Genomic DNA, 288,358 nt, shown 5'->3' with positions numbered 1-288,358 from the left:
AGAGGCAGGCCAAGTCATCAGTTTCAGCCCTGCATCAGGCGCTTAACAAAGAGGCACACCAACTCCAAGAATAGGCGAGAGTGAGCCTTGTTAACTGTAAGGAGCTGGACAATGTAAGGCTGGAGGCTTTAATTAGCCTATTAAAATTCATTCCTTGAGCACCTGCTATAGGCCAGGTACTGTTCACGGCAGACCTGTACATTATCTACCTCTTTATTCTCAGACCCTTGCACAGGCCTGGAAGAGAGAAGCTGGGTGTTGCTATTCTTTGAAATGGGACTCAGAATCCTGCAGGTGCACCTCCAGGTACACGGGGCACCTCTGCCTTACTGCCGCGGTTCAAACCCTGCGCTCTGGGCCAGGCCCGGGTTAAGTTCCAGATGGCTCCCTGGCTAGCTATGTGGTCCTTGGCAAGTCACTTAACTTTTATAAATCTCAGTAACCTTGCCTGTGAGGCGGGGAGCCCCTAGATCAAAGAACACAAAACTTCCATTTTTGTAAGTCTAAAGTCAATAATCTCATATGGTTCACCCAGCTATGATAGAGGGTCGTTATAAATATTAAATGAGATTATGCATTAAAATTTTTCATCTAGTCCCCATCACAAGGTAGGGAGGAGCCCTGTTGATCTTTCTCTTGTTTTTTTTTTATAATAACAATACATAAAAATAATAATGAAATTTTACTTATTATTTATACCTGGGTTGGAGGGTTTAGAGTGTGAGTGTTGGAGGGGGGTTATGTCTCTGTCTCCATCTCTCAGATTTCATGACGAGCTTTCCCTGAGCATTCCTGGTCTCTTATCATGCCTCTTACTCCTCTCCTTGGAGACGGAGTGAGTTACCTGGTTGGTAAGTGACAACCATTGGTCTATGTTTCTAGATGGGGAGGAAGTAGTCCATCAAGAATACTAAAGGGGTATGTATGTGTGTGTGTGTGTGTGTGTGTGTGTGTGTGTCTCCCTCTCCCTTCTTCCTGCCAATACCCCTCCTCCCCTTCCTTAGACCAGTGCCAAGCAGCACTCCTGGAGAAGGGTGTCTGGTCCACCGGCTCCACCTGTCCCTGAGGTGCCCAGCTTGAGAATGAGGGTGAGGTGGTGGTAGAGACAGGGAGAAGCAGGAAGCCCACATCTAAGCTGTACCCTCCACTCCAGATTTTTGTAGCAACACAGCAAATGTTGCTACTCATTCATTCCTGGCTCTTCTCTGATTTTGATTTGGGCACCGAGGAGAGCAATGTAGTTAATTAGCTCCCTCAAGCCCCCACAGAAGTGACTGGACCAACTGGCTCAGGGAAAGTGCTGTGGTAACAACGCCGCTTGCAGACTCTGGAAGAAAGTCTAGACTGGCAGGAAAAGGGAAGTAGCTCACGGTGTGGCCACAATAAGTAACTAAGCCACGGACTGGGGGTGAGGAGGCAAAATCTAGTGTAGGGATCCCAATCAGAGGCCTAATGTTTCCTTGGCCATCCTAGCCAGAAGCAGTTTCCTCTCTAGGGAATTTTCCCCTCGGGCCTCCATTTTGACTATTTCTTTCAGCTTTCTGTCCTTCCAGAACCTTCTCTGTCCCCATCCAGATTCCTGTTACTTTCTTGTCCCGAGCAGGGTAGCCCGTGGTCAGCCCTCCATCCAGCCGGCACCCAGCCTGTACCTCCCCTTGCACTTCCCAAAGCTCTTTCTGGTGCTCTGGTACACAAAGGACTCCTGCCCCAACCCCCTTCCCCAACTGTCCCCCCTTCCCGGGCCCCCCCCCCCCCCGCCCCCCTCTCCCTGCCTCGCTCAGAGGCTCCTAAGCAAAACAGATTCAGGGAGCAACAACCTGTTGAGAAAAAAACACATCTTTATTTTCACCAGCCTTTAACTGGATTTTAGCATTTCCTCTAAAGATGAATGTAGGTAACAAAGCACAACAGTTTTAGCAGAATTTGTGAATGTGTCGTCCATGGAAAGCACAGATATTTCTATTATCACATATAATTGTAACAGATATCTCAAAGTATCACCCAGGTTCATCAGAACTTTGAAATCATAATACCCAATAGACCTGTTGCTAGAGCTTGCTAGAGATTACTAAATTATGATTTAACTATTTTGGTAACTGGTTTCCATAGAACTGATTTCCTTGGAGATCCTATGGCTTTATTTTACCTTCTTGGAGACATGACCCCGAGGAGTCCATCCATAGATTCCACTGCATTGCCGAAGGGACCCACGGCACAGGGAAGATTTAGAATTCATGCTTTGGCAGGAAAAAGCACTGCAGAAGTTGTGCGGTTCATTTTCCTTTAACGCGATCAATTCCCAGCTGGGGCTCCCATCTGCAGCCAGGGCCAGGGCCCAGGAGGGCAGTGATGCGCAGAGGGACACTTGGCCTGCCTGGCCTGAGAAGGTGTGGCAGATGGTGGTTCCCAAGCTCACCCACCCCACACCCCGAAACACAACGGTGACTCTCCTCCTGCCCTTCCTCTTGAATCGGGGAGGGTGAGGACTTCTGTGTGTGCTGCTGCTGCACCTTCTCGGCCAGGTCCTGAAAGGTGTCACTTCTTCCTCCAGGACAGGCCCCAGCCCAGGTCCCAGCCCACAGTCACATCAGTCTCCAGACACGAGGGAGAAGGCTGACTCCCGCCCCAGCCACCTTTTGCAACCACACTCAGACCCAAGAACCGCCTCTGGGCCCAGCCCCAGAACCCTGAGAGATAATCAAGTGATTGCTGTTGCCTTAAGGTGTTAAGTTCTGGGGTGACTTGCTCCACAACAATGAGAACCAGGATGGAAGGTGCCTGGAATACGTTTCCCCCTCCTTCCAGTTATGCTCTATCTTCTGAACTACAGCTGTTATACGAAGTGGAAGATGTGTGTAACCACATTTACTAGTAAAACATACACTGAGTGGCCAGATTATTATGACCACCCCATCAGTACTTCATTGACACTTCCAAAAATACTGAATATTGAAAACTTCCTAAGCAAATACTCTCAAGGTTTAATTATTTTTTGCATAACTATTTCACTTCATCGTACTGATGGAGTAGTCATAATAATCTGGCCACTCAGTGTACATCTGTATTTCGAGGGAGGCCTTTCACTAGCGGTTTTGCACATCTTGTCTCATATAGATCAGTGCTGTCCAATAGAACTTTCCACAGAGATGGCAGTATTCTCCATCTGTGCTGTCTGTGGCAGCCACGAACCATGTATGCAGAACGTGAAATGTGGCTAGTGCAACTGAGGAACTGGATTTTAAATTTCATTTAATTTTAGTTATTTTAATGTACATCGCCATCTGTGTTGCTGGCTACTTTGTTGATCAGTACAGATCTTGAGGGGCCATACTCAAGTCCACGTGCTCTTAATGTCAATTCTTATGTTTATTCTAGTGCCTGTTTGTTAGTGAAGGATGTAATTACTTGATAAGCCTGTTGTCAGTTGGAAGACTATGAAAGAGTTTGCTTTTGGCAAACAGAACAAAACAACAAGCCATTCTGCAAAACCAGAAAATCAACAAGTCTATTAAATTGGCATTTTGGTACTAAGTGGCCGTGAAAGGTCTGAAGCTGTCCCATTAGAGCAGTGGTTCTCAACCCTGGCTGCACATTAGAATCACCTGGGAATCTTTTTAAAATCCTGATTTCTGGGCCTCATCCTCCGGAAATTCTGTTTCTTTGTTATAGGGTGAGGCCACAACATTAGTAACAAAGAAACAGAATTTCTAGAGGATGAGGCCCAGAAATCAGGATTTTAAAAAGATTCCCAGGTGATTCTAATGTGCAGCCAAGGTTGAGAACCACTGTATTAGACGCTCCAGACAGCGTTCAACCGCCATCAGTTGAAAGAGGAGGCCCCAGCCCACAGCCTGCGGACAGGTCTGGACACGTGAAAGTGGAAGCGGAGTCTATTCTGCACAGAAACAAGGCAGGTCTGGCAGGAATCCTCCACTCTTGTTCGTGGAGATGGGAGAGTTGGGGGTGGGCCTTCCCGGTTACACTGCGGTACTGTTTTTCTTCCATGAGCATGAGCGATACTCTCATTCATACCTTGTGTTCTATATTTTTTTAAGGAAGAAAAAAACTTTTGTGTTTTAAAAAGCATGGTTTTATTTTAAAGAGGGGTAGGTTGGGTTCCGAAGCACAGTAAAATTTGAAAAATTGGAAGCGTATGGAAGACCCAGTCAGATTCTGGACAGGCTCAGAGTTAGTGAATGTTTTGTAAGGCAAAGTAGATGTGTCCCTTTTGATGCTGGCAAGTCGCACAAACTCACAGGAAGCTGAGTGCTGCCAGCAGGAAATTCTGCCAAATGGACTCAATGAATTATAATCATTTGTAATCAGTCCATTAATTAACTGGGCACAAAAGGATCTTGTAAAGAGTTCAAAATATTTTCCCAAGTAGGTTGAAGATACCCCTCCCACATCATTTGCTTACATGGACACTTCACTCAACAAACCTGAATTTTATTCAAAGAAAAAACATCCCTTTCAGTCTTGTCTGAATTTTCCAAATTTCCACAAACAATAATTAAAAAGGATCCAAATAAATAAACCTCTGGTGTAAAATAGGAAAAAGCAAAACAAAACAAAAAACTCCACAACCCCAGACCAAAACCAGAGGGGTAAAGGGAAGAAATCAAACAAGCTGGCATAGTCATTGATCACCAAAAAGGACACGGGTTAAAGCGGAAGAAAGGACGAGTTTCTGTTTTCAGGCGCTTACGTTTTAATCAGCGATTTACAGTGTAATTACCAAAAGAAACAATATTGGCCAACTGTCAGCGTTTGGCTAGGATTGCTCTTTCTCCTTTCAGTAGTGGCTGAAAAAGAAGAGAGATGTTTCCAAATTCTGGGCCCTCAAGCAAAAAGTTTTAGAAAGCGGCTTTCTAATCATTCTAAAAATTACTCCTGAAAAGGAAAAACCCAAACAAACTGCCCAAGGTAGGCGAGCTCACTGTAGCAGCATACTCAAATATACTAGTACAGAGAAGCAAAAGAAGATAAAAACTACCTGTAACCCTACCGTTAAAGATAAACTGTTCATTTATTTACATTTTTCTTGGATTTTTATATGCATGTATTTGCCTGTGTATTTATTTGCCAAATAGTATTCCACATAGTGCTTGAAGCCTGTTTTTCTCTCTTAAATAACAAGTCAGCAGCATGTTTCATTGGCAACAGGTAAACAATTATTCATGAAGTATTTCACTTCATATTTGTTTCATAATTGACTCAACCAATCCCTGTTACTGCCATCAAAGATAATGCTGGAATTAGGTCTTATGGTTGCGTCTTTGTGTACATCTTTGATTATTTCCAGAGGAAATAACACTAGTGGGTGAAAGAACATAGCATACTCATTTATCTTCAAATGTCATTCAAACTATTTAAGCAGTGTGGCTAGCGAAGTCTGAGAGGTTAGGCGTGGGGTCTCAGACAGATTAACAGCTAAGTCTCAGTCTGAGTATATGGTGGAGACAAGGACTGCTAGGTGGCCAATTGGGAAGTTTCAATGAAATGATACATGTAGGTGTTCCCAGCAACTCAGTGCCAAGCGCATAATAGATGCTTCGTAAATGTCAGGTCCTTTCCTTCCTGGAAGAGAGAGAGAGAGAGAGAGAGAGAGAGAGAGAGAGAGAGAATTGGCAGGAAGAAGGGATGGGAACTGAGAAGGAGGCCTAGCAAACAAAAAATGTGGGTCTACATGCGTTTTTATTTGTTTGATTTTTACAGCTAGCCTAGCTGAGTGTCCCCAGCCTAGCATGGAAGCTTACTGTGCATTATTTCAGCCCCCCCCCCATCTGCCCTTGGGTGTTATGAAAGGCTAAAACCCACACACAGGGCAGAGTAGAGCTTGTTTACTCCAAGATTCATGTCTGGTCTTGAAAGGTACTTTCCTCCCTGCCCCACAACCGCTGATGAAAAGGAAGATGGATGCTGCACCGAGGGCGTGGGTGATGCATGCAAATTGGGTTCTGCCTGGGCAGGTTGGGTTGGGGAGGGCTTCTTCCTAACCCACTTGCACACCTGGATTCCTGTGCCCAGGCGACAGCCAGGCAAGCTCTTTCCCTGCCCCCAACGCCCAGCCCCGCTTCTCTGGAGACTCCTCCGGAGCAGGGATCTCCTAGGAGTCCTTTACGCGTCAGAACGCATTTCAGTCAACCGCGGCCTTTCCCAGGGGCACCTGCGTTTCAGGATGCAGAGCTCTCAGCGGGATGCGGGGGCTGTCAGTGTTAAAGGGTTTATTAATCATTCAGGCAGCTCTGGTTTCTTCCCTACCCTTCCTTCCAACAGCTATTTTTGAGCATGTGACAGGCTAGGCTGTGTCACACACTGAACCACCATGAGCAAGACAAACAAGCTCTCTGCCCTCTTGGAGCTTATGTTTTGGTTTAAAAGACAGAAAGAAACCCAAGCACACAAATGCATGCCCAGTTCTGAGGTCACCAGGAGCGTTTGCAATGGGTGGGGTGGTCAGGAAAAACCCCTCCTCCCCAGGGACAGTGATATTTAAATCCCGTTCTCTTTGTAAAGTTTCTTTTTGGTCCAGAAATGAGCACAGCAGTCACTAAATCACTAGAGGAGATGGATGCTTTGGTCTATTTTAGTAACACAAACTTACATTTATTGAATGCATACTATGTTCTAGGCAGGCCAACAGGCATATTGTTGTACCTAGTCTTTTTGTTAGTTTATGGAGAGAATTAGGTTAACTAACAAGCATCTTCCATATATTGACACACCCTTGACACAGGAATTATCTCCAAATATTTGATAGGTTTTCTTAAAATCAAGCTAGAAGTAAGTGGCAGAGCAAAAATCCTCGCCCAGCTCTGCTTGGCTCCACCAGCAGTGTTTTTCTATGACAGCGTGTCCCCTCCCTTTCCCAAGAGGTGAGAGAGAGGCTCTTGGCAGCAGGTTGCCCTGTGAACTTGTTTCACAAAAGGGAAATGGTTTGATTTAGAATTTACCTGGATGAGTTTCATGCAAATGACAAAGGCCTTTTACTTCTGCCCCACTGGAAAGTCCTTAAACCTTGAATTTCTCCCTGATTCTCTATAACCCTTTCCCTGGAGGAAAGAATTGAAGGAAATAATCCGATTGGGTCCATTGGTGTTCACTTGTGTTGCCAGAGACACACAACCCAGGTGCCTCCCTCCCTGCCTCTCTCTCTTCTTCCCTTCCCTGTCCCCAGATTGGGTTGAATCTCATTGATGTAGCTGTCTCATGTTTGCATTTGCCTCCCTGGCCCGGAGCTCATTGTCGTTACAGATTCAAACAATAGCCCTGCACTCTGGTTTCCCTGTGACCGCAGTTTTGGAAGTTATTACCATGTAACTACTAGGAAACAGAAACATTGAGTAGTTTGTTATTACCATGTAACTACTAGGAAACAGAAACATTGTAAGAAGTGCCTGATATTTTATCATTAGAAATCTGTTCAAAATATTCTGTCATAACACAGATGCCCTTTGAAGAGAAATGCCTTGAGTATTTCTAGCTAATAATGTAAGGATGGATATCAATAGCATTTACATGTGTACGGCACTTCCCAAAGTACCTTAACTTATATTAAATTCTGTGGTCTTCAATGAGAAGGTTGAAGTAGTGGCTGAAAAAGAAGAGAGGTGTGGGTCGCGACCCCTTTGGCAGTCGAACGACCCTTTCACAGGGGTCACCTAAGACCATCCTGCATATCAGATATTTACATTACGATTCATAACAGTAGCAACATTACAGTTATGAAGTAGCAACGGAAATAATTTTATGGTTGGGTCACAACATGAGGAACTGTATTTAAAGGGCCAGAAGGTTGAGAACCACTGCCCCAAACCATGAGATGGGTCACAAACCATTATTTTCACTACAGACAAAGGAGCATGCAATACCTATCTGTAAGGATAGATAAAAAGTGACTGGTCCCAGGTCACCCAGCTGGTAACTGATCCAGCTGAGACTCAAATCCAAGGTTTTGAAAGTTGAGGTCAAGTACTCTTTCCAAACACTGTTTAATGCTATGGATCAATTGGTCAGGGCCTTATTCCAGAAGAAACAGGACATGAGATAAACAGAGAAGTGAAGATGTGAGGATTGGTTTACTAATTCATTTATCAATTTAACAATTTATGGAACACTGTCACCTACTGTATAATACTATATGAAAACCTAAACACCAGGAGAATAATGCTTGTACTAGTATATGGCAAAGACTTGCTAGCATTTTCTTCTATTCCCTGGCTCTACGGATCAACTACATTCCCCAGTCTCCATTGAGGTTGCATTTAAGCTAATGGAACCTGAACAGAAAACCTGTTCCTCCCTGCTCTTTCCCGTTAATGCAGCTGAGCATGGACAGCAGGGAAGCTCTGAAATTATTTTGCTCCTGTCAATTTGGAACACCCATTAGACACAAACTTCTATTATATTAAACCACTGAATATTTGGAGTTTATCTTTTATAATGACTGGTGTTACCAGAGCTTCTTAATCAGGTTGCAGGAAAGAATTAATCCCTAATGCCCTAAGGCAACCATTGTAGGAAATGAATTAACTTCTGTCCTTTGCATCTAACATGGTGCTAGAAAATAGTCACTCACCTAATTTTCCATGGAGTTTAATTCTATTGTGGAACCTCTGTTGAGAAAGGCTGGATACACTAGAGCAATCCCTGTCCTCCAGGGATTTACCATAATCTAGGTGTGAAAATTGGACAATTGTCCAAATCTTTAAAAGGGAATATGAAGAGAGAACTCCTTTGACTTCTCTTCCTCCTCATGACAAGCCTGGGAAAGAGACTAAAGTATTATTGCCACTTTACAGATAAACAGATTAGGAAATTGAGCAAATGCTAGGAAGAGGTGGAGCCAGGATTTGAACCTATGTCTAAGAGACTCTTGCTCATGCCAGGAGGGATTCTGTTTATGCCACTGCAAAGTAAGTAAGTTTAATCTAATCCACAATTCTCTTTAGGATACCCACAAGGACCAAAGGGCCCAAGACCTTTCTCAGTTTTCAAGGACAAGGATAACACTTCCCTCTGGAGAGGATGGGTCTCTTTCTAGCATCTCTGGTTTTGATTACTCCTGAGGTTACAGTCTCTTCATCAGAATTTTTCCACCTGGGGCCTGTTTATAGGAAAATGGTAACAATATCATTAAAAGCCATTTATAGAATTGAATGAGTAAAAGAAGGGTCATCCAACATTCTGACTTTAAGAAAAGTGGACTAATTTATGAAAATTTGGGAGGTGCGATTAGGAAAGCAGAGGATTGTTAGTTTATGGAGAGAATTAGGTTAACTAACAACCATCTTCCAAAAGCTTAATTAAGTCTCTCAGCCCTCAAGTGAGGCCAGGAAATAATTGATTGCATTTCTGGTGGGAGAAGTGACAGGGGAGATAATTTGCCTGTGGCCAGCCAGGGAACCAGCATCTGTCCTGGGATTAACATGTAAGATTTTCTGGCTCTTTGTTTAACCTTTGAATCTGGAATGCTCAAGGCCCAGAAGAATTTTTGTGTGTGTGAGAACCCCAGAGCAGGACCGTCAACCAAGAGACTCCATGAGAATAAAATACCAAATAATTAAGGATTCACTCCTTAGTAATTTTCTGTTCTTCAACGAAGTAACACAGATAACGCACTGCTTGTGGGAGTCAAAGCCACATGGGTTTATTTTAGTAAGTGCAGGCACTTTTCATTGTAAGGCCTGCTCGTCACCCAGTGATGAAAATATTTGGAGACCTTATTTAAAACAATGTCTGGAACAAACTAGAGAGAAAGAGAGAAAGGAAACGGGTGGAAAAGAAAAGAAGAAGGAGTTACAGAAGAGGGAAGAATGCATTCTAGAAGAAGAATTATTAAATTCACCAATTATTGAACGCTCATTCTGTGCAAGGAAATTTTTCAAATGTTTCCTTATAAGAACGCTATACGGTAGGCATTTAATTACTTTATAGGAATGTGGAAACTGAGGCTTAGATGGGAAGCATTTTGTCCAAGCTACGCGGGGACAGGATCAACATTAGAATCCAAGTTTGAAAGCGTGTTCCCTTAATGTGTAAAACAAACTAACTAACAAACAAAATAAACAAACAAAAACAAAGCCAACCCAGTCCTGTCTGCCTCCTGCGTGTCTTTGCCTTTATTACTCATGTAGAACACTTGACTTCGGACACTTCCGGTTTTCCCCAACCCAGCAATTCTCGGACAGCAGCTGCGTGTCCCACAATTTGACTCAATTCTGATACCATCCACTTCATATACCAATCACAAGCAGTAGGCTCCCAGGTTACCCACAACTTCCATCTGACTTGGCTACAAATCAAAGGATCTCATGACCTTCACCCCTTGGATTTGATTAATTTGAGAGAGTGACTCACAGAACCCAGGGAAATATGTACTTAGATTTACTAGTTTATTATAAAAGGAGAAGAAAAAAAAAATAAAGATGAACATACAGAAGGAAGTGATGCACAGGGGCAAGGTGTATGGGAAGAGGTGCAGAGTTTCTGTGACCTCTCCGGGTGTGCCATTCACCCTGCGCAGCCACCTGTTCACCAACCTGGAAGCTCTCTGAAGCCCAAACTATTAGAATTTTTATGGAGGCTCCATCACAGAAGAATGATTGATCCTAAACTCCATTTCCAGGTCTTCTCCCTTCTCGAGAGAATGGGGGTGGTGGTGCTGGAAATCCCAAGCTTCTAATCATGGCTTGTTCTTTCTCGTGCCTACCCCATCTAGGAGCCAACCAGTAGTTCACCCAGGGTCAGCTCATTATAACAAAAGGCACTCCTCTCACCCAGGAAATGACAAGCTTTTCAGGAGCTCTATGCTAGGAACATGAGGCAGAGACCAATATCTATTATCTTATACTCAACCACTGTGTTGTACTGCCTTCCACCTACAGATTTGACAAGAAGAGAGGGGAGAAGGGCCTTTGGAATTCATGTGCTTACATGTGTCTGTTTTTCTTTGCTCAACTGTAAGCTCCTTGAGGACCAGAATCAAGATTTCATATCTTTGTCTCCCCAGAGCCTAAAGCAGTTCATGAAAGGCAATACATGTTGCATGAATGGACATCTGCAAAGGCTGAGGATCAAATATCTCACCTTCTCATCGAATCCTGAAGTCATCGTTGGTCTCTCAGGCTCTCAAAATGTAGGTCAAATGAACTTGCCTTCCTCTATCTTCCCCACAGCCAACTCCATGGGCTGAGGAAGTCCAAGGCTCTCTCTGGACTGTCTGCGAATTCTTGGGTTCAGGGACAGCCTTGTGCTCTCAGCATCTCCCTCAGCCTCCCCACCCCTAGGTCAGCCTGCTGTTCCTGCTATGCATTGTGAATCTGATCCCAGCTCCATCACTTGCCAGTTATGTGACCTTAGGCAGGTCATGTTTGGAATCAGACTCAGTTTCTTCTTCTATAAATGAAGGTTATGATTTAGATGAGGATGGCAGACTCAAATGCCTTCAGGGTCAGGCAAGTGTTGAGAATGAGGGATGCGAATCTTTAGTGGAAGATAATCTTTAGTGTAAATTATGGCCAATGGGAAAGGGTACCCCTGCCTTCTACTACTACTCGTCTTCAGTTGATGGTTTAGTATGGGAATGAGGGCTCAGTGTGGTCACATTTCCAGATTTTTTTTAAAAGATGCAGGGAGTGTGGATTTTTATGTGAAATCTTCCAAGTCTTAAATGTTGGCGCAAACATGTTCAGAAACACAGAGAGCCAAACTTAGCATATCTGTGTGCCGAATTCAGCCCAGGAGCCTCGAGGGTGCAGCCTCTGGGCTGGATGATGTCCAAAGTCTTTGCCACATCGGAAAGGATTTGGCCTAGCAACAGGCTGTCCCTTCAATCTGTACGTGTTTGGCTCTCTGTACTGTTTCTGCTACAGTTTAAGCAGAGTGGACGAGGGCTTAAGTGTAACCGTGTTTATAAACACGCCGAAGAATTCCATATGGTATGCCGAATGTGAAGTTGGCTTAATTTGAAGAGATTAAATGTACTCAGGCAATTTCAGAGCTGTCTGTTTTGTAAATCAATGCGATTTGTCAGTGGCAGGCCAGGAAGGGATGAGCTTTGGGAAGTGCAGCTGGTGTGACCAGGAAGCCCAGTGGCTGGAGCAGAAGAGGCAAGTCAGTGTGGACGCCACTCTCCTGAACTCACATCACTTCCTCTCTGCACTACACATGCACACACACACACCACACATGGACACAGTCCCCATGCCCCTCCCCCACTCTGATTTAGTCTCCTGCTTCTTAATTTGAAACTTATCCAAATGAAAAATACTTCCTTTATGTATTCAGGGCCATGTGGGGAATGCTTAGCAATCTGGGACCAGGTATCTGAACTGATGGTGGCAGAAGCCCTCAATGAGGAACCCGAATGCTGGGGATGCAGACCCTTCCTCCTCTGGCATTCACCACCTGTAGGGGCTCAGATAATCATGCCTCTCTTCAAGCTTCTGTTCTTACCTGTAAAATAATGGACATGAACTTGGATGTCTTAAGTCCCCTCTAGCAGTAACAATATTTGCGATCTTTGATCCCCCACAAGGCAGATCACTCCTGTTCTCTCTTTTAACATTGTTTCTGCTGCAGAAAATGGACAGTCATGGCCCACTCACCACTAACTATTGTTTCTGCTTCAGAAAATGGACAGTCGTGGCCCACTCACCACTAACTATTGTTTCTGCTTCAGAAAATGGACAGTCGTGGCCCACTCACCACTAACTATTGGGTAGTGGGCAGCATGGAAGCTGAACTGGAGATTGGAAAGACTCCTGAGGCGACAAAAGACCGGTGATGGACTGAAAGACGGACCACTTAAACCTGAGCCACACGTTTCAGGTTTACCTCAGGTAAACTTCTGGCCTTTCCTGCAGTGATGACCTCCCCACGACAATGTGCCTCTCGCTACGGATCTCCTCCATCCCTCTCCAGAAGAGGAGAAAACACAAGAAGAACCGCCTGGTGCAGAGCCCCAATTCCTGCTTCATGGATGTGAAATGCCCAGGGGGCTATAAAATCACCACCGTCTTTAGCCATGCAGAAACAGTAGTGTTGTGTGTTAGTTGCTCCACTGTTCTCTGTCAGCCAACAGGAGGAAAGTCAAGGCTTACAGAAGGATGCTCCTTTCAGAAGGAAGCAGCACTAAAAGCGCCTCAAATCAGGATGAGTGGGGAGCCATCCAACAAACACATTTTGGATACACAAAGAGATAAACTTCTGTACAAGGTAAGGGGATGTTACAGTAGTAGCCTACTTCAAGGTATCAACTTCTCTATTGAGTTCAGGTGTAAAAAACAAGAGGAAGTTCTTTTTTTCTGACTCCTTTATTCATTGTCTACTATTGACTAGCTAGGAGAGCAAGTCCAAAGCTGGGTGGGCTACCTCCTGGCTGGGAGGAGAAGTGGAGACTGGGTTATGGGGCTCATGGAGGTCAGAGAAGAAGGCATGTATGTAGGGAAGAGCATCTTCAGGGTGGTGGGGGTGAACCTGGAGGGAGCCTGGAGCAGTCCCTGGGGTGGAGTGCTGACTTCTGAGGTTCAGTGTGGTTGAGGTTGCACAGTTCATTCGAAGAGCCCAGAAGGAGATGAACACCATGGTACCACCAAGAGGGTTTACTAATTCAATACTCAAGTAAGCCATATGGTTTTGAATTCTCTGCTTCCAACATCCCATTTAAAATTTGTATATATATTTTAAGTTTAGTGGGAAGGAAACCTAAAAACAATATTTCCTTCTGATTATGACACTAATAAATAAAAGTCCCATGCATAGGGGAGATGATATAAATGTGATGGTGTAGCCATACTGGAGAAAACTGTGCTGTGGTAAAATAAACTATGTGTAGAGTGTGATACTGTTTACATGAAAAAGAAAGGCCCCACAGCAATGCCATGTGCTGTGTGAGGATGTCATTATGGAAGTAAATGCATAGGAACTGATATCAGAAGACTCTCAAAGGCGCTGCTACCTGTGGCTGTGCTGGACAGGGTGCCACAGATTGGGTGATGGGTAAAGGGTTTCAAAAGCAACAGTTTTCCTAGAAGGGAATGTAAATAAAATTTGATAAAAATGAAAAGAATGAGATGGATCTGCTTGCACTGATAAATTTTGGTTATTTCCCTTCCAACCTCCCCCACCCCCCTGAAGGAAACAATTAACTGTGCTTACCTTTGGGGAGATGGGCAGAGGGTGTAAGCAGACAGGAAATTCCACTATTAGTTTTGTACTTTGCTAGGCCCTGAATTTTCTTTTTTTTTTTTTATTGCTTAAAGTATTACAAAGGGTATTACATATGTGTCCTTTTTTTTCCCCCGCCCTTGACAATCCCCTGGCCTCCCCTACTTCCCAGTGTCTTATGTCCATTGGTTATGCTTATATGCATGCATACAAGTCCTTCGGTTGATCTCTTACCCCCCTCCCTCTTGCCCCCCAACCCTCCCCGGCTTTCCCGCTGCAGTTTGCCAATCTGTTTGAGGCAGCTCTGCCTCTGTATCTATTATTGTTCAAAAGTTTATAATGGTCTCTATTATCCATGAATGAGTGAGATCAAGTGGTATTTTTCCTTCATTGACTGGCTTATTTCACTTAGCATAATGCTCTCCAGTTCCATCCATGCCATTGCAAATGGTAAGAGTTCCTTCTTTTTTACAGCAGCATAGTATTCCATCGTGTAGATGTACCACAGTTTTCTAATCATGTTTATATATTACCTTTTTAAAAAATGCCAATAGAATTTTCTGGGTAATAAAATAGTGGGCCTCTTTTTGCTCTTTTCTTTATATTCAACTATTAAAGTAAACTAATAGATGTTATTTGAAAGGAACTTGCACAAAGTAATATGTGATCTGGATTGATAATTTTGAAAATAGAGAAAAACATAAAAAACAAAATTTAAATCATCCAGATTCTCCCAATCAGACATGATAGTCACTAACAGCATTTTGATGGTTGCCTCATCCAGTCTTTTTTCTCATGTCTATTAAATGTCTATTTTAATAAAATTGAGTTACATTTTATGTTCAATTTAGTATTATTTCTTTTACTTAATAAGATATAGCATTTGCCATGCTATTAAATATTCTTTAAATAATATAATTTGTAATCCTATATAATAAAAGGCTAATATGCAAATAGACAGAATGGCAGAACAACGGGAACAACCGAACAACCCGTCATTATGACGAGTGCTGACCACCAGGGGGCGTGTTCAGAGCATGGCAGGCGTTGGCCACGGCGGGATGGTGGAGCAGGTGAGTGGGGATGCCCGACCAAGGCGGAGTGCTGGTCACTGTCATTGGGGCAAGCCTCTGGTGGTTACTGAAAATTCTTTGCTCCCACGTGCCATGGTCCACTTGGCACTCACATCTGCTGTCAGAGCCAGCCACACTCACACCCGCAGCTGGTACTGGAGCCACCCCTCACACCCACTGCCGGTGCCCAGCACCAGTCCCAATCACTCAGCACCATCAGTGAGTGCGAGCAGCAACTGCTGGCCCTGAGTGCCCCTGAGGGCTTCTCCACCTTCCCCTGCTCCTGAGGGGTGCTCAGGGCAGCAGCCGCTGCTCGCACCCGCTGAGGGCACCAGCCCCGCTTGCACCCGCTGCTGGCACAGACCCCAATTGCTCTGCGCCATCAGTGGGTGCAAGTGGGGCCGGCACTGTCAGTGTGTGGGAGTGGCAGCAGTGGGAACAGGGCTGCCAGCAGACAGGGGACCAGGGGCAGTGGCAGGAGGGGCCGGGTGGGGGCGCAGAGGATGGGCCTGCCCCTGTGCCTATCGCAGCCTCGCAGCCCACGGTTCCTTTCAAGGTGCACAAATTCGTGCACTGGGCCTCTAGCAGTTACATAAGAGTACTATGCATGCACATACATATGAATATCTATATATATATATCTATATATCTATCTATATCTATATCTATATATAAAATCATATATAGTAATCAAGCACGGAATAAGGGCTTTACTTGAATTGTCTCATTTCATCCTTCCAACAGGCCCATAGGTAATGTTATCCCCATTTTATAGATGAGGAAGCAGAGGTTCAGCCAGGTTACATATAGAACTGGCCCAAATGCCAAAGCCACGGGGTGGCTAAGCCAGGTCTCAAACTCATACTTATTGTCTTAACTACTGTGTTAAGCAGGATCTGCAACAAGTATTTACCTAACCCCCTATTATTGGACATACGCTTGCTTAAAAATTTCTACTATGTTGAATGACACAATAATGAATATCCCTATACACACAGTTTGGCCACATCTCAGAATTCCTTGCTTAAGCTAACTTCCTCATAGTGGAGGACATCTTTCAGGTTCTTGCAACCTATTGGCAGCCCCCTTTGCAGGCGTGCTTTGGAGCTACCGGCAAACCTTTTCTAAAGGAATGGCAACTGGGAAGGAGCTAAGAACCACAGCAATCACAGCTCTCCTGGGTTGAGGCTGAGCTGGATCCCGCTGACATTGTCTTCTAAATGATGGCACTCAGGTCACACCTGGCGCCCAGAGAGTTTTATTGAATTTCCCTACAATGCCATTATGCTCTGTAAACACAGAGTCAGGCAGAGCGGTGACCAAGGGCCCCTATCACACCACGTAAGGGCACATCTTGCTACATGCCTCCTCTCAAGTTTCTATTATTTCAAATGTCAAATGCACTTTGCCTCAAGCCTTCTCGGCCTTTAATTTTTAAATCCACATGCATTTAATTTATTTATTGGATTTCTATAGGACTTGAGGGGAAATTTAATTCGTATACTTCTAGTTCATCTTTGCTTAAATCACTCAATGGCTTAAAAAGCTTTGTTGGCTCTCTTAAGTAAGAATTTTTTGTGTGCAGCTTCTTTCCAGAGACAGGATGGTTAGGAGGGGGTATTCTTATTGAAAAAATAAGTACAAAGCTAGGAAGGTGATACGCTTGGGGAAGGACAGGCTCCCAGCCATTCTTTGTTTCTTCTTCTTTAAAAAAAAAAAATACAATTTATTTTTTATTTTTTCCTTTATGTTTTGTGCTTCTTTATGTCATATTCTTATTTTTAATTGAATTCATTGGTATGACATCTATATATATAAAAACCTAAGCAACTTTTACAACCAGACGACCCGACGACCTGACGACCGGCCGGGAGCTATGATGCACATTGACCACCAGTGGGCAGATGCTCAATGCAGGAGCTGCCCCCTGGTGGTCAGTGCGCTCCCACAGCCAACCTTCCGCAGCTGGCCAACCTCCGGTGGTCCCTCCCTCCCAGTTGGCCGGCCCCAGTCTCCTTGATCAGGACTGGGCGAGCTGGCCCCGATTGCCAGCCAGGCCGTGGGACCCCACCCATGCACAAATTTGTGCACTGGGCCTCTAGTTGGTTAATAAAATTATATATGAGGTTTCAAGTGTGCAATTCTATAATACATCATCTGGATATTGTATTGTGTGTTCACCATCCCAAGTCAAGTCTCTTTCCATCACCATTTATCTCCCTTTTACTCTCTTCTACCTTCCCTCATCCCCTTTCCTTCAGATATTCACCATACTGTTGTCTGTGTCCCAGCCATTCTTTAAAACATTCTTGCTGATTAAGAGGTTACAGAAAGGTACAAATAATTGGTAAAGCAGTACCTTTTTCCTTGGCCTCATTAGTTTAGTTTGAGAGCCCACCAATACTACAGGGATGTGCCAAGAAATTCAGAGGCATCTAAGAATAAAAAATTGTCTCATTCAAAACAATTAATTGGTGACATCTGAAATACCCAATCTATTCTTCTTACTAAAATAACTGAATTGAGATCCTTCCAGCCCAAAGCAGTCCAAACTTTATATTGTCTTAAGTTATTTCAACCTAGAGGTGGGTACGTGTGCAATTTCCATCAGACTGGGTATTTTTTTGATTTTCTTTTTATTTATTTTGTAAATTTTCAAACATTCAAAAAAATGTAAAAAATTGTGTAGTAAACACATATATGCACAACACCTTGATCTTACAGTGATTAATCTTTTGTCCATTTGCTTTATTACACATCAATCTATCTCTCTATGCCTCTGTCAGTCCATCTTATTTCTTATAATATTAAATATGTAATGGGATTATTCTCCCAAATAAAGTAGCGTTTAGTGAAGAGGCTTGCCAGAAAAGTGCAAGGCATATTTTGGAAAGACTCTTTTCCCACTTGAGTTACCATTCTTCCTCACAGAACCACACTGGCCTGCCCTGTATTCAATGTGCTATGATTTTTGTCTCTATCAGTGTTACTTTAAATACTAGAGTTGGAGGTCAAAACCAAGATTCCGCTGTTCTGCTCAGAAGACCTCTCCACACCCTTTCGACCATGAAGGGGAAGGTCCAACTGCAGAGGTGCTGGAGGTGAAGCAGGTCATCAGTAGGTGGCGCTCTTCCTCTGAACCACGACCCAGTCTCGATATCCCACCACCAGCTGAGACCAGAAACTAACCTACAGAAAGTGACAATAAAAGGAGTCTTTAGATGCTTTCAGTTTGGAAGGCTGCTTAGACAGTCCTTGGCTGGAGTCTGTGGAAAGCTGTGATTAACCATTTTCAGGGCCTTTTACATGGAGGCAGCCGTCTTAGGCATCCTGATACCATTGAAAAAGGACACGTGGTACATATCTGTGTTAAGAATCAGCACTAAAACATTTGGGAAAGAAATATCTGGGAAGAAAATTGGAGACATGATAGAATCCGAATGTTAATCAGTCATACTAGAATAATTTCATTAGGGAAGACATAGACTAATTCAACCCTTAATTATTTTCTTTGTTGATTCAGTGTTCAATATTGGGCAGGGGGTAGAGTCTGGAATTTGTGGAGAAACAGCTTTTGGAGTCAGACCTGGGTTTTTACCTGAGCCATTCACTGAGTAGCGACTCCATCTGTATAATAAAGATGATATACTTATAGGGCATTTAATTCCTTGACTCAACACATATTTTTTTAAAATTTGTTTTCTTTTTATTTATTTTATTTATTTTTAAATTTTTTAAAATATTTTATTGATTTTTTACAGAGAGGAAGGGAGAGGAAGAGGGATAGAGAGTTAGAAACATCGATGAGAGAGAAATATTGATTCAGCTGCCTCCTGCACACTTTCTACTGGGGATGTGCCCGTAACCAAGGTACATGCCCTTGACCAGAATCGAACCCGGGACTCTTCAGTCCACAGACCGACGCTCTATCCACTGAGCCAAACTGGTCAGGGCAACTTAACACATCTAAGTGAGATCATGAAAAATGGCTGGTGCCCTGGGATTCTAGTGAGGGGAGGATAACAGTCCAAATTGAGGTCAGAGTAGACAGGGTCATCGCATACAGGGACTTGTAAGCCAGAGCTGAGGGTTTTTTTTTTTTTTATCCAAGTGTAATGTGAAACTATTGAAAGATTCTTAGCAATGCAGAGATATAGTTTTATTTACATACTAGAGGCCCGATGCACGAAATTCGTGCAAGGAGCTCGGCCCTTGCAGCCCTGGCTTTGTCCGGAAGGTCGTTCGGCTGTCTGGTCTAATTAGCATATTAGGCTTTTATTATTATAGACTAGTGGCCCAGTGCACAAAATTCATGCACATTAAAAGGGAATTAATTAGAGGAAATATTTTGATATTGCTATTTGCTCTTTTACTATAATAGAAGTGTCAGAGATGAAAGAAATTTAGTAAAATGTATCTGAAAATCTCCCTCCTGTCAGAGTCTGGGGCATGCTGTGGGACCCAGAGTCAAGTCCCCACCTACTCATGCATGCCTCCAAATGGCACAAGACCCAGCCCCGGCCAGCCCACCCCTGTCAAGCCCGGCTGGGTGGGGGGGGGAGGGGGGCGCAGCCTCAGGTCCTCTGTCAAACCCCGCCGGGTTGGGAACACGGCCTCAGGTCTTCTGTCAAGCCCTGCCAGGTAGGGGGCACAGCTTCAGGTTCTCTGTCAAGCCCTACCTGGTGGGGGGGTGTGGCATCAAGTCCCCCAGCCTGGTGTTGAGGGTGGCACAGCCTCAGGTCTCCCGGTCTGGCCTTAGGTCCTCTGGCCCTAGAGCGAGGGCACAAGGGCAAGAGGGCATGATGACCATTTGCATATTAGCTCTTTATTATATAGTATTAACAAGACCCTTTGGTGGCTGTGTGGTGAAAGGATGGAAGGGTAAGAACTGAAGTAGGAAGACTAATTAAGAGGCCACAGCCTCAGCCCAAGTGAGAGATGATGGCAGCTTGTACCTGCCTGGAATTAATGGACGGTAATGACAACACTGACAATGACTATCATTGCCTCAGTGGTTTCCATATTCAGGCATTCTCTCAAGTGCTTTATGTGGATTATTTGTGTCCTCACAACAACCCTATGATGGAGGTTCTACTTTTATCCAAATGAGAGTTCCAGTACTTTGTCCATTATCACATGTTGCATAATACATGGGGGAAGCAGGCTCCTAACCCAGACCGGGCTACAGCATGGAATCCAGTGGGAGGACTCAGGACTTCGCTTTTGGAGAAGGGCAAAGAAAGACATTAAGGATGATTGATGCCTTGGACATTCAGGAGGAAGGTGGTTCCGTATACTGAGATAGGGATGTCTAGAGTAGAAATCAGGGTTAGGAGAGGAAAGAGTTATCATTATGCTGAGGATGGTACTAAGAAACAGAGACTCTGAGAAATGTGTCAGAGATTATAGAACTAGTAAATTGTAGACTTGGGATTGGCTGCCTGCTCTAACCACTGCACACACTGCTTCTCTTTAAATGAGCAAGTGTTTGGTAAGTGAAAAAGCACAGTGTCTAGTGCATAGTAAGTGATCAATAAGTCATAGCTATTATTATTTTTACTAGAGGCCCGATGCACAAAATTCGTGCAAGAGTAGGCCTTCCTTCTCCAGCTGCTGGCACTAGCTTCCCTCTGGCACCCAGGACCTGGGCTTCCCGCGCAAACCCGGCTTCATCTGGAAGGTCTTCCGGTCTAATTAGCATATTATGCTTTTATTATTATAAGATTATTAAAATGTGGTTGGCCTTCTCTGGTGTATATGGCATTGTGTTACTAAGAAATACAGCACAATCTGTGCCCTCAGGAAAGATGCCATGTTTAGGGCAAATCCAGACTCACGTGCATGGAAGTTAAAATGATTCAAGACAACCACACAACAACACAAACAGCAGCAGAAGAGGCGCTGCCAGCAGCATGTGATGAAGTGTCGAAGGAAGGGTATATATCTAGCTGTACAGATTTGTTCAAATATCTAGAGGAATAGTAACGTCTTGTGCCCGGATTATTAACACACGTGCTCACAACAGGCAGACTCCTCTATAATTCACTCTGCCCTGTCAGGACTCCAACCAAATGTCAAAGATCGGAACAGTGACATTTACACTGTTTTAATTGCCCAGGAAGATTAATGTTAGTGGATTTGTTAAGTAATTCCCAAACAAAGCAATGAAATTTAATGGTTCTGCTGTGTGAAAAAATTCACCCCTTTTTCTTTCTCTTTCCTCCATCCCTCACTTCTCCCCTCTTCACTCCCGCCCTCCCTCCCTCCCTCCCTTCCTCCCTTCCTCCCTTCCTTCCTTCTTTCTCTTTCATCTTCATTCTCCTCCTTCTTTTCTCCCTCTCATCAATGAGGACAAGTTTTTACTAGTATAATCAAGACAAATTCCTTGAAGTTTTGATACCATAAAAATGAAAAACATGAGTTCTACCCACCTTTCTTGCTTTTCATACACATTTTTTCCCCCGCTGTGCTTCCCAAAATGCCCGAGAATAGATCCTCGAAGTCAAGCTATGTTTTGGGAGGCTTTTCACATTTATTAAAAAAAAAAATAAAACCACAAGCCCAGAAAGTTTAGAAATAGAGAACATTACGAAACAACAACAACAACAACACAGAATTACACAACTCCAGTACAACTACTGATAAAAACTTGGTGTATTTCTTTATAGTTTTATTTTTATTTTCCCATGCTTATTTTATATAGTTATAATTTTAGTGTATTTACAATTTTGTATCCTGCTTTTAGATGTAAATGTTTATCAGGTACATCTTTCTATTAAGTAATCTTCCAATTTTTGCTGGAAGAATCCATTGAGTAAACCTCCCCTAATTTCTAAACCATGTAACTCAATAGCTTTTAGAGTAAGGAAATAAATAAATAAAATAAAATAAAGTGTTACTCTTTTTCTTAATGTTGAACTCATGTACAGGGGTTGAGCCTCTGGCTCTGAGTTCTGCCATTTGTGACAGCTGTGTGACCTTGGGCAATTACTTAACCTCTCTGGGCTTATTTTCTTCACCCATTCAATGTCGATAAGGACGTGCCTACCTCAGAGGAATGGGATAATATTATTGCAATACCTACCGCAGGACCTGTCACATGATGAGTGCTCAATAAATGACAGCCATCATTACTACTGGTCATTATCACATTTAAGTTTCCAAACATGATTTTGGTGGAATGAGCACTGGATTATGGACCATAAAGTGGGAGCTCCAGACCTGGATGAGCGGTGACCAGATGCTGATTTCTTTACCTGTAAAATGAAGAGTTAAAAACCTGTCCTGTCTCTTTCAGAAGAACCTGGAACGAGATAAACAGCTTCCTAATGCAGGACCTCATGCACAGGAGATCTCATGCACTCTTTATGGTCCCAAAGGCACTGTCCTCTGGCAGCGGCAGGGGAGACAGGGCCTCTCTGATTACCAGCCCTCATTACAGAGCCCCTTCTGTTACTAAGAACAATGCTGTGGGAACACAATACTGTGCAAAGGTCAGCAAAGGCTTCCCCACCGCATGCCTGGGCGGCTCCTTCCCTCGCATTCACAGAAGGCCCAGAGCCACATGGCTCTGCTGTGTTAAGGAAACCCATACCTCAGGCTTTTTTTTTTTTCCTGCCCTGTATTCATTTATTTTAGATATTCTATCAATGCCATTTGCACGGCTCAAGTTAGCCGCTGTCAGCATTTCCCATTTAGGCTGCTATTTCCAGGGGACGGTAATTTGATCGCAACATTTGTTCGGGCCGCAGCCGGCCAAGGAGAGGTCTCAGTGCAAACGCATCTTCCACTCACTTAAAACCACGGCCAGTGCCGCGCGCTCCTTATGTGACCAATTTAAAATGACGGAGGTCGACAAAACACACGGATATTTTGAATTCTGGGACATGGAGGGGGTTGCTTTGACACTGGCGTAAAGTTCATGGCTGCAGGTCACCAAGAGTTTATTCTCTAGCCTCCTGGCAGGATCGCAGGAGCTGCTGAGCGGTCCTTGCGCGCAGCCCGCAGACTCGGCCAGCTCTTCCCTTTCCTCTGGGGAAAATGGGTCTGTGTGTGCCGCCTCCTAGCCTTTTGTCCTCCTCGCCATTCCTCTCCCGGGAGGATGGACTAAGTGGGGGAGGGAGATCCGAGTCAGCCCCTCCATGTTGGCAGTTTGCCCAGTGAGGGGAGCAGGCTGGCCAGGGAGCAGCGAGGGGACCAGAAGACAGGTTGTTATTAGGAGGCTGCCCTCCCACCTTTGCATACCTGGCCAGGTGTCACCTCCCCTGTCATCCTGGAGAAGCCTGAGAGGTATTCAGGGAATGGCTGCTGGTCCTGCTTCAGAGACTCATTCATTCAAGGGCTATTTATTGAGCACCTACTGTGCGTCTTGTGCTTTGTAGCATGCTGGGTATGTGAACTTGACCGATAGCATGCTGCCTCTGCCCAGGGTTCCCCCCCACCCCCCGCAATCATGGAGGAATGTGCAATGACCCCTGTGATTAGGACTCAAAGGGAAACCTGAGGCCGCTTAGAGGCACAATTTGGAGCCTCGGTTTAGAGAAACCCTCTCTGCGGAAGTGGCATTTCGCTGGAGAAAGGAAGCTGTGCTGGAGGTGTGGGGAGGACTTTGCGAGGCAGATGCATGACCAACACTATCTTTGAACAATTACCAGGTACAGGCACCAGGCTTCCTGCAGAATTTTGCATGTCTGAGCAGAAATACGTTTAGATATGAGACTTGGATACCTATTTAAACTGCTTAAGTTAAAAGCAGAATTTGTTAAAAGAGGGGACACTGATAAAAGTCAAGGATAGAAAGCATAGCCAGACCTTGTGGGGTGTGAGATGGGAAATAGTGGCTTCCTCCTCCTTTCCCTTAGGTTATTACCCACTGGGGATGAAATCCGGGCTCCCTGCTTGGCCTTTTCTGACCTACCCCAGGAGGGAGTTTGGGATACCACACTACAGCGGGGCAAAGAGGGGGAGTCTAGGGTGCTGGCCTTTGCTGGCAGAAGTGGAGGGGAGCCACAGTGTCTTCTTGTGGCGCTTGGCTGGAGTAGGGTACTTATTGTCTGAACTAGTAGCCCAGTGCACGGATTCGTGCACATTTAAAGGAAATTAATTAGAAGAAAGATTTGTGGGGTAATTATGTTACTGCAACATGTGTGAGTCAATGTTTATTTTTAAATTGCCAGTGCGTGTCTTATGTACCAGCTGGTCGGTTGGTTGGATGGTTGGTCACTTAGCTTTTTATATACTAAAATATAGATGTTTTCTGTCCTAGCCATTTTGGTAGAGAGAGAGGCTTCTGCAGAGACCTTTGGTCTGTTCTCCTTGGTGTTTCTAGATTTGTAACTTCTCCAATATCCAATCTGGAATATGCAAGGCAAAAAGATAACCCAGGGGACTCATCCCTACGCCATTGCTTGGATCTCATGTTCCCCAACTAGTCAGCTTTGTTTCAGAGACTTTTTATATTTTCCCACGTAATGCCTAGTGTTTTCGGTTGTACTTGGTGGGGAAAATAGGGGAAAGAATGTCTACTGCATCTCCATGAAGATGCAAGTCATTCAGTATCCTTTTAACCAACTACTTTTCTACTGTGGGAACACAATACTGTATCAGTCAGAGTCAGTTCTGTTGTTTAAAACTAAAATCTTGTCTGACACAGAGAACTTAGTGGTGAATAACAGAAAACCACTTGAGTAGGTTTTAACAGAACACGACTTATTAGAGGATAATCGACAAGCCCTAGCATCTCTTGGAGAGTCTGAAAGGAGTTGTGAAGCCAGCAATGAGGCCCAAACTACACTGGGACCAGCAGCAGTGGTGACGCCACTGTCACCATCACTGTGCCATCACTGGGCACAGACGCTGAGCATGACCGTCAGAGCCACAGTTCCTGGAAACCAGAAGATTCTGCCCTTACCTTTTCCAGGGAAATCCCATGTGGCCTCTGCTTCACTGAATCACTTCTGATTCAAAGTCTTATGTGTGGATGTTTGATTGAGGCCAAGTCAATGTCTGTGTCCTGGCTGCAAGGGATGCTGGGAAAACTATTTCTGGCTTCTGTCTAATGAAGATAAAGACATTTCCAAAATATAGAAAAGGTGTCTGAAAACATGACAAGTGGCCACTACAGAGTTTATTTCAATAGTGTACATGAAAAAGCCAGTGAGGACCCAAACTAAGGTGAAGTTAGAGGAGATGAAGAGGAGAAATGCATTTAAGAGATAATAAGGAGGTGGAATCAGCAGAAATAAGTAACAGATTGGGTATGAAGCATGAAAATAAGAGGGAAGAATCTAGTTACAGGTCAAATATTTATGATTTTTAGCAAAAGATGACTAGTCATTTTTAAAATGTATATATTTTTTATTGATTTCTTAGAGGAAAGGAGAGGGAGAAAGAAATAGAAACATCAGTGATGAGAGAGAATCATTGATCGGCTGCCTCCTGCATGCCCCACACTAGGAATTGAGCCCTGACTGGGAATTGAACCATGCCCTCTTTGGCTCACTGAGCCATGTCAGCTGGGCAGATGATGAGTAGTTATTGAGTCCATGGCTGATGAAGAATCTAATTCCTAATTCCCAATACTCCTTTGTTTGGAATAACTTTCCTGAAGAAAAGTACAGAAGACAGAATTCATTTGTTTTTTCAGCATCACCACACATTGTTATTGTGCCTTCCAACAAGCCATTATTAGCGTTAGGGGTGCTGCGAGCTAAGACCTGCGGAAACAAGCAGAGCAGATCTACAAGACAAACAAGCATTTCTGCGGAGTATCTTTCCTCAGGGTGTCGTGGTATACATCTTTTCTTGTATTGACCCTTGTTTTACATTCTATCAGCTTCCAAAATTTATTTGGAAGATTTATCACTAAAACACATCTACACACATGGATGTGTTTTAGAAGGTTCAAGGAGTCAATGGAATTGAGTCCAAAACTTTGCTATGATATTCTTAATTAACATCAAGGAAGAAAGAAAATTGAATGGATTGTGTACAAGTGTTGCTCTGGACTAAATTGTGATTCCTCCCAATTCCCCATTCATATGTTAAAGCCCTAACCGGCAATGTGACTGTATTTGAAGATAGGATTTTTACAGGAGCAATTAAGGTGAAATGAGGTCATAGGTTAGTGCCCTGACCTGTTAGGGTTAGTGTCCTTATAAAAAAAGACACCAGAGAGCTCTATTTCTGTCACGTGAGGACACAATGAGTAGGCGAGGTCTGCAAGCCAGGAAGGGAGTGTCACCAGAAACTAACCCTGCTGGCCCCCTGATCTCAGACTTCCAGGACCATGAGAAAATAATTTCTGCTGTTTAAGCCACCCAGCCTGTGGTATTTTGCTATGGCAACCTGAGCTGACTGAGACATGTACTGGACACGTCTGACTATCAAGAAAAAACGAACTGTTTTCCCAGTTCTGAGCCCTGAGAGTAACCCAGACTGCAGGTTGCTCTGATAAGAGACATTGAACAATACATTAGCATTGACAGCAGTTTCTCGGATCACTGTCAGATGACCTTGTAACAGCTCCTGGTTTAAAGCTGATGCCTGAAAGTTCAGTCGCAGTACTTTGAAGAGATTTTGGGAACAAAGTCATATCAGACAGGTTCTGAGCTTCCTGGCCATGGGACTGGAGAAGAGGTGTGTGGCCATCAGCTGCAAATGCAGCTCCTGTTGGCATCCAGGAATTGGTGTTATGTCCAGCCCATACCTTCTGTGCTGCAGCCCACAAGCTGAAACCCTCCTGAGAGAATGGTGTGTGTGTGTGTGTGTGTGTGTGTGTGTGTTGTGTGTTGTGTGCTGTGTGTGTGCATGTGAGTGCGTGTGAATTTTACATGTGCCAAATGAAGGAAAAGAGGTTAGCTCAGCTTCAGAAAAATGTCTAGTCAAGGTCACAAAAGAAAAAATACCTTCAAACGCCAGACAGATGGGACTGTGTGTGGAGTGGGCCCCGAGGGTACACACCTGGCCCAAAGAAGGTAGCTGATCTTTTTCAGAAGCCAATGGATGCCCTACAAGAATATTCTGCATGCCAAAAGCCAGGGAAGACAGAATTAATCTGGAGAATCCCCAGGCTGTGGGCCTCACAAACAGCAAGACCGTTACTCTCAGGTATCAATTATTCCATCCAAACCATAACTAACAATTCAAATGAAGATAACTGGCGAGTACGCAAGTGCAGGCAATGCCAATACTTAACGTCCACAAAGCAATTCTTCTTTAAAATAGTAACGGCCACATCAGGACTTTATCGTTGGAGTTTGGAGAAGAGATAATCCTCCCCGCTGCTGCAGACTGAGGGCTTTTTCCTTCTTTTTCATCTGCTTGGGCTTGTTTCCCAACCGTGTGTCCTTCAGCAGGGTTTCTAAATGGGTTAACAACACCCTCCCTCGAAGTGCTTGGTCAGGATATTTGTTGCTTTTTTTTTTTTTTTTTGCAGCCATGGAAAATGCACACAGGGATTGAAAGGCCCCGTTCATGCAACATTGCTCAAAGGATTTCAGGATTCCATTACTGCACAAATCCTTTAATTAAAGCCAGTTCCTCCAGGCCCCTGTTGCCCAGGCCCAATCCACAGCGTCCCTGGCGACCTTGGGAAGGTTGATTAATTGACGAGTTGGCAGTGCAACCATTCCTTCGGAGATCCCAAGATATATCTGCTAAAACAAAAATGCCCCCCGGACACCAGATGGTCCCGTGTTTGCGTTGGCTCTTCAAATTTATCTGCAACTTCTCCCCCGTGTGACTAATGTCTGCTGCCTTCTACTCAGTGGCTGTTTCGACCCATCACCCTTCCTCTCTGAGGCAAAGGACTCTTCAGTCAAGAGGTATTTTTGGAAACTCAAGAGGACGTTTTTGCAATTTGGCAATAAGAAGCAACATTCTCCACTGGGCCCCAGTCACCGTTGATATCAAAGTGGCCAGATTTTTGAAAAATATCTCTGCTTGGGCTTTTCAGGGATTCAGCAAGAAGCAATTATATCTGGGAAGCACCAGCATCTAGATTCTGCTTATCAGAAGAGAGAATTGAAGGGAAACTGAATAACGGAAGAAGAGTCAGGCGGGAGCATTTTTTCGTGGCAACTCTTAGGGGTGACTCGAAATGCTTCTTTTTTAGAATTCTGGGTATTCTCCTTTGCCTTTGTCAGAACCTCATGGAAAATGCTTTAGTAAGACTGAGTTCTGATTCATTTTCAAAAACCGAGAAACCAGAGAATTCAACCAAAGGAAAACTTTTAAAATCATTTAAAGAAAGTGGGCTCTGAAATTTGCAACCAGTAGAAGATGCATGACTACTGTTCAAGAACTTAATCTATTGAATGGGGGAAAGTCATTTATTTGGTTAGATAGTAAATACATAAGGTGTATTTGGTGTACATAAGATGATATACATATATATGTGTACATTCATTCCCACACACACAAAAACATATGCTATGCATGTGGAAATAAGTATATTCAATAAGTGGTTTGAGAAGAGCATGTTTGACTAATAAGATGAGCAATATAGTGAAAATATATGAGACTCTACAACAGTGATGGCGAACCTATGACACGTGTGTCAGGTGACACGCGAACTCATTTTTTTGGTTGATTTTTCTTTGTTAAATGGCATTTAAATATATAAAATAAATATCAAAAATATAAGTCTTTGTTTTACTATGGTTGCAAATATCAAAAAATTTCTATATGTGACACAGCACCAGAGTTAAGTTAGGGTTTTTCAAAATGCTGACATGCCGAGCTCAAAAGGTTCGCCATCACTGCTCTACAATCTGGCAACCTACAAAATGAAGTGCGTTAAAAATGCAGGTAGATGTCAGAATGGCTATCATCAACAAATCAACAAACGACAAGTGCTGGAGAGGATGTGGAGAAAAAGGAACACTTGTGCACTGCTGGTGGGACTGCAGACTGGTACAGCCACTAGGAAGACAGTATGGAGTTTCCTCAAAAAACTGGAAATGGAACTCCCATTTGACCCTGTGATCCCACTTCTAGGAATATATCCCAAGAAACCAGAAACACCAATCAGAAAGGATATGTGCACCCATATGTTCATAGCAGCACAATTCACCATAGCTAAGATCTGGAAACAGCCTAAGTGCCCATCAGTAGATGAATGGATTAGAAAACTGTGGTACATCTACACGATGGAATATTATGCTGCTGTAAAAAAGAAGGAACTCTTACCATTTGCAACAGCATGGATGGAACTGGAGAGCATTATGCTAAGTGAAACAAGCCAGTCAATGAAGGCAAAATACCACATGATCTCACTCATTCATGGATAATAAAGACCATTACAAACTTTTGAACAATAATAGATACAGAGGCAGAGCTGCCTCAAACTGATTGTCAAACTGCAGTGGGAAAACCAGGGAGGGTTGGGGGGCAGGAGGGAGGGGGGTAAGAGATCAACCGAAGGACTTGTATGCATGCATATAAGCATAACTAATGGGACATAAGACACTGGGGGGTAAGGGAGGGCAGGGGATTGTCAAGGGCGGGGGGGGGGGGGGAAGGACACATATGTAATACCCTTTGTAGTACTTTTAGCAAAAAATCAAAATCAAAAAAAAAAAAAAAAAGAATGCAGGTAGAGACTAAGCACACAGGTTCGTGGTTTCAGCTAAGGATAGATGGCACCAGATTCTCTCCTGGTTACTCTGGTCATGCTAATGAGCAAAACCACATGCAATGAAGTAAATGGAAAGGTTGGGAGAAGACAAGAGGTTGAGTGACTTGCCCAAGATATAGAGTCATGAGCTTGGACTTTCACATAGCCATTGCTTCTCCCTCTGGCCTGATCAAATGCTGGGCTGAAGAACTCGCTAATAATTGCTACCTGCCTCTGGAGCAGTGGCGATCTACCTCAGCTGCACATTGGAATCACCTGGGAAGCTTGAAAAGGTATTGATCCCCGGGTCCCACCCCCAGAGACTCTTGGCCAAGTGTACCATCTAGTTATGGGAATTGCCTTTCAAAGAGTCCCTGGGATTCTGATAGGAAGCCAAGTTAAGAACCACTGGATGGTGTGATTTAAATCCTATGTGTGAATCAATGTAAGGGTTAAGATTTGGGGCCTCACCTTTCCTTTTGCTCTATTTCATTGTAGTCCTTTACTTATGCCTACATCTTGGTTAGAAAAAACATGTTCCACTTGTGATAATATGGGTAGAGCTGAGTATGGGTAGGGTTTATTATCCAAGCAAGTCTAGCTGGTCAGATATGCAAAAGCTTTCACTCTTGTTCTCAAATAAACTTAAAAATAATTAAGTAAAGAAACCAAGTGTTGGTGCCTCCCACATTGCCCTGCCCATCCTATTGTTGCCACTGCTATATTGACTTGTCTGTAAACCACAGGGTGGCAGGACATCTTTTCCTGGTGGGACTGAGGGGCTGATGTGAGTTGCCTACAAATGTGAGCCTTGGTTGCTCTCCCTCTCCCTGCTGCCTCTCAGGAGGGCTAGGATACCCAGGATGACAGGGTGAACTCAGCCTACATCTGGATTTCTATGTATAAGAAATAGAAACTGGGAACAAGCCGAGGGGACAGAATTATGCTTGCATCTTCCCCGGCTTGTGGGTAGAAACTGAGGCTGGTCCGATTAACTCACAAGTCACTCTCAGATAATAAAACATTCTTTGGGAGAGAGGAGACCAAGATGGCGGCGTAGGTAAACACCGGAGACCGCTGCCACAAACAACCATTTCAAAAATACAACTAAAAGACGGAACGGACATCACCCAGAACCACAGGAAGGCTGGCTGAAGAGAGACTCTACAACTAGAAGGAAAGAGAACAGCAAATCGAGGCTCAGAGGCGGCACAGTGTGGAAAATACAAAGGTGCCGAGGTGCGCGCGCAGAGCGGGCTGGTGGCTGAGGGCGCGGTTGTCGTTTTCTGTCGGGAGTGAGTCTCAGACTCTGGGCTCCGGATCCGGGCGAGTCTCTAGGGACCCAGACTCAAACGGGAGAAGCGGGATTGTCCGGCATCGGTTGGAACCTGAGGGCAGCTTTCTCTCTGAGGTTTGCAGCGGCTGCCGGGGTTCTGAGAGGCAGAGCCTCTGGGAACGGGACTGAGCGCGGCCATAACTGCTCCCTCCGCCCGCCCTGTTGATCCCGCCCCGCCCAGGCCCTGCGCACAGCCATTTGCCGATCACCTCAGGCAAAGGCTGGATTAGCGCCTCCCCAGAAGGCAGACGTTTTCCATACAGCTGATTCCTATAGCCAGTCGGCCTGGAGGTCAAATCCCTCTAGTGTTAACTACAACAATTAAGGCTTGGCTAGAACAAGACTGTGCACCGAGACCACAAAGGGGTGCACCAAGAAAGCATAAAAGATGCGGAGACAAAAAAACATGACAGAAATGGAGGATATGGAGCTAAGAATCGCAATTTTGAGGGCTTGCCATAAATTTGTGCAGAGCCTCACGAAAACTAATGAGACCCTCGATGCTACGATAAAGAAATTAGAAAGTAAGCATACACGGACTGAAATAAAGAATATTATACCCAATAGCAGACCAGAGGAGCACAATAATCAAACCAAAGATTCCACAAAAAACACCCAATTGGAAAAGCAAAATGAAAAAAGAATCCGAAAGTGTGAAGATAGTGTAAGGAGCCTCTGGGACAGCTTTAAGCGGTCTAATATCAGAATTATTGGAGTGCCAGAAGATGAGAGACAGCAAGATATTGAAAACCTATTTCAAGAAATAATGGCAGAAAACTTCCCCCATCTGGAGAAAGAAATGGACTTACAGGTCCAAGAAGCGCAGAGAACCCCAAACAAAAGGAATCCAAAGAGGACCACACCAAGACACATCATCATTAAGATGCCAAGAGCAAAAGACAAAGAGAAAATCTTAAAAGCAGCAAGAGAAAGAGGCTTAATTACCTACAAGGGAATACCCATACGACTGTCAGCTGATTTCTCAACAGAAACTTTGCAGGCCAGAAGGGAATGGCAAGAAATATTCAAAGTGCTGAATACCAAGAACCTACAACCAAGATTACTTTATCCAGCAAAGCTATCATTCAGAATTGAAGGTCAGATAAAGAGCTTCACAGATAAGGAAAAGCTAAAGGAGTTCATCACCGCCAAACCAGTATTATATGAAATGCTGAAAGGTATCCTTTAAGAAGAGGAAGAAGAAGAAAAAGGTAAAGATACAAATTATGAACAACAAACATGCATCTATCAACAAATGAATCTAAGAATCAAGTGAATAAATAACCTGATGTACAGAATGAACTGGTGATTATAATAGAATCAGGGACATAGAAAGGGAATAGAATGACTATTCTTGGGGGGAAAAGGGGTGTAGGAGATGCGGGAAGTGACTGGACAAAAATCATGCACCTATGGATGAACACAGTGGGTGGGGAGTGAGGGTGGAGGGTGGGGTGGGAGCTGGAAGGAGGGGAGTTATTGGGGGAAAAAAGAGGAACAAATGTAATAATCTGAACAATAAAGATTTAATAAAAAAAAAGACTGATAAATTAAAACATTCTTTGATCACTTCAAAATGACTAAAGTCTTAAACAGAGTACCAATTTTAGTAATTTAAAAATGTTCAGTCCCCCTGAGGGGAATATTACTCTCATTTTTTTTTCAGCTAAGGAAATTAAAGTTAGAGAGAATAAATGATTTCATAAAAGTCCTAGAGGGAGAAAGTGGGAAAGTCAGGATTCAAACCCGTGACACAAGTCTGTGTCACTCTGCAGATCACACTGTTTCCTTTCTATAAAGAGACCCTCACTGTCTCTCCAGCCTGTTTAACCTATTTTTGAGTAAGTAATGAGTGAAGGGTTGAAAATTGGTTGTTTCTCAGTCTGTTAGCTTGTCTTATATAGGTGGTGTTCTTAGAGACTGAATTCTGAGATCACATGTAGAGGAGCATTTACCATCTGTCTTACTGGGAAAAGAGGGGAATTGTTTATAAGCAAAGTTTCTTAATCTTTGGTCCATGAATGATCTCCTGGTGGGATGAAAAATATTTTCTTCTAGTTTTGTGTTTTTTGGTGCCCCTTTATAAATTACCTTTATGAAAATAATGTTTTTTAATGTAAAAATATTTTGGATACTAGAGGCCCAATGCACGAAATTCATGCAAGAGTAGCCTTCCTTCCCTTGGCCCCTGGCACCGGCTTCCCTCTGGCACCCAGGACCCAGGTTTCCTTCCAGCACCTGGGACCCGGGCTTCCCTTGCAGCCCCGGCTTCGTCCGGAAGGATGTCCAGTCTAATTAGCATATTACGCTTTTATTATTATAGACTAAAGGCCCGGTGCATTAAATTCGTGCATGGGGGGGGGGGGGGCGTCCCTCAGCCCAACCTTCACCCTCTCAAATCCATGACTCCTCTGGGGATGTCTGACTGCCGGTTTAGGCCCGATCCTGCCGGACATCCTTCTTGCAATCCAGGACCATTGGCTCCTAACTGCTCGCTTACCTGCATGCCTGATTGCCCTTAACCACTCTGCCTGCCTGCCTGATGCCCCTAACTGCCTTCCCCTGCCAGCCTGGTTGCCCCTAACTCCCTCTGCCTTGGCCCCCCGCCACTGTGGCTTTGTCCGGAAGGATGTCCGGAAGATGTCCAGTTAATTAGCATATTACCCTTTTATTAGTATAGATGTGATTTCACTGCAAACAAATGTAGGATGGAAAGGATGTTACTATACATGGTTTGTAGTAGATACACCAGTGATTACCCTGACTTCCTGTTGATGAGAGGAGCATCCATTGATAAAAATGGAAGACATTACACCCTCTCATTGAATGTGCACTTGTGTCTTTCTTATGTTGGGCCTAGCTTAAGTTGGGAAATATAAATGAAAAGAAAGATGTCAAAATTTACATATATCTTAAAAAAATTTTTTTCAATAAACATAAGAACTCCCTCCCCACACTGCCCCAAAGCCATGATGATTATTGTGTCACAAAATTATGACTGTTCATTCTAAAAATACATTGGGCACTTTTCATGAGAAGCCTTGATTTTTAAAGGCTGGGCTGTGTTTAAACTTGCATTGTCTTGGGACAAAATCATTTAGTTGAACTATCTTACACAATTGCTTATTCAACCTTTAAGAAAAAAATAGCCATAAATGGGTAGAGAGATTTGAAGAAGTCCTTGTATTGTGGATTTGACCTAGCTTATTTGGGACTTGCAGTTAATAAAAGAAAATTGAAGCAATACCTCTGTGAAATGACGACACCTCCCTGGGATTGTTGACATTTCATTTAATGTGATGTCCTATGAGGACGTGTTGTTTGGAGCGGCTGCAGCCATCTTGTGACCATGAGGGTAAGGCCAAGAGAATTGCAGAGACTCAGAATTCTGACATTGTGGACATGCTGAACTAACACTGGAACTCTCTATCTTCACATTACCCAGGGAAGAAATACAGGCTTAAGACTTAAATCACTTTAGTTAGATATTTTGTTACTTGCCTTCCAAAGCAGCTTAACAAATAGATAGGATCCGTGATGGGAGAAGCCTGTCTTGGAGAATGCTGGTGCTCCTTGGCATAAGTCTTCCTTCATTTGCCAAAGAAATTTGGGGACACTGATCATTTTGTGAGTCAGCATTTAACATTTTCCAAAGGAAAAGTCAAACTGATTGGCTATGAAAGATGTCATGCACAGACCATGTCAAGCTGTATATTGCAGCTTCAATTTCTATTTCAAGGTCAACAGCATTATGCTTTTAAAATTGAAATTTATTTTTGAGCCGATTTGAGATACAATGTTATTTTATTGCATTTTTTTCTTCCTGGAATTAATCATTCATTTTTTATAATCATTTTTTTCAAACATATATGAAGTAAATACATTTCTAATATAATAAGAGTATTGCATGTAATTTTTTTCCCATTTATGTTTTTATGAGCATTTTTGTGGGGAGGGACTCTATCCTTTTCATCAGATCCTCAAAGGAGTCTGGGACAGCAAACCAAGTTCACTTTTGGGAAGTCTACCTGGTAGGCTGCAGGAGAGAGTGACAGCAGCCTGCAGGCCTGTTGGAAAAGCAGTGTGGTTTCTGAAGGCCACGTGACACAGTGGGTGAAAGGGTGGTTTTTAGAGTCTGACATCACCTCTCAGAGCCTCTGATTTCAATGCAAAAATGGGATTATAATGACCCACCTCTTAGGTTTGGTGTGGCATACACATAATCTACTGACTATGAAATGATTTGTAGTGTATAATATATGTAAAGTCATTAGCATAGTTTCTGGAATATAATATGAGCTTGATAAATAACAACCAATGACCAGGTGCATTTTGAGAACCATCTGCAGGACTGAACTGCTGATGACAAAGACCGCCCCTCAGGCAATGAAAGGGAGAAAGCGTAGCCCTGACAGAGAGTTATAAGTCAGCACAGATGAGTAGAACGTGCGTAGGTTTCTCTCATCCCACCTTTGGTGCTTACACTGTGATTTAGAACAAACTACCTTCTTTCTCTGAGCCTCAGTTTCCTTATCTGCAAACTGGGGATAAACTTGGCTACCTCATGAGTATGTTGTGAAGGTAAAGCAGAGGTGGTATGTCGGTAGAGCCTCTGGCCCAGTCGGGGGCCTCAGTAAATGAAAGTCATCTGCCCCTCTCTTAACCCACCCTCCACTATTCTAGCTCTGTCTTTGCTCCTGACTGTAACTACACAGGTGAAGGTAAATAAATGAATGCTCTAGATCAGTGCAGATGCACAGGAAGGGTGAGGCCTTGCCAGTGGTTATGTCATCACCCCAGGTACTGGTGGAGGCTATTTTGTGTTTTTTTTTTTTAATGGAAGATTGCTCTGTACTTTATTTTATTTTTCTTTCTTTATTGATTAAGGTATTACATATTTTTCACCTTCCTTAATCTAAGGGTTTCCACCTTCTGTCCCCATGGGGCCTCTGGAGCAGCAGGAGTGCGGAGCACGTCCCAGTGTCCGAGGTCCACAATAGGAGGAGTAGGAAAAACATGTAGCTCTCGTGTAAAGTCAATGCGAATGACTTTCAAGTTGTCGTCACTGGCATTATTTCAAAACAGTCACCTCTAGAACCTCTGACATCACCTCTCAGAGCCTGTTTTCAATGCAAAAATGGGAGTATAATGACCCACCTCATAGGTATGATGTGGCATAAACATAATTTACTGAATATGAAGTGATATGTAGTGTATAATATATGTAAAGTTATTAGCACATTTTTTGGAATATAATATGAGCCCGATAAATAATAACCGATGATATTGAGCAGCATTACCTTCCAGAAAGCATTAAGGGGATGAGGGGAGATAAAATAAAATTTGAGGGGATACCATTGAACTCATTCAACATCCTCAAGCATACATCTTGAATCTCGTACTTCGTTGTAGTTATCTTGGGTTCCCTGACCAAGCCTTCTTTTTTTTGTAGCACTTATTATGCTTTGAAAGGACAGTATATATTTCCTACTTGTTTTTTTGTCTGCCTTCCTTCTAGGAGATCCACTGCATAAGGAGCAGAGACTAGTTAGTGTTCACTAGGCCTAGAGTGATGCCTGGTACATCGAAGGTGTGTAACCAAATTATTGAGTAAGTGAAGGATTGCATGTTTGAAGGAAGTTGTTTATTAAAGAAAATAATTTGAGTTGATATGACAGGATGAATTATATTTAAAGCCTCAACTTTTGCTAGAGTCCCACCTCCTTTTTATTGTATATGAACATTGCCTTGGTCCAACGGTGTGACATGGATGAAGTCAATGTTCCTATATGTTAGTCTTTTCCTACACCTCCAGTCCTTGCCACCCTGGTAGATCTCAGGTGTGGCCATTGTTAGGTCGGAGAGAGCCCAGGATCGGATACATGCAGACAAGTGATGAGACAATGGACTTCCTCTGGAATTTCTCACAGATCAACGTGCCAGACACAGATACCTGAATCCACATACCCCACACAGATGCTGACTCATTCCTGAATACCTTGCTGACCCCCCTGCAGCTGAAGCTTCCTCAACTGAATACCTCAGCTCATGTCCCCACCCCTCACCCAACCGCAGTATAAAAAAAGTGCCCCCCTCCCTGTTGGCGTGAATCCACGTGCCCTGTCTTTGGGGGTACGTGGGTCTCCCGGGGACGCAGAAATAAACCTTTTCCTTTCCTTTCTTTTCTGATTCACTGGACTCTCTATTTCTTGCGCCGCCTCCTGAGCCACCTAACCTAACAGCCATGTGATGTGTGAGTGGAATTAATGTGCATCACTTCCAGGCAGAGATCTTAAGAGCCACCATAATTCATTATGCTCCTTTTATTTCCTCCTATGATCTTGGAATCATGTGATCAGACAGTGCTTCTGTCTGTCAGATTTCTGAGTGGCTTTGGGAAGTAGAGCTTGTTTATTAGCCCACAATGGACAGGAGGTGTGAGTGAGAAATGGACTTGGTGGTTTTAAACGGTTTTGCTGAGGTTTTCAGATCACTATTTCAGCCTAGCCTACAACCTAGCCTGTCCTGATAGATCCAATGTCCATTTCAATCCTTCCTGCTTTATCCATTTACTAGAGGTCCAGTGCATGAAATTCATGCATGTGTGTGTGGGGGGGGGAGGGTTCCCTCAGCCCAGCCTGCACCCACTCTAATCGGGAACCCCTCTACAATCTGGGACCGCTGGCTCCTAACCACTCACCTGCCTGCCTGCCTGATTGCCCCAACCCCTCTGCCTGTCTGCTTGATCTTGTCCCCAACTGCCCACCTCTGCCAGCCAATTTAGTTCTGATTGGTCAGTTTCTATGCCAGTCAGCATCAAAAGCTCCGCCTCCTAGGCAGCCCTTTAGCTCCTTATATTCACCCAGATTTGGTTCTGATTGGTCAATTTCTATGCCAGTCAGCATCAAAAGCTCCACCTCCTAGGCAGCCATTGGCTCCTTACATTCACCCAGATTTGGTTTTGATTGGTCAGTTTCTATGCCAGTCAGTGTCAAAAGCTCCGCCTCCTAGGCAGCCCTTGGCTCCTTATATTCACCCAGATTTGGTTCTGATTGGTCAGTTTCTATGCCAGTCAGTGTCAAAAGCTCCACCTCCTAGGCAGCCATTGGCTCCTTATATTCACCCAGATTTGGTTCTGATTGGTCAGTTTCTATGCCAGTCAGCATCTCTGGGCCTATCAACAGGGCCTGATCAGAAAGGCGGGGCTGATCAGCAGCCCCAGTGGAGGCCTGGAGAGAAATGGAGGTGTGCTGTTGGCCAGGCTGGGAGAGAAAGAGAGGCAAGTTCTGATCAACAGCTGCCACAGAGGCTATGGATCAGACCCTGCCTCTCTCTCTGCAGGCCTCTCTCCGGGCCTGATCCACAGCCCCCTATGCAGTCAGTGCTGGGTCTGGGCGCCCCCAGTGGCTCCAGTCAGTGCTGGGTCACCACGCAACCCAGCACTGACTTCTAGTCTGGTCGAGCCTTCGGTCCTTATGACCCTGGCTCTTTATTATATAGATATGTTGACCCCAAACACAGGCAACAAGGAGTCAGGCAAGGGAAGGAATTGCATCTCCAGAGTACCTTCCAAGTGCTCTGGGTGGTGCTAGGTGTCATTCCCAAAGCCATTTTATTTCAACCTCTCCAACAGCCCAATGACATGGGCAGGGATTCCTGGCTCTAGGACAGGGTTGAGGAAACTGAGGCTCGGAGAAGGCTGTGTGCCCAGTGCAGGGCCTTTCGGTTTCCACTCCAAAGCTCTCACTCTTTCCACTAAAGCAACTGTGTCTCCCTGAAATGCCTGCTAAGGTCACTCTGGGAGAATCTTTTGGATCTTAAAAAATATAATAACCTTTACTAATGACCTGGTAATTGTTTTTATAGCTTCCCAATGAAGTGTGAAGTGTTCTAAGAGACAGCACAGGGCAATTACCTTTGATGGTGAAGTTTTCCAAAGATCGATTGCCTTAGTCTTCTGGGCTCCACTATTCTGGGCTCCTGGTGCCCCAACTTCGACTTCAATATCAACTTCTGGAGTTCAGAGTGATAATGACCTGATGTTGAGCTGTAGGTATGGGAACGTGGAAAAAGCTGCAGAGGTTGTCTTTATTTTAAAGCATGAATCCTGTCGTTCTTTTCCAAAAACGGCCACATAATAATGTCTGAACAAAGAGTAAATAGCTGGCATTTATCAAGCACTTACGCTGAGCCATGACTGAGCTCAGCACTTAAAGTCACAAGCCTCTCCAACCAGGACCCGGAGCAGTGCCCGGCACATGGTGAGGGCTCCATAAATATCTCTGTAATGAATGAGTTATCCACGACAACATTTGTTGGACCTGCTGCTTTAAGCCCTGTTCCAATGCAATGAAATGCTCTCTGCTCAAACGCAATGAAAATTCATTGAGAGAGGGGAAAAAAGTTTAATGTTCGGACCACTTGGTCATCGAATTCACATCCAAGAAATCATTCTAAATCCCAAGAAGGCAAGACAATTGATTTTAATTGAAGACATTAATGATTATGTCAGCTAACATATTAGAATTAGGTCAAACATATGACCTCATAGGGTTGCCTCTTCTTTACTTTAGTATAAAGAACTGGACTCTATATAAAGAACATTCTGTTCCTCGTAGGACAATGCCCTATATTAGGACACTTAACAGTTTACTTTCAACGCCCTTTCCAACAGTTGCCTCATTTTATTCTCACAATCGCCATGTGCAATAGGCAGGGCAGATGTGTTTGTTATGAGTTGCAGCTGAGGAAGTTTAGAGACATTAGTGATCTGCCTAAAAACCACACACTCATCCAGGGGCGGGGGCGGGCTGGAACCTGTGATGTCAGCTGTGAGCAAGGAGTGCTTTCCATCACACCACTTACGGTAGCTTCTGGGAGGCTACCCAGGGGATCAGTTGTACGCTTTGCGTTATTTCTGCATCTCCATGCTCACTGCTTGGTCAGGTATGATTTTTCCTGAAGTGAGAGCTGGCACCTGTGATGGTTAATTTTATGTGTCAAAGGGGCTGGGCCATGGCAGCCAGTTGTTTGATCAAACACCAGTCTACGTGTTGCTGTAAAGGTATTTTTTGGATGTGATTAACATTTAAATCAGTAGATTCTGAGTAAAGCCCATTATCCCCCAAAATATGAATGGACTTCAGCCCATCAGTTCAAAGCCTTAGAGCAAATGATGAGGTCCCCGGCAGAGGAAAGGAATTCCGCCTTCAGTCTCCCTTGGGACTCAAGACCGCAACATCAACTCCCACTGGAATCTCCAGTGTGACAGCCAGCCTGCAAATTTTGGACTTGCCAGCAACCCCCGCAATTACACCAGCCAATTCCTTAAAATCCAAATATATGTCATTTACACATCCTGTTGGTTCTATTTTTTTAGGGAGGCCTGACTAATACAAAACCTGATGCCTTAGGGCAGTGGTTCTCAACCTGTGGGTCGCGACCCCTTTGGGGGTCGAATGACCCTTTCACAGGGGTCGCCTAAGACCATCGGAAAACACATATATACTTACATATTGTTTTTGTGATTAATCACTATGCTTTAATTATGTTCAATTTGTAACAATGAAAATACATCCTGCATATCAGATATTTACATTATGATTCATAACAGTAGCAAAATTACAGTTATGAAGTAGCAAGGAAAATAATTTTATGGTCGGGGGTCACCACAACATGAGGAACTGTATTAAAGGGTCGCTGCATTAGGAAGGTTGAGAACCACTGCCTTAGGGTTTTCTGGCAGATGACGATGACAATGATGATGGCTCCCACTCTTGAGCTCCTACTATGTCCAGATGCTTGTCTTGAGCCATCCCATGTAATCCTCACAACTCCATGCGGAGAGCATCATCCCCCCACATTACGAATGAAAACAATCAAAGAGAGTTGAAATAACTCACCCAAGGTCAGAGAGAGCGACAGAGAATGACGCCAGGTTCCTAGGCCTAAGCACTCAAACACCTATTCCCGGATTCACCTGGCAATCCACTTTCTAAGGCTGTCTAAGAATGCATCATGGCACACATTAGGCAACTGGCTATATTTTTCAGATGTGTTATTTTGTCAGGAAACAGCAGTCCATGTGTCAAATATTATTTAGTAGACATAGTATGATGCCTTGAACTAAAAGAAGAAACCTTTCTATTACTATTTACTGCCTCTTCCAATTCGTTACAGAGAGGACTCTAAAATCTGCCACCGGGCAATTGAAACCTGAGTCCCATTGCGGGACAGAAGACAGCAGCCTACCACTTGCAGGCTCAGGGTTTGGAGATGCTTGGGCCTGAAGGTGGCGCTGCGGGACGGAGAGCAATGTCAATGGCCCTGGAGTCCTAGCTTTCTCTTTGCATGAACATGGCCCCTAGGACAGTGGTTCTCAACCTTCCTAATGCCGCGACCCTTTAATACAGTTCCTCATGTTGTGGTGACCCCCAACCATAAAATTATTTTCCTTGCTACTTCATAACTGTAATTTTGCTACTGTTATGAATCGTAATGTAAATATCTGATATGCAGGATGTATTTTCATTGTTACAAATTGAACATAATTAAAGCATAGTGATTAATCACAAAAACAATATGTAAGTATATATGTGTTTTCCAATGATCTTAGATGACCCCTGTGAAAGGGTTGTTCGACCCCCAAAGGGGTCGCGACCCACAGGTTGAGAACTGCTGCCCTAGGGGCACAGGTTTCCTGAGGCTCCAGAGAGGAAAAAGAGAAAGTTTGAGAGTGGTGGCCACCTGTCCCTGTGTAGTACTTGCATTCTCAGTACCATTATGTCACCTGCCACACACACACACACACACACACACACACACACGTGAGTGAAACCTCAGGAAAATCAACTCCCTCTTCCTCTGGGAAACATGATGTGAGCTTTGGAAGTTTCAAAAAAAAAAAAAAAAAAAAAAAGGCGGGGAACCTCCTTCGCATGCACTTATTTTTAGTTCCTCTCTCCTTTGCAGAATGGCTAACGCCAACTCAAACTATTTCTGAAAAGAGCTGCTGGGGACAAAGTGGAGATGTGGGTAGGCCTCCCCGAGCTGGGCTCTCAGAAGCAGGTGAGATGCAGATAAAACAATCGCTTGGCAGCCACTGTTGACGTCAGTGCTGGCGATTTCTTCAATTCGCTTAATCCCTTCCTCCTGACGCGCACTTTAGAGGAAAGCAAGTGCCATAATTATCCTCCCCCGTCCTCTCTAGTCCCTGTCTGCCTGCCCGAGCTGCCTGCTCTCTGAGCCCTGTGGCACGTTGAGGCGGGCTGTGTGTGACAGATTGCTAAATCTGGCCTCTTCAAGGCAAGGGACTCTGTGTTCAAGTGGCACCGGCTCCCAAGCCTCCCTCGGAGCGCAGGCAGGCCCAGAACGTTCTGGAGAGCTGCCTTGTGACTCAGGAAACCCCTTGCAAAGAAGGCCAGCTCTGCACTGCTGGCAGAGGTAGCTGGCCATGCTTAGGATTTAGACCTGGGACCCTGCCTGGGAAAAGCTCCCCTCCTCCGGAGAAGAACGCCAGCCTCAGATGCCATGGCAAACACGGGCACTCAGGTGACAGCCAGGGGCATATGACCGGGCCCTGCCCTCCTATCGGAACACAACAGGCCCATCTGTTTGCAGCCATGACGCCATCTCTTTCTCTGTTATTCACACTCCACACAGTTACATTTCCTTTTTTGAGGCCACTGTTTTGGATGCAGAAACTGCTAGTAGTTAGAATCCAGCCCTGCCTCCAACCACCAGTGTGACTTTTGAGCCACTTTCTGAGCCTCAGTTTCCTCATCAATAAATTGGTAAAATGTATTTTTTCCCACAAGATATTTGTGAGGATTGAGTCATGAATACAAGGCACTAAGAATACGGTGAGTACTCAATAAATGTATTAATAGGACTAGCCACAGCATATTAGCATTATTGATACTAATAATGTTTACTTCCCTAGTGCTCTACTTCATTGTAATTTTCAAAATAATTTCAATAACATTTCTTCACCTGCTATAACGTAGATATTATGTCCCCAACGTTTTTCAGACAAAGTTTGATAGGCTCTAGATCACTGAGATCAGGGGTTGGAAAACTGTGGACCAAATTTGGCCCTGTGTATGTTTTTATAAATAAAGTTTTATTGGAACACAACCATGTCCATTCAGTTATGCATTGTCCATGGCCGCTTTTGTGCCACAAAGGTAGCGTTGGGAAGGTTAGGCTTGTAAAGCCTAAAACATTTTCTATCTGTCCCTTTACAGAAAAAGTTTGCTGACCTCTGACACAGATTGCAAATGTGGGAACCAGGACTAAAATAATGGAGATGCCTACTCATGTTCTTTATTCTGCTCATGTTTCTTTTTCCCACTGCCTCCCCCAGCGTAGCACTCTCGGAAGCATCTGGGTGTTGGAGTGTGGACTGGGGCTGCTCAGAGGTTCTAGGCTATCCATCTCCTGGGCAGAAAACCCAGATCTCATAGCCACTCCATGCCAGGTGCCAAGCCCAGTCCTGAGAGCTAGGGAGACACCAGGAGGGGAGGAAGGGGATCAGAAAGTAAAGAAATTATGATAAAATAGGGTAAATTATCGGCTAAGGGTATGCAAATGGTTCAGTTGATCTGGAATGTGAATTTGAGAGGGAGCCTGGGAGAAGAGGCTGAGGCTAGAGAAGCACAGGAAGGAAAGACCTTTGGGGCCTTGCATCGTATTCTCAGGAATTTGGATGGTTTCCTAAGGGTAGTAAGGGGTCCCTGAGGGTCCCACAGGGAGTGCCCTCAGGCTTGTCCCTCACACCACAAGGATCCCAGCCTGTGGCCTCTTCTCCTCCCACATTTGCCCCACTCGGCAGACCTGCGCTTTCTGCACCCGATGTTCAGGCTTCATCCATACCCACTCCCAGGCAAACAGCTGCCTTGGCCACTCCCCAGGCCTGGCGGTGTGTACACTGGTCAAGCTCTGCCTGCAGGGAAGTGGGCTTGGAAGGGGTCCCGTGTAGGGTCAGAATGTGTTCAGACATGGAATATCAGGAATGCAGGGTCCTGGGTATATGGATCAAGGTCTCAAATTATGTGGCAGGGGTGAGGGGTAGGGGCACACACAGGCCTTGGTGGGAATGTCCCCTTGGCCTGAAGACTGTTGGTCCCATGGTGACTCCTCACCCCAAGTGTGGGGCACAGCTGCGGGAGAGCCAGAGCTGGACCCTATGCAGGGCGGAGCCCAGGCCAGAAGCCCGAGGGTAGGGATCATGTCCTGTCACCTGATCAGATTGGCTGCTATCGTAGTTCATTGGACATTCATGATGGTCTGAACCAAGGTGGAGAAAACAGGGTTGAATGGAGAGAACAATTCAGGAGAGAAGTTGACAGGTCCACTCCCCCCAGCTGGTGCTGCGGTCTGGCCCCTGGCCACTCTGATCGAGCGGCTGCTGCCCGCACCTCCCAGGGCTGCCTCTGAACACAAGGATTGCAGGATGGGAAGTGTGAGTCATAATTCATGTATGCACCTCTCTGTGGAAGTGAGATCCGACGGGCGGCCATGGGTCAGCCAGTGAGAGTGAGGGTCGGAGGCAAAAAGAGAGAAGGGGCAGGGAGGGAACGGTTCCAGGAGGACTGTCAGGAGGTGAAGAAATTGTGATGTGGCCCATGTTTTCTCTGGCAGGAGTGAAAGAGGAAGGTGGTAAGTGGCAAAAGGTAGGCCGGACCCAGGCTGTCTGTGGCATTAGTATACTCCAGTATGTGTGTGTGCACGCGCATATGTGTGCACATGTATATGTATGTGTAAGTGTATGTGCATGCATGTGTATGTATGCACTCACATGTTAGGTAGAGGAGAAGGGCTCATAGGAGATACCTCTCCAAGTGATGCATATAAGGAGTTTGCACCTTTCCCCAGCAAGTCAGGGGATGCAGGCTGATGTTCACCTCCTCTTTCCTGGTGGGGATGTAAAAGCAGAGAAAGAATTCAATCACAATGAACTGAAGGCGCAAAATAACAACAAGCACACATGCACAAAGCAAAATGAAAAAGAACTGCAAACTTCTCTCCATCCACACAATGGAAATAATTTGATGTCTGACCCAACAAAGCTGCTGAAATGCAGTCAAGAGTGCCATGATTTGGATGCTAATCACTGTTTTTAATGAGTTCTTCAGATGAGTTTATGTTCGCGGCCTCAGTGGCCCCAGAGGACTCCTGGGTCAGTTATCTATAGTGGGAACACTGTGTATATCTCTTTGCACAAAATAGGGCCCACTTCCAAGGAGTTATTATGCTTTCCCTATCAATAAAGCTTGATTTTTATGGGTGCTTAAAATCACACTACCAAGACCCACGGGTATTATATGGGGAGGTGTTGAATAGGTTCCAGGACGCAAGTCTGCCAACACCCATAATCTACATGAGCTCAAATGCCCTAACACAGTGCCCTTGAGGTTCCTCCCAGAAAGACCAGCCTTGCCAATTCTCCAGTACTCTCGAAATAAGATAGAATCTTCTGCATTTTGGAAAGAGCTGTGGACACCCCTTGGGGGTGCTGGCTGACCCTCTTTAAATTTAGGCTGCCTGATTCAATGGCAACTTCTACTTCATCTCCTTGCTCCCAGTCCTCTCGTTTTCTCTTTTACCCATCAGCACAGTTTTTAATCTGAGCGTGGAGTAAGACCTAAAATTAAGTTCCTGTATTAGGGGCTGCCTTGGCATTTGGTGAAGTGGGGAGGGCCTGAAATGGCCTAACCCCGAGGTTCCCACATTGCTCCCACCGATAAGGGCTCCCAGCCAAACAACCCACCGTAGTAAACAGACCAGGTGTGCTTCTTGCTCATCCCCAAGGAGCAGGTTTCAGCTCCTCTCCAGTTCCAAGACATTCACACAAGCCAATTGTATCCTCCCGCTGGAACCAGGGGCTCCCCACCCTTTTGATAAACCTTCCACAGTCCCCTGTGGTTCACTTTGTTCCCTAGTGCAACCCCCTGTGTCCCTGCACGGCACAGTGTCCTCCTCCCTTGGGGCTGTGAGTTTGTGACTATTAAACTGCTTTGATTTCATCTGTCCAGTGTCAGGTGTCTTGTATTCAATGGCCCCATAACCCTGGGGAGAGACTCCCTCCCTCACCAACAGGTTGAATGAGAAATAATTAAGACAACAGGAGGCAGATGAACCTGGGTTTAAGTCACCACTCTGTGCTCCCCAGTCTTTAGCTGTGTGACTTGGGCAAATGGTTTTAACTTCCCTGAGCCCCTCAGCTGCAGTGCAGGACCTGCCCTACGGGTTGTTGGGAAGATTACATGGGATAATTTATTCAGCAAATCTTTACTGAGAACTTCCTAGGTGCCAGCAACAGGGGATGTAACAATGAACAAGCCTAACAGGGTTTTTGTCCACATACAAGTAATAGTCTCATGGGAGACTTCAACAGCAAGCATTTAAAATTAAAGAGATGGTTACAGACCCTGTAAAATGCTACAAAGACAAAAATTTAAACTAGGGAGTGGCTTGTGCTGGGCCGGGAATGGGGTAGGGGCTATATTAGATATGGATATCATGGATGGGCCTTTGAGGGTGGTAACACAGAGCTGAGACACGAATGGAGAGGAGTCAGCTGATGGAAGATTTGGGAGGCAGCTCTCACAGGCTGAAGAAACTGTAATGCAAATAATCTGAGGTGCCAGCAAGCTGGGCATATTGAGCAACCCCAGAGAAATCAATGTGGCGGCAGTGTGAGGGGAGCATGGTACTTAAGGACCAGCGGGCACCTTCTCCAGGAAGCCCTCCAAAGTCAAAGTCTCCCATTGCAGCCAGTGCAGAGCATCCCAGGAAAATACAAGCTCCATAATTCTGAATCACGAGGCTTGCAAAAGGGAGAGCTGGAGGGAAGAGGGTTCCCCATTTGAACTAGCGAAAGTCTGACCAAGAGCATTTCTGAAGAAATGAAGTCTTTCCAGAGATCAGAATATAAAGAGAATGAGACCAAGTCTTGGCAAATAGAGATCCCACTGGGAATTGTATCAGCAAATAATTCATAACTACTTGAGACTAGCACCTCAACTGATGGAAATACCAAGCTTCTAATCATTATTTTTAAAATACTGGGAAGAGTTTGATTTCTCCAATGCTTGGGTGAGCATTAGATCTCCTTGGATTTGCATTTGACCGCCATTACTTTCTAGATACACAGAGCTTGGATAAAGTTCTTAAATGGTATAAGCCTCAGTTTCCTCATGTTTAAAATAGGAATAAAGATGATGATGATGATGATGATGATGATGACAATGATAATGATAGCAGCTCCCATTTCAAGGACTTCATTGAAAAGACTAATTGAGATGATCCTTGGAAAGCTCTTAGCATACCATATTTAACCCTGATCAGAGAATTTCCAAGATTAATATATTCAATATTTTCTGAAATATTTGCCCACTATTAATGATTTGCTTTTTAAACACAAAGATTTAAGTTATAATTGGTTTTGGAACATTGACCCACAGCCTGCAGCAACCTGCCCAGGAAACCAACAACCAGTAGTTATATAAAAAATAACCAGCCCAGGAAGGCAGCTTGCTGTAAGTCATCTGGCAGGAAGTCAGACTGCTACTAGTAAACAGTCTAGGATGCTAAACAATAACTTCTGTTAACAATTGGCCCCAAATGGCCAGGGCTTAATAACTGACATCTTTCCTAATTTTTGTCCCTACTTCCAACTTAGGATACCAACCCGGGAAGGCCAAATACTAATCCCTGACTGAACACATAGAATGCCTCCCTTCTACTTAGCTCACCTTCAGCTTCCCCAAGCCAACAGCCTCCAATCAGGGTGCACCTGAAGCCTCCCCTTTTTCTACTATAAGACTCTCCCACTCCTCTGCCTGCCTTTAAGCCTTTGTCAAAATGTGAGTGATATTGGCTGACCTTGCTGTGGCAAAATCAGAATAAATAGCCTTTGCTTATTCTCATTACGTTGGTCTTCATTTGTTTTCATGATCCCCATAGATCTCCTGGGCAATGCAAGTGGTACCCCATGAAGGAGAGGAAAGAATTGGAATAGAGGTGAGGGTCTTGCATGAATCCCCACATTCTTCATCCAGAAGGAGGCGCTCAAGGCACAAAAGGAAGCTGTACTCGGCCCTGGCTTCTTGGAACCAGTGGGTAACAGAGTTACGGATGGCCCACCAAGGTCCCTGACAAACCTGAACTTCTCCGCCAGGGCTAAGGCAGAAGGAGTCTGGAATCTCAATTTTCCGCCTACGGCCTGGTTTTATCTCTGTTAGAGCGTAGTTTAAAGCCAGTGTGCTCTTCACTGCTCAATGCAGAGATTAAAGGGAAAAATAGCCCTGATGATTTCATCTTACTCTTCTCAATGAAAATTACTTTTCAGAACTATTAAATCTCTGTGAAGGTTATAACAGAGGACTTAGATTCAGTTTAGCCCATTTATTAAGATATAGGCTACCAAGCCCCGATAGAAAAAATAAACAAACAGCTAGCAGTTTACTTGGATTTATGCTCAGTTTGTCTAATCAATCAATCTGTAAACATTATGCAAATGTGTGTAAACCCAGACCTAGCTGTGACTCTAGTATGCATTGTTATGTAAATGATCAATCTTGTTAATACAAATATTAATATAAACCTGACGTTAAACACAAGTTTACACAGCCTTGCTGGTTGAAGGCGGCTTGATTTACATTGAAATGTAAATAGCAGTCATGCTCTTTGTGGGGCTTTGGGAAGCAGACTGAACTAGAGTTCACTGGGTGGCCTGTCCCCACCAGATTCCCCAGACCCACTCCCAACCCCTTCATTCTATGCATCTCATGAGGAATTCGGGAAGCATTTGGGTGATAGCTCATCAGTGCTTACTCATGTCCTTATTTTTGATATCCTGGGTTTCCCAGGACCTCCCCTCAGGCTACCTTTACAACCAGAGATCCCCTAGTCTCCAAACCAATGATGCAGGGAGAGTCATTCATTAGCTTCAACTCCCACAGGACTGTGGGCTTGCAGGTGAGCTGTTGTGCCTACAGGATCTGCTGGCAGGTGGTCCATTGGGCAGCTCCATGAGCAGCAGGTCTCGATGCACTCTGCCCCACCCCCTCCTTCTCCTGGCTGACTTCTTCAAATTCATTTTAAATGTCACCTCTTTGGACAGGCCTTCTTGATATTCTCAATAGCTTCTCTCCTCAGCTGTTCTCTAACCTAGCACCCAGCACATCACATTTATGATGCTATTCTCAATTGTGATGACATATTTATTTGTCTCTGTGTTTACTGTTGTCCATCTTCCCCACTGATGAGTTTCATGGGATCAGAGATATGTCTGTTTCGTTCATTGTTTTATGCTGAGTGCCAGGCACATGAGATGTGCTTAGAAAAATTTTGTTGGATGGATGGATAGATGGTGGAATGGATGGATGGATGAATGGACATGCACTCTGGGACCTTGTTGCTTAGCACAAAGTTCTGTCTTTCCATAGGCAGCCTCAGGAAATTGCCCACTTCTGTGTTTTCTTAGGTCTTGGATTCTGCCCTGAATATACTGATAACCTACATGGCTTCTCCCCTACACCTTCTCCAAGAGCTGGAGTCTGTTTCCTGAGCTCCCACCATGGCATGATAATAACAGTAGAAGGAGAAGAAGCTGTCATATAGTCAACACTTATTAGGTTCCAGGTATTATATAGTAGGTGCTTACACCCATTATCTCATCTGAGCTTTAATCTTCAAAGCATATTTTCCAAAATATCAGGCCTTTACCAAGGAGCTCAAGGCAAAAGGGTTCGGGCAGCCCATGGCACAGTTCAAAGTCCAGATTGGAAGTCAGTGAAGTGTGAGTTCGAATCCTGACTTCACTAGCTGTGGATCTTGGAGGAAAAATTTACTCCTGAGCTGTAGAACAGGGCAGCGAAGGTTTGTTCCCCAGTATTGTTGTGATAATTAAATGAGACTGAGACTATGGCATATTTATAATTATTTCTAGCTCTTACACAACTGTTCAGACATCTGGAGGGCAAGGACTAGATTTCTTCTCTTTGATCTGTCTTCTTTGTCCTCTTTGAACCCTTGGCTATTTTAGCTCTCCTATGTAACCCAGTACTCCTTCTAGTAGAGGATGTGCATGGGTTGTACCTTAATGTGTATCCAGCGAAGTTAATCACCCCAGGCTGAGATTGAGGAGGAAATGATCCAGGTTCTCACAGTTGGAAGAGAGAGATGCTAAAATGACCTGAAACTTTGATACATACAAATCAGTCCTAACCCCAAAGGTGCTGAAACAAAGGGCATGGAGCTGGACTCTGCAAGGCACAGCTAGTTGGTCCCAGCTTCCAGCCAGAGCATATCTGTTACCAGCACGTCTGTTAATGTCTAACTTCCCTGGAGAGCAGGGCCTGTGTCTTCCTCGTCTTTCCAACTCAGCATTGGGCAGAGTGCTGGCACGTGTTGGGTGTCCAATCAGTTTATTGAGTGAATACTCTTTTCTAACACCTCTCACCCAGTTTTACTGAACATCTACTTTTTTTTGGTGTTTTCTGGGGAGGAGGTATTTTTTTAAAAAATTGATTTCAGAGAGGAAGGAAGTTGGAGAGAGAGATAGAAACGTCAATGATAAGAGAGAATCACTGATCGGCTGCCTCCTGCATGTCCCCCACTTGGGATCGAGTCTGCAACCCAGGCTTGTGCTCTGACCAGGAATTGAACTATGACCTCCTAGTTCACAGGTCGATGCTCAACCACTGAGCCACACCAGCCTGGCTGGGGAGGAGATACTTTTAAGGCTGTTTTTGATCTTCATTTGGGTGGCAGTTGGAGGTGCAATAAGAAGAAGCCCAGACAAATATAATTTCTCCCGGCTCTCTACGTCTCTTGGCAATGTCTGCCAGAAAATTGCCTGTTTATGGAGAGGCTCAGTCCTTGGCCAGATGGAGCTCAATTCCAAGGGGTCAGCCCCAGTCATTAATAGCAACCGCTGGCCCCAAGAGATCCCTGCAAGAGCAGGAACACCAGCTAAACGAGAAACTTCCCATTGTAGCAAAACACAAACAAACAAAAAACTGAAATAGAGTGAGAAGGTGGGGTTGACTTATTACCTTAACATATTATTAATAATAACACCTTTTATTGGAACAGGACTTTGGGATTGATAAAATGCTCTTTCTTGTGTTATCTCATTAATTTCTCACCAACCCCTTGGAGGTATTATTTATAACCAATTTGCAGATGGAGGAACTGCTCGGAGACAGGCCACAAAAGCAGCTGGAACCTCGTGACATCAGTGGCCAGCATCCTTTAATGAGAATTTGTTCCTTGATGTCTCCCTGGGATTATCCCAAGGTAAGTAAGGGCCTCCTGCTGGTCAGCTAGATGACCCAGCCGAGTGATTGTAATTGTTCTGAATGGTATAGGCTCACAAATGCTTTTTTAGAGAAAGAAAACTTAGCCAAGATGGGATTTTCCCAAAAGAATTCTTTAGAAAGAGTGCCAGAACCTTTCCCTTCCACCTTGACAGTCCCCAGAGACAAACTGAAAGGACCTCGCTTAATGTCTCATCCGAAGGGTATTTGCAAGCACTGGCTTCATCATTCAAAGCAGGAAAGGCCTTTGTCATGGTCAAATGGCTTTAATGTGTTTTGAATGCTACATAAATTCAAACTTGATGGCTCATTTATTTGTTGGATTGAAGTTTTATACAATAAACTAAGCCTTGGTATTTACTAATAACTTGGGCAATGCCCTTTGTTTGTTTAGAACAGACAGAAGGCAAAGAAGTTGACCGAGTCCCTCACGGCCAATATGGTGTTCAGATCCTGGCATTTCCTGGGACAGTTTATGGGCTGGTGGGAGGGAGGATAAGAGGGTTGTGTGGAGGGGGCAGGGGACACCGTGGGGAGAGGGGGAGAGGGAAACACTGCAGGCAGGTGTCTTCCAGACCTATTTGACATAGCCCCTCCACGGCTGCTTTGACTGCTGAATTCAGTGAGCTGGGAATTCAGAACTGTGAGTGACAGGCCAGGCTTGGCTAGTGACTTGTGTCATGACCTTGGGAGATTCATTGTCCCCTGCTGTGCCTCACTGTCTCACTCTGGGGGAAAGAAAAAGAAAGAAAAGCTTATAATAAATTCTTTTCCTCATTCAAGGTGAGTTTCCTTCAACTACTTTCAGGAGATCTTGGCTCTTTATCAGTACCCCACAAACAAAGACCTTTCTCTTTCTCAAACTCCTGTAGGCATTATTTCCCCACGTTCATGGACAAGAACGCAGGCTCTGTGTCAGAGCTGAGAGCGAGTCCCAAGCCTACCACTCATCTCCATGTAGCAAGTTAGGAAGGTTTTGAGCTTCCCTTCCCTTGTCTGTGAGATGGTAATCACAGTATATTAACCTGGTGATGTTACGTATTGTGAAAAGTAAATGATGGAATTCATGTTAGGCCCTCAGCTCAGTGCCTGGCATTTAGGAAGTACTCCTTACAAATAAGAACAACATGTTTCAGGATCCAGAATAAGTTGCAAGATCCTAGAGGGGAGGGACTGGTGGTTTGCAACCCTTCCTCCTCCAGCACGTGGAGATGGACTTATTTGCCGCGGTAACAGATTTTCCTAGCCAAACTCTCAGACAGATAATGTGATGGCCCCTCCAAGGACTCGCTGAGAGGAGCAGCATCTTTGGGTTCATTTGAAGGGCAAGAATAAGTGGGCAGAATTTAGAAATCGTTACATTTCCATGGCCGAGGAGATATATTCCTGTTAAGAGTGGATGATAGGAGCCTTCAGTGCCTCCCATTTCCAGGCATCGAAGACCCCTCCAGTCCTTATCTCTAGTCCAGCGGCTCATTAGCTGGAGCAGGCTCTGGCCCCAACAGGATATATGAGGTAAGGCCCTGCTGGACAAGAGTCTCCACCAGGGTCACAGGCATCTCAAGGACTCCTGGGTGCTGGCACCTGTCTACCTGGGTCAGGGAGGGGCTTTCATGTCCAGGTGGTGTCCCTCAATGGTGCAGTGGCAGCCTCTGGGTCAGAGAGCACTGAAGGGTGGCAGCTGAGGGTCTTTCTGGCCCAGGGTACATCTTATCTATTGCCAGCAGGTGGTGGGGGGAGGTAGAGTGGGGAATGCAAAGCAGGCAAGCTCCAAATGACTAACAATGTGCTTGTTTGGACTAGTTTTAGAATAAGTGGGTGTATAAAAATTGGGTTTCATCAGGATTTTTAGCTAATGGGTCTCAGCCTATAGAAATAAATAACCCAGGGGCAATACAGAGGCCACATTTGACTCATTTTTTGTACCAAGCATATATCAATCACTCATTTTGGTTTTAGGTTTTGTTTTTTTTTCTGAATAATGTTTCATTGTATAGATATTCCGCATTTTGTCCATCCATTCATCAGTTGATGGACCTGTGGATGTTTCAATATTTGTTATAAGTAGTGCTGCTATGAACATTCATGTACAAGTTTTTTTTGTTGAGATATGTTTTCATTTTTCTCAGGAAGATTCCTGGGAGTGGCATAGTCTGATCATAGGATGAGTTTCTATTTACTTATTTAAATATAGTTTTAATTTGCATTTCTCTGATGACCAATAATGTTGATTATCTTTCCATGTGCTTTTTCATATATCTTCTTGGTGATATGTCTATTCAATTTTTTTGCTCATTTTATTTTATTTAATTAATTATTTTTAAAAAATATATTTTATTGATTTTTTACAGAGAGGAAGGGAGAGAGATATAGAGTTAGAAACATCGATGAGAGAGAAACATCGATCAGCTGCCTCCTGCACATCTCCTACTGGGGATGTGCCCACAACCCAGGTACATGCCCTTGACCGGAATCAAATCTGGGACCTTTCAGTCCGCAGGCCGACGCTCTATCCACTGAACCAAACCGGTTTCGGCAATTTTTTTTGCTCATTTTAAAATTGAGTTGTCTTCTTTATTTATTCTATTATTTATTCTAGATACAAGTCTATTTGTAGCTATACACTTTGAAAATGTTTTTTCCTAGTTTATGACTTGTTTCTTCGTTTCCTTAGTGGTATCTTTTGAAAATACCATTACATAAAAAGTTGTTAATTTTTTAACTTTATTTTTATTGTTGATATTATTATAGATGTCCTCATTTCCACCCCCCCTCCCCCCACCTTTGCCCATCTCCACCCAGCCCTCACCCCTTTTGGCCATCACCACACTGTTGTCTGTGTCTATGGTTTATACATATATTTTATTTGGCTAATCCCTTCACCTTCTTTCATCCAGTTCCTCCCACCCCCTGCCCCCAAACCCCCAACCCCCACCTCCCGTCCCGACGGTTGTCAATCTGTTCCATGCATCCATGCCTCTAGTTCTATTTTGTTTGTCAGTTTATTTTGTTCATTAGATTCCCCATATAAGTGAAATCATGTGATACTTGCCTTTCTCTGACTGGCTTACTTCACTTAGCATAATAACATCCAGGTCCATCCATGCTGTCGAAAAAGGTAAGATTTCCCTTTTTTTAGGGCCATGTAGTATTCCATTGTGTAAATGCACCACAGCTTTTTTATCCACTCATTTACTGGTAGGCACTTAGGCTGTTTCCAGATCTTGGATATTGCAAATAACACTGCTATGAACATAGGTGTGCATATATTCTTTTGAATTGGTATTTTGGGACTCTTAGGATATATTCCTAGAAGTGGGATCCCTGGGTCAAAAGACAGTTCCATTTTTTATTTTTTGAGGAAACTCCACACTGTTTTCCACAGTGGCTGCACCAGTTTACATCAGTGCACTAGGGTTCCCTTTTTTCCACTTTTTCACCAGCACTTGTTTGTTGATTTATTGATGGTAGCCCAAATCCTAGAAGACAACATAGGCAGTAAAAGTCTCAGACATCTCTTGTAGCAATATTTTTGCCAACATATCGCCTAGAGCATGGGAAACAAAGGAAAAAATAAACAAATGGAACTACATCAAACTTAAAAGCTTCTGCACAGCAAAACAACAAGAAGAACAACAAAGACACCAACATTAACAAAATGAAAAAGGAACCCAGTGTATAAGAAAATATATTTGCTAATGATACATCTTACAAGGGGTTAATTTCCAAAATATATGAGGAACGTATACAACTCAACACAAGGAAGAAAAACAATAAATTAAAAAATGGGCAAAGGACCTGAATAGACATTTCTCTAAAGAGGACATACAGCCCTAGTCAGTTTGGCTCAGTGGATAGAGCGTCGATCTGCAAACTGAAAGGTTCCGGGTTCGATTCCTGTCAAGGGCACATGCCCGGGTTGTGGGCTCGATCCCCAGTGCGGGGCTTGCGGGAGGCAGCCGCTCAATGATTCTCTCTCATCATTGATGTTTCTATCTCTCTCTCCCTCTTCCTTCCTCTCTGAAATCAATAAAAAATATCCTATATAATCAAGAGGTAATATGCAAATTGACCACCACACCCTCGTCAAGATGGCTGCCCCTATGTGGTCAAAGATGGCTGCCCCCATGTGGTCACAAGATGGCCACCACAAGATGGCCAGCAGGGGAGAGCAGTTGGGGGGGACCAGGCCTGCAGGGGAGGGCAGTTAGGGGCGACCAGGCCAGCAGGGGAGGGCATTTGGGAGCGACTGGGCCTACAGGGGAGGGCATTTGGGGGGACTGGGCCTACAGGGGAGGGCAGTTGGGGGCGACCAGTCCAGCAGGGGAGGGCAGTTGCTGGGGACTAGGCTGGCAGGGGAAGGCAGTTAGGGGTGACCAGGCCGGCAGGGGAGGGCAGTTGGGGGCAACCAGGCCAGCAGGGGAGGGCAGTTGGGGGCAATTGGGCTGGCAGGAGAGCAGTTAGGTGTCAATCAGGCTGGCAGGGGAGTGGTTAGGAGGTGATCAGGCTGGCAGGCAGAGTGGTGAGGGGCAATCAGGCAGGCAGGCGAGCAGTTGGGAGCCAGCAGTCCCGGATTGTGAGAGGCACTAAACCGGCAGTTGGACATCACCCGAGTGGTCCCAGATTGGAGAGGGTGCAGGCTGGGCTGAGGGACAACTCCCCTCAGTGCATGAATTTTGTGCACCGGGCCTCTAGTATATATATAAAAAGAGGACATACAGATGGCCAATAGAGATGTAAAAAGATGCTCAATGTCACTAATCATCAGAGGCATGCAAATTAAAACCACAATGAGATATTACCTCATACCTGCCAGAATGGCTACCATCAATAAAAAGATGTTTTGATGAAATCTGATTTAGCAAATGTTTCTTTTGTGGATCATGCTTTTGGTATTGTATCTAAGAGGTTTTGTCTAATTCAAAGTCCTAAGAATTAATTTCTGTTTTTTCTTTCTAGAAGTTTTATAGTTTTACCTCTTAAATTTAGTCCATTTTGAATTAATTTTGTGTGTGTGGTGTGGAGTAAGGGTGTAGATGAATCATTTTGCACATGTATATTCAATCGTCTCATCATTGTTTTCTGAAAAGACTATTCTTTCCCCCATTGAATTGTCTTGACATCTTCGTTAAAAATCAGTTGACCAAAAATGTGTTTATTTTTAGACTCAATTATGTTTAATTTAAATATATACATATCTCCTTACACCAGTATCACACTCTCTTGATTACTATTGCTTTATAGTAAATTTTGAAGTGAAATTTCTCCCACATTTTTCTTCTTCATAATTGGTTTGATTATTCTGAGACTTTTGCCTTTTTACATGTATTTTAAGATCAGCTTGTTAATTTCTGAAAAATACTGTTGGAATTTTAATAGAGGTTATGTTGAATTTATAGATTAATATGGGGAAAACTGACTTTTTAACATTTTTGTCTTCCAACCCATGAATATGGAATATCTCCCCTTATATTTATCTCTTCTTTAGTGGTTTGTAATTTTCAGTGTACAAGTCTTACATTTATTGGTAAATCTATTCCTATATATTTTATTCTTCTTAATGCTATTATGAATGAAATTGTTTACATGTTGTGAATTATTAATTGCAATTATGTCAAAATACAATCGATTTTTGTATATTGATCCTATTTCCTGTGCTCTTGCTGTACTCATATATTAATTTTTAGTAGTTTAAAGAGAATATTGTATGGATTTCTTAGGATTTTCTCTATACAGACTCATGTAATATGCAAATAAAGACCATTTTACTTCTTACTTTTAACTTGAATGGTTTTAATTAAAATTTTTCCCTTTTAAAAAAATATATTTTATTGATTTTTTTACAGAGAAGAAGGGAGAGGGAGAGGAAGTTAGAAACATCGATGAGAGAGAGAGAAATATCAATCAGCTGCCTCCTGCACACCCCTCACTGGGGATGTGCCTGCAACCAAGGTGCATGCCCTTGACCGGAATTGAACCTGGGACTTTTCAGTCCACAGGCCAACGCTCTATCCACTAAGCCAAACCGGTCAGGGCTAAAATTTTTCCCTTTTATTCAGTAGCTAAAACCTCTAGCACAATGTTAAATAAAAGGTGGCAAGAGAGAGACATTCTTACTTTGTTCCTGAACTTAAGAAGAGAATATTTAGTCTTTCACCACTGAGTATGATATTTAGCTGTAAGTTTTTCATAGATGCACTTTATCAGGTTGAGGAAGGTTTAGCCTTTCTCTTCCTAGTTTGTTGAAAATTTTTACTTGAATGGGTGTTGAATTTTGTTAAATGCTTCTTCTGCATCTATTGAGATAATCATGTGGCTTTTGTGCTTTATTCTATTAACATGGCACTTTACATTAATTAATGTTCAGATTTTAAACCAATCTTGCATTACTGAGATAAGTCCTACATGGTCATGGTGTGTAATTCTTTTTACATTTCAAGATTCATTTTGCCAATATTTTGTTGAGGATTTTTGTATCTATATTCATGAAGATATTAGTCTGCAGTTTTACTTTCTGGTAATATCTTTGTCTGACTTTGACATCAGGGTAATACTGACTTCATAAAATGACTTGGGAAGTGTTTCCTTTACTTATATTTTCTGGAAGGATTTTTTGAGGATTAGTAGTATTTATTATTTAAATATTTGATAGAATTCACTAATGAAGCCAGTTGGGTCTGGAGGGGGTTGTGTGTGGCTTTTTAAATTAGTAGCTTTTTAGATTAGTAATTCATTTTCTTTTGTTGTTGTTATAGGTCTATTCATATTTTAAAATTTCTTCTGAAGTTCATTTTGATAATTAGTGTGCTTCTAGGAATTTGTCGATTTTATTTAAACTGTCTAATCTATTGCCATAAATTATTTTTACTAATCCATTATAATTCCTTTAATTTCTGAAGGGTAGGTAGTGATATCTTCTCTTTCAGTCTTGACTTTTGTTATTTATATCTTCTCTTTCTCTCTATCTCTTGATTTCTCTCTCTCTTTTGTGCTTGGGTCAATTTAGCTAAAGGCTGTCAATTTTATTCATCTTTTGAAAGACCAACTTTGATTTCATTGATATTTCAGTATTATTATTTTTTTCTGTTTCATTGATGTCCACTATAATTTTTTACTATTTTCTTTTTCTGTTTGCTCTAGGCTTAGTTTGCTCCTTTTTCCTAGTTTCTTAAGGTAGAAGCATTAAGTTATTGATTTTTTATTTTTTAATATAAGCACTTAAAGCTATAGATTTTCCTCTTAGCATGTCTCTAGCTACAATCCATATATTTTTGATATTTTGTATTTTTATTTAAAATGTTTTTTTAATTTCCATTGTGATTTTTTTCTTTGACTCATTGAAGTGTCTTATTTAATTTCTAGATATGAAGTGTCTTATTTAATTTCTAGATATTTGTGGATTTCCCAATTTTATTTCTGTTGCTGATTTTTAATTTAATTCCTTGTGATTGAATTTTTTCCCTAGCAACTTCAATATGTCCTCCCACTGCCTCTGGCCTCCATGTTTAAAATTAGTCAGATGTTTATTGTACTTATGTCACTTTGTATGTGATGAGTCATTTTTCTCTTGCTGCTTTCAAGCTTGTGTTTAGCTTTCCAGATCTATTTATATTTATCTTACTTGGAGTTCATAAAACTTATTTAATCTGTAGATTAATATTTCTCATCAATTTGGGAGGTTTTTGCCTTTTTTTCTCAAATATTTTTGTTCTCTCTCACACTTACTTCCTTCTGAGATTCTCATTACATGTATGTTGGTGTGCTCAATAGAGTCTTACAGCTTTTTGAGGGCTTTCCCCTCCTCCTCCTCTTCCTCCTTCTCCTCTTCTTTTTCTTCCTCTTCCTTCCCCATCTTCTCCACTTCCTCTTCCTCCTCTTCCTTCTTTTTCTGCTTCTGCTTCTTTTGTTCTTCACATTGGATAATTTCTATTGATTTATATTCAAGGTCACTGATTCTTTATTATGCCATCTCTAATATTATGTTGAGCCCCTCCAGTAAAAATTCCATTTGACTTGCTGGATTCCATTTCAACTTTGTTCTTTTACAAATATAATTTCTACCTTTATGTTGCTATTCTCTATTTGATTAGTCATTGTCATCATATTTTCCCTTCATTTTTAAAGTATAATTCTTTTGGTTTTTGAACATATTTTTACTAGCTAGTTTGAAGTTTTTCTGTGCTAAGTCCATCATTGTACAAGACGTCTCAGGGACTGTCGTTTGACTGCTTTTTTTCTGGGCCTTTCCCACTTTCATATTTCCTTGAATGTCTTGTAATCTTTTATTAGGAACTAGACATTTTAGATAATATATTGTAGTAATTCTGGATTCTTACTTCCTGACTTGGAATTGTTATTGCTGTGAGGTTTATGTTCATTTGTTTGTTCATTGACTTGCCTGTACTTATTCTGTAGTCTTTCTTTACTTCAGTGTGTGACAGCTGATATCTTTGCTGAGTTTTTTGTTTTGTTTTTATTTCTAAACTTAGTGTTCTACTACTCACCTTTAGTTCAGAATAGCTTACTTATTGATCAGAGGTTATACTCAAACACATTGAGCCAGTGAGACTTTTACCCTTTGCTGGTGGATCTTTACATGGTTTGGAGAACACATTCAAGTTTAGGGAGTTTAGAAATCTGCCTCTGCTCTTACTTTCTACCAGACCTGTGTATGTCTTCTCTGCATGTACACAGGCTGTCACATTATTCAGGAATGTGTAGAAGCTAGAGTTTTCTCTAGTTTCTCCTGAGCATGCACTTAGCCTTTGAGTATGATTACAGACTTTCAGACCTCTAGGGATAGGATGGATTTTTTCTAGACCCACTATGACTATCTAGTTCCCTAGGTGTCCCTGTCAAATTTCTGACTATGCTTCTATTATATTGCTTGTGAGTGTGATATTTGGCTTTTCTCTTTTGTTTGCTTATGCAATCACCTCTGTTTTCCATGATTTCAGGGACATGTGATTTTTTCCCCATGTCCTACTCCAAATCAAGTCAGCCTCCTCTGGCAGAAAAGCCTGCCCTGCCCTGGTAGACCTGCTAAATGTACTAATAGAACATCCCCAGGCTAAGATATCAGAGTCCAACTGCCCTTAGCCAAGTTTCAGTGGGTTTGCTTAAATAAACATTTCTAAAATTCTTGCCAGTTTGGTCAGTTTCCAGTGTGTCAAAGTTGTTTTTGACAATTTTGTCCAGTTCTATAGTTGTTTTGGTGGAAAGAATTTGCTGAGCTCCTCTCTCTGCCATTCTGGAAATCCTACCTCTTCAATATAATTTTATGTCATTATCTCTCTATTGTGCACTGCTTTGCTGAGACTGGTAACCAGAGGCCCAGATCGCCTCCTAAGACACAAACTGAGCCATCAAACTCTCTTGACTCAAATTTTAAATCTCAATGGGAGTGATACAAAAACAGAAAATAAAAGGTTGCACTTCATTTATTTTAGCCACACCCTGACAAGATTCTTGGTTATCTCCTGCACCTACATTTCCAGCACTCCCCTGGTTCCCATTGTAGACAAAGCCTGTTTCTCTAACCTTTCATCAATCGTGGAAGGACCCCCAAGTCCATCCAAAAATACCTTTTCTGCTCGAGTTAACCAGAGCCTGTTTCTGTTGCTTGCTAACAAAGAACCTGGCTGATACAGCCTTGGAAGGGATGTGCAGAAGGAATCTTTAAAGACTCCAGATAAGAGGCCAATTATTCACTTGACAGTTTTCGGAATTGCCACTACACACATGTGCCTGTGGGAAGCTCCTGAGCCGGCGGTGTGCTGTGTGTCTGATGAGATCCCACTGGAGGGGCCAAGTCTGCACCTGTCACCAGCCACAAAGAGGATCCAATTTTTATTCATTTCATCTGGAGAGCCATCTGGGCTGGGAATAGCAGTAATAATAACAAATCATTGTCACCAGATTTCCTCATAGATAGCACTTCTTTTTTGTTGCTCTTGTTAAAAATCAAGTTTTCAGGTCTGCTGGTGGATAAGCTGCCAGCAATGGTTATAAAGGCTGCTATGGCCGGCTGTGTCTGGGCCTAGGAGCATGGCATAGAGGGACATGGCTGATGGTAGTCTTTTCTGGAGGGGCAGGAACTTTGGAGGAAAGTCCCAGAAGGCTAATGGAAGCCTTGCTTATCAACATCATCTATGGCAATTGAGGTTTTGTTTGATGTGAGCAGGATGTGGGTGCAAAGTAAGCAGTCTGTGATGTTAAGTAGCATTAGTAGCGATATATTATCTTTTTTAAAAATATGTTTTTATTGATTTTAGAGAGAGAAAAATGGAGAAGGATAGAGAGATAGAAATGTTAATGAGAGAGAAGCATTGTACGCCTCCCACTGGGGATCAAGCCTGAAACCTGGGCCTGTGCCCTGATTGAGAATCAAATTGATGGCCTCTTGGTTTGTGGGTTGATGCTCACCCACTGAACCATACCGCTGGGAAGGAGAGGTATATTATCTTAAGGGAGATGATAGTCCTCTATTTCATGCTTTTCAGGGAAAAGTGTGTCTTCATTTGGGCCCTATACATTTTGCATTCTATAGACTAACAAGAACACATTCAGAGGAGAACAATCAAGATAACAAATTGATGGAAATTACCATGTGATGAACAATGGAAGGAACAGAGGGTATTTATTTTATAGAGGAGAAAATGAGGGGTGGGAATAGAGAAGGGAATGTATGAAAGATACTGTTTAAAATCTGCAGGTTTGCCCAGCTGGTGAGGCTCAGTGGTTGAGTGTTGACCTCTGAACCAGGAGGTCATGGTTCCATTCCCAGTCAGGGCACATGCCTGGGTTGTGAGCTTGATGCCCAGTTGGGGTGTGTGTGTGCGGTGTGTGATTCTCTCTCATCACTGATGTTTCTCTCTCTCTCTCTCTCTCTCTCTCTCTCTCTCTCTCTCTCCCCCTTCCTCTCTGGAATCAATACAAAAAAAACACACATTTAAAATCTGCAGGTCTGACAGGTAGAAGAAGGATAAAGTTTGTTCTGTCTGCTCCTGGAGACAGATCTAGGATCACTGGGCAGACACTACAAACAGACACATTTTCATTCCATATCCTTCTCTGTGAAATGCTTAAATATGTTTTTCCAAAGGACATCTGGAAATGGATTTTCACCTTGTAATTCCAGTCCAAGAATGTATTATTGTGAACACTGAAGTCGTTAATTTATAAATACTGACACTGATAATTGGCAGTAGGTGATAGCTCTATCACTTATGCATGTTTATCTTGGGGTTTGTTTACTTTTTAAAAAATTAAGCTTAGAGGTTGTATTATAGATTGTAACCTGTAGTAGCAAATATGTGTTTTATATTTTGAAATTAATACACTGTGTAAACCTTATTTATAAAAGAACTATGTATGTTTTGGGCTTTTATTTGCCTACGGGTGTTTAAGAGTTTTAAAAGAATTTGTATAGCCATGTCTAGGAGCTCTGAGAAATGAAAGAAGATACACCAATAAAACCTTAAGGAAGAGATCAAATAGCTGACAAGTGAAAGGCTAACAGTAAACTTGGAGGAAAGTGGAAATTAGAAGAAGAGCAAACAGCCCTACAACTGTCAGTTAGAAGGAGCAGAGGAGAGCCATCCATCAGCTGTAATCAAGGCAGATAGGCACAGCACAGAGAGTTAGAACTGTGTGCACTGCCTGCATGTGGGACTGTAGGACCCTATTGTATATCATCATTTAAACGATCATCCACAAGTCACAGGAGTAAGACTCAGCACCATGGCTAGCTCACGCAACACCTTTGGGTGAATTAGAAAAAGACACCCTACTAGGCGATGCAGTCCTAAAGGTGAATCACTTAGTAGAACATGGGCTAGAGTTCAGTTTTTTCACACCACTTGTGTGGAGCATCTCTGTGCAGGGAATTGCTGTATCCACAGGCCTGAAGAGTCTTGACAGGATCCATTCCTAAGATCTGGAACCCATATTTAGAACTCTGTATCTGAACGCTCTAAAGGTTGGGTTAGAAGAATGAGGTGATTCATTCTGTTTGGGATGGAATATGTCATACCATGTGCAAGGAATGGTAAGAAAGAACTTCCAGAATTATCCAAATTTGAAATGTAAAGTCTTAGGACAAAGTGGCTTTCCTATAATTAGAGGGGACCAAGAAGAGGTTTGGTTGTAGGAAATCAGAAAACAGTCTAGTTGCTACAATTCAGATCTAAAGTCTGAGGAGCAAGGTTGGTGAGCCTATGCCAGTGGTTTTCAAATGGGAGGGTGCATTAGAACCTCCTGAAGGTTGCAAGCACACACTGCTGGACCCCAACTCCCAGGGTTTCTTATTTAGTAGATTCTAACAGGTTCCCAGGTCATGCTGACGATGCTGGTCTCGGGACCATACTTTGAGACTGGCCTATCGAGTCATTTGCAAATTTTAATGTGGGTAAAAATCACTTAGAGATCTTGTTCAATTGTAGTGGGTCTGGGGTGGGGCCTGAGATTCTGCATTTCTTGGACAAGCTTCCAGGTGCTGGCTCAAGGACCTGGCTTTGAGTATCCAAGGCCTTGGGGTGGTTCCATGGCAGATGCTGAGCCTGAAGTCACATGACAAATTATCTTAGCTGTAGATATTTAGAGGACTCTTGGGCAGGGAGCCAGGTAGTTCATTCATTCATTCCACAGATATGAGTGCCTACTGAATGCCAGGTGCTGTTCAAGGTGCTGGGGACACAGCAGTGAACAAGCAAAGCCCTCGCTTTCCTGGAATTCACATTACAGAGAAGTAAAATCATGTTTTCAGCTCATTCCCTAGTCTCAGAGGATTCTTCTTTTGGCTTCACTTTTCATATCACAGTTTATCCCAAAGAAGGAGAAGAAATTTAAAAGACTGTGGAAAAGTAGAATAACTTAAAATACTTATTTCTTTTCATATTAAGAAGTGTAAAATTTCTTAGACTTCTGAATAAATTTTTCAGAGAAATGTTCATATATTTATATAGGCGTACTATACTCACTTTCTGTGAATAATTTCCAACCAAATGTTAGATGCATCTTAATGCCACCATCATGTAGAGATGTAGACATAGTTAAAACCTGGACATTGACTTTAAAGTAGGATGGTTTAAAAATAGGGATCAGGTCAATATTTGAAGCGAGTGAATGGGAATTTTCCAGTGACTTCTACCTTCCTCCCAGGAAGTGTAGGTGAGTGGGAAGGAAACACTTAGGTCATGGGAAATCCAGGTGAGGCAGTGAAGTATAGTGGCTAAACACATGGGTTTGAACCCTGTCCCCATCACTTACAAATTATGTGTTTCTATTCCCTATCTGAAAAGGGGGAATAAAGTCTACCTTACAAGGTGGCTGATAGAAAAAAGACAAGGTCCATCTATGTTGTTACAAATGGCAGGATTTTTAATCCTATATAATAAAAGGCTAATATGCAAATTGATTGAATGGCAGAACAACCAGTCATTATGATGTGCACTGACCACCAGGAGGCAGACGCTCAACACAGGAGCTGCCCACTGGTGGTCAGTGTGCTCCCACAGGGGGAGCGCTGCTCAGCCAGAAGCAGGATTCACGTCTGGAGAGCGCAGCGGGAGCCTCTCCCGCCTCCACGGCAGTGCTAAGGATGTCTGAGGGGGAGCAGGCCTAAGCCATCAGTTGGACATCCCCTCCGAGGGCTCCTGGACTGCGAGAGGGCACAGGCCGGGCTGAGGGACCCCACGAGTGCACGAATTTCGTGCACTGGGCCTCTAGTAGTTAAATAATATTCCAATATATATATATATATATATATATATATATATATCTTAATATATCCATTCTTCTTGCGTTCATTTGCTGATAAACACTTAGGTTGTTTCCCTATCTTAGCTATTATGAATAATGGTACAATAATCATGAGAATGCAGATAACTTTTGATATTTTGTTTTCATTTCCTTTGGATACACACCCAGAAGTGGAATTGTTGGGTCTATGGTAGTTTCACTTTTAATTTTTTGAGGAACTTCCATACTGTTTTCCACAGTGACTGAAACAATTTAAATCCCCACCAACAGTATAAAGCAGTTTCTTTTCTTTTTAGTTTAGTGTAGTCCCACTTGTTTATTTTTGCTTTTGTTGCATGTGCTTTTCTTGTCATATAAAAAAAATCATTGCCAATAACTATGTGAAGGAGCTTTCTCCCTATGTTTTCTTCTAGGAGTTTTATTGCTTCAGGTCTTATGTTTAAGTCTTCAATCCATTTCGAGTTAATTTTTGAGAGTGGCATGAGGTAGGGGTTTAATATCATTCTTCTGCATGTGCTTATCTAGTTTTCCCAACATCATTTATTGAAGACACTATTCCTTCCTCGTTGAGTATTCTTGGCTCCCTTATCAAACATTAGTTGACTGTGTATGTGGGCTCTCTATTCTGTTCCATTGGTCTGTGTGTCTAATTTTATGCCACTACAGTATTGTTTTTATTAGTATAGCTTTGGGTCATAGTTTGAAGTAAAAAAGTGTGTTACCTCCAGCTTGTTCATCTTTCTCAGGATTGTCTTGGTATTCAGAGTCTTTTGTGGTTCCATACAAATTTTAAGACTTGGCTTTTCTACAGTGCAAAACATGCCATTGGAATTTTGATTGGGATTGCATGGAATCTATAGATAGCTCTGGGTAGTTCTTCCTTTTCCATAACAAACAGCCTGTGCTTGCAGCTGGGTAGCTTTCTTATTCTGCTTCCTTCCCACAGATGGTTGGGGATCCAAAGTCCTCTTTTCATTTTATTCTGCTACTGTCTCTTGCAGTTCAGGATGCTATTGCTTCTGCCTGTGTAATTCTCTTGAAAATTTTGTGGGTTATTATGAATCTTATTGGAGTTCACTTCATTGACAAAAACCACAGAAGGCCTTTGAGACAGACCCTCTCTATCCCAGACTCCCTGTACGGCTGCCAAGGGCAATATCCATATGAGCCTAGAAGCTCTTTTATTTAAGAGGTACGATCTACAAAGCATGACCTTAAGATCCTTAGATGCTTTTCATCTGGATGATAGTGTCTTGAGATACCATCTTGAATTTTTTGGAAATCTTTAAAAAAGTGTTTTAAAGCCACTCCTCTGGCTTCCTTCTTACCCTCTGACCACATTTTCTTAAAAATCTTCCTCCTGAGGCTCCTTTTTATTTTAAGAACCCTCTACTGACTTAAAATATTGTCTTGGGCCCTTTGTATTTCCTCCAAATTCCACTTGAAAATGGAATAGTTGGTTTTTTAGTTTACCTGTTTGTACCTCTCTGCTCTCATTTTATTATAGGCACTAGAAGAAACCAGGGGCCACCTTTAACCCTCTACCCCTACATTTCCTTGGTTAGATTGTAGAGTTCACTGAGTGCATTTGTTTACTTTCCGTATTACTGCAGGTGATGGTTTGCTAACTTTCCACCACTACATAACACTGGTTTCCTTTCCTTCAGCTTCTTATAACATTTTCCTCCCTTTCCCTTCAGCTCTCACTGACATAATTCTCAAGGCCCTTGTCTCTCGCCCAGTGTCAAAGCCAGTACCACATGTTTTACATTTTAATTATAGCAATCCCTCATTTCCAGGTACCAAAATTTGTTTTGTTACTACCACTGTGCGGAAAATTGCCTTAAAACTTAGTGGCTTACATCAACAATTTTATTTTGCTTATAATTTTGTGCATCATAAATTTGAAAAGGGCTCAGCTGAACAGTTCTCACTTGAGGTTACTCATGCAGCTGCACTAAGATGTCAGCTGGGGCTGCAAAAATATAAAATGAAATCCGATGACTTGCCTGGGCTAGATGTCCAAGATGGCTCCCTTGCACAATTAGGAGTTGATGCTGGCTGTCAGCTGTGAGCTCCACTGGGCTGTCCATCAGAGTGTCTATGGGTGGGCTCTCCAGCATGGCAGTCTCAGGACACCTGTCTTCTGACATGGTGCTGGTTTCCCCCAGTGCTCACATCCCCACAGAACCAGGCAAAAGCCGCCTGGCATCTTCTGACCCAGTTCTGAAAGTTATACAGCATCGCTCCTGCTGCATTCTGTGGGCTACAACAAGCTCAGTAAGTCATTGCAGATACCAAGGGAGGAGACTCTATGAGAGGAGTGACAAAGAATGCAGGTATCTTTGAAAACTGCCACACAACATATGAACTCCTCTAGGATGAAGTACAAGAAGCAGGATATAAAATTGCATGGACACCGTCACTGAAGCGATACACACAAAAATGGGTATGTGGAGAACACTGGGAAGGAATGCACAAAATTATTGTGATTATTTTGTTATTGTTTGCCTCCATTTATTTTATCATAACTTTTCTTTCATTGTTCTTATAGTTTACACTTAGCGTAGCCATGATAATCACTTGGAACTTGGTTTTGGGTGAGTTGGGGCGTTGATAATATGGCTAATCGGACATGGAAGCAGTGCTGGCTGTGGTGGGAATCAGCCAAGCAGTGTTTTTCGGGCTTTTATGTGACACCTCTAGGGCAGTCTGACTTAGGGCCAGCAAGAAGCCCAAAGGTGTTTTCTTCTTAGTTGCAGGTTCAAGAACTCCATTCCATACATTCATTACAATCAAATTCTGCCCCCCCCCCAAAAAATTAATAGGAGAAAATAGATCAAATGATGAAACTGGAGAATGGTACAAACCTATCCAGACAGAATGTGCTGGTATTTAGTCACGCAATTAATGCAGAGTCAAAAGCCATCATGTGTTATACACCAAACCACATCACATCTGGCCCCCACATTCTGATGTCCAGAGAGCTTTCCTAACAAGCTTTTGCTCACATAGTGGGTCTGGATTATAATACAAATGAAAAGAACTGTTATGGACTGAACTGTGTACTCCGAAAATTAATATGTTGAAGGCTTAGCCTCCAATGTGACTGTATAAGGAAATAATTAAGGTTAAAGGAGGTCATCAGGGTAGGGCCCTAATCCAATAAGGATCTCTCTCTCTCTCTCTCTCTCTCTCTCTCTCTCTCTCCACAAACAGAGGAAAGGCCATGTAAGGACACAGAGAGGCAGTAGCCATCTGCAAGCCAGGAAGAGAGGCCTCAGGAGTAGCACAACCTGCCAAAACTTTGATCTGGACTTCCAGCCTCCAGAACTGTGGGAAAATAAATTTCTGTTGTTTAAGCCACCAAGTCTGTGCTACTTCGTTATGGCAATCAGAGCAGACCACTACAAGGCCCTTCAAACTAGTTCCTGGTATCCTTTGGACATGCCCCTATCATTTATTGAGCACTTCTTTACTTTCTGACACAATGAGATGTTTTACATCATCGAATGCTTCCCCTGCCTGTGGTAGGCAGAACAATGCTCCCCCCCCCCCCCCCCCCCCCCGCCCAAAGTTGGTCACATCTTAATCCTCCAAACCTGTGAATGTGTTACCTGGAAAGGCAGTTTGTGTGCCTGCCATGAGAATGAAGAAAAAAAATCTTGAGAAATACTCCTTTGTAATTTTTTCTAATGAAAAAAATATTGAAAATGAACTTAATTGAAACTTAAGGAAACAAGGAGCTGTTTCAAGGATGAGGATGGTTCACTTCTTACCATCTCTGCACCACAGAGATGAGTGAAAATGGTACAAAGTTGCCATGGCATGGACGTGAAGTGGGGGCAAGGAGAAATGGAGAGCTTATCCCATTGAAATGGGCCACGCACAAACTGAAAACTGTCCTTTGAGGAAAAACTTAGAACATATAAACGAATCCCCAATAATTCCAGCGTGTCTACAGGAGGACACAGAGTTAAGACCTGAGGGGAAGACAAAGATGTTTAAGACATGGTCCCTGTGCGCAAGGAATGGACAAACTGGGGATAGATTCTCATCTGTGTGGGCAACCAAAGGGATTACCTGAAATATATAAGGACATTTTCCTGGTGCTGGCAAGTAAATCAGAGGATTCATTTAGTGACTCAAATGATGGAAATATTTAAAAGCTAGAAGGCAGAAAGACACAGCAGTGAGGAATCTGATTTGAAAAGATCAGGAGAGAAAATCATACTCATCCGAAATGAAGCGTCACTATAGCAGAAGGAAGCCTGATACAAAAGCAACTACAGCATGTGGCAGGTCAAGGTCTTTGTGATCAGCACACCTGTGCTTGCAGATCTTAAACAGCTGCTCGTGAGTAATGTTTGCAGGAACAAGGCAACTGCAGAATTGGAGAACACTAGTGCTGTGGCTGAAGCTGCTGCTGCTGCTGGTATCACCTGTAAGCTGGTGAAGAAATAAGCTGGAAATCTTCAAAAGCATTCTGGTGACGTGACCTCTTCTGAGCTTCTCATGGTTGACTTCTGTTCCACATGAACCTGCCAGAGGTCTTCAAGGTTAACTTCATGCTGAACTCGAGAGCACCATATGCCTCTTCACCTTTGTAGCATGTCGATAATGGAAGAGTTTAAGAATTTCCCAGATCTGCACAAGAGACATGCATTGTGGAGTAGTTTTGGAATGATTGTGCAGGTACAGGCCTTAGAAGCATTATAGGCTATGTGACCTTAGTTGAGTTACTAAACCTCTCCGAGCCTCAATTTTTCTTCTATACAATAGGAATGACAGTACAACAAACACTCTCATGATAAGAGGGGGTATTTACCTGGTTGACTCCAGATCAGACTCCTTTGCAGGATGCTTGGATTCTTGGAGAGAGACTGACTGAAACCTGTGCTCTTCCCCATTGACCAAGCTGCCTGTGGCTCTTAGCAGGCCCTAGAGCTCAGTGAGAAAACCCTTTCTTCCTTATTGTAGAGCTTGGCTGAGTCAGCTTGGCCTAAAGGGGAAAAGGGCAATCCCATGTAGCTTCCTTATCAGGGGACATCTGGAGCCTTTCTGTTGGCTGCTGAGGGAAGCTGATCTGAGCCCCAAAGAAGCAGAAGGGTGCATGTCAGGGAAGCTGAGCTGAGAAGGATCAGAGGTATGAGCTTTTTTCTGTGTTTTACTTCACTGTCATTGCCTCCATAGCTCTGCTAGGTCTCATTTACAGTGACAACCTGGTCTCTGATCCCCAGTGGGAATCAAGTGGAAAGGCCTACCTTTATTTGGGATTCATTGGACTTAAGGAGCAGAGCCCTCGATTCCTTGAGGTCAGACTGGTGAAGTCACCAGCAAAGAATCATTGGGGGGCAGGGACACTGTATAGTGACATGGTGAAGAGGACTGAGAGGCAGAACTCAAAGGTCAGTGCCTGAGCTCATAGGAGAAGGCATCCAGAGGACTGAAATAACAGGAAAATGCTATGGTGAAATAGAGTATTTTCTGCTAAGTAGGCAGGGCCATGAATATAGTACCTTGGGTTACCAACCCAACACTGACCTTTGATGGAACCCACATCCCTCCATAGCCACTGGCCATAGTCACTATATTTAACCACTACTGAACTGAGGAGGACCAATCCCAAAACATGTAGCTGGCCTTGGTGCTGAAGCTTCCAATCATTTGTGGAAGAAAGTAAATCCTATTGCTGATGACATAGTAAAGCTCCAAAACTCTTTTATAAAGAAGAGCAAGGATCATTGAGTTGTCCATGATTTTCCCAATAAAATATAGATTTCTTCCTCTTGAGACAATAGAATTCTCATGACCAATCTTTTTTGAGTTCTAGATTTTGATACTGGAGTTCTTTCAAGAAAACAGAGGGCATCTGATTTTCTGGATGGCCCAGTGTGCCAGGAATTAACTCTTTAGTTGCTGGATACTGGGAAAGTCTCTGAGGTCCCAGAGGAGGGGCCAGGATAGCTGGTAATGAGGAGCTAAACAGAGGACTTGGATCAATGTCTACTTACCAAGGAGCATGAAACTATCCCAATGCTTTAACAACAGGAGCAGCTGGGTACTGATGCACACCAGTTCTACCTATACACACCACACCTACACACAGCAGAGATGTCCTCACCCCGATATCATTTCCTGAGGGTTTAGATAGCCAACTGAGGCTCTCAGTCCCCTGAACTTTACTTGGGACCTGGATAGCAGGACAACCCTGCTTCAGTTCAAGGCACTTCCCATGCTCAGGCAGGTCTTTCCACATACCCGCCTGCATAGATAAAAAAGCTACATGGGATTGCCCTTTTCCCCCGTATCTTCAAAGCGAGGCAGGTCCACATGCCCCAATTACCATTTTAGGGTTGTGCTCTGCCTTGCCTAAAAATAAAAGGTTGACTTATTTTTAACTTTCGCTCTTCTCCTTCTGGGCCTGCTTGAAATGCTAGTTGATTCGTAGCTGGCAAAATGAAACTATTTTCATGACCACAAAAACCCACCCAAGGTCCTCACCAACTCAACCCACACCCTCCTACTCCAAATCAATGAGGCTGACTCAGTGTCCTGCTGACTCACAGCAGTTCCAGCTTTATCAGTCAGCTGGTTCTGTAGGTTAAAAGTGGCTCAGGTGGAACCCAAGGTCCCTGAGAACCAGAGCATGCATATGGCAATGCTGTGAGAGACTTGGTGTGAGTCCTCAGACTCCCCCCTCCCCCACATTGTCCTCATGGCCTGGGTCTTCTCAATGGGCTGAATCTCTCTAGTTTGCACTCTGAAACGGGAGCCTGAGCAATAGTAGAAGGTTCAAGGACAGCTGGAAGCACAGAGCTGAGATTGCTGCTGAGCTAAAGGCCTTCAATTCCTCATCTGTCACTTGATATCAAATATTTTGGGATATTCAGGCAACCTGATGGTCAGGTGTAGAGAAAATCTGGGTTCTCAACTAAACTCCAATTAGTTGTGAAAGAAAGTAAAGCCTCGTGCTGGTGACCTGGAAAGGCTCTGAAGCCCTTTTTTAAAGGAGAAAGGATAATTAGGCTGCCCATGATTTCCCCAATAAACCACGTTTCCTTCCTGCTGAGACCTATAGAAGTCTCACCACTAATCTTTTTTAATTCTGAGTTTTGATACTGTGGTTCTTTCAAGAGAGCAGAAGGAATCAGATTTTCTTAAAGGAATATATTCATGGCTTAAGATCAACTTTTAATATCCACTCTAGTGAATCTCCTTGCACAATTAACAACACTCACTCTGCTAATGAAAAATAAAAAAGTTGATAATCTTCTAATAAAAACAGACAATTCCAAGATGATGGAACAAACGACTTTATCTTCTCATAATTCTTAATTTTAATAAAATCTGTAAGCTCTGGGAGTAGGGCTTACAAGTGATAAGTACATGGTTCCTCTTGGGGGAGCAACCAAGCTACAACTTCAAATAACCACTGAATTCCTGTATTTACTCCTTAAAGAGAAAGTTTTTGATATCCCCAAACAACTGTTAAATTGTGATGGTCAATTTTATGTTTCAACTTGACTGAGCCATAGTACTCAGATATGTAGCCAAACATTTTTCTGGATGTTTCTGTGATAGGGTTTTTGGATGAGAATAACATTTAAACCAGTGGACCATGAGTTAAGCAGATTGCCCTCTATCATGTGGGTGGGCCTCATCCAATCAATTGAATGTACAAATAGAACAAGAGACTGTCTTCCCTAAGCAAGACAGCAGAGAGCCTTTACACTTGAACTGTAGCATCAGCTCTTCCTGGTCTCTAGCCTGCAGCCCACCCTGCACAGGTTGGACTTTCTACTTCCATAACCGCATGAGCCATTTCCTTAAAGTAAAGCTCCTTCTCTGTGTGTATGCATCCCATTGGTCCTGTGACTCTGAAGAACCTCGACTAATACACAAATGTTTCTCTATGTTCCTTATTTGATTACCTCCTTCTTCTATTCTCTTCTCAACCTTGACTGAGCAGTGAAATTACCAAGGGAGCTTTAAAAACCCCGGATGCCCGGGCCCCCAACTCCAGAGTCTAATTTGATTAGTCTGGGCTGTGGCCTGAGCATTAAGATTGTAAAAGCTTCCCAGATGATTCTAAAGTGTAATCACTGCTGAGAAACATTGACGAACTTGGTCAAAAATTCTAAGTAAGAACTGGGCTAAAACACTTTAACTATGCTAGTTCCTCATCAGCTGATTGGCTCCCTCTCCTGCAATCTTATCTTTATGAGACTTGAGAGTAGGAGTACAATGTGGATGTATTTTTTTCTCACCGACATACTGTGAGAGCTCTTTGTCACCAAGTATGAACCATGCCATTTTGTATTTACACACAAATTCCTATCTTGAAGAAGAAAAACGTGCTTTTTCAATTTCATTTCAAGGCTTTACATTAATTCTTCAATGCTGGCAAGTGCTAGTTAATTTGCATCCATTTGACTCACAAGGAAACTGGGACAAAAAAGACAATTTCTTTGCATAGAGTGCTTCCTCGCAGCCATAACTGTCCAGTGAAGGAATAAATTGCCTTTTGAGAATTTCTTCCCTTAGCAATGCTTATGAAGTCATGGAACCATGTCTACTGCTATATTTGCACATGAGCAAAATGACGTGCACACAAGGTTATCCATTAAAGCCTGGTTTGTGGAAGTAAAAGACTGGAAACAACCTAAGTGTCTACCACGAGGGACTAGTTAAAAATTATAGTACATCCTAAAAGGACATGTTCTGGAGTCATAAAAAGGAATGAGGCAGCTCTGCGGTATGGAATAATCCCGTCGTTTGCTGGAGGGGCTTGGACACATTTGTGAGGGCAGATTATTAACATCTCCTAACTCCACGGCCAGAGACCTCACATAGTGGCAATGGCCATGGTAGGAGTTACACTGTGGAAATCATAAATGCTACCAATCAGGGCACTTCCTAACCTACGAGAGAGCTGGTTATTAAACATGTACTAGCGCACCACTGAGAAGATCCTCCAAATCCATTGTCAAGTGAATAGAGCAAGACACAGCACAGCATGCATGATATGGTAAGAACTGTGCAAAAATAGGGTGAGTTATGGACGTTCAAAAAGCCTCTGGCTCCTCAATGTTTAAGCACAGAGTTACTGTATGACCTAGCAATCCCACCCAAGACATATGAGAATATATGTGCACACAGACACTTGTACACAAATGTTTATACCAGCATTACTCATAATAGCCAATATGGGGAAAACAACCCAAATGTCACTCAGGCATAACGAGGAGTAAAGTGCTGATACATGCTACAACTTGGATGAACCTAAACAACATTGATAAGTTAAAAAAAAAAAAGCCAGACTGAAAAGGTCACAGGTTTATGGTTCCTTTGATATGATATGTTCAGAAGAAATGGAAAGCAGTCCATTGGGATGGAAAGCAGACTAGTGGTTACCAAGGAGTCAGGGAGGGGAAATGAGAGATGATTATTACTTAATAAGTGATCTAGTTTTTGTCTTTTTTTCCTGGGTTGATGAAAACATTTTGTATTAGAGAGAGGTGGTGGTTGCACAACATTGTGAACACACTAAATGCTATTGAATTGTACACTTTCTAAAGGCCATATGTGAATTTCACTTCAGGTTTGGCAAAACCAAGACCAAAAATCTCTGGGAGGCTAGACCAAGAAACTGGTAAACTGTCTTTGGGAAGGGGAACTGGGTACCTGGAAGACAGGGTGCAAGGGTGACCTTTCATTGTGCGTTTTTTTGTAATTTAAAATTTTCAACTGTGTGGACAAGAGAGGGTATGAAGGTCTAGCAGACACATACGTCCCCTTTGCAAAGGCCAAGCTAAATAGATAAAGAAGGAATCAGTGGCAGATTACAATTAAGTTAGAATCTACAAACACTAGATTTGCAGAGACTCCCATTGGTTGGGCTAAATTCACCGTATGACCTCAGGTGGGGGTTTCTTTTTCAAAGGGGGCTTGGACATCTAGGTGTAGTCTACCCTGTGGATGGAGGATGCAGAATGCTCGGTAGTAGAGTGGGTGAGGTCTATCTGGAGAATGGCCACAAGTCCAGGGGTCAGACAGGTGACCTCTCTGAGCCTCAGTTTTTCCCTCTGTAAAGTGGGGATGATCAGATCTACCTCTCAGAGTTGGTATGACAATGGTATAGAGAATTAAGATATCATGAGGATGTGCCCCAGAGACTGCAGGCACTTAGCAATGCTAGTATCCTTTCCCAGGAAGGGCACAGTGCTGCAGGCTTCTGCCTGCTCAGGAGACTCTACCTGGTGACTTATGAAGAGTTGTTCAGCCTCCTTTGTTCAGCTAGACCAGTTGTTAGTAAGATCTTTCTTCAGTGTCTCTGTGAGCCCTCCATTTCTTCTGTTTTTAACCAGTCATGACTGTCATTGAAGTGGAGAATGAATAACAAAATAAAAGAACTAGACTCCTAGGGGTAACTAGAGGTGGGATTTATTGAGCGCTTACCTTGCGCTTAATGTTTTCAATGTATTATTTCTAACTCTTGCAACAGCCCTGGAAGCAATATATTTCCATCATCATTTTATAGGGCACAGAGATTTTAAGTAATCTGCTCACAGTCACACAGCTAGTAAGGGTCAAAGCAGGAATTGGAACCCAAGACTTCTGGACTTTCTACCCAGCACACTCCATCATGGAACTCAACTGGCAAATTCCCAAAGTCAAGACTACTGCTCTGTGTGAGCTTAGAGCAACCATAGGCTCTAGATCAGCCGTGGGCAAACTACGGCCCGCAGGCTGGATCTGGCCCGTTTGAAATGAATAAAACTAAAAAGAAAAAAGACCGTACCCTTTTATGTAATGATGTTTACTTTGAATTTATATTAGTTCACACAAACACTCCATCCATGCTTTTGTTCCGGCCCTCTGGTCCAGTTTAAGAACCCATTGTGGCCCTCCAGTCAAAAAGTTTGCCCACCCCTGCTCTAGATGAAGGTTTGAAGAGGCCCAAATGAGTATCTAGTATAACCCCTGCCTGACAAGGAACCCTCATTGCAACATCCCTGATTCTTTGGCGTGGGAGCGCGCTACCTCATGTGATGGCCCATTCCATTTTTAGACAGTTCTAACCACTAGGAAGACTCATAATGTGCTATTTGCAGTCAGATTCACCTGCTATTTTCATTCCAACTTCATACACCCTGATGAGGCCATCATTAAGATGCGCTCCGCTGAAATCCTGAGCTCCATTGCCTCCTGGACTTGCAGTAAGGGCCCTAACACCATTGCCAAGTAAAGTTTCTCCAGCACATCATCAACGCAGACAAAGCCATGAAAGGGATGTTGATTGCGGCTTCAGATGAGTCTGGGACAGGTGATTATCTCTTCCTGAGAACAGGTTATTCCGGATGGGATGTATTGCTACCCAGGATAGAGGTATAGCATATATTGCAGAAATTTAAAATAACCAGCGTTGTGTGTAAGCAACACAATTCCTTGGTTAATTAAAATGCTGCGAAAAGCAACGAAAGCTGATTTTTGTGCATCTCCCTCTTCCTGGTTTTCAGCTTCTCTGGCAGTTTTCTGTTGACTTGAAGGACAGTCAGTTCTAAATGATCCAAAATGAGCTCATGTCGTTAGCTTCCTGCACGAAGAGCCTAGTGTAAGCTCCAACAACTAATAACGGAGATTAAAAATGGATACAAATTTACAAGGGGGTATTCAAGGTCTTCCCAGCGTGTGAGCAGGGCTCATCTGCTCCTCCGCAGGGGAATTGTGCACACCGTGGGAAACTGAAAGATGCCAGGGTCAGGAAAGCAATGCGACTCCTCTGGGAGTTCAGGTGGCAAATAGGATGGAGAATCTTAACTTTAATGAAGACAGCAAAAATCACATAATTAACACACACTGTTAACACCTCATTAGTCTCCCGGGGCTTCCGTTATGCTAAAAATAATCAACACATTTTGCTTAAATAAGCAAATAAATTGCTCTTACAGGTGGTTGTGAAGACTGCCTTGGTCAGAGCAAAATGAGGCCATTTCTCTGCATTTTCTGCAAATGCTTTAAAGCTGGCCTTCTCTTCATTCTGAGGGCAGGATTATTCAAAACATGTTTGGGACGACTGAGTGGAAATGAGTGTATTAGTGAGAAGAAATGACTGTATGAGTGAGAGGAAATGAGTGTACTGGTATTACTGAAAGTCTGCCTGACTCTGAGCTTGACTCCAAAATCTTACACAGCCCTATTTCACAACCCAGGCCCCTCAGTCAGGGTTGTCTCCTAAATCAATCTGCTGGGGAACATTGGTGATTGCCCACAAGTCAAGCTGTGAAGCAGTTTTGTTTGGTGCCTTCTCTTCTCTTCTTCATGGCATTCTAAGCATTAAAACTTCTCTGTTATTCATTCCTTCCATGTAATCTGGGTTTGGCCTGTGATTGCTTTGACCAATGGAATTGGAAGGAGGTTTTGGGATTTCTGAGCCCAGGGAACCACCTGCAGTGCCTTGAGCAACCAGATAAGACATGTGAGTGCCCTTGCTGTAGAACAAGGCCAAACAAAAATCTTGGAGGATGAGTGGCCACATGGAGAGTGGCCACATGGAGGAACAACTGAGGCTCACATGTCCAGCCCAGTGGCAGCTATCCACATGGAGTTAAACAGCAAAACCCAGTGCTTAGGAACTGGGTGGTGAGCTGGTTGGCAAGAGGGATGAAAGTCGTTGCTTAATTATGCTGCACTGGACATCTCCCTAAGTTCTGGAGAGTCAAGGAGAGCTCTCTAAGGAGATCCTCCCTCCAAGATACACTCAACTTGAAAGTTGTTCTGTTCCTGTTAAAAGCGAGGGGAGACAATGAAACTGCTTCTATCCCTACCATGAAGAGTGGAGCTTGCTCAGAACAGAGGTAGGCAGAAAGTAGCCACACAGCTCTGAGGGTGAGGAAGCAAAGCGAAGCATTTTGAGAGGATATTGAGGGAACATGTACACAGACCTGTGTGGTAGTAGCTTGGATCTAGCAAAACTAAAGTTGTGAAAGTATTGTAGACAGGACACTATATTTTGATTGAGCCCAGAAAACTTAGATTGAGTGAATAAATAGTTGGGTGATGGGTGGATGGATGGAAGGAAGGATGGATAGAGAATGGATGGATGGAAGGGTGGATGGATGGATGGATGGAGGGAGGAAGGGAGGGATGGATGGTTGGATGGGTATACTGGTAGAGAGAATACAATTATGTCCACAAGCTCTACTAGAGGGAAACAACCATTTATCATTGTGGGACTGAAAAAAAGGTCTGTGAATGGTACAGAACCAGAATGAGGAGGGATGAAGAGGATCTGGGACAAACATTTTCCTTAGCTCATCTGGTTAGGGTTTACCGCCTTCCCTTCGGTAAGGAATATAGAAGATGTTATTGTTATTGTTTGGGGCCTCTTTCTTTATGCTTAAGTTAACTGTCAGCAGTTAATTCCATGAATGAGCTTAGTCCTCCTGATCTAATCTTCTTTCTGTCTTTGTAAAATCCCAAATGAAAGAACCTCCTTAGTTTCTTAAAGAACTAAAGATAAATATCTGAACAAGGGTGGCAGACATTGCTAGCGGCCTACCTAATAGACATTCTCTCCCTCCTTAACAAGGAAAATTCCATTTTGTTAGGGTTGCCATATGTTCAGACAAGAACACTTGCTCTGCCAAGTTCCCATGGGTCTGGGGATGCTCTGTGATACATTTCAGCCCATGAGACATAAATTAAAGTCTTCCAGGAAATACGGTACTCTTTCTTCTTCCCTTCTTCTTCCTGCCTCTGAAATGAGATGCCATGTCTGGAGCTGTCGCAGCCAACCTAGAGCCATGAGGCAACTTGCGTGAGGGCAGAAGTCTACACACTGATGATAATGGAAAGGAAAGATGAGAAGGCCCTGAGCCCTGATGGTACAAAGGAGCCTCGCTGCCAGCAGTAGACTTTATTTTTCTATGTTTGCACCATGTCATAAACATCTCTATGTTTAAGAAACTTTTTATAATATTTTCTGTTATTTGCAGCCAAGAGTATTCCTGGCAGTTACTCTTGGGTTGACCCAATTTAAAATTGTAGTCTTGGTTCTAGGGAAAGGAAAAAGCATTCTTTATTGAGCATTACCTGCATAAAGGCCAGTTCCTCACAGGGGATGGCACATTGTATTAGTCTGGACTACAAATAAAAGAAACCCGTGGCTTGCGTTAATTTATAGAACAGATCACATAGTGGGAAGTCCAGAGGTAAGCTATCGTCACAGAGCCATCACAGCCTCAGGGACTCAGACCCTCTGCTCGGCCATCCTCAGCCATTCAATTAGTACTTGGAGTACCCCATGTGCTAATTGAATTAGCTTCATCATCAACTTTCTTTGGTGACCTTCTGAATCCTGTTGGGTAGCCTCAGATACCTGAACAAACTGTATATCTGTTAGAAAGACAACCAGGGGTTGATAATCATGGGAAGCCAAAAGTGTCCATGACACACATGTGTAAGGACTTTGCAAAATGTGGAAGCTCCAACATACAAAACGATGATGACAATTCTGCAGCTGAGCACCAGCACTGGTTTGAACACTTTCTGGCTACCAGCTGAAAAAGATGGCTTGTTTGCTTGTCCATTCAGCTAACATTCATGGCTTCCAACTGAATAGTCTGATTCATTCATCTTATTTGACTGGTCTCATAACAGGAAGCAATTAAAGTGTCCCAAGGGACCAAGTAGTCCACTTATAAAAATGGAATATTTGAAAAAACAAACAATCCCTCCCTTCTCTTCAACAAAAGCCACTTTCACTGTACAAAAGGGTGGTACTAAAGTAAACCCAAGCTCTGTGTAAATGGAAGGAATTTCCAAAGCCTGGTCAATAATAAGACAATGTCATGAACACTTATTAGAAATGGTCTGTTTCCAGCAGGGAGCTAATGTTCTCAGGACTTTTAAGAGCCGGTGCCTCACTGGGAATAGATGTGAAAACTGAGCGGCAGGATCATGCGATGTGTAGGCAGCTTCACAGGAGTTCCTTTCTCCCCAGAACACTAATCAGCTTGTGCATAATCCACTGTGGCATTCAGTGTGGCATGCATGGGGGGACGGATTCGTAGTGCTAGGAAGCACTGGCCAGATGTACAGAACTCATCCAAAACAGAGCAGCACCTGTGTTTTCCTTCTGGGAGCCATGTCTCTGCCTCTCTCCTCTGCAGTTCTGGTGGTGCTGACGCCACCACGTCTGGCTCTCGGGATAGGCCTATGACAGAACTGCATTCCACCCTCATCACATAGTAGTTGGTTCAGATATGGGAACATGACCCAAAAAGGTCCTATGAGATTCAGCCTGACACTTCTGTTGGAGGTACTAGGGGTTGTAGAGCTACTGGAATATAAGATTCTGGATTTTTCAGTTATATGAACTGATAAAATCCCCTTTTTGCTAAAATTGGAATGAGTTGCTATTCTGTCTCTTGCAACTTCAGGAGATCTAGTTAATACAGAAGCAAAACATATCAGTATCTTGAGTCTTAAAGAGAAATAGACAACTGTGATGATATAAAGAAATTCATTTTATATTCACAACAATCTTCCCACCCCACCCTGAGATCTTTGTGTATTTCCCTAGCTCAATTCAGAAAATGAATTAGCCTCACAAACAAGTAACGAAAGTAGAAAATGTGGTGGTGACAATATGCCAAGCATTTTGCTGGTTACTCTTACATACATTTCTCATTTAAACCTTGCACAATTACTGTCTGGTTTTCACAGGGGAGGACGGAGGACCCTGCGGCTGGAGTGGATGACCCGTGTGAGGGACCTGCGGGTTAGTTCTCCTGAGGTCAGGAACAGCACTCTCACCATTCGTGATGTCTCCATCAGTGGTCAACTGTCCAGCAGCCGTTGTCTCAGGGATTGTTTAGGTCCTCAGCAAGACAACCATCTCAGCAATGAATAAGAAGGCATTCTCTGTTTATTCTAGAATTCTTGCTCCTTAGAGGTCTGATCTCAATCTCTGCAAAACTGAATTTCAAGGACCAATAACATGTGATACAAAATTCCATTTAAATAACCTTAACTGGAAAGAATTTGAACTTGGGTTATCCTCACACCATGAGGTCAGCCCAACAGCTGCCAGCCAGCCTTGTTACTCTGCTAATGTTTGCAAATGTCTCTGCCTTTCAAAGTTATTGAAGTACAATTTATAAGCTACAAAATGCATGGTCTTTGACAAAAGTAAATCCTCATGTCGGCATCCCATGTTCAATGTATAAAACACTTCCATCATCCCAGAAAGATTTCTCATGTCCCTTTGGAGCTAATTCTAGCACACACCCTGGCCCCCCAACCAATGCCCCTTCACCTCATCCTAGGAAGCCATTGTTCTGATTTCTATGACAATAGATTTACTCACCTGTTCTAGAACTTCATGTGAATAGTCATTTAGTATGTACTATTTTGTGTATGGCTTCTTTCACTCAGAGCAATGTTGCTGAGATCCATCCATGTTGTTGTATGTACCAGTAGTGTATTCCTTCTCCTGAATTGTGTTCAGTTGTGGGACTATAACACAAATGATGTATTTACCTGCTGATGGACAATCTGTGATGTTCCCAGTGGAACTATTAGGAATAGAGCTTGTGTGTATATTCTTGTATAAATCTTGTGTGGACATTCATTTTCAGTTCTCTTAAATAAATCCCTGGGACTGAAATTATTGGGTCACATGTTAAGTGTATATGTCACCCTATAAGACACTTCTGAACAGTTTTCCAAAGTGGTTGTGCCATTCTAAACTCTCACCAGTAACATATAAAATCTAGTTACTGTACAACCTCACCAATATTTATATTGTCAATCTTTTTATTTTTAGCCAAGCATATTGATGTGTAGTGATATTCAATTGTGGTTTTGTTTTCCATTATTCTGATGACCAATTTGTTTATTGGCAATTTGTATATCTTTCTTTATATAGCATTGGTTAAATTCTTCGATCCGTTTAAAAAATTGCATTCTCTTATTATGGTGTTGTAAGAGTTCTTTATATATTCTGGAAATATATTAAAAATATTTTCTCCCAGTCTGTGGGTTGTATTTTCAGTTTTGTAAAATTGTCATTTGAAAAGCAAACATTTTTACTTTTAATAAAGTACAATTTGTCCATTTTTCTCTTATGATTTATGCTTTTTTGTGTTCAATTAAGCAATTTTTGCCTACTTAAAGATCACAAATATTTATCCCTTGTACTAGATTACTAAAGTTTTATAATAAATTTTGAAGTCTGGTAGTGTAAGTCTCCTAACTTTTCTCCTCAAATTATTTTTAGCAATTCTATAAAAATTCCACTGGGATTATGACTAGAATTGCATTAAATTGGAGATAATTTGCATCCTAACAATATTGAATTTTATAAAATACCTCTCTATTTATTTAGATCTACTTTAATATCTCCCCAAAACATTTTTATTTTTGTACATTTTTAAATTTTAAGTGTATAGGTCTTAAAATCTTTTCCTAAACTTATTACTAAATATTTTATTCTCTTTGGTGTTATTATAAACTAGAGGCCCAGTGCACAAAAATTCGTGCACTGGAGGGGGGTCCCTCAGCCTGGCCTGCCCCCTCTCACAGTCCAGGAGCCCTCAGGGGATGTCCTACTGATGGCTTAGGCCCGCTCCCCCTAGGGAGCGGGCCTAAGCTGCAGTCTGGCCTCCCTCTGTGGAAGGCAATCGGCTGATCAGGGGAAGGTGATGCCCCCATCACACCTCTGCTGCTGTCACTGCTGGATGCTGTGGCTTGTCTGAGCCTCGGCCTGGCCCTTGTTGCCTGAGCCTTGGGTCCTTGCAGTGGCAGCCACCATCCGCAGTTAGCCTGAGCCTCGGGCAGCCACTTTGGCTTTGTCAAGAAGGACATCTGCCCTAATTAGCGTATTACCCTTTTATTAGTAGAGATGGTATTTATTTCAATTGTTTATGCTAGTGTAAATATACAATTGCTATTTATTTACTGACTTTTTACTTTGTGACCTTGTTAAGTTTCCTTATTATTTATAGAAGTATTTTTTAATAGTTCCTAGAATTTTCTATGTAGACAAAGATAGTGTTTATATGATGTTTACTTTCTTCCCACTCGATATTCATGCATTTCATTATTTTTTATTCCTAAATAGCTGCACTGGATAGCACTGCCAGTACAACATTGAATTGGGGTAGAAAGACCATATATCCTTGTTTTATGCCCAATCTTAAGTGGAAAGCAAGCAATTATTTTTTTTTTATTAAGTATGCTGTTACCTGTAGGTTTTTCACAGCTGCCTTTAATAAAATTAAGGAAGTTTCCTTCCATTTCTAGTTTGCAAAAGTTTTTACCATGAATGGGGGTTGAATTTTAGCAAACACTTTTTCTTCATCTATCAAGATAACCATGTGATTTTTCTTCTTTTTTTTTCAGTAATTTTTCTTTTTAAAATTATAGCTATTTTTCACGAAAATATTTATGTTAACATGTAATAAATTTATTGTTCCTTTGAAAGAAATTAAACATTTTTCAATTTTAATTTCTAATAGAGTAAATTTTTCTTTTTTATTCAGTTAATGTGGTGAGTTGCATAAATGAATTTTCAAATAAATGCTAAACAAATGTTGCATTTTTGAGACAAACTCTATTTGTTCATGATATATTTTCCATATGATATATTTTCTGGATTTATTTTGCTAATATTTTGTTGAAGAAATTTTCTCTATGTTTATGAGAGACATTGGTCTGTCAATATTTTTGTTTCAGGGTTACACTAGCCTCAAAATGAGTTGAGAAGAATTTTCTCCTCAATTTTCTGAAAGAGTTTGTAGAAAGTTGGCATTACTTCTTTCTTAAATATCTGATAACTGTTTGATATAAATCACCAGGCCCAAATCACCATTTGGGCCTACACAATTTTTGTGGTAAGGATTATTTAAGTTACAAAATTAACTTTAAAAAATGTAGGGCTATTTAAACTATTTTCCTGTGTCAATTTTAATAAGATATGCTTTCTGTCTTATCTCAGTTATTGAATTTATAAACATAAATTTGTTTAAAATATTTACTTATCCTCTTGAAGCTATAGAATATGAGTGTTATGCCCTCTTTTATTTTTTACATTGGTAATTTGTATTTTTAAAGTAGTCTTGCTAGAGCTTTATCAGTTTTATTAATCTTTCCAAAGAATCCACTATTGGCTTCTCAAACTTTCTGTAATGTTTATCTGTTTTAAATCTCAGTGATTTATATTTTTAAATTATTATTATTATTTCTACTTACATTAGATTTAATTTGCTGTGATTTTTCTAGCTTCTTAACATTTAAAGCTTTCTTTTTAAAAAATATAGGCACTTAAAGTTATATATTTTCTCCTAATAACTGCTTTGGCTTCATCCCACAAATTTTGATATGCTGTTTTTATTATGATTTACTTAGAAATATTTTCTAATTCCCTTATGGTTTCTTTTTAGACTCATGGATTATTTACTGTGCATTATTTAATTTTCATATATTTGGGGAGTTTCTATATATCTCATTATTGATTTCTATTTTTATTTCATTGAAATCAGATAACATAGCCTGTAGGCTTTAACCTTTTTAAATTTAATGAAATCAGCATAGACTAGAATATGGTCTATTTTGGTGAACATTTCATGAACATGTAAAAAGAACACATTTTGCAACCATTGGGAAAATATTTCAGTCATGTTGGTTGAGAGCGTTTCTCAGATAATCTATGTACTGATTGATATTTTATTTATTTCTTCTATCAATTAATAAGAAGTTCTGTTAAAAATGTGCAACTATGATTATGGATTTATTTTTCTCTGCAGCGTTATACATTTTTTTAAAAAAATATTTTATTGATTTTTTACAGAGAGGAAGGGAGATAGAGAGTTAGAAACATCGATGAGAGAGAAACATCGATGAGAGAGAAACATCGATCAGCTGCCTCCTGCACATCTCCTACTAGGGATGTGCCCGCAACCAAGGTACATGCCCTTGACCGGAATTGAACCTGGGACCTTTCAGTCCGCAGGCCGACGCTCTATCCACTGAGCCAAACCGGTTTCGGTGCGTTAAATGTTTTTATTTAATGTGCTCTAAAGCTTTGTTATTGTGTGTGTAAATGCTTAGGATAATTGTCTTCCTAATAAACGTGGCTTTTATCATTGTGAAATGTCCAGTAGCTGTGACTATCTACACACACTACAGTAATAGACTTTGTCTTGATATCTACTTTATCTGATATTAATATAGTCATGCCCATCTTATGCTTAACTGTCTGCATGGTAAATATTTTTTCATCCTGGCCTCTCTTGAGAAATAGAAGATCTGGGAATAACAGGCTACATTCCCATATGGCAACATCCCGTTGAGCAGCTGATGCCCCCTATAGATTTGGCATGTTCTCTCCAGTTCCCACTCTTCTCTATCGTCTCCCAGGCACTGGGGCTGAATTGCCATTTTTCAATGGGCTGTTGTTCTTTTCATTGAAGACAAATATTTCTTTGGGTAAATATCCCCATTACATGGGAAGACAAAAGGTAGATAAAAGGCTGTCTGTTCAGACAAAAAGGAGACGATGTATACCTGGCCCACATTATTCATTATGTGACCTGTTTGGCCTCCATAGACATTTGAGCTTCAATTTCTGTTGTAGCAAATGCTCAAGTTCAGTTTGAGATTATCTAACTTTGAGGATTAGTATTTTAAAAAAGAGACAATGGCTTCAGCCCATACACAGGCATTTCTTTTACAAATGGCTATTCTCTCTTGTAAATGCATTAAAAAAAAAATTCAAGTCTATACTAGTGTTTATATAATGCATATATGCTCATGAATGAAGATTTAACTTTATCCTGGTCAATAATACCCAATCAGAACAATGCTCTGGTTATTCAAATACATCTCTATGAGTAAAATCAAATTGTTGAGCCAATAGTTAGCTTCCATCTCTTCTGCTCTGGCTTTTGAAGGGAAAAGACCAATAAGAAATAAACGTCTGCTTCTCATGTAACAGTTGTGTAGAAAACGACCAGTGTGAACATTTTTTATGCTGAGATGGACAGAAGTTCCATGCCTCAATCCCCAGCTGGGGGTGCCAGCAGCTCCTGTTCCATCCCCACTATCAGGAGGGTGTCCTGAGACTCAACCCTACCCCTGTATTCTCTCCAGGAAGGACAAGATGTTGCCCTGCACAGCTGGGCCAGGGCCCAGAGCACTGGGAGGAGCTTGATCGCTTTGGAAGATTACTCCAACATTCTGTGAAATGAAATTCAGAATATGCTACTAGGGCCGTAACACAGAGCCTTCCAATCTTCCAGATGCTGCTCTCCTGTGGCTTTACTATCTGGGAGGACGCAGTGGGTGATGGTGGTTTGTAGGCTGTGATGAAGGTGGTCACCCATTCCATTTAGACATCATTTAACAGTGGCCAGAGGCATATGGCATTCATTTTCTGAGTGAGGCCCATGGCCGCTTTCCTGACAATTTCCTCCCCTGGGCCTAGACTCTGAAACTTTGGAATCCTGTTAGCACTTACACATCCTAATTCATTTTCTAAAATGAAGACTGAATCATAAGACCTCTCTCTCCTTCCTCTGTAATTTCTTTCAGCAACAATTTTCTATAAACCTAGAACTAGAGAAGTTCTATCACCTTGTCCCTACATTCTGTTCTCCACATGTTGTGAGGTTTGTGCATTTTCCACACATTCCCTGAGGTGTTTCTGCCCATGTTTTCTCTTCGTTTGGCCATGATGGGGCCGTGCAGGCAAGGGAATGGGCCAAGCTGGCTGAGTGGGGAGAGTATTTCTTCATTATGGTGAGGTTGCAGGGTGTGTGTGTGAGGGGTTAACAGGGGGAAGGTGAAGAGATGGCCAATAGCTTTCCAGCTTCTGCAGTGGAAGACAGCAAGAAGATGGGTAGATGTAGGCTGTGGGCTCAACAAATATATATACATTTTAAAATATATTTTTATTGATTTCAGAGAGGAAGGGAGAGGGAGAGAGAGATAGAAACATCAACGATGAAAGAGAATCATTGATCGGCTGTCTCCTGCACGCCCCACATTGGGGATCGAGCCCACAACCCGGGTATGTGTCCTGACCGGGAATCGAAATGACCTCCTGGTTCCTAGGTTGATGCTCAACCACTGAGCAACACTGGCCGTATTTTTAAATAAACATGAGTAGGCTGGAAAAGGCTTCTCTTCTTCCAAGCAGAAAGTACTGTGCAGTTATTTTGAGGAAATCAGTACCACCTTGGATATGCTTTCAAGTTACTCATACTGCATCTTGCTTTCGAATGACTTGAGCTTCCTCTCACAGGTCCAGCCAGAAAGCAGGCCTGGAGGCAGGGTCAGGGTCCATGAAAACTTAGCCAAGAAGGATTTCACTCTGTATTTTCCTGAGAATGCTTTGCACACACTCACCTTCTGGTCAGAAAAGGCATTGCTTTTGTGTCCAAACTTTGGTCACTGTTCTCACATGGTCAGCCAAGTGGACCTAGTTGAGAAATTCCTAGTTCTGACTGGTGTTCATTACTTTTTGATTCAAACGCATTGTCCAGACACTTGAATGGAAGGGTGATGTGCGAAGGACACTTGCCAGAATGTGACGTGGACACAGAATGCAATCTGTCTTTTTCATTGAGGAGCAGTGCCATTAACACGGATGAAAAGGTGCCTGTAAATTGCTTAATAAGTGCCTGGCACACAAGCAGCACTTAATAAATGTTCGATGTTATTACTTTATTATTATTAATAAGAATGATGCCCCTTTCCTTCCTGCCCACCTTGCCAACAAGGCTCTCTCTTCCCCTCTTCCCCCCACCAGATTAACCAAATATGTTTTGGACAAAATGAGAGGATCCAAGATTGGATTATGCAGTTACCTGGTTCCACTCCCTCCCCCAGCGGTTTCTGGAAGAACCTTAGGCAGTTAAGACACCCTTGAAGTTTTCCTGGGGCATGTCTGAAGGGCTCTGGTTGGGTAGCCTGTCATGACGCAGAACAGCCTTTTAGGGAGGCAGCCTGGAACCCTAATTGTTGTTTTTAAATTTTTTCTCCTCATGGTAACCACTTATTTCCTGATGGACTTTCACTCTATTGGTTTTCTGGACACTGTGAGAGAAAAGCTACTTACAACTGGTATCCTATATAATAAAAGCCTAGGTGGTGTCATGCCCTCACGTGATGCCCTCGCACGATGTCACCACAAGATGACCACCACAAGATGGCCAGCAGGGGAGGGCAGTTGTGGGCAATCAGGCCAGCAGGGGAGAGTGGTTGGGGGCGATCGGGCCAGCAGGAGAGGGCAGTTGGAGGCAACCAGACCTGCAGGGGAGGGCAGTTAGGGGCAACAAGGCTGACAGGGGAGCAGTTAGGCGTCAATCAGGCCGGCAGGGGAGCGGTTAGGGGCAATCAAATTGGCAGGCAGAAGTGGTTAGGGGCAATCAGGCAGGCAGGCAGGCAAGTGGTTAGGAGCCAGCAGTCCCGGATTGTGAGAGAAATGTCCGACTGCCGGTTTAGGCCCGATCCTCCAGGATCAGGCCTAAACCGGCAGTCGGACATCCCCCAAAGGGTCCCAGAGTGGAGAGGGTGCAGGCCGGGCTAAGGGACATCCCTCCTCCCCACCCCCCCTCTCCCGCACCAAACAAATTTTATGTACTGGGCCTCTAGTTTCTGTATAAAAGAAGAACAAAGTCCTCTAGCAGAGATTTCTTCTATGTACAGGGTGGGGCAAAAGTGGGTTTACAGTGGTTCATATAGAAAATAACACAATAATGAATAAGTAATAGTATAAGAATAAACTCTTTTGCATTCTCACAGCTGTAAACCTACTTTTGCCCCACCCTGCAGATATGAGTACATCTGCATCTCCTAATACGGCTGCTTGCCAAGGCTCTCTTAGTTTTATGTTGTACAGGGTGGGGCATGAGATGGTTTAGATATCAACATTTCTATGTCTAGAGTGCAGGGCAGGCACTGATGTTACAGAGATAACTACGCCATGCAGACTCAGCAAACAAAACACGTTTTGTTTCTAACTTTTCTTTCCCCTTTAGCCTGGGAGGTAGTGAAGTGTAATGATTATGAATCAGAGAGTCTTGAGTTGAAATCTCAACTTTGCTATTTCCTAGTTCTGCAACTTTGGGCCCATTACTTACTCTTTGTGAACTTTATTTCCTTGTCTACATAGTGAGCAAATGAATAGTCATTCCACACAATCATTGAAGGCATTGAATAGCATATCATATGGGGACATGTTTTATAAAGTATTCAGTTCAAGTACAGAAAACCCAATCCAAACAACTTAAATAAAATAAAAATGTATTGATCCTCATAATGAAGAGTTAGAGCTTCAGGCATGGTGAGATCCAGGGGCTCAAACACTGCTGTTGGGTCTAGACTTCACCTTACTTTTATTCTGCTCCCCTCCACATTGGCCCTCTCCTCAGACAGGTTCTCCCTTATGGGGCAAGGTGGCTGCAATATCGTCCTTCTTTCTTCTCCAGTTTCAAGTTCAGGGAGAAAGAGAGGATTCCTCTCTCCCAACAGTCCCAGCAAAAGTGCCAATGCATCTCCTTAGCTCTGAATGGATTACCTAGGAACCAATGCAACTCTGACATGAACCCACCTCGGGAGCAAGGGGTGGAGTCAGTACCCCCTGCATTGCCTGAAAGTGCAATGGTTTCCAAGAAGGAAATTGGGATGCTTTTGCCAAAGTAAGGGGAATTGGATGTTGCCAGAGTCGGGGTGAATTTCCCCTAGAAGGTCCTAAAGATGAAAGAGTCTGGACTTTAACACTAGTTCTAGAGGTCCATATGGAGATCTTTCTTGGACCTTATAAGAAAGAAAATCAGATTGAATGAAGAAAGCACCACTCAATGCAGTAATCGTGAATTTACATAATTATTATTATTTCAAGAACTGAATGAAAATACAGAGTAAAAATATGGATGAAAGGTTCCCAATGAGAAACCAGAACATTGTGTAGTGGGGCGGGGTGGGAAGTGGCGGCTGGAACTCTGGAAAGTCCATAGCCAAGGACACTACGCCCAGCAGCAGAATGCAGAGCGGCAGGGGCTGAGCCGAGGAGTTCCCGGGAGCCTGAGGGTGGATGGCAGGGCAGCGGGCTAGAGCCCTGAGTTCCCAGAAGTCTCCACGTTATCATCTGGACTGGCTGTCCCGGCCAAAGATCTTTAGTTCAAGTTCTTCCTGCCAAGTAGTGGTTCTCAGACTTGGCCGCTCACTAGAATGACCAGCTTTTTAAAAGATGATTCCAGGAAGCGCCTGCTGGCAACTGATTCACTCAGCCTGGGTGGGGCCAGAGTCTGAATGTGGAACCAGCTTTCCTGGGGCCAGGACTAGTGTCTGGGTCTCTAGGGTGCCTGTCCATCCCTCCCCAGCTGCACTCCCCTCTCTGTATTGGACGGACCTGTTGACACTGCTGTTTCTGCCCCTTCCTCCCCCCCCCCCAGAGTGTGCATCCCCCGAGGGCAGGGACGCCTGCTGCTTTGGACACCCGGCACACTGCGCAGTACCTGGAGTGCAGTGAGCACCCACTAAGCGCTTGTGGAAGGAAGGCTGGAGGACACACAGGCTGTCAGGCCAGCTGCCTTTTCCCATGTGAGCTTTTCTGGGGAAGAAAAGCTCCTATTTCTGGAAAAGCCCTGTGATTGAGGAAAGATCACAGCAGCAAAGGAAGAAAGGCTGCTGGGGAGGGGATGGGCTCAAGGTTCACGCAGACGCCATACTCTATAAGGTCTCTACTAAAGCGATAGCAACACTGATGGCGATGGTACCAGTTAGCATGATGTCCCCATTTCACAGATGCGGATGAAGAAAGGGAGGCACAGGGAGCTCGCTGGTCCAGGAGCCCATTGCTAGGACGGGACACAGCTGGGACTCTGCCACCTGTGCGGCCACACCTGCCTCTCAGCTCTCAGGTGGGGCGGCGCGGCTCTGAGAAACATCATGCACATCTGTCAGGTGCCCATTTCCATCATGGAGCGTCCAGCAAAAATAAGTCAATAGCTAAGGTAATGGGGAGAGAGCAAAAGGGCCTCTCATTAAAGAAACCATTGTACACCTTTCCAAACAGGCTATTCTCGGTCTCATTTTCTTTCCCCTGCTGCTGTGTGCTGAAGGTCACTGGCTACGTCTGTACAAACCGCCGAGGTCATTGACAAGGAATACTTGGCCGGGGAAACGCAGGGCTGGGGAGGAGTTAGGGGAGGAAGGAACAGAGGAGAAGGAGGTGAGGCAATCCCACTAGGGCCAGCTTGGCCTGCTTTCCCTCCCCAACCACCCAATGACCTTCTTTCCTCAGGGTGACCACTCCCACGGGCTGGCTTTCCGGCACACCCACAAACAGCCCAGCCTCGGGAGTCAGCCCGCATTCCAGGGACCAGACCGTCTGCGGGGTGCTGTTCTCCACTCCTCTGGCAGGGAAACGCTCTTGGAAGGGCTGGAAAGGTGGGTGCCAAGTTGAGGTTCATTTCATTCTTCTCAGAGTGCGCCTATTAGGAGTTTAAACCGGGGTGGGGCATCAGGCCTCCTCTTGGGAAAGTATTTGATCATCTTCGACAGAAACAGTGACAGGCTGGCTGCTCCGAGGGGATGAGCAGGGAGCTGGGGAGAAGGGTGAGGAAGGCAAGCGGGAGAAAGAGCTGTTCTCCTTTGGACCTGCCAGGGCCTGACCGAGAGGACAGGACGAGAGGACGTCAGTGCTAGAAAAGATCAGTCTGGAGGGAGCAAGGCTGCCCTCTCTGGGTGCTGCATGGCTCGGGTGGCGGGAGCGACTGAGAAAAAGCCACCTGCTTGGGGGAGGCGGCTCAGGCTCCCAGCCAGGCTTCTTCTAGGAGTGAGGCACGGCATTATATTGTCCCCCCAGACCAGGTCCTGAAAAACCAGTTGGCCACCCACAGTTCAAATGAAGGGGGAGACTGTGTCGGAAGGCTGAGCCTCGTGGGAGCTGGCCTCAGGGACAAAAGAGGAAGGCCTACGAAACCAGGAGTCAGGGCTTGTCTGGCGTTCAGGACACATTTTCTTTTTGTTAAGAGGAAAACATCTCCATAACCTGTTAATTATTAGCCAAGTGCTCTGGGGAGAGAACAGTCTGTTTTTGCTCTATGCTTTTAAGGAAAAACTTGTCTGTTGGCAGAGCCCTCCTAGGGGGTAGGACTGCCTCAGAGGGAGGGGTCTGTCCCAGGTGATGCAGAGTTGAGGCTGAGGCCTGGCAGGGAGGGTCCCATGGCCGCAGTCACTTCCCGGGCTATGTCACGCCAGGCCACGTCAGAGGTGGTTCTCTTGATGTCACTTTCTGGGCTTTCCTCCTCCCCTGCCAGTCCTTCTTGGAGCCTTTCCTGGGATCCTCTGCCCCCGGCTTAGGTATCAGCTCTCATCTGTTGGGCCTGAAATCTCTATCCGCGGTTTGTCTCTGACCCCTGAGGAAAGAGCTGGGGACCTAGAAAGTTCTCCATTCACGGAGAACTTTCTAGGTCCTCACTCTGAGCTCAGTGCCTTCAATGAGAGCTGTGCAGTGGGGGGTCTAAGCCAGGGGCTCAGAGCAGACCACACGCTTTCCAGTCTTGTCCTCCACCGTTACTGAATGTGTAACCTTGGACAACACACTCGCCTCTCTGTGCCTCAGCTTCCCCATGCTTCAAAATGGGGGCCGCAAACCACTCACCCCACAGAGTTCTTGTGAGGTTCATATGAATTGACAAGTGCCAACTGCTTTTAACAGTGCCTGGCAAGTGTGTTCAATGTATGTTAGCAATTCTAATGGTCTCTTCTGAGCGTCACAGCAAAGCCCAAAGGGAAGTGTAATTATCCCTAATTGCGGATTAAGAAAACTGAGGCTCAGAGAGGAGGTGGGGCCCGGTTAGAGCTTGCAGTCCAGCCACTCCGCTGCTGTGCAACAAAAATAACAGTAACAGCGAACCCTTAGCGAGCGCAGGGCAGAGTCAGTTTCAGGCCTAGGCAGGGAGCTTCAGAATCTATTACTATTTTTTTTTCACTCCTCACCCAGCGACACTTTTTGGGTTGTTTTTTAAAATTGATTTGAGAGAGAGAGAGGAAGGGGGCGGGGGAGAGGGGAGAAACAGCAATGTGAGAGAGAAACATCGATTGGTTCCTCCCTGTACTCGCCCTGACCGGGGATCAAATCCGAAAGCTAGGCATGTGCCTTGACTGGGAATCAAAACCCTTGGTGCCTGGGTCGATGCTGAAACCAACAGAACCACCTGGCCAGGGCTCAGAATCCATTCTCTTCACCACCCTATCAGACCACCTTTCTGTAATGATTGTGGAAAGAATCAATACTCAACCCTGGCGTTGACTTTTACAACGACGCTTGCTTTGGGGTTGGAGAAGGCCTTTGGAAGTGCAGCTGACCCTCAAACCAGTTTTTGGGAGGCAGCAGTGACCCCTGAGGGCAGACTTAAACATGTGAAAGGAGCCTGGAATATAGTATCTTGTTTAATACTTACCAGGACCCTCGCTGGCATTACTGGGCTTATTTTCAAGTAGCTAAGACAGAGTCAGACCTTCCTGATGATGTCACGGTGGTTTGGATTGGGATTTGAATCTGTGTCTGACTCTAAAAGTCCCTGGCTGGGTCCCAGAATCTTTGATGGAGTTTTTTTTTTTATTTTTAAAAAGACAATCCTGGCCCATGGGATCAGATTTCCTTAGGGTGGAGCGCAGGCCTCTGGTGTTTAAGAGCCAGAATCTCAAGTGCAGCCAATCCTGAGAACCCTTCCCCGCGGCGCTGCTGCTTCCGAGAGCCACAGTTGCATTTCCAGGCCTCTGTTGAACATCCCACCTGGGCACTCACCAGCATCTTCCCCTCTCTCCTCCTCATGGCCTTTGACCACTCTCCAGGCACCCAGTCTCCCCTGGGAACTCAGTCATCCTCAACTCTCCCCCTTCTTCCCCACAGGGTTCCCCATGGTGTCTCCCCAACCCCATGCCCCCTCTACCTCTGCTGCCTCCACCTTGGAAAAAGCCTTCATTGCTGCTGCAACAGCTTCCTAACGCATCGCCCTCTGACTATCGGTTTCTCCTTCTCTGTGTCTCCATCTCTCCCTAGGCTATTCCCGTTTCTTCTCCCCTGAAGACCACCCCACATTCTTCCTCCTGCCAGATTTAATGAGCTAAAGGCTCTCTCATCACCCACTTTTCTGCTAAAAAACTTCCATCTACACAAGCCTCCCAGTTAATATCCACGGTCAGCACAGCAAATCCATCCCCTCAATCCCTGGCTCAAAGTTCACTCTTGAGCTTCGACTTCTCCCTGGTGGCACCGGTCATGTTCCAGCCACACTGATTCGTCCTCCTGTCCCCCGCCACCCCAAACAGTGTCCTATCACAGCGTGTGAACGTGCCATGCTGTGCCTTCTGCCTGAAATGAGCTTTCAACCTGGCTTGGCTGAAAAACTCCTACTTGTCTTGTAGAACCCAGCTCAAAAACCACCTCCTCCAGGAAGCCTGCCTGGAGTTCCTCAGGGACATGGTCACTGCTTCCTCCATCCATCCCTAGCACCCGGCTGCATCTTTAATCACAGGATGAAGCCGGAATGATTGGGTGACATGTCTGTCCCTCAGTGAACTCCTCATTCAACAATCACCGATTAAAGGTTTCCCACTGCCAGTACAGGCCCAGGCGCTTGGGGCACTGATGAGTAAAACAGAGTTTCTGTCTTCACATCTACCAACCTTGTTGAGAAAGGGGACAGGGCACTTCAGAGAGAGGGAGCCACACGGCAAAGGCCCAGAAGGCAGGGCAGCAAGTCTTAGGAAGGCCTGCAAGGGGGATGCTTAGAGTGGCAGGGCGGGGAGATGCAGATGGGGAGGCGTCTGGAAGGGCCACGAGTTTCCCTCTCATGCGCCCGGAGGTCCTCTCCCGCCTGCCCTGAGACTCCCCACCCAGGAAGCTAGGGCTTGGGAGAACCATGATCAGATCTGTGGCTCAGAAAGATCCCTACGAGTTAGTTTTCTGAGATTTTCGTGTCATTCGTGTTTATAAGCACAGTTTCTGGAACACAGTTTCTGGACGAGGACGTGTCTTGGTGGGGATGGGTTGGACCCAAGGACTTGTGGTCCCTGAGATTCCCTGACTCTACTGACTAAGCCTCACTTCACCCCCACCCCCGGGGTGCCCGCAGGTGCCGGAGTCCAGCCATGCTGGCGCTGCTGTGTGCCTGCTGGTTCCTGGTGGCCTGCGCCTCGGGCGCCTCAGTGGGCTCCGATGCCAGCCTCAGGGGCCCAGAGGAGCCGAACCGAGACCTGCGCGCCATAGTGAAGGAGACCGGGGAGGGGATGGCCCGGCGGCGGCGGGAGGCCACCATGCTCTACGCGGCCTGCCATGTGCAGCCGTCAGCCAGTCTGGACACCACGGAGCCCCAGGTGACCGGCCTGGTGCTGTTCCGGCAGCTGGCGCCAGGGGGCCGGCTCGATGCCTACTTCGATCTGAAGGGCTTCCCCTCGGAGCCCAACATCTCCTGCCGCGCCATCCACGTGCACCAGTTCGGGGACCTGATGCCGGGCTGCGAGGCCACCGGGCCGCACTACAACCCGCTGGGCGTGCCGCACCCGCAGCACCCGGGCGACTTCGGCAACTTCGCCGTGCGCGGCGGCAGCCTCTGGAGGTACCGGCCCGGCCTGGCCGCCTCGCTCAGCGGCCCGCACTCCATCGTGGGCCGCGCCGTGGTGGTGCACGAGGGCGAGGACGACCTGGGGCTCGGTGGCAACGCGGCCAGCGTGCAGAACGGCAACGCGGGGCGCCGGCTGGCCTGCTGCGTGGTGGGGCTGTGCGGGCCCGAGCACTGGGAGCGCCTGGCGCAGGAGCACCAGCAGCGCAGGGAGCGCAAGAAGAGGCGGCAGGAGAGCAAGGCGGCCTGAGCGCGCCTGTCCGCCTGCCCCTCCGTGCCGGTGCCCTGACACCCCTCCCATCTCCCCAAGATCCCCTCCATGTGCCCCAAGACCCTGCCCCACCGTGATTTTCTCCCTCTTTTTCCAGAGACACTCTCTACCCTGAGATTCCAGCCAGGCATGCTGAGTCACCTCCCTCCATCCAGAGGGTAGTCCCCCCTCCCCCTTCGGAGCACCCTCACCCTGAGCTCTAAGAACCCCCAGAGGTACGCCCCTCCATCTACCATATACTCATCTACCCTGAGGGCCTCCTAGACTCCTGAGGTCCTTTTTTACCCTGTCACCCCTGCCCTCACCCCACGAGCCCTGAGATACCTCTATGCCCTCAGACACGCCCTCCCCCCCCCCACCTCCTAGATTCTGCCAGGCTCTCTGAGGCCTGTCCTGAGGTTGCCTGGAGTCCCCACCTCCCCACCCACCACCAATGCGTGGCCCTGCCAGCCGTGCTGCCTGCCGGAAGGAGCTTTCGGCTATTTCTCGCCACCCTGCGGAGAGATACCCTTTGGGGGGTCTGGCAATCTTCACGTTGCACATTAAAAACGCAGCAGCTCAGTACTGCATCAGGGCCTCGGTTACTTTGTTTGTTTGAGGCTTCTCTCCTGGGCTCAGTTACTATTTGAAAGTAGCAAAGATATTTCCAAAACCCCTGTAGGACTCCTCCTTGTTCCCCTCGTCCCAATTCTGCCGGCAAGTCTTGTTGTGGGAAGTGAGAGAGGAAAATGCCATTTCCTGGGCTTCATCCCAGAGCGGTGGAACCCAACCGGAGAGAAGGAAATCTGTTTGCAATAGGCTGCCGGTGATTCTGACACTGGAGTTGAAATCCGTGCGGCGTGAGGCCCATTTCCCAGGCGGCTGAGGTCGGGCCAGTGAAGCGGCATCACTGGGCAAGTGACAGGAGGTGGTGCTGGCAGACGGCATTGTCGGCCTCTGCACAACCAGGATGATAGGATGATGCTCTTCTCCACACAAGAGCACTTGGAAGCAACGGAGCCCGAAGGCGGCTGGTTTTAATCCGAAACTTGGAGTTTCAGCCTCTTTTTGAAAATCACAAGCTACACGCAGACTAGATCAGTCTTGCGTATCCACCTTCATTTACTGAACAAAAGTTCTCATAATAACTTTCCAACTTCCTGGTGTAGACCCACGTTCCAGCCGTGGCGTTTGCACCTGGTTAGTTGGAGGCAGCTTCTATGTCTCCCCGACTCTTAAAACAGTGAGTCAAACTGAACCTTAGCCAGAAACCCATCCCCAGTGGTTTATTTTTACCTCTTACCAGGACTAACTTGGCATTGAAAGTTCTTCCTTTGAACCCAAGGGACGATTGGGGAGAAAGGCTATTCTTGTCTGGTGACTCTGCTCCCCCAACTGGTTCTCACTGGTTTGAAACCTTAACATGAACTCTACAGGTCAGCACTGACAGGGGATGAGCAAACCGCGTCTTTAAATATCCTGATCTCAAAGAGATGGGCTCACCTATCCCCACAATTAAAAGTTGACCAGGCAGCAATTACAGAGGGATAAAATGCCAGACACGTCATCTTTGACTCTGCTGCCAGATTATAGGTTAATTCAGGATCACCCAGGAGGTTTGGGTTTATTTTTCAGAAGGAGACTGGTGCTTTTCACCACTTACCTTCTGTCTTCCTCTGTTTGGGCTGCTATCACACACACACACACACACACACACACACACACACACCCCACCGTGTAACTTAGAAACAACAGGAATTTATTTTTCACACTCCTGGAGGCTGGAGGTCCAAGATCATGGCACCAGCATGACCAGGTTAGAGACTTTTTTGGGATTCACAGCAAGTGCTTTTTTGCTGCATCCTCACATGGTGGAAGGTGCAAGGGATCTCTCTGGAACCCTTTAGGCACTAATCTCTATCATAATTTTGGGATCTCCCAAAGGCTCCACCTCCTACCATCATCTTTGAGGGTTAGCATTTCAACATATTTATTTTGGGGGGACACATTCAGACCATAGCACCTTCTGTTCTTAGTTTCTCTCTTCACTACCCTCAGCCCCTCAGACAGAGGAGAGACCCCAGCAGACCTACTCCTTTCTGTTCTGTCCATTAATGGGAATGGAATTGATATACTATTCCATGGGGCTCCAGAGCCAAGAAACAGAGAGGAACTGATACAAGGGCAAATTACAGTCCCCTGCCAGGGCGAAGGAATGCATGGAGTGTGATGGTTGATGGCTCGGGTTCAGCTAGAAAAGCCTGTTTGGAACCCCGGCTCTGCCATACTCACACGCTGTGTGACCTGAGCAAGTCACTGCACCTCTCTGGGCAGGGCTTTCCTCATCTGTAAAATAAAACTATCCTGTTGGATTATTGTGAGGATTAAATCAAGTATTATTCAGGAAAGCTGTAGAGCAGTGGTTCTCAACCTTCCTAATGCCGTGACCCTTTAATACAGTTCCTCATGTTGAGGTGACCCCCGACCATAAAATTATTTTCGTTGCTACTTCATAACTGTAATTTTGCTACTGTTATGAATCATAATGTAAATATCTGATATGCAGGATGTATTTTCATTGTTACAAATTGAACATAATTAAAGCATAGTGATTAATCACAAAAACAATATGTAAGTATATATGTGTTTTCCAATGGTCTTAGGCGACCCCTGTGAAAGGGTCATTCGACCCCCAAAGGGGTCGAGACCCACAGATTGGCGACCCACAGGTTGAGAACCGCTGCTATAGAGCATCCCATGAAGACCTCAGGATCTACTAAGTGTCTAATTAATAACCCTGGCTACGGTCAGAAAAATAGCTACTCCTCATGGATTGGACTACCTTGTGAGGTACTGAGTGCCACACCACGGGAAAGATTCAAGTAAAGGAAAAGGTGCCACCTCTTAGGTTTGTTAGAAGAGAAACTCTGGGATCCCAGCTCTTGTGGGGAGGGGATCAGAGATGAGGGACAGATGGTGGGCCAGGAAGGCAGGCATTTGCTTTGGGCCCAGAACCTGCCACCAAACCTGTTCTTTGGCCCCCACTTGGCCCCTGGAGGCTATTTTTAGCCTCTCCCCTTACGGGTCTATTTTGTTAATCTCTTCACATTTGCTGTGTTGACTTCCCAGCCAGCTTGCTAATCAGCTTGCCTGTTTGACTCACAGGATTTGAATTTGTCACCGAGACTTCAACACACACACTTGTTTTGATTTCTTTTTGTAAAATTAGAAGCATTTGATGTCATGACTCTACCTAGACACAGCTGGTAAAGTGAGAAGAATGCTCAAGTTTGCACAGTTTAAACACAATGTAGACAATAATTAGAAATGCTATCTTTAGATGTTTAGGATAAGCTTTTTCTCAGAATTGCAGTGAATTTTTCTGAGCGGGGCTTTTCAGTACATATATATATATATACACAGAAATACTTAAAATGTGAGAAAATAGAGCAAATCAGTGAGTACTTGGATCAACTTGAAAGATTGCAGGAAATAAATGAACTGATTTTAGATCTGGCATTTTGGACTGAATGCATAAAATCTTTACATTCTCCTTAATTTTCATGATGAGCATATGAGCTAATAATTTTAGGTGATAGATTGTAACTGATTAAGTTGCTACAATATGAAGAAACGCTCAGCCTATGTTTGGCCTGCAGCGAGGGTGGAGAGAGAGAAATGACCCAAATAATAAAGATAATTAAACATCTATATAAGGAAAATTACCACATATTTATTTCAGGTAACAAAAATGATACAGTCATGACACATGATGATCATAGAATCCAATACAGCAAAGCCTATAAATGAATAGAAGTTACTTCTTTTTTTGAAATTAAACCACAAAATAGCAGCTGTTTTGCCTTTTTTTAAAAAGCCAATTGTTTTAAATTTAATAGGCTACCACTGGCCTTGGCTAAGATCCCCAAAAATGCATATTCCTGGGCTCACTCAGGTTCCAGAAAGTCAAACTAGTCAGTGGTATACAAACATTCACTGTGCATTCCAAAACATTCTCATTTAGTAAAGAGGTGATATAGAATGTAAGGCAGCGCATCAATATCTATCATTTTAAATTGCCTTCATGCTGTATCAATGTGGTTTGCTTTGTTTTTGTGAGCAATCATAATATCCAGAGACGGGTCCTTCTTATTCTTCCTGCTTCTCGTTTCTATTTAGATTCACTACTGAGCTCTCTATTGCATCTCTCTGATCTTCACATTTTTCTTTGTTCAGAAAGACATCTGGAAAAAAGGGAATATATTAGCCGAGTGAGTTAAGGGGACTCCTCTACCTTTTTGACATCCTAAGGTACCCTCCATATTACTAAGGAGGCTTCCCAAATAAAAGCAGAGGGAGAAAATGCTCAGAGAGAGACCTCTTTCAAAGAGAAGTAGGGTACCAAGCCAGCCCCAGGGCTGCCGGAAAATGGTCAAGCCAGGAGGAAGGGCCATTTTTTTTTTTTTTTTGAGGAACAAAAAACCAAGAGGAGCCAAGTCATGCTGTAATTTTAAAGAGACAGGGAAGTAGCCGGTCTTTGAAACTCCCATGGGGGATGGGGGTACCTATCCTCCATGCTCCAGTAGGCAGAAAACATCCGAAAATGCACCCCAACACGTGAATGACAGATACCAGAACCCTTTTTTAGAACTTCCCAACGCGATGGTGGTGTGTGCTTGGGAGAGAGGGCACAGAAAAACAATGACGGGAAAACGAATTTGGCTTATTTAAGGTTGCCAATTGGGCGGAGGTTCCAGCAGGGGTTGAGCTGAGGGCCATGAGAGCCTCCCCGTGGAGAGGCTTTGGGAATAGCTGTGCCAGCCAAGACGAAAGGGGGAGGGGGAGGGACAGAGAGGCTTGGAAAGGGAGAGGCGTTAGGGATGAGAAATGCCTGGTTTGCAAAAACCAATCCATTTCCGTGGGCCTTAATTAAAAGAACGACAAACACTCATATGTAAAAGTCCTCACCTAAAGGCTCCCGGGTACAGAGAGATCGCCAGAAATGCAGGCCGTGCGAACACGCTTTCATTAAGAGACCTGTCAGCTCTGTTTCATTTACCCAGACAGCTCTGCATTCTGCTGGCAACCAGGCTGGAAAAATAATGGCAGGACAGACACACTTGAGGAGGTAAACAAAGGTGGGAGCGTTCCAGCTTTGAAATAGGACAGATGATAGAGAAGCCAGGAGAGAGGGGAGAGGAGATGGCATTCTTCTTAACTAACAAAACACACACAACCACCACCACCCTCCCCCCAAGGCCACCCTCATCAGTAACATAATATTCTGGCTTTTTAAGGGGAAACAAATTTTAAAAAATCCAGACCTGGGGTTCAGTGACAATGCTGTTGATGGCCTCCTACTCAAATCTATTCTCAACTCGCCTATGCTTCTCAAGACCTGATTTTGTGTTTACCCTTGTAGGGTCTACATGTTCAGGGACAGGGCCCCTCCCCAATTTGTGAACCTAAACCCAGGACATACTTTCATCTCCCTTGCCAGGGATTGGTTTAGACATAGGCGTGTGACAATTATTACCAATGAAATACTACAAGAACTGAGCGTTTTGCTCTTACACACACACACACACACACACACACACACACACAAGGAGAAACTTCCTTTTGCCTTTGAACACAGCTGGGAGAGGAGGTGATGGCTGGAGCTGTTGCAGCCTTCTTGTGAGCGTGAGGAAGTAGCTGACACCGAGGCAGCCAGAGCAGGATGATGGGAACCCAGATCCTTGAACCAGACCTGGAAGGCCCTATTTCTAAAGTTCTTGTTATGCAGTATAATTCATTTTTCTATTGCTAAGTTTCTTAAACAAAAAGTGTGAATTACAGATGAGGAGACCCTGACTGATGCAAGGTTATCTGGTGGAATAGGGGAGAGAAGGCTGCACCCTTTCATAGTGACTCCTAAGAAGACAGAAGGCAACCATCAGTAATGGCTGAAACTCTATTTAATGCTATGGAACACAAGAACCATGTTGGGTTGGGATAGCGGGGGTGGGACAATGTCATAGGTGTGTATGGGGCACGACAACAGGATCGACTCATGGGCTCTAATGCCATCTCATAACACAATGTCTTTCTAGGCTGATTGCCTGCAGGGGGTTTAGGTGACCACTCTCTATGACCTCCCTGCCCCGAACCCCAGACTCCCTGGGGCTCACGGCAGTTTCCTGCCCATGATGGACTGTGTGGGAGTTCACTATAAGCTTTGCTTTCTGGAAAGTCATCAACGGGCCCTAAAGACGTGTACCTGGCCGACTGTGTGTCACAACCAGAGCTTCTGTGGGATTCACTGTCCCTTTGATTGGGATGGTATGAAATCTGCCTGTGTTTTCCTTTGGTGACTCTGGCGTCCTATGCAGCAGGGCTGAACATTTGCAGGCGATTAAGGCCGAGTGCAGCAGGAAAATGATGTCTGTGGCTGCTGGGCTGTGCGGGCTCTGCAGCTGTGGAAATGGCCTCCCTGGAGAAGCAGCAGAGGGGTGGGCTTGGGGAGGGGGAAGAGGCTGGAGCACAGAGTGGGGGAAAGGGGCACTCCAGCCTGGCAGATGGGGGCAGATGGTGTGTCCAGCTCACCAGGAGCCACAGTGCACTGACTTGGGCATGCCCCCATCCCACCAGCAGGGGAGACCTCCTGTGAGTGGATAGAGAGCTGCCGGAGGCTCCCCCATCACACACATGACAAAGAATTGGGCCTTCTTGTCTGCACATTGCCCCTTTGGAATGAGACAGCACGAATTCCCACGGGCTCCTACGCTGCTACAGAGCGGAGCTAGGAGATGAAATGTGGCCGGGAAGTGGCAGGGTGGGCTGGCCACGCACATGCGGACAGGTTTCACCCCAGGATTGTGATCATCCGGTTTTTAGGGTGAATTTTCAACCTGTCCCACCCCGGGAGCCTCTTTTTGTCTGAAGCAGTGACTCTGGTTCTCAGTGTTTTGAGCTTTGGGGTCTGGTATCAGGTCTTCCTGGGAAAAGAAATTGAGTTCAGCTCAAAGTAAGTCCTATCATTGGATGAGCCTTCAGTTTTCTGCAGGGCCAGATGCTGCCGACAAAAGCTCATTTTATCCTCAAGGAAGGAACCTGGTGGGGTTGACCACATCCCTGTCCCCACACGTGAAGCCTGTACTTGGTTCCACAGCCCCCTCACCGGACTGGAATGGGGCTGTTTTCCTCTCTCTTTCCCCTCTAGGGTCATGAGCTCCCTGTCTTGTTTGTAAAATCCCTGTCCTTGGGGGCACAGAGGAGGCAGCCTTCACATTCTGTTGGAGGAGTGATGGGTTCTAGTTCTGGGTGGGGCAGGAAACTGAATGGGCCCGAAGCAGCTATATCTTGCCCCAATCCCACACGGCCAAAGACAGGTTGGATGAGAGAGGCAGCATTTCCAGGTTCCGGCCTGCATCTCATCTCAGAAACAAAAAATAAAAACAACCCTGGAGTGCCTCTCCTCCCGTTTCACCCCACCATCAGTCCAGTCGATTAATCCTGCAGAATTACCTAGCAGCCAGCAAACAGGTCTCCGCAGGGGCTGTGGATTCCAGACCCGAAGCCCCACCTTCTGAGCCTGCTTAAGCCCCTTCCACCTGCCGGTGGGTGTCAGGACAGACAGTGAGGCGGGCAGGATGCCAAGAGCACCTCTGACGGGAGGTCCTGCAGGGCCCTGCCTGCCGGGATGCGGGGGAGCGGCGGGCCCTCCGGACCCATTAAGCTCAATTATACCTTCCTCTCCAGCCGCCTCACCGTGACAACGACGGAGATCTGATTAAAAACCCCATCAGGTTGAAGCCCTCCCATCATTTTGATGGACATCATGAAATGCTAATAAAAAACATCTCTCTAATGAAACAAACGCTGACAGAAAGGCGGGTGCCGAGCACCAACCATATGGCGGCCACGACTCCGGCCCGGCCCCGTTCACAGCGGCGCATCCCCGGCAGAGAGAGATGACACGGAGAAGCGTGGGGACCCGCATTTAATGAATCACACTGTGCGGGCGTCATCAGGACAGTCTCAGTCTGCGACAGGAGCCGCGTCTGGAGGTGTTGAGGTTTGGAAAGCGGCTTCGCAGAGCTGTGCGGACGGCGAACCCTTTCCTGTTCTCGGTGCCGCCCAGGTGTCCTCATGCCACGTCCCGCTCCCCTTCATGTTTTCACGGTGCTCCCTGGGCCTCCACCCTCCTGGCCATCTTCCCGGGTGGGCGCTTCGGCTGCTGCCTGGCTGGATGCCGAGGGGTCCTGGCAAGACCTGGGCGGCCCGGCCTCGTCCCTCAGTCCCTCCACGGGACTCTCCCCCCTGACTCCCGCCGGTTCTGCAGCTGCCTGCTCCTCTGTCAGTTTCATGGTCTCCCTTCCAGGCCTGTTTACTTCTTCCTCCACCGAAGGTAACGAGGGTAATGAAGGATGAAAGTGCTTGCGTCGGTGCCCCTGGCTCTCATCTGCCGGGGAGTTGACAGCCGGCCTCCCGGCATCCTCTGGCGCTGTCAGCACCTCCGCGGCGGCACAGCTTTCATCTCGGTCTTGCGTCTGAACCTCCCCTGGAACAGACCGAGGACAGTGTCAAACCTCTGGCTGGAAGGCAGCCCTCACTCCCCAACTCTCCCCACCCCCGCCCATTGGCACGGGGCCTCTGAGACACACAGTGCTCCTGGCCCCCCTACCCCCTCGCTGAAGCACAAGCTCAAAGAGAAAGCAGCAGGCCCTTTGGTGATGACCGTGCCATTGAGGGAGGGAAGGGAGCACCAGGGCCATTGCGTAATCCATACTGCCCGGGCCCTCCCTACCTTCCGCTTCACTCTCTAGCCTTGGCTCCGCATGCCCCTTCAATATTTAACTGAGGACAAAGGTTCTGTGCTCTTTAGAAGTGAAAAGGGATTCTGTCTGCCTCAGGGTGGGACACAGAAGTGCAGTTTGGGAGGGATTTCACGTCCCCCACCCTCCCCATTCTCCTTCAGCCCTGCAGTCTTTGATGTAGACCCCGAAGTTTCCTCAATTTCAAATAAGACGACTGTATGCAAAAGCAGCTCCAAGCTCTGTCCCCAGCTAAACTGTTCCCCAAACCCTTTCTCTATACAATAGAAATTCTCCAGCTGCAACCGGGTGGAGGCGGGAGAGAGGTGGGCCCGGAGAGCAGGCATCAGGCTCCCATTTTCCTACTCACTGGCTTTGTGACCGGAGGACCTGTCTGGTCTCTTCTCCCAGATACAAAATGAGGGCAGGACTCTCTGAGGTCCCTTCCCCACCTAACAAGCAAAGGTTAGCGCTGCATGATTGGGAAGCACCCTGGGAGCGAGTCCTGGGGACACGCAGTGATGAAATGTATGGAAGAGACTCGCTGCTGGACGGGTGCCTCCAGGGACAAGGGGCCTGGGAGCACTTCCTGGTCCCCTCAATGGAACCAGAGCAGAATCCCACTGCCCCCAGGCCTGAAATATATGTAGGTGCGCTTTAGGCTGGAACTCTGGAGAACCGAGGGTGAACTGTGGAAGGGTCAGAAGGAAGTAGACCTGTCTGACCATGCATTTTCCTGTTAAAACCGTCCACTGGTGTCTTGGGGCTTTTAGGAGACATTTCGGTTCCTTTCACATAGGTTCTTCCCAGGGTCCTACCTGGTCTGCCCCTGCTCCGCCCTGCAGCCTCATTTCCTACGGTTCCTTCGCCTATCGTGTCCTTCTGTCCATTTCAGTCTGCCTGCACCATCTGGTTCCCCCCCGCCCCGACTCCCCTCTAAAGGGAATTATATCAGCTCACGCTTATTAGGTGCTTTTCTGTGCTGGGCTTGGTGCTCAGCATTTTACACGTTTACCTTATTCTAGAATATATGCAGGGATTTCACCTGACTTGTTCACAGTGCTTGGAACATTCTAAGCATTCAAGAATGTTAAAAAAAAAAAAAAAAAAGCTCTAGTCGGTTTGGCTCAGTGGATAGAGCATCGGCCCTTGGACTGAGGGCGGCAGGTTCAATTCCAGTCAAAGGCACGTATCTGGGTTGCAGGTTTGATTCCTGGCCCCCTGGGTCAGAATGTGTGTGGGAGGCAACCAATTGATGTGTCTCTCTCACATCAATGTTTCTTTCCTAGTCACTTTTCTCCTGCCAATGGCAACCATTATCATACTTCAGATGCCAAGGATGAGTTTTGCCTGGTCTTTGAACTTCAAATACTGAAATCATACTGTATGTTCTAGTTTGTGTCTGTATTAGCAGATAATAGGCATATGGTGACTTTTTAAGAATTATATGAATTTTTGAGGATTATTTATATAATTTAGAAAGGTTATATATTTAAAAGTGCATAAATCTAAATAGATGTAATCTAAAAAATAACATTCTAAAACATTTGAATTACAATATAGCTTAGAATTTCTGCAACATGTACCAATATTATTATATGTGTGATTCATTTATATTTTAATATAATACATAAAGGTAGTTCTTAAGAATAGAAACAGTTGAAATAGAGTAAAAAAAAAAATAACAAAGATCAATGAAACCAAGAGATGATTCCTTGAAAAGATAAATAAGACTGATAAATCTTTAACCAGACTCATCAATAAAAAAAGTGAGAGGATCCAAATAACTAAAATCAGAAATGGAAGAGAAGTGACAACTGATACTACAGAAATACAAAAAACTATAAGAAAATACTACTAACAATTATATGCCAACAAATTGGACAATCTGAAAGAAATGGATAATTCCTAGAAATATACAATAATCCAAGACTGAATAAAAAAGAAACAAAATCTGAACAGACTAATTACAACCAACAAAAATCAAAGCAGTAATAAAAAAGTCTCAACAAACAAAAGTCCTGAACAGAAGCTTTCACAGATGAATTTTATCAAACATTCAAAGAAGAACTAACACCTATCCTTCTCAAATTATTCCAAAAATTCAAGAGGAGAGAAGACTCCCAAGCTCATTTTTATGAGGCCAGTATTATCTTGATTCCAAAACCAGATGAAGACACTACAAAGAAAGAAAATTATAAGCCAATATCCCTGATGGACATAGATGCTAAAATCCTCAATAAAATATTAGCAAACTGAATTCAGCAATAAATTAAAAAGATCAGACACCATAATCAAATGGGATTTATTCCTGACATGCAAGGTTGGTTCAATATCTGCAAATCAATTCATGTGATACACCATTATTCTAGTAACTATGTATGGTGCAAGGTAGGTACTTAAAATATTGAGGGGATTACTTTCTAAATTACATGATTTATCTAGCCACTATGCTATACATATAAAACTAATATAAAAATATTAAATGTCAACCATTATTGAGAAGTAAAATAAAGAATAGGATGTGTTTTGAGCTTCTATTTATTTATTTTTTATTAATTTATTTTTAATATATTTTATTGATTTTTTACAGAGAGGAAGGGACAGGGTTAGAGAGTTAGAAACATCGATGAGAGAGAAACATTGATCAGCTGCCTCCTGCACACCCCCTACTGAGGATGTGCCCGCAACCAAGGTACATGCTCTTGACTTGAATCGAACCTGGGACCCTTGAGTCTGCAGGCTGATGCTCTATCCACTGAGCCAAACCGGTTAGGGCTTGAGCTTCTATTTATTTAATTTAAAAGCTGGATGTGTTTTTTGAGCATTTAGTTACTTAAAATAGTGTTTACAGTTTTAAGAAACTTAAAAATGGCTGAACCTTTGGAAAAAAAACTCTAAGAAACTTTAGAAGTAATGAAATGTTGGTGAGATCAAATGGACCACAAGACTGAAATGAAGCCACTAAGGTGAAGAGGGGTGGGGCACAGTGAAGGAAGAGATGACTGTGGACAGAGTGGTGGCTGTGACAGTCGACAGGCTGACATCACTGGGGAAGATAATTGTGGATCTTGACTCAGCCAGGGAGGCTGTGACCGCTGTCTTCACACCCCATACCGCTCTAGTCCTTCTGATACACATTTGCTTCTCACCTTCAAAAGAAGTCGTTTTCTTTCTGTTTAGCCTTTTTGATATCCAGAGAAAAAGTCCCAGGGACAGAAGTTCAACCAAATCCACATTGCACTTTCTAAAGTGTGTACTTAGTCATGGACAACTACTACTCTCCCGAGAACTCATTGATCTCAGTAAGTACTGTACCTGAAAATGAGACCATTACTTGTACTTACAATGAAATTCATCTATATATATAAAAGCCTAAGTGACCGGAATGACCAGTCACTATGATATGCACTTACCACCAGGGGGCAGATGCTCAATGTAGGAGCTGCCCCTTGATGGTCAGTGCCCTCCCACAGCCAACCTCCCCACTGCCCCCGTGGTCTTCCCTCTCCCCCTGCACCAGCCAACCTCCCGTGGTCCCTCCCCCTGCCGGTGGGGCCTCCCCATAGGCTCTGATCAAGCCGGCCCCCCTGATGGGCCTCGATCACCAGCCAGGCCAAGGGACCCCACCCATGCACAAATTCATGCACCAGGCCTCTAGTAATGTATAAATGAGTGACAAAGCAAACCTTGATTTAAAAAAAAGCCCAATCTGTTCAGCCAGGATACTTAGGTTAGTTCCTACTGGGTTCCTTTGCTTCTAGTCTCCTGCTCTAATCCAACCTGTTGGGAGAGGGGCCTTCCCTAAAGCTTTGCTACTCAAAGTGGGGTCCCTGGCCTAGCTGTGGTGCATCAGCAGGAAGCTTGTTCAAATGCAGGCTCCCAGGCCCCACCCCAGACCTACTGGTTCAGAATCTGCAGTTTAACGAGATCCCAAGAAATCTGGGTGCACATTGCAGTTTGAGAAACACTGTGAGCTTAAAACACAAACCTGACCATGCCTTTCCCAGCTGTCAAACCTCCAGCCTGCCCTTAGCCTGAGATTCAAGCCTTCAGTGACCCAACATCCATTGACCTTTCTACCTGACGTTCCAACTCTTCTCCTTATAGCCCTAGGCTCCAGCCACACGGAACCTTCACAGCATCCCAGCCCCACCCGCTGCACCTCTGCTTAGAGCAGTGATGGTGAACCTATGACATGCGTGTCAGAGGTGACACGTGAACTCATGTTTTTGGTTGATTTTTCTTTGTTAAATGGCATTTAAATATATCAAATAAATATCAAAAATATAAATCTTTGTTTTACTATGGTTGCAAATATCAAAAAATTTCTATATGTGACACGGCACCAGAGTTAAGTTAGGGTTTTTCAAAATGCTGACATGCCGAGCTCAAAAGGTTCACCATCACTGGCTTAGAGGGTCAATTCCTCCATGACCATCACTACTCTACGTATCCAGATGGCCATCTCCTCCACGAAGCCCATCTGATTAAATCTGGTCAGAAGTTATCTCCCCACAGTCCTAATCCCCACAAGGCTGTGTCTGGACCCCAAGAGAACATAGTACTTCTTGTTACCCTTGAATGATTATCCATATATAGTTAACTTATAAAAACCACCTGAGGTATCAGATCTTACTAGTACCTGGTTAATTTTTTAACTTTGCCAATGTTCTGTAGTAGGAGTTCAATAAATAGCTTATTAAATGTTTGAACATATACATTAACACATGAATCAGTGCATATATTAGCATATTTAAACACCATGCACTAATTAATAAAGCAATCCTTGAATTTATTGTGTTTGTTCCCAATTGTATTCAGGTTGCTACCCTAAGAGTTCTTAAAATGGCATTTTCAGGGAGTAAAAAGAGAAAGATTTCTAACTCACATAAACATTTTGAGGTAGCCCAGGGAAGCAATTACATAATTTTCACACTAACAAATAAAAATTTTATAGCGGTTGTGCAGGGGACATGGGAAACACTGAGTCAAAATGAGCGAGTTTCCAGAACAGAGCGAGAAGCCTTATCCTAGAGGAGTAATGGATGGTCTTTTCTGCAGCGACACTTTCCACCAGCCTGAGGTGAATAAACTCCTTCTGGAAATTACTCTTATGATGTTACTTCTTCCAGGACACCTAACAGTATATTCTGGTGGCCCTGAAAAATTAATTAACCTTACCAGTGACAACCTAACCCCTACACCATTTGTAGTGTTTATATCATGGATCAGGTTAATCTTCTCAGCCTTAATTTACATCTAAGTGAGGGGGGTCTGAATTAACACAGGGGACTTGGTCGCTGGCACTTTGCCTTGTGCCATTTCCTTAGGTGACAGTCTGCTCATAATCAACTGTATGAATCTTTTTGAAAATAGCAAGCCTCTGAGATGAGCAGGGAGAACTTTTACACTTTGCTTTTTGGGTGTGGGGAGGGGAGCAACACTGCGGTCATCATCAGAGGTCGAAACGCAGCTGCAGAAGGGAATGGACGAGGCGGAAATTCTACTGTTTGGTTCTAGTGGGGATTGTTTTCTGAGAAAGGCTAGCTTTTCAGAGCATCGGGACCTTAAATATACAGGGGCCAGGCTCCAGGAGTGGCTTATGGGTCTGCAACAGATTTACCAAAACACTCCTCCCCTTTGTTTATCCAACAAGTATGTAAAAAAATATACTCAAGCCATTGACAAAGAAAATTTACTGAAAATGTCACAACTGTTGAGCCAAAACAAGGACCTTGGCTACTTGCCGTGGGAACAAAATCTTCCTTTCATTCTGTGATTCTGGAACGTTAATGCTGAAGTTGTGGGAATTCCATCTCCCCTGTGAGAACAAAGGCATAGCATTGCCATTTTCATACAAGAGAGATTTCTGAACTGGTCCAGAGTAGGAAAATATTATTATAAATAATAGTAATTATTCTGTGCTGTTTTAGCCAACAGAATTAGGATCATTAATACTTATTAGTAACAATACACATATTAATAATGACGAGGCAATCAACGGATACAAATACATTATGACACAAATAGTGTGGAAAGAGAAATATATTTTCTCTAAAAAAATGAAGAAACAGTAGCTCTTTGAAGGAAAGATTGCTAGGTCCCTAAAAATGTGTTCCACACCCCCGTCATTGGCCCAATGGGGACATTCGTCTTCTTTTGTTAACCGGTCTCTGATGGGCTTTGTCCTCAGAGCGTGAGCTGCTTTCAGTTGGAATTAATCAGAGATGCTGCAGTGATGAGGAGGCCATCCCAGGCATGACAGCCGCGACATAAATGCTTCCTTGTTCCACCCGTGCTGGTGCAGGACCGGCTGGAACAATGAGAGCTAATGATGGAACCCGGGAAGCGATCATTGTGAATCAGGCCATTACATATGCCTTCCTGGTGAAAATCAAGCCAGGCTCAGGCTCCCTTTCAGTGTAGCAGCCCTCCCCGCCACCCCCTGGGGGTTCAGCAGCCCAGAGCAGACAGAGGGCATTGCTCTCCATGTGGATCTCAGATGCTGGTAGGGGATGACCACCAGCTAAGACATGTTCCGGACTGTACAGCGGGCCATGCTGTGTTTCAGACCAGCCTTGCAAACAGTCACGTGCTGCTGGGCTGGGAAAGACCCAACCTTGCCTTCTGGCCAATTGTGTGACCCACCCAGGTCAGGGGCTCTCTCCAGGCATTCTCCTTGCATGTGCATGGGGACCTCTCTTGAAATCCCAGACCTGTCCTAGCTTCTATTCTTACCATCCCAGCACTATGATGAGTGATTAGCACAGGCTTCAAAACACAGCTGTCCAGATGTGTGAGTGAGCTTGTGGAGCCCATCTGACTCAAAGACTTGTAATAAATAATACACAGTTGCTGCTTTCAGGGTGGTTTGTTATACAAAAATAGCTGACTGGTTCAGCTGGTTAGTACAGTTTGATAGAAGCACAGTTTTCATATCAGAGAAACCTAAGTAAGATTAGAAAGGCAGGCCAGGCCAGGTCGCACAGCTTAAGACTATGTGGAAGATAGCTGTGAGCCACTTGAGAGTTCTGAGTGGGATACGAGTGGGATGGAAATCAGTGCTCTAGAGGCTTCATGTTAAAGCAGCAGGATGAAGATGGGATGAAGTCAGGAGAGTCTGGGAGGCAGGAACCCTAAGATGGAAGCCCTGCAGCGGAGGTAAAGTGAGCCTGCACCAAGGCAGAGGTGGTAGGAATGGAGGTACGAAGAACTCTGAAGAAAGGGTTTGGCTAAAGACCAGGAGTGGATAGTGAAGGAAAGCTGACAGTGGTCAATGATGATTCTAAAGTTTCAAGCCTGGAGAGCTGCTGAGAGGGAGACGACAAAGAGAGGAGGCAGGAAGAGTTGGGGATATCATACTTGAGGAGTCCGGGAATATTTCGGTGGGAAAGATTGAGCTTTGGGAAATGTAGGACCGTAACTCTGTAGTTAGCCCTGGGCACAGTGGCAATTTTGAGAGTATTTTCAGAGAGGTGATGGCTGAAGGCATCGTTCTGAGCAAGAGAAGATGGAGAAGAAATGTAGATGTTTATGAAAGAATCTTGACACTGCATGAAGGTGTATTAGTCAAGTACTGCTTTGTAACAAATTACTTCAAAACTTAGCAGCTTAAGACTCAGGAGCCTGGGAGCAGTTTATCTGGATGGTTCTGGCTAATGGTCTTTCATGAGGTTGAATGCCAAATGTTGGCCAGGGATGTTGTCATCTGAAGGCTTGACTGGGGCTGGAGAAGTTGCCTCCAAGGTGGCTCCTCACATGGCTGATGCTGGAGGGCTCAGCTCCACACCACGTGAATAGCATGGAGGGCTGCTTGAGTACCCTCCTGACATGGCAGCCAGCTTCCTCAAGAGTGAATGATCCAAGACAGAGAGAGCAAGGCAGACGCTATATGTCTTTTATGACCTAGCCTGGGGAGTCACGTACCATCACTTCTACTGTATTCTGTGAGTTACACAGATCAACCCTGATACAATGCAGGAGAGGACCACAGTAGGTCATAAATACCAGCAGAAGGGGGTCATGTGGGGCCATTTTGGAAGCTGGCAACCACACTGGGAATGGAGGAAAAAAACAAGCCAAACTTTAAAAGACGTGAAGGATAGTTGAGTTGGAGAAACAAGGCTGCCACATGGGAAGAGATCTGTCCTCACACCTGCTGGCTCCTCTGGCACCCTCAATGGTCCCCTTCAGAACACCCTGCCTCCAGAAAGTGCGCCTGGGAGTGGATACAACTCTTTCTCCATGCAACTGATTCCCAGGCCACGTACCATGTGCCAGGCAATGTGCCAAGATTTCCCTGAGGTTGGCACCATCACTTATAGGTAGGAAGACAGAGGCTGAAGTTACTAGCCCAAGTTCTCACAGCCAATACGATGTGGGGCTGGAATAGCAACCCAAGCCATTCAACAAACTGAGCTCTCCCTCTTAACCTCTGTGCCACCATCCAGAGAGCGCAGGGACCTGCGTTTTTTGGCTGGAAACGCCAAACAAGAACCCATGGGAGCAACAAGAAAGGAGTAAGAAAGAAACACAAGGAATGACCCAGCAGTGCCACAGAGATGGACAGGACTGATGTCCACTGAGCCCTCTTCTGTCCCAGGCACAGGCCAAGCAAGGACCGAGAAGTTGAGGTGTGCTTACCATCCTTGGGGTTCACTTTGTCCTCAGTGGGCTGCTCGGCGAACTTCAGCAGTGGGGACCTGGACCTCTGTGTGGTGGGCAGAGTGGGGTCGCTGAGCATAATGGTGTCCTTGCCCCCTGTTGTGGAGAAGGGGAAAGTGGACATATTAGTCCTCAATGGAGTTGCTGCTGCTTTCACACCCCGCACCCCCCCCCCCCCACCCCCTACACAATGGACTGGCTGGTGAATAAGGCACCTTCTTCAGTCGTAGGTAAAACTGGGGAAGGGCAATGGCCAGCAGGTGCTTTCTCTCATGCGAGGACAGGGAATAGCTGTCTATGAGTCCTGAGAATCTGCTCAGGGCATGGCTGACTACAAACACCTGTATGTTAGCTGAAAACTGAGTGGCACTGATCAAGGTGAGATAACAACAATAATAACAATAACAACAGCATCACAGTGCTTAGGAGAGCAGGCTTTGGAACCGCCCTACAGTGTTTGTGTTCTGGACTCCATCACCTGCTAGCTGGGTGACTTCAGGCAAGTCACTTAATCTCTCTCAGCCATAGAACCCTCATCTGTTAAATAAGGACAAATAATAGCACCCACCTCACTAGGTGGTTTTGATGAATTAATTCATGTCAAGCACTTAGGCATTTAGTCAGCACTTGGTAAATGCCACCTATTCAAATTATTACTTTAGGAGGCACTTCCATAGCACTGTCATAGACAGTCTGTCTGATTTAATTTGATTTGGTCATTAAGATTGAATAATAACTCTGTCATAAGTCAGGTAGTATCAGGTTCCTCAAATTATCATAGCTAAACTTTCACTTAGAACATACAGTCCCAGACCAGCCACAACCTTTACTCTATTTGCATGAACTCCCTACATGGACAGAGAAAGTCTGAGGCAAAGAGAAGGAGGAAAGGGAAACCATTACAACTCTATTCTCAAGGCCAGTTACAGAGCGAGGAGAAGGGAAATATGGCTTTAAAACATGAGCACCTTGAACACAGATACAAAAGGTGTGGACAGAAAGCAATGCTGCCATGGCAGTGAAGACGGCCCAATAGGCAGGACTGGATCCCAAACTTTGCTCCGGGAAGCCTTGGGACCCTCTTGGTGGGAACCACTGTGCCAAACCCCAAACCCCAGGGGCCATGTCCCAGCCTATGCTTCAACCTTAGCTGTCTAACTTTGCGCAAGACCCTTTCTAAAGCCGTCATTAGCTGTCTCTGGGGCTCAGGTCAGAGGCTCTAAAGTCCTACTATCTTGGTCAGTTTGAGGTTCAATGGAGCACAGAGTGGGATTTGAGTGAAGACTTCCATTCCTTTGGTGAACCTGGACTCTACCTTGGAGTCCTCATCTATACATATAAAAGTCTAATATGCAAAGTGTCCCCTCGGGAGTTTGACCGACCTGGAGTTCGATCACTTGCTATGATGTGTGCTGACCACCAGGGGGTGGCATGGAACGAAGGGAGGCCCCAGCTGGCAGCCAGCAGCCGCTCGGGAGCCTACCCATGCACAAATTTCATGCACTGGGCCTCTAGTTTGTTTATAACACTATCTTCCCATGAGGCCCGGTCTTATTAACTTGATTTCCAAGACTGTAGTAGAGAGTTTACACATGTTAGGTGCTTAACAAGTATCTGATAAACTTGTGAATAAATGGCAGGCGCATGCTTGGGAACCCTGATGTTCTGGGAGCAGGGTGCTTGCTGCTACCTCAGGCGGACGGCCTATGTTATTAGAGCCATAGCACTCTGGTTTCTCTGGTATCTGAGGGTCATGCTAGAAGAATAGAAGTCTGATAGGAGCTGACTCTGAAGTTCTCCAGTGGCACAGCTATTCTTTGCATATGGAAAAAATCCAGAAATCTTCAGGGCCACAGTCTGGAGAGGTTTCCCAAAGAGAACCATTGGGGTACTGTTAAGTGACTCTCAGAATGAAGTCAAAGTAATTAGGTCTCCCTTTGAGCTGCGAAGATACCATCTGGAAATACCTTGAGAGCTTAATGGTTACTATGAACCCACAGCAGATGCCTCAGGATGGACTTTTCTCACCACCGAGGCCACAGTTACTGTTCTCAAGTCAGGGAAAAAACTGCAATTCCTGACCCATCTTTTTCTAGTGGGCAGGCTGGCAGCTCCCCAGCTTTAAGGGGACTCAGTAAAAGACACACTCTGCCTCTCTGTGTCCCAACCAGCCTTCCAAGTCCCCACTGCCTTGGTGGCCAAAGAATCAAAATTATGGGCCGAATTGGGAGCTGGCTGAGATCCTCAGCCCTTCCTGTCACGAGGAAATGTCTAGGGTGGAATGTCTTGTGGCCCTCTCAAACCACAGGGCATCATCCATTCCACATGGCCCCTCCAAAATGCTGGCACCAGCAACAGTAAACAGGAACCCGAGTAACAAGCGTGTAGAGAAGAGAAACAGAAGCCACCAGTCATTCATGTTCAACCAAGGTGGTGACTGGGGAGAAGATACCTACCTCCCCAGATGCCTGCCTGGGGAGATCATTTCCTAATCTTAAGGCTAAATGCCAAGGTTTGGTCATTCTTGCAAATATTTGAAGGATTCAAAGATCTTTCTTAGGAGAATCCCGGTTCTATAATTTCTAACTCAGTCCAGATTCCATCTATATTGACTGCATTGAGCTCTAATCTGATGGCCTGCTGTTGCAGTTTCCCTTTGGTTTGTAGAACTGGAGGATGAGGAGTGGGCAAGGGACCCACAAACTAGAGTCAAACATCAACTGCTGTAGAAGGTTCCATTGAACTGGTGTTTGGGCTTCTGGAAGCCCCCCTGATTCCTTCTAACACAACATCCCTCATCTCCTACTCTAAAATTGACCAAGAACTTTCAAAATGCACATTTTCCTCCTTAGGCTGATGCTTAACGTGGAGAAGAGAGAATTAAAATGAAAAGCTCCAAGAGCCAGGCTCCATTCTTGCCATATTTGTTCTGGCTTATCGTGTCTCTTTCTAGAGTATGAACACGCACAGGGCATCTCCTTTCTGAGCTCCCCAAGCACCATTCTCCACACAGAGGCCAGCACAGGGCTGGGAGAATGAGGCTGACAGGGAGGTGGTGGGGAGGGAGGGCAGTCATTCCTTCCTGAGAGTTGTGGTCAATATGGCCAACCCACCCTCTGGCTTTCTCACAATAGCCCCATACCTTTTCCACCTCTCAGAGATGGGATCAACAGTGTGGGATATGCTTTGCTATTCAGATAATTTCTCCACAGGCTGTGACATTTGTCAGACTTGTCTACTTCAAGGCAAGATCACATGTTTGCCCTAACTCTATCAAAGAACATTAAGAGCCACATACTGTTGACTGAAAGAGTGGGAAAGGAGGGAGGAGAGAGTCAAAGTAACATCACAGCATGCTCCATGCCCTGCAGTAATTCTGCCTTGTAGCCACCAGTGGTTGGCTCCTTCACTGCTGGCCTTTAGTGTCTCAGAAGAGACTGTTCTGGCTTCTGACTTTCCTTTCTCCAATCCAGCTTGCTTTGTGAACCATTCCTCATCTGATCTACCCTGTGGTCTTTTCTCTGAATTGTAGTTCCTGGGACAGGTGGCACATGAAATGATGAGCTGAACACCTGGGTTCTAACACCAGCCACTGTGGCCTCAGGTATCATCTAACTTCCTGGGTTTCCTTAAGAAACCTTCCTTACCTAAAGTGAGGGGATCAGACTAGCTCGGGAAAGGGTAAATGTTTTCTCTCACATGTCAACTCTGACCAGGAGGTGGCTTCCTGGAAAGCCAGCAGTGGGAGGCTGTTCTGAGGGCCACATGTGAAATCATCAAAGAAGAGCAATGCGATTGATTAGCAATGTCTGCCACTACCATGGGAATGGGTGTGGTATAATATACACCATGTATTTGCCATCCTTGAACATTTTGCTCTCCACTGTCCTTCCAGGGCTAGTATTCAATGACACCTCACACACCAACATCTTTATCCTTCAGCATTTAATTATGTGCCATTTCCCATGTATCACATGTGGATGTACATTCCTCTTGCATCCGTAATGGGTCTGTGGGTTCTTGGAGCGGGTGAGGGGCATCTCTGAAATGGCTGGTACAGAACTAAATTCACAAAGTGATGCCCAAAAAGGTATCAACAGGTTGAAGGGCTGATTTCCTGGAGGAAACCCTGATGGTTTCAAGATGATGGTGAATAAGAGAGAGTGAGCAACTCTCTGAAACCATTGAGACTCAGTTCCCTCCATCTGGCTGAAACATTATGATTTGGCTCCCACTTGGGGAAAGAAAGAGGAAGAGGAAGAAGAAGAGAAGGAAGAGGAAGGATGAAAAAGTAGATAAAAGAAGAGGACGACCAGGAGGAGGAGGAAGAGGAGGGGGAAAGAACACACTGCTTCTTGCTCCATAATTGGAGCCGTAAAACAATGAATAGGCAGAGGGCCTGGTCTGATTTATGCTGGAAGAGGCCCACCCCTTACTCTCACACGGCTTCGAGAATGATCATAAGGCGCTGATTCCTGTAACATCCTTCATCACTGTGCCAGGGCAAGCTATTCCACTGGGAAATAGCCACTTTTTTCCTGCCCTCCCACTTTGTATCTATGCAGAGGCCAACGATGAGAACAAACATGGCCATGGCATAAAATCCATTCAGCCGGGTTCCTCAAAGCTAATTTCACCATTTAATATTTGCTCTGTGCTAATTAAATTCTCCATTTCAATTGACTGTTCTAATCAGGGAAGTGCAAGGATACATAGAGAATGCATTTCTATTTATTTACATGCGGGGCGGATATTTATGCAATAATGATATTAGCCACAAACACAAAAATGTCGAATAGAACATACTCCCAAATCCTACTGAAACGTTGTAGCTCAGGCCTTTAGGCAGCAAAAGGAAGGAAAGAAACAATTGTTATTGCACAATAGCCATTCGAACCTAGACCAAACATCACCAGAAAGAGAAAATTCTCAGCATTCATTGTTATTCAACTCCCAGCTTTTTACATACGTTGTAGAAATAAAACATTGTGAAATTTCACTAAGTCATTTGGAGAGGGGGTGGGAAATCCAAACTTCAGTACAAGCACAGAAATAGCAATCTGACTGCACAAATAAACGATAAATGTGCCCGACTGTGTTGAAATTCAATGCAATGAAAGAAAGGCCTTCAAAGAAGATAAGGTTTTAACCGCATCAAAAGGTTCTTGTGCAAAATGGATCATTCAAATCCCCAGGATGGCACTCGCCACTAATTAGTTTTGTTAGGTCTTTTGACATCAAGTTCACGGAATCGCTGCTCAAAATTCCAATTTATGAAACACACTTCCAGGCAACCTAAGGCAGCGATTCAGATTTACATTAACAAACGTGTTGTTCATATCCCCGTGGCAATGTTCATTCCCTGGACGTTATAGGGAAGCGACGGATATGAATCAAGGGCAGAGGAGACTAGCTTGTGTAGAAAGCTTAAGTAACTAAAAATATATGTACAACGTTGCTTCTAGGGGCAGAGGAGGCACGGAAAATGATAAGGACAAGTTTCTGGATGTATAAAGGAAAAGGGGGAATAGCTGACTGGGGTCTATGAAGGGGTTATTTTACCATGACAAGCAGAATAAATACAGCTAATTGATACTGTGTACAACTGTGAAAAAAAAATCTCCACAGGAAAATTTGATCTTCAAGCTACGTTAAAAATGGGATGGGGAAGAGAGGAGAAGGAGGGTGGTAAGTGCATGAGGGTGAGAATATTTGTTTTTTCTTATTTTCACTTTTAGGGTTGATGATTAAATTGAACAAATCTTTATAAGACACCTATGGTGGCAAAAATGAAGGAATTTACTATATTCACAAACTTTACAAAAAACATATAGCCACATGGAGTGACCGTTTGAGAATTTATGTCAGCAAAACTTCATAGTTATGTAGATGAGAACCTGCATATGTATTGCACTTGACTGATTTCCCTCCAAAATGATGGTTTCTAAGTTTAAAGCACTTGTAGATTTCTCAGCAATTATCTTAGAATAAAAGGACATTGGAAAGGTAGAATCTCCTTTGCAAATTATGAGAGCACTTCCTTTTTTTAAAAAAAGAAAAAGAAAAACAAGTTTTATGAAGTTCCGCTTACCTGGGAGACTCCACAAACCGGAAACTTCCAGAGTTCTTAATTTTTTCTCCAGTTCAGCCACCCGATTCCCTAGGATTCTGGAAAAGGGGAGAATATTACAGCAGACAGATTAGCAGGCATCCCATCAGCTTGCAAGCCTGTGAGCAGGCTACTTGGGAAACCCACTAGTACACTAAGAGAAAATGTTTTGAGATTTAAGATACATGCTAAAAATGGGATACACACACACACACACACACACACGCACGCACGCACACGCACACCCTATTGGAAATACATATAAAAATAAAGTGCATACGTTTTTAAAATACTAAAATGTTGCCATTGAAGTGACTCCTCTCCCCAAAAGGTAGTTCCTCTGAGAAGCTAAAGAATTATTCCGCCATTTCCCAAACATCTTACAGAATTTCTATGTAGGAATTGCTCATTGCTAAAAATGACTATGCATTTTGAATACCCTTAGTAGTATCACACCTTGACTCTTTGAAGGTAGACCTGAGTTTTGGAAACAGTTAAGTCTAACAAATACCATGCATGAATATACTTGGTAATGTTGCTTTGAGTCAATAACATAATATTATCTGCCCTCTTAGAACTAACCTATGTTGCACTGATGTCCAGTTCTTGCTTGCTATCCAGCATAATGCCTGGCAGATGCTCAAAAATGTACTTGATTAAATAAATGCTTTTCTTTTCTCATGGCTTGTAATTATCAAGGGAGAGAGTTTAAAAATATAGACATTTCTAAAGAGCTCTCAGTGATTGCAAAAATCACCAGAATAATGATATTGCTTTCCAAGGTGACCACTCTGACTCATTGATATGTGAGTTCTGGAATGAGTATTTGAAAAGACTACACTACTTAATCGGAAGTCAAACTTTGTGTATATGCATGGAAAGACATAAATGTGGGCATATAGTTCCCCTCCTTTACACAAAATTAAATATGTTGGGAAATAATTTGGTAGTCATCTAAAACTTCAATCACTCCCCATTGGTCTGGAAATTGAAAAAAGTCTTTATTGGAGAATTTTCTTGGCACTGCTGTGCTAAAATGATGTGGAAATATCCCTTAATAGCAAAGTTTCGGTTCTTTTCAACAGGAGAATTCAGAACAGCAGAATTGTTCTCCCAGCTCTTTATATTCCAGAGATAGCTGCACACACCCACATATACACAGAGACATGAATATGTATATATCTGCACATATATATGGCTTTGAATTCATCCTTATTTTATCTGAATTGACTTACAGCATCTTAATTAATATTCCCTCTGAGTTCATGAAAAAGTCTTTGATATTACTATGTGTGGTTTTCTTCATCTCGGTACTTAGAGCTTTTCTTTGCCTCTTTTCCTTAAGTCTTAAATTCTGCATAGTCTTGATCAATTACTTTCAATTTTCACTCCAATTGTTGGGTTTATTCTGCTTTCATGACTCTGACCCTTCAATAAACACTATTCTCCGTAATCTCATTTTCAATATTTTGCTCAGGCCTCTGATCCAAGCTGCCTTTTCACCAGCTGATGGGTTTGAGATGCAATCTCAGCCGTGTTCAAGTTGACGCCCGTTTCTTAACGAGATCAGATCATCTGTATGTGGCTGCCTTTTGGAAACAAACAATAAGGCTTAACTCTTCCCTGGACACCGAGAGAGGCCATCAGGGCAATGTTGGAAGGCGTGGTGGGGAGACATTTGGCTGTATTCTTTCTGATGTTCCCAAATAATAGCCATGTCTCCCAGAAACGGAGTGAGGTGAACTTGCTGGTGTCCACAACCATCTACATGCTAAGTTTGTCAGGGGTGACTGCTTTTTGGGCCTGGTACTGGCATCTGATGCAGGGCTGCAGGCAGTAAAATGGACCCAGCGGGAGTTGTGGTAGTGGAAACAGTATCAAAAGCAATAGCAACTGCAATACTGTTAACACAAACAGCAAAACTAAGCTTTCCCAAGTCCTGGACATGAATTGGGGTCCATGCTGGACACCTACCAGACTTGCATTATCTCATCAGACCTGACAAAAGCCCTGGAGTGCACATTGTTTTTTTAATCCTTCTTTTACACATGTGGACCCTAAGGAACAGAGGTTAACCAACTTGACTAAGGATGCAGAGTTCATCTCAAAAACCTGTCTTTTCACAACACTCAGTGCTCTTACCCACCATACTCTACTCCTCCCATTAGGAAACAGAGGCATGGAAGTTAGTTAACTTGACCAACACCATATGCAGGACTCAGCTGGTGATGAGTCTGGATTTGAACCTGTCAACCCATTGTCATTGGCACCAATTCCAAAGCCAAGAGGAACCCCCGATTTGGGGTGCAGTGAAGAAGGAAACTTTATTTAGTGCAAACAGATCAACGGCAATATAGCAGGGCTCTGAGGATGCCCCAGGTCCAGGACCCTCTTCAGCTCTGCAGCTCTGCTCCAATCACGGAAATGGAATTCTTTAGTTTTCCCTGAAAGGTATGCTCCCTAATCCAGAGCTGATTTATATAGACAGAAGTCCCCGCCCCTGGTCCCTGATTAGTTGGTTGCCATGCAAATGAGGATGCCAAATCAATCCTTAGTTTGATTGGTCCAAAGGCACTGTCCTGAGTGGTCAGAATAGAGCTGCTCTGATTGGCTGGGGAAAGCCTCAGTCCCTTGAAATGGGACTCCAGGAACTCCTTTGTAAGGGCTGGCTCAGATGGCAGGAACACAGTGCAGGCAGAAAGACAGTTCAGTGCAGAGGCAGGCATTTTAATGCAGAGGCTTCTCCCCAAAGTACAGCTTTTGTGGGAGGCCCCTGTGCAAAAATGGCTACTAGACTCCTTTAAAAAGAATTTGAGCCTAGTTAGCCACCAGCAGCTCTTCTTAGTCCTCCAGGTTCACAAACCTAAGCTTCAGTTTGCCTCCGAAGTGCACACTGTTAACCAATACCCAGTAATGGCAACGGGAAATAAGCTTTCTTGTGTCTGGAGCAAACTCTCATTAAAACTGTTTATATTGAAATATGGATGTAACCACAGCTGACTTGCCAAATATAACCCAAGATGCTTCAAATGACAAAGAGGGACCTCCTGATTGGCTTGACACTGAAAGAATATGGCAGGTGGTCTACTGAATGGCATGTGCGGCCCAGGAAGAGAAAAGGGCTATTTGGGTCTTAACAGCTGGCTGTATTTATAGATGGAGATGGTGGAAGTAAGAGCAGGGTCCATTCAATTCCATTTGACCAAATCAACAAACGATCACTGAGGCTGTAGGGGATAATGCAGAGAAGCAGACCCCGTCCTTGTATTTGAGGGATTAAAAGCCTGGTGGGAGACAGACACACAGATGTGTGCAGGCACGCGCAGTGCCAGTGGAAAGCGTTAATAACAGTTGATATTTATCAATCACGTGTTCTGTACCAGATATTACTCTAAGCACTACACAGTAATTATCTCAATCCCTTGCCACAACCAATGAGGCAGCTCTTACCATCCTAATTTTGTAGATGTGGGAACTGAGATCCAGGGAGGTCAACTAATGTGCCAAGGGTGACACAGCTGTTAAGCAAAGGGGCCTGGAAATACACAAGTCCTTCAGTAGAACTGAGCAGCAGAACTGAAGAGTGAATGAAAGATGAATCCAGAGAGGCTTGTAGGGACCAAGATTTAATTATCTTGTTGCCATATTGACAATGTTAAGACTTATACACTGGGGAGATGTTGAAGGGTATTAAGCATAGAAGTAGCATAATGAGGTTTAGGAAAAGTATTCTTGATGCAGAGTTGAGAAGGGACTGGAAGAAACCAGTTAGAAAGTCATTGTCCAGGTCGGCGACGATGGTGGCCTGAAACAAGTCAATGGGGATGCAGGGAAGCTAAAGGAATGAGGCAACAAGCAGGAGGCAGGTGAGGAGTGTGAGGCATCTACAACATCTCCATCTGGACATATGGGAGAGAGGAAAGATCTGGAAGTGCAGAGATGAGAGTGTAGCCTGGGGGAGTGGATCTGCTCACCAACAGCATGGGAGAATTCAGAAGAACAGGGGGCTAGACTACCTCCTGTGTAAGGCAAGAAAGGACCAGAGAAGCAGAGCTGGAGATGGAGGAGGACAGCTAGGGCAATGTGGGGCCTTGGAAGTCAAGGGAAGAGAGTTCCAGGTGTGATGGTGTGATGAGTGTTGCTTTATTCTAGAAGTGGTCATACTTCTAAAGGAAAGTTTAGAGGAGGTCACTTGGAAACTGTGCCCGACCCTTGAGAGAGATGTTTCAGTGGAGGCAATGAAATCCAGAATCCAAGTGACAGGCTTGAGACAAAAGACTATGAAAACATTGAGGCTGTGACAATAGAGGACTCTCCAAGTAGTTGAGCAAGGGATAGGCGACAGCCAGGGCAGTAGCTCCAGGCTAAACAGGCTGGAGAGAGGATTTTTTATTTTTGTAGGATAGGGGAGATTTTAAACAAAATTTGTAATTAGCTACAGTTTGTTTAAAGATAGGGGAGATTTCTGCATATGCCCACCTAATAGTCTAGGAAAATCCTCAAGATGTCAGTTCTCTGGATTTTCAGTAGCAGTTTTCGATAATAACAACATCAGAGGGGATCTCCAAAGACGGAACTAACTCAAGAACTGGCCACCACTGTGCCTCTATCCTTGCTTTCTGGACAACACAGGGAACAGAAATCCCTGAGTGAGGGTCCTTGGGGAAAGTCGGGACCTGAAGCAGCAGCAAGGGGCTGTGGCTCTCCACAGACCTGGAGATAACCCTGCCCCCCACCTCCACCCAGGTGACCTTCTTTTCAATCTTTGCTCTGAACCATGATAGCTCATGCTGCTCCTAAAATACTGAATGTCTAAGCTATTTACCATTGGTCAGGGATGGGGAAGAGCAGTGAACAGTTTTAGGCACAGCAGGAAGGGTAGCGAAAGGCCAGTGTGTCTTCATAAACTCACCACCACCACCACCATCCCACCACACCACACTGGCAAAGTGATGGATTGTTGAGAAGGCCTGGAGAACTAAAGGTGGTGTTCCATGAGACGGTACTTTAACATCTGCCTCTTCTATTAATGCTTTGCCATCTGTCTATAAGACAAGTGAACCTCATCTCTTCTTTAGCAATAATCAGACAACTGCCAACTCTTTGGCAACAAATACCTCAAGCAAAATGCCTAGTAATTGAACGTCCTCTCAAAATGTAAAGTCCTGTTTTTGTCATCAATTCTTTAAGATAGCTCCTATTGCACTTTCTCAAGGGGTGGGCGGTAACCGTCAGTCAGTAGGGAAGACACTTCCGGCACAGGGTATCTTTATTCCTATGTAAGATGCTCCCCCAAAACAAAGCTATCTTGTTATTTTAGTTACAAAACCCTAAATCATGGGGAATAACAGCAAGCAGACAAAATTCACATTCTATTCTTAGCCCACACTCCATTTGTTGTTTAGTTTTTTTTTACATGCTCCCAAATAAAACATTTATCAAAAGCATGAAACTTAAGACCTTCTTAGTATTAAAAATGGCACATTAGGTACTCTATGTACTGATGTGAAGCAATCTTCAAGATCTATTGTTATGGGCGATGTGCAGAACAGTGAAAAACCTTAAAAAATATGTATGTTAGCTACTATTTATAAAAAAAAAAGAGAGAGAGAATACCTATACAAATATACATGAGCATTTTTGTATATCTATATAAATATATTCTGCACTTGCTTATATATGCATGTTTGGGAAGGATCCCTAAGAAATGAGGAATGGTGGTTTCTTCCAGGAAGGGAAACTGGGTGGCTAAGAGACAACAGTAGTTTGGAGATTCAGTAAGTCCTAACTTAACGTCCTCAATAGGTTCTTTGACTTTAAGCAAAATGATGTATAAGAAAACCAGTTTTACCATAGGCTGATTGATATAAACAAGAGTTACGTGCCTTTTCAACACAGCAACATGATACCAAAATAACACTGAATGAACCAATGTTATTCAAGGACCTGCTGTATATTGTTGTTTAACCTTTTATTCTTTAAAAAAATATATATATTTTTATTGATTTCATGAGAGGAAGGAAAAGGAAGAGACAGAAACATCAATGATGAGAGAGAATCATTGATGGGCTGCCTCCTGCACGCCCCCTACTGGGGATCAAGCCTACAACCTAGGTGTGTGCCCTGACTGAGAATCGAACCATGACCTCCTGGTTCAATGTTCAACCACTGGGCAACAGTGGCTGGGCTGTTTAACCTTTCATGTGTGAACCACAAAATGGTTCAAAAATATTAAAGTTAAAAATGAAAAGATGCATTAAACCTATGAAAATGCAAATGTCAGTCTTTCTGAAAAGAGGTGGCAACCCATTGGGAATCCATAGGGACGCATTAGGAAATCAACCTGTCAGAGAGGCAGGGGTGTCAGGTCAACAGCAATGTGGAACACTGCAGGGCTCTGCCTGAGAAAAGAGAACTCATGCCTGTTCGAGGAGATTCCCATTCCCTCTCCCACCCCTTAGAAGTAGCTGCATTCCAGCCTCTGGCTGTTTCATTCATTGGTTAAGATTTCTTTAAAAAGAATCTTTGAAATGACTTCTGTCAATAAATTACCCTTGTCATTTCTTTGAGATTGCCCAGACTCCCTCCACTGCTCTCTCCCTTCTTTTATATATATCTTAATCTCCTGCGCGATCTTCCCTACCCTTCCATCTCCTCTTTTTCCTGTTTTGTTTCTACAATACTCTCAATCACTTTCCAGGGCCCGACTCCCCCATCTCTCCCCTTCTTGCTGGAAGCCCAGCCCTTCGTTGCTGCTCTCTTCTTCCACCCCTTCATTTGGGTTCTGGGTGTAGGTCTTGTAAGCAGGTCCAGCAGGACCCAGTGCAAAATGAAAACGGGGAGCCCCCTTGCTGAACAATAATTAAGAATTTCAACATGGAGACAGGAGTGGCAGACCCCATGCAAGGCTCTCCTGAGCACGGAGTGCTGACAACCACAGGGCGGGGTTTGCAGTGTTTGTTGCTTTAATTTATTGTTTATTCACCAATTCTCTGAACACTTTCTGTTTTGCTTCTGTCGTCTCTAATGGCTACTTCAACTTGCTTGATTTTGCCCAACACAGTCAGTATGTTTATAATAACCAAATAAGACATTCTGTTTTAATTGTTGCCCTTTTTTGCTATATTTTTGGCTGATCCTGAAGGGTAATGAGAGCTTCCCTTGTAGCCACATCTGCCTTTGAGAGGATGCTTGGCTGTTCCTGTCATTCAAAGTCCCTCAAGGGTAAAATGGCACCCAGGAGGTACCTCCCCTACCTGGCGGACAGGTAGGCTGCATTACCGGGGTGAGTGTACTATCAAAATCACCATTTAATATGCATTGCTCAGGGGGTGGGTCAGGTAAGCATTCAATAAGCAGTGGCCAGTATTATTTGCTTGCTTGACCTTAGCAGAAGCATAGTTCTAGTTTAAGGAGTTTCCTTCCAGATTGAAGAGTTCTTACCCGCTTCCCTTAAGACATGTGGTCCCACCAGTCACCATCACCCCACATCTCTCCTGTCCATCCCCCCCACCCCTTCACGAAAGGCCCAGCCACCTACTTGTTGGTCTGCCTCTGGTGTTGGATGACCATATTTTTCTCGTGGATCGTCTCCAAAAGGGCCGTCGCCAGAGATTTCAGATCAGAAATGGACTGCGGAGTCGCCGGCAGACTGCACCCGTGATCCTCCGATAGCAGATCCTGGACTAGGTGAGACAGAACAGTGACAACTCAGACTCAAGTTCATCCGGAACCCTGGAATGCAGACCAATGTCAGCTCTTCCTAGACACTGACAGGGGCCCAGCCTCTAACTGCTGCGGGGTTGCATTGAAGAGTCCACTTCAAGGGTCAAAAGTACCACAGAATGAAATTCAATGTGTGGGTTAAACAGGAAGGCGGAAGTCCTCATGGATTTTTATCAACAACGTTTAAAAGGAGAACAATCTGTTGCACTTGTCCAGTATTTTATAATTTCAAAGATACGTTCCTATTGACTAACTCATTTGAGACTTAAAATGAACAACAATAAGAAATCCACCTGGAAAGCAGCGTTTATCCTCATTTCACCGACAGGAAAGCAAAGTGCAGATGGATTACAAACATTGGCTGAAGGTCACGCAGCCGCGCTAATGACAATGACTCTAGTCCTGACCGCCTTCCTGTACGTCAGAGTTTCCCAGGGTGTGCACCTTTAGTAGCAAGATAATGTGGGAGACTATTTAAACTACAAAATACATTCTGTATACGCACATTTTTGGAATGGGTAGATAGACTAAAGGTTTACACAAAAAGTCAATGACCACTTGTACTCCCACCAGACAGAAAAAGGAATGTATAAATCACTTTATGTTTTTTTTGTGTGTTTTTCACATATTAGCATAGCTTAATTATTTTAGCCAACTAAAAACTACATACAAAACAAGATTAGCATTGTTATTTGTTAAGAGGCTTCATGTTAACTTAATCAATTAAATTAATATGATTTACTAAATTAATACGATTATTTTTGTTGTTTTTTAATCTTCATTGTTTTTTTTTAAGTTTCTTTATTGATTAAGGTATTATATATGTGTTCTTATCCTCCCATTGCCTCCCCAAACCCCCACCCATGCCCTCACCCCCTTGTTGTCTGTGTCCATTGATTAGGCTTATATGCATGCATAAAAGTCCTTTGGTTGATCTCTCCCCCTTGCCCTCACCCTCTAATCTTCATTGTTGAAAGCATCACATTAGTCCTCCTTTTCCCCTCATTAACCTCTTCCAGCCCGTTCCCGTCTTCCCCCTACCCCCAAACCTTCACCACCCCATTGTCTGTGTCCATGGGTTCACTATATGTTTTTGGACACCTTTCCTACATACCTATACATAGCTATACTAATTCATACATTTTTCTTCAAAAGTGGGAAAAAAGCTCTGCTCTTTTCACTTAACTTGATGTCTCATCTTGAGTATCTCCTTAAATAAAACGTAAGAGCTGCTTCGTAGTTCATATACAGATCTACAATAAATAAATGTTGTTTCCAATGTTTTTTATTATAACTAATGTAGGAAGAACTTTCTTGAAGCAAAATGTCTGCATAGGTCTCTAGTTACCAGTTTAAGGCTCGTAATAGGTTGCCCAACGCTTATTAGCAAAGGTTGCCCAGATTTGCTGCTTGGCGGCGGTGTTTGAGTGTGGCTGGCATGCCCCGCGGCAGTGGTAAGACTGGTCTCAGCACTCAAAGACGCTATGCATCAAGAGTATCCAAAGCTAAATGTAGACGGGCTACTCCACATTTCTATAGAGTATTGGAGTTTTCTTTAAAAAAATTTTTTTAAAAATCTGGCCCTAGCTAGTTTGGCTCAGTGGATAGAGCGTTGGCCTGCAAACTGAAGGATCCTCTAGGTTCGATTCAGGTCAAGGGCACATGCCCAGGTTGCGGGCTCGGTCCCCAGTAGGGGGTGTGCAGGAGGCAGCCAATCAATGATTCTCTCTCATCATTGATGTTTCTATCTCTCTCTCCCTCTCCCTTCCCCTCTGAAATCAATAAAAATATATATTTTTTAAAAATTTATAAAAAAAAATCTAGGGTGTCCTTTTCTAGTAGAATAAAGAAAAAAGTTGCTTGGAAAAGTGCCTTGGGTGTTAGTTAAGCTGGAGAGTCAGCATTTTTTTTTTCCACGCCACCCTCGCTCTGATTAAGACTGCCATCTGATTGTTGCCATCTGCACTGCCAATGACCCGAATGTGGGCCAATCGCACATGTTCAACCCAAGGCTTACGATTAAAACTGAGTCCCCAGATCGTAAGCGTCAGAAGCAAGCTCTCTGCTATTTGTCCCCCTGGATGGTTCCCGGAAGACCATTATTTTTCATGGGAATTGACAGGGAGGAGAAACAAAATTGCAACCAATACAAGCTTCCTTGAAAAAGGCATATGCTCCATGATAAAATGATTCCAGCAGCTCCGAGACTTCTATTCAAAGAGGCCAGGAAAAAGGGAAATTCGATGAGGCTGCAACATGTACTCGGAGATGCTACGCTGGTGATCAGAGAAGGAAAGAAGAGCACAGGGCCGGGGAAAGGACACAGATGAGGGCCAGTTATTAGGAAAACCTCTAAGGCGGAGGTTCCTAAAGCAGGGCCCCCCAACCAAGCATCATCCTCACCTGGGGATTTTTCAGAAATGCCGATCCCCAGGGCCCACCCCAGGCCTACTAAATCAGGAACCCAGTAATCTGTGTTCTAAGGAGCCCGCCAGGGAATTCTGATGCAGGCGGAAGTTTCCAAGGGTCAGCTCGGTTCCTGGTCTACAAAACGAGATGTGATTGACAGCTCTAGCATTCTGGGGTCCGAGGGGTCCCCCCTGAGAACAAGCCCTACCTTGCTTTGCAGAGAGAACGCCTGTCAGAGCACTGCTGCTGGATCTGCCCTGGCCTTTGGTGTTCTTCCGTCTCTCGAGAGCATTCTACAGCAGGATTGGGAGAAAAAGAAAAACCTGTCAGAAAAGCCAATCATGGAAAAATACCTCGTTACGTTTAGTCGCATCCTCCCAGTTCAGCTCCCAAGAACCCTTAGCAAACCCCCGAGGCTGGCCCACTTGTTCAAGCTCCGAGTCCCTGCCAAAGGGTTGGGGTTTTATGGTCCCGGGAAAGAGGTTTTTAAAAAGTGGGTGCCTGGCAGAATGAAAGCAATTTCCCTCTCCCAAAGAGAAAAGGCACTCAATGCATATTTGTTAAATGATCAGATCTCAGCCTCATGTGTGAAGCCACTGGTTATGAAAACCCTTCCGAACAGACAGGAGGTGGAGAACAGGTTCACTTTCATGTACCGAGGCCCAGAAGTAGTTGGTGGTATTTGGAAGGATTCCGTGGTTGGACTGGAAAAAGAGCCACAGCCAATCAGTGATACCTGCCGTGGGCACAGAAAGGGAAGTGCACAGGTGCCACCTAAATGTCATTCCGAGAAGAGACTCTTACATTGAAATGGATATGTACTGCCTAGCTAGTGTGGCTCAGTGATTGAGCATCAACCTATGAACCAGGAGATCACGGTTCAATTCCCTGGGTCAGGGCACATGCCCAGGTTGTGGGTTGGATCCCCGGTGGGAGGCATGCAGGATGCAGCTGATCAATGATTCTCTCACATCACTGATGTTTCTCCCACTCTCCCTTCCTCTCTGAAATCAATAAAAATATGTGTAAAAAAAGAACAAGGAACCAAATTATACCTAAATAATTCCGTTAATAAAAAAACTGATATGTACTATACAGCCAGTGCTTGGCACATAGAAGAGCAGAATACATGTTCTTGAATGCATTCGTGCATATTTTAAAGTTATGTATTAATTATACATCTTTAAAGCTGCATTCTTCTTCGGCTGCATGTGTATATATAGACGGGTATAAACTAACGTGTGGCCCCCACAGAACGGAAAAGAGGAACAGCATGGAGATTTCTGAGAAAAAAGCCCACGTCAAAAGCCAGGAAAATGAGAAGGCTCTCTCCCCCAAGCATCTAGACTGCTGTAAAGCTTCCCCCTCAGCAAGGGAAATCAATCTATTTTCAAAGCAGAGAAACCCAGGAGATTTCTCTAATTATAACACTTACAAGTAACATCTGCAGAAATAGATATTATCAAACTAATGGTGCTGGAATGAGACGAAATAACAGCAGGGAGAACTTAGGCACCCTGTCCTTTCAGGGTGACGTGAACACTGTGGTCTGGATTGTGACTTCCTAATCTTTGTTTCTCCGTCGCTCGGAAACCATTTTCTTAGGGACAATGATGAGACCAATAGCATCTGGTGACAGAACTGTTTCTAGAAAAGCCAGGTAAGAAGCCTGAGGTCGTATGGACCGACCAAGGCTGTCAAGGGGCCGTGTCTGGATTCTGGGGTCTCCGTGTGCCCCGTCCTGGTAACAGCAATGAAGGAACTCTCGCAAAAGCTGTTTTGTTGTCTCGGGTTTAATTCTCATCAGTTACCTCGGTGAAAGCTCTTATGGGCCTCTCCCTGGGAGGGCAGGCAGGCACTAAGATATCTTTGGCACATAAAAGACAATGAAATAGGATGGCATTTAGATGTGCAATGGAATCGCCAATGCCATCGCCATGGTTCTGCTACCTTGTATTTGGCAATGTTGGATTTCAAGAGGTTGACCTCTTCATGAAGTTGCTTTAGTCTCTCTTGAAGGTACCTGGAAAAACAAATACAACTAGAAAGTGTTTGGGGGCAAGAAAACCAAACCAAAACAAAAAAACATACATTCACATAGGAGAGGAGGAAAAAAGCACCTGCCTCAAGAGCCATCTTTTACATACAATGCCTGTCACCACCGAAGGGAGGGGAGAAAAGTGTGTCTGTGCGACCTCTGCTTAAGTGGCTGCGATCAAGGTCAAATATGCCCAAATCACAGAAACCCCGCTTCAGAAGAGCCCCGTGCAGAGATCCCCTAAGGGATAGCCACCCGCTTTTCACATAATTCTCATTAAGATGATTCCACTGGGAAGGCAGGCGGGAAGAAGCAACACCAGACATAACATTGAGTTAGACACATACACACACTGAAATTTGCCTCGGGGAAAAGAAGCAGCTCAGGGAATTTCTCAATTTATTTTCTCATTCTTTTCTCTCTCCTTGATAGCAATAACAGGCAGCTTTCACTGGCTCCCTGCCCTCTCCCCCAATTGGGTGGGTGGGGGAGGTAGAGGAAGGGGCACACGTGGGCATGCAGGTGTGTGGTGCTTCTTTCTGACATTTACTACTAATCTGTGACATTAATATTATTGTGTGTGTGTGTGTGTGTGTGTGTGTGGCGGGAGGGGGGGGCGGGTGGGCGGGGAGGGCAGGGGAGATTGTGATGTTCCTTCATTGTAAGGCAATTCTCTCAAATGTGAATAGGGCTGCAAATAACTCCTAGCCCGCAGGCCGGTGGTGAGCCAGCATTCTACCTGCTGGCAGGCCCGGCCCGGCCACTTGCCTGTTCTCCATGCACAGGGCGTCCACGTCAATGATGCGGTTCTCATGGCCGCCCAGGATGTGGTTTAGCTCCTGGTTGAGCCTCTCTACCTTGTCCTGGTAGGAAGACCGCTCCTCCTTCACATCCTGAAGCTCATCCACAGAGGCCTGCAGGTCATGCTCCAGAGACTCAATCTGAAACCAAAGGAAGCGCCCTTCCTCAAGATGTTCTTCAGGCACCCGCTTTATGGCCAGCGATGGAGCTTTCTGCGAGGCTGACTGATTTTTAGAGAGCGCATAAGACGACCCGCACGCTGTAAAACCGTAAGAGCCACTCACTGGAATACGATCAAAGCTAAAAGGAAGGGGCCGGCGTCCTGCCAGACACTTCCTCTGTCTAAGGTGGGAGGGGTGCTCTGGCTTGGAGAAACAGAACCGATCCCTTACCAACGGGCAGCGTGCCCTGAAATCAGAGGCTCGGAGAGGCCAAATCCCGACGCTGGGAACAGCAGCCAGTGTCTTACAAACACAGGCTTTTTCAAGCCACTCTAGGCCCAGAAATCGTGTTCTGCTCTTCAAAACCAATTAGCAAGAGAAGGAAAGCAAGTCTGGGCTCTCTTAGCTGTTCCCTAACTAGGACTCTGTACCCGTTGAGATTTTGCCTAAAAAGCACTGCTCAGCATTTGAGCGGAAACTTGCAAATTAAGGCCAGTTTGTCACGTTTTGTTCTCTCCTTGTCTATCCTGGGTAAGGGGGGGGGGGGGGGGGGGGGGAGTTTCTAATTGTGCTCAGAACAATGGTATCCAAAGTCACAGAGCAGACCTGCTGGAAGCCAGAAACACAGAGGCGACCTGGGGGAGTACCCAGGAAGGAAAAGCACTGGGCTGGCATCCTCCTTCCTCCTCTGACCTGCATCCCAGACACCTCACACCCTCTGGGCAACAGGGACACGGTCCACTCTTTGTGTTGTGTCCAGCTGTGCAAATCCACCTCCTGCTATGAACGGATGTTAGCAATACCTGCTCCTTCGCTCTCTCCAGCTGCTGAACCAGGTCTTCGCGCTCATGGGCTGCAAAGTGCCGCACACCGATTTCTTCATCTCCAAGCCTCTGTTTGGCAATTGTCATCCTCAAGAGCTGCATTTTCCATTAGTAGGAAAGGGAGAAAGAGAGGGAGAGAGTTAAAATGAGTAGATCAAACAAACAAACAAACCAACCCAAGCACACCAGGCAGAAAGTTTTGAAAGGTTTTCAAGAAATGCCGGGGGAAAGCAGAAGACAAAGAAATTTCTTGCCAATATCATAAGTTTTTAGAAATATATTGTATTTTGTCCACGCATGCACATACACATGTATGCATGGTACAAGGCTGTAGAAACACAGGCCTGGGCATTTGAAGGTGGAAGTCCTGTGTAGCACGGCCCTGGTGAGGAAACCAACTCTGGGTTTCTTTTAAACTTAGCAGAAATTTAAAAGAAATGATAGCACATGCTGAGATGAGCATGCTTCCACACTCCCAACAATGAGGCCATATTATCAAGAGCCTTAAAAATGTCCCAACCTAATGATCCAGTAACTTAACTTCTGACAATCTGGGCTAAGAATAATCCCAGACAGGGACTAGCTTTAGGAAAAAAGAAAAAGTAGATTGCAGTGTTATTTATAGAAAGGGTAAACAAACTAGAACAGCCTCTAACAATAGTGGAATTGTTAGCAAACTATAATGCAATCAATCAAGGGGCTTCTTTGTAGCTGTTTTAAATAAGGGTGATGTGAACTATGTAATCCTACTGACATGTTTAGAATGCCATGTTAAGTGGAGGGGGGAAAGCAGATTACTAACTTTCATATGCAGGACTAAAATTATACTGAGATAGACAAATAAAAAAGAAAAATATTACCAAATATATCAAATTACGAACATGTTTAGGTGATGGTGAGACTGTGTATGCTGCTCTTTTCTTTGTTTTATTTTGTTTTTAATTTTAAAAATGTTTTCAATTACAGTTTACATTCAATATTATTTTGTTTTAGTTTCAGGTGTACAGCATAGTGAGTGGTTAGATATTCAGATACTTCACAAAGTGTTCCCTCCCCACCATATTTCCAATGCCAACCTGGCACGATATACAGTTGTTACAATATTATTTACTATATTCCCTATGCCAGTGATGGCGAACCTTTTGAGCTCGGCGTGTCAGCATTTTGAAAAACCCTAACTTAACTCTGGTGCTGTGTCACATATAGAAATTTTTTGACATTTGCAACCATAGTAAAACAAAGACTTATATTTTTAATATTTATTTTATATATTTAAATACCATTTAACAAAGAAAAATCAACCAAAACCATGAGTTCGCATGTCACCTCTGACACGCATGTCATAGGTTCGCCATCACTGCCCTGTGCTGTACTTTACATCCTGAGACTATGTTTTAACTACAAATCTATACTTCTCATACTCTTCACCTTTTTCACCCAGTCCTCTAAGCCCTCTTCCCTTTCAACCATCAGTCTATACTCTGTATTGTTTGTTCACTTATATTGTTCTTTAGATTCCACATATAAGTGAAGTCATAGGCATTTGTCTATCTCTGACTAACCTACTTCACGTAGCATAATACCCTCTAGGTCCATCCATGTTGTCACAAATGGTAAGATTTCATTCCTTTTTAATGGCTGAGTAATATTCCATTGTATATATGTATCACTGCTTTTTTATTCACTTATATATTGATGGATACTTGGGTTGCTTCCATAGCTTGGCTATTGTAAAATGCATATATTCTTTCAAATCAGTGTTTTGGGTTTCTTCGGATACATTCCCAGAAGTGTAATTACTGGGTTATAAGGCAGTTCCATTTTTTTATTTTTTAAAGTAAGTAACTCCATACTGTTTTCCACAGTGGCTACACCGGCCTGCATTTCCACCAACAGTACATGAGGGTTCCCTTTTCTCCACATCCTTGCTAACACTTGTATTTCCCTAACTTTTAAAATAACTATGCATGACTTTCATAACATATGTTTGTAAATCCCTACGGATATAATTCCAGTCCTCAGAAATGCAATTTTCCCAAGGATCCCCACAGAATGCATAGCTTCCCCAGACTTCAGGGCCAACCTTCACAGGCAGCGCCAAACCTCCAGGTAGGGCCACAGTGGGAACTCTGTGAGACCAGGAAGATGCAGTGGTCCCAGAGGATCCCTTATGTTCCCATTAGTGCCAGGCAGGTTGCCATTACAGTGACTTTTAAAAGTTACAGTACTGCTTCCAGATGCTTCTTCTAAAAAGGTTGTAAGCCTGACTCCCCGGCCTCCCTGTAGGGTGTGTGTGGATGGGCTTCATATATGGATGAGATCCTGGGGACAGTTTTTCCCTGTCACACAGATCCCACTCGCCAGCAGTGCCTGCTTGGGACACACTTTTCCTTGTTCCTTCCAATGAATCTTGAGGGATTAGTTGCCAGTAGAGGAAATGGCTTTACTTTCAAGTCTCTGAAGGATTTAGGGGCAGGGGAAAGTTAAAAAGCAAAGTAGAATATTAAGTAGATTGAAATAATAACAAACTTGGAAAAGAAATGATGACTGGAGAAAAGTGAAGAGCATTTTCAAATGACATCAGCTTGGGTTCCTTATTTAAAAACTACTCAGTTGAACTGGACATATATTTATTGTGCACCTACTATGTGCTAAAGCAGCGGTTCTCAACCTGTGGGTCGCGACCCCTTTGGCGGTCGAACAAACCTTTCACAGAGGTCACCTAAGACCATCCTGCATATCAGATATTTACATTACGATTCATAACAGTAGCAAAATTACAGTTATGAAGTAGCAACGAAAATAATTTTATGTTTGGGGGTCACCACAACATGAGGAATTGTATTTAAAGGGCCAGAAGGTTGAGAACCACTGTGCTAAAGCATCATTGGGGTTTGGCAGACAATGTTTCAGACAGCAGAACAGCTTAGAGAAGACCTGGCAGAGGCTATACACAGACAGCTGTGCTTGATGGAATCTGATCACAGTCGAGCCACATTAGTCAAGGATTCTGTATTTTCAAATTTGCCCAAATTTATTTGTAACTTCAAAATCAACACCCGTGGCACTTCTAAATCCTGCATGGGCATGGGTGAACAAGTGCAGAGTTGCAAAAAATGTGCGTTGTCTATCAGCCTGGCTCCCAGCTGAGGTTGAAAGAGGCAATGCTCTGCCCTTGCTTAGCTCTCTACACAAGTATCCTTTCCGTGGTCTATTTAGTGCCGCATTTTTCTGCATTTTTTTTCCTGTTTAAAATGGCCCCCATGCATAATGCTGAAGTGCTATCTAATGTTCCTAAGCACAAGAAGGCTGTGATGTGTCTCACAGAGAAAATAACGTGTGTTAGCTAAGCTTCATTCAAGAGTAAATTACGTGCTATTGGTTGTGAGTTCAATGTTGATGAATCAACAATATGCATTAAATAAATGTGACTTTAAGCAGAAACAAAACACACATAAATCAAGATTATGTATTGATCCATTGACAAAAATGTTGTGACCAGAGGCTCACAGAAACCTGTCAAGCAATGTTGGCACCAATTCGATGTCAACAGGAATCCCCAATCTGGGGTGTGGTGAAGAAGGAAACTTTATTCAGTGCAAAGAGCTCAACTGTGATACAACCGGGCTGTGAGAAAGTGCTCTCTCTCCCTGAGCCAGAGGGAAGCTGGCTTATATAGACAGAAGTCTCCAATCCTGGCCCCAATTGGTCTGTCCTCATGCAAATGAGGACTCCAAATCCTTGAAGTTTGATTGGTTTAAAAGGCACAATCTGATTGGTCAGTGAAGATGCTAATGGAGATATAGCTGCACAGCTCCAATTGGACAGGAAATGCTTCAGTTCTATTGGTCAAAACAGGATTCTAGGAACTTCTTTATAAGGGCTGGCTCAGATGGCAGGAACACAGTGAAAGCAGGCAGTTTGGGCAGTTTAATGCAGGCTTCTTGTTAAATAAAGTGTGGCTTGTGTGAGAGTTCCCTATTTACAAATGGCTACTAGGTTCTGCTTTGAAATTTGAGCCCAGTTAGCCACAGGAGCCATTTTTGGTAGGTATCTTCTTTCTTAGGGTTGACAAACCTAATCCTATATTTTTCCTAGGAGCAATAGCTATGTGTTAGTTTAGCATTTGCAACAACTGTAGAGAATACAACTATGGCAAATAATGAGAATCAACTGTATTGGGCCTGGTGGGTATGGGGGGTGGAGTTTATAGCAAGGTTAATCAACTGAAAGCTGATCTGTGAGAACTCTTTCACGTTACACAGTCGCTTGGCTCAGGACTTGCAGAACCCCAAGTGGCTATACAAAAAGAAAAATAGCTAACCAAATAAAAAAAGCTTTCTCAAATCAAAGGGCATAGGGACAGGTAGGCTTCTGCCTTTTGTGGTCTGAGGCAGCAGGAGGCCTGTGACATGACTTGGAAAGTGGGGCTCTTTTCTTGATATATGAAAAGCCAGACTGGCGGCCTGAACTTTAAGTAATAAAACACCACGGTGGTTTTCCATTCACAATCCGCTTCACTGAGCACTTAATTTAGAATCACACAATTATGTTTGCTTAATGCCAATTAATTATTAAACATGTTTACTCAGGTCTGACAGCCATATAAGAGAGTCATCGTTTATATACTGGATGCCTGTTAAGCTTCAATAAATATGTTAACAATCATTTGGTGTTTAATGTGCATACCATATCGGCTATTAAACCTCAGGGCTAGACTGGTTGAAACACTTATTTTTAAAGTGAGGCCCAAGTTGGTGATAGCTGGATCATTAGTTGGATTTGACACTCAAGTGCAATCAGCCGAAGGGGCCCACGGAGGCCACACAGCAGGACTGGCAGGGCCCAGGAAGAGGTCTGCCTTCCCAGCTGACAGCTCAGAGGCCCTGGAGTCCCACTGCCTCGGTGTTCACCTCCTGGCCCCACAGTCTGTGAGCTGTGCCACCTCAAACATGTGCCTTGATGTCTCTGAGCCTTAGCATCCTTCACTGTAAAAATATGACAACAGTAATATAGCTTCTTACTGTTACTAAATACACATTTGACTTAGGGAATTCAAATATATGTGTTTGGCAAAAAAAAAAAAAAGATGGGGTGAGGGGGAAGAGGAGTAAGAAAGAGATAGAGAAGAAAGACTGAGAGAGAAATAAAAGTTTTAAAAATTGGGTGACTTTACCCTCCCCAGCTTTCAGTGTCCCCGACAGAGAGGCGGGCAAAATCATACTGTTCATATTTATATAGAACACCACTGTTCAGCTCTACACATGGCCATGTGCCCTGAACTTTATGGAAAATTTAAAGGTCCATCAGAAGAATTTTGACTAGCACAAGTTCCTGCCTCTCACATGCTGACTTCAGAACCTGATTAGGTACATGAGAGAAGATGGGATTTCTCTGCGATACTTAGCACAGCCCCTGGAACGGAAAAAGTGCTCCATAATGTGAGCTGCTGTGACCACTATCATCGGGATGATGGCCATTATCACCCTTCACGTAAGTTTCCCACAAAGGCCCCCAGCTGGAGAAAGCAGAGCCCCCACACCAGCCTTATCTGTAGACCCCAGGCGATGATGATTTCCCCTCTTGGAAAAGGCCAGGAAGCAACTGCTCTGGGCGCTTAATTCCCACAAACATAGGGTCAGAGCTGCTCAGCCCGCCTCCCAGCGCCAGCCCTGGACGTGGCTCAGTGCCCTAGGCGTGCGCGCACTGCCATCAGCGGATGCATTCATTTGGTGACTTAGATGGAAATAAACGTTTATGAATGAATTATGGGTGTGAGTCGTCAGCTTATGGATGAGGCGCAGCTGCAGCTGGGATGTGGCTGAAGGGACTTGAAATGAAGGGGCCGAATGGCTCTTAGGTGCCCATCCCCCACCTGCCCATTGAGTCCAAATCCCCACTCAAACTCGGGTCCTCCTCAAGGCCCCTGGCTCGGAATGACCCCCTCCTTCCCTGATCTCTTCTCAGGCTTCATCCCTCGCAGTCTTCACCATTCTCTCTCCCCTCCTGTCATCTGCCTGAATCCATCTCCCCCCTAGACAGTGAGGGGCAGAGCCAGTGGCAGGAGCAGGCACTCCTCTCCAGGTGCTATCTGCGCTCAGATCCTGCTTCTGCTGATCTAGTCACCTTCTCAGGAGCCATCAAACCTCACTGGGCCCCAGGGGACTTTTTTTAAAAATGGGAATTATCTTAGTCCATTCCAGCGGCTATAACAGAATATCATAGACTGGGGGCCTAACAAACACAGACACACATTTCACATTGTTCTGGAGGCTGGGACCTCCAACATCAAGGTGCCCCCCGACTTGGTGTCTGGTGAGAGCCTGCTTCCTGGTTCATGGGTGGCTGTTTGCTCACGTGGCCGAGGGAGCAAAAGTGCTCACTGGGGTCTCTTTTATGAGCACTAATCCCGGGGGTAAGAGCCCGGCCATCATGATCTAACCTCCCCACCTCCAATGCCATCACACTGGGATTAGGCTTCAACAGATGACTCTCATGGGGGCACATTCAGTCTATACTAAGGCTAAAGCGACCCTGTCGAGAGCGCAGTTATGAATGGCTGCCCAGCCTGTACACTGCACAACTCCAACTCTGGGGCCTCCGTCTTCTCAGTATGAAGATATAAGTCAGTGATTTTCAACCGGTGTGTTGCAAGAATATTTACAACATGCAACACCTTCGGCTGTCAAATAAAAAAATGACAACAGCCAACACAATAATAGCTGCCCGTCGTGAATGAATCAAAATTATACCTATTTTTGGGGTCAGATCAGCAAAACCTTTTTTTTTTTTTTTTTTGCTGTGCCTCAGAATTTTAGTGATTAGTTAATGCGTGCCACAAGAAGAAAAAGGTTGAAAATTGCTGCTAAAAGGCAAGGACCAATGTTGATGTAACTCTCGCTGTTGACTTGACTGTATTGTTGGTGAAGAGCTTTGAAAGTGAAATCCCCAGTCACAGTTAGTCTGGTTACAGTTCGTGTAAAGTGCCTATTTGCCAGGGTCACTGGGAGGGTCAGAGGAGAGAACTGTTGAAGGATGCAGATGCTAGCCCTTCCTCACCCCCAATCCTGTACACGGATGCAAACAGCTCACCTAGGAAGAGGTCAGCACCAAAAGGCACTTATTAAACATTCGTCGGGCAGAGTGCTGTTCCGGGCAGCTTAATTAACAAGGCCCTCACCCTAACCAGTTTGGCTCAGTGGATAGAGCGTCGGCCTGCGGACTGAAAGGTCCCAGGTTCGATTCCAGTCACGGGCATGTACCTTGGTTGCGGGCACATCCTCAGTAGGGAGTGTGCAGGAGGCAGCTGATGGATGTTTCTCTCTCATTGATGTTTCTAACTATCTCTCTCCCTTCCTCTCTGTAGAAAATCAATAAAATATATTTTTAAAAAAAACAACAACAAGGCCCTGACTAGCTTTACTTTTCCTGTTGCTTTTCTCCACACCCTCTCCCGCTGCCCTGACTTCTGAGAGACGCTCGATAAAACTGAGCACGAGAGCTTAAAAGGTCCCACGTGGGCAACTCTGTTGTGTATACCAGAGACTAAATTTCTAGTCCTGTTCTAGCTTTAAACAGAAGCATTTGTCACTTAAAAAACAAACAAACACAAATACACACACAAAAAACCAACACAGACCCAACAGTTTTCACTTTCTCTCTCCAGGGCTCTGGAGATCACCATGCACACATTCATTAGTGTATATCGATGTTGCCCAGCTAATGAGCACCCAATTTGGGCCAAACAACATGCTAGAAGTTTCCTTCACGTGATGCTTTCAGTGGCTTTTCACTGCACCAGAATGAATGCCTGTGCCCTTCGGAGGATAAGCTGCTCCCAGCCCACCTCCAACCCCATGGCTAACGCTCCCTTGTTCTGTTCTTCAGCCACCCTGTGCCTCGAATACACCAGGCTCCTGCTTGTCTCGGGGCCTTTGCACTTCCCCTGCCCTTGGATTAGCCTGCCCACATGTCTGCCCAGAGCCCATCCTTTTGTCTCCTTCAGGTCTAAGATTAAATGCCACCTCCTCGGACACGTCTTCCTTGGACACTATCACAGAAGCTCTTTACCTGCAAGGTACTCTTCCTTTCACCGCCCTACCCTGCTGTCTTCATCGTACTCACAGACATGACCGCCTTCACCTGCGTGTGCGCTCCCCACTGTCAGCTGCCCCCCAGCAGGAGCCTTGCCTGTCATCTGCGCTGAAATAGCTCGGCACTCAGAGCAGTGTCTGGCTCTCCCAGGGGCCTCAAGAGCTCCTTACATTAGGGACCTCTCATTTGATGCTTCCCACAACTCCAGGAGGCAGACACTGTCCTCCCCTCTCTATCGCTGAGAACCCCCTGGGGGCTCTGAAGCCAGGTCTCCTCACCCAGGACCTGCTCAGCTCAGGAGCAGCCCTCACCCAAGGTTTCAGTCTCAACACTCAGAGCAAACACATGCACAGAACTACCCGCCTGGCCCTGTCCTGGGTGCTTACACATGTTAACCCATGTAAGTCCAACAAGCACCCTACGAGGTGCTGATACTATCTTCAATTTCAGGCGAGAAACTGAGACACACAGACAGAGTGAGTTGCCCACGTCGAACCTCACCAATGGCAGGGCCAGGCATGAGACCCTGGCCGTCTAGGGTTCTAGAGTTTCTGCTATGCTGTCTCCCTCCACAATAACAACAATACTGCACAGTGCCCCCACTGTGAAGTGTGTTCTGTGCTTTGTATAACTTCTGCTATTTCATTCTCACAAAAGGCTCACTGGCCCCAAGCTGGGCTTCTACCACCCCAAGTTCCACCTACAGGGTCTCCTCACCTCTTCCCGGGTTATTTGACCACCTCTCACCATGGTTCCTTCAGAGCTGCACATGATTAGATAGATACTCCTTTCCAATATAAACAGTGCCCCCATTCCATGCCACCACCCCCACCACCACCCCCATTCCTCCAGGCTGCACGCTACACAGTCTGTGTTTTACTTAGCACTTACTTAGCACCTTCTGACACAGTACGTCATGCAGCAGTGCCCCTTCTCTGAGGGGGATACATTTCAAGACTGCTGGGGTTTGCCCAAAACTTCGGATAGTACCAAACTCTACATGTACCATGGTTTTTCTTATACACACAGACCTTTCCACTTAAAGGAAGCAGTGTACAGCTTCTCTTTGACATATCCAAATTGCTAGCATCATACTCTTATCATTTGAGGCCATTAGTAAGTCAACTACAGGTGACTTAAGCACAAGTACTGTGACATCAGGATCTGATAGCCGAGATGACTACTAAGTGCCTGATGGGCGGGGAGTGTATGTGATGCGGAGATGATGGACAAAGGGATGATTCATGTCCCTGCGGGAGGGAGTGGGATGGCTGGAGATTTCACCCCGATACTCAGAACCGCATTCAATTTAAAATTTATTAATTTTTTATTTCTGGAATTATCCATTTAATGTTTTTGGACCATAGCTGACCACAGGTAACTGAAACTATGGAAAGCAAAACCGCAGGTAAGGAGGGTCTACTGTATTTCATCAAACATAAGTCTCTATCAACTTTGAGACCCACCATTACGCACCTCCAAAAAGAATACAAAGTGCCAATCGTAACTACATGATACAACTGACTAGGTCAGAGGTGTTCACATGTGAAAGCTGTGCATCTCAGAATCTAGAAAAAATGATTGTGGGGAAGCATGGGACTTGGTTGGAAAGTCTGTAAGGAGGAATCTCCAAAAGGTTGGGGGCCTCTAGGGGGGCCTTGCTGAAGGCGGAAGGCCATGCCTTGACTTTTCCAAACAAGTCTGAGCACCCGGGGTATTTTACTGAAATCTTTATATTTAGACTTCAAAACATCCTTGCTTAAAGACACTACAGACGCATGTGTCTTCTCAAGGATGCTTACCCTGCTATTAGTATCTAATAATTAATTTTAGTTCAAGCTGTTACTACAATAAAAGCCTAAAGAGGCAGGCGAACAGATATGTCTGGTCCCTTTAGCCAGGCGGTCCCTTAGCCCTCTCTTTCACAGAAACGTGTGTCAGGGTAATCATTCACCCATCACTCAGGATCTGCTGGTCAATCCCGACATATGATAGCAATATTTATTTGCTTACTGTCCATCAGTCCCCACTACAATGGAAGCCCCATGAAAGCAGGGACTCACTACTGTCCTATTCCCAAAGCATGTAGTCAAGTTCCCAATAAAGATGTGTTGAAATGAACTGAACCACCTACCATAAGGCAAGTACTACTATTATCTCCACTGTACCAATGAAAACAACTAAGGCACAGAGAAGTCAAGCAACTGACACAAGATCACACAGCTAGGAAGGCCCTGAACGACCTTCAGACAATTCAGTATACACTGCTCCCAGAGCCACAATCTTTAGTATCCCACCAAATAGTGTGAAAGCTGCTTCAATTTCTCTTTACTTTAGTAGACTTTGAGCATGGTTATTATAAGATCCATCTTGGGCAGAGATCTCTTTCAGAACCAGTTCTCTACTAAGAAGTGTAATTACAACATATGGTCTACGGGATTAAGGTCCAAAACTGTGCTGTATTGGTCTCATGGGCCATCAAGGCTACAAGCTCACATAAGCCAGGGCAGGCTCAAAGATGGTCTCTGAGACCAAATGCAACTAACTCATTTGCCAATAAAACATTAGGGGATGTTGAACCAGTCCAGTTGCTCGCTGACCCAGCTGAGCACTACCTGTAGTTCACAGTCAAGATCCCAGTTCGAGTGAGATATGATGTGGCTGGAGTGAGGGAAGGGCTCTTATCCCTCATTTCAGTTCTCTGTAATTTCTGTAATGCCCTGAGGTGAGAGCTTTCCATGAGAGCTCCTTCTTCATTGGGGTTTCCGCAGGACAGGACATCTCTGAGCTTTAAGCATCAAGAGAAACCGTTTACAAAGAGCTCCCTGGCCCCTCGTCCTGGACCATGACAAACATTCACAGCCGGGCTCTTTTTCTTTTCTTTTTTTTTTTTTTTTTTTAGTGAAGTCTACTTTAATTAGTCACCTGCATGCTCACTGGTCTGTCTTTACTGGCTCGTGGCTTTGACTTAATTGGTTTGCTTGCTGGATCTATCCAAAGTCCCACGTCAGTAGAGGTACGGTCACAGAAGGGCTCCATTGTTTTATGGTGCCAAGACCAGATAAAACAGAGGCACTGAAAGACGTCAGCTGGGGCAACATAAAGCTCATTATTAAGGGCGAAACCTGGGGTTTATGGAATGTCACAAACAGCTCCATTAAGCTGGCAGCGGGGCTCGGGAAGTGCAAATGCATGCTCTTGTCAGGAGCTCTGCCCCCTGAACCTTCTTGCTTTGGAAAACCTCGCACCGCCCTATGGTTCTTCTGCACTAAAGTGCCAGACTCTGCAAAAGGAAGAAAAACAAAAGCCAATGGACAAGAAGACCAGCTGCTGGCTGTCTTCATGGGAACATGAGTTGCAGCTCCTGGAGTATCTATTTTTTTTTAAAATATATTTTATTGATTTTTTTACAGAGAGGAAGGGAGAGAGATAGAGAGTTAGAAACATCGATGAGAGAGAAACATCGATCAGCTGCCTCCTGCACACCTCCTACTGGGGATGTGCCCGCAACCCAGGTACATGCCCTTGACTGGAATCGAACCTGGGACCTTTCAGTCCGCAGGCCGACGCTCTATCCACTGAGCCAAACTGGTTCTGGCCTGGAGTATCTTTTAGGTGCTTATTCCACTAGGGCAGTGGTTCTCAACCTTCTGGCCCTTTAAATACAGTTCCTCATGTTGTGACCCAACCATAAAATTATTTTCGCTGCTACTTCATAACTGTAATGTTGCTACTGTTATGAATCATAATGTAAATATCGGATATGCAGGATGGTGTTAGGCGACCCCTGTGAAAGGGTCATTCGACCGCCAAAGGGGTCGCGACCCACAGGTTGAGAACTGCTGCACTAGGGGCACACAAAATGCAAGGAAGCTTCCAGAACTCTGCCCCAAAGCAGTAAGGATGGTGCTGGCAAAGTCGGGAGTGGTGATGAGGAGGGCTGAGTTCTGGGGGGTCATCTGCTGGGCTTCTTGTCCCGGTCTCTGTCTCCCTGGGAAGGTGCACACCCAGTCCACTGGAAACAGTTGATCCAATTTTTTTCTCATTAACTTTATAATAAAATGAAGTTGAACAAAACACTATTCAAAGACCTGCTGTCCTACACTACGCCACTTGGCAGAACCAGGGGCATGCTGGAGCTGGCTCTTTCTGGAGTGGCCAATCTTTCCAACTCTAAGGTTGGTGATGTCACTTGGGGAGCCTGACATTTGTCATGGCATCAGTAGTTACATTGTGGAAATTAGCAAAGAGAAACCAGCCAGGCTTCCTCTTTCGGAGACCCAGCTGGCCCACCCGCTCACCTTTGGATATTGGCGATTCAGGTGTGCTCTGCTAGCTTTGTTGATGGACTCTTACTAATCCTTACATTCTCAGAATCCTCCTTCTTCCTCCAGGTCCCCTTCCCCTGATCCTGCGCTTTTCCTAATGCCCAGACCAGAAAGCCGGCAGACCCTGGGGCAGGAAGGGGAGCAGCCATTCATCAGAGGGCTGCTTTCAGACCTGAGGCCCCGCATGGGCCGTTGGGTCTTTCCACATCATTAATTGGTCCTTATTCCTTATAGACTGACAAACCAAGTTTCCCAGGGTGATTTGGTGGCGGGGGGGTGGGGGGACGGACATGGGGGGGTGTCCTCCTAGCCCCATAGGCCTCCTCTTTCATCGTTAACCTTTCAGAACTAGAATTATCAAGGCAGGGGAGGGTATCTAGTAGATTTCCCATCTCGCACCTTTCATCTGGTTTGGATTGGGGGTGTATGTCCACCTGGGAGCCCTGGGAAATTCTTGGGCACTATTCAGAGGGACGGCAGGGGGTGTTTGGTCACAGGACCCCCATTGTCCCAGAACCCTGCCCCCAACCCCACAGGAGTGCTAAGCTGTTTGTAAGCCAGGGTGGCAACAAATCTTTCAAGAGGCTGTTTGAAAATGCTTTATGGCACATGGGGTTACAGGCTCTAGCTGAACAAATGGGAAAATTAGTCTACCTTAAAATATCCAAGGCAAGTCATTTCCTATCACCTTGTTTCTTAAATGTACTTAACACCCAGAAGCTGGGCTTCCCAAATATGGATGAGGGTCATCAGTTAAAATGGCAACTGGGAGATAAAAATCTTCCACTTTAATGGCCGCTCATAAAAGGATTCCATCAGCCCTCTGTTGGAAAGTGGGGAGTTGGGACTAACAGCAGCAGTCATTAAGTCTTCTAAACTTTAACAGGCTTCGGCTCTTGAGCTGGCCAATGAACAGGACCTTACCTGAGTCCACCACGTCCACCACGGCTCAGCATCAAACCCTCTGCTTTCCACGGGCCTTCCCCAGGTCTCACGCCTTGGGTTTGTCTTGTTTTGTTGTTTATCTCTGATGAAACAAACGATTTGCTTTTCTAGCTCCTTTCTCCAAATTTCTAAACTGTTCCTCGCCCCTTGAAGAGAGTTACTATTGACAACCAGAGTGACAGTGAGTCCACTTATTTTCTTGTATTCTTTTTCCTTTTTTGAACGTTTTTGCTCTTCTTTTCACTCCCTTTATTCATTCATTTCATTCATTCACTCATTCATTTATTCCATTCCATTCCTTTATAAGGATTTATCAAATAATGTCTACTGATTAGGAACTAAGAATGTGAATTAGTGCTGAAGGGTGGAAGGATGAGGAGATTAGCAGTTAGCGATGTGGCTGGAAAAATCAACAAGAGCTAAATAATGGAAGGTCTAGCGCACGATGGCAAGAAGGTGGGACTGGATCCAGAGAGCCATGAGAAGGTTGGAGCAGAGAGAGACATGATGAATAAAATGACAATAATGAAGGATTAACCGATTCTCCATCACACGGTCACAGCTACCTTTGAACAGGGGCTGCTGAGTTCCTCCAGATGCCTGGTGCCCTTATCAAATGAGTGATCTGGCCTTAAAGTTGATGACTGGGGGTGGGAGGAAGGGGAGGATGGCCATGACTCACAGGGGCCTGACAAGAAACCAGCCCTGGAACTTTAGATGCCAATGAGAATAAGTGAAATCCCTGGGGCTCCCCACAATTGGTCCTTTTTGAGGGGGGAGGCTGGACACTAAGATGCAGGGTCTGTTGAACATTATAACATCCTCCCTGCACATTTTGGCAGGCGAATTAGTTCACAGGCCATGAATTTGAGTCCCTAAATTCTAAACCTTGGCTGGGGAAACAACGTTTGATAAATGTGTCCAGCTCCTGGAATAAAGACCCAGAGCACAAGCAAACCATGAAGTTCAGCCTGTGTCACAGCAAGAGAAGTCCCAGACCACACACGCACACACCTCTCACATACACTGACACACACTCATGCACATACACATACACACACCTCTCACATACACTAACACACACTCATGCACATACACACACTTGCACATGTACACACACATACACACATACATTCACACATACACATACACTCTCTCTCTCTCACACACACACACACACACTCATGCACATACACACACACACTTGCACGTGTACACACACATACACATACATTCACACATACATATACACTCTCTCTCTCTCTCTCTCTCTCTCAAACACACACACACACACACACACTCATGCACACACACCCTCCCTTTCTTTTCTTTCCTTCAAATATCAGTTGTTAACATCAATTCCTAACATATCTCCTGCCTAAAAGGTGTACAAGTGACCCAAAAGTGACCAAAAGGTGATGCGCACTTAGGAAAGCTGGAGATGGGGTAGCTCAAGAAGAAAAAAACCAGTCAGTCAAGAAGAACCATGAATCCAAACATCACGTTATAAAATGTTTCAGTCTTTCGTGGGTTTATAGTACCTCCAAAACTCCTGTCCTATTTTGTGGGCTTACAGGAAACCACTGCACACTCCTCGTTTTATTCTCTAGACAACCTTACCCTGCTGTTACGACTTGAGAAAGTGACAGAGAAGGGCTGGCCTTTAGTTACTGGCCGAACACCTAGATTACAGAGCTCAAATCCTTTTCATGATGCGTAAAGCCACACCAGAGGCCTTGATTAGCTTGTTCCTGGCTCATTAGAACCTTTCTTTGGCATTCTTTCCCACCCCCCAGATCAGTGATGGAGAACCTATGACACGCGTGTCAGAGGTGACACGCGAACTCATTTTTTTGGTTGATTTTTCTTTGTTAAATGGCATTTAAATATATAAAATAAAGATCAAAAATATAAATCTTTGTTTTACTATGGTTGTAAATATCAAAAAATTTCTATATGTGACACGGCACCAGAGTTAAGTTAGGGTTTTTCAAAATGCTGACATGCCGAGCTCAAAAGGTTCGCCATCACTGCCCTAGATCAAGACCAGAATTAGGAGAGCCTAATTCTCAAATACATGCTAAATCTAAGAGGTATGAAAAGTGTTAGAGGCAGATGAAGTGGAGAAGAGGCTATGTAAAGACGACTTCCCACCGGTGGAGCCTCAAGACAGCAGCACCCTGAAATCCTGTCTGATCTTTTGTTGTGGAAAGAGTTCTTGGGGCAGCAGACACTTCCATGCATTAAAAAAAAAAAAAGTGAACAACATTCAAAATGGTGCCTTGTCATAACCAACAACTCCCAGGAGCTATGCCCATCACCACAATCTGTCCAGGAAGTTGGTCGTGTTTAAAACCCATTTCCCATGAAAGCACCCCCTCCCCACCGTGTCGTTTTTGTGAGTGAAATTCCAATGGTCATCTCTGTTGAGAGAGCTGCCTCCAGCAGGGAGTTAAAAATAAATCTATCTCGGCAAAATGGGGAATTGTTCATGGGGACGGAATTAAACTTCAGCACTTCTTCCTTTTCTCAATTGTACTTTTGTTCCTAGCTTTGGCTGGGAGAGAGTGCACACATTTAGTTGGGAGTTTATGAGTTCATATTTTATAATTAACGTTGCCAACAGGGGAGTTTGATTAATACCGAGCGGTGGATTTTGAGCAATGTTCCATACAAATTGCCAAATTTAGCAATAAAATAAATTGGTTATGTGCACATAATTAGTAGGATGACTACTTAAAATTCAAACCCGAATGTGAATAATTCCAAATCATCTGAGCCACAAATCCATTATTTGTATAGAAGGGGGAAAGTATAGCATTTGGGTTTTATTTTGCCCTCAACCACAATGTTATTCATCACCAGGCTGAACATAATGAAACTTCTACAATGAGTTGGGACAGTATTTTAGAGCAACCCCGAAACACACACATACGCGTGCACAGGCACACACAAAGGGAATGCCATAAAGGTAAGAAATACTCCACTGTGAATTTTCACTGCAAATGTAAAAATCTATGAAAAAAATTTTCAGCAAATGCATTACATGTTCCTGATGCGCTGTCCATAAACCTCTGGCACACAATTACTCAGCAGAGCCTTTCCTTTAAATATTCACGGTACCTTATTGTCACCCTGGACTTCTCCGAGCCTTTGCTGCAGTTCTTTGATTTCTTCTCCCAGGTGTTTATTTCGGTCCTGAGAGTCTCTCAATAGTTGTACAAGGTTAGCCTGGAAATATCAACACATTAGGAGATACAGTCAGAAACGGAGGAGCGGACAGATGTGAGGCTTTATTAGACTCGAGGAGGCCGGTGTGCAAGCCCGCTGAGCCACACAAAGCCCATCAGAGGAAAGGCGTGTATGAATGCAGCAAGTGTGCGCATCAGGCCCCGACGCTGCCTTGAGGAAATGAAGTTGGCCGTGAACCTCCATCTGGGGATGTTCTTTGTTTCCAGAATAGCTCACAGGTAAGTAATAAAAAATTGTAAAAAAAAAAAAAATGTAAGAGCTCTTCACTAAACATCTTGCAAGTGGACATCGAGTTCAATTCTAAAATCTGGGTCAACAATATAGGAAAAGTTCCATTTCCTTGTTTAGATTGTTCCTCCCCACCCCCCTTTCAAAGAGATCTTGTTTCATGAACTTTTCTTTGCTAATTCAATGCCCAGAATTTTGATCACATCATGTGCCACAGTTTCAAAAGTCAGGGTCCAGAGATAATTCACGTCTCCTGGGTTGGTTTTCCCACCTTATTCCCAAACAAGGACAATCACCTGCCAGTCTCATCTTCATGACGTCATCCCTTCCTTAAGATTTGCACCCTGCTCAGACCCAGATCCCTCAGCCCGTGTGGGAGGTTGTTCAACCCCACTTCATCTCACACCATGACTGCCCTTTCCCTGTAACATGTGGGCACCTTTTACCATGTTCCCACCCCTCTCCAGGTTCCCCAAATTTGGAATTGTTTGCTCTCCCAGCTATTGGCATGCTTTCATCCACTTAAGCCTGTAACTTATCATTCCACTGAGCCTCATGTGGCTTCCTGTTCTGTGGTACTATTTTGCATTTTGCTAGCTGTCATTTGTTCCAATTCACACCTTGCTTATTGCATTCTCATCTAACATTAGCAAGAAGACTGCAAGCTATGGAGAGGCAGAGATTCTGTTCTCTGCTTCCTCGCCTATAGGAAGCCTGTGTTCCACCTAATGTTTTAAAGACTCATGATGGCCCAGCCAGTGCTGCTCAGTGGTTGAGCATCGACCTATGAACCAGGAGGTCATGGTTTGATTCTGGTCAGGGCACATGCCCGGACTGGAGGCTCAATCCTCAGTGTGGGGCATGCAGGAGGAAGCTGAGCAATGATTCTCTCACATCATTTCTGTTTTTCTCTCTCTCTTCCTCTCTGAAATCAATAAAAAAAAAAATATATATATATATATATATATATATATATATATATATATATATATCCATCCTTCCACTTGCCTCAACTCAACCACACCAGGAACCAGTGGGAAGATCTGGCCAAATGCCTCCTTGGGCACAGTTGGCTCCTTTGTGATAAAAGAGGGAAGGAAGCAAGCAACCAGAATATGAGTCCTGGAAAGGAATCGATCGGAAATCATCACACAGGCATTTTAACGATTACCTCATACAGTCCCTTCATGTTATAGCTGAAGAAAACTCAGGTCCAGAGCCGTTAGGACCCTAGTGTAACTGTAGTGGCTAAATCTCCCAAGATTGCAATGCTACCACATTGCGGAATACTCAGGTATGCTAGGTGCTCAAAAGAGAATAAAGGTGAAAGAATGTAAAATTAAACCTGGGCTCATCCTTGACTCCTCACTTTATCTCATCTCCCATATCCCATCTTTTTCTCTACCCTCAAGGTATTCCCCACCCAAGTCACCTCCCCTCCAGCTCCTTGCTGTTCCCCATACATACCAGGCATGAGCCCAGCTCAGCACTGTCGCACTGTTCTCTCTCACTGGAATGCTCTCCCTCCAGAATACCTCTTGGCTCACACCCTCATTTTTTCCAGGCCCTGTTTAAAGTTCATGGGATCAAGGGGGCCCACCTAAACCTAAACCACTTCATCTAATACTGCAACCTGCCCACCTCCACCCTGCACTCCCAAGCCCATTCCCTTACACTACTTTTGCTTTTCTTCTAGAGCACTTGTCACCTTTTTTTTAAAACAAGTGTTTACTGATGAGAGAGAGAGAGAGAGAGAGAGAGAGAGAGAAACATGAATGAGAAACATTGATTGGCTGCTTCCTACACACCCTCTACTGAGGATTGAGCTCACAACCCGGGCATGTGCCCTGATCGGAAATCGAACCAGTGACCTCTTGGTTCATGGGTCAACACTCAACCACTGGGCCACACTGGCCAGGCAGCACTTGAGCTTACTTTCTGGTTTATTGCTTATTACTTATTTCCTGTCTCCGTCTCCCTACTAAAATGGAAGTTACATGAAGGGCAAGAAACTTTGTTTCATCTACTGATCTGCCTCAGCACCTAGTAGATATTTCATAAATATTTTTCTTAATAAGAGACAATATGCTGAGCCTGGAGGTTGTGATCTCAGCCTGCGAGGGAGCTGGAATGATGACAACAATGACCAACACTGAAACCAGTACCGGCATGGGCCCTTGCATGAAAACGCCCACTCATCCCCACGGGCTGGGTTTAACCAATCCCTGGCTTCTACTCACTTATTTGTGGATGTTACTCAATAATGTGACCTCAGGTTTTTACTGCGTATTTGCAAAGCTCTTATCTTGTAATCGTTGCATTCCAATCCACAGATTCTGTTCTCAGCAGATAAAAATTTGTTGAAGGATGAGAAATGTTAACTCCCACTTTATAGGGAAGAACACAGAGAATCAAGGGACATTGTAATCAACAAGCTATTTTTGGAAATATCAATGGAATCAGAAAGACTAAGTTGGATCCCAGTCCTGCCACTTACTGAGCTGGGTGACCCTGGGTGAGTTTCTTAACCACTTGAGTGTCCCCATCTGTAAAATGGAGTCACCATATATACTTCATGTGGGGCCTTGATATTAAAATTGAGCAATGAAGACAAGACACCTACCACAGTGCTTGGGATAGATAGGTGCTGGTTCACGGCTGGTTGCCTCCCTTGATTATATCCTTCCACTTGCCCCAACTCAACCACACCAGGAACCAGTGGGAAGATCTGGCCAAATGCCTCCTTGGGCACAGTTGGCTCCTTTGTGATCCTGGTTCTTCACTGTTCCTTACTCATCTATCTATTTATATAATAAATATTTATTGAGCACCTTCAGCAGTGAGCAATACACATAGCCCCTTACCCTTGTAAGCATGCATTTTAACAAATTATATTATAATAGAGGCCCTGTGCACAGGTGATCAGGCCCTCAGCCTGGCTGGTGATCAGGGCTGATAGGGGCCATCTTGCCCAGTCCCGATCAGGCCGAATGGGGTTGACCAGCAGGGGAGGGACTGCAGAAGGTTGGTCGGCCACCAGAAGTTGGCTGGGGAGTGCACTGACTACCAGAAGGAAGCTCCTGTGTTGAGCATCTGCTCTCTGGTGGTCAGTGCACGTCATAGCGACCAATTGACCGATTGTTCGGTCATTCAGTCATTTGGTTGCTTAGGCTTTTATATATATAGATATATTATATTATATTATATTATATTATATTATATTATTATATTATAATAAATAATGACCAGTAGTTGGATGGTTACCGCTATGGAGAAAAATTGAGCAGGCAAAAGAAACTGAGTGTGCAGGATAAAGAGCCACAGAGGCCTCACTGGGAAGGCCACCTTTCAACCAAGACTTGGAAAAGGGGCGAGAGTAAGCAAGACTCTTGTGGTAATCCCGGGGGAAGTTCCAGCTACTGGCTTCCCTCTCTCCCTCTCCCCATCACATCGAAAACTTCCACTTTGGAGAGCAGTTCACCCCAGAGACTACATGAAGTGGACAGAGGATTCAGTTCTTGATTTTTTTTCCAGTTCTTTTCCTGGTTCCATCCCTTCCTCCTATAGGTCATCTTTCTCAGCACAAACTGTCACAGGTGGGCAGCCTCTGCTTTTCCTCCATGCAACTCCAAAACGGTTCCCAGACATTTGCTCAGCAAGCATAATCCCTTTCCACCAGACGGGGGGACAAGCCCCAGGCCCAGTAACCGGCCCAGAGGAGGGGGAGGAGCCCAGGGCTCAAGGCAGCCTCCCAGGGCCCACTGCCACCTGCACATGGTCAGGCATCTCAGCACCCCATCTGCAGGACACACAGCAAAATCCACCTTCATAGCACCTGCCTTTTCTTCAGCGGCAGAAGAGATGCTCAGAGAGACATGCTTATAACAGTAATAGTGAAAACTTCATAAAAGACAAACAATTGCCCAAAAACTGCAATGCCCTAACCTTCCCTGCTTGAATCGATAATGGCTTGAGCCTCTCAGGTGGGGTGGATGTTCGCCCACCAGCATCACCACAGTATCTAAGTCAGTACAACTCCACGTGTCCATGGTGAAAGGCCGGTTCTCTACCTCTACTCCATCACAAACCAGCACTATTACAAAATACAATGGAAATCAACTACTAGAAAAATGAATTTAAGATATCAAGACTCCAAGTGTTTGTTAGATTCAAAAATCCTGCTGTCTGCCCGGCCAGTGTGGCTCAGTGGTTGAGCATCGACCTATGAACCAGGAGGTCAGGGTCGATTCCCAGTCAGGGCACATGCTGGGGTTGCAGGCTCAATCCCTAGTGTAGGGTGGGCAGGAGGCAGCCAATCAATGATTCTCTCTCATCATTCATGTTTCTATTTCTCTTTTCCTCTGCCCTCTTCTCTGAAATAAATAAAAATATATTTTTTAAAAACCCTGCTGTCAGATTGCTGTCAAAGTTTCTGAACACTTCCTCTTCATTTCTGCACTGAGCTTGTCCAGCAACAGCAGCCTGAGCCGGGCACTGGTCCTTGGGCATCACTTTGAACAGCGCTGAGCTCAGCGATGCTCCACAGGATTTAGACCTCAGAACAGGGCGGGCACCCGGTATATACCTCCATTGATACATAAAGCAGAGAACAGGGCTGCTTCAGGGAACAGCGATTCAGAGACCCAGTGATGTGACTGTCAAACATGATTTACTCTGCAGCCTGGCTCAAAAGAAGTCTACCAAAATAAAATCAGTAGCGTCTACAGTGGCTGCAAAACAATAGTCAATCAAGTGAGTTCACAGTAAATCTACACCAGCTTTAAAACTGACCCCTGGGGTAGGCTGGGGTGGGGAGGTGTCCTGCGTTAGGGCAGGTGACTTGTAATTTTCTTCTACGTTTCACAGGCTGGAGTAGTTGTCAGCACAAAATTCTTTCCTATTCATCAGGCCTTCCACCTCCACTCTAGAACAATAACTCTGAAAACTAGACAACCACTATTCTGATACGGTGCCTAACACCTTAAAGAACAAGAAGAAAGAAAGACAAGAGAAATGGTACATTTCAAAGCACTCAAAATAGAAGAGAAAAGTTCACACTATTCTTTTGACCAAAAATAATGCCTGTGACTCACACACATTCACTGTAACAACCCATCCAGCGAACACGGGACGCCTGCTTGTAATGCATCAGCCGTGCAGAGCGTGTTGTCTCCATGTTATCAGGAAAGACTCTGTGACCATCGGTTTAGAATAGCAGCTCTGGGTGCAGGAAATGTCAGGGGAAGGTGGCAGACACTGGGAAGGATTTCACAGGGAAAGAAAACAAAGCCGAGAGATTATTTTCTCTAAACCTCTGGGGCAGGTGGGAGCATGAATAGCAGAAGATGAAAAGGCTTAAAGAGAAGCCTACTTTCAATATTCAGATCTAGCCAAGGCCGACAGGAATGGTTGACATTTTAGCTCTGATCATAGCAGAATGCTGAATACGGTGGGATATATTGCAGAATGCATATATATTGAAGTTCCTCTTTTTGGCTAGAAGTTGATCTATTAAAACAGGGATTCGGAAGGGAGGGGAGAGAGAGTTGATGAAAATACAGCCAGGAGGCCTGAGGCTGAGAGGATATCACCGCTCTCCATTCTGACACACCTTCCTTTGTCAGAGGAAGAGCTCAACCCCCAGTTACCACGGCTGTCTGCAGAAGCTTTGCCAAGGCCAGCCCCTGCTGCGGGAACGGTGGGGCCCACAGAAATTCTCTCTGCACAGAGGTTAAGACGACACCCCTGATGGCTGTTGTGAAGGCAGAGCCCTGGGACCAGAGAGGCCAGTGATCTTCTCACCCCAGCGCTCCCTCTGCTTGGCTGCAGAAGTTCCCACGGGGGCAGATGCGCCCTGTGAGCAATGAGAGTCTCTCCAACTCTCCCCAAATCCAACTGCATCCTGTGAACTCCAGCATGAAATATTCATAAAATCATATGCTTTTTCTTCTGTTAATCGCTCTCCTGTTAGTTAGATTTGCAGGCCCCCATTCACGGAACCTAGGAGGACAGAGGATAAGAACGACATCCCTGCCTCTACCTCTGTTTCAATTCCCTTAGAACGCCACAACATGTGTCAGCACCATTTACACTCTAGATGCAATATGTTCTTTCAACTTACAAAAAGAGATGGGAGATTCGTGAAAAATGATGCCTCATGCTTGGCAGTGACAATCACTGTTAGGGCTTCTGGTTTCCAATGACCGAGTAACCATCACTGGTCCTGAGGAGGGGGTTTCAGGATGCGAGTTGGAGGAAACAGCCCTGAATCTCTGAGATGGGAGAAAAGGATCCGCATAGACCATTCTTCTCCCCGATGTCAGAATGAAAAGATGGTTGCAAGCGGGTCAGAATATGTCACTCCAAAAATATGCCACTTTGTCGTAGAGATTATTTTGAGCTGAAGAAATTGAGAATCAACAGATACGGAGAGCTCTCCTTCTTCCCTTGTCTGCCTGAAAGCAGGGCATACATTTCCTTTTGTGAGCGCGTCCTATGGCGCCAGTACCAGGAGGAGGAGAGCAACTCTTATCACCCGAGACTGAGAGTGGGCACCATAAACAACCCTAATTAAAATAACCCCCATCTCTGGTTAGTTTCCGCATATATTTCCTAGTCACTTTCCCACAATTTGTTATCCCTTGAAGCCCAAACCCCATCCTTTTGTTAAAATGGTATATAAGCCCCCACCCAAGTCTAACCAGTTCATTGAGTTTCCCTTTTCTATAAATTCCCTTCCATGTAAAATATTCATAAAATCATGTTTTCTCCTGTTAATCACTCTCCTGTTAGTTAAATTTGCAGGCCCCCATTCAGGGAACCTAAGAGGATAGAGGGTATAAAACAGCATGAAGAGAAAGTGATGACAAGTTTAAGATTAACCTTCCAACCAGGCGCGAGCCCAGACCCTTCAGTCATCTTGAATCTTGCTAATTTATTAGACGAACAGCATTTCAGGTAACATAGCCATGGGAAAGTTACTCCACACTGTAGATAGAGTAAAAGATGATGCATTACCAGAGAGCCCTGTATCTTACTTCTCAGTTTGCTGATATGGCAAAACAAGAAATAAAAAATGTGAGGGAAAAGTCAGAGAGAGACCGGTAAAACCTTGACCTAGGCACTTCCTCAAGAAGAGTAAGAAGCCCAGCCAGTGGCTCAGTGGTAGAGCATCGACCTATGAACCAGGAGGTCATGGTTGGATTCCCGGTCAGGGCACATGCCCAGGGTTGCGGGCTCAATCCTCAGTGGGGGGCATGCTGGAGGCAGCCAATCAATGATTCTTTCTCATCATTGATGTTTCTATCTCTCTCTCTCCTTCTCCCTTCCTCTCTGAAATCAATAAAAAACTATTTTTAAAAAAGAAGAAGAGTAAGGAAAAAAGAGCAGGAGAAAGAAAGAGACCAGATTTAGAAAATGCTGCTCAACTACATGGTGTTAAAAAGTTTGATACTCTGGACTCCTTACCCCACACCTTCAACAGGGAAACATACTACATAAAACAAGAATATGTAAAAAAAAAAAAAAAGTTTGATGAAACATCAAGCTTACTTGAGAGGTGTGATTGATAGCAAATTTAATTGCAATTTCTACTCGGCTGCTTTGGTGTACAGCGACTCCTGTGTTAATAGTAATAGAGTGAAACTTGTTCTGCTGAGCAAGGGCCCCCTGTTCACAGCAACTGCCAAGGTGATGACCTCGGCTACAGCGACAGCTTTCTGATTTACAGAAAACAACCACCCGAGAGATTATTCCATACATAGCTGTTGGCTGGGCAAGGAGCCCTCAGCAGCCTACTCCCACCTCATAGAAAGATCTCAGACATAATCTCAAAACACACACTTGCCAACGAATGCATTTCCAGCCCACGGGCAAACACTCTTCAGTAGGTTTGGGAGGTGGCTACGTAAATAAATATTTGCTTAATCTTGCTCATTATGATTCTGCATCTGCCACTTTAGTGGCTCCCTTAACAGCTCCCAAGTTCTTTGGACACATTGAGCCTAAATTTCCTCACCTACCAATTGGGGGTGCCTGCACCTTCCTTACAATATTGTTGTCAAGATTCAAAGGGCTTAGACTTACAGCAAGAGGCATTAGGGCTCAGAAGGAAGTTGTCGTTATGTTTTGGGAGATATCTCACAGGCTGGACCCTGGATGTTTCCCCCAGGTTCCCTGGTGTGACAGGAAAGTCATACCTACTGTTCAAAGTGTTATGAAAGGAACATCTCAAAGCACGCGAGACCTTTGAAGGGAGTTTTCGGTTCTGAGCATCAAACCGAGACTCAGATGCAAAGCTGCTCTGCCTCGCAGTCACCGGGGACTGAAATAAGATTGACTAAGAAGACTTTGCTACTGAACTGATAGGCTCCCTCCCACGCCACAGGGGGCCCTCTCTGCTCTGATTTCTCCAGGGTTGTCATCCTGGCGTATGTCACCGTCTAAATAAGCCATCACTTTTTAAGGGAAGAAAGCAAAGGCTCCCTCCTAGACCCAGAGGAAGCCTCCCGTGGCATAGCTGCACAAAATCACAACCGGAAAAGACAACAGTGCATCTGGTGACTCACTCCAGGAGGAATTTGCGTGGGGAGAGTGGGCTGCCATGACTGCCCCAAATCCCACTTTATAAGAAGATTAACCCAAGATCATTTACATTCCCCTTTTGTCTCCTTTGGAGAGGCTGCTTGTTTAGCAAAAGACAAACATTTAGAGGCATCTGAGATCTTTCGGTGATCTCTCGCTGCAGTGCGAAGGGGTGCCCCGTGCACGGTTCTGCCTGGAGTACCAGGAAGAAATTTCCATTTCAATATTGCACGGGAAGCTATTAGTGCATCGCTGTTGTCACGTCTCCTTCACAGCTTCTTTAACAGATGATTTACCATTGGAAATTGAGTTGTTTTCAAAAGGATTCTAAGTTCTAAAAGAAAGCCTTGACAACTTTGTTTCTTGCACCACAATCATGAAAGTTCTGGTCTGTCCTCTGAGGAGGAGACAAACAAAGCAGGAAAAAAAGGCCCTAGCCAGTTTGGCTCAGAGGAGAGAGCATTGGCCTGCAGACTGAAGGGTCCTAGGTTCGATTCCGGTCAAGGGCACATGCCCGGGTTGCGGGTTCGATCCCCAGTAAGGGGGTACTCGAGGCAGCTGATCAATGACTGTCTCTCATCATTGATGTTTCTATCTCTCCCTCTCCCTTCCTCTCTGAAATTAATAAAAGTATATATATTTTTAAATAGCAGGAAAAAAGTATGGCCAGATATTGTTGGTCGCAGGAAAGAACAGTGGGTTAGGCCGCAACTCCTAGGTTAATTTCTGGTGCTCCACCACTCTGAAGCAGAGGGCTTCGAATAAAGCTTTTAATCTGTGGACTTTCAGAATGGGTTGAATTAAATATTGATTATGCTTCCTCTCCACTCAAATATTCTAAGAATCAAATGTAGAACAAAAACACCTGAACTCAAACCCTGAACCACAAGTTAGGAGATCTGGAATCTAGTGCTGCTCTATTAACCTGTTGTGTGACCTTGGACAAGTTACATGAAAAATTAAAAATAGCCAGTCAATTTTTTCACTCACCATGGAGCACTCACCAAGTACAAGGAAGTCGGCATTATCATACCAGTTCTTCATAAGAACTTTATGAATATGTCTCATTATTATGTTCATTTTGAAGAGAAGGAAATTGAGTCCCAGAAAGGTTACACAAGATCACACAGTCAGCAAGTAGTTGGGTTAAATTTGAATCCATGATGTCCATAATGTGCCCTTGAGACTTCATAAAAGATATCCTTGCTAGTGTGACCTCAGAAGATAGGAGATTACATCCAGCCAGCCAGCCAGCCAGCCAGCCATCCATCCATCCATGCATACATAGTCTCTGAAAAGCACAAACCACTACAAAGCACAAGCCATGTCTACTTATATCTGAGAAGAACCCTCAATACATTTAGAGCAGCAGCTCTTAAATGCAGTGCAAGGAACCCCAAGGATCCATGGACAGGAAGCAGACAGTCAATGAACCTAGGAAATTGAATGCAAATATTTTTGTGGGCATCTCTGTGCCACATTTCTGGAGCAAAGGCCCATGGCTTTCATCATATTCCCAAAGATATCTCTGATTCTCAAGAATGTAAGAACCACTGGTCCAGAGAAATGGAACTGAAAACACTTCTTGACCTATCTCATTTGTTCCTTTAGCCACACTATGTGGTGGTCACTACTTTCTCCCATTTTATGGATGAGAAAACTGAGACTCACACGCCAAAAGCAACCTTCCCAAATCCATACAATTTGTTTGATGGGTATCACTGCTGGCTGCCTCATAGCGCTTCCATTCCAGATGCTTAATCTAAGGCAGATGATGTACAGTACTCTCCAGGTGAATGTTAATAGACCAGGAATAGGAGCATGTCCAACACTCACCCAACTACACTTGTATTCTATGGCTGGGCTTTCTACCTCTTCTGCTTTTGGGGAACCAGCCTTAGAAGAAAACTTATGCTAAGAGGAAGCTGGCATTAAAATAGGCACAGTGGTAGAGTGGTCAGATAAAACACTGGATGCCCAGTTCAATTTGAATTGAAGATAAACAATGAATAACGCTTTAGCATAAGTATTCCCTAACAATACATGGGACATAACTTTGTACTGAAAAAGTATTAATTATCTATCAGAATTCAAATTTATCAGGGTGTCCTGTATTTTTATGGGCTAAATGTGGCACAATGGACCTGACAACTATACAGCATCTGAGGCCTGCACTACCTCTTGACTTTAGGTTATGTAAGGCCATTGATTCCTGCATTGCTTAAGCAGTCGAGAATTTCTGTCACTTGCACCCCAGTGCATCCTACCTCATGCAGAAAATCAGTGGTTCCAACCCCGGCAGGAAGGGTGCAGAATGCAAGCTCACAGCACCATACTAAATCCCAGAGGGACAGAAACTCCACACCATATTAAAAGCTACAAAGCCCGTACTTGTGTGGCTTTTTTTTTTCTATAAGAACGCAGTTTGACAGACTTACTGGAATTCATCAGATTCTCCTCAGTCAATGTAAATTCTGTATTATATAGTCACAGGATGTGAATTCATTTACACTGTAAAACTCTTTCATGTATACTAACAAACTCTAAAGTCATGCCAGAGATGACTGCTCATAGCCACCCCAAATCACAAAAACAAAAGCACCTAGAAATTCCAGATGAAGATCCCAATTTTTGAACATTAATGCTAAATGTTTATGTAATTTTGTTTAGAAAAAAAAATCAACTGGCTCCATAGGAAAGTTTGACTTTAGATAAAATCTGAAACATTGTAAAGCAATCAAATAAAATAGCAAGGAGGTTATGGGAGTGAGTAGAACCGATTGACTGAATAGGTAGCCACAGGACTGAATTGCTATTTAAGGGTAAATGGGCACGCCTGTGCACATGTGCGTGTGTGCAAGTGTGTGTGAGTGTGTGTGTGTGTGTGTGTGTGTGTGTGTGTCTTGGCCATACTATTTATGCAGCATCAAAAATTACAAGGTAATGAACCTAAGACATTTATATGCAATACCAGGTATATGATCAAAGAACAAAAACAGGATGTTTAGTTAGCTATGACAGTTATGAAAAGACCAAACAAACCTGTACTTATTTGCATCCACAAGTTTCGAAGCCCTGCTCTGGTATAGAGAATTCCTATAACCTGGAACACACAGCATTAACATCACATCATCTGGCCTCCCCTCAAGCCCATAAAAGGTGATAACTCAGGGTATGTCAGCATAGAACAATTATGAAGTTAAGAAAAGTTCTAACAAAGATATCTTTGGAAAAAGCAATATATGTGTATGTATGTATGTAACTGTATTAAAAGAAATTTGATGTACAATATTCCTGGGTATAATCCTATGAAAATGTTAACTGTCCCCAAATTAATCTATAAATTTAACAAGCCCTGGAGCAAAATACCAATAGGTATGGATTTGCTGGGCGGGGGGTCGGCGGGTGGGGATCAGAGGAGCACCTGATAAAATGTTTGTTATCTTCCTGAAAAAGAAGAGCAAAGGGAAGGAGATGAGCCCAAATAGATATTAAAAGTATTATAAAGTAAAACCAGAATAATGTGGTAGGACCACAGGACTATATAGAAGCTCAAAGGAACAGAACCGAAAGTCCAGACACAGATCCATGTATTTATACAAGGATTTGTTCATTGATGAAAATGGGCATCTAAAAGCCACAGGAAAAATTGAATTTTTCAGTAAACAATGTTGGCTACCATTTAGGAGAAAAGAACATAAATGGCTTGTAAGTTTTGCTGGTAAGATGGCTTTTAAAAGTCCGAAGTGCTAGGTGTCCACCGATAGGTGAATGGATAAAGAAGATGTGATGCATACGCGCAATGGAATATCACTCAGGAATATGAAAAAATTGAAATCTTACCATTTGCAACAACATTGATGGACATAGAGGGTATTATGCTAAGTGAAATAACTCAGAACGAGAAAGACAAATACCATATGATTTCACTTATATGTGCAATCTAAAACAAAACAAAATAAAACAAATGAACAAACAAAACAAAAGAAAAGCAAACCCATAGAAACAGAACAAACTGATGATTGTCAGAGGGGAGGTGATTGGGGGGATAGGTGAAGGGGAATAAGAGGTATAAACTTCTAGTTATAAAATAAATAAGTCATGGGAAGGTAATATACAGCACAGGGAATGTAGTCAATAATATCACAAGCCCTAGCCAGTTTGGCACAAGGGATAGAGCACCAGCCCATGGACTGAAGGGTCCTGGGTTCGATTCTGGTCAAGGACACATACCTCGGTTGTAGGCTCAATCCCCAGCCCTGGTTGGGGAAGCAACCAATCGATGTGTCTCCCTCACATCGATGTTTCTCTCTCTCTGTCTCTCTCTCTCTCCTTTCTACTCTCTCTAAAAATCAATGGAAAAATATCCTTGGGTGAGGATTAACAACAACAATAATATCATAACAATTTTGTATGGTGACAGATGGGACCTAGACTTATTGTGGTGATCTCATTGTAAGGTATACAATGTTGAATCACTATGTTGTACACTTGAAGCTAATATAATATTGTATGCTAACTATACTAAAGTATAAATAAAATAAAATAAAAAATTGAAAAAAAAAGTCTGAAGTGGCAGAAAATAAACAGTAAAACGTTACCACCCATGGAACAGTAAGCTAATGTGCTATAGCCATGAGCCTTCAATTTATGGTTTCCCAACAAGAAAGAGAATGTGGTCAATTCCTTGGAAGAAGGAATGGGGTACACTCTGCCACCCTGTTGGACTTCACTTGGTTCCCTTCGCCCATCACCCCACCCCAAACCCTCTCTGCAGTCAGAATGGCCCTGCCACCCATTCCCCTCCATAGTACAAAAGGATCCTGGAAACTAAAAGATTTCTCTGCACATCATGGGATTCCCTGATCTCCATAACTGTTGAAGGCACCAATGCAAACAATTTGAGAGTTATCCAAGATCAGGAGTAAGTCTCACCTGTTTCCTCTTTTCAGGGGGAAGGGATGGATCTCCATCCTACAAAGAAACAAATGCTACATTTTAGGTTTTTTTTAATGTGCTTAGATTCAAGGAACTGAACCAAACTATGAACTAGATTCAGACCCTCCCGAGCCCCACCCCCTGCAACCAGTAATGTGCTGAACCAAGTTCAGATAGGCTTTCAAAAAACTAACTACAAATTCAACCAGACTTATTTTGGAAAAACCTCTGAGGAATCAGTTCTATTTAAGACCAAACCTGTATATTTTCTAAAACTGTGTGAACCAAAACAAACAAAAAAACAAAAAAACCAAAAAGAAAAAACCCAAAACTGCATTTCTCAAAATTATTTCTGAGCAGAGCCAATCTTATGTAATATTTCATTTGGTTGAGTTGAGTTCCTCTTTACATTGTTAGATCCAAAGGAATAGCAATGGATACACATATACACACTTGAGTTTTCTCTATGAACAGAATAATATGGGGAGGGGGTGGAAAAGACATGCTCAAAATAAAAGAAAATTAACTGAGAACTTCCAGTCCTATCAGACTTTTTATCTTAAAAGAATTCAATTTCTCTCCCTTGTGGGTCATCTGGGACAACAAATATCTCAGGTGAATGAGTAAATGCTCAATAATGAGTACACTTTTATCTGATGCTGTCCACATATTGGTCAACAGTACTTTAACCCGAGGAATCTTCCTACTCTATTTCTGTGCCAGGACAGTTCAATGAGCCCAGCACAAATGGTTAAATATTAGCAATAGTGCCAACACTTTAAAGAGAGGCTGCATAGATGAGTAAAAAAGAAGCAGGAATGCTCTTGGTATCCTCCATTTCCATATAATTTATACCCTTAAAAATCTTGCTAAATAAAACCCTAAAGGAAACCTAAATGCTCACGATAAGAGAAAGGTTTAAAAAAATGAAAATATTACTATGCAACTATGTTTAAAAATGAACTATATTTGTATGTATGACCTAGAGAGATGTCCAAAATAAGATGTGAGTGAAAAGAGCAAGTTTTAGAACAACATTTATACCGTGCTGTCCAACAGAACTCTGCAGAGATGGAAACACCCTACATGGAACTGTCCAGCAGAGTGGCCACCATGGAAATGCCCCACAGCCATGCAAAGCAACACAGTCACCACTGGCCACCTATGCCAACTGAGTCCATGAAATGTGATGAGACTGAAGAACTGAATTTTCAATTCTATTTTATTCTAATTAATTTAAAATGGAATTTAAATAACCACATGTGGTTTCTGTATTAGGGCAGATTTATAAATACTCCATAGGAACAAATGATTAAGTAAACTGGCACACAAACACAAATGTATACGTGTATGTGTACGAGTATGCTTCATAGGTGCCCGAGTAAGCCGTCTGGAGGGACTGGGTTGTGGAGGATTTAGGGGTGATGACATTCACCTCTTAATTTTCCCACTTTGGAACTGTTTGAATTCAATCCTTTTTTGAGGAAACGGCATGTTGAAATGCCCCCTTTCTATCTTAACCAGGGAACAGGAATGCCATGGTGACGTCATACGTACGATCAGCTCTCTGTATTTCTTCTTCAGGGACTGGTGGCGTTCTCGGAGCTGGTTGGCCATGAGTTTGTACTGGTCCCTTTCCTGCTGGCATGTGTCCAGCTCCTTGGAGAGGATCAACAGGGCCTCCTTTTTGCTCTCCAGCTTCCTTTTGCACACCAGGTACTGCAAAAGAAGTCCAAGCAACTGGTCAGGACCTCAACAGGACTCCATTTACCATACCCTGCAGGCTTGTTTTATTTGTTTGTGTTTTGTTGTTGTTCTGTTGCTTGTTTTGTTTTTAGAGAACATATACCCAGAGGCATTTGTCAGTAACTGACATAGGCACCTAAGGCTGGGACAGTACCTAACCTATCCCTCAGGACAGAACCTAAGCTTTGGATGCTCATGAACTTTGGCAAACTGGGTCATATAAAATTATTCCATTACAAATAAGTAAAACAGTAGAATACTTTTAAAAAAATTACATAGCTAAACAGATAGATAGCTGGACCCCAATTATTTTTTTAAAAGGATTTCTATATCCAGATAAGATTATGTAAAATTTTGTTAAAATTTTACAAAATGATATACACAGAAAGACACTTAATAAGACATTTGTATATCACTAACAATTGTCTCTTGGTAGCAAAATTATTTGCATGTTTTAAAAATTTTATTCTTTTTAAAAAATATATTTTTCTTGATTTCAGAGGGGAAGGGAGAGGGAGAGAGAGATAGAAACATCAATGATGAGAGAGAATCATTGATCGGCTGCCTCCTGCACACTCCCCACTGGGGACTGAGCCTGCAACCCCTGCATGTGCCCTGACCGGGATTGAACCATGACCTCCTGGTTCATAGGTGGACACTCAACCACTGAGCCATGCCGGTCAGGCTAAAATTTTTATTCTTTATGCTTTTCTATGCTTTCTAAATTTTCTAGACTAAACTCACATGGTATCTATAGTTTAAAAAAAACACAAAAATAGTATTTAAAATAATTTAACTGAACCATAAATCATTGCAATAGATTGTACCTGCCCACACAACACAGCAGACATTTTTTCACTTGAGAATTTTGGTTCACATATTTGACCAAGATATACACAACTTCTGTGATTCCAACGCAGCCCCTCCTACCAGAAACCAATTTTACGAATTTGGAGTTATCCCCAAACAGTCAAGTGTACCTTATGGAAACTCTTTGTCCATCCTTCTCCCCACTCCCCCCACTGTGAACCACCCCCTCGTGACAACCACCCAGCACATGGGCCAGCATGAGCCCTGACCAGGACTTCTTTACTTTCATTGGCTATACTGCACCGTCTGGTGTTATTCACATATGTGAAATGTGGCACTAAATACCTTTTGAATTTGCCCTGTAAAAGACCAAATTCAGAGCATTCATGAAAACAATTTATAGTTTCATTATACACTCTGACATGAGCACTTTGTCATTGTGGACGCTCACACAAAGAAGAGAGAATCAGCACTCCCGAAACATTTGAGTCAATGCTCTTTTATGGACAAAAAGCATTACTCATATAGAGAGCTTGCTCAGAACTGACTTTGTTAAGTTCAATTTTAAATAAATGAAAGGGGAAAAAGAGAGTTTTGTGCATTAGCACAATTTTTTTTCCTTTAAAAAAAAAAAAAGTAATTGCTTGGCTTCCAAAACAAAGGGGAGAGAAAAGCCATTCTGAGACGGATTTGAGTTCTAAGGGAGGACACTTCCACCTTGGATGAATCTTATTCCTGGCAGTAATGAGGTTGGAATCCTGCCTTAAAATGTCCTGGATTTTAAGACTTTGACATCCTCTTCATGGAGGCAAAACGGTTCTGTTGCCACAGTGATTTCTCAAGAGTAAAATCCCCAACGAGTAAATATCAAAGGCAAGTGGCTCAGAAACCTAAGCTGCAGTGTCCTAAGGGAGGTATTGAGATTTCACAGGAAAAAAATACCGTTTACACACAATTGAACAGACCTGCCCTTGTGCCTTCGGTTCTTTGCCCGTAATCAGCAGCGGTGGTTGCTGATTACAAATCACTGCTATTAGTATTGGTGGCATCACGACAGCCACCTTTGTCCCTTCAATTTATCAGATCCAAATCTGAGGCCCCAAGGATATCCAGTGTCTTCCAACCTCGGGGAAGAAAATCCCAGTGGCGTGGAGACATGGTAAGGAGCGGTAGGCAAGATGAGTTGTAACATCCGGTCTACAAAGCAGAACAGGCCCTCACCACCACTGTTGGCAAAGTGGAAACTCAAGTTCCCTGACCTTGAACTGCAATCAGTTAGGGTCCAAGAGAGAAACTTTTTCTCTCTCAGGGCCTGGTTGAAATGGGGCCTCAGAAGCTGTGGTGCCCACCCTTCCCTTAGGTTGATGGTACCTGGCAGAAAACAAGCAGAGACCTCTGCTCAGACCCAGTGGCCAGAATCTGAGGAGCAGGACCATTGTAGTTCAGTTCCCCTCAGGCACAGAAAACAGGACAATTAGGACTCTACTAAAGGGTAAAAAAGCAAATGCATTCTGTGTAGATGATGAAGTCACACCAACGAAAGGGTGGTCTTTACAAAGCCAGGGTTGGACTGCTCTTTCCTCTGCTTACTATGGTCTACAGCAGTGAAGTTCAAAAATTGTAGTCCACGTCTATCATTTTTACCAGTAGAAGCTTAGGCTGACACCTCATTTCTAAAGCAGCTCAGAGGGGTGCTGCCCTGGCAAAGGTGGGACGCTTCTCCTGATGAGGCCTCATCAACAAGGAGCCCTGGAAAAGACTGCCCTGGCACCATCTCGGGAGCCTCGTGAACATGCAGATTCCCAGGCCCAGCCCAGACCCACTGAATCGGAGTCGGGTGACTGGCTCAGGAAGCCCCACTGTTAGCACATGGCACAGGTGATTCTCACTCCCATCTACACTTTGAAAACCCAGGCTCAGGAGGTTCCAGCTTTATGGTGTCTCAAAAGTTAGAACCAACTACAATAGTCTGGAAGGACCGAGAAGCCAGCTGTAGTCCACAAGTTCAGGACCAAGGAATGGTCTCAGCATTGTTCTGGGGTGTCTGTGCCACCTTCGTAGCACAGAGGGGTTCTAAACAAGTACAAGCATTTCCCTAATAACCAGTGATGTTGATGTACTCCTATGTTCATTGCAGCATTATTTGTAATAGTCAAGACATGGAAACAACCTAAGTGTCATCAAGGGATGAAAGGTGTGGTCCATGTACACAGTGGAATACTACTCAGCCATAAAAATGACAACACGTTGCCATTTGTGACAACATGGATAGATCTTGAGGGTATTATGCTAAGTGAAATAAATGAGACGAAAAAGGACAAAGTCATTTGATTTCACTCTGAGACTATAAAATAAAAAAGTAACAAACGAACTGACAAAACAAATCATAGATATTGACAACAGAATGGTGGTTATCAGAGGGACAGGGGTGTGGGGAAGGCAGAAATAGACATGGGGTCAAATATATGATAAGAGAAGGAAACTAGACTTTAGGTGGTGAACCCACAAGTGTATACAGATCTCGAATTATAATGTTGTACACCTGAAATTTATATGATGTTATTAACCAATGTTACCTCAATAAATTTAATTTTTTAAATGCCTAAGTATAAGCACAGACTATATTTCACTGCATCTGGCCAAAGACCCTATGTATGCAGAGTCTCAATGAAATAACAACAGGACCCTCTGGGAGGAATGTGTTGGTGGGGTATTGGGGACAGGAATGGGACTTCTCACTCATTCTAAAATGATGATAGCTTAGTCCCTGTAATGACAGCTGTTAAAATGTCCCATTTCCTATCTCTCTAATTGGACACAACCAACCAAAAAATCTGGAAGGAAAGAAAAAGGCCCTAAAGATCCTCTTGTTGGAGCTCTAACCAATCAGCAAACTCGTCGATCTACTCCTTGGCCTTAGACGGGCTCAATCATAACACAGAAAGCGAGACCAGCCAGAGCTTGGGATGTTTTGGCTCCTAGAAGAGGATGAATAAGTGTAGATGATGGAGAAGGTGGGTGGAGAGCAGTAACCACCAGGCAGAGCCAAGAGGCTTCCATCCCGATGTAGGTCTAAAGATGAGCTAATCCTGAACCACTGGGACCCCAGGAAAACCACAGAACACAGGTACAAAACCAACACACACTGCCTGGGCCTCAGTTTCCACATCTGGAATATGAAGGGGTGTTCCCAGGGTGACCTCCAATTTGAGAAACCCACAATTTCAACACCACATCCAATATGATTGGGGGTGAACAGTGTCAGGGAAAACACTGGGGGTGAGGGACTCCAGTCCAGGAGGTATGGCTCACTCCAAGCACCCAGAGACCACCTGGTCTAGGACAGAGCCCGCTCAGTGAGTTTGAAAGATCATCCACGACAGTGGCAATGCCAGAATCTCAACATTGCAGGGCCTTCAGCCACCTTGTTTGAAGGGGTGCTAGACCTGTGTTTGCAGGAGCAGTATATGATAGAATGAGAAAAGACTAAACGTCTATGTGGTCAACATCAGTGCCTCTCTCCAATATTTCCAGTTCTCCTCTACTTCCCGACATGTGGAGGACCTGTCCTTCCCCATGGGTTTGAAGTAAGGCAAAGCCGTGTAATTATCCAAGAAAATGGGGCTGGAAGAAACATGAGAAATGTCTAGGGTGGAAGCACTTAAGAGTCAAGGTAAGAATCCCCAAGCTTTCTCCTCTGCTGTTGCAACAGCTGTGGAAGTATGTGTTGCTAACAGCAGCCCCCTGATCACCGCAGCCTCCTGATCACCACAGCCTCCTGATCACCACACCCTCTGTCTGTGGAACAGCAACTGTACGTGAAGCCTCCCCCCACCAGCCAGAAGAGCCAACACAGCTGTGAACAACACCCACCAGAGGAGCTGCTGCCAACTGGAAAGCAGCTGCTACCGCAACCGTCTGAGCAGCAACCACAACCCAAGGAGCCCCTGCCACCCAGGGAGCAGCCACTGAACACCTCAACATCTACATATGTCAGCGAGATCAAACATGGGTAGGCAAAGAAACCCCCAAAGGAAAGAAAAGGAGGACTCGCCAGAAAAGCAGCTAAGTGAGACAGAGATATGCAACATGACGGAAAAAGAATTCAGAATAAGGTTCCTAGAGTACATGCACCACATGTTCAAGAAGCAAGAAGAAACAGATGAAAAACTCAACTACTTATGCAAGAAGCTAGAAGAAACAGATGAAAAAATCAACAACTTAAGTAAGTCCCAAGAAGAAATGAAGAGTGACATAGCTTCAATAAAAAACTCCATTGAAAGTATCAACAGTAGACTGGGAGAAGCGGAGGACCGAATTAGTGAATTAGAAGACAAGGAAGCAAAACACACTCAAACTGTACGGCAAATGGAGAAAAAAATTAAAAGACAGGAGGAGAGCCTAAGGGAGCTTTGGGACAACATGAAACGAAACAACATACGAATAATAGGGGTGCCAGAACAACAGAAAGATGAACATGGATTAGAAAACCTATTCGAAGAAATAATATCAGAAAACTTCCCTGAGGTGGGGAAGAAAAAAGTCACACAAGCCCAGAGAGTCCCAAACAAGGTGAACCCGAAAAGACCCACACCAAGACACATCATAATTACCATGGCAAATGTTCAGGATAAAGAGAGAATCTTACAGGCTGCAAGAGAGAGACGGAAAGTAACATACAAGGGATCTCCCATTAGATTATCAAATGATTTCTCAACAGAAACACATCAGGCCAGAAAAGAATGGACGGAAATCTACAAAGTGATGCAAAGCAAAGGACTGAATCCAAGAATACTCTATCCAGCAAGGCTATCATTCAAAATTGAAGGGGAAATAAGAAGCTTCACAGACAAAAAAGGGCTAAGGGAGTTTATCACCACCAAGCCAGCCATGCAAGAAATGCTAAAGGGACTGGTGTAAAAAGAAGAAATATCAAGCTCAGAAAGAAAACAGCCACACACACACACACAAAAAGAAATGGCTACAAACAAATACCTTTCAATAATAACTTTAAATGTAAATGGACTAAATGCTCCAACCAAAAGACATCGAGTGGCTGAATGGATAAAAAAACATGACCCATACATCTGCTGTCTACAAGAGACCCACCTCATTAGAAGGGACTCACACAGACTGAAAGTGAAGGGATGGAAAAATATCTTTCACGCAAATGGAAAGGAAAAGAAAGCTGGGGTAGCAATACTTATATCTGACAAAGTACATCTCAAAGTGAAGGCCATAACCAGAGATAAGGAAGGCCACTTCATAATACTAAAGGGATCAATACAACAAGAAGATATAACCCTGGTAAACATATATGCACCCAATGCAGGAGCACCCACATACATAAGAAAACTTCTGGAAGATATCAGGGGAGAGATCGACAACAATACAATCATAGTAGGGGACTTTAATACACCACTGACATCACTGGATAAATCCGCTAGACAAAAACTCAGCAAAGAAACAGCAATCCTAAATGACTCACTAGATCAGATGGACTTAATTGACATCTTCAGAACACTTCACCCCACAGCTGCGGAATATACATTCCTCTCAGGTGCTCATGGGACATATTCAAAAATAGACCACATATTGGGTCACAAGCAAAGTCTCCACAAATTCAAGAAGATTGAAATCATAAAAAGCTTCTTCACAGACCACGATGGCATAATGTTAGAAATAAACTACAATAAAAACAACCCAAAATACTCAAACACTTGGAAGCTGAATAGCATGTTATTAAATATTGATTGGGTTACCGATGACATCAAAGAAGAAATTAAAAACATCCTGGACACTAATGACAATGAAAACACAACAATCCAAAACCTCTGGGACACAATGAAAGCAGTCCTGAGAGGGAAGTTTATAGCTCTACAGGCCTATCTCAAAAAACAAGAAAAAATGGTAGTCAATCATCTAACTCTACAACTCAAAGAATTAGAAAGAGAGCAACAAGAAAACCCCAGAGTGAGCAGAAGGAAGGAGATAATAAAGATTAGAGCAGAAATCAATGAAATAGAGACCAAAAAAACAATACAGAAAATCAATGAAACCAAGAGCTGGTTCTTTGAAAGGATAAACAAGATTGACAAACCCCTAGCCAGGCTCACCAAGAAGCAAAGAGAGAGGTCCCAAATAAACCAAATCAGAAATGATAGAGGCGAAATAACAACAGACCCCACAGAAATACAAATGATTGTTAAACAATACTACGAGCAACTCTACTCCAACAAACTGGACAACCTGGAGGAAATGGACAAATTCCTAGAAAAATACAACATTCCAAAACTCAATCAGGAAGAATCTAAAAACCTCAATAGGCCAATAACTATGGAAGAAATTGAAGCAGTCATCAGAAAGCTTCCAGCAAACAAAAGCCCAGGGCCAGACGGCTTCACAGGGGAGTTCTACCAAACATTCAAGGAAGAACTAAAACCTACCCTCCTCAGACTACTACAAAAAATTCAAGAGGAAGGAACGCTTCCAAGCTCATTCTATGAAGCCAGCATCACCCTAATACCAAAACCAGGTAAAGACATCACAATGAAAGAGAATTACAGGCCAATATCCCTCATGAACATAGATGCCAAAATCCTCAACAAAATCTTAGCAAATCGGATCCAGCAGTACATCAGAAGGATCATACACCATGACCAAGTAGGATTCATCCCAGAGATGCAAGGATGGTACAACATCCGTAAATCAATAAATGTGATACATCACATAAACAAATTGAAAGAAAAAAACCACATGGTCATATCAATTGATGCAGAAAAAGCATTCGACAAAATCCAACACCCATTTTTGATAAAAACTCTCAGAAAGGTGGGAATAGAAGGATCATACCTCAACATAATAAAAACCATATATGACAGGCCCACTGCCAACATCATACTCAATGGACAAAAACTAACACCATTTCCCCTAAGAACAGGAACAAGACAGGGATGCCCACTCTCACCACTCCTGTTCAACATAGTACTGGAAGTATTAGCCATTGCAATTAGGCAAGAAGAAGGAATAAAAGGCATCCAAATTGGAAAAGAGGAAGTAAAACTGTCCTTATTTGCAGATGACATGATATTATACATACAAAACCCTAGAGACTCCATCAAAAAGCTACTAGACTTAATACATGAATTTGGCAATGTAGCAGGATACAAAATTAACCCCAAGAAATCTGAGGCATTTCTATACACCAACAGTGAACTTTCAGAAAGGGAGATCAGAAAAACAATCCCATTTACCATCGCACCAAAAAAATTAAGATACCTAGGAATAAACTTAACTAAAGAGGTTAAAGACCTCTACTCAGAAAACTACAGGACGTTGAAAAAAGAGATAGAGGAAGACATAAACAGATGGAAGAACATACCATGTTCTTGGATTGGTAGAATCAACATCATTAAAATGTCCATACTACCCAAAGCAATCTATACATTCAACGCACTTCCCATTAAAATACCAATGGCCTTCTTCAAAGATCTAGAACGAACTCTCCAAAAATTCATCTGGAATAAAAAAAGACCCCGAATAGCTGCAACGATCCTGAGAAAGAACAAAGTAGGTGGGATCTCAATGCCAGATATCAAGCTGTATTACAAAGCCACTGTTCTCAAAACTGCCTGGTACTGGCACAAGAACAGACATATAGATCAGTGGAATAGAATAGAGAGTCCAGAAATTAGCCCGAACCAATATGCTCAATTAATTTTTGACAAAGGAGGCATGAACATACAATGGAGCCAAGATAGTCTCTTCAATAAATGGTGTTGGGAAAATTGGACAGACATATGCAAGAAAATGAAACTAGACCACCAACTTACACCATACACAAGAATAAACTCAAAATGGATAAAGGACTTAAATGTACGACAGGAAACCATAAAAATTCTAGAAGAATACAAAGGCAACAAAATCTCAGACATATGCCAAAACAATTTCTTCACTGATACAGCTCCTAGGGCAGTTGAAACTAAAGAGAAACTGAACAAATGGGACTACATCAAAATAAAAAGCTTCTGCACAGCAAAAGAAACCATCAACAAAACAACAAGAAAACCCACCTCGTGGGAAAACATATTTGCCAACGTCATATCTGATAAGGGCTTAATCTCCAAAATTTATAGGGAACTCATACAACTTAACAAAAAGAAGATAAACAATCCAATCAAAAAATGGGCAAAGGATCTAAATAGACACCTTTCAAAAGAGGACATTCAGAAAGCCAAGAGACATATGAAAACATGCTCAAAGTCACTAATCATCCGAGAGATGCAAATCAAAACAACAATGAGGTACCATCTCACCCCTGTCAGAATGGCCATCATCAACAAATCAACAAACGACAAGTGCTGGAGAGGATGTGGAGAAAAAGGAACACTTGTGCACTGCTGGTGGGAATGCAGACTGGTGCAGCCACTATGGAAGGCAGTATGGAGGTTCCTCAAAAAATTGGAAATGGAACTCCCATTTGACCCTGTGATCCCACTACTAGGAATATATCCCAAGAAACCAGAAACACCTATCAGAAAGGATATATGCACCCAGATGTTCATAGCAGCACAATTCACCATAGCTAAGATCTGGAAACAGCCTAAGTGCCCATCAGTAGATGAATGGATTAGAAAACTGTGGTACATCTACACGATGGAATACTATGCTGCTGTTAAAAAGAAGGAACTCCTACCATTTGCAACATCATGGATGGAACTGGAGAGCATTATGCTAAGTGAAACAAGCCAGTCAATGAAGGAAAAATACCACATGATCTCACTCATTCATGGATAACAAAGACCATTACAAACTTTTGAACAATAATAGATACAGAGGCAGAGCTGCCTCAAACTGATTGTCAAACTGCAGTGGGAAGGCCAGAGAGAGTTGGGGGGCAGGAGGGAGGGGAGTAAGAGATCAACCGAAGGACTTGTATGCATGCATATAAGCATAACTAATGGACATAAGACACTGGGGGGTAAGGGAGGGTAGTGGTTTGTCAAGGGCGGGGGGGGGGGGGGGGGAAAAGGATACTTATGTAATACCCTTTGTAAAAAAAAAAAAAAAAAAAAAAAAAAAAAAAAAAAAAAGTATGTGTTGCTATGGAGGTGCCATAAGAACAAATCAGCCTGGAGCATGGAGCCAACACACAGGCAACTGCCCTGGAGAGTCATTTGGGTCCCCAGAGAAATCTGTGTGATCAGGAAATAAACGTTTGTAGTGTTAAGTGTCAGAGATCGGGGGTGTTTGTTACCAGAGCATAACTTAGCCCATCCTGATTGGTACAGTTCATATCAAATAGTGGGAAGGTGAAAGACTGGTGGAGGTTATATTTGCTCTTGCTCTGTGCTTCTGCTGAGTCACCACAATGGCGCTCAGGATGAACATTTTCACTGTTACTATCATTATTTTAAAAAAACACACACAAAAAAACAAAGTTTTGTGACAAATGCTTTTTATGTATGATCAATCACCTTTCGTCCTCACAACATAATGAGATCACTATGTTATTATTATCTTCATTTTATAAATGAGAATGTGGATCTTAAAGAGTTAAGTAATGTGCCCAGGGATTGGCAGACCCAGAATGCAAACCCAGGTCTTTGTAGAGCCAAGCCTGTGAAACTCCAATTCTTGACAAACTAAACATTCTATACCTGCCCCGCAAAGAAACTCAGAATATTCCTGGAGCTGGTTACTACACGGAGTTGGTCGTCCCAGCACAAAGAAGCTAAGGAAGGGCACTTTTGAATGTGGTTATTTTTTAGACCTAGAACAAACGGGTAAAACCATTATAGTTTCACCCAAACCCCTCTCTCTAAAACTAGTGGGCCTGCCTCTCCTTTCCTCAGATTCAAGGCCTGAACGAAGAAGGGGGAAAACCCACAAAAGAACCCGCAAGCATCTGTCCCCTCTGCTCCTTGTGAGGCAGCCAAGAGGAAGCAATGGGTTTTCATCTACGTGTAAGAAATGGATAAGACCAGAGGACCTCACAGAGGAACCATAGAGCTTTCCCCAAAAGCTGCTTGGTCGTAATAGGGGCTTTTCTATAAGCGATAGTGGGTCTCCATTATTCATTCAACAAATATTTGCTGGGTGTCTTCTATGTATTAGGCACTGAGCCAAGCATTGTTCTCCTAAAGGGATAAAGGTTCCTGTTGATTTTGAAAAGGAAAAACACGGAACCCAGAGAACATTTTACTTCCACAATCCCTTATGGGTGTTTTTTTTTTTTTTTTTGGAAACCCCCAAATTTCTAAAAACTGCAACCATGTTCATACCCTGTTAATGACTTCAGCTGGTGTGAGAGTGTTTATGGTCCTTATGCCACTGAGTATGAATATGCATACATTTGCTGAAGGTGAATCAATGTGTTTGAGTATAGGCCGCTGCCCACGCCTCTACTGGGGATGATACAAGATACACAGTACGCTATCACATTTCCTTTCCGCCACCCAAAATTCCTGATCGGAAACATTCGGGGCCCAAGCATTCTGGACAGGGAACCCAACTTTTATTTGAAAGTCACCCTTGCAAATCCTACACAGTTTCAATGACATATGTGTGACTAAAATCAAATCTTTCTCAAACAGTAATTGCCCAAAATCTAAACATGCATTAGATGTCTACTTCCTCACATAGTCCAAGAAAAACTAAAAGTACATCCCAGTCCTAACCGGTTTGGCTCAGTGGATAGAGCGTCGGCCTGCGGACTGAAAGGTCCCAGGTTCAATTCTGGTCAAGGGCATGTACCTTGGTTGCGGGCACATCCCCAGTAGGAGGTGTGCAGGAGGCAGCTGATTGATGTTGCTCTCTCATTGATATTTCTAACTCTCTATCCCTCTCCCTTCCTCTCTGTAAAAAATCAATAATATATATATATTTTTAAAAAGCAGTGACTTCTAAATAAATAAATAAATAAAATAAAAAATAAATAAATAAAAGTACATCCCATGCAGTAAACGTTAGGCTGCCGTCATGCTGAATTGCTATCCCACAGCCTCCTAATTTCTTTATTCTTTAGCTGAACATGAACGCTGGGGCTAGGAAAACCTCACAGATAACACAAGTGACTCGCAAAGAACAAGGCTCCTGGCTGCCAACAGTCCATGACAGTGTTTTCCAAATTGTGGGTCATGATACAGTAGTCTGGGTGATGAAATGAATTCAGTTGCAATCCTCATTTTCTTCTTCTTTCTTTTAACATTAATTTTTTTTTTTAATTTTAGGAAGAGGAAGGAAGGGAAAGGGAGAGAGAAACATCAGCCCTGGCTGGTTTGGCTAAGTGGGTAGAGCATCAGCCCATGGTCTGAAAGGTCCTGGGATTTGATTCCAGTTAAGGGCATATACCTCAGTTGCAAGTTCTGGGCCCTGGTCAGGATGCATGCAGGAGGCAACCAATTGATGTGTCTCTCTCACATCAATGTTTCCCTCTGTCACTCCCTCACTCTTCCACTCTCTCTAAAAATCAGTGGAAAAAATATCCTCGGGTGAGGATTAACAACAGCAGCAACAAAACCAGAGAGAGAGAGAGAGAGAGAGAGAGAGAGAGAGAGAGAGATTTGTTGCTCCACTTACGTATTCATTGGTTGATTCTTGTATTTTTCCTGACCCGGGAACTGAACCTACAACCTTGGTGTATCAAGACAACACTCTAACCAACTGAGCCAACCCCCAGGGCCAATCTCATTTTCTGAAAAAATAAAATAAAATAAAATAAAATAAAGAAGATAGATAATAGACCAGAAAATATCAGCATGAATCCCATGCAGTAAAGGTAAGTATTGTCTCATGGAACTTTTTTTGAATATGTGTATGAGAATAAACACACCTATATGCCTATTTTCATGCATTTATTTCCGACTGCCATTGAAAAAGTTTGAAAACTACTATTTTTTAATAAGCCACTCTGCACATGTATTCATTCAGCCAACAACTATTTAGTGAAAGGCACCAAGAGAGGCAAAAGTGAGGCTGGGGGGTGGGGGTGGGGCAGGGAGGAAAAGCTACAGGGACGAAAGGATGCTTGGAATGACTTTTGAGTGATGGTAGGTATAAAAAGCACAAAATAAAGGCCACTATGTAATGGAAATAATTAGCTGTTTCTTTGGGATTGAGGCACCACTCTGATTAATTAATACCTGCTCTGCCCATCTCCCTGAAGTGACTGTGAGCTTGAAATGAAAGGTGATGTGCTACAATTTGGCTTTGTAAACTTTTCCAAAATTACAAGTACTACTTTTATAGCATTTAAAGCTTATAAAACACTGTCACTGACACTCTCTCACTTGACAGTCAACACTATATGACAAGCGGGACAAAAACGTTTTCCCATTTTACAGACAAAATAGTGGAGCTTGTCTTTCTCACAGGCACATAACTAACAACTGTCAGCTCAAACTAGGGCTCCTAACCACCAACCCCAGGCTCTTCTCACTATTCCATATTGATACCAAATACATTATTAGCAGTTCCACATATTACTGTATCTCTTGAGTCCAATCATATTTTTAACAAGACACTCTTAGAGATAATTGTGTAGCTACTGAAAGCAATGCATTTCAGTTCATAGCATTTCCAGGCCCTGTTTGGAAAACTGGCAGCCCCTTGGGGCCTTTACAGCCCTATCCCATCGGCAGGGGCTGAGGTACAAGAGGTCCCCATGGATTCGCTCATCCATCGGCCACCTCCACATCCCTGAGAGTCTGGCTAGCTGACTGTTGGATGACAGGCTCATCACACTGGGGTCTTTGCCAGCTGATTCCCAGGTTTGAGACACTTTATTTTTCAAAGGGAACTTGCATGAGAAAGTTGTGACGCAGGCCCTAGGTCTCGTCTCTTGGCTCACTCTAATCCTAGCTCCACCTCACTTCCATCAAGGGAATCTTGTTCAGTCCAATGGCCCTCACGGTCATCTCTTTGCTGATTCCTCCCAGATCGATTCCATCAGTCCAGTCCTCTCACCTGCATGTCTTACTCTGACATCCAACTGTGTGCTTCCATCTGAACAGCTGAGAGGCATCTTACATGCAACCCTTGTTCTCCCCTCAAACCTGCTCCTCCCCAAATCTTCCCTCTTGGGAAATGATACAAACCATGTTTGGTTTTTTGTAAAAACCTTGGAGTCATCCTTGTCTCTTCTCTTTCTCTCCCAGCCCTCATCTAATTCGTCAGCAAAGCCTATGGGCATTACCTTCACAAGATATATTGGATTAGAATACTTCTCACCCATTTCCAGCACAATCACCCTCATTCAAGCCACCATCGTCTCTGATTGGGCCTCCTGCTTCTACTTCCTACCTCTACCCACCTACAGTCTATTTTCCATGTAGTAACAAGAAAGATGCTTTTTAAATGAAAACGGATGGCAACCTGTGGTAGCTCAAAATGCCCCGTGGCCACCCATCACATTTAAAACAAAATCCAGTCTTTCCACTTGTCCTGCTCACCACTCTCCACCCTCACTGAACTCCTTGCTAGTCTTTGACCACATCAAGCCCATTCAGGGCCTTTTCACTGCCGTTCTGAACCTCTGCTTGGGTAGTGTGGCTTGTTCCCTGTCTTTGTTCAAATCTCTGTTGTAATGTCTTCTTCTCAGGAAGCTCGTCCCTCAGACTCTCAATCCCTTAGTTTTCCTTCATAGCACTTATCACTTGACCTTGAGTGATAGAATTATTGGTTTATTCTCAGTATCTCCCTCCCTATGGCAGCAAGGACTTTGCTTTTTCCATCCACATCCCAAGCGCTGAGAACAATGCATGATACATAGCTGGTGATCTATTTAAAATGAATGAGAAATCTTCATACATCATCTTATTATAGCCTCAACATACCCGAGACACGTGGTATTGTCCCCATTTTACAGACTCTCAAACTCACTGCTATTGAAGACTATAGGAATCATTTAAGCCAGGACCCTTATTCTACAGATGAGAACATCGGGACTCAGAATGGTAGACTGACTTATCCAAGGCTGGCTGGTAGAATCCAGAGCTAAAACCTAAACTGAGGATTCTTCTCATTCCAAGTTCAGTATTCTTTCCATCCTCCCTAAGTAAGGTGCACATTCCTGCTAGAGAGACATTCATGCCTAGAGACTTACAATGGTGCCTGGCACATTTTTTGTAGTAATAAAATAGATAATAAGTAGCCTGATCATCATTTACTAATAGTATGCTAATACCATAAGGAGATACCAAGCTCCCAGAACAGAGAAAAAAAGCAGTTGGGAGTAATAGTTGAGAACATGGCAGAGGCGCTGGAATGCCTGAGTTCAACCTTGGCTTTGCCACTTACTAGCTATGTGATCAGCTTCTCTGAGACTCGGTTTCCCCATTTGTTAAGTGGTCTAATTATTGCACCTTCCTGGGGTTGATTAAGAATGAAAAGAAGTCATTCATATATGCAAAACATTGAAAATAGTAAGTGCTGTGTGCATATGGTTATTGCCACCCTTTTTACCACTAGGAGAGTGATCGGAGCTTGGCAAAGAAGTTATTCAAAGAGCTGGACGAAGATGTGCACATTTGAAAGGAATCCCAAAAAACAAGTAGAGGGATTCTTTCTGTTTGGAGGTGAGGGAAGTTGTGACAGTTGGCAGTGACAAGAAAACAATACTCTTGGCAGGGAACAGCCACAGCAAAGCACAAAGGTGAGACCCCAGAAGACACACTGTCGGAACAGTGAGCACTGTGCTGGGCTGGCCTCGGTGGAGGGTGTGAATAAAAGCTGCACGTGATGGAGCTGGGAAGAGATAGACGGTGGCCAGGTCAGAAAGGGCCTGGAAGGAGTTCAGGCTTTATTCTTCCAGCAAGTAGGAGTCTCAAGGGTCTTCGACTTGGGGAGTGACATTAAGAGTCTTTTTAGGAAGACAGTTTCATCCTGGCAGCATTGCAAAGGGGAGGCTGTTCCATGATGTGACCGCTGCCTGTCCCCACGTTGGACCTGGGCCAGAATGGAGGTTGTTTTCTGCAAACGCCCCTGAGAGATTGTCTGATCATAATTGATGCTCATTCTGACATAAGTCAGCACCACTCCCCTATCTTCTGCCACGTGCTGGTTCCTGAAACTGGTTGTTGTCCTGACCTGATCAAGCATGTGAAGTGACTTCCCACACCCAAGACCATTTCCCCTCCCCCCCTTTACTGCTGGGGTCCAATCCCAGCGGGTCCAGGGGTCCCCAAAGGTGTGGATGGAGTCAGCGAAGAAGGAATGACACGAAGACAGCCTTCAGTTGATCAGCAGCCTAGTCAGGACCTCTAGCCAGGATCTCCAGCCAAAGTTCTGGTCGGAGCTCTGGTTAGGAACTGATGAGGTTCTGATGATTATTGTCTTGTTACATCTGTATTTATACCAGCCGATTTTAATCCTGTCAATTTCTATTACAAAGGTTAGGGCGTTTCTTATCTCCATTCCAGGGAGTAAAGATTATGTAGCTTAACTACCCGCCTGGCACTTAATTAAGGGGTTGTATCCCCTCCCTAACCTCAGGGAAAAATCCCCACCTGGGGAAACAACCTTTCTCAGAGAGGTGACCTTGGTTAAAACACATGGCGTTAAAGGGAGCAAACATATTAAGAACAGTATGCTATATATGCCAGGTCCATTGAAACATATGCTGTGCAGATGTTTCCTTCCTGCAGCGATTGTGTCAAGCAGCAAGGATGGACCGGCTCCCGGCACTTTACCCATATCATTCTTGGTGACTGCCAAGCGTGCATACATAGTAATCCACTTTTATCTTGCAGCCACCCCAAGACATGCTTGGTCTGTGAGTTTCCCTTAATGAAGTCCATTGATTGCTAGACTGGAGCGGCCAGCCTCTTTCTTAGGTATTTCCCACCCTCTGCTTACGGGAGTAGATTTTCAGTCTCAGGGCTCCTACCTAGATCTATGTGTACTGACAGTCATGTGGTGTAAACTCTCTTGGACTATGTACAGCTTGGGTAGAATTTGTTGCCAAGCTCACATAGAGAGGGGAAGGCGGTTGGGTTTCAGGACCCCCGCCTCCCCCGTTTACAGACATACCTCTGGGTTCTGCAGTTGGAACTGATCTGCCAGGCCTATGAAGCATCGCTGGCTGTGCTGTTTTTAATGTGAGGTCTGTTATCTCCTTGTCCAACACAATATTATTGGGCAGGTTGTTACCAGATGCATGCATGGGCTTAGCCTCAGCCAAGGCAGCTGGTATCAGAATCACATTAGTGGGTAAATGGGTCACGTGGCCACCCAACCACACCCCAAAGGGCTGAGCTGAACAGGGCAAATCACAGAAAAGAGTCTCACTTTCTGGTCATTCAGGTGGGGCCAAGGGATGCACACTCGGTTCTCCTTATGCCTTTGTTTTCACTCTTTAGTCAAGGTGCAAAGATGCTTGCCAAATTCATATGCAGTAGGGGCCAGAGATATTTGCTCTCCTCTCTAACCCCAGACAAGGGGGGTTGGGATTTGTTTTTAGGACAGAGGAAGGAGAAAACAGGTCAGTATTTTTTGCAGGCACTGTTAGGAACTATAATAATGAGACCTTTATTTGATTACAACAGGAAATGCAGCAGCCACTACTTAGTGAACATATTAAATGCATGTGGCTACCCTATGGAACAGGCTGTATGATTAGCCCTGTTTTTAGAGATGAGGACACTGAAGCTCAAAGAGGTCAATTTGTCCTTCATCCCAAAGGTTATATGCAGCAGAGCCAGGCCATTCTCTGCATACACCAATTAGGACCCTTGGGTTATAAGCAACAGTAATGGACACAGCAATCTATTGGGAGGATATTGGCACTCATAGAATTGGCAGGTGGACAGAGAGGTAAACTTAGAAACAAGTAGGCAGCAAGGTGACTCTAGAGGCTGGGGGCAGGACCAGGGGCTGCCAAGTCTCAGGGAAGAAAGTTCAGGTCAGAGGCCACCACACGGGGCAGAACTGAACTCCACTGTGACTCAGACCTTTGGTCTCTCTGCTCAAGGGTGTCTCCAACTGGCCCAAAGCAGATCATTGCCATCCTTTGCGGGAGGAGAAGACACCCAGGTCATGTCCCTCTGATCTGTCCCTCCACACTGTACCTGTGGTAGCACCCTCCCAATTGGGGTGCAGTTGAGAAAGAGAAATCAATGGTGGGAAGAGAACAATCAATGTTCACCAAAGTAACCTAGGAAGGCCCATTCTATTGAGCTTTCTCAACCTTGCTGATGTTTCCCTTCTAGTGGTTCATGAATAAAGGTGGAAAAAGAAACAGCGGCTATTTAATAACAATTCCTTTTATTTTAATTGATCTCAGCATCTCTATTAATCACGCAGAGAAACACAGAGACAGTGAAGTTTACATGGCTGTACCTACTGACTAGAGAAAGGCAAAGACCAGACACCAGCTAGACTAAGTAATCAGTGGAGTTTAAATGGAATAAACTTGATAAAATATGCCCAGCTTTTGGCATATATACTAGATATCGTGAAATATTTTTATTATCCTCTCAGAAACAGTTTTCTTTTGAATTGCATTCCAATTATATTTTTAAAGCAGAGCTCATAACTCATTTGTTGATGTTAATTCACGCCTGCCCGCAAACACCATGAAGGTAGCCTTGTGCTTATCATCTTAAGAACTCCCAATCACAATTTTCACTACTGAGTGGATTTTATCTACCAGTTTACTGTTATCTGCAATAAAGCAAGTCATAATTGCTACAAGGAAGATCATAATAATTAAATGACTATCTGACATACTACATTACTATCTGGATGGCTTTACAACCAGATAACTGCGGAGAGAGATGACGGTAGCGGGATGTCAGGGAGGGGACCTCTCCTCCCAGTGACCCTCTCCATCAAACAGTGACTCCAGGTCCTTGGAGACTGGTACTGATGGGATCAGGTTGGCTCTCATTAACCGCTGCAAGAACATGGCCTGCCAACCCAGAAAGGTTTCTCTGTGTGACGATGAACACATGTGGCTGAAGGGTTCATGTTCAGGAGTAATTTACAAACTTATCAACTGCAGACTCACTCTTGGAGGTATTTCTTCCCTTGGCCCCCCCTCAACTTTCTACTCTGTTATTCCCTCTTCCTATCCCCCTCTTTCCCCATCCAAGAATACCTGCTCCCCCAGCCAATAAGCATCTCCAGGGAAACAGGATTCAACAACCAGCGTAACTTCTCCAACCTCACCTACGTCACTCCCTCCATTCCTAGCACCCCTGCTCTGCCCTATCCAGTGATCTCTGGCCAGGGCCATCATGACAGCCTCCTCTTGCCTCCCTGCCTGCCTAGTCCAGGTACCAGAATCTCTGCAAACCATCACTCTTCTTTAAAAATGCCTCCATTAAGGAGACTGGCAAATAAGAGCCCTTTAGTATGTGCCCTCAGTCGATCTCTCAGACTTTGGCTGCCCACCATGTCGCCGTTTGTCCCACCTACAGCTACCCCACACCCGATCTCTCTTTCTTGTCATGTCCTGGATCCAGCTCACAAGTCTCTGTCTGGGAAGCCCTCTGCCACTGTTGGGGCAGAGTAAGAGCTAGCTCCTGGTGGCCCCAAGGCATCCTGGGTACACTTTGATTAGAGTACCATACAGTGCATCACCACCACTTGCCCACCTGCCTGCCTCTCCACTGCCCGAGGCCTCTCTACAGCCAAGGTCATCCACCTTTGCATTTCCAGAGCCAAACACAGCTCCTGGCCCAGAGTGAGTGCCCAACAAATATTTGAGAAATAAATACATTTCAGTTTTCACTAAACATCATGTTTAGAAGATGAAAAGTCCAGATATATAAACTCCATGTCTATGGAGAGTTCACGAGGTAACTGCTATAGGATCATCAAATGGCATTTGCCTTTAACATCATTTTATCCCTTAAAATGAGCACTTCCCTACAATACATGCCATATACTCAATTCGCCACCTTCATTTTTTAAAGTCTTGCAAAGTCACCACTCTAGATGGCATAGAGGACTGTCACTTGGAGATGCAGGTATACTTAACCTGGCCAGACTGAGCCGAGGCATCTGTGGCATAAAATGCCATGTGAAGCTAACCACACACTGGCGAGCATTGCACTGAAATCCTCTGGCCCCCGGCAATCCCTGCCCCACAACACACCTGGCCAGTGCCTTCGGGATGCATCTTTCCTGCCTGTGTCCATACCTCAGTCTCCAATTGTACAGCTTCCCGGGCATTTCCACAACCCTTGTCTAAATCTGTGTCCGCCTCTGTAATTTTTAGATAACACTTCAGCAATTTCAAGTGGGTAACTTAGTGATTCTAATGCCATTCTCTAAGATATATATTTTTAAATAATCTATCTTTCTCGGAGTCATCTTGGTGGGTTCCTCTCTCCAGTATTACTTTCGACAGGCAAACTTTGATTATTTGAATGCCCCAGGGGATGTGCTGAAATTTAAGTTAAGTGAGATTTCAGGTAATTGGAAGAGTTTATAATGTGAACTACAGTAGCTGGGGGGTATGTGGGATTCACTGACAGTCTTGGTTAACTGGAGTTTTGAATAGGGAAGGTTTGCCTGAATATCTATTTCAATCCTTCATTCCTGCTATTTCTCCTTTCCTCCCTCTCCCCATCTTCTCAGTCTCCTCTACGCTCTACAAAGACGGCACCTGCTCTTTTCAGGCCTATAAAGAGGGGGAGGAAACGCAAGGGGAAAAGGTTGGCTTTCCTTCTAGTTGGCCATAACCAGGCTAGGAAGCCCCATCTCATTTGCTGAAGAGAGCGTATATTTTTAAAAATCATTGCGCCCAGAGTGAGTTTGCTGTCTTTTCACTGCAAGGCTGATCCGACCTTGCCTCGGGCCAAGATACTGATGGTGGGGCAAGCAATTCTGGTTCAGAGATCAGGTGTTCAAGATGGAGCACTGAAATACCCAGGCACCTGGGGCTCTCCCTTCTCCATCCAGGTTGCCAGGGGCCTGGGATACACTGGATGCAAGCTACACCTCACGTTACCAATACGCACGTCTGCAATGACATTATATCACAGTCACGTGTGGCATGTAATGGCAGATCCTCTGGTCATTTCATTACATTATAATCCCATTCAGCTGCAGAGGGTTTTTCTTGTGGGCTGGGTAGCAGTAAAAAGCCAGCAAAGCATTGACAACTTTTGGTCAAACTGTCTGCTACAGCACCCTCTTGCACATCTACCTGCTCTTAGTCTCTCCAGTCTGCCTCAAACATGGCAAGGCAGAGGGGACCTGGGACAGTGCCTGCACTCTATAGGTGGGGGCCTGAGAGGCTTACAGGGTAGCATCTGCCAAACTAGCACTGACTCCTGGACTGTCCTTCAATGAAAGGTGTTCAGGAGATACAGAGACAAAGGCACCACTAACAGAAGCAACTGGGCTTAGAGTAAAATGTGGGTCTCACTGCCATCACCTTCCACTGGGCGCGAAGCCACTCACTCCCTCTGCGCTGCTCCCCTTTTACAAGTGATCACATGATAACCATCATCATTTGGGGGCTATTCAGTGCCCAAAGATGACTTAGCATTTCACATCCATAAATCATTAATCCTCATCACAATCCCAAATGGTAAACTTATTATTTCCTTTTACAGACCAGGAAACCAAGGCTCAAAGAGGTAAAAAAAGAAAACATGCAGCTTGTGAGGACAGAGGTGGGATTTGAACCCAGGCCTGTCCCATGCCCTTTCTGCCAGTGCCCTGCCTCTCTCACAGAAGAGTCTAAGGATTCTGTAAGACGTTGCATATAAAAGAACACACACACACACACAGATAATAAATCCTAAAGGCACCAATCTCATTATCACAGTAATGAAAAGAACTGTGTCAGTCCTATTCAAAGAAAGAAAATCTCCATTTCTAAGTTTGCCAACAGACCCTGCCTTCCTGAAAAGTATCTTCCCTCTGCTGGGATGAATAGTTCCTTGAAAGGGCCAGAGTGCTCAAGGGGAAGATTCAACTCAAGAAGCAGCACTTGTGGGAGTACTCGGGGCTCCCACCTCTCAGATACTCGAGTCAGGTGCAGATACTCTACGCAAGGAGATGTTCATCCCAGTCCGCCCCAAAAGGCAGTCATCTGCAGACTAGAGATCTTGAAATCAGCCATGCAAATCCATCACCACTTTAATTATCCAAGTAAATAGCGCTCTTATCGCCATAGGCCAAGATTCTCATCAATCTCAATCATTACAGCTCTCCCAATGATTCTCTCCGGATGAGAACAGCGGAGTCACTGCTAAAGGGCCATGTGGGCCCAAAATTCCGCCTGCGGGATGAAGGTCTCCCCCCTGAAGCTGGCGGCTGGGAGCTGTTTTTTTCCCTCTCTCTACATTTTGCTCATATTTTTCTGAGCACCGTTAATTTGCTCCTGCACTTCATCTTCATCATTCTTACTTTCTCCACCAACTCCAGGCAATACTGATTAGTGAGAAATTTTCCTCAACAAGAACTGTCAGTTCAGAACTCAGCCCCACAGCAAAAAGTCAGTTGGAGATTCATTCCGGAACACGGGTGGGTGTGCACTCCTGGTGATTCAAATCCTCCGAGACTTCCAAGGACAGGCTGAACTGTAAACACTTCTTAAGGCAGGGACTCTGTCCAGGTCTGTTTCTCTGATAACTGTGCACATGAGTTGATTATGTTAGTGAGAGGCTCCCATGGGTGGCCTGAGTTAATTATGGCTTTCAGGGAAGATGGCAAAATCCTCATTGGCCACACATCACCAATGGGCCTCAAGGCAATATTGGGCATGATTTTACTTGCTTTCATTGATGGTCCATTTGTCTACAACCACCACTACTTCCGTCATCACCATTCACCAGGAGAGCATTTTAATGCCAATAAAATAGGTTGCTCCATTTTACTCTTCCCCAACTACAGAATTAAGAACTGACACTTTAAAAATTCTTGGGGGAGGGTACACAGACATCACTGCTGCAGCTAATGTCAGTGTTTGGGCATTTCTCTTTTAGTAAGAGAACTCAATAATAATCAGGATCACTACAGATAGTAGCATCAAGAGGAAGTGTTAAGTATAGGAGCAGGCTGACCCTCTAAAAGGAGATGAAATTTCAGAGGCAGAGAGATCTAAAAGGATAGGAGGGCAATGGAGGTTCCAAGTAAGACCCTGAGCTCGGATGTCTAATGTTCCTGGAGTCCAATCCCTGCCCTGCCACATCTTGCTCAATGACCTTGAGCAAATTAATCCATCTCCTGCTGAGCCCAAGACCCCTGATCTGGAAAATGAGGACCATGGTTGTATCTATATCATAGAGTGTGTGAGAAGATTACAGGAAATAATAAAAAAGGTGTCTAGCCCAAGTAACTGGCATGTAGCTGGCATTTACTAAGAGGTATCTTCATTATTGTCATCACCATCATCATCCATAACGATCATCTTCATAGATTCATCAGGATGGGGTGCTGTCCACTTTGTGTGGGAGGGGACGAACAGTAGTTACAAGTCCTACTTAGGAAAGTCCTACCAAGCCTCATGGGCCCAGATTCCAGATGTGACCATGGAAGCATCAGCCAAAAAACAGATGGTAGACTCTTCTACCTTTGACTGTGTACTGTCACTGCTGCTGGGATTTTACACACTGGAGCCTCACAATGAGACCCTATGACATAGATCCTACTACAATCCCTACATACTTATAAAGTGCTGGAAGCAGAGGGGTCCTGGGGGACTTCTAAAACGTTTCCTTAAGGAGAGGACACACACTTGTTCATGTCTTCCTCCTTCCTGCAATATATTAGTCCATAAAACGGAAAGCCACACTGTTGGAATGGAGTGGCCGACCAGAGACACTGAAGGTACCTGGAATCCTGACAAACTGTGAGCTGCCACATTGTCCCTGCCTCAAAGTTAGTGTTCTTGAGAGAGACACAGATAACTATCACATTTCAGCCACTGTTGTTTTTAATATCACATTAAAATGAATCCTAAATAATATACCAGTATCCCCAAACAACTGATATGGAGGAAATTTGGCATCTTATACTGCAAGATATGTACTTGAGTTCATATTAGAACCCTATGTCACCACTGACAAGTGACATCAAATATCTATGACACAAAAGTGTAGAAGTATTATATTAAAGTATTAAATAGAGTTTAAATGAGAGAATATGTTCATTGTGGCTCCATAATTCAAAATGTATACTACCTAAAAATGAGCATTTCAGGTTGGTTGGTCCATCCATCCATCCATCCATCCATTGAGGCTGTGATAGAGTAGAAAAAAACAGGCTTTGGAATCAGGAAAGCCTGAGGTTCAAATCCCAGCTCCCGCATTGCTCACATATTCCCTTTCGTTTACTTGCCATCCCTTAGCCATATTGACCACAGCTATAAAACGATGTAACTCTCACTGCCTCCCAAGGCTATTGTGAGGAATAAATGAAATCACACATATAAAGCATCCAGCACAGGACACAACACATTATAAAACGACTCAATAAAATGTTTTATTTTTCCTTAAAATATGCGCCTGAACTGAACATTATATGAAAAACGCTTCATGTTGTGCCTGGCACACAACAAGTGCTTAAGAAATGGAAACATATAAGACAAACTTTACTGCTATCAATAGCAATATTAATACTAAGAGTAGTAGCAGCAATTAGAATAATGTAGTAATAGTGGTAGTGAAATAATCAAAATCTAAACCAAGAGAGTGGAATCCGGGGAAGTTTCCAAATGTGCGTGGCTAACGCCTACATAATCACGACTTCACTGCTCAGCATTGGGTAGGAGAGTGTTTCTGGGAGACGCGTGGAATTTCTCTCCTGTCAGTGCCTTCACGAATGATTCCAGTAACCAAGACGACTATTTGCTTAGCTCTCTAATGTCACCTAAAAGAACCTTTCTCTAAACCCAGGTGTTTAAATTGTCCAGTGAATTTCTCTCCTCTTTTAAAAATAAAATTTTAAATTGATTTCAGAGAAAGAGAAAGGAAGAGAGAAAAAACATCAATTTGTTGTTCCACTTATTCATGCATTCATTGGTTGATTCTTGTATGTGCCCAATGGTGGATTGAACCCACAACCTTGGCATGTCAGGAGGATGCTCTAACCAACTGAGCTACCCGGCCAGGGCCTAAAAATAAATTTTAAAATATTTTTTTTATTGATTTCAGAGAGAAAGGGAGAGGGGAGAGAGAGATAGAAACATCAATCATGAGAAAGAATCATTAATTGGCTGCCTCCTGCATGCCCCACACTGGGGATTGAGCCCGCAACCTGGGCATATGATCTGACAAGGAATTGAATCGTGACCTGGTTCATAGGTCAATGCTCAACCACTGAGCCATACCAGCGGGGCTAAAAGTGAATTTTTAAAAAAGAACTTAAGGGAGGACCCAAATGAACAAAATCAGAAATGAAAGAGGCGAAATAACAAAGACCCCACAGAAATACAAAGGATTGTAAAAAAAAGAAAAAAATACTATGAACAACTCTACTCCAACAAACTAGACAACCTGGAGGAAATGGACATTTTCCTAGAAAAATATTACCTTCCAAAACACAATCAGGAAGAATCTAAAAATCTCAATAGGCCAATAACTATGGAGGAAATTGAAGCAGTAATCAAAAAGCTTCCAGCAAACAAAAGCCCGGGGCCAGACGGCTTCACATGGGAGTTTAACCAAACATTCAAAGAAGAACTAAAACCTATCCTCCTTAGATTATTCCAAAAAATTCAAGAGGAAGGAACACTTCCAAGCTCATTCTATGAAGTCAACATCACCCTAATCCCAAAACCAGATAAAGACAACACAAAGAAAGAGAATTACAGGCCAATATCCCTCATGAATATAGATGCCAAAATCCTCAACAAAATCTTAGCAAATCGGATCCAGCAGTACATCAGAAAGTTCATACACCATGACCAAGTAGGATTTATCCCAGGGATGCAAGGATGGTACAATATCCACAAATCAATAAACGTGATATACCACATAAATAAACTGAGAGATAAAAATCACATAGTAATATCAATTGATGCAGAAAAAGCATTTGACAAAATCCAACACCCTTTCTTGATAAAAACCCTCAGCAAAGTGGGAATAGAGGGATAATACCTCAACATAATAAAAGCCTTATATGACAAATCTACAGCCAACATCATATTCAATGGGCAAAAACTAAAACCATTTCACCTAAGAACAGGAACAAGACAGGGATGCCCACTTCCACTCCTGTTCAACATATGTAGTACTGGAAGTGCTAGCCATAGCAATCAGACAAGAAGAAGAAATAAAAGGCATCCAAATTGGAAAAGAAGAAGTAAAACTGTCCTTATTCACAGATGACATGATACAGTACATAGAAAACCCTAAAGACGCCATCAAAAAATTATTGGACTTAGTAAATTAATTTGGCAATGTAGCAGGATACAAAATTAACACCCAGAAATCAATGGCACTTTTATACACCAATAGTGAACTTACAGAAAGAGAGATTTAAAAAGTAATCTCTTTTACCATTGCAACAAAAAATTAAGATACCTAGGAATAAACAACTAAGGCGGTAAAAGACCTGTACTCACAAAACTACAAAATGTTGAAAAAAGCCATAGAGGAAGACTTAAACAAATGGAAGAACATACCGTGTTCATGAATTGGTAGAATCAACATCATTAAAATATCCATACTACCCAAAGCAATCTATATATTCAATGCAATCCCCATTAAAATACCAATGACATATTTCACAGACCTAGAATGAACACTCCAAAAATTCATATGGATTTTAAAAAGACCCCAAATAGCTGCAGCAATCCTGAGAAAGAAGAACAAAGTAGGAGGGATCTCAATACCAGATATCAAGCTACATTACAAAGACACTGTCCTCAAAACTGTCTGGTACTGGCAAAAGAACAGACAGATAGACCAATGAAATAGAATAGAAAACCCAGAAATCAACCCAAATCACTATGCTCAATTAATATTTGACAAAGGAGGCAAGAACATACAATGGAGTCAAGACAGTCTCTTCAATAAATGGTGTTGGGAAAATTGGACAGATACATGCAAAAAAAAATGAAACTAGATCACCAACTTACACCACACACAAAAATAAACTCAAAATGGATAAAAGACTGAAATGTAATATAGGACACCATAAAAATCTTAGAGGAATCCACAAGCAGCAAAATCTCAGACATATGCTGAAGCAATATCTTCACCAATATAGCTCCTAGGGCAATTGAAACTAAAGAGAAATAAACAAATGGGACTACATCAAAATAAAAAACTTCTGCACAGCAAAAGAAACCATCAACAAAACAAGAAATCCCACTGCATGGGAGAATATATATATTTGCCAATGTTATCTCTGATAAGGGTTTAATCTCCAACATTTACAGGGAACTCATACAACTTAACAAAAGGAAGATAAACCACGCAATCAAAAAATGGGCAATTGAACTAAATAGATACTTTTCGAAAGAGGACATAGAGAAAGACAAGAGACATATGAAAACATGCTTAAAGTCACTAATCATCCGAGAGATGCAAATCAAAATGACAATGTGGTACCATCTCACACCTGTCAGAATGACTATCATCAACAAATCAACAAATGATAAGTGCTGGCGAGGATGCAGAGAAAAAGGAACCCTCGTGCACTGCTGGTGGGAATGCAGACTGGTGCAGCCACTGTGGAGAACAGTATGGAGTTTCCTCAAAAAACTAAAAATGGAACTCCAATTTGACCCAGTCATCCCACTTCTAGGAATATATCCCAAGAAATTAGAAACACCAATCAGAAAGGATATATGCACCCCTACATTCATAGAAGCACAATTTACAACAGCTAAGATTTGGAAACAGCCTAAATGCCCATCAGCAGATGATAGGATTAGAAAACTGTGGTACATCTACATAATGGAATACTATGCTGCTGTAAAAAGGAAGGAACTCCTACCATTCGAAACAGCATGGATGGACCTGGAGAGCATTATGCTAAGCGAAACAAGCCAGTCAGAGAAAGATAAATATCACATGATCTCACTCATTTGTGATGTATAATGAAAAACATAAACTGATTAACAAAAACAGATCCAAAGACAGAGAAGCATCGATCAGACTGTCAAACCTCAGAGGGAAGGCAGGGGAAGGTGGGGGGAAGGGGGAGAGATCAACCAAAGGACTTGTATGCATGCATATAAGCCTAACCAATGGACACAGACACTAGGGGGGTGAGGGCATGAGCTGGGTGAGGAGAGGCAGTGTGGGGATAAGGACACATATGTAATACCTTAATCAATAAAGAATAAAAAAAAATAATAAAAAAAAGAAGTTAAGGAATGGGAAGAAGTTACACCCTAAATTTACTGTCCTATAAAAACCTTTGTACCATGTGTGAGGCTGCAGGATGCCCTGTCCAGCACATGGAGCGGTCAGCAGGATGTTCAGCATGACACACGTGCACTCAAAGAAGCAAGCAAGCCAGGGAGGGCACAAGCAGGCCTTGCAAAAAAACACACAGGAAAACCTCCAGGCACTGGGCCTGCAGCCTGTTGTAGAGCTACAAAGAACACTGATCAGACATCTGGGCCTCCTGATGGTGGGGAACAATACAATCAGTATTTCTAAGACGTGCTCAAAGCCCAACAAATGGCTAGCTTGTCAATACTTGGACTCTAGGCTGCCATTATGACTGATGATTGTGAGGACAATGACAACGAGCTAGCGACATGGAGGCCATTCACTCCTTATTGCTGAGTAGGCAAGATAATAAAAACAGCATACACTGACAGAGTAAGAGTATGGTTACCTGGGGGAGGGTGACAGGAAAAGGACATTCAGAACCTCTGGGGAACTGGGAATGTTCTAGATCTGGATCTAGGTGGTGGTTACACGGACGCACACATGTGTGAAAAAGCATTGAGCTTTCACTGTGTGCATTCACTGTACGTATGTGAGCCTCCATACAAATAAAAACATAAAATAGCTTATGATATAAACTCAGTTTTAGAAATAAAGCCATGAGAAAATGTCTGACAGATTATGCACAAAAATATTAACAGCAGTCAGCTCTGAGTACTGAAATAATTTTTCCCTTTTCAATGTACCTATAGTTTCTAAATTTAGGGGGTGCAGTGAATTCATATTACTTGAATGTTTCAAGTTAAATCCACTATGACCCAAGGCTTTATCATCTCCATGTACTACCTTTGGCTACTCACTTTTCTTCCCCAACCACAGATTCAGTCCATCACAGGCAGGGCCCCCACAGCTACCTAAGGAACCCCTGTGCTGGGGGTGAAGCAGGAGGGAGTGGGGCAGTGGGTGAATCCTTGGCACTGTTAGACTCTCTCACAATGGGTCTGGGTCACACCCATCTGCCTACAAAGGCAGAAGTGGTGTCCTGATTGTCCTTCAAGATATGGTCTCAGATAGACCAAGATGGCGGCATAGGTAAACACCGGAGATTGCTGCCGCAAAAAACCACTTCAAAAATACAACTAAAAGATGGAACAGACATCACCCAGAACCACAGGAAGGCTGGCTGAGGAGAGACTCTTCAACTAGAAGGAAAGACAACAGCATACTGAGGCTCAGAGGAGGCGCAGTGTGGAAAATATAAAGGTGCGGTGGTGCGCGTGCAAAGCGGGCTGGTGGCTGAGGGCGCAGTTGTCATTTGCAATCAGGAGGGAGTCTCAGACTCTGAGCTCCAGATCCGGGCAAGTCTCTAGGGACGCAGACTCAAACGGGAGAAGCGGGATTGTCTGGCATCAGTTGGAACGTGAGGGCAGCTTTCTCTCCGAGGTTTGCAGCCGTTGCTGGGGTTCTGAGAAGCAGAGCCTCTGGGAACAGGACTGAGAGCAGCCATAACTGCTCCCTCCGCCCGCCCTGTTGATCCTGCCCCGCCCAAGCCCTGCCCAGAGCCATTTGCCGGATAGCCTCAGGCAAAGGCTAGATTAGCACCTCTCCAGAGGATAGAAGTTTTCCCGCAGCAGACACAGCTGATTCCCACAGCCAGTCGGCCTGGTGGTCAAATCCCTCTAGTATTAACTACAACAATCAAGGCTCAACTAGAACAAGACTGCGCACAAAGACCACAAGGGGGTGCACCAAGAAAGCATGAAAAATGCGGAGACAAAAAAACATGACAGAAATGGAGGATATAGAGCTAAAAAATGCAATTTTGAGGGCTTGCAATAATGTGCTAGAAGCTGCCAATAAACTTGATGAGAGCCTCACGAAAACTAATGAGACCCTCGATGCTATGATAAAGAACCAACTAGAAATTAAGCATACACGGACTGAAATAAAGAATATTATACAGACACCCAATAGCAGACCAGAGGAGCGCAAGAATCAAGTCAAAGATTTAAAATGCGAAGAAGCAAAAAACACCCAACCGGAAAAGCAAAATAAAAAAAGAATCTGAAAATACGAAGATAGTGTAAGGAGCCTCTGGGACAGCTTCAAGCATACAAATATCAGAATTATAGGGGTGCCAGAAGATGAGAGAGAGCAAGATATTGAAAACCTATTTGAAGAAATAATGGCAGAAAACTTCCCCCACCTGGTGAAAGAAATGGACTTACAGGTCCAAGAAGCACAGAGAACCCCAAACAAAAGGAATCCAAAGAGGACCACACCAAGACACATCATAATTAAAATGCCAAGAGCAAAAGACAAAGAGAGAATCTTAAAAGCAGCAAGAGAAAGAGACTCAATTACCTACAAGGGAATACCCATACGACTGTCAGCTGATTTCTCAACAGAAACTTTGCAGGCCAGAAGGGAATGGCAAGAAATATTCAAAGTGATGAATACCAAGAACCTACAACCAAGAGTACTTTATCCAGCAAAGCTATCATTCAGAATTGAAGGTCAGATAAAGAGCTTCACAGATAAGGAAAAGCTAAAGGAGTTCATCACCACTAAACCAGTATTATATGAAATGCTGAAAGGTATCCTTTAAGAAGAGGAAGAAGAAAAAGGTAAAGATACAAATTGTGAACAACAAACATGCATCTATCAACAAGTGAATCTAAGAATCAAGTGAATAAATAATCTGATGTACAGAATGAACTGGTGATTATAATGAATCAGGGACATAGAAAGGGAATGGACTGACTATTCTTGGGTGGGAAAGGGGAATGGGAGATGCGGGAAGAGACTGGACAAAAATCGTGCACCTATGGATGAGGACAGTGGGTGGGGAGTGAGGGCGGAGGGTGAGGCAGGAACTGGGAGAAGGGGAGTTATGGGGGGGGGGAAGAGGAACAAATGTAATCTGAACAATAAAGATTTAATAAAAATTTAAAAAAAGATATGGTCTCATCCACAGGTCTCCTGACACCACTTTCGCTCAACTTCCAGCCCATGTAGAAGTCTGGGCAGAAATCTGAAACTGGACCCCAAAAGTCTCTCTTTCGGCTCAAGGTCTTGGATTTAGAGCGGGGCCGACTGATGTGAGTGGCAGAGGGTCTGCACCCAAGGCTCCTGGCGGGAAACATACCTATCTGACTTGAAATTAAAAGGCTGAGCTCCATACACTCGCTTCTTGCCCAGTGACCATAAAGGAGGGCTTGACTTTCCATGTATTTGCCTACTAAATGAGGACTCTACCCCTGCTCGTCCTAACTGGCAAGGAGGTCATGGGGATTAGATTAGGAATGCAGAGGAAGGTGGCAATATCCTGCTGCACTTTGCACTCCAACTTTTAGCAAAGTGCCTGGGACATAGTCTTCAATATCAGGAGAGGAAAGTCAAAGGTAAGGAGTTGTCTTTATTATTTCTCATGAAGAGACAATGAGCATAGGAATCAAAGAAATTACACAATTTCTTTGCACAAGAGTCAACGCTTGGTGGGAGATGACTTTGGAGCAAGGTTAAATTGTAGTTCAGAGCATAGTTCAGGGCTGGCATGTGCCAGACCCACATGATACAGGTCAAAGCCCATCATAAAAAGCAGCTCTTTACAACCAAACGACTTCCCACCTGAAGCTTCTGCCTGACTCTTTCCAAGCAATATATCTGATGCCATAAAATTCCAGTTTGGAAGAAAAGAAGGAAAAGAAGGGAGGACGAATGTCTTCTAGTAAATTCATAAATCCCTTAGAACGTATTAGAAGGAGATCTGACTTACTACCTTTAAAATATCTCAGTCTTTTGAAACTCAGAAGGTCTGTGAGATCAAATGGATGTAAAAAGACTTTGAAGAAAGAAACAGAGGAGAATGGTGTTCTGACCAAAATAAATAGATATCATTGTTTTCAACTCAATGTTAACTGAGAACTCAATAGGTTTGTCATCCCTTATAAATTCGTTCACTACACACAGGACTGTGCACTGGGCACAGTGGGCGATTCACAGATGAATCAGCCCTTTCCTGCTTGGAGTAACTCTCAGCTGGAGGCGAGGCAGAACATAAATGATTTCAGCATAAGGCGGCCAGGGAGACACCGGTCACGGAGGCGTGCTTAAATGCTATGGGATCGCAGAAGGCAAGGGAGCTTTCAGTTGTGGGGCAAGGTGATCATGACTAAGCCTTGCAGAAGTGAGGAGGGGCAAGAGAACAAGCATTCGAGACAGAGGGCACAACCTGAGCCAAGGCCAAGTACATGGAAACCCAAAGTGGTTCCGTTTGCCAGGAGCACGGGACATGTGAAAAGGAAAAATACAAAACAAAGTTGGAATGTTTGGTTTAGATGAAAGTAAGAAAGTTCTTCGATGACAACAGAGTCTGAACCAAAGTGAGAGCCAAAAGGAACAATGGAGGTCTTTGAACAAGGAAGGGTCCGGCCCAGAGTTTTATGGGCAGGCTGGGAAGGGAGAAGGAGATGCAGGAGGCAGGAAGCTGGTGGAGGCACCTGTAAGAACCCAGGAGGAGAGGGATAACTGTTAGCTGTGTCTTTTCCTGAGCATCGCCATCAGCTTAAGAGGAGGCTTGTTCAAGACTCCAACAAACAAGGAAAGTGAAGTAGTCAGCAGATGGTTAACAACCAGAGAGGGATACAAATGGAAGGGCAGATCCATCGGGGCAGAAGATTGGACTGGGGGACAGCAAGAGGGTGTGATAGAAGGTGAATAAGGGGAGAGCAGAAAAGGCCATGGAGATTGAAGTGCTCAGGAATTGATTGAGTAGTTACGACCATGCTGAAAGGTCTGGCAACGCCGGAGACTATCCAGAAAGAAGAGAAGGTGAGAGAGTGACCCTGACAGAACTCACCAGGCTAGAGCAAATTAAAAAGCAAATTGGACCTGGCTAGGAGAAGGGAGTCCCATGCCTGCCACCTCCAATATTGCCTTGGTCATAGGTCTGCAGATGGCAGAGCCAGCAGATCTGTCAATCTGTGCCCCATCAATATAAATTTTCAATGGCATCATCTTGACAGTTGGCAGCTGACACATCACCTCTCTCTGCAGAAGCATCTTTGAAGGCCTGGAAGGGTTTTCTTAAAGTCCAGGCAAGGATAGGACCACCACCTTGGCTGTAGCGGGTTGGTGACATTAAACCCTATTTTCACATCACTGCATTGTATCCTCATCTTAAATGAGAGACACAAGGCAGATATTGTTATCCTCACCATATAAAGTCCAGAGAAACTGAGGCCTAGAGAAGTCAGGAGATTTGCCCACGACCATGTAGCTGCCTAGTGGTACAGCTTGATGACATGTGACCCACTGAAGCCTGAGCCAGGATCCTTCCCCTCTCTTTAAAATGAGAGAGAGAGAGAGAGAGAGAGAGAGAGAGAGAGAACATCAATGTATGAGAGAAACACCGGTTGTCTCCTATATGAGCCCACACCGGGATCAAACCTGAAAACCTGGTATGTGCCCTGACCGGAATCCAAATGATAACCCTTCAGTGCACGGAATGATGCTCTAACCAACTAAGCCACACAGACTAGGGCTGAAGCTCATCATTCTAGAATTCCCATTTCCTACCCAATACAGATGGTCTCAGTCCGGTCTCTGAGGAGCTCAGTAACTTGTGTTGGAGCTAAGATGCACACACAGGGAAGGTGCTTTCCTTTCTTAGGGAGCATGTAAGTGCTGTGCGAGCAGTTTGGAACCTTGCCTGTAAAGTGGAACAGGATGAAGAGCTCACTTCAACCTTGGGAGACTTTATGAGGGCTTTGGGCTTCTAGTCAACCTCAGGGAAGAAATGGAAGGCCAGCCTGCATGAGGCCAGGGCGTGAAAATAAGATGGAAGCCAGAAAGCGTGACAGATCAGTTTGGCTGGAGCAGCTCATTTATGAGTGGAGCAGCGAGACATAGGCCAGGAAGGTCAAGGCCAGTTTGAGGAGGGCTTTGAATGCTAGTAATGAGGAGCCATGGAAGGCTTCTGAACAAGAGAACCTGGTGAAAGCGTTTGTTTTTTTTTCTTAAGGTGACCCTATAGGTTAGTTGTGCAGAGGGCAGACTGGCTTAAAGAAGACCTGGTACCCTGAACATAATTAGGATGTGTGGTGGTTCAAAACCTGATTTTCTGAAAGTCAGTCCCATAGGACGCTTAACCATTGCTCACGGCTATTTGCCCAATTCTTCATCAGATCAAACACTGCTGCTTCTAGCCACTATATAATAACACAGTAGCTTTTTAAACTTTTAATAATCTAGTTAATAGTCTATCAAGCATCACTGTTTCAACAAGTACTCTTTTTCAGTGTCTTTTAATTCAATATCTGAGTATTGCAATTATTTTCCTCAGATGTTTTGTTTTCTTCTAATTTTGTATTTCTTACATTGTAATGATTACACTTTGTTCTGAACATATTAAAATAAATATTTTGAAATAATTTCTTTTAAAAAAAGATGTGTGTTACAACAAAATAGCATAACATAATGAAAACAGAGTAGAATAGGAGTGGCGAAATGAAAATGGGAAGATTTCAAAATAAAAAATTAACCAAAGGTTTGTGTTCCTTAGGGACTGTCCCCTACCACTGGTGCCACATTACCTGATGGGCGAGAGATGCAGATTCTCCACTAAGCAAAGTCCTCCACTGTGAGGTACCCAAGGCCCCAGTGTGGTCTTATTGGTGGAAAACCAGGCAGTGAGAAAGAAATGTCATTCGCTCTGGTCATTTTCATTCAAGGGCTAGCCAAAGTCGTCTTCTAATCTTCGGCCAATTATTTTACTCAATGCGAGAGTCAGGAAATTAATTTTTAACATAATAAGAGTGTAAGTTGTCAATTTTAGAAGCACATGTGCGAATTCCCCTGCACAGGAGAGAACATGAATTCCATCAGATAAAAATAGCCGTTGTGCTCACTTTCCCCTACATGCTAATTTCAATAAACTTACTCTGAAATCATCTGCCTCTGTGAGGAGAGCTGCTCATCAAAAATGCATCCAGTAAGCACTAAGCTTGCTCATCGGAGTTCTAGCGCTCCCAGGAGACTGAACAATGCAGAGTTCTAAATGGAACTCCTCCTCCTCTCAGCAGACTCCGCCTTCTGCTGGACCCGGCATCCCCACTCTTTAGCCACCCATCAGGGGTCATCTTGGACTCTCTATTTCATATTCCAATCCAGTTGGCTATGAAATCCTAAAGGGGCCATCCTTTAAATTCTTCCTTATTGCCATCCCTTTTTCTCTATTCCCACGGATGCTGTATCCACATCATTCATTCAAGCATCCAAGCATTCATATAGTCTACATGTATTGAGCACTTACAAAGGGCAAGGTACACTACTAAGTGTTCAGGTCACAAATGAATAACATGTGGCCACTACTTTCAAGGAGTTCTAGATCTTTTGGATCCAGTAGCAAGAGAGACAAGTCAAGGGTTAGTTCGAAAACCATGTAAGTGGAATGATATAGACGCAAGAGGAATATTTGGGAATGCTGACGGGGACAGAAAAACTAGATTACTGATCTCTCATCTTATCTTTCCTTGATTCCTGGCTAAGTCACCAAATTTGTCTTTATTTGGCAAATGAAGGCTTGCCGATGATAAAGGCTCAGTGGTTATTAAGATCAGTGGAAACAAATCTTTCCCAAGTATTCTCATCAACTTGTATTCCAGCTAGAACAGCATCCAGTGCCTCTCTGCTACCAGCTACCCTCCCGTCTTGCTTTGGAAGTCTTTCACCATCTGGTCCTTCCTGGCTAGCCAACCTTACTGTCTGCCGTACCTCAACCCACTGGGTTTCTGTCTTTATCTGGAGCATTTCCTCAGAGGTCAACCACCAGCCCAGTGTCACACCTGTTTCCTGTCATGACTGCCCCATACCCTCTTCAACCCAAAGGGAAGGACACAGTTCAAGTTCCACTTCTAAGAAGCTTTCTCCTATTTCATAAAGCCTCACCAAATGCAAGAGATATATGTGTCTAAGAGATATTTTTTTCATTTAATAACATTATTAATAAAAGTAATACTTTGAAATGTTAACTGATACCCTATCTATCAATCCATCTTGCCTCTACTTCCTGTAACCCCATGCTGTTTCTCCCCACATACTCCTGTCCCTTTTTAGAAGTTCAGAGAAAAGGAGAGGCATGACTCCCTTTTTAGGAGCCAGACATTCTGCCTTTGTGTTCCAAAGAGGGGAGTGCCCAGTAGAACACAGGTAACAAAGTGACTGACTTTTCAGTTTTGAGAGCCTGGTCCTGAAGACATCAGGGCTTACACGATTCTCCCCACTAGCTCCCTTCCCCATGATCCCTCCACACACATAAAAGACTAGAAAAGGTCTCAAAGTTGGAAAGGGGGCAAAATCAGAGTGCAAGGAAGGATAAACACTGAGCTTTGCCCAATCAGTGTGGGGTGGGGAGAAGGGATTGAGGCTGGGGACTGAGGTGGGGGCATGGCTAGTTATGATGGAAACCTGATGAGTTGAGGAATTGGAGAAGTAAAGAGTAAAGCCTCTATAGTGATAGCTGTCTTGAATATCCTTTTCTCCCTTTAAAAGAAAATAGATTTCTCTATGTAAATTAGGGGCATAATTTACATAGAGAAAAATTCACCCTTTTTAGGTATACCATTCTATAAATTTTCACAAACCTGTACAGTCTTGTAGTCATCCCCACAATCAAGGCAGAGAATATGGCCATCATTCCCCGAAGTGTCTGCATGCTCCACTCACCCCTCTCCCAGGCTCCAGCAAAAATCAATTTGGTTTTTGTCTTTTTTGTTCTACCTTTTCAAGAATTTCATATAAATGGAATCTTACAGTAGGAACATTTGAGTCTCTGGCTTCTTTCAGTTACCAAATGTTTCTAAGAATCATCAACTTTTTGTATGGATCAATCGTCTGTTCCACCTTAACACTGAGCAGGATTCTGTTAAAGGATGAAGCACAGTTCATCTGCTCACCCGTTAATTGGGATTATTTCCAGTTTTAAGCAGTTAAAAATAAGACCTCTCTAAGCATTCACATACAAGTTTTTGTCTGAACGTGTATCTTCATTTCTCCTGGGTCAATATCTAGGAGTAGGATTGCTGGGTTGTTTGGTTAAGTGTATATATGACTTGATGAGAAACTGCAAAACTGTTTTCAAAAGTGGGTATACCTTTTCTATTCCTCCAGACACGTATGGGACTTCCCATGTGCCTCAGGCTTGTCAGCACTTGGTTTGTCCATTTTTCATGTTTGTTTTTTTTTTCATTCTAATAGGTGTGTCTTCGGCATCTTGTGGTTTTCATTTACATTTCCCTAATGGCGGGTGGTGCTGAATATCTGTTCATATGCTTATTTGCCAGGCAAATCTCTTGCACCTTCTGTTAACTCTTCTGCCCATTTTTAAAATTATGTTGTTTGTTTTTTTATTATTGAGTTGTGAGAGTTCTTTATATATTCTGGATATAAGCTACATGTTCTGCACACATTTTCTTCCAGTCTGTGGCTTGTCTTTACAGGGTCTTTAACAAAACAGAAGTTTTTAATTTTGGTAAAGTCCAATTTATCCTTTTTTTTCTCTTCTTCTCAGGGATTTCTGTGTCCTATATACTCCTTTTTACTTTTTAATCTCCAAAATTTTGAAAGATCACCTCAGGTAATGATAAGAGTAACTGTCCCTAATTTAAGTTAGGCATGTCCAGCTAAAGACTGCCATCCGTAGGCTCCTTTGCAGCTAGTGATGGCCACATGGCTATGATTAGACCAATGGGATGTGAGCAGAAGTGATTCATACAGCTCTGAAGACATCCCTAATCAAAGAAAAGCCCTTTGCTCTGAACTCCCCCCTTCTTTCTCTCTCTCCCTGTCCTCCCCCCCTTCCCATGGGCTGGGACAAAACCACGGCAACAACCCAGCTTTAACCACATAGTTGAGGACCAACCCCTAAGACACAGTGAAGTAACAAGATGGAGAAAACCTTGAGTTCTTAAATGACCCATGAAGCAGGACTGCTCTCCCAGCCTGGGCCACCACATTGTGACGTGAAAGGCATCCACATATCTACCTGATTTAAAACAATATAGTGGGGGGTGAGTTGGGGAGGATAAGGATCTTTGGTATAGTGGCCTAGACTTTACCCTAATAAATACACCCTTTTTTCTTAGGAATTACAAAATAATCCCATTATCTCAGGACCCAGCCTGGTGTTGTGTGGTGCATCTATGCAGACAAGGGCACAATAGTTTCCCAAAGTTTTCGTCAGCTCAGGAGTGATTTGGGGGCAACAGACTATGACCTTGCACCCACACTGGGCAAGAGCTTAAAGTCCCCCATGCCCAGAGCAGTGAAGGCACTACACCAACTTGTTCTTCATTCACCCAACGCCATGTAGGTGTGGTACAGATGAAAGGCCAGAGAGGTCCAAGAGAGGAACAAAGGAGGACACCACAGTGACATCTCCGGCCACTTGATTGAGCCTTGTCTCATCATCCCATGCACTGAGAGGTTCAATTCTGGGTTAGGCATGCCTGGGTTTTGGACTCGATCCCCAGTAAGGGATGTGCAGGAGGCAGCCGATCAATGTCTCTTTCTCTCTACCTCTTTCTCTCTCTCTCTTTCTCTCTCTCTCTCTCTCCCTTCCTCCTTCCCTTCCTCCTTCCCTCTCCCTCTCTCTGCATCTCTCTCTAAAATAGATAAAAACATATTTTTAAAAATAGCTCTCCACCCCATTACCACCGCCAATGGCTGAGCACTACTTGAGCCCCCTAGAACTTAAATACAAGCTCAAGGAAAGGGAGAGGCATGACTCCAATTCAGATTACAGTTCCACTACCCTCACAGTGTGAATTTGCAATCAAAATTAAGGTGTTATAGCAAAATAAAGAAGTTTTCATTTTGTGAACACCTGAATTTGTGTCCTGAGGTTCATGCTTATTGTACCAGTGATCACTAAACATTTTCTACCAGGCTGAAAGCTAAGCACTAACAGGGCTATTTAATTTGAGCCTCACAATTATAGCACCTATGAGGTAAGTACTTTATTATCCTATTTAAAGATGAGAGAACGAAGCTCAGAGAAGTTGCACAGTGTGGTGATTCTCTCAACATCCGGTCCCCTTCTTCTGGCAACCAGCCTCAAATGTCCCAACCCTCTCTCAGTCTATGTGGTCTGAGCAGGGCCCCGTGCACAACTCCAGGCCTAAGACAATCACATCACTACACTCCTGAGCAATTTCTCCCAGGGAAGGCAAATGATCTGAGTTCAACTGGAGTGGCTCCTGGGACTTTATAGGATCTACCACATAAGAGTTTCTGGCTTCTCCTCTGGACTTGAACTTGAGAGGCTGGGAGGCTGAGACTGAAGGCGGTAAGCAAGCAGACGCAAAGATGGAGAGGAAGCATCTGCTTGAGCGCCGAATCCAGCTGTGCCCAAAGTCACCCCTATTTTAGTCACATCAGCTGTGTTAGTTGGCTAAGGCTGCCACAACAAAGTGCCAAAAGCTGGTGTCTTGAAACAACAAAAGCTAATTCTCTGATATTCTTGGGAGTTGGAAGTCCAAAATCAAGGTGTCAGCAGGGCCATGCTCCTTCATAAAGCTCTAGGGGAGGATCCTTCCTTGCCTCTTCCTGGATTCTGGTAGTGGCCAGCGATCGATCGTGGCATTCTTTGGTTTGAGTCGCATAACTCCAGTCTCTACCTGTTATCACATGGCCTTCTTTCCTCTGTGACTTCACCTTGTCTTCCCTTTGTGCAACTTTGTGTCACATTTCCCTCTTCTTATTATAAGAATGTTGGTCATTGGATTAGGAGCCCACTCTAATGACCTCACCTCAACTTGATTACATCTTTAAGACTCTATTTCCAAATAAGGTGACATTCACAGATACTTATCTTCTTGGGGACACAATTTGACCCACAACATCAGCCAAAAAATTCCCTCTAATATGAACCATTTTGGATTGGGTTTTTGATCATTCGCATCAAGAAACAGCTAGAGTCCTGGCCAGGTGGCTCAGCTGGTTGGAAAGTCATCCCATAGACCAGAAGGTTGCAGGTTCAATTCCTGGTCAGGGCACATACCTAAGCTGTGAGTTCCATCACGGGTTGGGGCGCATACAGGAGGCAACTGATCAATGTTTTGCTCTCATATCGATGTTTCTCTTCCTCTCTCTCTCTCAAATCAATAAACATATCCTCAGGTGAGGATAACAAGAAAAGAAAAAGAAAAAGAAAGGCGTAGAGTCAAAACTCACCACCCCAGATCTCAGTCAACAACTGAGACAGAGAGCTATGCCCTCAATCACAGAGCCAGACTCTACACCTCTTCAAAACTCCTCTCTTCCAAAAGTCAGTGGCTACACTTGGGGCAGAGGCCCAGGGTTAACTGTCTTCCATCTGCCTAACAGCACTGCATACAACACAGTCAAGGGACAAGAGTGATTGCTATCTAATTAATTAACCAAAATTCATTAGCCATGGTTTATCATAGGGCACTAGGCTGAAAGATGGCCAGGATTTTTATCTTGGAAATAAAAAGTTATTGATTGCCCGCACGGCTGCCTTTCAAGATCTCCCCTTGATTTTGAGAGATCACCTCAGGTAGTGATAAGAAGTACATGTCCCCCTCCCCAGACATTTAATTTTCAAAATAGACCACCAGCCATGCCCCTTTCACACACATGGCCACGTTTACTCCAGGGCCTGTGAGAAGGCTGTCATTTCAGATTGTTACACTGAAAAGGTGAAAGTAAAACTGATGTCTGTAGAATCATTTTAAATGAAAACTGCTTCCTAGAGGCAAGCTAAGGAAGCAAACTGATTGAAAGAGAGCATAGGCCTTGGGCAGGCAGGGTACTGGCGTGCAGACCCCGTGTGAGAGGTAGACACCAGGACTTCTGCAGAAATAGGTGTGTGTGTGTCAAAAAGACATCTTCATATGAGCTCCCTCTGGGTGTGTCTCAGTCTTCTCACAGCCTTTCCCCTGGTAGCTCTATGGCTCAGCTCTCTCTTCTCTGCTAAGGAAGGACACAGCTCAGATGTAGGCCTACTATAAATCTAGGATGAGATCATCCTGAGATCCTAAACTTGATTATATCTGCAAAGACCCTATTTCCAAATAAGTTCACATTCATGGGGGGTGGAAGGGGATGGACAGCAGTTAGATGTATCCATTGGAGGGCGGGGAGGGAGATTTCAATCCACTACAGTAGATTTGGGGTGAGACTCAAAATATTCCATTTCCCCCAAAATACAAAATGACTCTTTGCACTCTTTGCTCCTAAAATGACTCTGATGCAGGTGATCTATAGATCATATTCTGCAAAACATTTAATCCAGTTGCTGAGGATTCAAAAATGAACAAGACATGGTCCCCTCCCTTGGAGAACCTACTGTCTAGTGCAGTGGTCGCCAACCTTTCGGACCTCACGGACCACTGGTTGGCAACCGCTGGTCTAGTGGAAGATACAGACAGATGCACAGATGATTAAAATACACAGTGTGGCCTAGTGATGCCAAGCTCCGGAGTCAGAAAAACCAGGGATCCAACTCTGCGCCTCTGGCTGTGAGGCTCCAAGCAAGTTGTTAGCCTGTCTGAGTCACAGTCTCCTTATCAATAAAATCAGAAATAATTTATCCCTCACACCATTATGAGAACGGGCCATGTAAAATGCTTAAGATTGAAAATGGACCTAAATCGTCATTAGCTATTGCAAAGGCGGGAAGCATTTTGATTTATTTTCCCATCCCCCAGCCCCTCGCTCTGTGCCTTCCACATCCTAAGCCTTTAATGAATGCCTGTGGAAGGGAAGAAAGCATAAGTCTGGGATAGGCAAGACATGTCCTGGATCTCAACTTATTCTGCAAGCATTTTCTGAGCACCTTGTGTGTGTGGTGCTCCATGTAGGCCACTGGAAGAAAGCCAAACAAAACACACAGCCTAGCAGGGGGGCCACTAGATTACAATACAGTACACCTCCTTCCTTTGGTTTTCCAACCTTCATATTCCATTCTTTTGTGTTTCCTTAGTATTCCTATCGTTTGGGAAGGCCCCTCCCAAACTATAACATATGCTCCAGGAGTCCTTTGATGGCAAGAAAGGTTCTCTCTTCACCACTGAATCCCAAGGACCCGGCAATGAACCTGACTCCTAGGCATCCGGTGAGCATCTGTGGGTGTGGTGAATATTCTGCTGCTATTCCAGAGTCCAACACTGGACTCCTATGAAGAACCACCTCCAGCTTCCTGAACTGCTGGGTATGATTCTTGATGGGCCAAGAGAACAGATGCCCAGAGAATCTATTCCTTGACATAAAGCCTGAAAAGTTGAGGGAGATGGGGACAGACTGCAATACAATGGATCATAATGCTGTACAGTTAGCAGTTTCCAATTACTAGACCAAGAGTAAACAAATTAAACTACGGAAGAAGCTCTGACATCTCATTCCTCTACAGAACTGCAACGCTTTGCACGCACGAGACATTAAGGGCTGTTTCCGGGCTGACCTGGAGGCCCAGAGGATGTTTAGAAGAGAAAGTCGTCGTTCTGCATGTGTGCACTGGAATAAGGAAAAGAAGCCCCCTGTGCCTCAGGGACGGAGGGTAATTCTCAGGAGGGAGGGAAGAGCACATTTCCGGTGGATGGTCAGCCTGCCTAGGTGACATGGGTGACTGCATCACAGGACCAGCAACCTGTGAGAAGGAGACATCAGCAAGCCCTCCCCCTTGGGGAGGTCAGGGAGCCCCTCTCGAGTCAAAATCTCTAAAGGTGGACTGAGGAGGAAATTGGATAAGAGTCCAAAACACTGACCCAGCGTCACGTGATTATGACAAATAGCGGGGCGTGGTGTTCTCTGCTTCCACAAATCCAATGACTCCGCACCTGTTTCCTTTGGTGGGCCCACAGTAAACCCATGCGGATTTCATCGAGGAGTGAATGAATGGAGGCTAAGGAGGACCCTGAACTCCCCCACCCAGAGCTCCATTGCAGGGAATGCCACCTGGCCCAGTGTTGCCCCAGGGCCCGGATCTCCCCGGCACCACCTTCCCACTTCAGCGCCGGGCGTCCAATCGCTTGGCTCCAAAACTGGCTACTAGGAAGGCAGGTGGGGCTTGGCGCCCTCTCCTCCCTCCCGGATCCGGGCTCCACGCTCCAATCCCGGGCCCAGCCCTGCGGAGGGAAGGCCCCTCCCTCCCCACCGGCTGTCACCAGATGGCGTGGAGGAAAGTGGCCCGGGCTAGACCGGGAAGAGCGGAGGAGCAGCGCACCTGGCGGGTCGCGCAGGGCCGGGCGCGGGGGCCCCCGGTGCACGTTCCCCCCGCTCCGTGCGCGCGTCCCCGCCCGGCTCGGCCACCCGGGGGGCACGGCCCGGGACCGGGGGCCGCTCGCCCGGCCCTTCCCGCCTGGCCGGCGCCGCGGCCTCACCTCGCTCACCAGCCCCTGCCAGTCGCTCTCGGTCCGGTCGCCGTTCATGGCCTCCTGCTGCAGGCGCGGGCGCGCTGCACGGACGCCGCCCTCCGCCGCCTCCTCCTCCTCCGCCTCCGCCTCCACCTCCCGCACCGCCGCCGCCGCCGCCGTCGCCACCGCCCGGCCCCGCGAGGGCCTGGAGCCTCGAGCCGCTGCGCCGCCGCCTCCTGCGGCCGCCCGCGCTGTCGCCTCCACGTCAGCCTCGGCGGGAGGAAGGGGAGGAGGAGCCGGGCCCGGGCGGCCGCAGCCACAGCCCCGCCGGCCCGTCCGGCGCAGCCCGGACCCCACCGGCCGCCCCCGGCCCGCCCCGGGCTCTAGGGAAGGGGCGGCCGGGTCCCAGCCCGGAGGTAACCCCTGACCCCAGCACGGCTCTGCAGGGCAGGAGGAGGGCTGGGCAGGCACCTGTGTGTCTCCCACAAGAAGCGCATCCCCAAATCCTGCCCTTTCCCGACCTCCATCAGCCCCCCCACGATTCTCTTCCAGCCCCACCGGGCTTGGCTCTGCTCTCTGATGTAAAGCTCATTCTACAAAGATTTGTTGAACATCTGAATGAGTGAACCACGTGTTTTATATTTAACATTGTTTTTCAAGCTACTACGGTTTATTTATATTTATTTCTTAAATGACCAGCTGTCATAAATAGAAAGAACATGTAAAAGTGAACAGTAAAATGATATTGAATTCTAAATAGGTTCAAAAGCTGAGCGTGATGTTTAACACTTGGCAGGAGAAGGGTTAAGACGTATCCAGGACAAACTGAGACTTCCTCTAAGTCAGAGGAAGGACTGAAAGGGGGTGGCAGGGCAGGTGAGTCTCACAGGAGTTTGTCATTCAAGGTGCTTTTCCTGTGCCACCTAAACCCCTCTCGGGGACCATCCCCAACAGTGAGCCTTTTGTACCTGCACAGCCTGCCTGCCTGTGGAGATGAGCAGGTAGGTTGAGAGAAGCTGTGAACCCATTTTACAGGTGTCAAGCACCACTGCCAATATTTATTTATTTATTACTTTTAGCCCCTATTGATCCTGGATCAACCCTATGAGGTAGATGTTATCCCCATTTATCCGATGGGGAAGCAGAGATTCAACTAGGACATCTGGCTCCAATAGGCCCTCTTCAGCATCTTGGAAATCTACCAACGAAGTATCACCCCTGGGAGTTGCAGAGATTGGGACTCTGATGTTGGCCTTGTTTTGTTGATGTGGTAGATTGTTTGCAAAATGGTGTGAATACTTTCCTGCCTGTGTCCCAGCCATTATCTGTAACTTTGACCCTTGGCTCAGCCATGTGACTTGCTTTGGCTGATGCAATGTTTGCAAACGTGCTACACAAAGAGGCCTGCAAACACCTGTGCAGACTTATCCTTGCTTATGTCCTTGGGAACCTGTGATCCCCACCATAGAAACAAGCCCAGAAAAGCTTGCTGGAGGATGAGGGACTCATGGCCAACTCAACTGCCACATATGTGAGCAAGGCCATTGACCCCCAGCTGCCGTGGATGAAACCAGCAGAAGAACCACCCAGCTGAGTTTTGCCCAGTTTGCCGCCCCACAGGTCACAGGCTACATACACTGATGTGGTTTTAAGCCAGTGATGTTTGGAAGGGTTTGCTACAGATCAACACATAACTGATAACAAATGGTGACAGTAGCTGAAGAGCCTGGATGGCCTCCCTGGCAGCACTTGAAAAGCCACAGCCCCTGGCATCCCGACCTGCTGGGTCCTCATCTAAAGAAGATTCTACAACAGATTCTGGCAGGCCAGGGACTAGGAAACTGCCCGTCAGCACCTTTATTCTGTGCCTGTTGTATATAAATCCTATACTCACCCGGGGTTCAATAGCATTGCAGACCATAGTCCCTGTCCTGGGGCCTGTGGGGTTTGCAATCCTTACCATCGAGGTTTTGCTCTGGGGAATAAAAAGAGAGAAAAAGGGAGCTAGAATGCAGCTAAGGCTTCTGACCATGCTGGGCCACCTAATCTATTCTCTTTTTAATCCAAGGAAGCGGAAAGAAGGTCATCCCTGAACTGAACATCTAGGGTTAACTCAGCGCCAAGCTCCTGTTCTTAACAGCCTTATGTCTCATGCTAGGAAGCAGGTACTGTCTGCCAATATATTGCCCTCTGGCAAACCATCTGGTTTCCTTCTGACCTGTCGATGAAATAGACTGTAGGAAGAGTGGACATAACTTGGTCCATCTGCCTTCCGCTGCCTGTGCCTTGCTCTCAGCTGGCATTCAGGTGGGAAAGCAGCCTTCCCCTTCCAGTTACCACGTTTAGCTGAGGCTTTCAGTACCGCTGCTCCTTGGCAACGGTCACTGATACTTCAGGCCATCAACTGCCAAGGACTCTTACATTAGAGGCCACGTACCTCTGTGCGAAGTCATTTCTCCAATTTGCTTTCCTTCTCTGAAGTCAGCCAGTGTTTAAAGTATTTTAAAATAAAATTAGGGCCCATCCTGCGTGGCTCAGTGGTTGAGCGTCGACCTTTGAACCAGGAGGTCAGGGTTCAATTCCCGGTCAGGGCACATGCCTGGGTTGCGGGCTCAGTCCCCAGTGTGGGGCATGCAGGAGGCAGCCGATCCATGATTCTCTCTTATCGTTGATCTCTCTCTCCCTCTCCCTTCCTCTCTGAAATTAATAGAAATATATTTTTTAAAAACAAATATAAAATTGGGGAGGAAAATCAAAGAGTGGCAGGCCTCTTCCCTCCCCAGCCTGTGGAGAAACTTCCAGCTCAGTTGAACAGCATCTCCAGGAGCTGGGTCCTCCTTAGAGGTTTCATGCCCCACCTGCCAGCTCGAACCTGCCTCGCTTCTGAGATGTGATGAAATCACAAACCAAGGCAGTGTTGCTGCGAGTGATTCTTTTTTATCTCTTTTCATTTATGGAGCCTGACATTGAGTAATAATAATAATTAAATGCCATTTAAGCTTTTAGGCACCTATACCAGAAGGCCTCTAGACACCTCATCAAGAGCAGCCCAGGCTGACGAAAACAAAGCTAATTATATTGTTGGTTGGCTTTTTTCTTTAAAAAAATGAAAAATGAAAACTGCTGACCAACTCTCCTTACCTCTGATGAAAGCAGTACATTAAATGCTTCATCCGACAGTCCATTTGCACAGAACCAGTTTAAAACCAGCTGCCCTTGACTTGAATTTCCCTCCTGGAATTAAGTATTAACACGTGACTCTGGCCTCTATTTTCTTCCTTCCTTTGTTTTAAAGTTAAATTTCATTGTATTTGCTGTAGAAAGAAGCTTGTAAAATCTCCCATGGCCTGGGTAAATTGTTATAAATATTTTAGCTAATTTCTCACGTTTTTCTATGCATTTATTTGGGAGGGGTGTTGATTTTTTACTTTGGTGTGTTTATCCTATATTTTCTACCCTTTTGTAAATGTAAAATAAAAGTGCTATTAATAGTAATTATGTATTTTGAAATCCCACATTAGAAGGGTTTATTTCTTTTTTATTTTTCAAATACAGTTGACATTCAATATTATTTTGTACTAGAGGCCCGGTACACAAAATTTGTGCACTCAAGGGGGGTCCCTTAGCCGGGCCTGCACCCTCTTGCAGTCCGGGAGCCCCCAGGGGATGGCCTAGCGCTGCCACAGAGGCAGGAGAGGCTCCCGCCACTGCCGCTGCACTCGCCAGCCATGAGCCTGGCTTCTGGTTGAGTGGCGCTCCCCCTGTGGGATTGCACGGACCCCCAGGGGGCAGTTCCTGCGTTGTGCGTCTGCCCCTGGTGGTCAGTGTGCATCATAGCGACCAGTTGTTTTGCCGTTCGGTCAATTGCATATTAGCCTTTTATTATATAGGATTATGGACTATCTTCCATATGCTATACTTTACATCCCCATGACTATTCTGTAACTACTGATTTGTACTTCTTAATCCCATCACCTTTTTCACCCCGCCCACCAATCCCTCTCCCCTCTAGCAACCATCATTCTGTTCTCTGTATCTATGAATCTGTTTCTGTTTTGCTTGTTCATTTATTTTTTAGCCTCTATTTTCATGTTCCCTTAGCTCCCTGAGAAATCTCTAGGGACCCAATTTTTCCATATAGATTCGTAGCCCCAGGGCCAGTTTTATTTATTTATTTCTATGCACCTAGAGTGGTAGAAGAAAGTGCTTGGATGCTTTTGAATGATGCTTTTCACTTTCAAATGTTGGAGAGGGGTTTAGATGTGGAAACTCCAAAAATAGCTTGATCTAAGACATTAAACCAGCAGATACTGATGACAACAAAAGAAAACAAAAAAGAAATCTCTGGAGAGACTGGGAAAGGGCGACGTGAACTTTTTGTTACAAACCTGAGCCTCTTGTTGCAGGTTTTCTACTGATTTGCAGGTTGACTCTGGCCAAGTCTCAACAGCCCCAGACACACGGGGAAAAACCCTAAAGCGTTTGACACAACTTCTCTCGACAGTATTTTCAGTTCAAATTCTGGCTGCCCAAGCAAAAATGTCAGAGTTCTCATTAAAGGAAACGAAGCAAGTCTGCAGGAGAGGTTTTTGGCTCGGTTTTTCTCTGAACCATGCAACTGGGCAGTATTCACGGCCACTCCCTTCCCAGGTCACTTTTCTCCTGCCTGAATGAAGAAACCAAGGCTGATGGGCCTGGAAAGAAAATGATTCATAATGACTGTGGTTTATAGTGGTAGATACATATTTTTTTAATTAGCTCCATGAGAGCCAAGGTCCCCAATTCTTGCTCTTGTCAAGGGAGGGCCATTTTGACAGGTCCTGCCAGGAGCCCCCCTGGGCTGGTTGCTAAATGCCTTCCTTTGTTCATGATCTCATCCGGGGTCAGGGGACTGCAGGTGCCACAGTGCACTGCGGTCACGGTCATGCTTCCTGCAGAGCCCGGAGACCTGAGGTCCCCTGGGCCACTGGCCTCAATTCTATAAAAGATAAACCTCCTCTCTTCCCCCTACCTGGGGACACTCTGCAAAGGGCCTCATCCATTTTTCTCCCAGGGCTGGCAGCCAGACAACAGACAGACAGGCAGGGGATCCTGGCCTGGTTCCTGACTCAGAGCATCCTCTGTCTCTTAGCCCCCTGAGCTCTTGGGCCCTCACTCTGCCCGCACTAAGCCCTCCCTGCCCAGCAACAAACAATCAGTTGCTGGCTGCTGCCTCCCTGCCCCGCTGGCTGCCAATCAGCCCAGCAACAGGGGGTGGAAGTAAGTTCCACTCCCCGCTGAACCACCAGGAGGTGCTCAAAATGACTGAGTGGGGCTGATGACAGCCTGGCAGGCTGGGGACCCGCAATTGTCATCCTGAGGTGGCCCAGGCTTGGGCGTGATTGGCTGGGGTGTTGTGGGGCAAGGGGTGGGGACTAGGGGGAGCAGAGGGGCAGTTCCTTCTACTGATGGAAGAGTTCCAGGAGGGGGAACCTACAGGAAAGGGCGATCTGCCCGCGGAGGCCAGATAGGAAAGGAAAGACAAAGGGAGATGTAGCCCAGGGCTCCTGATGAGAAGCCAGAAAATCAAGAACCAGGGGGAGAAATGGGAAAGCAGGGGTGGGTGGGAGAAAGACAACTCAGGCTCCAGGGGGAGTGGAGTGAGCAGTGGCCCAAGGAAGGAGTTAAATGGAAGAGAGACGGGGAAAGTCACTCGCCTCTCAGATTATTCAAATTTATTGTACTTATTGATAATGAATTTCATTTCTTCTGCATGGGGGGGATATGATTCAGCACAAATTTGATGTAAATTTATGGAAATGTAGGTGCAGAGAGGCTGCGGGCAGGAGCTGCCGGCGGGAAGGTTGCCTGGCCCTCCCAGAGGCGAGGTTACCGCTCTCTGGACTTGGGGAGCCGGAAATAGAAGCAGCCGCCTTGGGGGCCACTGGCCTCAACTTCAGGCCAAGAGAGGGCCTGACCCTGTCGCTCTGGAAGGGGTAAAAAAAGAAGTCTGATGGCCGTCTACAGTAGAATCACCTACGTTGTCCTCCTGTTTGATTTTTTGTCTTGGGGTGGGGGGTGGGGGAAAGGAGCAATTTTTATCCAGTGGAGAGGGTCAGGGAGAAAGAAGAAAATTACCATTAACTAGAACCTACTGTGTACACAGAAGTGGCTAGAGAAGCGACAGAAATGTTGTTTTCCCCTCTGCACTATGAAAGAATAATGGGGCTTGGGGAGGGGAAAAAACAAAAAAACAAAGAAAACAATTTGCTAGAGAGGGTGAAAAGGTGGCATTGCATATAAATGGCCAGAGCTGGTAAAATATTTATTGTCCATTAGCCTGTCCTTCACAGCACTGAAGGCTGATTTTTATCTTCCCCCCTCAAACCAGGTCACGACATTTATCTAAAGATGCGCCTCTCCCAGCGGGTCGCAGCCTCTCCAGCCTGGCCATGACCATGACAGTGACAGCAAAGAGGACCGTTCTTAGTGTGGGGGTAGCCTCTCTGGACCAGGCCTCCCTCTGCAACTGGAATTGCAGTGACACAGGAGATTCAAGACAGCAGAGACCTGCCAGGCCAAGGGTCTCACTGTCCCTTCATCCCATTAGACAGATATTCTCGCTTTCTGCCAAAGCTGCGATTCCTTTCAATGTCCAAACAGTTGTGGGCCCCCGAGCTGCTGCGTGCAGCTTGCCTGGTCTGGAGGAAGACAAAGAGGTGGTTAGCTGCAGCCCACAGCCTGGGTTTGAAACAGGCATGTTTGAGCGAGTGTTTCAAAGGATGGCAGTGATCTGCTCATTTTTATTACATTCTTGGGGCAGAATTTGTCAGCCCTTGGTGACACCCATTATAATGCTTTGACCTCATTCAGTCACCAAAGGGCAGATTTCTCTTTGTTCTCTAACAGAAACACAACATGGCAAGTAAACGTGAGTTCTAAAACGAGACTGTCACCAGGGGTATTTATGAGCCTATCATGTCTCCTCTGTTGCACTGAGAAGCTCACCTTTGGGGAAGGAGGCATATATGTGCCCTTTATGGGCCCTCGTGTGACATAGTGGTTGCTATTTATGAGCCCTGTTTATTCCCATGAGACAGGAGGAGTAATCTTAAGGTGATATAAGAGAGACTTAGGAGGCTTTCTTTTAACATTATAGGGTCATTAATTCACTTGACAAAAAATTGTGTTTTTATTTTTAAATTTTTTAAAAAAATTTTAAATCCTCGCCCTATTGATTTTAGAGAGAGAGGAAGGGAGAGAGAGAGAAACATCAGTTGGTTGCCTCCTGTACAAGCCCCAACTTGGAATCAAACCTACAACCTAGGTATGTGCCCCGACCCGTAATGGAACCCGCAACCTTTCGGTGAAGAGGACGACACTCCAACCAACTGAGCCAAAGCACAGCAAACGTTTCTTGAGCATTTGTATGCTGAGCTGGGCCATGGGGATGACAACCAGGCTTGGACCTGGCTCTGTCCTCGAGGCTCTTCGTCCAGCAGCCTCAAGCAGCTGAGCTCTACAGGAACACAGAGAGATGCTCCAGGACCTGCCTCTTCAGCTAGGATGTCACCCAGGCTTCAAGGGCCAGGAATGGACCGTGGGAGCTGGGTCCATTTGGTACACTTAAAATGGTTAAAGTGGCAAATGTTATGTTATATCTATTTTTCCATAATAAAAAAAATAGTAAAAGAAAAAACTTTGAGAGAGGAAAAAAAACCCTCAGAAAATGAAAAACCGGGTAGGTCCATGTGGAAAGCTGGGACGGGGCAAGATCAAAGACACAGAGGCACAGAAAGCACCCTTTGGCCAGTTTACTCAACAAATGCCAGAGCGTTTAAAAACAAGGAAGCAATGACCCCTTTCCAAAGTGAAGGGAGGAGTAATTGGACAAGAACTTTAGAAAGGGGGCCTAGGTAGAAGCAGGGAGTGTGCAAGCTGGGACGTCTTCACCTCTCTGTGACTTATCCTCATCTATACCGTGAGCAGATTGGGCCCGATGACCTTGAAGATCGGTGACTATGAAATAAAAGCAGAATTTTCCATTTGAATGGAACTCTGTACAAAAGGTTAGTGAAGGTGATACTCATATCATCCAAGAGAGCTTACAGTGCCGTAGAGCGTTAGAAGGGTGAGGAATCTTAGCAGTCTGGACCCTTCTTATACAAGAGAAGAAACAGAGGCCCAGAGTGGTAAAGGTCCCAGAGCTTGTAGGGACAGAGCTATGGCGAGAGCCCAGACTTTGGATTCCCCGTGCCCTGCCTCTTTCACAATGCTTACGGGTTGGCAATATTTGAGGTTCCTAAGAGCAGAATTCTGGTTGTCTATTGCTAGTCAATAAACTGCCCCAAACCAGTGGCTTAAATATTAATTTATCACTGTCTCTTGTGGTTTTGTGGGTTGACTGGGCTCAGGTGGAGTCTCCCAGGTAGAAGTCAGATGGAGGCTGGGGCTGTGGTCCTCTGAAGACATGGCTGGGCTGGATGTCCCAGTCGGCTCACTCACATGGCTAGTAGTTGATGCTGACTGCCGGCTGGGAACTCAGATGACTGTCCACTGGAACACCTACTCATGTCTCTCTGTGTTGGGCTTCCCACAGCATGGCCCCTGGGTTCCCAGAGGGAGCTGCCCAAGGACAAGTGCTTCCAGGGAATGGAAGTGTGTCTCAGTCCATTCTGGTTGCAATAACAAAACACCATGAACTGGGTAACTTAAAATCAACAGAAATGCATTGCTCACAGTTCTGGAGGCTGGGAAGTTCAAGGTCACGATGCAGGCAGACTCAGTGTCCAGTGAGAACCCACTTCCAAATGGCCATTTTCTTGCTGTGATCTCACGAGGTGGAAGGTGAGCTCTCTGGGATCTCTTTGATAAAGACATAAATCCGAGACATGAAGGCAGAGCATGCATGACCTAATCACCTCCCAAAGGATCTCCTAATACCATCACCTTGGGGTTAGAATTTCAACATATGGATTTTGAGGGGACAGAGACATTCAGACCACAGCGAAGTGGAAGTTGCCAGTCCTCTTAAAAGTGAGTTCTGGAATTGATATAGAGTCACTTCTACCATATCCTTTTGGTCACAGTTCCTCCTAAGCCAGCCAGATTCAAGAGGGCAGATAAATAGACTCCACTTCTAGATGGAGTTGAAATGGAGTCACCTGCAGGGAGAGGAAAATTTAATGGTTCCCAGCTTTGGAGACAAGCTACGATAGCAGCACTTCTGATTTTTGCCACAAATTATCCTTTGGATGCCCTGTGTGGAAAAAGAATACTACGCACGTATTCTTGCTATTCAATAAACTGCCCCAAACCAGCGGCTTAAATATTAATTTATCACTGTCTCCTGTGGTTTTGTGGGTTGACTGGGCTCAGGTGGAGTCTCCCAGGTAGAAGTCAGATGGAGGCTGGGGCTGGGGTCCTCTGAAGACATGGCTGGGCTGGAGGTCCAAGTTGGCTCTACCAAAGGATATGGTAGAAGTGACTCTATGTCAATTCCAGAACTCACTTTTAAGCCTGACATTTTTTATCTTAATGGAAATAAAATCAATTGAATTCAAGCCTCAGTACAAGTGTTCATTTGTTTATTTGTTTGTTGTTTGTCTGTTTTAAAACCTACCAAATCAAGGATCACTTAAGCCAAACCATGACATAGCAAGTCCCTAAAGAAATACTCAAATGAGGAATGCATGGAGGCATCTAGTGTGAATAGAAAGGTGGAACCAGCAGTGCTAGGCATTGAAATACTGAAAGACCCTCATCTCCCTTTATTATGAAAAGCAGGGAAGTAGAAAAGAGTATCTTAGCTCTGCTAAAAATAAACTCCTTGAGGGCAGGGATTATGCCACATTCATTTCTGTATTCCTAATGCCTGGGCTAGTGCCTAGCATGTCGTAGGTGCTTAATTAATGCTTAATAAATTGAGCTCCATTGAAGTACCATTCTTCTCAATAATAATGTAAACTAGCGTTTATTGCCATATGCCAGGCATTTTTCTAAGCACTTGACACGTGTCATCTCATCTAATCTTCACAAAACTGTATAAATATCTGTAATTATCACAGGCCTGATATTCAGCAGGTGAAAGTCAGGGAAGCCTGGTTGATTGTTGAAATATTAAAATGCTTCCATATAGGTTGGTAATTTACAGCTTCTCTGTATCCCTTGAATGAGCCCCTCACTTAATACCTCTTCCCCACTGAACACCCCAGCCCAGGAGAGACCCCGGTGGGCACTATCAGGGGTAGAGAGCCCTGACTGCTCCCTCCACAGTGGTCATGCGTCTTCCTGGCCTGATTGGACCAACTCTAAAAGAGTAGACAGAACCCTGGCTAATGTGTTGATGGCACTTCAGCAGATACATGCTCGGTGCCTGTCTAGCCACCCAAGACTGGAATGAATCTTTAAGAATGAATGGACCTAGAGTCACCCTCCAGTGGCCACGGGTGGGTTCGGCAGCCTCTGTAGGGCACCTAATGGGCTGTTGAATATCATGAATATCACTCCTGATTATCTACATGTTAGAGAAAAGGAAGTTGACAATTTTAAAGAGTTTTTGAATGACTTAACCAAAGCCACATAGCTAGTGAGGGGTGGATCCAGGATCTGTGCACTGCCTCCAAGATCCATGCACTCTGCTATTACGTGATCCTCTATGTTAGTTGGCTCAGGCTGCTGTTAACAAAGGACCACAGGCTTCAAACAACAGAAATGTATCGTCACACAGCTCAAGAGGCTAGAACTGTGAAATAGAAATTGGCTGTGTTGGTTTTCTCTGAAGGCTGTGAGGGAAGGATCTGTCCCAGGCTTCTCTCCTTGGCTTGTAGATGCCCATCTTTTCCCTGTGTCTTCCTTCTATGTGTATCTGTTTCTGTCCAAATTTCTCTTTTTATAAGGACACCTGTCATATTGGATTAGGGGCCCACCTTACTCTGGTATGACCTCATCTTAACTAATTACATGTGCAATGATGCAATGATCCTATTTCCAAATAAAGTCACATTCTGCAGTACTAGGGGGGAGAGGGGGAAGGGGCATACAATTCAACCCATAACAGTTGTTTTCTTTTCAATGAGACTTCCCGCATCTCTGCATAACAAACTTAACTAGGCATTTACATAAATTATCTGGGTCCACTAGCCTCTCAATGGGTGCTTAACCATTCCTAACCCTTCCCCAAACCCCTTCCCCCACCCCCCCTACCCCCCCACCCCCGCAAACACACACACACACACACACACACACTACTTCAATCAGAAGTTGTTTGAATTGGTGCTACTCAGCAACATTTGCCCTTCCCCCATGCAATCCATATCTTTCTATTGTGTCAATAGAATGGATTGTCCCAATCCATTTTGGTATCTAGTGGAAGGCACCAAGATGAGGTGCTTTTACTCATTTTATTCCTTTTTTAGTGCTCCTTCAATGTCCTTAAGCTTGCTGCTGGTGTGCCTGGCACATGAGGTCAGCTCTTGTGCCTTCAGTAGTTCAGTGAACTCTGCAGCTCATCAGATCCTGGAACTGCTGATCATGTATAGTGCCGCCTTCTGAGTCCCAAGGAGATACCTCAAAGGCCTTTCCCAGGAAGTGCTATGGGAAGCATTGCCTTTGGGACTCTTCTTTCACCAGGAGCTTCAGCTATATTCTGTGTGTGAGATGCTCGTCTGGTTTTCTTGCACACTCCTTTCAAACAGACAGTAACCTTGGTCTTAGATGGAGTGTCCTCGGACTTGGAAACTCATTGGACCAAAAATGTCTACAACTTATTTTTCGCCTTAGATTCTCTTTTTTATTATTGATTTTCCATTTTTAGCACAAGATTGATCACCAGCCAAATACCAATTTACATACAAATTCTGCTAAACTCAGCATCCTATATACTTGAGACTTTTTCATCCATAAACCAATTTTTTAAAGAGAGAGATTCTATTATCAGAAGTGTCCCTGGTGACATCAAGATGGCCTATAGGGAGCAAGCTCAGGGGGCCCTCAGCCTGGTGGGGTGAGCTCAGCTGATTTGTGAGCATAATAATTATGAAGTCAATGTTGTAGGTTGATACCATATGGGAAAGTTCATCTTTTGCTTACTTCTATGGCCATAAGTTTTAACTGCAAACCTTGGTCAGCTATCTTACAATTTCACTCAATAATATTTAACAAATGGTCTTTGAGTACCTACTATGTGCCTGGCTCTGTTTAGGTACTGGGATTAGAGCAGGAAACAAGAAGGACATGGGCCTTATCCCCATGATGTCTACAGTACAGTGGTGAAGCAGATATCAAACAGTTATGCAAATGATTATTTCATTAGCAAGGTCATAACTGCTATGAAAGAAAAATACAAGGATACTATGAGAGCATGAATAGGAAATCTAAGTTAAGTGTCATTTTAAGCTGAAATATGTGTAAAAGTTCACTGGGAATAGGATGAGCTGAGAAGGAGTGCTACCCAAGCAGGGAGAACAGAATGGAAACAAAAGAAATTCATGAAGACCAGCTTAACCTGAGCACAGAGAGGAAGGAAGAAGTGCCAGGAGATTGGGCTGGAGGGGGGATCCGAGCCTTAGCCGTGTTAAGAAAGTTGGAATTTGTCATACAAATCTTTTTGAGTCAGACCCTTCTCTCTCTTGGGTCCTGGTGTGGTTATTGGGGGACTCCGCCCTCAAGATTCTTAAAAGTTTCATTGTTTAATGAAGAGAATCTACAAGGTACACACCAAAGATCCTTAGAAGGCCTTTTATATTTTTGGAAGAATTTCTAAGGTTGCACCTTCGATCTTTCTGAGATTTAAACAAAAGATCTTATAGCTACATCTTGAACATATATTTTCTCAGAAGCCATTTCTTAATTTGGGATCCTTTCCTGGCTGAAGACTTTTCTAGGATCTATAATAATAAAAGGGTAATATGCTAATTAGACTGGATGTCCTAACCATACATCCTTCCTTCCAGACAAAGCTGCAAAGGGCGGGGGCTGCAGCAGAGGCTACCCCACCCCACCCCCGGCTGCAGCCGCCACGGATGGGGGCTGGGGCCAAGGCCCTTGCAAAAATTTCATACATCGGGCCTCTAGTATTTATATAGTCTCCAAATTGCTTGAAAACTTAAGAATTCATTCTTTAGTCAACCTTACTCCTCTGTCGGTGTTTTGTTTTGTTTTGTTTTGGCAGCACCTTTAATACTCTGCCTGGAAATCAAGTTTACTAGATTATATAGATACTAGAGGCCCAGTGCATGAAATTCGTGCATGGGGGAGGGGTCCCTCAGCCTGGCCTGCACCCTCTCCAATCAGGGACCCCTCAGTGGATGTCTGACTGCTGGTTTAGGCCCGATCCCGCAGTTGGACATCCCTCTCGCAATCTGGGACCACTAGCTCCTAACCGCTCACCTAACTGCCTGCCTGATCACCCCTAACCACTCTGCCTGCCTGATGCCCCTAACTGCTCCCCTGCCTGCCTGATCACCCCTAACTGCCTCTGCCTGCCTGCCTAATAGCCCCTAACTGCCCTCCCCTGACAGCCTGGTTGCCCCTAACTGCCCTCCCCTGCTGGCCTGGTCACCCCTAATCGCCTCTGCCTTGGCCCCTGCCACCGTGGCTTTGTCTGGAAGGACATCCAGATGGATGTCTGTTCTAATTAGCATATTACCCTTTTATTAGTATAGATATTTTCTACTTATGCATTACCATAAGAAACAGTTTTGTTGAAATCTCTTCCACTACATTCAAGGCTCTCCTTTCCATCAGTTTCTAATAACATTTCCCTCAGTTTGCTTTAAGCCTCATCAGCTCTCCTGGAGGCCCTTCCAGCTTTCCCTCACTGCCTTCACTAAGGACTTCCAGAGCCCCCTGCCACTGGTTCATTAAGCTAATGCCATATGTTTTAGATTTTTGTTACAGTAGTCCCCCACTTCCAGATTCCAGAGTTTCTATTTCTATTGCTGCCAATTCCATTCCTGTTGCTTCCAAACTTAGTGGCATGAAATACTATGGTTTATGTGGATCAGGAATTCAGAAAGAACATAGCTGGGATTGCTTGGGTCTGGCCTATCTGGAACATCAGCTGGAAATACTTGAAGGTGGGGAGTGACTCCACAACTGCGAGTTTGGAGCATTTGAAGGCTTTTTCAATCAGTCTGGCACCAGGCCTAGGAGAACTAGAAGATTAGACTTTTGACTGGAGTACCTATTAGTCTGGCTACTCCATGTTGCTTAGCTTCCTCACAGTATGGCACTCTTAGAACACTCAGACTTTTCCCATAGCTGCCCGACTCCCAGTGTGAAGGTTCTGGTGAACAAGTCCGAAGCTACATGGCCTTGATGCCTCAGCCTCAGAACTCATGCATGGTCACTTCTGTCACATTCCATTAGTCACATGGAAGTCACAAGCCTATTCAGATTCTAGAGGAGGGGACATAGATGGGAAAGTGTCAAGTTCACATTGTAAAGGAGGATGTGGGATGAGATATTTTTGAGGACATCTTTGCAAACTATAATCTGCCACATCCAGGAAGGTCATTACTGATGAAGCAGAACTGAAATGCAGTTGTGTTATGGCCAGACCCCAATTCCTTTGCTATAGCATGCTGATGAGTCAATAGCATCATTTGCATGAATGAAGGACCTTATGTTATTAGGAAAAAAAGTTGAAACATAAGGCAAGAAGCCAAATTCAGTCTCAATTGAACATTCTCTATCTTACAAATGCAGCCTAAATGTATTTTCCATAGTTCTCGCAGAGCAAACAGCTGCATTTATTTGCATCCAAAAACATGGAAAAATTACCAACTGTAAGCAAAGGGGAGGAACTCGAGAAAAATACTCAAACTTCTATAAGTGTAAATCGTCATGAAAATCGTTGTAAGGTTGACTTAAGCAGGTGCTGAAACCTTCTCCTAGCCTGAGTGTCCCACTTACAAATGACCCTCTTTTCATATAATGATGGCATTCTCTAGGTACTACTTCTATATTTGTCTAAGCAGTCAAATGCTTCTTATACTTTCTTATGTTAACTTGATCAACCACTCCCTCCAATCTCCAACATACACAAGTTTAGTCAGTCTCTCTCTCTCTCTCTCTCTCTCTCTCTCTCCAAACACACACACACACACACACACACACACACACACACACACACATGCATACACAAAACTTCCTGTATCCCTCTAGAGTCCTTTAGAGTTCCTTAGATTCCCTATACAGAACTGGTATATTTTCTATAGTTAAGACTTGGCTTGGACAAAAACGTAGGACATATACACCTGTGCCCAAGTTGATTTGAAGTTGATTTTACCCTATGTGAATTCCTTCCTTTTGCCCCATGCATAAAGACACAGTCTGAAAGAAGATGGCACCAAAGAACCTTTTTTAAATTCTCATCCCTTTCCCTCTAACCCTTGATCATATTCTTTCTCTGGTTTGCAAATCTGAAGATGTCATGAATGCATTGTTCCCTACAATTTAGCATTAGCAAGAGAGCTCTTTGAAAGGATTCTTTTACATCTTTATGTATTTGCAAATAAACTAGGTCTTGTCTAAAAGTTCGGTTCAAGTTTGATTTGCAGTGAAAATTCCGAAAGTGTGGTAAGGATTTTAAGAACTAAAGAAGGAAATACCTCTCAGTGCTTACTGTGTCCAAAGCAACATGCTAGGTGCTTTTTTAGAGAGACATACATTTTAGGGTTTGGCATAAAAGAGGTCATGATAAGTACTGTGTGTAGATGGGTCAGTTGTCCAGAAAGGAGGAGGTGGTGGAGGAGAAGGGGGAGGGACAGCATCAGGGAAAGTGGGCACCTGACAATTTTGAAGGATGCCTAGAATTCCAACTGATGGATAGTATGTGTATTTCTCTCACTTTCTTAATTAACCCGCTGCCTCCTTTACCACGACTCATGTGTGAGCTTGACCATTACTGGGCTGTCCAAAACTCCTAACTCTGCTCCCACTTTCCACGGCCCTTAATCTTGTTTTCTCTATTCTAATAACACCGGCCAGGTTCCCTCCCACTTCAGAGCCTTTGCAATTATGGTTCCTTCTGCTTTGAACACTCTTCCAAAACTGTGAGAGAATATAATAAATAGCTGTTGTTTTCAACCACCAAGTTTGTGGTACTTTGTTGTGGCAGACCCAGGAATCCAACAGAGATGTACCATGATCTTCACAGAGTAGAGGGGTTTCCCTGTCCTTAATGTGTCTGGGAGCTGAAATGAATCTGGAAGGCAAGGAAGGAGAAGAATAAGAGGTGCAGGTAGTACTTCATGTGATGGGCTGAGTAGCACACACCCCTTCTTTAGGTGACATTTATGGTCAACTAAAATGAACTTGAATTATTGCTAAAATTCACCTGCCAGGTTGCTACAGTGTCATGCACTTAGCTGGTCCATCTGCCTGATTTAAATGAAGAAGACGCACCCTTATTAGCATAGTGCTCTGACACGTATCCATTGATGCTCCTCAGAAAAGCTGAGGGTGGAGAAAAGCAGTCCCAACCCCAGTGGTGTTCAATCCCACAGTCCGGTGACGATATTTGGTCCCATTCAGAGCTGGCCTAAACGTGCTGCTTGGTGACTTCTGTGCTCTCCAAACGTATTGTCCCGAAGCTCTGCTCTGCTGATTCTCAAAAGCAGCCCGCAATTTGCTGCACTTTTTTCCGGGTGGGCTCCCAGGGAGCAGAGGTCGGCCCAGGGCAACTCCTGAATGATGAGCTCGAGGATTCTCAGAGTGAGGCTTCCGGGTAGATTAGGACATTTCCCCAAATCTCTTCTCCCTCCTAATCATTAGCACCGCCACCCCTACATTTCCATAATCACCTTCATAATTATTTGAAGTGGAAAGAGAGCAGGTTACCTGCTTAATGAAAAATAGATGGGAAAATAGAAACTGTGGAGATAGGTGATTGAACAGCCACTCTCAGAAATGCACATCATCGTGTATGATGAGTGAGTTTGAGGGCATTGCATCCCACACCCTGGTCCAGCTTAAACTTGCTCTCTTCTCTCTGACGCCTTTCACTCCAGCAAATCAAATCTGACTTCCTGCCATAAAGACTCCCCAATTCCCTTCCTCTGTGCCTACAACACCCCTCTCCCATCACAGAAGCCTCCATTTCCCTTCTCCTCAACGTCCAAGAAGCCTTATCTAAACCTCCTTTGAAGATCTTTGTCATTTTCTGCCTTATGTTATATAGTTTGTTTTCTACTAGATTATAAACCCCCCGAGGGAGGCTTTCTGTTGCATTCTCCTCTGTATCCCCCATCCCCCAGCCACCAAGCATGTGCTTTGAATAGAGCAGGGGTTTAATCGATGTCTATTGAAAGAACAAGAAACTAGAGGTTATTAACTCATCCTTTTAATGGACATATATCAAGAGGTGTGGCAGAGCCTATATTATTCCCCAAACATTTTTCCTCTCCTTCCTGACACAAGATAAATGGCACTGACCTGCCTATTTTTCAGTTAAAGAAGAGCCTATAGGTGTGTTCTGGTCAATGGAAGTGAACAGAAATGATTCGTACCACGTCAAGGCCCTGCCCATTATACCTCCATGCATGACCTTCCGTTCTCTTTCTCTTCCGCCAAGCTTGATACAGATTAGCCTCGTGCCCTTGGAGATTACATCTGGAAGATGACAAAACTACAAGATAGAAGGACCCTGGGTCTTTGAATCATCACATGAGGAGAAGCCACCTACCAATCAGGAATACCATTTTAGGATTTTGTGTAAGAAATAAATGTCTGCCATGTTTGAGACATTATATAGTTATGGGTTTTCTTGTTACGGTAGCTAGGACTACCCTCACCAATATAACAGGTTTTAGTATTCCTGGGAAAACGTGCAAAAAACATGATTCTTGGTTTACTTACAACGTATATAAAATTTTATATTAGTCAAGACAGGCTAGGTTACACTACAGTGACCATTAAGCCTAAAGTCCCAGTGGCTTAGCATATGAAAAGCTTTATGTTTTGCTCATGCTGCATATCCATTGTAGGGTTTTTATTTGTGTTTGAGTCCAAGGAAGTCTCTACTCCACACTGACACTCAGGTACCCAGGCTGACGGCCTTTCTACCATTTGTACCTACAACATCTGGGAGGGGTGGCCTTCTCATTCACTGCAGTAGGAGAGGAGAGACCAAATAAGCCCAGCTCTTCCCCGTTCATCCCATTGGCCAGAACTTGTCATGTGACCCTGAAAAAAAAAGAGCTGGGAAGTAGGCAAATTAAATATAATACTTAGTGAGCAGTACTGTCTTTGCCACTTTCCAGAAAGCCTCCCGGGTTCCCTCCAGCTGCAAACACTGTCTCCTACCTCTGGATGCTGTGGCCTTTCCATATAAGAGGTATTTTTTTACGCTGTATGAAGACACACACACATCCATATCCATGTAAAAGAGAAATCACTTGCTACATGCCACTCTCCTGTTTTCATGTATTCACTCATTTAAAACCCCACAATAGGCCCTGGCCAGGTAGCTACTCTTATTGTCTCAAACTAACAGTGAGGGAAAGTGAGCACAGAGGGCTAAGTTCCCAACCGGGTTCCAGTCAGGACTCTAGCACAGCCCGTTCACTTCCACAGAGCATGCTCCAAACTACTCCACTACATTGCGGCTTGTCTTTTTAACCTCCTTATTAGCAGAGATTAAGATATAAAATTGATTTATTGCTTTATTTCCCATAATGCCAAGTACAGTGTTGGGCACATGGCAGGTTTCCTGAAAGGTACTGCACACAATTAGTACCTTTCTAATCAAGATCGTCAACAGAGCTGGTCGTTTAGTAATTCGATCTCCTGCCATGCCGATTGCTCCTGAGGTTTCCGGAAGTATTTTAGGAGATGCGACTGTTTCTCCTTAAAAAGCTACAGGTCTTCAAAAAGGTAAAATGGCTTCTTTGGGGACATCTAGGGGATAGCAAGACAGGAAGCAGCAGAAGTGAAGGTAAGACACTGAGGAAAGACTTGAGCCACTTTGCTTATATTGTGTTTGATTTTGTGCTTAAGAGACTGTTAAATTGCAGTAGGGAAGTGTGGCTGCTAAATCTATTTGGTCTTCATTTGAGTCCCCAAACTTTGTAAATAAATCCAGATCCCCAGAGAGGACTTCCCTTGGCTTAAATGTGAATTCCTAGTAAGCTGTAATCCCCTGCCGTTGGCCATGGCCTTCTACAGACTAAATTTACAAAAATTAAATTACAGCCCAGCAATGTGGCTCCCAAATGAAATGTATAGGGCAGAGTACCTGAAAACACCAGGGAAAATGGTCGTGAGAGGGAAGTGTCAGGGACCCGGTGGCCAATCTCACATGTCTACACTCAGAAAGGCAAAGGTCTTGTTCATTTAGAAAGAAATGGGATTGTGCGAGCCAATTTAGAGCCATCAGAGCAATGAGCAGGGAGAGGTGCCTCATTCTAATTATGACTCCATGGTCCACCCAGGCATGAATGACATCACAGTAAACCTATTTCAGGGGAAGGCATTCCCCATTGTGGCCGGGGCTGATATCTTGTGTGCAGTGAGGGCCAGTGAGTAAGGGAGGAAAAATACTAGAAAATGATCTTCTTTGATGACTAACAAAGAGGGGGCTGTTCTTGGGCTGCCCTGATGGAAAAATTGGTGGGATCTCAGGAATTAATAAGGAACTATCAGCCCCTGCTTGGACGTTCTATGGTGAAAGTGGAGACTCGTATATATTTAAACTAGAGGCCTGGTGCACAAAAATTTGTGCACTCGGGGGGGGGGGGGGAGGGTCCCCCAGCCCGGCCTGTGCCCTCTCACAGTCTGGGAGCCCTCGGGAGATAACAACCTGCTGGCTTAGGCCTGCTCCCGGGTGGCAGAGGGCAGGCCCAATCCCTAGGTGCAGCCCCTGGTCAGGCTCAGAGCAGGGCCGATTGGGGAGTTGGGGTGCCGCCCCGTCATGCACAGAGCAGGGCAGATTGGGAGGTTGCGATGCCACCCTCAGTCAGGCTCAGGGTAGACTGATTGGGGGGTTGGGGCACCGCCCCCTGTTACACTCAAGGCAGGGTCAATGGGGAATTTGCGGCGCCATCCCCTGTCATGCACAGAGCAGGGCCGATCAGGGGGTTGAGGCACTGCCCCCTGTCACTCACAGAGCAGGGTCCATCAGGGGGGTTGGGGCGCTGCCCCCTGTCACTCACAGAGCAGGGCCCATCAGGGGGTTGAGGAGCTCCCCACTGTCACTCACAGAGTAGGGCCGATAGGGAAGCTGGGACACCGCCCCCTGTCACACACAGAGCAGGGCAGATCAAGGGGTTGGGGCGCTGCACCCTGTCACACTCAGGGCAGGGCCAATGGGGAGGTTATGGCTCTACCCTGTCACACACAGAGCAAGGCCCGTGGAGGGGGATTGGGGCGCCACCCTCTATTACCCACAGAACAGGGCTGATCAGGGGGTTGGGGCGCCACCACTGTCACACTCGGGGCAGGGCCGATGGAGAGGTTATGGTTCTACCCTGTCACACACAGAGCCGCAGGGCAATCGGGGGATTGGGGAGCTCCCCCCCATCAGGCACAGAGCAGGGCTGATCAGGAGGTTTGGGCGCTGCCCCCTGTCACGCTGATCCCGGTGCCGGGAGCCTCACTGCTCCACTGATCCCAGTGCCGGGAGCCTTGCTGCTCCGCCGATCCCGGTGCTGGAAGGCATATTACCCTTTTACTATATAGGATAGAGGCCTGGTGCACAGGTGGGGCCCGGCTGGTTTGCCCTGAAGGGTGTCCTGGATCAGGGTGGGGGTCCCCACTGGGGTGCCTGGCCAGGCTGGCTGAGGGGCTGAGGGCTGTTTTCCCGCTGGCAGTTGACTAAAAGCTCCCAACCGCTCCTTGTTTTCTTTTTTCTTTTTTCTTTTTTTTATTCTGGGCCAGCTTTAGCTCTGAGGCCTCGCTGCTGAAAACATGGATACAATGTTGCGGTCTGGGGCTGACTGAAAGCCGTTTTGTTTAGCTTCTTATTTGCAACATAGTAATAGTTGCTTAGAGTTGCAGTTAAGAGTCCGGCAAGTGAGGCAGGGAACGTTGGAGTCTGCAGTTCCTGGAGGAAGCAAACCTCCCTGCTCGCTTCAGTGCATGGCTGCCGGCCGCCATCTTGGCTGACAGTTAATTTGCATAAGGATACGCTGATTAGCCAATGGGAAGGGTAGCGGTCGTACGCCAATTACCATGTTTCTCTTTTATTAGTGTAGATGGGAGGGACTGGGCAGCACAAGAAGTCTATCCTGGGAAGGCGGGACTAAGTGGTGCTTTGTCATTAACCAAGCCACAGGATTGCTCTGCACTACCTGCTGAAAGGTACCAATGCCCAAGTCACCTTAAAACACACCGCAGAGCTTGACCCGAAGTATTTTCTAGATTAAACAAACAAACAAATGAACAAAAAGCCTGAAGTTTTCCTAGCACCATACTAGAGATCTCGGGTTTAAAAGAATATTGGGATTAAAAAAAAAATGTTTCCAGGAAGATGGACATGACTTTTGCAGAAAAGTAAGGCTCATGTATCAGTTAGGGTTCTTGGTATTTTAATTTATTCTACAAATATTTTTATTTATTATTATTTATTTATTTATTTTTGTGTCGCACAAGTTTTTATTCGCTTATTTATTTCGCAACTTGGTGTCACTCAACAAATATTTACTGAGTCCTAAAATAGGCCAGGGACAGTTCCAAGCCATCCCTGAGAATGATGTGAACAGACCGAGTCCTTTTCCTCACAGAGTTTTCTATTCCAGAGGGAGAGACAGACAATGAACAGTAGGCAGATAAACTAATAATTGTGTGATTTCTTACTGAGATAATTGCGATGATGGAAAAAAACAGTGTCTTAGTCTGTTCAGGCTACTGTAACAAAACACCATAAAAATATGACATAGCAAAATGCTATAGGCTGGGTGGCTTATCCAGAACAGAAATTTATGTCTCATCGTTCTGGAGGCTGGGAAGTCCAGGATCAAGTGCTGCCAGACGTGGTGTCTGGGGAGAGCCTGCTTCCTGGTTTGTAGACGCCATCGTCTCGCTATGTCCTCATGTGGTGGAAGGGGAACAAGACGGCTCTCTGGGGTTTCCTTTATAAGAGCACCAATCCCATTCGTGAGAGCTTTCTCCTTAAAGTGATAGCTTTCTATGCTTTCTGTGCGGCCTGAATGCTGGCGTTGGGCATTGCATGTGCGTTTCTCTAGGACGGTGGTCGGCAAACCGCGGCTCGTGAACCACATGCGGCTCTTTGGCCCCTTGAGTGTGGCTCTTCCACAAAATACCACGTGCGGGAGCGCATGTACAGGGAACATTGTGGAATGAAAGAAGAGGTAGTGTCGAGGATTGAGAAAGGTGTGTTGAGATGGTTTGGACATATAGAGAGGATGAACGAAAGGAGATAGACGAAACAAGTATACAAGACGAGTGTGGAAGGGAGAGTTGGAAGGGGTCGACCTCAGCGAACGTACCTCAATCAGATTGAGGACATTTTTAGCAAAGGCCAGCTTAGGAGTACCCTAATTAAGTTAATAACAATGTACCTACCTATATAGTTTAAGTTTAAAACATTTGGCTCTCAAAAGAAATTTCAATCGTTGTACTGTTGATATTTGGCTCTGTTGACTAATGAGTTTGCTGACCACTGCTCTAGGACATTGGTTCTCACACTGTGGAGGACTTCAATCCCCCAGAGGTCTTGTTGAGACACAGTTTGCTGGGCTCCACTCCCAAAGCTTGTGACTCAATATGCCTAGGGTGGGGACTCAGAATTTACATTTTGTGGGTAAACTGAGTTAAATAGTGTCACCCCTTACTCCCGCCCCCCTCCCACACACACGCACATACATAAGGTTCGTGTCTACCCAGAACCTCAGAAAGTGACCTTATTTAGAAGCAGAATCTGGTCATACAGGATCCGGGTGGGCCCTAAACCAAAGATGACTGGTGTCCTTCAGAGAAGAGACAGAGACACATAGGGAGAAAGCCATTGCTGACAGAGGCAGGGACTGAACTGGTGCATCCGCCAACCACGGAACACCAGGGTCGCCAGCAACTACCAGAAACTGGGTAGAGACAAGAAGGCTTCCTTAGAGCCTTCATGCATGTCCTTGAAGTGGCCACACTTAGCTGGGTTGCAGAGAAATGAGGACTTAACCTTGTTCTTCAATTTTTTTAATCATTCTAACATAACATTGTTTCAATTGCAATATCTTGTCTCCCCCCCCCCCCCTAATTATAAAAGTAATGCACATGTTAGAACAAAGTAAGGGTGCTTTCTAAGGTGGGCTTTTAAAAAAATCCCTGCTTAAAAAATGTGTATATATATATATATATATATATATATATATATATATCCCTGCTTGCTTTCCATTGGTTAGACCAGTGGTCGGCAAACTGTGGCTCGTGAGCCACATGCGGCTCTTTGGCCCCTTGAGTGTGGCCACGAAGTTTCAATCACACTGTACGTGCGCGCCCACACGTGGTGTTTTGTGGAAGAGCCACATTCAAGGGGCTGCAGTTTGCCGACCACTGGGTTAGACCATGAGAAAATACAATGTTGATTAACTAGACTAGAGGGTTTTCCCTTGAGGAGAGGACACATTAAATTGACTCTAAAAAGCCAGTCCTGGTGAATATGAGCAACTTCATCCCAGCGAGGGGTGGGAGTTTACTCTTCGATATCCTATTAGGTGAGCTAATATCAACTCCAGGTTTATCATCAGTCTAAGATTTGCCTTAAAATCTCGTTTATATTAACTCGCGATGCACTCTTAGAGTTCAAGACTTGCATTTTTCACACACAGTTATTTGTGGGGTCTCAGTATTCATATGCATGCATAGCTTTTCCTCCCTGAACTGTACATTTCTTCCTCTCTGTGGCACCATCTGCTTCCTCCACCCAAGCCACTTTGCAATCCTATATAATAAAGAGGCAATATGCAAATTAACCCTCACGCCTTCACAAGATGGCTGCTTACAACCAGGCCGGCAGGGGGGTTAGTGAGGGACAACCAAACAACTGAACAGCAGGCTGCATGGGGCGACCAGGCTAGCAGGGGGGGGAGTGTGCAGTAAGGGGTAAACAGGACAGCAAGGAGGGGCAGTTAGGAGCAACCAGCCTGGCAGGGAGGGGGCAGTTGGGGGCGACCAGGCAGGCAGGCAGGTGAGCGATTAGGCCAGCGGTCCAGGATTGTGAGAGGAATGTCCAACTGCCAGTTTAGGCCCGATCCTGGGCCTAAACCAGCAGTCAGACATCTCCAGAGGGATCCTGGGTTGGAGCCCCCCCCCCCCCCCCCCCATGCACGAATTTCATGCATCGGGCCTCTAGTGCTATTATAAAGTCAGCATCAACAGCTTCCCACCTGACCTGGAAATCAGGTTCCTGTGTGAGACAATAATATATTTTTTTCAAACCATTAGGTAGATCATGGCAACTTTTCTTCTTTTTATTAATGCACAAATACATTGAAATAACCTCAGCCAGGTGTTTATACCTGCTCTTTGCTTCAATTCCATCCTCCCGACCTGCACTAAATCACAGGTGTTTAAGTCAAACATGACTCCCATGAGCCTGCTCCAAGTCCATCCTTTTTGCCCCCAAGAAATCCCAGCCATGCTTTTCTGAACCTCCCCAGAAACTCTCTACAGCAGCGGTTCTCATCCTGTGGGTCGCAACCCCTTTAGGGGTCGAAGGACCCTTTCACAGGGGTCACCTAAGACCATTGGAAAACACATATATAATTACATATTGTTTTTGTGATTAATCACTATGCTTTAATTATGTTCAATTTGTAGCAATGAAAATACATCCTGCATATCAGCTTTTACATTACGATTCATAACAGTAGCAAAATTATAGTTATGAAGTAGCAACGAAAATAATTTTATGGTTGGGGGTCACCACAACATGAGGAACTGTATTAAAGGGTCGAGGCATTAGGAAGGTTGAGAACCACTGCTCTACAGCATAGCAAATAGGCAAAATTTGCCACTACCCACCTTGCATGTTGCATCTAAAAATCAAAATGCTACCTTTTAAAAATGAAAAAGCCAGTAAAGTGCCTTCCAAGGTTCAATCTGAGTTTAGAAAATTCATTACAATGAGAAGAGAAGAAAGAGGATTTTTTTTTTATTGCTGGATAGTTAGTGGCATTGATAGATCATGGCAGAACCATCCGCAATATGGCCAAATAATTTCACTGGAGAAGATTTTATATAGCTACAGCTAAAATCCAATGAACTGATGCAGAAGGCTCAGTATAAAATATAACAGTGACTGTGAGCGCCAAATCAATCTGGGGGCTTGAAGGGATAGGGGGAGCCCCCTTCATGGATGCGACTAAGTGGAGCTGTAAATTCAGAGGCATCGGAGTGGCCGGGCAGTGGGTTACAGCGGGTGATTTAAGAGACCTAGCACAGAACACCAGCAAGTGGTTGCGAACACCAATGCTTAGAGAAGCATGTGACTCTGCAGTATGTCTCTGAGAAAAGCTAGAAGGATACTCTTGAGGACAAATTAGGGATTTGCAATCAGGTGGCTAGGTTTGCAATTGGGTCAATTCAAGACCCCATGTCCTACCTCAGTGATGGCAAACCTATGACACGCATGCCAGAGGTGACGCGCAAACTCACTTTTTTGGTTGATTTTTCTTTGTTAAATGGCATTTAAATATATAAAATAAATATCAAAAATAAAAGTCTTTGTTTTACTATGGTTGCAAATATCAAAAAATTTCTATATGTGACACGGCACCAGAGTTAAGCTAGGGTTTTCAAAATGCTGACACGCCGAGCTCAAAAGGTTCGCCATCACTGTCCTACCTCAATTTCCTCCCTTATCCAATGTAATCAAAATAGATTGAGCACCTATATTCATTTATTCACTTATTAACTAGCAATAGAATACCTCAATGAGCCAGAATCTGTGCTACGTTCTGAGGTTAAGAGCAAATAGGACATGATTCTGGTCTCAGGGGCTCACACACATTCCACAAACACACAGACCAAATACTTTTTGTGTGATTCCCAGCCTGGGAGAGAGGGCCCTGTAGATAGCTCTCATTCCTGGCTTCACCGAAGTCGCCAAGTGGGGGCTCTGGCTTGGTCAACTGCCAATTGCCATGGTAGAAGGGAGACCCCACCTCCACGAAGAACAGTCAGTTGTGCACTTAGGATCCAACACCCTCTGGGGGAGAAGGCGTGGGCAGAAGGATGAGGCAGACATGGCCTTCCCCCCAAGATGCTTGCAGGGATTCAGGCGCAGACCCGGGGCTCTTGGCTTAGGCGGATGGTTGCTTTAGAAACCTGCAAGTGCATAGAGGGCAGCAGAGGTGGCCATGAGCAGAAGGATGGGCGACAGCCAAAGGGCTGTGGATCAGAGGCTCTCTTCTGGCCTGGCCCCTCTGCACCTGAGGAGGTGGGAAGGGAGGTGATTCACCTGATGAGAAGAGCAGGGATGGTCCCAACGTTCCTCAGTGCTATGAGGGGACAGAGGGATATGCCGGCGCAAAGCAGCTGTAAGCATGAACTCTGGAGCCACACTGCCCAGCTCTAAATCCAGTTTGTGACACCTGCTGACAAGTATTATATTTATCTTCAGTCTCCTCATCTGTAAAGGCAGAGTCTAACCCCACCTGATGGGGAGTTGTGAAGATTTAATTAATTGACATACACAAAGGGTTTAGAGCAGGGTCTGGCGCAGAGCACGTGCTATGTCAATGTCAGTATTACTACTCCATGTAAATGTTAGTGTTAGTACTCCATGCCACGTCACTACCTTCATTTCCTGGTGGCCACGTTGTAAACATACTTCAAGATGGCCCCAAATCAAGTGGACTTGGAGGTGGAAATTTAATTTGGCAGATGGGTGCAAGTCTGGAAGGCGAGGTGGAGCATCTGAGGCTTTAAAATTGGAGAAATATTTGGATCTTAGTTCTGCTACAAGCCATCTCTGTGATCCTGGCAAGGGCTTACCTTCTCCAGTCCTTAGTTTTCTCATCTATAAAATGGGGATAATGATAGTGTTTACCTGCTATGGTTGTGGTGGGGCTAAATGCAAATCATTCCTTTATTTTTCAGTTACTTATATATTCAATAAACAGATGTGTTCCACTATGCAGCTGTGTTTACAAGACAAGAAACTTGTTTTGCAATTTGAGGGTGGGTCCAAGGCACATCTAAGGTCCTTCTGGGCCTCTGATGAGAAGGCCCAGGCCTCAGTTGCCACAGGAACTTGACCTAATTCTTGCTTCCAAATGGGATGTGCCCCATGTTTCTCGGCTCCAGCCTTCAAAGACTCAGACTCCCTCGACACCCCAACTCAATATCTGTGGACCCTCAGGAACCCCTTCTGGAGAAAAAGCAGCTGTTCCCCTGCTGGGGAGGAGGAAAGGGGCCAGGGGCAGGAGTGTGCAGGAAATTGCTGCCCAGTGCTGGGTGATTACCGCATGTCTGGGTACCACTCGTGCCTGGGCGGTTACCAGGACTACAGGCAGTGAGTGACAGGTCAGATGCACGCCTCCTCATTCAGATGCACCCCTTGCTCCAGATCTGCCTGTTCCCAAGGAGCTTTCAGGGCAAGCTGCCCCGAATGTTTCCATTCAGAACGATGCATCCCCACTCATCTTTGGAAGCTTTTAAACTTCAGGGTGGACAGCGTGGCCCTTGGGAATGTGCTTTCATGCATTGGGAGTTGATTTTGGACAGCAAATATGCCGCAGTCAGTCACAGAGGGAAATAATAACACAACTTCAAAAGAGCAGAGGCCAAAAGAAAGGGTATTATTAATGGAAGGAAATTTTAAAGTCATATTAAACAGCCTCAAGTCTAGTGGAAAAAGCCAGGAAATGGGAACAAAATTAGCATTATTATAGCTTTTCATGGTAACTTACTCTGGGTTTTTATGGTGGCTTAAAAGGGGAGAAAAGAAGGGGGAGCCTAGCTGATAACGATTTCTCCAACCAAATACATTTCCCATCCAAAATGCACCTGCGATAGTGACTGTATTTAAAATGTTTTCTTTTTCTCTCGTTTTGTGGCTGTTTACACCTCACAGTGTTATTGGAGAAAGCAGCATTTTGTTTGGAACAGTAAATAGTAAAGCTCTTTGAGGCCTCTCAGGAAGTGGTGCCACTTAGGGCCAGGAATTATGATTATTAATTTGCATCTTAATATTCCAGGTCTTCCCAGAAGCCCACGCTGCAGACACAGCCTTCCAACTCCGCAGAGGGCCCGCACTGTATATAAATGGGGCTCCGTGGAGGCCAGAGGGCAAGGAGCTTCCATGAAGGGCAAGGTCTTTCCTTCTCTCTTTGCAACAATTCTCTCCTCTGAGGCTGCCCACTTCCCTCTGTTTCAATCACCTCAGCTGAACTAGACCACCCTTGTCTTAGAGCCTCCTCTTCCCATCACTTAAGACACAAGACCACTGATTCCCAGGGTCCCCGGCCATTGTTCTCCATTTGGCTTAAGACGCTCACAATTCCATTCTCCTGACCCTATTACGGGGCACCTGCGTTCACAACCACATACGGTGTGTGCACACGAAACTCACATAATCTTATTAACCAATGTCACCCCAATACATTAAATTTTAAACTAGAGGGAAACAATCTTTGCTTTCATTTGCACCCAAGAAGATGTTAGGAAGCTTAATGAATGTCTTAGACTCCAAAGGTGATTCTGAAAAAATTGGGGCACATTGTTAGAATATTGAGAGGCAAAAATATAAACCTCAACGTGTTCATGCGTCTTCTACCAAGTTAATGGGACCAATGCTGAGCCATTTCTCCCTTTGCTGAGGGAGAAGCCGGATGCTTCTTGTGAGATGATGGAAAACCTAGTTAACCCAACCCGACCCTATACAAGGGTTTCTCTGAACTTGCCCAAGGCCTGATGGTCCCAACTCACCCTCTTGGTCACCCTCTATTAATATATGTAAAGACTTTCAAAGTGACTTCTAAAGCTGTCCTGTTTTGTTTCAAGGCTGCTGACAGCCTCTGACTCCCTTCTCCAGACTGAATTTGTGAATTTACTACACTGCCTTCTGGGGGACTGAGCCAGATCTAGGCCATTTCAGGCTATTCATGCAAATGATTTTAGTGACCCGTAACTTCAGTTCTTCCCAGTACACACCCCATGCTCACACCTCACACACACACCTACCCCAGGCCTTCACCACCACTCTGTGGCTCATTGATGTTTCTCAGGGCAAAACCGATGGGCAGCTGACAAGGGTACTGTTTAATATGTATGAGCAAGAGATTAAGGAGGAGAGTAGACTGAGGTCAGCTGCCTCCATAGGAAGCGCTAATTCAACTCAGAGCACTTGCATACTGTATGATTCCATGTACATAAAACTCTAGAATATGCAGAGTAATATAAAGTGACAGCAGATCAGTAGTTACTTGGGATGGAAGAAAAAGAGGAGTGAGAAGGGGGGATCTCAAAGGAAACTTTTGGGTCATGGATATACTCGCTATCTTGATTGTGATGATGGTTTCATAGATATATACATATATCAACACTTATCCAATTGTGCAGTCTAAATACATACAGTTTGCTGTATATCAATTACACCCTCATAAAACTGTGTCAAGATTACCAGGGAAAAGAAAGGCTCTTTGGGTTGAACTTGGAGTGGTGAGTGTGTAAACCTGAGGCTCCTGGCAGCCGTCCTGACATTGTGAGGAGAAACATGCTTGAGAGTGAAGCCAACACAGAGGAAAGAGAACCAAAAGCAGACCCTCTGCGCGCCTGGATCCAGCTGTGCCTGAAACTGTCCCGTGAATTTTTGCTCCTTGAGACAACACGTGTGTGTGTGTGTGTGTGTGTGTGAGAGAGAGAGAGAGAGAGAGAGAGAGAGAGAGAGAGATTAGTCTGAATCGACTTTTCTCTGTTGCAACTGAAGAGTTCCATGGATACTGTTCATAGTCAGACAGACAGACTGAGAGGTGCTTCTTGGCCGGCACATACCTTAAGGAGGGATTCCTCTGGAGGCAATGGCAGTGAGCAGCGCTGCCTGTCCCAAGGCAGGAAGCAGCCCTGCTCCCCTGGGGTCCCCCAGCCAGAGGCCCAAGGGGAGGCTTCAGCGCTTCACGCTTGTGTGCTGGGCTGTTGCCGGAGTGTCACGGTCAGTTGCGCATCTGCTTTGGAGTATTTTTAGAGGCAAATAGAGTGGTTTGTGAAAAACAAACGCCTGGAACAAATCTTTGAAAAGGAGAGCACCCGTGTGCGGCCCACTGCCAAACTAGGTCAGCCTCAGGCACAACTGCTTGCGACAGTTTGCTCCCGAAGGTGACCGCAGGTGCGGCTCCTGTCCCCACCAATCAGCCATCTGTGGTTTGAGACTCGCAGGCCTGGAAGAGACCTGGGATCCCCGGACTCATGCCCCCACTTCCCTGTTGGTGTACCCCCACCCAACTCAGAACCCAGAGAAGGGAAAATACCCTGAATTCCACCAGGGAACCCTCACGGCTTCTCTGTCAGTAATCCCAGGAGGTGTCCCTTGTCCAGCAGCTACTATTGAAGGGGATAAAACAAGGTTATATGAATCCAGATGAAATACATTTGGTGTGAAGGAAGCTACACAGGACTGAAATCTAGCTCAGGCTTCAGCCCTCCTACCGCCCCAGCCCCCCACCCCCCAGCCCCAAAGGATAGAAAATAGCTTACCCTCCCGCTAAAGTAGTGCCAGGATGGGGATGATAGTACCAAGGGGTCTGCCTCTTGGGAATGTTGACCAAAAGATAACAAGCACATGAAAACATTTTGAAACTTACACAGCAACACGTTATGTTCTACACCTGTGCTGCCCAACACAGTAGCCATCAGCCACAGGTAGCTACTTAACTCTTGAGATATGGCTAATCTACACTGAAATGTGCTCCATGGAAATGCACACTGGCTTTGGAAGGCTTCTGGTATTTTTTTTTAAATAATGCAAATACCACCTTAGTAATTTTTGTATTGATTACCCATTGAAAGGATGCTGTTTGTGATCATTGGGTTAAGTAAAATATATTACTAAAATTAATTTCACCTGTTTCTTTCCCCCCATTTGATGTGACTACTAGCACATTTTAAATTGCCTATGTGACTTGCATTTAAAGCTCGTGTTGTATTTCTATTGCACACCGCCGGTCTAAATTTGAGGGGCGGTGTGTTGGTGTGGAAGTTCCGTGAGTCTGGAGCAAACCTCTGGTCAGGCCAGGGGTGAGGTGGGGCAGCATTGGAAACCAATCTGCTTTGGTTGTTTGGCTGTTGTGTCTCTAATCCCCTGTGGATTGTCTTCCCTTTTCTCATCCTGCCTCCCACCATTCACCTCCCATCGTCCTCCGCAGAAAGAAATGGGCTCAGCGTCCTATGTGCTGGTCACAGGGAAACCGCCGGCAATCTGTATGCAAAGTCTAATCTACTTACATTCACTGGTTTCCTTCCCTCAGTGGAGCTCTCCCGGCTTCTCTCAGTGGAGTAATCTCCAGGACTTCTCAGGAGGGTGATATCTGTGGTCTGCTGTCCAATATCCATGTGCTCTTTCTGGAAGCCACATGTTTTGTCTTTAGCCTGGTTACCACAGAAAGATCCTGAGGCAAGGATTTGGGTATAAGTGATTTTGGGGGGAGGGAACCCCAAAAAGCACTGTGAGGTAGTAGGGACATGACACAGGGAAAGGATGAAAACCAATAAAGGGTGGATGGATAAGACCACTGTGGGAGTGAGGACTCAGCTCCTTGGGGAACTTTGAGACATGGAGTGAATTGCGGGAAGCTACAGCTTGCCAATACTGTCACAAGAGTGCACCAAGGAAGGCGGAAGGCCAATGGACTTTGGGCGTTGGAAGGGCTGACGCTAACCACCAATTGTTAGTGTTGAAATAAGTGGTGGCTCAAGGCAATTCCCTAACCTGATAATCCTTTTACTGTTTACCAAACTTTACCTTTGATATGCCTGTATGCATTGCTAAAGGGCAAATGTGTATTCAATAAATAAAAGGTGGACCAGGCCAGAATTCGGTGTGCCTCTTCAAGAAAGAGGTCTCCACCTGGCCCCCCCAATGTCTTCTACATTCATATTTCTTGTAAACTATTTTCATTTGTGCATCGGCCCCTCCTTCAGATCCTGAACCCCGCCTCGAAGGTCGTGGCAGTGAACCACATACCATAATTGTCCCACTAGGAATTAGCAGGCTAAGCTATTTATTCTCTAACTTCTATTTCTGTTTTTTATATTGACAGTCAGTTTGGAGGTGTTAACTCTCTGGTGTTTCCAGATTATTGAGTATACTCATAGGGACAGAGAATTCCCTCAGTAAGAAAAATGTAGGGACTCTTTATATGGAAAATGTCTACAAGTGGGCTTCAAGAAAGGCTGAGGAGGAATGGGAAAAGCACAGGCAGTGCCTGCTACACCTTAGAAGACAGGAGAGATAGGGAGAAATGGGATCCTGTGTGATGGTTCTGATCTGCTGGATCAAGCCTTACCTGAAACCTACACAGACTTCTTATTTATCTGTATCTATAAATTCCATATACTGTTTAAGCTGGTTTAAAGTGCATTTTCTGTTAATTACAACATAATGATTCCTAATTCATTTCTTTCCTAACCTTGTTCCCAGTGCCTAGGAGACTCCACGGGGTTTCAAAATCAGGAAACAGGACTGATGGGTAAGCCATAATGTTCTTCCTTAAACCAGAGAGCAATGGTAAGAAAATGAGGAGCTGCATAAAACGGGGGCCAAGTTCTCCTTGTGAGCCACCAGCCATTCCAGGGAACGGGACCTCACTGGGACCTCACTCAACTCTCTCTGAACGCTGGCAGCTCCATGTTCCAAAGCAAACTCCATGTCCAGTGCATTGATGTTTATTCCAGAATCACATCAAAAATCTTCCTATAGAAACACACAGTTTAAAAGGTTTCTCTGATGCTCTAAGAATTCTCACAGACCAATAATGGAAAATACCATGTTCCATACAATATGAATACATTTTTTATACAATAGAATATAATTATTTCCACCAATAACTTATGAAACATACCTGGGAAGAATTTAAACAGGAGAAGAAAGGAAGAAATTTCTCCTGCCATTCACATCATTTCACAAAATTTCATGGATTCAGGAGGATATCCTGAAGATTAAACAGAACCCATGAGACTCCCCCAAAACCTGCCTCTCTAGTATCCAATCCCAGACCCACCAGGTTGGATCAATTGGTCTTCTCACTTTTGCTTTTGGGGGTGAGTGGGGAGGTGGGAATTGATACAGTCCCATTCCTGATATGGCCACAAGAGGGAGCGCCCAACGGTTGGCTGTACCTGGAAGGAAATTACAGTCCAGTCCATGGAAAGTGACAAAGAAAACTTGATTTAAAAGGTGTCTTCTGATGGACCTCAGCATATTCTTGCTAACATGCCAAGAGCATGTCACTGAACACTTCTAGTCTGTTTAATGCATCCTCTCAAGATCTAAGTAAGAAGCATTGACCTATTAAATCTAAGCCATTCGATTTGGGGCATCGGGTTTTCTTGGGAGCTGCTCCTACATTTCACAAGAGTGAATTTTTGAGCAACAAGATTAAAGCTTCAGAAAGTGGGTAAAGTTAACACTGAGCCCTGGGGCCTGCTAAATTGACAATTGAGCCAGAATAACTATTTACAGAGGATGCTCTGATCTGCATTTCACAATTGTTTCTGAAGAATGCCACCATCACCTCCTTTCCCAGTACTTGTCTTGAGTCTTTTCAGCTCATATTTGAATTGATTCTCTCTCCTCTCTCTTTCTCTATCTATTTTATTATTATTATCATTTTTGCCCGGGACTTTGGATCATTACAAGATTGCGGGTAATGACAGACTATAATTAAGCCTGAAACAGATTTTTCTTTCGGGGGAGAGAAGAAGCTGCTCTAGCTGAGACTCCAGATTGCCTGGGCTGTAATTTGCGCTGCTGTCACAAAGGGGTCCTTCTTCCGCGTGGTGCACCGCGATGATGAGCGAGGAGCTGGAGTTGAGGGGTGGGGCCTCTCCCTGCACTCTCTCAGAGCCAGCAGAATGGACGCCTAAATAGCTGAGTATAGCTTGAGGCTGATTACAGGCCAGATCCTGCTATTGTGCCTCATCAGTTGTCATTGTTGAGGCTGCAATTGCATGGTATGCTTCTCTTTGTCGTCTGCTCCAAGCTCGCCTCTAGGACAGGAGGGAAACTGTGTGGTGAGCCTGAGGTCCAGGGTGGGGAGAATTGTTCTTCTGGTGTGTTGCCCACGGGAGGGCGTGGCAGCTCTTTGGAAATGGAAGATGGCCTGGCCTCCGCCATGATGCCAGTAGCCTTGGTATCGATTTGGCTCCCAGACTTAAGGATAATCTCTAACAAAGAGGATGAAGTTATGGCTCTGCCTTCAGTAGCTGTGGGAACTCATGCAAGCAGTTCAGCTTCTCTGGGCTTGGTTTTCTCAACTGTACAATGGGACTAATAATACCTATTCCAATGGCAGATTTGAGCATCCAATGAAATGAAATATAAAGAGCCAAGACAAAAAAATAAAATAAAGAGCCCAGAACACACACACACACACACACACACACACACTATATATATATAATAAAAGGCTAATATGCAAATCAACCAAACAGTGAAATGACTGGTAGCTATGAAGCACACTGACCACCAGGGGGGAGATGCTCAATGCAGGAGCTGCCCCCTGGTGGTCAGTGAGCTAATACAGGGGGAGCACCACTCAACCAGAAGCCGGGCTCATGGCTGGCGAGCACAGCAGCTGTATTGGGAGCCTCTCCCACCTCCGCGGCAGTCGGACATCCCCCAAGGGCTTCCAGACTGCGAGAGGATGCAGGCCGGGCTGAGGGATGCACCCCTCACCCCCTGCCCGAGTGCATGAATTTCATGCACCAGGCCTCTAGTATATATATATATATATATATATATATATATATATATATTAGAATAGTAGATATAGCAACTACTGATATATACAAAGTGTCCCCCCAAAATGCATACATGCTTACCAGCTGTAGCCTAATTAGAAAATGAAATCTATTTTAATAAACACTGCCTTTATAATGTCCCATTTTTGGGACACCCTATATTATTATGGGCATTGTGTGTGTGTGTAGTTTCTTAGTAATAGGGGTCAGACTATAGAGAGTTTTACGTGCCAGGAGATGAAGTCTGGACTTGACTGCCTAACAGTAATAATAATGATAAGCTTGCATGAGTGTTTCCCATGAGCCAGGCACTGCTCTGAACACTCTACATGTGCTAAGGGAGTGATTCTGAATAGCAGCACTATTGGCATTTGGGCAGGGCGTTCTTCCCCCTCTTTGTCTTGCAGGATGCTCAGCATCTCTGCCCACTGAGCACAGCTAGCACACCCTCAGTCATTCGACAGCCCGACTCCCGCGCACTTTTTAAAATACCCACTGAGGACCAGCTTCCTAAAGCATGGGCCCTGCTGTCCAGGACCGAGGCTACGGGCACACGTGGCAACAGAGTGCTGGAAATGAGCTAGTCTGCACTGAGATGCACCGGAAATACTGCACACGGAAAAAAAGTTTCCTGTGAATATTTTTTATATTGATTACATGATGCAATGATAACACCTTGGATATATTGTGTTTAATGTCACCTGTTTCTTGGTACTTTTTAAACGGGGCTACCAGGAAATGGTGAAATCCAGCCGTAGGGGGCATTGTGGTTTGTTACATTTCTATTGGACGGTGCTGGTATAGACAGTCGCACGTTTTGGAGAGATTCCGAGCCAGGCCTTTTCCTTTAGAAAATGGGAATAATATTTACCTAAAAGATTTGCAGTGAGAATTCAATGAGAAACTTGCTTAGCCTGGGGCCTGGAAATAGTATGTTCTCAGCAAATGATAACTGCTAATTCTCTTGCAGCCTCTTCCCCAACAGGCTAAGCTCCCAGCTCCCTCGTTAACCTCCGTATATTCAGGGCCCTTGTGGGGACATACCTGACACCCACTGCAGCATCAGGGAAGTGGGAAGCCTGAGGCAACCAAGAATTCCCACAGGTGAGACTCTGGTTCAGTTCTTTCCAAATAGAAACTTCTCCTATGATATTGCAGAGGGAGTCTCCTAAACAAGTCTGCAATGAGAAACCTAGGCCACGTGATCAGCCAGAAATGCACAGGCTGCTGGCAGAGGCTCTGAGCTGCCTCCCTCTTCTGAACTGAGGATTGGGGATCAGACAGACTCCTCCTGATGGCTCCTTAGAGTCCTCTGGGCCTCACCTCCAAGGCCAGCCGCTTCTGCAGCGACCAGCTCTAGGCAGACCCTGATCAGCTTTACACCGGGGCTTTACGCTGTGTGGGACACGCACCTCTGTCCTGACTTGGGAGAACATACATCCTGATGCCATCCTACAGGGCACCCCCTGAGGCTGCCCAACCCAGGGGTGGGCAACAGCGAATGTCTGTAAGGCCGACGGTGGCCAGTGGAGACGAGAGCTGAGGGAGCAATGCTTCCCTTGCATCGCCTCTACAGGTGGCTCTGAAACCCATTCCCACGGCCACGCAGATGGTCCGAGTGGGATCAGGAGGCAGCCCCATGGCACCAGCCCCCTTGCTTCTTCATCCTGCTCCTCACTCCTGCTCCAGGATCACACTCCCCAATAGCAATCCCTTCCAGCAAAGCCTGTGTCCCAGGCCCTGCGTGCTGGGGACCCAGCCAAGACAATCCCCACGACTTTCCTGAAATGAAATTCATCCATAATAACCTTCATGCACACATTTTTAAAAATCAATATCATGCCCTAACTATATTTTAATGGAGAAATAATAAGAGTAGTCTATAAAAAATACAACATCTCGCAATGTGCACAAGTTCAGGCAAAACTCTTGCAGAAGACCGCGGGAGCAGCGTGGATGTGGCACCTTTGTGTGGACGTGACCAAGTGGTCAGAACCCTTGGAAGCTCAGGGACCTGGCTCCAGGCTTCAGCTCTGCCATTAACCTCCTGTGTCATCTGAGTCCTTTACTCTGGGCCCCGTTTCCTCAAGGATAAAATGTGGCTTTGAACTGTATGCTCGCCAAGGTCTGGTTCTGCTCTATTTCTGTTTGGTTTTCTGACCTTCTCTGAACACTTTAAAAAAAAAAAAATTCCAGTCTCCCTCCAGCTGTCAGAGCAGCCGTGGACAGTTAAAATAATAGCATGCACATTGAGGACCCACCCACTGCAGACACCGACAGAAGGTTCCAATGCCTGCCATGGTGGAATCTACATTTAGGGAGGCGGCGGGGGGTGGAGAACGGGCAACATGCAAACAGATAGACGTGAAGTGTGCCAGATAGAAAGAGTAACAGAGAAAAGTGAAATAGGTAAGGGGCCAGGAAACATGGGGCTGGGAGGCAAGGGAGGGTTGCTGGATAAATACATCCCTTACGATGTTCATCTCAGAGAATTATATGTGAACCCTCTCCTGCTGGGAATGCCTGCTATTCCAGTTACTATTGCTGCATAAACAGTGGTCCCAACATGTAGCTGCTTAAAGCAATGATTGTTTCATCCTCTCGCCTTGTTTCTGTTGGGAAGTGCTGGGCCAGGGGGTTTTGGCTCGGGAGTCTCTTCTGCAGTGCAGGGGGACTGGAGCTGCCAGAGGGAGGCTGCAGCAGCTTGAGTTCGAACCTCTGTCTCTCTTCATGTCGGCTCAGGATTTCTCAGGGTTCTTCCTACATGGGGTGTTTTGAGCTTCCTCACAGCATGGAGGCCTTTGCGCAGTCAGACCACTCATTGGATGGCACAGAGTTCCGGGTAGTGTCCCAGCAAACCAGATGGCAGTTGTAACACCTGCTGTGGTGGATGGTCCCTAGAAAGACCCCATGATTCTTGTCCCCTAATGTCTGCCCCCTGTGGAGTCCCCTCCCTTTGAGGTTGGCAGGAAGTGTGACCTAATTTGAACCAATAGACTATGCAGGGCAATGGGCTGTCACTCCCATGATTACATTATGTAAATGGAAAAAATGTGAAGATTTTTTTCAGATGCAATTAATGTTCCTAATCATTGAACTTGGAGTTCATGGTCCTGAATGGGCCCAAGCTAATCATATGAACCCTCTGAAAGAAGGTCTAGAGTAGACCTTTCCTGAAGTAAGAGGCTCCTAGAAGCAGAGACTTCTCTGTCCATTGCTTGCTGTCGTGGGCTGAACTGTGTCCCCTCTAAATTTCTGTGTTGAAGCCCTAACCCCTGGTACCTTACAGTGTGACTGGAGATAGTGCCTTTAAAGAGATGATTACCTTAAAATGAGACCACTGCAGTGGCCCCTCAGCCAATCCAACCTTATAAGAATAGGAAATTAGGACTCATAGACAGACACCAAGCATGCATGTACATAGAGAAAGGACATGTGAGGACAAGGACAGGAAGAAGGCCGCCATCTGCAAGCCAAACCTCATAAGAAACCAAACTTGTGAACACCTTGATCTCAGGCTTCCAGGTTCTAGAACGGTGAGAAAATAAATGTTTGCTGTTTAAGCCATCTGATCTGTGGTGTTTTGTTATAGCAGCTCTAGCAAACTGATACACTTGTCTTGAAGAAATCAGCTGTCATGAAGTCTACAGTCATAAGGAAATAAATTCTTCCCCAAACCTGAGGAAGCTCAGAAGTGCATCCTTCCCTATTTGAGCTTCTTGCAAAGAACCCAGCTCAGTCACCACCTTCATTTCATCCTCGAGAGACCCAGCTAAGCCACACCGAACATATGACCCACAGAAAGTGTGAGATGATAATTAGTGTCATGGTTAGCCACGACATGTGTGGTCATTTGTTATGCAATAGAGAAACCTAACCCATCTTTTATGATTCAGTCTTAGAGGTCACAGCACCACCTCTGCTGCATTTTATTGGGTGCAAGTGAGCCATAAGCCCACCCTGATTCTAACCTTGGATGGGAGGTATTGCTGTGGCCAAATTTGAAAAATACATCCTGTGTCACCTCCATAACTGAATTTTCATTTGTGGCTTATATTCAAAACTACAGCCTGCTTTCTACATTTACATCATCTTCGTTTATACCACATGCCCACTCCTTGGTCTTCTACTGAGGCCTGTTTGAGCCCCGGGCCTTGGCACATGTCTTTCTGTCCCTTTGAAAAGTCCCCAGACTACACAATACCATTAGAAAACAGGCTTTTCCAACCATGCTCTTCGTTTTTTATGACTCTTCAGTCAGGCATTTTCTCACTTAATAGGTAGAAACATTTATTTCTTCTTATAGATATGCCTTCACCCCACCTTTGCTGCTTCTGGTGGCTGGCTCAACTGGCCGAGCCTGGGGAAGTGTGAGCGTAGTGAGCCAACTGGAGGTGTGAATCCCAGCACCTTGTGATGTGGCCCCTAAATTAGGCTCACTCCACCAGTTTTTGGGGGTGTGCCTGCTCTGAGAAGCCCCCAGTCTGGACTTGCACTGCTCATGGGGGCATCCCAAAAAAGCCAGAGTCCAGAGCCCTGGCCCTAAACTGCAATCCCAGAGGTGCCCTCAGGGCTCCATCAGCCAGGCCACCCTCTCAGGTGTCCCCAGCCAGGAAGGACCTTGGGACATTCAGGCATCTGAGGCTCAGTTCCCTTCTACAACAGCCCCACCTAGTGGACCTGCCAGAGTGCTTCTCCTGGGGATAATAATAACTCCCAGCTGCCCCAGGGAAGGCAAGGGCAGGTTCTACCCAGAAGAAAGAGGCCATTCATCAGCTGGAGTCTCTAAGCTGCCTAACTTGACCTCTTTAGCAAGACAATAGTCTTGACAGCCAGGCACTGTCAAAACAAAAGAATTTTCTAAATTCCTCTAGTTTCATTGGCCAACTGGATCATAGTTTTACCAGGAGACAGAGGAGGAAGAAGCCGAGCTGAGGCAGAGGAAATTGGGAGGCCATGCCTTCTACTTTGGGATTGTGAAAGGAAGAAGAGAGAAGCAGGGGCAAGGCCCTGGATGTGTGTGTGTGTGGGGGCGGGGGGGGCGGGGGGGAGATGCTGCAGAGGTCAAGGAGAGGGCCAAGAATTCTACAGAGCCAGTGCCACTTGCCATGCATTCCAAGCAGAGGCTGCCAGGGTCTAGGAGAAGCCCACCAAGTGGCCTCTTCCTACATGGCACAAGGTGAGGGACAACGGCCCTGACGGAGCAGCACTTCTGGCCCCAGGGGATCTCAACGTTTCTGTGCTCTGGTGAGGTGACCTGGGTCCTGAGGGCGCTGGCAGAGTGGCCTGCAAGGGGCACAAAGAGGCCACTGCTAAATGCCTAGGACTGGGACAAACGGCCAAGATCCAGTGGTGGTCCTGCCCAACAACAGCTAAACAAACATGTGACGTGTATTGAGCATTTGCCAAATGGGAGGCATTGCTCAAAGTGCTTTCCACTTAATATCTCATTTAATCTTTGAATTCAGCCTGTGAGGTAGGTACCATTACAACCACAACTTGGCAGATGAGGAGACCTGCCCGAGGTCACTCAGTAAATTATATAGGATCAGCCAGACCCTAGGTCAGATATCAAACCAGGGCAGGGCAAAGGTCAGGGAGTATCTAGAAAATTCAACATGTATGTGAGGAACCTTCCCTACCCCTCTCCCTCTGCCACAAGGTCCCTGAAAGTTCTCCTGAAGGAGAAACCCAGAGAGTGGAAATCTGAAAAACTGTGTTTGACTCACCACAGCCTGAATGATCTAAGGAGACTATTTAAATTGTTCATTAGACTGAGTTTACTGGATCGGCTTACATTTCGTTTACTCATTACCCAGTGGGGTGGAGTCTATAAAATATATTAGGTTGATCAGAGGACAAATACGGAAGCTTAATTTTTTGCAGGCTTGAGTGGTGTGTGAGGCAATGCACGATTTGACTTCATTTCTTAGCCTGGCCTGTCTAAAGCATTATTTGGTCTCAACTTGAGAGTCAGACAGCTCTGGTTTGAATTCCTGCTGAGCTACTCACTTGCTACTTGACTTTGAACAGCTGGCTTAGCTCTCAAGGGCTTCCCTTTTTTCACATGTACAAAGTGTGGGTTCTGGATTAGGGTTGCCAGATTTAGCAAGTAAAAATACAGGATGTCCCAGCCGGTGTTGCTCAATGGTTGAACATTGACCCATGAACCAGAAGGTCTCGGTTCCATTCCTGGTCAGGGCACATGCCTGGGTTGAGGGCTCAATTCCCAGTGTGGGGTGTGCAGGAGGCAGCCAATCAATGATTCTCTCTCATCATGGATGTTTCTATCTCTCTCTCCCTTCACCTTCCTCTCTGAAATGAATACAAATATATTTTAAAAATACAGGATACTGTATCTGTTAACACTTGAACTTTAGAAACACAAAGAATAATTTTTCGAATAAGTATATATCGTGCAATATTTGGGACATTCTTATGCTTTAAATTTTTGGTTTTTACCTGAAATGCAAAGTTAACAGGCATCCTGCATACTTCCCACCTTCTTCTGGAGGTGAACTAGGGGTGTTTCTATCCCAGGTCTCATTCACTCTACAAACTTGAGCAAGTTACCTAACTGCTCTGGGCCGGGGCTTCCTGGCTTTGCTGGTCTTTAGCTGTACAACACAGGGAATCCTTCAACCTCTTTGTGCCTCCATTTTCTCATCTGTGAAATGGGGATATAAGAGTGCCTGATCCATGGAATAGTTGTGAGAATAAGTGGAGTTAAGGCATGTAACACCCTCTACCTAGTGCCCAACACTCAACAAATGCTGACCATTCATTCAATCTTATCCTTTCAGAGAATATCGATTAGGGAACCCTTTTGGGCTAGGTCAGTGGTCGGCAAACTGCGGCTCATGAGCCACATGTGGCTCTTTGGCCCCTTGAATGTGACTCTTCCACAAAATACCGACTTCTGCGCATGGGCCACGAAGTTTCAATCGCACTGTACGTGCGCAGCCGCACATGGTATTTTGTGGAAGAGCCACACTCAAGGGGCCAAAGAACTGCACATGGCTCGAGAGCCGCAGTTTGCCGACCACTGGCCGCTAGGTGACATGAGGGGTGCCAGGGAAACAGTGGTGACAGACACAGATACAGCCTCTGAAATGAGAATTTCCTCCTGCTGTGGCTCTTTCCACACCCACGGTTATATTGGCTATACAATTCCCATGTCAATTTCATCTTTAATTTCCTAATGGCTCAGTGAGCATTTGTTTGAATTAACTTTTTTCTTTGCAAAAGTCCACTTTCTTCTTCCTCTGAGCCATCCTGACTAGAAATTATTGTCTGTAGTTCCCTACTAAGAGAGAACCGTTCTGGAACCTACTCATTGGAGGGTTGTACTGGTTATTTATTGTGACCGAAATGCAAATGCATCGGCAGTAAACCTAAGGGGGAAAAGCTAGCTCAGCAGTCCGCGCAGAACATAAATGCAGATGGAAGCGGTGGGAGAAAGTGTCATTTCTAGTAAGTGGAGCGGATACTCCATTTTGCTAAAAATATGAAATGCCAGAAAATTCTCCTGATTTTCTATGTTACTGAAAGAAATTTGAAGCTGACCTGTTTCTTCTTCAGGATCTGGGATGACATTAGAATTCACTATATTCAAAGTGAAAAGATAAAATAGCCAATAAAAATCTAGAACGGGATTGTGAAAAAGACCAGAGCTTTACTGAATTCTATCAACTCCTGCCACCTGCCAGGGGTCCTCTCTCAGTCCTGGCAAATTTCCCTTGTCGTCTGGTCTCTTTCAGACCAAAATGATCCTTTTCAGGTGGTTAAATGCATTTCTCTGGCCTCTGTGGACAACTTGCAAATAGACGGTAAGAAATGGGAAGCTTGAGCTCCCCAGATCCACTCAAATATGGAGACACTGCCTTGTCCTGAGTTGTTGATGTTCGGCGGAGGGGCCAGGGGGGACCGGGGGGAAAGGCTTCCTTCCTACTCCGGATGTCTCCTTCCACGTGGAGAAGACCCCAAGAGCACAATACTCCCAGCGCCAACCTGCATGCTCCACTCTCCACCTGAGCCAACGGGGGTGTCCTAATGTGAGTGGTGAGTTAGCACAGAGAACCTGGACATGCTAAGCCAGCCCCCTCCCCTTCCCCTCCCGGTCTGCATGCAGAGAACGAGGGTGTCCCCTGCTCTGCATACTGTAACTCTGCCCTGTGGTGCCCACCTTCCATTTAAACAGGGAATAAGCCACAAAGACACATGGGCACACTCAGCTGCCTGGGGTAGGCAGCCCTTCAACTCTATGACTCAGGTGGTCGTATCCACATGCAAGCAGACCCGAGATCAAAGCCATAGTAGGAAGGAGCTACTTTTTATTCATAGGTTTACAGGACACAGTGAATTAAGAGGCATATCATTTGTTAACTCTATTTACCAAAAAGAGCTAAATATACGCTCGGCCTTAAAATGCATTCATTGTAGCTTGCATACCGCAAAATTCGCTTTCATATACAGATAAACTATACTTATGTTGCCTACGTTATGCATTTAAAATACATAAAAGTGGTACCAAATGGCATATTGGCCTATTTTCTCACAGGTCTTATACATTCCTGATCGTCAAAGGGAGTGATGGGGAATGCATAGTTTCCTACTAGGAAAAAGGTGGATTCTGATACAAGCAATGGAATCATGTAGGGATCAGAGTGCCTCGGTTTAGATTTCCGTAGCTTTCCAGATAATTCTTATTCTCATTAGCGCTATGACTAGTTCTCTTTGTTAATAATTAGGATGCTGTTCATTTGCCTGGTCGTTCCACCATCTACTTGCCTGGCCGAGGCGAAGGAAATCATTATGACTTGTTCTTTTCCTCCAGTTCACTTCCACGTTCCCCAAAGAGTCTCCTCCACAGCCATCTGCGCTGCTTTTCTATCCATTTCCTTCCCCTCTCCCCCAAGTCTGGGCCATCTTACTCACTGTGTCGACAGCTGGGTTATTGCATTCTATTCCAGGGTGCCGTTTAACAGAAGCTCTGGCCACTGCCTAATTAACTCTAAAGCTTTGAGCGAGGGGCTGATACTTCTGCGGAAGAATCGGGAAGCCGGCTCAAGAGATTTTCTTTAGGAGGCATGCAAATAGACTCCCCTCCCGCAGACCTTCATCTCTCTTCCATTACACCCCGGTGGAGAAATTTCCATCCTGAGTGTTCCTGGCAGCCAAATCTCCAGCATCCCACGCTGATTTCTTCCCTAAAAATACACAGCCTCTCACTCCGCGGGGAGGAAAAATGCAACCCTGCCATTCCCAGCGTGCTCCCCGAGGGCTGACTGTAGCCCGGAGCAATTCATCATCACTCGTGCATCACGGTTTTAGTTTCCCCCCTCGCGGAACTGTTCTTGTTTATCTTGTGGACATTGTGACAAGAACCAGACCCGTCTCGACCTCAGCCTCCTTCCCATAGCTATGTGAGGGGAGAGGCAGCCGGGCCCGTTAGAAACCCTCTTCAGAACAGAAGATTATCTGAAACTTCTGGAAGACTTTCAAGAGTGGGGGCCTTGCATGTAACGGCAGTTCTGCGGTGTTTAATTGTTCAATGGACCGGCTGATTGGATGGTGTCTAGTCAGCACTCTTTTCCTTCCGGCTCTACACATTTGGTTGCATTTTTTTATTTTCTCTCAAGGTGCTGCTCTCTTCCAAATCACGATTAAAACGTGTTCACTTGGAGGGCCTGGCAGTGCCACAGGGAAAAAATACAAAGCCTGCTGGGCAGAGGGCAAGTTCTAGTTTTGCCACTCACGACTAAAGAATCTTGAACAGGCAACTGACTTAGAATGTATGTGCCTATTTCCTTCTCACTGTAAATGGAATAATATCTGCCCGCCAATAAACTGAAGAGCTATTTATGAGCAAAGAAGATGAATACAAATGTACATGGAAAAATATAAAGGTTTGCTGAAATGCAAGGTGGTCTTATCATCCACTGTCCAAGGACACAGCGCCATTCAATCTGAAGACTTATTTTTAGTCTTCATAAAGGATCTATTCCTGACTCCGTGGAGTTTGGGGACAAGTCCTCGCTTTAAGGCTGTGTGTCTTGGCCGCATGGCTATGTGGAGGGACTCAGTCTGGGAGCTGCGCCACCAAGATTGTAAAGACAAAACCAGCGGAGATGATCAAGTGGTGGGTGATGGGAAGGAACGGAACAAAAAGCACAGCCCCCCCTAACGCTATCTCCACAGGGATGGTCCCCCAAGACTCTCTGCTTCGAATTCTTGTTGTTGCTTGGTGTTTTTCCTCTTACATTATTACAGGGAGAAATCTTCTTGCAGAAATTGTTTAAAACTTGAGGGACTCTTGGGATGGAGCAGTAAGATTAATGAAGCAAAGCTTCCATCGCCTGGCGCCAAGAACATCTCCACTCCTAAGTCGGCCAGAACAAATATCTCCTCCCTCAGGGCAGGGACTCTAGGGATGGCAGGCGCGGATCTTGTCTAAAAGTTTTTTTTAAAAAAAAGAAAAGAAATCCTGATTGCAACTGAGTGGCTTCCCCACCCTTTCTCCCTCCGACCCCCGTCTCCATCATAAGCTTTAGATTTTTCTTTCATCGGTCTCACCTGGACTCAGCAAGTCCCCCGACACCCAGCCCGGCACCCTGTGCTCCCTGGTTTTCCAGATTCTGGGCAACGGTTACCAGGGTGGTGACTGCACGTGGTTAGCCCCTAGTTTCATCCTCAGCGCTACAGCTGGGAAGCTGGCACACCGCTCCATAGAGACAACGCCGTGATGTTGGCGCAGTTGCCTTCTCTACAAACGTCGGAATCAGGAACATCATTTCGATCTGGCACAGCGCTGGGCTGTCTAAACGTCTCCTACTTGACTATTTGCCAAGTGCCCGTTTTCCCACCCCACCTTGTTGGAAGGGATCCATGTGCCAGAAAGAATAGTCTGACCATCGTGACAGCCCGAGGAATAACTGAGCTACCCCACGTCTAGCCTCCGATGCAGGGATCTGGATGAGCTAGTTCATGACAGTCCCTGGTGTCCGAGGCTGGGAGCCCTCAGCCTTGAGTCCCAGAATGTACCCAAGAGAGCTGCTGTGACACCAGCGCGTTATTCTCTAAGTGCTATTTATTGCCTCGATCCTCATTGCTTACAGTCTGGAAACAACACATACATTCATATTTGTGGCAAAACATCCACCTACTCATGACTTGGCAAACACAAATCATTAAAAAAGTAATACAGTACAACGATGATGCTACGTTCATGGCTACGAGTTGTGGGGTTACTCTTTGAGAGCCACTCCTGAAACCATTCACTTCCTATTCTCTGAAGAGAACCAGCTAACCAGGCAGAACATTCCCTGGACCCTCCACAAAACCAGATCCCTGTCCCCATGAGCTTCCTGATGGTCCACACCAGAGAGACCCATTTTGAAACAGGCCATCTGGGCCCCTGAGCACAGACCCGGTCTGTGGGATTCTACGTGTCTGGCTCCTAAGCTGGTCCCTATTGTTCAGTGGGTCCTCCCCTCCCCCATTTCTGTGTAGAGGATGAGCCTCCTGTCAGCACATGTCCCCGAGGGAGCAAAGGACAGGGAGAGGGAGGAGCGTGCTGTCCTAAGTACCCCAGCTTCTACAGTTTGCTGCTACAGAACCTTTGGAAGGGCTGTGCTGGCAGCAGCAATATCAGCAAATCAACAAAGCAGACGGTTACATGAGCAGGGAGGTAGGCAGGTGGGCAGGTAGGTAGGTTGCTATTCAATTACTTGAAATATTAAGTTGCCCAGGGGGCAAAGGCATGCATCATTCCAAGGGCCATCTCTAGGTTTCAAAGTACATGGAGACGTGTGTGAAGTCCTCCTTGACTCTACAAAATCTTAGTTCGGAAATTCTCGTCAGATGGCAATACCTGTTCTATTGCTCTAAAGGACAGAATAGAAAGCACCATTCGGTCTTTGGCCCGTCTGCTGGCGACCCGCACACTCAGAGAATGGGCTCTGAGAAGCGACACGTCATGGAGAGCATCAAACAGGCATTGTTGCTCAGGCCACCACGAGGGTCAGCGCTGAACCACAAGGAGACCTCCTTTGTCTCCCTCCTGGGCCCACAGCCCATGCTGGGCCCAGACAGGTGTCAGCAGAAGATTTTCTTTATAGCAGAGGAAGCAATTCGTCAAACATTATTTTGTTGACACGCCCATGACAAGCATTCATATGAGCCAATGCAAAAGCCAAGGTTTTGCTAGGAAGGGGGTTTGGGGGGGGGGGGGGTTGGGAAATTAGGGTGGCTCAAAATAGCAATGCTGAGTGTTACCTGATTTTTAAACTTACCATCAGCACATCTTTTCAGCTGACTTTGGCTTTAAGAGTCCTTACCAGAAAAATAGCTAAAATGGGGTGAGAAGGGCCCATAGTTTGTTTGGTCTTTTTAAAAATTTCATTATAAGAGCTGTCCTATCTTATTTGATTTTCTCCTTCCTCATTTAAAAAAAAAAAAATCTCACATTACTTTCCTAGATGGTAAGAGTTACTACTGTACTCTTTTCTCAGGAATTACCGGCTTCCCTATGTCTTTTTAACTGGGAGGATGGACATGGCATGCAGTTAGCCAGTAAATGTAATCCCTGATTAAAATGTGAGTTCTAAAAGCTTGAACACGTCTATTTCCCCAATGCAGTGTTAATGTCAGACCTCTGAACCTGGCTCCCTTTTAAATATGTTTTCTCAGTTCTCTCCCGAGAGCTCGTGCTGTGTCCTTTAAATTCACCGATCACAAACTTAAGTCAACAACTATGTGTTCGAAAATCTTTGTTTTCCCTTTGAAACTGGACGCAAAAAAGAAATCCCTCCTGTCGGTGGAGACGGCGGTGAAGGAACGAGGCGCCTGCACGTAGATCTCCTTGAACTTCTTGAACAGCTGCTTCTCCTTGTCCCACTGGTATATCTGGGAGAACGTGTAGTCGCTCCCCAGGGCCAGGTAGTGATTCTCTTTAAAAGAAAAGGGCTGCAGGGTCATGGCCCCCCGGGACGGGAGAGCCTGGATCTCCACGAACTGCTTATTGTTCCACCTCATGACCCTGGAGTCCCCGATGAAGCGGGTGAGGGACAGGTAGAGGGAGTTCTGCATTCGGAAGCTCTTCACGGCCAGCACATCCTCCATGTTGGGGATGTCGCTGTGGGGGACGAACTTCTTGGAGCTCTTATTCCACTGCAGGATGATGGGGACCTGGGAGCGGCTGGACAGGATCAGGTGCGACTTCCCGTCTATGTCGACGAACTCGGCGTCCGTGTCCCTGAACCACTCGTGCAGGGACTGGTAGGAGTAGAATCCTTTGCTGTTCCATTTATAAACCGTTGACAGGCCGGCTTTCGAGCTGTCGGCGATGACGAAGAACGTCTCGTCCTCGATCTGAAACAGCTCAATGTCGTTGGGCTTGGAAATGCGAGAGACTTCGATGTCTTGGAATTTGACAAACTTGGTCCAGCTCTCGTCGTATTTGTAGATGTGAGAGCCGCCGAAGAGCTGGGCCACCACCACAAAGACCTGGTCGTCAATGAGGATGGCCTTGCAGCCCACAATGGACTGACCTGTGCCCCAAAAGAGAGGAGAGGGGATTAGGGCAGCCGTGGTTAAGATGCTCCTCCACAGTGACATGGAGACCCTAGGGAACTGCCGGTGGGAACTGTATAATGAGGCAGCCCCTCTGGAAACCATAGAAAAGTTAAACCATTGAAAAATTAAATATAGAATTACCATACAGTACAGAATTCCACCTCTGGACCCTTAGCCAGAAGAATTCAAAACAGGGTCTTAAAGAGATCCATGTCCAGCCATGTCCATAGCAGCATTATTCACAATAGCTAAGAGGTGGACACAACCCAAGTGTCCACTGATGGGTGAATGAATAAACACATGTGGTCTACCCATCCAATGGGCTTTTATTCAGCCTTAAAAAGGAAGGACATTCTACCCAGCCAGCATGGCTCAGTGGTTGAGCATTGAACTATGAACAAGGAGGTCATGGTTTGATTCTCGCTCAAGGTACACGCCCGGGTTGCGGGCTTAATCCCCAGTGTGGGGTGTGCAGGAAGCAGCCAATCAATGATTCTCTCTCATCGTTGATGTTTCTCTCTCTCTCTCTTCCTCTGAGAAATCAATAAAAAATATATATTTTTTAAAGGAAAGAAATTCTGATACATGATACAAATGGATAAATGTTGAGGACATTAGCCAAATGAAATAAGCCAGCTCACAAATAAACAGATAGTGTATGATTCCACTTTTATGAGGTACGTAGAGCAGTCAGATTCATAGAAACAGAAAGGAGAGGGTGGCTGTCTGGGTCTGGGAGGAGGGAAAAGTGGGGAGTTATTTCATGGGTGGAGATTTTCAGTTTTCCAAAGCAAAAAGGGTTCTTTTGGTTGCACAATAATGTGAATGTACTTAACACAACTGAACAGTACACTTAGCAGTGGTTAAGATGGTAAATTTTATGCTATGTCTAGTTTCCCATAATTAAAAAAAAATCAAACCCTTTTTATAAATGGTGGCTCCATAAAAACATGTAAATGCTGGTCACCTGGGTCTCTGTGTCTTTAGAGGCAGGTGTACAAGTCAGGAAATTCACTGACACACCAAATGCATTGTCCTCATGATGTTCAAAAAGCACTTCCCAACTCCATAGGGCAGAACTGGCCATTAAATGGCCTTCCTCCCTTGGGGGTGCGAGGCAGTTACATGGTAGGAGTGAGGGCTCATGGGCAGGAGGAAACAATTTTAATAAGGGCGCTTGAAGACATTTGGCCTCTCCTGATAGCCGGAGCCAACGGAAACCTAGATAGTCTGGCTCCTGTCTACACTCCACCAACAAGATACCAAAAAGCACAAAGAAGAAAACCAAAATCATTGGTCCTGCAAATGCTGAAATGATCCTTAATATCTTGATATATTTCTTAATCATCAATCTATGCTCATATTCAAGTGCACTTTTTTAAAAATAAATTTGAGCTTATAGTACAAATACATAGGCTTCTTATCAACCTGTGTTTTCACTTGACCATGTTCACTTGGGAATAGTTTCCCATGTTATTTCCTCTTCTATAACTAGACTTTCAAACACTACACCGCATTCCACTGCATGAATGCCCCGTAGTTTGTTTAATCTTCTACTATTGGACACTGCAGTTATTTCTAGCTCTTCATGATTGTAAGTAACATGCTTCCTCGTAGAGAAATCGTTTTTGGAAAACCATCTGGCAGTGTTCTTATGTGTTTGCTGAGTCAAACATTGTGCACATTTTTTAAGGCTTCTGGGTTTAAACTACCACACTGCTCTTCGAAAGCTGCCCGGGCTCCCGCCTGCCAACACTAACTCAGAGTGCACGCTCCTGGTCTCCCTCCTGCACCACCTGGCCCCGGAGGTGCCTGCTGCTCAGAGGCACCCAGAGGCCTGCCAGTCTCAGCCAAGGGGCATGAGAGACAGAAAGAACTGACTTCAGAAATGCCCCCTAATGCCTCTGCCCAGTGAACACTTCTAGCCCATGGAGCTGTCAGTAGCAGCAGAGATCATCGTGTGTGTGTGTGTGTGTGTGTGTGTGTGTGTGTGTGTGTTTCCATTGACACAAACCAGCGCCTGGCACCTCACAGGCCCACAACCAGCATTAGCCACAAGCACTGACATTGGCTTGCCCTGCACAAGAGCAAAGTACCACTCTGCTCCCACCTCCCATCATGGGGAGGAGGCAGAGGGGCCGGCTCATTCACCCCACACCACCTTCCAAGTCAGGAAAAAGAGAGAGGCAGAAACACGTGGGCCGTGAGTCCCTCTCTCGCCACCCTTTTTCCTTTCATGTGGGCTGGGTTAGGGTCCGAAGCCTCGGCTTCCCTCGGCAGGTTCACCTGTGCGGCTCAGTGCTGACGCTGCACTTGGACGAGCGGGGCTGCTCTCAGGAATGTGAGCTCAGCACCAAGCGGCCAGATGGCCGACAGCAACGTGGCTCATCTGAATGGCCTCTCAGTGGCATCTGCATGTGCATCTCACGGACCTTCAGGGCTTCAAGATGAGGCTCATCACGACACTCCCTGCCTCCCACATCCCCGCACCTGCTGCGAAGCCACTCAGTGCCGGTGCCGGAGAGATTCCGAAGAGCCTCCCCTCCAGAAATTCCACCTCCATCTCCAAATCAGGACCCTAAAGGAAATGCTCTCACGGGGTAACTGTTGGGCCATTGTGATGCTGCTTATAAAGTTAGTAATATTATCAGGTTGCACTTGATAAACGAGAAGTCTTTGCAAGATATTTTAACTTTACCCACTTATTTAAAAAGCAAGCAGACCCTCCATTTTTAGTAGCAGTAAAACACTGAGCGGGGGCCCCCGCCAGCACTGAAAGAATCATTAGCTAAGTCTTGTCCCAAAGGCCTGGGTTTAGAGAGCCATGTATTCTTATTTTGTTTGCATTTATTACAAGGAAGCAGTGTTCACCGGGACCTGGCAAGAGGGCAGGAAGAACAGCTAGACAGTGGAGGTGTGTTTATGTGCATGACCACACACGTGTGTGTGTATGTGCCGGCATGTGTGTGTGCACATGTGCACACGTATATGCACGTGTACATGTGTGTGCATGAGCACACATACTTGTGTGCATGTGTTCATTACCATATTCATTAATAATCAGCTTAACGAAAAGCAAGGACTTGTTAGCTGCTACAAAATTGGTGCAATCAAAGGTGCCATAACTGCTCAAGATCAAGGGGTTCTCGGGGTGACCTCTCACCTCTCCAGGAAAATGCCTCCCGCCATACGTAACCCATCCCTCTCTCCCTTTTCAAAAGGATCCCCGACAACAAACAGGATCACCACCTGAGGCTTCTGTTCTCACCGATAATAGACCATGTCGTGAAAAATCAGAGATGAGGGTGGGCTGGGATGTGTCCCTGAAATCTAACCAGGTGAGAGAGCCAAGCGGTCCCGCGGTACAGCAGAGAACGTTTCTTCTCTCACTGAAATTAGGCCAATACATCAAAGCCACACGCACCTGTGATATTGTCATAGCTCCGGAAATTCATTTCAATGTGGTCCCACTCCAGCACCATACAGTTCTCCATGCTGGGCTGGGCGATGGCCACGTACACGTCGTTCTTGGAGTTGAACGTATCCACTGAAACCGACTGGTAGGGCAATGTCTGATGAACAACAAAATCTGGGAATAGGTGTTTAAAGAGAAAGGCTCCATGAGATGTCCTGTGGGAGTCATCAACCACCCCTTCTTTCCTTTCATTGGTTCCAAAAAGGGGAGGGGGGACAGGAAAGAAGCAACGCTAACATCCCAACGTGCTTGACTCTGGGAGATTCCAGAAGGTTCTGGCATGCACGGGAATCTCCAACTGAATGCACAGCTTCTGATACAGCTTCTTTGACATAAACAGCTCCCAGGTTTGGCTGAAGGATCTCAATGTTTTAAACACATTTGGTGAGACCTGGCTTTCAAAAAGGCCAGACAGAAGGGAAGCCACACAGCCGCACTCCTGACACTACCCTGAAAATTCCTCCGTGAACCAGGGCAGCAGTGGGCAGCCTCATTTGGGGAAAGCTGTGTCTAACGCTCTCAGAAGAGCCAGGTAGTAAAGAAACCTGTTTCTGGGGTGGTTCTCAAGCTGACCAGGCAATGGGACCCTGTTATCACCTGTTAACACACTCCCAGCTCTGAATCACCCTAGTGGGGAAGCTGCCTCGGCAGGTTCACAATGAGAAGTCAGCCCCCCAATGGCTCCCTGCATGCTTGGAAACCAAGCCAAGGCCTCCCATGCGGTCTCAGAGGTTTATAAAGACCCCCCCCCCCCCCCGAGCCCCTCACCCCGGGAAGGAAAGACAGTTACTGACTCCTGGGCCCAGTGCAATGAGTGACAGCTCTGCCTGGGGTCTGGACAAGCTCAGCAAGCACTCACAGGAGGTCTGTTGCATTTCAAGCAACAGAGAACCCGCCCAATCTGAGCAAGTGCTTAACTCTTACATTTAGTGGTAAATTTAAACTCTCGTCCACATGATTCCCCTGAGCCATGACAGACTCGCTGTATTATAAATCTCGGTAGGAAATGTACAATTTTACCAAGGAACAGAGTGAGGATGCCCTCGGATGCAAGGACACTTAGTGTGTGGGGTAGCTGGAGAATCAATGAAGAAAGGGGGGGAAAGGACACTAATAAAGTTTTAGTTCTTTCTTTAGCCAGAGAGCCTTCCATGTGCACTGCTTCCTGGCAGGTTGAGTGCGCCCCGGGGTAAAATGACGGTGCACGTCTGGCTAAGGAGAGTCGCTCTATGAGAAAATCCTTGCCCCTCAACTCCCCACACTGTCCTTATTGGGGCCCTCAAGTCCCACCTCCTCTGCAAAGCCTTCCCTGACCGCTCCAACACCTGGGACTCTTCCTAATTCATTGGACACATAATCAGGCACTGCTGTTTACATCTTGTTACCCACACTGACTGACTCTTCAATACAGCATCATCAGAGTCAGATTTGAGGACATGGGAGCGATCTTAGACCTTGAGTCATTTTACAGAGCCAGAAGCCCAGAGAGGGTGCATGTCTGGCCATGGGCACACAGCATGGTGTGTCTCCTGAACACAATGCTCCCTGAGGTCAGACCTGGGTCTTACACTTCTCACAGCCCCGTGGCAGGAGCCCACAGCAGCCACTCGAGAAATACCTCTGACTGGGGAGCCTCATACAGCTGTTACACCAGAAAGGCAATAAGGGGACCAGCCACTCCATAGTGAGTCAAGAGGGACAGTGCTGAGGGAACAGGGCAGGAAAGGAGGTGGAGCAGCTGAGCAAGTGTTGGAGTAGGAAGCGTGGTGACAGGAAGAGCAGGTAACAGGCAGGGACAGGAAAGAGGGGCAGGGCTGAGGGAGTGAGGACAATGAGAGGCACCAGGAAGAGCACTGTGCCTGGAGTCAGACCACCTAAAACCATTTGCCTGCACTAGAGACCCTGGGCGCACACTTCCCCTTACAAGGCCTCAGTTTACCTATCCACAATATGGGGGCAATGATACTTACCTCCCAAGCTTAATGGCAGAGGGACACATTGGGTAGCGTTGCCAGAAATGCCTGCCTCAGGGCTTAGCACATAGCAGCTGCTTAATAAACATGGAACTAAGGTCCGAGAAAGGACAGTCCACCTCCTCTGTCCTAGCCACCATTCCTGGCCTGTCCCTTGGGGGAGTGTCCATTTTAACGACATCTGAGATAAGATGCCAGAGCTGTGACTCCACCTTCCCGCTGAGTGACCTCGGGGAAGTTCCTTACCCTCTCTCTGCCTCGGTTTCCTCACTGTATGTACGATTCATACTCATTTAGAACTGTACGTAGCAATAGTTAGTGCTCAAGGCATGTTGCCTCTCAGAGGTGGCCCTCCCTGTGTACAGCAGGTGCTTAATAAAGGCTGCTGGCTTAATGAGTGTGGGAGCGCTGGCTCATTCTGAGGACTGGGGTGGGAAGAGGACGGGGCTGAATGAGTGATGCTTGCAGATGTGGGGAGAAGGGGGAGAAGCAAAGAGGAGGCTGCCTCTGCACCCCAACAGCAACAAGTGGCCAAGGGGGAGGGGACAGGTGGCAATCATGGATGAGGTACCTTCCCCCCCACCCCATGGACTATCCAGAAGAGCTGGGGCTCAGCCTCCCACCTACACTGTAGTCTGCAACCTTGGGCAAGAAAATAATGAGGATGAGTAAAATGAGGGGGATGTTTATTTGGTAGGTGGTCGTAGAGACTAAATAAGGGTGTGCACGTAGTGTCAGCACAGAGCCGTCTATGGACATGCCTCAGCGGTGTTGGATATGTAACGATACAGTTCCATGTAGCTGGACAGTCGTAGTTCCAATGATAACGTTATGCTGCCTGCATGAAGATAGGGAAGAGCCCCGACCCTCTGCCAAAACCCCCAAATACCAGAGCTGATCAGCCAAAGAGGAACAGAAAGCATCAGCCTCAGTTCTTTCCTGTTGGCACGCACAGGACCAGCATAGAAGCCAGAAAGCGTTGGCTGAGGCCACAGGCTTTGGGGGCTCTGTGCTCACAGGTTGCGAGATGGGAAATGGTAGCCGGCCTCGTCCGCTTCCTTTCCCGGAGTTAGCAAAGGACTCTGGGGACACAGGTGCCCTCTCTTCATTACAACCCGGAGGCCTGTAAACCACTCCTCTACTCGGGGGCATTCGTCTAACCCAGGTCTGCAGAAGCTTCTGAACACGCGTGTGATGCCTGTAGCGGCTTGTTCTAGTCAGGCTCCCGACCGCACACTGGCTTCCCAGAAACATGAGCATCTGCTTAAAAACGCAGGTCACTGAAAGTGCAGGCCCCAAAGTCAGCTTTTTATTAACGATTCCCAGAATGAGAACAGAGCTGCCAGACTGGAGAGCATTTTACAAATCTGGCCTTCAATGGTCTGATTGTCATTTATTTTCCCAAAACATCGGTTTCATCATATTTTGTAAAAACTGAGTATCTTGCACAACACAGACTGTTAACTCATTTGAATTAGAAATCGAATTCCTAATAGGAGACCCCTTTCTCCCTCCAGAACCCCTCCTCATAAAAAAGGAGGAGAGAGCCCGGCTGGTGTGGCTCAGTGGTTGAGCATCAACCTATGAACCAGGAGGTCACAGTTCCATTCCTAGTCAGGGCACATGCCCGGGTTGTGGGCTCGATCCCCAGTGTGAGGCATGCAGGAGGCAGCTGATCAATGATTCTCTCTCATCATTGATATTTCTGTCTCTCTCCCTCTCCCTTCCTTTCTGAAATCAATAAAAATAAATAATAAATAAAAAAGGGAGGAGGGAGAGAAGGAAAAGAGAAAGAAACAGGTGGAATAGAATGATCGATACATATGAGCTTGTGTGCATGGGGGGAAGGGACTCAAATTTAAATATCCATCCATCCTCGTCTTAATTTATCTTTCACAAGCAGCAAGCGCACAGCCACGTGGAAAGCTCTCAGAGAATGCGCACATGGATGTGACACCAATTTACTAGCGTTTAAGTATTAGTGGGATCTCTGCGAAAGCCTGCCACTTCCATTCACACTGGATTAAGTTCATGATGTCAGTGGGACTCTTCCAATTCGGGCACGGCTCCCCCTGGAATCAACAGATTTTTACCTCGCTATTTATAGCACTTGCAGAAAATAAATTATACATGATGCCTATCCTACTGGGAGAGAAACTGCACATTAATGCATTATTTCTCTTTGCATTTTCATCAGCCCTGAAACAGGGCAGCTAACAGGACCATTAGGATGCAAAATTCCCTCCCTCTAAGGAATTTAGTGAATTATCCACCTCACACGGGGAATCATGAGCAGGTAACAGGGATTTCTGAGGTGGATAAAAATAGACTTGAGGCGGAGGGTTCGGGAAGGACTGTGATTAACCTAGAGAGCTGAACACAGTCCAGGGTACTGTGAGGTGCTAACTACACCCCTATGCCAGGAACAGAGTGGTAACAGAACTTCCTCTCCCTGGGAAGAAGAGTGTCTACCTCCCCTCCTCCACCTCAAGAACTTACTCTTTTCCTGAAAATCTGAGCCACGAAGGAAATAATACACTAAGAAGTTGTGCTCCTTGGTGAGGGTGCGGTCATTCCCATGACCTAGGAATGGGCTTTTCCTCTTCCTCGCACATTTCCTCTAATAAAGCCCCAGACGATGAGGCTTTATCTGAGCAGGAGATAGGAGCCCCAAACTCACAATCTATTGACCTATGTTCTTACGAGGCAGGGACTCTACTTGGGGACAGGTTATAACTTGGCTGTGCCTTTTTTCATGATGGAAGACCCTGGGAGCAAGAGCCCATTTGTCCACGATTCTTTTTTGGTGTTGTTGTTAATCCTCACCCAGAGATATTCTTTCCATTGATTTTTTAGAGAGTGGAAGGAGGAAGGGAAGTGGGGAGGAGAGAGAAACATTGACTGGTTGCCTCCCACACCCTCCCAAACCCTGCCAGGCATTGAACCTGCAACCCAGGTACATGCCCTTGACTAGGAATCAAACCCGTGACTCTTTGGTGCATGGAGCCGATGCTCTAACCACTGAGAAACACCAGCCAGGGCCATTTGTCCACGATTCTTAAAGGGATAAAACAATGACAAAGATAGAATCCTCATCTTCCTGTGACCAGGGAGGTGTGATGACTTTCTTGATTTTAATAGTAAGCTGTTTAGTGAAGATATATGTAAGAGAGAGAATGCCCTAAAACAGCCGTGGGCAAACTACGGCCCACGGGCTGGATCCGGCCCGTTTGAAATGAATAAAACTAAAAAAAAAAAAAAGACCGTACCCTTTTATGTAATGATGTTTACTTTGAATTTATATTAGTTCACACAAACACTCCATCCATGCTTTTGTTCCGGCCCTCCGGTCCAGTTTAAGAACCCATTGTGGCTCTAGAGTCAAAAAGTTTGCCCATCCCTGCCCTAAAATGTGTTAGGGACTCACACTGATTCTGGGTTTATGACAGATTTCAGGACCTGGCCACCTTGGTTCCAAGCCCCCTCCATTCCCATGACAATTCTCAGAGCTTGGGTGGTTTTCATAACCATCCACGGGACTCTACGCTCAGAAGTAAGGTTGTCTCACATAAATTATTCCCAAGTCCCCCAGTCCCTCTATGGCCCGTGTCATTTCTCTCAGAGTTTGGCAAACTTTTCATGCACTATGGCCAGGTATGACTAGAACAATGAAAAAGCTGCTACCTTCACCTGGGGTTAGAGAACTCTCCAGAAAAGCTGGGGAAGAGGTAGAAACAGCCCCAACGAGCTTTGGTTTAGCATTTCATACCCAATGGCCTTGTATGCCACCTTTCAGTGCAAATGTCATTGACTCGACCTCTGATTTTTGCACTGCTCCACAATACAGCGAATAACTTGCACGCGGCCTCGCTGGCTAAAGGGCACCTGCCAATTACACAGCTGAATAAGCCCCTGTTCGGTGATGAAAGACAAGGTCATTTCCATAAGAGTCAGGTTTCCTCTCAGAAAAGAACAGGACTCATAGGGGCCCTTATTTACAAAGACATCTGGAAATAATGTTTACTTTGCGAGTGTTTGTTTATTTGGAGGACTGGCCTACATGGAATATTTTGTTCTTTTGTCTTTTGAGTTTCTGTAACTATGTTCTGAGTTCTCATTCCTGCTGTTCCTACTGACATGCCTTGAAGCCCTGTAGATACCAAATCTCAGCCTGTTTACGTTTCTAAGTCTGATAAAGCAGGTTTCATACTGTGGATTGATCTTCTCTCCTTTAAAATCTGGTATTAGCCCTGGCTGGTGCTGCTAAGTGGTTAGAGCATCAGCCCACACACCTAAGGGTTCAGGGTTCAATTCCCAGTCAAGGATATGTACCTGGGTTGCAGGGTTGTGGGTTTGCTCCCTGCACCCTGGTTGCATGCGGGAGGCAACTGGTTGCATGCGGGAGGCAACCAGTTGATGTGTCTCTGTCACGTCTCTCTCCCTCTCTCTCTCTCTTTCTTTCTCCCCCTCCCACTGCCTTCCTCCACTCTCTCTGAAAAGCTATGGAAAAAGTATCCCCTGGTGAGGATTAAAAATCTGGTGCCAGAAGTTGTGGCAACTCCATCTAAGCCTTTCATATGGAGACACTCACCGGCTCTCTACAAGATGTGCAGAGTTGAGGCAGTTAGTATTTTAATTTTATCTTTATAGCCTAAAAATGTATAAACTGGAACCTGAGGGGGGTCCTGGAAAACAAAATCAAACTTTACATTTTCCCCTCAAAGTGAGTTTCTCCTTTTGACAATTAACTCCTAACTTATATTTCTACTTTGCCATTGGTTATAATTTACCTAGTTATCTCTTTTTAGATGTGACTACAAATGCAATTTATAGATTTTAAAGTCTCATATTTACTACTTAAATTTTCAACAAAATTCATGTAATTCAATCAAGAGAACAGACGTTTAGGCCTCTCTGCACTGGCTCTCTAAGGAAACCCAAACTGACCTGAAAATGTTTTTATGCCAAACTCACCAGTTTATATTTGACTTTAAAAAAAAAAATCTTTAGAGAAATTTAAATTTTGTAAAGAATCAAGATTAAAGCCAGTGCAGTTAACAAAAATCTAAACTGTTGAGATATTTTCCTTTCCACATCAAAGCATACCTTTTGGACCTTAACTTTCGCCTAAAATAACTTAGAAAGTTTTTGCACCCACTTTTCTCCAGTCCCTGTTGACAAGCTAAAGGGAAAACACAGGGATTGTTCTAATTACCCACCTTGGTGACAGGGGTTCTGCATACCTGTAGTTGTGCATTCGTAGTCAAAGCTGGTCACATCATTTAGCTTCTTCTCCTGATATTCCGGGGGACCGATACACAGCACGTCCGACACGGTGGAGTTTGTCATCTTCAACCACAGATACAGCCACTTGGCTTTGCAGTCGCATTCAAATTTATTGCCCCTTAAATCTCTTTAAAAAAAAAAAAAAAGCACAGGAACAGAGAAACTGACATGCCTCAAATGTTTGGACACTGATATGAGACTCCAGAATTATTAATATCTCGATATATTTAATACCCCAAAAATGCAATTTAAAATTTTTCTTATATCTAATACATCCTATTTCTTGTTCTTATCACTGACTTTATTTAATAGTCTTCAGTGCCTATGGTTTTAACTGGATGGCCTACAGCAAACTTTCAGAGCTAACATACCACCATCTCTCTTGAAACTGTTGCCATGCCATGCTGGACACGGGAGCGATGACACAGGTTCACACCAACACAAACAGGACATTCCAGGAAACCAGTTTTCACAAACACAATTGAAACACTAAGATCTTGTTTAACTATGTCCAGTGAAAAGTGACAAACACTAGAAGGTAAATCAGATGGATACGCTATCTCAGGGAAGGAGCCTAATGCTACTAAGGATATTCTAAAATGGCACAATCCAACCCCATACAGACTCCATGCTGTTTCCCAGTGGGCACGGCTGTCATAGGTTTTTGAGCTACAATGTAAGAGAAATGCAGCAAAGGGGGACAGAGAGTTTAATGGCATGATTTACTGGGGCACAAGCACAAGTGGACACAAACTTGATTTTCATTACTTACAGTTCAATCAGAGAGTCTAAATCACTGAAGACATCTCTTGGGAGTGCTTTTATGTGGTTATTGGCCAAAGAGCTAGAACCAGAAAGTAACATTTTAATGTGGTTATTATCTTCATGCCCTGTTACTCTGAAGTTCCTTAAATAAAGTCATGATTTCAAACAGAGCTCTAATCCTCTTCAGCACAACATGGTTCCAATTTCTGGCTTTGGTCATCGGTACTGAGATAAAGAACTGAGCTCAGTTACACAAAAATAATATAAATGCTGGGGTACAATATAAATCTTTTGTTTTTAAAACCAGCATTTATTAAGCTCTTGATATACATTGGTTAGACCTCAGGTAGCACTCATGTTTTCAGAATAAAAGCCACAGTCCCTTTGATGTCATGCAAGACCCTCCATTGTCTAGTTTACCTCCATTCCTACCTACTGATGGGACATCTTAACTACCAAGATCCAGCTGCACCGGGCTCTTTGTTATTTCTCAAACAGGAGAAACACAGCCCCAGCTCAAGGCCTGAACTTGCTGTCCATCTGCCTAGAATGCTCTTTCCCCAGATACCCCACAGCTCACTCCATCACCTTCTTACATCTGTCCGCAGCTATCACCACCTTCCCTGACCTCTACACATCTCCCTCCCCTGCTATGTTCCTCATTGCACGACTGTTACTTGACATACTATATATTTTATTTATCTACTTGTTTATTGACCATGTATTCATCCTAGACGTAAGCAACATGAGGAAAGATTTGTCTGTCCACATCTGTATCCTCAGCTCATAGAACATTGCCTGGCATATAGTAGGTACCAGTAAAACTTTGTTGAATGAATTATGCACTAAAATGACAATGATTTTTTTTTAAAAAGTGTGTACATTCATATACCAAGAAGTTCCCTAGGGTCCATTTAAGTGAATTCTATCACTTGTCACTCTAAGAAAGGACTCAGTAAATATGCTTTTACCTAAAGACCCTCAGCTCTAACCCTGACAATAATATTAATCTCAACAAACCCCATTTAGGGAATGAATGATGGTGATCGATTTTGTTTTCTCATTAACAAAGGTTGACCAGAAACCATTCTGCATTTTTGCTGTTAGTTTTTAAGAACTTTCTAGAACATCTTAGCGCCCCCCTCCCCCTCTTCCAAAAAAAAGACTCTGAATCAGCACCATCAACTCTTTCTCGGATGATTCGGGATTCTGCAGTGCCCTGTCACCATCTGCTAAAGATGAATGTCATGGGGCTGGGCTGCTGATGTTGAAAGATGCTGGGTGTTGAAACGATGTACATCGAGTCTGTGATTTCCCTCAGGCATTGTGCTCTAATATGACTCAGCCAAGAAACTGATGGCTATATTTTTTTTCTTTACATGAGTACAAATAGCAAAACTATAAATGAGAAACATGTAGGCAATTCATGACCAAATATATATATGTGTATATGTTTATATATGAAATATGTATATGAAACATATATGAAATTAGTCTTCTGTAGCATCATAATGACCCATCCCAGAAAAAGGAATTAAAGAAATGAGTGTTCCTCCTTAGACTCAACTGTAATTGAAAGTTTTGAGTCCATTTTTTTAAATGTTCCACATTTTCTTTTTCTTTTTTTTTTAAATATATTTTTATTTATTTCAGAGAGGAAGGGAGAGGGAGAGAGAGATAGAAACATCAATGATGAGAAAGAATCATTGATCGGCTGCCTCCTGCATGCCCCCTACTGGGGATGGAGCCCGCAAACCGGGCATATGCCCTTGACTGGAATCGAACCCAGGACCCTTCAGTCTTCAGGCTGTCACTCTATCCACTGAGCCAAACTGGCTAGTGCCTTTGAGCCCATTTTTAACCAACCATTCCAGCTTCAAGATACTAACAGAATATGGGGAGACCCCTTTCCATCTAGGTAACCACAAATGAATTAAAATACTATTTCTTGTATTTGTTTAACCTTTATTTTCTAAATGATTTATCTGCACATTTTTAAAGATGTTGGAAAATAGACTGAATATGTAATCAGACTGAACAGCTTTCTGACATTAGAAAAGAACATGTTTATTTTGATTTTTTTCTGGTTGATGGTCACTTTACCTGAAAAATAAAGTAAAAACTTTTTTAGCTAATTAAAGGGAAATTTTTCAGCTAAATTTCTTTTTTGCTACTTGAACTGTATTGTATTAAAGTGATAAGAATATATGGGATATTCGAGGCCAAAAAAGCAGACTGTTCAGCAACCGTTCCAAGCGATCAATTTGGATTTCAGAAGCTGAATTATTTAGATGGACCATCCACCCCACTCACACTCAGTGTATAACATCTCACTTTCCACTTCATTTTATCTACAAATTCATGGCACTTACTTCATTTCTAAAACTACTTAACAGCAACCTGTCCCTTGGGCTTTACGGACTGCTGGAAACAACTGTCCTAGATTTTACTTACAGATTGGCACCGCTCCGTCAGGGCCCTGAAACCTGACCCGTGTTTCTTTACATGAAAATGTGACCCTGCAGGTGTTGGAAAAGTTCATAAAGGATAAAAATCAGACACTTAAACAAGCAAATTCCAGGCAGTGATTAACTTCATCATGGGAGTGAACTTTAGAGAGCTGACATGTGATCTTGGCTCAGAGTTTAAAAAAAAAAAAAAAAGTGGGGAAATGGAAGGACCAGTTCATTCTTAAACAATGTACTAAATCAGTGATGGCGAGCCTTTTGAGCTCGACGTGTCAGCATTTTGAAAAACCCTAACTTAACTCTGGTGCCGTGTCACATATAGAAATTTTTTGATATTTACAACCATAGTAAAACAAAGACTTATATTTTTGATATTTATTTTATATATTTAAATGCCATTTAACAAAGAAAAATCAACCAAAAAAATGAGTTCGCGTGTCACCTCTGACACGTGTGTCATAGGTTCGCCATCACTGTACTAAATGCTGTAATGACTACATGCATCTCCAGCCCAGAGGAGTCCACCTGACTTGCCCAGGAGTAGAGTACTCATGGAAAATCCAGCTCAGTAAGGAACGCACAGGTCAACCAGTGAATCTGAAAGGATGTCCTGCTGGCTTAGCCCTGTGCTAGATGCTGGACGAAGAACATAGCTAATGCAAGATCCTCACGGGCCCTCCCCTCAAGGAGCTCTCACTGCCAGTGTGCCCGAGTCTACGGTAAGGTGCTGGGTGTGTGGAGCCATTAGGGAGGCTACAGGAGGAGTGAAGGGGAGACCCACATGGCTCCATGTGGGAGATAGAACTTAATCTAGACTTTGAAGAACAAGCAGATCCCAGGAGATCGTGGGCAGAAGAAAGAGCACCCAGGGCCAGAGAAAGGATGTGAAGGAAAGCCCAGGAATGGGATGAGTTGGGTATGCATGGGAGCCCCCTGAGAGCCCAGTGTTCTGAGGACATTTAGGGAAATGAGGTTGAAGAGCTGGGGATAGAGGGGGCCTGGTTGGCTTGACTGTCGGGTGGCAATACATGCCATAATGGGTATATTAGTGCATCCGATGCACTCTGGACCCAAGCAGGGGAATCCTTTGTTCTCTCTGCATTTCACACAGAGAAGGAGGTGCCTCGTACACATATGTACATCTTATATACACATATGGTCGTGTGTGCAGATGCACAAGCATGCACACACAAACACAGTTATGTAGACACATGTAGAGAAGTCCATACACCCATGGGCACACGTGTAAAAGCTATGCAAATATACATGTATAGTACCTGCACGTTCTCACCTATTTCCAGACCAAGAACCATAAACAACAGGTCAAATGAAAGTTGACATCGGGGTTAACTCAGTCTCATGGGCTTTGCTTTAGGTTCACAATCTGCCCAGAGTCTTTGCTCAAAACAAAGCCCCTCATTCCTGACTTCTGGGGACTGGTTTATCTGGCCACAGCTGTTTCTCTCCAGATGCCCACAGCTGTCTACTTAGCAGACTCTGTCTGGCCACCCAAACTGCCAAGGCTGCTCAGCATTCCAGGGAGAAAACTGAGACTTCTTAACGATTGGAGGAAGGGAACGAGGTTGTTGGTGATGATGATGATGACAATGATATCAATGCTGATCATATCTGGAGCATTTACTTGGGTGATTGGCTGATGCTTTGCAAGCAAGCATTAACCACCATGTGCGACAGTCCTCTGGGGTCAGTGTCGTCATCCCCATATTAAGGATGAGGAAACAGGCTCAAAAAGGCTAAACAATAATAACAAATGATGGCCTTGAGATTGAACCCAAGTCTATGTGACTCTAAGCCCATTGTCTTAGCCTCTCCAGGAATGTAGGGATTGGGCATGTAGGTTGAATTTGCTGGGGAAAGAAATCAAAATGTTTACAGGAAGAAAAGTAAACCTGGAGCAATTATGCCAACAGGGGTCGGATGCTCTCCAGGATGACTGTGCTGATCCGGATGTTTGGACCTCCCACTCTGCTCCCTCATCTCCTGACTCTGTTAGCTTGAACTCAGGCAGAGCTTCGGCTTGGTAGGATTCCAGAACCAAGTGCTCCCTGAGCCCGGGGACAGACACTTTTGCCTACATGAGGGTTTGATGTAAACTCTTTAGATGCTGTATCAGGCAGGGTGATATACTCCAAGGATATCACCACTCCTGCCCAACACCCCAGTGAAAGCCTCCCATTTTCTCACTTCTCTTTGTACCACACATGAGCAGACTTTAGAGACGAGACATGGTATCTTACTCAAACACAAAATATCCATCACACAAATGGGGCCCAGTTCCTGGCTCATAAATGGCTCCTACCAAGACAATGGCTATCTTTACATTTTCATAAACGCAGTCCCTATTTTTTCCACTTTTCTACATTTGTTAAGTGTGTGCACTTGCTTCATTCTGATATGTCAATTCAAATCAATTTGTTTAATTTTTTTCCTCCAGAAAGCTATTAAAAATCCCAGAGAGCTTAGCTTAAGCTGCCGATTAATCCAACATAAAAGAAAAAGCTATTTGCATTCAAATTTGAGGAACCGCAAAAAATGTCTCTATTCCACTTTGTCCTAATTCTGACCCTGCATTCAACCTTCTTCTTTGAGTCTATAAGTGTCAGTTCCTAAATCTGTAAAATGGGGACTCACAGATTATCTTGAAAAATAAAGAGAAAAAGGCTCACTAAGCACACAGCCCTGTGCCTGGCACAGAGTAGGTGCACAATACACATCAGTTTCCTCCCCATCTCCTCCGTCACTCACATACGTGTAGGCCCCTGGAAGCAGAGTGCTCCCTACTTGACATGCAGTCATGTGGTCCATGATGACAATCCAGAATGATGGAAAAGATAATCAAGACAAGTGTGTCTTTATAATCGTGGGCTGATGATCGGTCCATAATATAGAAACCTCTAGGGCAACCTGGAAATTAGTTTCATTCAGACGATGTTACAATATGGACAAAACAGTCAAGAAAAAGAGAGGCACCAGGAAGTGAATCTTACTTTGCACCTTAAAAGATTGACAACACTTTTCACAGGACTTACAGGTGAGTCAGGTCACGGAGGCCACGGAAGGCATTTCTTGAAATCGTTTCTATTTTGTTCCCTTCGATGAACCTAAGGAGAACAGCAGTATAAGCAAACGGAACTTTCCCAGCTTAACAGCTCTAGGAAATGATATTGGCATGCGTTTGAAATAAAATCTAAAACATGGACACAAGTGTTTGCTCTGCACTCTCTCCAGAAGCAGCACAAACGTCTTCAAATTCAGAGTTGGCAACATCCATAGAAACATGTTTGGGAGAAAAAGAAGAAAGCACTAGACCAAGGCAAGAATGTTCAAATCTCTGCAGGCCTGGAATGTTCCCAGACATCAACCCTTCTTACATTTCACAGCCTGGCTACTCATACATTTGTTAACATCTTTGTCCCTTGAGGGAAGCCCATTGTTTCACATCTCCTTATTAAAGTTCTTGCTGAGGGAGAGTTCCATTAAACTTGGCTTCTGGCAAACTCTTGAGTTCATCGTGTCCTACACGGTCTAATCTCAGAACAAATCGGTGACGAGGCAGGGTCCTCTCAAGATCTCGAAGGCACAGGGAAGTGGGAAGTATAATGACAATGAATGTGGGCCAAACTTCTTTCTCTGCGCTGAAACGTCCCAGGGCTTGAGCTAAAATCCTGCATTAATAATAACTCTGGCCATGCTGTAAAGTCTTGGTGAGAAATATATGCACTACAACTATGCCCTGAGGCCATAGAGACCTACAGCTTAGTTTAAAGCAGGGGTGGGGAGCGTCATGTAAGGCCCTCGAAATTATGTGGTCTGGTCCTGCCAAGGCATTAGGGGTGAGTTAATTCAATGTTTGACCAAATATAACAGGCTAATTTTTAAGTTGATAATTTTGTGAGAACCTTGAATAATGTTATTAAGTTCCAAATGTCCCTTGGCAGAAAAAAAAGGTTTCCCCACCCCTGGTTTAAGGCATCACATTTCATCAAATGGAAGAGGGTCTTTGATGAGATGGTCCAAGGGAGAGGCTTTGTACACGATGCCAGTAGTTAATGAAATAGTTCTTGCACTGAGAACTTCCCCATCCCTGCTTTTTAAAGATCAGGGGTCTATTCCATGACAGACTTCAGTATAAACTAAGCTGACCTCCTCCTCAATCACCTTGACACTAAGATGAACTGCTCATAAGAGAAAACTGGTAGCTCCACATTCACTCCCTGCATGGCCTGTTCACATGCTCTGTCTGAGAGAACCCAGCTGGCCTCAGCGCTGCAGTCCTACCTGTCTCCATGTTAAGCATGCTAGCACAATGCCCTGAGAACACACGTAGTATGTGCATCTGGAGAAACAACTCCAGAAACATCCTTCCTGAGGCCATACCATCAGCAGAGAGCTTCCTTGGACCAAGGATGTGTTCGGAATTCAAACATCTACCTGCTCACCTCAGATAAGAAAGCAGAGACAAGTCTTTAAAAACCCCTCTGAATGCCAAGTAAGGAAATCCCATCTGATAACGGGATTAATGTTATTACAAAGTTACACAAGACAAGGATGAAAGAATTGAAGTGGAAAAAAAGACATCAGAGTGGGGGAAAGGCAGAAATCAGAGAGAGGGCAAAGCTCATTGCTGGGGGGGAAACTGCACCTCTGAAAAGGGAAAAATAATCGTTCTTGAAAGCAGAAAAAAAGGAAATTAGACCCTTGTCAGCAGCTCCCAGGGGATACTGCAAACAGGACATAGGCCAGCTGAATTAAAGACATGACATTGTATTCCCATACAGGGAGACTTTATTTAAAACTAAGTAACCCTCAGAATCCTTTCTGGCTGATCAGCAAATCCATGCCTCGTTATGAGAGGTAAAAATATCCAACGCAATTTCCAATTGTGCTTGGTACGTGGCGAATTAAATGTCAGCAGAGAATGAATGGATATCTTTCCTTCTTTGTTTCCTTTCCCCTCTTTGCCCTCAGCCTCCTCCTGTCCCGGCATGTTTATACACAAGTGAACTGTAAAAGGTCAGCGCTGGAAAGGGAGTGGGGTTTTCTCCGTTTTCTCCACCCCCAAGTTCTGTAAGAGATGCTATTCAGCTTGGAAAGCAATACAGCAATTGTACTGATGGACCAAATGCTCGGCAAACAGACAAAGCACAGCACTTACAGGTATTCAAGATGAAAGAGTCCAGCAAAAGCATCATCACGAATGACGGTAAATGAGTTAGAATTCAGCAATCTGAAAAGAAAGGACAGGTTTCAATGCAGAGATGTAAACCTGGAGTCCCACACTGAGCATTTGTTTCTTTCCTATGTCCTGACCCATGAGAAATATGGGTTCTTCTCAACCTAAGACTGGCCCATTAGATGCACAACCCAACTCTCACATGCTGATAGAAAACAGCAAGTGGATTCTCTTTGGCCAGATTTTCTAGTCACCCCCATTACTCTACCTTTTCTCCCCTGTGAGTCTCAGGGGAGACTCTGAGAGCTGTTATTTCAAAGCATTCTAAAGCCAGCACAACTAAATAGCCAATGAATGCTCAATTATACACTAGCAATCATGGAAGTAGAGATCTAAAAGGAGCTAATCCAACTCCATTTTTAGAGAAATCTGAGCCCAGAGAAGTTAAGAGATTTCACCAACATAACACAGCTGAGAGAGACCTAAATAAATAAATAAATAGGTAATAAATAAATAAATACATAAATAGAAACCTTTCTACTATATTATACATTCCCATGAGAAATAAAAAAAAAAAGTTTAGGAAATCTTCAGAATACTCTTTAGCACCAATAGTTTTTTTATGAGTCACACCTAAGTCTCCTTGGTAAAAGTTTATATGGAATAGATAGTTACCACTTAAGTCTATTGGGTAAAGTACCTAAAACTGTTTTTTTATTTATGGAAAGTATATTTTAATAGAACTAGAGTTATTAAGACATTTCAGAATTTAATGTTATAAGTAGGTACATAACATTTCAGGAACAAAAAGATCAACAATCAGTCTACTTAGGATGAGTAGTGATCCATATTTCATTTCTTTATGTTTTTCTGTAGTATATTGCTTTTGATTCACCTCAAACTTATGAACCCAATACATACACAGAAAGTGTGCTATGTACTCATGACTTTGCCTGTCAATGATTTGCTTTTGAAAGTTGCTTTCTGGACATTTCTTTTCATTAGCAAACATGAACTGACCTGGACAACAGGGCAGGATATTGGCACTTGCCAAGAGGGGCTGAGATGTAGAACAGTTATGAGTGTGGGTTAGAATCCTGTGATTTTGAGCAAGTTACTTAACTTCTCTGGGCCTCAATTTTCTCATCTGTCAAATGGGGAAATGAAGATTCCCTCCTTGTCAGGATAACAGGATGATTAAATAAAATTTTGCATATAAATGCATAGTATGCTTCCCAACAGTTTATGTACTCAGTCAACTAGAAACACTGCTATTTCCAGAGTAACACTGAGAGTTTAAACTGTAGGTTTTCTCTTAAAGTGAGAGAAACAGTTCATTTAGGTGAAGCTATAGTCAAAATTCCATGGACTCACATTCCTAGTTGCCAGATGTGGGGGCTGGGATCTACAATCAAATCCTTGTGCCAGAAGAAGGAAAGGACAGGAGCTAAGAGCCTTCAGCCCCAGCTTGGTGGGGACACCACAGCCCATGTTACCACTAAGAACCAGCCGTGATCTACTCATGAGCTTGAGCATCTTAGGAAGAACTGATATCAAAGATGCAGAGATCGCTCCTCCCAGGACCACACCTCAGGGGACCCCCATTTTCAGGGAGAACTTGCCATACTCACAGCAGCTGCAAGGAAGGCAGGTGGGAAAACATTCGGTCCTTGATCTCGGAGAACGTCCCATTTACCAGGCTCCTGCAGGCAAGCGAGGAACAAAACAAGGCCTGGGTGGTTTGAGAAGTTCTGGGCAGGATGGGCAGTCAGCCTTACCCTCCACCTGTACTGTGAATGCCTCCGCTCAGGAATGAATCTTAAAACAGCTGGCCCGGGGCTTCTCGGGGTAGGAACAAGGCAGTCAAGTTCATGTCCCAAGGAACTGGATCAATATGAAAACCAGTCGGAACAACAGAAACCTTTACCATCAGGCTAGCTCCTTCCACAGACGTTATCTCAGCCAGTGTAAATCAATCCCCCTGCTTCCTTTTCCTCTACTACAGGAGGCCCTGGCTGCAAATGGATAATTACTTCACCTCTGCCCATGATTCTGTTTGTGTAGACACAGCGTTAATGTTGGCCCACGAAACTCCAGAGTGGCATTAAGCATTCCCCTTGGGAGCCCAGCTCTGAAAGACACTCGGAGCACTTCTGATTAAATGCACCGTGAAAGCCTTGGGGGGAAACTCTGAGACACCTGAACTTGGATGTGCAGTGGGAGGCAATGCCATCTGCCAGGTTTAACGGTCTATGGGGGGACAAGAGGCTTGGCTCTATTATTGCCACCAGCACCCCCACCCCCCACCCCATCCTTTCTGGCCACAGCAGGACCTCAACACATGATTTCAGAATGACTTCAGTTGGCATGCAGAGAGAGTAAGCAGCTGCTGGTGTAAAGGATTTAACAAGGGGAATTCTAATTTCTGGGATCCTCCATGTCACCCGATTTAGCAAGATGAAGAACCAAAAAGGCCCTCGTTGCCTGCCAGCCAGGCTCCTAACTTTCTAGAAATGCAAACAGGAAGCCCTTCACTCCCGGGTCCAGGCCTCTGTGCCTTGCCCAGGGCAGTGTAGTGCAGGAGGAAGTGCCCTGAGCATAGCAGCTCCACCTGGGAATCCCTGCCTCTGCGTGGAGTGGGCATCCCCAGCACCTTGGCCTGGGCAGGGCGTTGTGTCAGCAGGAAACATTTCCCAGCAGGAAAGATAGAGCCCGAGCCCCTTCACAGCCATTAGGAGAGCTGGGCGTTCTCTGGAGAGGCCATGTGCCCGCAGGTTGAAAGCATCTCTTAGGAGGTGGGTAAATGAGGTGGAGCCTTTTCCCATCAGCTCCTCCATCATTGAAAAAGCAATGTAATATGTGGTGCGGAGAGGGGGCGAGAAGCCGGTGTGGCTTGGGCAGGAAGTCAGGCTGACTTCCAGCACCTGACCACGAGGCTGGGTGCCCCACCTGCCCCAAGGCTCTCCCAGCTCTGTGTCCCCTCTTCCAGGCCCCATGGGGCGCCCCCGCCCCCCTTCCAGAGGCTGTATGACTTGACTCAGTTCTTCCCATCCTGAGCTGTGCAGAGGTGTTGGGATGAGGCCGCGGTGTAAACCGCAGCCCAGACTTGAGGTGGGACAGTGAGGCCTCACCCTTCCTGGGTACACTCACTCCAGTCACTCTCACTGCATATGCATGCCCACACACAACACTGCCCCCGCCCCCCAACGCACACATCCTCTCAAACTTTAGTGCATCTCTGAATCCCCTGGGGACGCCACATGCAGACCCCCCGGCCCCACTCCAGAGCCCCTGCTGCAATCCACGCGGGCCCCAGAATCTGCACTGGCACAAGCTCCTCCGGGGGGTGGGGGTGGAGGATCCCATGCAGGGGGCCCGCGGGCCACACTCGGAGAAGCACTTCTACAGGGACTTGTCCGGGTTCCCAGACTCTGCGACTCGGTCCCCTCCATCCTCCCCAGGGCCCGAGACTCCACCCACAGCGCGCCCCCACCCAAACACCGAGAAGCCTGCTAAGGAGTGGGGTCAGGGCGCGCCGTCCCGACTCCCTGGGCTAGAGGGGTCCCACTGACTCACAGGGAGCTGATGTCGCCCGGCACGACCCTGGGCACCCAGGAAGAGCCCACGCAGATGATGGACTCCTTGGTGCAGCTGCAAGTGGTGGGGCAGCGCGCCAGCCGCCTCACCTGCGCGCTCGGCGGGACTAGGCACGCGGCGCTCAGCAGCAGCAGCAGCAGCAGCTGCAGCCCGGGCGCCCCGCCGCCGCCCCTCCGCAGCGCCATGCCGGGTCCCCGGCCCCCGCCCCGGCCCCGATCCCCGCCGCCGCGCCGCGCGCTCGGACCCGGCGCCTCTGCAGACCCGGGCGCCGCTCGCTGCTCCGCCGCCGCCGCCGCTGCTGGCGAGGACGAGGGCGCCGCGGGTGTGGGAGGCCGAGCCGCAGCCGAGCAGCATGCTGGCCGCCACCCCCACTCGGCGCCCCCCCACCCGAGCCCGGGCTGCTGGGCGGCCGCCGCTGCGCCCGCCGCACTCGCGCCCGCCTGACATCAGCACTCGCGCCCGCAGCCCGCTCTGGCCAATGAAGACTGCGGGGCGGGCGCCCGCCCCAAGGGAGAGGGGGCCGCGCCCCGCCCCCGCCGCGCCCCGGGCCACCACCCCTCCGGACCCTCCCGCACCTCCCGGGAGCTTCGGGAAGAGGAAAAAGTTGGGTAACCTTAGGGGAGGGGCCGGACTTGGACGGAGACTCCCCTGGGGCCCGCGGAGCGGTGTGAACCGGGTGCCCGCAGTCCCTCCATCAACTCTTTTTGCTTTTTGCCGGGCCAAACCTGACCAGGCGAGGCGGGGGGGGGGGGGGGGGGGGGGGCGGGGGGGGGGGGCCGGGAACTGGCTTGAAGACGGGGGAGGGAGCTTTCGTCCTGGGTGCTTTGAAGAGTGCAGAATGTTGAGCAGCGTTTAAAAAGAAGAAATGAAACGAATGCTACCATAGAGCTGGGCGGGATGGCATCGCTTGTCGTTTGCGGGGCGCAGTGGGGTCTGGGTGCCATTCCCAGGACACCGTGGGGTCGCTGAAGCCGGCCACCTTCCCTGCCGAAGGGACGGAGAAAAGAAAGCCTGCCACAGCAGTGTGCCCCCCTGCTCCCTGGGCCTGCCTGCTGCTTGCTGCAGAGCTAAAAAGGCAGGGAAAGTTTCCCCTCACTCCATGCTCTCTGGCACCCCACCCACCCCAATTAAAGGACTGGGGTGCTTGTTAACAGAGAGTTCGTGCATGATGCATTCTAGGCGCCGTTCATTTCATCTTTCCTATTAATATCCTTGATTTACTGGTGAGGAAACTGAGGTGCAGAAAGCACCAGTAACTGGTTGGTGGTTTCGGAGTAAATGGCTGGGCAGAGATGGGGATTGGAGCCTGGGATGGGACTAGGTAACCAGGCCCTACTGAGCTTCACCCTCTTGCATTCTGCATGTTGGCTCCACTGAGCTTGAATCTTATTACCGCAAGCTACTGTCCCCTCGGGAAATCAAAGAAAATGGCCAAAGCACAGCCAGAATGACGGTTAATAGCCCGAACGGCTCAGAGTGGGGAATCCCAGGGCACCGTCATCAGGCTACTCACCAAGGCAAACCGTTCTTACATTAAGACACACCCAGAGAAGGCAGCACCCGCTGCAAAAGTCTATTCCTGTAGGAATCATCATTACCATCCCTTCTTCGGCAGTCATTCTGAGCGTGTCTCGGGCTGGCCACTGTGGGAGGGGGCAAAGGGACAGGCCCTCCCCTCAGGGGAGTCTAACTGGGCAGATGGCCCTAAAGAAGTAACTTGCACACAGTACACGGGGACAGACTGGCCAAAGGGGTTCGGGAACTGAAGGTGAGTTTGTCGCAGGTAACCTACAATGGAGGCAGTTGGACCTTCATTGCAGGAAGCCTTTATCCAGCACCCAGCATCGGTGTGAACCAGTCTACATTTACCATCATTTAATGCTCCCATCTTTCCTGAGAAGTGGGTCTTCCCATTTTATGGATGGGAAAATGGAGCTCGGAGATGTTTCCCGCTTGCCAGTAGTCCCCAGGACAGAGCCAGGGGGCTCCGTCTCCAGAACTGCCTCACTGCTGTGCTGGCTTGCATTCCACAGCCGGGGAAATCAAATGCTTCACTCAGCAAGGCCCAATGCTGGGGCGGAGGACACAGGCCACGGTCTGGATAGGGCCATTGGCGACAGGCACTTGGACCACAATCATGGATGTGTGTCCTTCGCGCCTGAAATATGCCTGCTTTTAGAGGGATGGGCTCCTGGGAAGGAGAGGGCAAGGCTTCTCTGATGCGGTACCTTCCTGCTGAGCCAAGAAAGAAAACCTGGTTCTCACTCTGTTGGAGTGAAGCGAGGAGGAAGGGTGGGGATGGTAAGCTCTCTGCCCCCAGGACTGGACAGTTTTTTGTTTGTTTGTTTGTTTGTTTGTTTTAATATATTTTATTGATTTTTTACAGAGAGGAAGGGAGAGGGATAGAGAGTTAGAAACATTGATGAGAGTGAAACATCGATCAGCTGCCTCCTGCACACCCCCCACTGGGGATGTGCCCGCAACCAAGGTACATGCCCTTGACCGGAATTGAACCTGGGACCTTTCAGTCCGCAGGCCGACGCTCTATCCACTAAGCCAAACTGGTGAGGGCTAGGACTGGACAGTTTTGAGTTAGCATCCCAGCATGCCACTCACTAACTATGAAATCACAGGCAAGCTGTGACCTGTTTAAGCCTCAGTCTCCTCACCTGTAAAACGGAGATCATTGTACCCACTTTGGGGGGTTAAATGTGACCAAGAATGTAAAGCACCTGGTGCCACACAGGAGGTACTCGGTATCTGCTCAGAATTCTCAGTGATAGGGTGGAAAGGACAATTCTCAGCTAACGTCTGTGATCCGAGGGAACCGGCAGGGGCTGGGGGAGGGGCTATGAAAGGAGATGAGTTTTCTTGACCCGTGTGCCTTCTTTATAATCAAGGACAGGACACAGTCTAGCATGGCGGCTCTCCATCAGGGGTGGCACTTGGCACTGTCTGGAGATATTTTGGGTTGTCCCGGTGAGATAGGTGCTACTGGCATCTAGGGTGGAGGCCAGGGACGCTGCGAAACATCCTGCAATGCAAACAAAGAATGATGCAGCCCAAAATGCCACTAGTGCCCAGGTGGAGAGACCCTGCCCTGGTGTCCTGGGAAGAACCTTGGCATGAGGAGTTCCAGAGATACAGACTCTAAGCCTGGCTCCAGCGCTCATCAGCAAACCTTCTTGGTCATGTCGCTCCCAACTCAGCCTCTATTTCCTCATCTATAAAGTGGGAGTCATGAGACAATGGGACCTTCCTCTCTCTTCCCTATATAAATGTACCATGTCATTATTACTGTCCTTACCTTCCCCAAGCCAGGCTGGCTGCAGCCCATCCTCCCCAGCCTGAAAACTAGAAAGTTCTGAAAGGAAAGGTGCAGAGAGAAGACTTGAGTAGCAGAGCTGGCAGGGTTGGTATTTGTTTCGGCTCCGTTAGCGACACTAAGTGAGTGCTTGTAAATTACAAGGTGCCATTTATAAATTAAGATATAAAAATGGAAATGCAGATTACTTTGGTTGGGTTCCAAAATCTTCAGCAGGCTAAAAAAAAAACACACAAAAAAACTTAATAGACAATCAGAGAAACACAATCTGTTTCCAAGAAATAGCAGGAGTTTTTGAAAATGTAAAAATATGTGTTCAGTTGTACACTTACTCAAGCTGTCTCCATGACATGAGCATACATCCATGCCTACAGGGGCTGAGATGGTGCCCCTGGAGTGGCAGCTCAAAGCATTGTTCATTCATTCTCCAGCTCATTTAACCACCTGTCAGCCTGGTCAATATTGATTGAGAGTCTACTAGGTGCTGGCTTAGACTTAGCTTTGAAGTCAAATGAAACATTGAGAATGCCTCCACGGTTTTAGCTAGAGCCAGTGGGTGGATAGAGGCACTATTTTTGGAGATGAGAAAGCCTAGAAGAGGAGAGGGTTTGGTGGGGTGAGAGGTATCAAAAATTTGGTGTTGGAGTTGTTGGCTCTGAAATGTCTAGGAGGCATCCATGAGCAGCTGGTTGGCAGCTAGATGACCAATGGAAATGGTAAGGAAGCAGTGGGAGGGAGTAGATGTGAAATCTTCCTACTCTAGATGAAACATTGATTCTCCCTCAGGAAGCCCTCAGTGTAATGTTGGTTGATTGAATGAATGAGAGAGGAATGAATGAATGAATGACATTTTGGACATACAAACATTAAAGAGAAAATATTCTCAGGTACAATCGGCAAGAAATAACAGAAATCTCACAGACGAGGGTGAATCTAGGAACAACACTATGGTTTGGGAAAATCTACTTTTAGACCAAAAATAATCATTAAGTACTAAACCAAACTATAAATCTCCTAAGAATCTCAGAGACCTCATCATGCTCTAATCCCCTCCCCTAGTTTCCAGCCACTCCCACCCCGCAGCTGGTCTCCTCACCAGGACTACAGGCTTTGGAAAGCTTTCACTAATGTCTGGCACTTCTGGCTCTGATGCTCACTGTAACAACGGAAGAAAAACTATTCATCCAAACCTCAAAGGCACTCACTTTGAAAGGCCACAAATTGGATTCCCTGGGGTAAAAATATAAATACATATAAAACAAAACCGTCTTGTCCATTTTTTTAATCAGAGAATTTGCCAATCCTTCTTTGACCACATCACCCAACATGCCACTCTTGTGGTTGGCTGATGGTCAAATGTAGATGCCGTTTCTGGCTTCCCGTCATTTGCTTTCTTCATAAACTCAGTGGGTGTCACGAGTCAGGAGCTCGCTCTGAATCAACCTCAGAGTGGCCTCTTGATTTTCAATCATGCTCTTGAAGGGCCTCCTGTGGATAGCTCATGCAGTTTCCTAAATCAGCTGAAGGACCCTCAAGACCCTGGCCAAGGTTTCTGGTGACCTTGGCCACCCCCTCCCCACCACCAGTGTAATGGACACCTGTGAGATATTTGCCACCCAGCCTCAGCTGCCCCCTCTCATGACAACAGGACACGACTGTGCTTGGGAGGGAATGACTCCTTCTCCACATTCAATCCATGTGACTCCTTTGATAAATACTTCCATCTCCCATTGCACGTGCCATCTGGACTAAAGCATTCCAGAATGTCCCATTCTCCCACAGTAACTAGCTTAGTGATGAACACATCACCCAACTGGAGCAACCCTGGGAAGAGTGAATTGCCTTTCTGCTTGAGCTAGGACATCTGTCTTCTCCTGTCCTCAGACATCGGTGCTCATGTTTCTCAGGCTTTTGGATTCAAACCAGGACTTGCACCATCACACTGCGCCCTACCTGCCCACCTCCTTCCCCATTTTGGGGCCTTTGGACTAAGCTGATTATACTACCGGTTTTCCTGGGTCTCCAGTTTGCAGACGTCAGGTTATGGGACCTCTCAGCCTCCACAACTGTGTTGGCTAATTCCTATAATAATTCTTCATGTATATGTTTCTCTGGAGAACCCTGACTAATACATCACTTTATATTTATAGGGCAGAATGCCTTTAACAATGTTCCTAGTTCTAGGAACCTAATCTTCTAGTTGGGTTGAATTGATTGGAAATAGATCTGTGAGTCACAGACAGTGGGTCTGAGTAAAGTCAGTCCCCTAAGATAAGATCCGTTTTCTAAATAACAAACTTTCATGGTCTCACATCCCCAAGTCAACATAATTTTATGGGAAATCTCTTTGCTCTTCTTAGCAAACAGAAATTTTACTTTAGGAGAACAAGTTACACAAGGAGTTTAGATTTATAATAATGGGCCTATATATATCCTCTAAGCTCTTCCCTTATTCATAAACAATGGTTAACTCAATGCTTTGCATTCTCAGAGGTCGTATATCCTCTCAAGATTCCTGCTACTGAAGCCTGTGGCCTCTGGTCTCAATTTAGCTTTAATCAAGACTAAATTAAATGGATGGACCTGGAGAACATTATGCTAAGTGAAATAAGCCAGTCAGAGAAAGACAAATACCATATGACTTCACTCATATGTGGAATCTAATGAACAAACTGAACTAACAAAATAGAGACAGAACCATACACATAGAGAGCAAGCAGACAGCTCTGGTATGTGTGTGTGTGTGGGGGGGGGGGGGGCGGCATTGAAAGTGGGGGTGGAGGAATTGAGAGAAAAAAAGAGAGAAAACTCATAGGTATGGACAACAGTGTGGTGATTGTGGGAGGTAGGAGGGTGGGTAGAGGTGGAGGCGGAGATAGGGCGGATGAATGGTGACAGAAAGAAAATAAAGAAAAAAAGAGACTAAATAAAAGATATTTGAGGCTTATACTTTTCCATTCTAAAGCATCAGAGTTATTCTGTGCTCTTATGCCCTCTGCTCAACCCGCCCCAGCCCACATCAAAAAATGTTCTGAGGGAAGTGTCAGAAATGCATCCACATTTAATCCCAACAGCTGTTTATTCATTGGACTGCTCTTCCCAGGGACATTTGTGTTTGAACATCACTCTCAGAAGTTAACTAAACACCTGGAGGGATTTTAGAGAGTCCCCGAAATCAAAAAGTAGACTAAGGCTTCCACTGCTACCTACAGGCCGGCTAAGGGTCTCCCCTCTTCACCCCACCTATGCCTTATAGGAAGTGTTGCTCTGAAAAGAAGTATCCAGAACTTATCTTCAGAGACCCCCACCCCCACTCCTGCCCATGTCTCCCTTCCCTGAGCTCTTCAGAATCTAGGACTTACAGTGGTGTCGTGAGGGGATCCTGCGATGTGCTAGGGGAGGGCCTGATTTGAATCCCGGTTTCACCATTGACCACCTTGGCAAGCCTTATCTTCTAGGGGCCTTGATTTTCTCCTCTGCAAATGGGAGACAACAATGCATATCACCCTGGCTTGCTTGAAGGATGCAAGCAGTTGAAGATCTTTATAAGCAGTAAAGTTAGTTAAGTGGTTAGCTAGTGGGTCTCTACCTGTTCACCTGAGAGCCACAAATCACTGTAGATACAGATATGGATATGGGAATGGACAGATATAAATATAGATAATATACATGGATATGGGTATATATAGATAGAGAATTGGATACAGAGAGATATAAATCTGGGTATAAATAGTGATAGGTATTAATATAGACATAGATATGGGTATGGATATGGATACAGATCAATATAGACATGGCTATAGATCTAGATAGATATATAGTTAGATATATTCTCCTCAAGAAGCTTAAAATGTACCCAAAGAAATAAGACTTTTCTATGTTACAATAGCCTGCCAGTATATTTGAGAAGTGTCTTAGTTCTTCTACAACCCAAGAGATAGAATCTGTGCATTCATCTGAAAGCTGGAAAGATAAGTTTAACTAATTTAATTGTTAAACAATTATTATTGAGTGGCCCCACAGAGCTAGGCACTCTGCTAGACTCTGGGAATACAATGGTAGACAAGGCAGATGTGATTCAGCTGTGGATTCCTGCTGCCCTCATCCTGCCCTGTTTCTCATGCACCAAATCCATGATGCTGTACCCACGGATCAGCATCCCCCAGGTAACTGGGCAGAAGCTCAGGAGCCCAGCCAGGGGGCAAGACGTTGGCGACACCAGCACACACCCACCCACCTCCCCTTATACCAGGACAAGATCAGACCCGCCATTGCGCTGACATAAATTTTCAACCCTTAAATAAACCTCATGACTCCTTGTTCTCAATCGGTAGAATGACATTGGAGCTTAGAATTTATGTGGCTCCTGAAGACTGCTGATCCGGTAGGAGAGCAGGTGATTCGTCACTTAAGGAAGGATAAGGGGGGGTGTCCACTGGTCTGACCACTGACCCGCAGGAGCAGTTGTTTTAGGAAGAGGCAG

The 288,358-nt window shown here is 44.9% G+C and overlaps 3 protein-coding genes and 1 pseudogene across 6 annotated transcripts; 2 read left to right on the top strand and 2 right to left on the bottom strand.

Moving 5' to 3' along the window:
- The first annotated feature begins 12,881 nt into the window (after positions 1-12,881).
- Positions 12,882-13,630, top strand: LOC138996699 (small ribosomal subunit protein eS27-like; annotated as a pseudogene).
- Positions 13,631-91,636: 78,006 nt separating this feature from the next.
- Positions 91,637-96,770, top strand: SOD3 (superoxide dismutase 3). Its single transcript, XM_070398584.1, has 2 exons — positions 91,637-91,749; positions 95,445-96,770. Exon 2 carries the CDS (start codon positions 95,461-95,463, stop codon positions 96,178-96,180), a length of 720 nt encoding a protein of 239 aa, XP_070254685.1. The 5' UTR covers positions 91,637-91,749; positions 95,445-95,460; the 3' UTR covers positions 96,181-96,770.
- Positions 96,771-102,792: 6,022 nt separating this feature from the next.
- Positions 102,793-209,462, bottom strand: CCDC149 (coiled-coil domain containing 149). 3 transcript variants are annotated; one of them, XM_070398554.1, is made up of 13 exons: positions 209,349-209,457; positions 165,638-165,799; positions 164,078-164,116; positions 150,203-150,310; positions 133,692-133,808; positions 132,695-132,867; positions 131,839-131,911; positions 130,097-130,181; positions 127,295-127,439; positions 119,737-119,813; positions 118,452-118,484; positions 113,625-113,741; positions 102,793-104,725 (listed from the first exon to the last, which is right to left on the bottom strand). In XM_070398554.1, the coding sequence occupies exons 1-13, from the start codon at positions 209,394-209,396 to the stop codon at positions 104,334-104,336; spliced, it is 1,569 nt and encodes a 522-aa protein (XP_070254655.1). In that variant the 5' UTR covers positions 209,397-209,457; the 3' UTR covers positions 102,793-104,333. The 3 variants fall into 3 exon arrangements, with proteins under 3 accessions (XP_070254655.1, XP_070254664.1, XP_070254674.1); XM_070398573.1 differs by lacking the exon at positions 102,793-104,725 and adding an exon at positions 110,820-111,294 and having other exon boundaries at positions 209,349-209,462; XM_070398563.1 differs by lacking the exon at positions 118,452-118,484 and having other exon boundaries at positions 102,798-104,725.
- Positions 209,463-240,796: 31,334 nt separating this feature from the next.
- Positions 240,797-280,735, bottom strand: LGI2 (leucine rich repeat LGI family member 2). Of its 2 annotated transcripts, XR_011468900.1 has the most exons (10): positions 280,530-280,735; positions 278,585-278,656; positions 276,936-277,007; positions 274,810-274,881; positions 269,299-269,370; positions 268,484-268,653; positions 261,217-261,381; positions 253,155-257,767; positions 242,318-242,407; positions 240,797-240,845 (listed from the first exon to the last, which is right to left on the bottom strand). XR_011468900.1 is itself a non-coding variant. In XM_070398544.1 (8 exons), the coding sequence occupies exons 1-8, from the start codon at positions 280,733-280,735 to the stop codon at positions 256,950-256,952; spliced, it is 1,647 nt and encodes a 548-aa protein (XP_070254645.1). In that variant the 3' UTR covers positions 252,542-256,949. The 2 variants fall into 2 exon arrangements, 1 of the variants encoding a protein (XP_070254645.1); XM_070398544.1 differs by lacking the exons at positions 240,797-240,845; positions 242,318-242,407 and having other exon boundaries at positions 252,542-257,767.
- Positions 280,736-288,358: the final 7,623 nt, after the last annotated feature.

This window comes from Myotis yumanensis, unplaced genomic scaffold (assembly GCF_028538775.1).
Source record: "Myotis yumanensis isolate MYYU_CA2020_CCGP unplaced genomic scaffold, mMyoYum1.0.hap1 SCAF_1, whole genome shotgun sequence".
Lineage (NCBI taxonomy): Eukaryota > Metazoa > Chordata > Mammalia > Chiroptera > Vespertilionidae > Myotis > Myotis yumanensis.
The sequence above is the reverse complement of the archived record's forward strand: the minus strand, read 5'-3'. Positions and strand labels throughout refer to the sequence as shown.

Bases quoted from the DNA above. Each gene is read 5' to 3' on its own strand.
- CCDC149 (XM_070398554.1), bottom strand. From the start codon at position 209,396: ATGAACGGCGACCGGACCGAGAGCGACTGGCAGGGGCTGGTGAGCGAG. The intron at 132,868-133,691 runs GTATTGCTAACA...CTTTGGTTTCAG, and splicing joins TGGAGAGAGCGAAGGAGCAG to ATTGAGTCTCTGGAGCATGA. The intron at 104,726-113,624 runs GTAAGCACACCT...GGTCTGTTCCAG, and splicing joins CAAAGTGAACCCCAAGGATG to GGGAGGTTCAGACGCAAGAC.
- LGI2 (XM_070398544.1), bottom strand. From the start codon at position 280,735: ATGGCGCTGCGGAGGGGCGGCGGCGGGGCGCCCGGGCTGCAGCTGCTG. The intron at 274,882-276,935 runs GTAAGTGCTGTG...TGTTCTCCTTAG, and splicing joins CTCTTTCATCTTGAATACCT to GTTCATCGAAGGGAACAAAA. The intron at 261,382-268,483 runs GTATGCAGAACC...ACCTATTCCCAG, and splicing joins CTACGAATGCACAACTACAG to ATTTTGTTGTTCATCAGACA.
- SOD3 (XM_070398584.1), top strand. From the start codon at position 95,461: ATGCTGGCGCTGCTGTGTGCCTGCTGGTTCCTGGTGGCCTGCGCCTCG.